Source organism: Oryzias latipes, chromosome 6 (genome assembly GCF_053564925.1).
Source record: "Oryzias latipes strain Hd-rR chromosome 6, Olatipes_Hd-rR_3.1".
NCBI classification, from domain to species: domain Eukaryota; kingdom Metazoa; phylum Chordata; class Actinopteri; order Beloniformes; family Adrianichthyidae; genus Oryzias; species Oryzias latipes.
Genome location: NC_136242.1, coordinates 10,782,501 through 11,064,631, shown reverse-complemented (window position 1 = coordinate 11,064,631; position 282,131 = coordinate 10,782,501). Strand labels below are relative to the sequence as shown.

The window sequence follows — 282,131 nt, the reverse complement described above, 5'->3', positions numbered from 1 at the left end:
TATATGTGTTCATATATGGAAAAGAAAAAAAATTCTGTTTGTGGTTATAACGGTTCTTGAGCGTGAACGTTTTCTTTATATTCTCTTTTTTTTTTAATGTGTGTGGTTTTTTTTGTTTTGTTTTGTTTTTTAATATATATATCCGAAATAAACTTGTTTCCATTCCATTCCATTTTTAATTTTGAGTCAACAAATGCAGCTTCATTTTTTAAATGAGAAATCATTTCTGGTATTGACGTTTAGTTTTTAATTGTGCTACACTCCCATAGAAGCAGAGGTGCGCAGGGTGCGTCATTTAAAGTTTTATTTTGCACACACAACATTGTAAATCGCACCAACCTCATCATCCTCTCCCCTGGCCACACGGCCAGAGCGGGCAGAGCAGGGTAGCGTGGTGGGATACAATCTCCCGCTCTGTCAGTTCTACAGCAGAGCCAACGTGCACGTGACCACCACTACCATATGAATAGCAGAGCATGTCCCTTCTCTTCATCTGAAGGTTTCATTTTAAACGTTGCATGGCGCCCTCTGCTGCACGACACTGATACATGGGCCCTTACCTCTTTGGGTTGTCTTTGGAACATAAGTCAAAAAATTCGAGGGGGGGCACAATTCACCAGTGGCTGGGTGAATAACACAGACAGGTCATTATTAATCTTTTTCAGCCAATCATGGCACCAATAGAGGTGCCATCCATATTTGTTTTTCTCAAGAGTGACAATGATGGAAGAAGCTGCCATCACCAGTACTTCAAATAAACTTGATTAGAGAAGTGAAGAAATGATGAAAAGAGCATGTTATTTTCCTCGGAAAATAATAATAGACTCTTGCGTTTTTTTGCTGCAATCTTTTTTTCCAAAAAGAAAATGAGTTTAACAAACCCTGGATTTAATGGAAGCATGCCAGTTCTTTGATCACCTTGCATGACAGTAGCACAGATCATATCCACTGCATGAAAACATGGAAAGAATTAGCTGTAAGGATAAAAAATAATAAGCCTATCAAAATCTTCCTAAGATCATCCAAGGCTCAAGATCGGCTGTAAGCTATGCAAACTTTCCATTTAATTGAATTTTATTTATACAGCCCAATATTACAACAACAGTCATCTCAATGGGCTTCAAACTTTAAATTGAACTAGTTATATATAGTTGTTTTTAAATCTTATAGTGGAGGTCATTTCAAACCTCAAGCAAACACCTGTGATGTTATTCATGTAAGACTTATTGTTAATTTTTGTATTTTTTTTGTAACAGTCCTATAAGCTGTGAGAATGTGCAAGCATCTAGTTGCATTTTTTATCATTTCTATTTGTTAAATATTTGAACAATAAAGAAAACCATTATAAATAATTGTACTTTTCTGGGGGGGAAAAGAGGGACGCTACTGGTGTGGCTCGCCCAGGGTGACATTTGTGCCAGAACCACCACTGCGTCATTGCCCCTTTTAAAACAAAAAGCTGTAAAACAGCTACAGGACCGTGGCTCAATGAGCCCACTCGAACGCCAAGACGCACTCTTCGTCGTACTGAGAGGAGATGGAAGAAGGACAGGCTTCACTTTTCTTTGGAGATTTAAAAAAATCATTTAACTGAGTATCAGGCCGCTGTCAAAAGGGCCAAGGCACAGTATATTTCTAATTAAGTGTCGGAAAATATTAACAAGCCACAAAGTCTTTTTAACTCCCTTAACTCTCTGTTAAACTCCTATGATTCCTCACCTTTGACTCCTTCTTCTGCATTTTTTTTTAGTGCTATTGGTCCCTGGGTAGTTCATTTTGCTAACATTTCTCTGCTTCTAAGTTGTGTCCCAGCTGCTTTTAAACATAGTGTGGTGCAACCACTTCTTAAAAAGAGCAGTTTGGATCCTTCTATTTGGTCTAACTTCAGGCCAACATCAAAGCTGCCTTTTATTTCAGAAATCTTAGAAAAGGTGGTATATCTTCAGCTACAGGACCATTTAGAGCTTTATGGCATTTTTGACAAATTCAAGTCTGGTTTTAGATCACGTCACTGTATGGAAACAGCTCTACTCAGAGTATGCAACGATTTGCTTTTAACTATTGATTCTGGAGCTTCAGCAGTTTTAATCCTTCTTGATCTCACTGCTGCGTTTGACACAGTGGATCATGATATTTTACTTTCTCGAATAGAGCATCACTTAAATGATTTGAGTCGTACTTATCTGATAGGAGTTTTTCTGTCCTACTTGGACAATTCTCGTCCATTAAGGCCCCACTCAGACATGGCGTACCGGCTCAATTTTAGGCCCTATTTTCTTTTCTTTATACCTGCTTGCACTAGGCGCCATTTTTGATCCATAGGATCATTTCCTGTCACTCTTATGCAGATGATATCCAGATGTATCTACCATTAAAATCTGATGTGGCCCAGTGTGTAGAGAACCTACAGAAGTGTTTAGAGGATATTGAAACTTGGATGAACTTAAACTTCCTCTGCTTAAATGAAAAGAAAACCGAAGTACTTCTGTTTGGTAAAACTGATCTTCTGACAGAATCCAGCAGCGCCATTGGATCATTGAACGCTAACCTGTCTTCCATTAGAAATCTTGGGGTTATTTTAGACAGTAGTTTTACATTTGATAGACAAGTTAGTGCAGTAGTCCAGTGTTGTTTTTATCATCTTCGATTAATCAACACATTAAGCCATAACTCCCTCATGACACACTGGAAAGGGTTGCTCATGCCTTCATCTTCTCTAGACTGGACAACTGTAATTCCCTTTATCCCGGGATGGAGCCGTCCCTCCTACGGCGTTTTCAGTTGGTCCAGAATTCAGCTCCCGTGTATTAACGGGGGACCAGACGGCGTGATCACATTGCCCCAATACTACACTCTCTACACTGGTCGTCGGTATCTTTTAGAATCGATTTTAAAATTTTACTTTTGACTTTTAAGTGTTTACATGGTTAAGCACCTCTTTATCTCACTGAGCTCCTGCAGCACCATCGCCCTCGTACAGCTTTGCCATCTGCAGATCAGATGCTCCTAGTGGTTCCCCAGACTCAACTTGTGACTAAGGGTGACAGAACCTTTTCAGTGGCTGCCCCTAAACTCTGGAGCCATCTCCCTTTGTCTGTGAGGTCTGCCAGGTCATTGTATGATTTTAAATCTTTGCTAAAAACTCTTCTTTTTACATTGGCTTTTAACACCAGAGTGGATGACAATTAGGCTAGCTCTATTGGTGTTTTCATTAATGTTTATTTTACTGTTATCGTTTAGTTTATTCTTTTTACTTGATTGTATTTTCTTCTACCTGTGCAGCGCTTCGGATCTCTAGTGGATGTTAAAGTGCTTTACAAATAAAGTTTTTATGGATTGATTGATAAAAAAATGTATATACTAATAATTCAAAAACTACAAAGTAAGAGTACACAAATATTTGTGGGTAGATATTTTCGTATTAACAGATGAGTCGTTTTATAACAAAATCAGAAAGCAGTGACTATCGTATTTCATGCCCCCCTTAAACCATGCAATGGGGCATCCTCGTGGGAAAACGCTGCTTCCTTAGTGGGCTCTGATCCATTAGGTGGGAACTAAGGAGCAGGCAGCAGGAGGAGACACGCGGGGCGGCCCGGTGTAGGTACCAAAACTATTCGGCCTGCCGTTCAGGGTCCTTTCGACCAAAGATAATGTCACACTACTGTAGCCCCTCTTGGACAAACTACGTAGCTTGGAGATCTGCTCGGGCTCTACACATTTTCATTTCACGTTTTCTTTTGTAACCCAAAGTTCTTTTCCCTCCTAGATTGTGTCTGACGTTAATCTCTGTTGGATTAGTCCCAGTGAATCTTTATACCAGGTAAGATAAAAAGTGGCTGAAACATTTTAGATTTTTGTCCCAAATCTGCAAAACAATCCCTCTAAAAGATGGGATTTTTCAAGTTTTTGGTGTAGATTTTTGGCCAAAGCAGTTTTTTTTGAATGCATTTACACATTTATACATTTCTAAGTCACTTCTCTATGCATGTTGAGCCCTGAGGAACCCATGGGCTTGGCTGCAGCTTTCCCTGCAGAACTCAGGAATGCATGGACTAACACAGTTATTCTGGATGACAGTGTTTTCTTTCACTCACATGTTAGTTTGGAAAATTTGCATCACGCGTCCCAGAGCAGCTGGTATGTTAGTCAGACACAAACTCCACTTTGTCCGGTTGTGGCCTTCATATTGCTTGCCAGACCAAAAATGTAATAATAAAAAAAAATTATCCAGTTTTTTTTAGCTTAATTTGTGTTTTTTCATTTTGATTTATTTGTTCAACATATTTTCATAATACCTCGATCAATTTAAATCTTTTATTTTACTTTTTTTTTTTACTAACTGTGGATTTTTTCCAGATGTTAGCATTTGTCTAAAAGTATCTTTTATAGATTAATTTCAGTATGGTGCTGCACTGTGGGGCAGTGGTCAGTGCTCTCACAGCATGAAGCTCCTGGTTCAAATCCTGGCTGGGACCTGACTGTGTGGAGCTTGCATCTCCTCCCTGTACATGCGATGGTATTCTCCAGGTGATCTGTAGAGCTCCAAAAACATAGTCTCTGAATGGTGTAAGTATAGCCCCCAATTCCGCAGTTCTATTTGACCAGGATTTATCATTTAAGGCTCACATATCTCAGACGTGTAGAACTGCCTTTTTTCATCTGCGGAATATTGCTAAGATCAGAAATATACTTTCTAAGAGTGATGCTGAAAAACTCATCCATGCATTTGTTACGTCTAGACTGAATTACTGTAACTCCTTGTTAGCAGCGTGTCCTAAGAGCTCCTTAAGAAGTCTCCAGCTTGTTCAGAACGCAGCAGCTAGGAACTAGCAGAAGAGAACACATCACTCCTATGTTAGTTTCACTTCACTCCACTTCACACTTCGCTCCCAGTTGATTAATCAAGTTCAACATCCTCCTGCTAACCTATAAGGCCACATATGGTATGGCCTCGTCCTACATTAAAGACCCCATTGATATGGTGCCTCTGTCAGACTCCTCCCCCTCTCCTCTCCACTTGGCTCCTGAGTCATCCCAGCTGCGGCAACTTACCTCATCGTCTCACCTGCCTTCATAAGGAGCTCCAGGATCATCATTCTTCACCAGTCCGTTGTCCCTGATGGTGCATAGTTGGTCTCTATGTTAAGTTCTAGTTTGCCTCGTTACGTCAAGCCTGTGCTTAATTTCTCTTTCTACTCACCTCCAGGAATCCTTAGCCACAAGTGGTCGCCTGAATCAGCCCGGAACCCCCATTCTGTCTACTCCTCTGGACACACCTCGAGCCTCTGCCGTTTCTCTGGACCTCTTCTGACGATTACAGCATCTTCCTAGTCCTGCGGAGGAATCCACCAGTGACGCCACCTACGTCTGCCTCACGCCTTGTGACCTCCACAAATCTTGCTCACGTTCTGCCTACTTACTTTCCCATTAAATCTACTTACCTGCCACGCTCGTCCTCCCCTGTGTTTCGTCTGAGTTCGAAATTGTTCTGTAGCCATGACCCCCATAGTCCCTTACCATCCAAATAGAACACTTCATTTGCAAAATGCAGGACTGCTTGTGGTTTCCAGAATTAGTAAAAGTACGGTTGGAGGTAGAGCGTTTAGCCACCAAGCCCCTGTTTTATGGAATAACCCCCCCAGCTCATGGAAGAGAGGCCGACACCGTTTCTACATTCAAAGTTAGACTGAAAACATTCCTCTTTGGACAGGCTTCTTGTCAGACTAGTGTTCAGAGAATATTTACCTTACTGTTAATTGATTTAAATGAAACTTAATAACAAGTTGTTAGTAGGCTGCTAGAAGTTTGAAGCTGGGGTAGCTATGGTACACTGGGGTTCTGTCCTATTCTCGCCTACTTCTACTCTCATCTTCTCTATTCTTTATCATTACATATAATTTAGTTCTCCATGCCTCTGGCACAGTGCGATTCATGTACTGTCCCTCTTTCCCACTCCCCACCTGGGGGTTCCTGTGCCTGACCTCGTCTCTGGCTTGTCTCTACTACTGCTTCTACACCTAAACCTGGGTGTGGATTCTGTCTCCAGTTTGTCTCGTGCCCCCACCCATCCCCCAACTTAGGCTACGTTCACACTGCAGGCTGAAACGACCCAATTCCGAATTTTTTGCCCCTAAGCGGCCCAATTCCGATCTTTTCATGACAGTCTGAATGACACAGATCCGATCTTTTCAATTGCGACCCAGGCCCCGTGGGTTTGCCGGCCTGATTCCGAATTGTAGCCGTTCTTTTCAATTGCGACCGCCGTCTGACCGGCCAGGCGACTTGATTCCGAACCGTACGTCATCGACACGCAACAAATGTCATCATTTTGCGTTGAAGTAGGCGGGAACGAGAACGTAAACATCAACCATGGTGACGATGCTGCTGAGACCAGTCATTGGAAGGGAAGGGAGATCACTGATTGGATTAATATTGGGGTGATCGCTCTTTTCAGGCCAAACTCCAGGGCTCTTATCGCAACTGGACGGCTTTTGAAAAAAATTCCAGCTAAATGGCAGAGCGTGGTGTTGAACCTTTCCCGCGATAACTTTTTTTTCTTTCTCCCCTTTCCGACGTGCTCAGAAGCGCGGGGGACCCGAGGCGATCCTCCTCCTCCTCCCTGTTCTGATCCTTAGATTCTCCAGAACGGGTTAATAAAGAGTCCATAGCATTTATTCTGGGGGAAACCTTCCTCCTTCCTCCGTAACACACAACATGAATGCGCACCCACACTGCCCCCCCCCCCCTATTCTCTATCGCGGCACGCGCTTGCACACACAAACACACGGGGCGCGCGGGCCCAACACATACACATTCCTCTTCCACAACAGTGGGTACAGACGATCCCGACTCCATTGCCTTCTTAAAATGAGAAGATTGTAATTGTGCTGCTCCTTTGTGAAAATAAATTTAATATTACAAAAAGAGCTCCGCTTTTGACAACACTGTTGTTGACATCCATTGTTAACGTTTGCTCCTCAAACAGCAAGTGACGTCGTTCACCGTTGAGTATTCTTCTGGCTTCTGCGCATGCGGGTCTCGTTTGGGTCGTGTCACGGTCACACTGGAGATCACAAAAGTTCGGATTTACTTGGAAATGTGAACGGTCTAGCAAACAAATCCGATTTTTTCAAAAAATCCGAATTGAGCATTAAGCCCTGCAGTGTGAACGTAGCCTTAAACTGGATGAGGATCATTTGCTGGACTTGAAATATGTAGTTGTAGAGCTAGATAAATTCATTCTTCTCTAAAAATTCTGGGACATCACCTGTCCGTCCTGGGGGAGGATCCCTTCTTCATGTGGACACCCCTGAGGTTTCTTAGTTTTTTTTTCAGAATCCGTTTTTTTTAGTTTTTCTTTACCACGAAGGAGAGTCTAAGGGCAGGGATGCCAGTTTAGTTTAGTCTGTTTAGTTAAAGTTTTAGTATTATCCTATTGAATTCTATGCTTTTTTGATCCTTTTTGTTTGTATGTTTACCTTACAATTACCAGTACGAAGCCCAATGAGACAACTGTTGTTGTTAATTTGGGCTATACAAATAAAATTGAACTGAATTGAATTGAATTAGATGCGTGTTTTATTTTCTGATTTTATCTTCAAACGAGCTGGTCTTAACATTTTTCTGAAGTGCCTTGAAGTAATCATGATCCCTTATGGTGAGTTTTTTTGAAGATTGGAGACATTATTTTTTTCCAGTGGTAAGAGTTTATTTCTTTTTTAAGAATGTGATCTTTGTTCTACATCTGCTTGTGTTAAATGAAAAGTCAAATCCTGTTGAGAAGATCGGTATCTTCAAATCCATTCCATCATGGAACATTATGACCATTACCCTGTCAAATGTAAAACTCAAAAATAGAACAAAGCGGGTTTGAGTCATTGAATGAATGCTATTTTGCAGTAACAGAATCAGGACTGACTTCCTCTTTGTTCAGACTCCTGGTGTGTATCTGCTGATTCTACAAGTTCAGACTCGTTGGAATGAGTGAGTTACTCCAGCTGTGGTCAAAAAGGATGAGACACGAAAGAGCAGATAAAGCAGCTCAGATTTCACGCACGTGTGATCTATGACTAAAAGTGCACATGTCCACTCTTTGCATTCTTTGCTCTTCCTCTGCTTGAATAAAAACAAAAACAGGACCAGGAAGCGGCCTGGGAAGACACAAATTGTGTGATGACAAGTCACACGTAGAGCATGTGATTCTACTTTGAATAACCCGGAGAAAGTGGTGTGTGATGGCAGAAAAAGAATGAACATGGTTCAGAAAAACAGCAGCAGCATGAAGCTTTTCCCTCTTCAAGTAATAATAATAATAATAATCAGAATAATAAGTCATTTTATTTAAAAGCGTCTTTCAAGAAACTAAAATTAAAGACAATAAATAATGAAATAACAAATCCAAAAGTGAAGCTCAAAGTAGTGATCCTGAAAGGGGGGAGGGGGTTGGAGTGGTTAGAGCGGTGTGCTTTCTGTTCAGGCTTTACATCCCCTTTTACAGTCTACTGGTTTATGTTTTGTTTTGTGTTTCAGTCCCAGCAGGAAGTGAATCTGGATTTGAAAGTGGCGAGTTACTTTCTGAAAGTCGCTGGGAATCTTCTAGCGGATTCTCCTCAAAGTTGTGTTTAAATAAAAGAACGCAGGTCTTCTTCTCTGCTCTTTGCAGATGATGTTGTCCTGTTGGCTTCGGGCCAGGACCTCCAGCATGCATTGGGGCCGTTTGCGGCCGAGTGTGAAACGGCTGGCATGAGGGTCAGCACCGCTAGATCTGAGGTTCTGGTTATCGACCGGAGAAAGGTAGTTTGTCCTCTCTTGGTCGGTGGAGTGTTTCTGCCCCAGGTGGAGGAGTTTAAGTATCTTGGGGTCTTGTTGAGGGAAGACCGTAGCGCAAGATTGACAGGCGGGTCAGAACACCGTCCACTGTTATGCAGTCTCTGTACCGGTCCGTTGTGGTGAAGAGAGAGCTGAGCTAAAAAGCAAAGCGCTTATTTTACTGGTCGATTTTCGTTCCAATACTCACCTATGGTCATGAGCTCTGGGTCACGACCAAAAGAACGAGGTCCCAAATACAAGCAGCTGAAATGAGCCGTCTCTGTGGGGTGAAAGCTCATCTCCCTTAGAGATAGGGTGAAAGGCTCAGTCACCCGGAGAGAGCTCAGAGTAGAACCACTGCCTCTCCATTTTGAGAGGAACCGGCTGAGGTGGGTCGGGCATCTGGCCCAGATGCCTCCTGGACGCGTCCCTGCGAGGGGTGTTCCGGGCATGTCCCACTTGGCGGAGGCCCCGGGGGAAGACCCAGGACACACTGGAGAGAAAACATCTGTCCGCTGCTTTGGGAACGTCTTGAGGAAGGGGCAAAGGAGAGGAAAGTCTGGGCATCTTTGCTTAGACTGCTGCCCCCGCCACCCAGTCCCAGATGAGTAGAAGAAGATGGATGGATGGATGGATGGATGGATGGATGGATGGATGGATGGATGGATGGATGGATGGATGGATGGATGGATCTTGAATGTTTTCTAAATAGTTTTGCTTTTCTAAGTTGTTAAAACAGATCTAACACATTTTCAGTTGAAGATCTTTCGAAACAAGACTTATTGTGAAATAAATAACATTAAATTTGAGATAAATGTCCTTCCTTTTCAGAGTGAAAGCTCTCTTAGTTTGGTTAAAGCAGAGTAAAGTTAAATGTCACCCTAAATCTTTAATTTTCCCCCCAATGAACATTTTCTATGGGCACCACCGCCTACTGCACCTTTCGATGTCCTGCCTGAGATCCGCAATAATGAGGAGGAGGAGGAGACTGAGGAGGAGACTGAGGAGGAGCGGAGGAGGAGAATGAGGAGGAGCGCACGCTAACCTGACCGGAAAAAAAGTGATACTCCCAGAGATCCAGAACCTCCGCGGCGGAAGGGACCTCTCCGAGGCAGCAAGCCCCCCCATGATTAAAGTGTCGATCCCGTCGCTGGAGAAGGAGGTGGACGAGTCCGGCAAGAGCAGAAAGGTGAGACCTCAAAGGCGAGGGAGAGGCAAAACGCGCGCGCTTACTCTGGAGCGCCGCGCGCCCAGGTGAGCGCCTTACCTGCCCTGTTCTGTTGTTAAACGTGGCGGTGGCGGCAGTGACGGAGAGGGTTTGGCAGCTCTCAGGTGAGCTTAGTGAACAGAAACCACCGTGTTCAAATGAAAGCAAACATAAACAAAAGTTAATGGAAGAAAAATACATTTGAAACAAATTTCTATTTTATTTTTTACCACTTTTACTTCCATGTAGTTGATTTTCATAAACATGAAAGGCTTCTCATGCTTTGTTAGTCTCTTCCTCTCTGGCCCATGCAAGTCTCCCTTGGGTGCAGGCAGACAGACAGGCAGGTATTTGCTGCTTGACTGTTTTTGGATTCAGCTGTCCTGCGGTTCTCCTTCATGGCCTCTGGGAGTGTGTGTCAAGCAGGAATATTTTTTATTACTATTATTATTTTTTATTTCAAACTCAAAATGAAAATAAACACAAGAGTTTAAATGAAACAAAACAGATTGCTTGAAAAGGAGTGGGTGGAAGACAAATCTTGATCCCGCCCCTTTTTACAACACCTTATGTTGTGCATATTTCTATTTACAGTTTTTTTGTCTTTAAAACATTCAAATTACATTCAGGGTAACACTACACAGAAGTGACATCTGCTTATTTGTTTTCTTGTTTGAAGCAGGAATTCTGAAAGAACGAACAGGAAAAGATCATGTCATTAGGCCACGCATGGCTTCTCCAAAAGGGAAAGTCTAAACTATCTGGTTCATTGAGTGGAGTAGTCATGCAGAAAAATGGTACTTTCACTTGTTTCATTTTTGTTTGGTAGGAAACTCATAGTTCTTTGAATGAGTAATAAAAGAAGACTTTTCTTATCAAAAATCTTTAATATTCGAGTACAAACAAAGTTTTTGCTTTTATTTTTTAGTCAGAAATGAGGTGATATTGAAGTCATCTTAACCCTTGTGCTATCCTATGACCCCACCCATGACCCTATCCTTACATTGACGTGTTCTCCCTACCATGACAAAGGTGGAAAGATTTCATGTAATCCATGGACACCAGTGAAGATCACAAATCATTGAAGAAAAAAGGTTCAGCGCACTGTCTAGTGGGTCTAGATGACCCAACTCCCAATGTTAAAGTGCCTAGGATATCACAAGGGTTACAGACCAGCTCTGATTAAATTTGTGTTTCTGGTGTTTTTTTAAACATGTTCTTGTAATGTAATGCTGCTAACAAATGCGCCTGAAAACTAAATTTCCAGGAAGATTAAAACAAAGAACTGTCATTTAAATCTCTTGGTCATTGCATATAGAAAAAATGAGAGAAGAGTCACGACATCTGCATGATTAAAGGTAGACCAAGTCAAGTTTTGAACAATAAGCCAATCATTTTACTACAGTACAGCAGAACACCAGGTTAAATTAATGATATTTTTTGGTGAATCGATTTAAGTCTCTGTGAACACCAGGAAGCCCAAATTTTTTTTACACACAGCCGATAAAAATGAACTGGAGTGAGAAGTGTTGTGGATTCAGAGCTCAGTGGTTTTGTTAATATGTGAGGCATTAATGTCCACCTGTCACAATTTCAGAAAGTGTTTTCGGTCTGGAGAATCCACTCCATTTTATCTACAACAAGAAAAATCAGCCGGCTGAAAAATTCCTTCTTCTGTTACATTTTAACCAGTGAAAGTGTTACCAACACACTTCTGTGATGTCCATGTTTGACTTGAAACCCTCTATCGTCTGAAGCTCAGTACCTCCTCCTGCTGGACCCCTGGTGTCATTACACCCTACATGTCAAATCACCAACAGAAAATGAATCTCAGGGAACATGTTTCCTGTTATTAATATTTTTTTTTTGGTTTTAGATAAAAGATATAGTCATACTGCTTTTTATGTTCTAAAAAATGTAACTAACTTTTAGCGGTTAAATGTTAAATGTATTTTTAAAAATGCCTCATTAGACGTTTTTTTTGTGTGCAGCTTTTCCGAGTTGAAGTTTTGTTTAATGAGAGGAAACATTATGTGCTCCGAAGAAACGGCGATTTCCAGTCTCTTCACAAAAAAGTAGGTATTACTGGAGTGCAAAAAAAAAAGTTTTCAAAAGTCGTTTTTTGAAGTTCAGGCATAGATGTTTGTGGTCTTTGCAGCTCAAGAAAATTATCAATACTCCTGATTTTCCAAGCAAAAGGAACCCTCATTTGAGGACCAAACCTATGGAGCAGAGGCGACAGGAACTACAAGTTTACGTGCAGGTAACCTCCTTCGCACCACCCAATCGATGCTTCTCATTGGCTGATCAGTTGTCATGCAGATCATACATCTGATCCTCTTACCGTGGGTCTCATTTCTCACTTTTAGATCAACTATTGCTCACACATCATGACAGGCTCCCCTTCCTCATGAGTTTGATATCTCCGGAAGCACAAACAAATGTTAGGGTTTGAAGATTCTCAGTCATCCAGGTCATTCTACAGCACTGTTCTACTTTTTTTGGGGGGGCAAATGGAAGATCCAATTTAAGGACAGAATCCTGAGAAACAGGCTTGTCTTAGAATTTTAGAATTTCATCAACAGAATTGACCATTTTCTACAGCTTGGTTCATAAAGATACAAAAATATATTACAAGTGTTAAACATAGGATTTAAAAAAAAAAATAGTGTTTCCTAAAAAAGAACATTTTAATGCAGGGATGTTTAGCCTCCCAAAAATGTAAATACAGTGTGGGAGCCTGAAAAAATTCTTACAATTGTGCCTTGCTCTCTCGTAAACGCGACAGTTTTGAACGCAGAAGCCTGGATCGTGCGTGTTGACGGACTTTGCATTGAAATGGCTGTTTGGACGCCTGTTGCTGAGGGGGTGAACGTAGCTTCAGGGCCAACATGCAGCACATCAGATGGGTTATCTGCCTTTTGTCCTTGGCTCCACTCATAGACTGGTGCCAACTCCTGCTGGTAATTGATGCCAGCCTTTTTCTGTTTTTAGTTTTTTTTTTTAAAGGTGGTCCAATGAAACGACCTACAAACCAGAGGCTGCATCTACTGATGCTGATACATGCTGCTCTGATATAGTACACTGGAGAAACACAGGGACAATGCATTTCTCCTCAAATGACTGCAGACCAACTTTATTCTGTGCCTTACTCTTCTAGGCTCTCAGACTTTGATTCCCCCCAAAAAAACAGTTTACTTTAAGTTAGGGCTGCACGATATGAGGAAAACTCGCGATATGCGATATTGGTAATTAATATTGCGATAACAATATAAATTGCGGTATATAAATAAATAGCAAAAAAAAAAAAAAACATCATTTCCATTTCACTGCAACAGTTTAAAAATTATACTCCAAATGACCCTCGTCGACGTAGGAGGCAAACATCAAACATAAAAGAGCTCATCTGATTGATCAAAAACATAAACGGGTCCTTCTGATTGGTTAAATGCATAAAAGGATTTATTTCATTTGTTCAATATTTCAAGCTGCCATGAGTTTGTTTTAGCACATTTAAGGTAAACATTTATTGCGATTTTTGCCGTCTTTTGCGGTATGCATATTGCACAGCTTGATGTCGCGATAACGATAAATTTGCGGTATATTGTGCAGGCCTACTTTAAGTGAAAAGAGGACTTTGGATCTCTTAGCAACAGTTCAGTTTTTTGTTGTTGTTGTTCATAGCTCAAGTCTGTAACCACTAACATTGTCTCTTATTTGTGAATTTTCATTAAGAAAAGTGAAAGTTGAAGTTTATGTTCTAGTTAGTTCTATCGTAAAGGCTCTACATGGTCTATTCCTCCTAAATCTCCCCAAAATTCTTGAAAAGTGACCAGTTATGACCTGCAGGAGTTTTTTTCACGCACTCACTGATGCATTGTGATGAAACCAAGACGGTCCAAACTACTTGTTGTTTATTGTCTCATTTACATTGACACTTTGATCATTACTGCAGTTTTTAACACATGTTTAGCTAGCTTTGCACTCTCTATCCAGTCATACTTGTAGTCACCCCTTGTCATACGGGTGGAGACTGAGGCGGTCAATCACTGTCCTGGAGAAACAGGAATTTGTTTGGATTTGTTTTCCATCTGTTGAAGTTGATGATGATCAGCGGTACAGAATTCAAGGTGGGGTTTATTACGTTAAGTCAGTGTTTTTCAACCAGTGTGCTGTGGGAGATGGTCAAGTGTGCCGTGGAAAATTGCCCTCATTAACTGATCTAAAAACATTAACCATCTCCAGGAAATCAGCTCTTTGTTCATCCAAACAGGTCCTGATAAAACACTGAGTAGTTAGGAATATGAAAGATCATAAAATACTTTTTTCTTTGTGTTTAATTGATTCTATTAAAGACATTTTGATAAGAATGACGGCACCGCGATTTACCTGCAGCTATAACTGTTTTCTGAAAAATCCCGCAGCTTTTACTGTCTCCACGACTCCACCAATCATTCTTGAAGGCTTAATCACATGTCATCAGTCTGACCAATCAGAAATGTTAAAAGTCTTCACTTCCTTGTTCCAATTTAGCTCATAACTCACTCATTTCCAACAAAAACACCAGCTAAAGCTCGTCTTTAGCAGTGTAGCTTTCCACAGAATCCGGTATCAGACCGTGGAACAAGTGAACAAAACCATGAAGCTCAGAGACGCAAGTCTTTCTGCCGTTTTCTCGCAGTATTCACACTACATCTCCCATGATGCATTGGCTTACAGGGACAGCGCCTCAGCGTACAATGAGTCGCCCTTGTTACACGGATTGAAACCACAACGAACATACAGTTTGTATGTAACTTAACTTTTATTACATCTTTTAGAAAAAACATCTGCAACTTCCTGCTTTTTCTGCCACAATTATCACAAAAATGCACGTCAGATTGCCGGGGGGGGGGGGGGGGGGGGTGCTGTAGATCAAAACAGACTACGAGTTTCTGCTTCTTCTTTTTTTTTTGGGATGCTGGTGTGCCGCGGGATTTCTGTCAAGGTTAAAGTGTGCCGTGGCTCAAAAAAGGTTGAAAAACACTGCGTTAAGTTACAAAAGTTAAAAAAAAGTAATAACAGCATGTTAATGTTACCAAGCGGTGAAACTCTGTGACCTGCTGTTACCCATAAACCACCTGTGCAGCCTGACCTGTATGCTTTATGGACTCCACAGCACCACCATTGAAATAGTGGCCACAAAGCAACAAGAAAAAAAAGAAAAACAAAGAAACCAAGTTCTAATCTAAAGCAAAAACAAGTGTAAATGGCTGAAACATCACCTTATGGATGACAACAATCTAGACCAGGGGCGGGCGCTTCAAGGGGCGCCTCGGTGTCCTACACGTTTTCCAACCAACCATTGAAGCTCTTTTTAGGCTAAACACACCTGATCCAGGTAATCGGCAGCAAATAAGGAAGGGTTTCTGGAAAAGCAGCAGGAGGCCGGCCCTCCAGGCCTGGATTTGGGCCCCCCTGATCCAGACTGATGCAAGTGTCCAACATTTAACTTAGCAATTTTCTTTAACTCTCTGAAATCCAAAATTGTTGATTTCCATCTGTGGTTTGATTCTTCTAAATTAAAAATCTTTTCTAAGAAACACGCCTGTGGGAATAATTTCACTTTTATGGAGCAAAATAATGGGGGGGGGGGCATCTTTGGAATTTTTTTTTACTTATTCCATACAGATTTTTTGTTTTTGGATGAAGGTTAACTACTAATGGAATCCAAGCCCTTTTTTTCAATTCAGTTCAAATTACATTTATACAGACAACACAAGAGAACGGCACATACACTAAAAACAATCAATTATGATCAAATGTTTTAAAAATACAAATGCATGACTCATGTTATTTATTTATTATACCGCCCTTTATAATTGCTTTGCCTTTTTGTAATGGATTGATGATTTTTAATGTCTTCTCTGCAGCTCATTCATATCTGAACCTCTGTACAGTGAAGTCAAGCATTTGTTCTCACAGCTGGTTTCATTAACATATTTGATCCTATCAGACTGTATTTATTGTTTCTAGATTTGGGTGCTCTTTGGTAATTGTTTATCCTTTATTTTGAACTTTATTTGAGGTGATCAGTGATCTCTAAATGATCATTGAGCTCTGGACTGTAAAATCGTTTGTTATTGAAACTTGATCAATGTTTTTTTTTTTAATATATTTATTTTTCTCAGGAGGTCATCTATCAAAATGAAGATGTGCCGCAGGCTTTGCTGGACTTCCTCCACTTGAAACACTACCACACAGGAAACAGACACAGCAGCTTTGAGTGAGTCCTCCTAAGGCTGCACCCCGACCTCCTGCCCATGCTGCTAAATTAAGAGCCTTCACTTTTGCATTAAGGTCCAATGCAGCAACACCAAGAGCCATGTGAGGCGGTCATTGCAGTATCTCTGACCTACTATATATCACAGCTCATAGTTGTGTAGTGGAAATATGCACAAACTGGTTGATTGTCCTGTATTTTGGAGTTGTGTGTGTTTTGATGTGCCTGCTCTGTTTTCAGATCCCTGGATGAACTGGACAGCCAAGACGACAAGTAAGAACTTTACCCGTGTTTTCAAATCCTCCATCATTTGAAAACTTATGCAGCAAACTGTTTTATTCAGAATATGCTTTTAAATAAATAAACTAAAACACATCAGTGGTGCTGCAACACAGCTGAACATTATTTGTACATTTCTGTATTGAATACATTTTTTTTTACAATTTATACTTGAAAATAGTTGATTTTGGAAATTAGAAAACTATTAGTTAAGAAATAAGTGCATGAAAAAGGTGTTTTTGTATTTTTTTTTTAATTAATCCTACATGTGGGACTATTCAGGTCAAAAAATAGGTCAGTGGGTCAAGTGTAGAGTAGAGGTGAATCATACAAACCGGAGAGGCTAATGTTTCAGCTGTCATATATTGGAAAGGGATAAAAACTCAGAAAAAGTTTTCTCTGCCTCTTCTAATATTAATTGTGATTAAGGTGTTAACATGCTACAAAACTCAAAATAGATGTATTCCCCTTTCCTTTACCAAAATACGTTGAATCCAGAAATAAAACCTTATTCCAATAAATTCTGCTTTTACTGCAGTGTCTGATTCAGGTTATTTGGGTTAAGGTCATAACGCTGCCTTGGGTGTAAACTCTCATCGACCCGGTTATTATTGCAGTGAGGCGTGTAATCTAGGACAGCCATGAAAGTCAGAGCCCCTTTGATATTTGTCCACAGAGGCAAATTTGATCGCGGTACCGCTTCAGCAGATTCTTCCGAACTTCTCGTACAGTTTGCCATTTTTAGCCTCCGTCACTGATATGTCGGTGGTTTGTTTGTCATGTTGTAATTCAGCCTTCCAGCAGTGATGCATGTCTGTTGCCCTGGAACTTCCAAGTCCTTTTCCTTCTCTGTGTGGTTTCTAAGTTGTAAATGGGAACATTTGGGATAAATGAAATGAGTGTAGTGGTAAAAATAAAAATGTAAGTGTTTTAAGCAGCAAAGCTTTTGCATATAACGCATTTCTTATGTAATACTGCAGCACAGGACAGACCGGTGTTCTGGTCAGTCGTCCAGAACACATGTGGAATGCAGTGAAAGGGCTTTTTGTGGACGCTTGCGTTCACGGCGCCTTAACGATGCTTAACAAATGATGCATGGTTGAAGAGTTTAACTTGTATAAATAATACATGTTAGTAGGCTGCTCCTCAGCTTCAGAACTGCTCTAGAAAGAAGCGCCAGACCTCTTCTGTCTTCTTTTGGTGATTTTAGACACACTTTGCATAAAATCATTTTACTTTTTATTTTAAAACAGTAATAAATCTGTAAAAACCTCAAACAAATTTACTGAAATGGTTCAGGGTCCCTCTCCGACCATGTTTTGATTTATTACAAAAGTGTTCCCAGTGGGGAGCTGGTTTAGCTCGTGCTGGTTTGCAGCGCCGTCCGTCCGTGAAACCAGGGTTCGACTCCGGGCTGCTCCCTGTTCCCTTCTCTACCTTTGTGCCGGTTCCAAGCCCGGTTTGAGAAGGTTGCGTCAGGAAGGGCATCCGGCGTAAAACATTGCCAAATATACCATGCAACTTGTTCCCTGATGGGAGAAGCCGAAAGAGGAAGAAGACAAAAGTGTTCCCAGTGGCGTTTTAGTTATAATTTTGCAGTTTTTAGCCGAAATCCAAAAACGTGTCATTTTCTAGGACATAGTTTCTGCAGAGCTGCAGGAATTCATCAAAAATTCATCACTGACTTGTGGAAGGTGCCCCCTTTTTTTCTGTCACTCACGCTAGCCCAGTGGTTCCCAAACTGGGGGGAACCACTGGAGGTATTGCAGGGGGGGCGCGGTGGAGTTTAGACACAAAGGATTTGTATGTTTGTGTCAGTGTGGGGGGGCTCGAAAATATTCTAATCTTCAGAAAGGGGGGCCCTGCAGAAAAAGTTTGGGAACCACTGCGCTAGCTTACAGCCCTCACACCCCCTGCCTAACAAAAATGGCGAGCAATGTCAGAGCTTTCCAGTCGTACCGTTTAGATCCAGATACCAGCTTTGACGAGGAAAACAAAGACGCACATGGATCTTTTTGTCCACATTGGAATGGAGTGGAGCAGGGAGCTTGTGGCTCGTCCAGCGTATTTTCTAATAAGGTCTTTTTTCCAACGACATTTTTTCGTTAGGTCCCGTTTCATAATGAATGGAATAAAGGAATACTCAGACATGCAATTTTAAGCTTTATTTTATTTGTCCAAGTCCTCCATCAGATAAATATTACAAGAATATGTTAAAAAATGTTAGCAGAGTGAGTCTTTAAAGTACGGTCTACTAGGATACATATTGTAAAACTATTTAATCAATGTTTTGATCTAATTTTGCTTTTTTCTCTTAGCTGTCATTATTTAAACCAGCCAGTGTTAAGATTCTTTAAGGATCCTTATCTATCCACTGGCTTGTCAGGTAAGAGTGAGTTTGCAGCTTTTAACATACCAATTTCCAAAACTGTAACCCGGCAATGAAGCCAAAATAAATGGGTTCATCTTTTCTTTACCGAATTTCTTTTGCACTAACACTCCCGTCTTCCAGGCCTCCCTGATATTGTTGCAAATGGGGTTCTCCAGGGATTTTACCCGCGGGATGTCCGGGTCAGCTTCACCGCCTCTGCCCTCGCCACACCTGATCTCAGCACTCCTGTAGAGGCCTGAAGAAAAGCACAAACCAGCGCACAATACGGCACACAGACAGCTGACACCAAAGAAAGTTTTTGAATGCAGAGGTTTGGTGTAACTGCAGACCATCACCAGGATATTGTTGCAGTTGTTGTATTTATAGCAGATTTCTTTCAGATTTACTCACTAGTATAGAAGTTGTACTTTTAAACTGTGCACATTCCAGTGAAACCATTGTGTATCTGTTATAAAATGTTTTTCTAATAAACATTAGTCCATTGTGTATGATATAAAGGAGTCGTCTGTAAAGTCTTTGCTTTGCTAAATACATGTTATTACCATTTTTTTGTGAGAAATTTTGTACTAAAATTGCGATGAATGTTTTAAATGAACATGTAAGCTTTTTGTATAACCCAAAAATCTTAAACAAAAAACTATACATATTAGTTGGAATACATGAACATCTGGATATTACACTTCAACATTTCACTTTAACATTTCACATATTGCATGAAGAGTTAGCCTAATAATAAGGAAAAGAACTCTTATGTAAAAACAAAAACAGTAGGCCATAATAAAATTATCTGTCCACGCAGAAAGTCATTTTTACTTATTAAAAAATCTTAAAAACATTTGAAAATCTAGAAACCAAGAGTTTCACACAAGCATTTACAAAAGGAAAAATAGGCTAAAAAGGGAAACTGTTAGAATTACTTCAGATTAAATGGTATACGGCTGAAAAAATCATATTTTTTGCCATTTCTAAGTAAATGGTGTGTATTTTTTTAGTTCTTGTGTGCATATTTGTAGTTCATTTTGTTATAAATGCCAACGACTCGGAACAAAATGAGAAAACCGTCTTAGTACAAGTTTGACATTTGAGAAAATCCTCACAAAATCTAACTTTCAAATGACATCCTTAAAATTTAAACATTTTGAGGTTTTTTTTAGTCCTAAATCGCGTTTTTCTATAGTCAAATGTATGGAGCAAAAAGATTTCGACTCGTTTTAATAAGTTTCTTAATGAGACAAAAAAAACTGGGCTGAATGTGAGAAAAGCTTGGAAAGGTGAAGAGCAAAGATTACGTAAAACAACTTAAAACCTAATCAACCATCATGAATGTCTAAAAACAAGGTTTTAAATATTTGCAAGTATTTTGCAGTAAAACACAAACTTAAAAAAAAGTTAAATAACAATATAGAAACTGAAAACAAAAATATTAGCAAGTTTAAAAATAAGAAGTGGTATAGTATTTCGGTTATGTCGGTGGTTTTAACGCAAAGTTAATGAAAAACGTGATTTGTTGTTGTAGGGCGCATGCGCAGCTCGCTGAGCGGAAGCCGCTGCAGAGAGCTCTCTGTCTGCAGCCGCCCCTTTTGATTCTCAGTCGGCGCTCCTTCAGATGCTGCTTCGCTCGCATTAGTCCATGGTGCCGCGTGCCATTTTCTCAGGTAGCTCACCTTCCGCTGCAGCCGTCCACCGCGTAGATGCCCCTGTAAATCACCAGATAACCGGATCTCCTTCCTGGATATAAACCCTGCACTTTACCGGTACGTCTGCGCAACACCAACAAGTTATTTATTTGAAAATAATGAACGCAACCAAGGAGCAGACTAAACGTTTAAGTAGTGTGTGTTCTTTCATTGGTTGTATAAGCCGGGCTGACCAAAGCCGCGCGCTGCTGTCAGATTAGCTTTGCTAGCTCGTTAGCTAACGACTGTCCACGTTAGCAAGAACTTTACCCGGGAGAACCCGCCTCAGCATGACTTCAACTTACAAGGACAGGAGGTGTTCTTACATTTGACTCACTGGAAGTGGACAAAAAAACTACAATTACCTACTGCCCATGAACGCAGCCATTCTGGCGCTGCTCAAGAGCAGCCTTCATTGATTTGCAGCAGAAAAGCTGCTTGTTGTGGTTTTGTTTTTTGAAGTTTAGCTAGCTTAGTTTTCATCTTTTAGGAGCAACCAAAAACGACTACATAGTAGCAATACTTGTAGTACTATTATTACTTTAAGAAATTTAAACAAAATTTCAATTTTCCATTTTTTTCTGAAATACTAAAATAAATATATAAAAAGTGTCTTATTTAAAAATGTTTTTATCTTAAAGCTATTGCTAGTCACTTGGATTGAGGGTTTCATTGAAACAGCTTTGATGCAGGTGGAAATGATCCAAGTGGAATATCATTTTTAATTGAGCTTCAATTTATTATAATGACATTTGAATTATAGAAATTAACAATTTATTGTTGTCCACCCACAACAAAAGTAAGAAGACTGATGAACCTGTTTAAATGTAGAAAGGATTATTATGTATGATTGTTTTTATGGTATTTTTGTTGCTAGTAAAGGAATTGTTGTTCCAGCTGCACACAGAGCAGGAGTCCTGGCAGCTTTAAAGCGTCTTTGTTAAAGGGACACTTGCCTCTTTGTTGCAGACGTGTGTGGGAGCGCCATGTGGAGGAAGGCGTCAGCGGCCGTCCTGCTGGCCTTAGCTGTGGGCTACTTTTACAGTGGCAGCCCGGAGCTGCCGGAGCGGGTCCTGCAGTACTTCAACCAGGCTTCACCGGGAAACGGCCTGGAGCACGCCATCTCTGCTGCCTGGGAGGCTCTCATCACCTTACCGTCCCGCCAGTGGAGCAAAGTGGCAGTGGGGTGAGTCACAGAGCCGAGGTGCCTCGTGTGGATCTGCCGTGATCCCGTTCGGAGTCTGGGGTCCGTAGTGCTCCTGGATCCTCAGGTGACAGGTCAGGATTGGTTGTACCTGAAGAATGGCTCACTGGAGGGATTAGTTGCATCTGAATGAGAAGGAAATTTAGGGAAAGTAGTTTGATGCAGCCTTACTGAGTAGGGTGACCTAATTACAGAGCTGCAAAAAAGACAATGCAAAAGCATTTTAGGCACGTTCAAGAATGTGCAAAACACATTAAGCCCATGGTGTTGACACTGGAAGAGCAGGGAGGGACTTCTTTATTTTCTACAACCAAAAGTATTCATTTCTGCTTCATAATCAATTTTTAAACTGTTGGCACTTCTGTGAATTAAAAGGGACGTCCTCTATACATCACTTCCAAATCAGAGTCCCTGATTCAAAGTGTATTCAATAGCTGCACGTTTTATGCATAGAGCCTGAAAATGGTTGTGAAAATGTGCATATGAACGTGTGTGAACGTGAGAGTTTTGACCATGGAAGCCCAAAATGCTCACGTATGCATGTTTACGTTAGGGTTGTGCCGATGGACGATGATATCGTCCATCGTGATGGGTGACTGACATCCCGATGGAGAGACCACCATCGTGATGCCACGCCCCCGCCACGTTGCGCGTCGACACCATAAGCCGCGGTTACATGTACAAAATATCTTGATGGGATCAATGGTCGGATTAGAATCCAACCGTGTAGATGGGCCCAGAAAAATGTTTTCAGAATATAAAAACGTTCACTAAGGTCACACTTTCCGTCGGAATAAATCATTCGCACATGCGCAGTAGGGTTTGAAAACCGGAAGAATATAAATTCCGCCGAGCGGCTTTTTTTTTCAAACTTTATTGAATGTAACAATTCAATACAAAACAATGTTAAACAGCGCCGAGCGGCTATATACATTGACATGTCAGCTCGGTAAAATACAAGATGATCTTCTAAACGTGCTTTTAATAATGTTACGGTTATTATGAAACACCTGTTCGCTCATCATTTGAATTTTAATCCGTGTGGTCAGTGCTTTTTCTGAACGAAGCCAGGATTAGCAGTATGCTAACAAGGGCTAACAACATTAGCTTTGGGTGGTTCTGCTTGCTGGCTGCACGTAAACATGTAAGAATAACATCAGCCTTTATTTAGTCGGGACACGACTGGAAACACAAATCCGCGTGATTGTTTGAATGTTTTCTAAGGACTGAGCGACATTTCTGCTTTGAAGCTCAAACCCCTGTGTGTGCTGACGATCCGAGCTGTGCTCACACACACACTTTTAGACCCGGTTCTGAGTTCGGTAGGTAGTACCCCTAGAGCTGCGGGACGGATCGCAGTCTTAAATCTCCCAGATATACCGCTCATGTAGCAAAGCACCCCCCCCCCCCCCCCCCCTTCCCCTCAAACACAAAGCTGTAAGTCCGCGCTCCGCCGGTCCACTTCACTAGTGAAGTGCGGGAGCGGACTACTTCTTTTCTATTTTGTTTGTTACTTTTTTTGTTAAAGTCACTTCCCTCAGTTTATACTGGATCATTGCGGATTAGTCATTAGTTGGGAAATAAAATGAAAAAAGCAAAAAAACGAATAGCAGTTATATAAGAACGAAAAATGTAAACACCCCCCCCCGACGATGTCATCGTCCATCCCGATGGTTGACAGCAAACATCGTCAACGGCCAATTTAAGGGACATCGCCCAACCCTAGTTTACGTAGACTTGTCATTGGAAGAGGCCACTTGACTGCGCGTTGCGGAGGGGGGCGTAAACGTAGCTTCAGGCTGCTCTTATGTCCATTTTTTATTTTTTGATTTTGTTGCTTTATCCCTAAACTCCATAAACTGATTATTCTCCGTTTTCATTCCATGAGCAGCAAAAACCAGCAAGAAAATGTCATTTTCTAATAGATTCCAAAACAAAGTGAATGGCCCACCTGACCTGACTGTTTTTCAGTGTATAATAGTAATCAACCGCATAGTCAGATTGAAAAATCCTCTTCATATCTTCTTACGGTTTCTCCTGTTACTCTGCTTTAGCCAAGAATCATTAAAAGAACCTCTAAAGACCCACTCTGATTAAAATCCTGTTTTTGGTCCTCTTTGCATTTTTGCTCACGATGGGACTACAGATCGATTCACAGGCTACTTTTTTAGGCACACCTGTCCGACTGCTCGTTAAAGCAAATGTCTAATCAGCCAATCACATGGCAGCAGCTCAATGCATGTAGACATGGTCTCTAGACAATCTGCTGCACTTCAAAGCGAGCTTTAGAATGGGGGGGGGGGGGGGGGGGGGGGGGGGATTCAAGATCCATGTAAGCCCTTGTTTCCTCATCCGAGCTGGAATCTAGATCAAAACTGTACGGCTGGATGGCTGTAATATTGCTCACCATTTTAGTTGTACTATTATTGTTTGCTTGGGGGTGTGAGGGGCTGTAAGCCAGCGGTAGTAAGTAAGTAAGTAAGTAAGTAAATTTTATTTGTATAGCACCTTTCGCAGACAAAGGTCACAAGGTGCTTCACAGGTTAAAATATGTATACATACACATATAAAAACATAAAATATAAAAAGCATAAACCATGTAAAACAATCATCTCAAGCCCAATAAAAGTAGCTTCAGTTAAAATGCTTTGCAAAAATAAAAAGTTTTTAGTTGACTTTTAAAAGAATTCACAGAGTCCAGGGAACGTAGCGACAATGGAAGTTCATTCCAGAGTTTGGGAGCAACAGCCTGGAAGGATCTGTCTCCTCTAGTTCGGAACCGTTTGCGAGGGACCATCAACAGGTTCTGATCTGCAGACCTCAGTGCACGAGATGGTCTGTAAGGGGCGATCAGATCACAAACATATGGAGGAGCTTGGGAATGAAGGGCCCTAAAAGTCAAAACTAGAATTTTGTATTGGTAGCGGTAAGCAACCGGGAGCCAATGAAGAGCTTTGAGGATCGGGGAGATGTGATCTCTTCTCTTGGTGCGAGTCAAGATCCTCGCAGCAGAGTTCTGGATCAGCTGCAGGCGAGACAGCTCCTTCTTATTCAGACAGGAAAACAGACTGTTACAGTAGTCTAGCCGTGTAGAAACAAAGGCATGAATAAGAAGTTCTAGATCTTCATATGACACCATCTTCCGTAGCTTAGAAATGTTCCTCAACTGGAAGAAACAGTTCCTGATCGACTGCTTGGAGTGCTGCTCCAGCGACATATCTTTGTCAAAAATGACACCTAAATTTCTAAGGCTGGGTTTGACATCCTGGCCAAGAGAACCCAAGTGCTGCTTAATCCCTGGTATAGCATCATCAGGGGCAACAACTAAGGTTTCTGTTTTCTCTGAGTTTAGTTGCAGAGAGTTTTTACAGAGCCATTGTTTTATCTGCATCAAGCAGTTCATCAGAGAATCCAGCTTGTGTGTCTCGGAGGGCTTAAAAGAGCAATATAGCTGGATATCATCAGCAAAGAGATGGTAGGAAACATCACTGAAATCCTGAATGATCTTTCCAAGAGGGATCATGTATAGGAGAAACAGAACAGGGCCTAGAACAGAGCCCTGGGGAACCCCACACAGTAAGTCTACTGACTGAGACATTTTGTGGTTGGCCATGACACTGAAATTCCGACCGGATAAGTAAGAGGAAAACCAGTGGAGAACTGACCCTGACAAACCAATCAGGTCCCTCAATCTGTCCAATAAGATCTGGTGGTCAACCGTGTCAAAGGCTGCTGAAAGATCTAGTAAGACAAGGACCGTGTGTCTGCCAGAATCAGCAGACATCAAGATATCACTGGACACCTTCAGCAGGGCTGTCTCTGTGGAGTGATGTTTACGAAAACCTGACTGAAAAGTGACATAGATGCTCCTTTTATCCAAGATCTCTGACAATTGTTCAGCTACCACCTTTTCCAGAATCTTTGATATAAATGGAAGCTTTGAGATGGGTCTATAATTCTGGAAGACTGATGGGTCCAGATTAGACTTTTTCAGCAGAGGCTCCACTATGGCATGTTTGAATGCGTTTGGAAAAATACCAGTGGAAAGTGAAAGGTTTATCATTTCAGTGACACTTTGGCCGATGGTCTCAAACACCTTTAAGAAGAGTTTGGAAGGAATGACATCAGATGGACAAGTAGAAGGTTTCAACTTGGTCAACAGAGCAGATATGTCCTCCAGAGTGACAGGCCTAAAAGTAGACCATTTGTGGGAAACAGGCTCCACCACAACACCATCATCACAACAAGGAGGTGGGAGCTGCTCTTTGATCTTCTTAGTCTTATTTGCAAAGAACTTGAGAAATTCATTGGAGTCGGCTTTGCAGAACACAGGGGGTACTGGGGCTGCAGGACCAACAATAGAATTTATCGTGTCAAACAAAACTTTTGGGCTCTTCTTATTTGAGGATATTAGCTGGCGAAAGTAGTTGGATCTGGCATCTTTCACCATCTCGTTGTATGAGGACAAGAGATCCCTAAGATGCAGCCTGTGGACCATGAGATTGGTGGATTTTAAAAGACGCTCAGTTCGACGACACTGTCTCTTTAAATTTTGGATGGCTTCATTTATCCAGGGACACACTTTTTTCTTTGATAAATTGGATTTGACAGGAGCCACCTGATCTAGGATTGTGACACAGTGATCACTAAAACGATCAATCAGATTGTTAACATCAGAACTGATGTCAGAGCTTCTTGACAGTGTTTTTATAGTGAAGAAAAGCCTCAAATCCTTGTGACTTCAGACTGGTTCTTGCAGATTCGGTCCTGAAAGTGGTTTATGCGGACCGCTCTCTGCAGCTGGTTCCTCTCAGGGCAGGAGCTAAAGCAGAGCTGCCGTTTGTCTGGTTCAGGGTGAATGCCTGTGTGGATGTGGTGGTCTCCGGCGTGGGGCTGCTGCAGGCTCTGGCCGTGGATCCCGGTGCTGGCCGCGACCACGAGGTGCTGCACTCCAAAGAGGACCTGAAGGAGGCCTTCATCCATTTCATGGAGCGCGGGGCGGCCGCCGAGCGCTTTTTCAGCGATGAAGAGGTCTTTCAGCAGATCGCACGTGCAGCTGCAGAGTACCCTGGTGCGAAGGCAAGGCCACCCCCCACACGTCCTTCTCACCTTACATCATTTCTTTTTAGGCTTTGTTTTTAAAGCTTTCCTTCATTTGGTTCCAGCTGTACGTGGGAGGAAACGCAGCTCTGATGGGTCAGAAGTTTGCCACCTACCCAGACTTGATGGTACACCTGAGTATTTATGTTTGCATCCTTTAACCATTTTAAAGTCAGTGTTTTGAACATGAACATGGTCTTCCCTTCTTTCTCCAGATGTCTGCAGGAACGAACAGGATTTTTAAAACACATTTCTCTTTCCTCAGGTTCTGTTGTGTGGGCCTATCGGTCCTAAACTCCACGAGCTTCTAGACGAGCAGATCCACGTCCCGCCGGAGTCTCTCCAGGAGATAGATGAGTTTCACCTCATCCTGGAGTACAAAGCAGGTGAAGAGGGGGTAGAGGCTTTCTCCGCTCAAAGCTCTGCCACAGAGGGGGGTTCCTGACGGCTTCATCTTCTCTTTCAAGGCGAACGCTGGGGCTCGACTCAGGCACCGCAAGCCAACCGCTTCATCTTCTCCCATGATGTGTCCAACGGAGGGATGAGCTCGCTGGAGACGTTTGTGGCCAGTCTGGAGGAGTTCCAGCCGGAGCTGGTGGTCCTGTCCGGCCTCCACATGATGGAGGGTCGGGGCAGGGAGCTGTGGGACGGCAGACTCAAGCAGGTCAGAGCTTTAAAGAACCTAGTCTTCTAATCTGTGATTCGCAGTTGAGCTTTGCGGTTCCTACAGGCTGCAGGTTCCGCCAAACACGTTTAGTAGGTAAAGCTAAGAGCCTAATAACAGTTTTTCATTATACAACAGTTTACCAGACTTTATAGTAACTACAAGTACATGAAGGACTCTTAACAAGCTTTAGGGAAGCTTAAAGATGTCCCGTAAGGACACAGGAGTAATCTGTTTGGCTTCTGGACAAGGATTAAAGTCGGTTTCTTTCAGACCTTCATCTGTAATCTTTACGGGGGCGGCCGTGCTGCAGCGGCAGGGCGGTCGACCCTTGAGCGTAAAATTGCAGGTTCGATTCTCGCCTTGCACGTCCATGAGTTGAAGTGTCCTTGGGCAAGACACTGAACCCCACCTTGCCTCTGGTGGGAGGTTGGCGCCAGTTTTCGGCAGCGGAGCTGCCGCCAGTGTGTAAATTTGTGAATGGGTCTGTTACTGTAAAGCTCTTTGGGCCTTGAAGAATGTAGAAAAGCGCTAGATAAGTATACGCCATTTACCATTACAAATTCCCTGGACTTTTCTTTTTTTAATTTCCATTTCAAAAACAGTTATATTTGTTTAGAAAATACATTTTTGATGTAACTTCTGCTTTAAACTCAACTTTAGTTTCATCTTGCTCTGTAAAAATCTTTCAACTCAAACACAAATCTGTTTTCAAACTTGTATTATTGAATCTTGAAATCTTGCAGCAGATTCTAAAGTGCAGGAAAGCGGTTTTGTGCTGTTACTTCACAAACGGTGCAAAGCCGTTCTAGAAAGTCCCTTTTCTCGACATCAGAACCATCTGATTGACGCTGATCGCATAAACGGTTGAGCACTTATGGTATGTCAGAAAGCATGTCATTCCGGTCTCACCAGCAACATCTCCAATGTTCAACTGAATCCTCTGCTTTGCTGGTGGCTTCAAGTTTGGATTTTTTCGGATGTTTTCCTGATGAAATCTCATTCATCTTGTCAGCCAACCTTGACCTTCCTGAAGATGAGGGAACTGAAGGGACAGATGTGGTTGACAGTTCAATCCCATCCAGAATGGCTGTTTGAGAGCGGAGGGTTTCACTGTCACCTGTCAATCAAACGCTGGGGTCGGCTTTCAGGTCCATTCTGGAAAAAAGAAACCACCTAAATGTAAATCTAACAGAAACAGATTTATTTCTGGGGTCTGTTTTTCAGACTAGTTTACTACAGATCAGTAATCCAACCTGATTATCTCCAAACATTTCCTGTTGCAGTGTTCCCTCATCGCAGTTCATCTTTTGCAGTCTTGCACATTTTTTTAGTACATCTTTGCGTGCTGTCTTTAACGGTGCGTTGTGTTCTGTATCCTGATTGGCTGTAGACCTCGTCAATCAACCTCCTTTTGTCTCCTGTACAGAATGTGTTCAGTTTGCAGATTCTACATCAATCTTCAATCACGATCAGATCTTTGTTTTCATTTTATATACTGGACTTATTTTCTATGAAGGTTTAAACTAGAGAGAAAAGTTTGAAAATGTTCACGTCTAAGTGCCTAAAGTGTGTAGTGAGGAGTTTTACTGAACTAAACCATCCGAAATTCTACTTTGTGGATTCCACCTTTCACTAGGTGTTTTTAGAATGCTACTCTGGCCATAAATGCTGCAACACTGTAATCCTTAATTATAAAATGAATCATTTGTTTGTTTCCTGTACTTGAAGGCTGTCATGGCTTTAGCTGACATTCCTAAAGACATTCCCATCCACCTGGAGCTGGCCAGCATGACGGACAAAGACTTCATGAACAGCATCATGCAGGAGGTAAATGTGGGAAGCAGGAGTAATGAAAACTTTGACGCTGAAAAAGATTGAATGTGCTCAAAATCCTCTGATCCCGAAGGAGTTCTGTGGATTTAATTAAAGTTTCTTTCCTTCTCTCTGTGCTGTTCCTGTTAGCAGGTCATGCCCATTGTCAGCTCCATCGGTCTGAACGAACAGGAGCTGCTCTTCCTCTCTCAGGCTGGAGGGGGCCCTCATGCCGCGCTGCCAGCCTGGACAGGCGTCCCAGAAGTGGGTCGGGTCAGCGACATCCTCCTCTGGATCCTGGAGCGCCACGGCCGCGTCGAGCCGTCGTCCGAGAGCGAGCTGACTCGCATCCACTTCCATACTCTGGCCTACCACATCCTGGCCATGGTGGACGGGTACTGGGGGAACCAGGCGGCTGCGGTGATGGCCGGGGCGCGGGTGGCCAGCAGCCAGGCCTGTGGCCTTCAGGCTGTGGACCCCAGCAAGGTGGAGCTGAAGGCGCCGCTGGAGTTTTACAGCTCTCACTCCGAGCCCAGGGAGAAGCTGTCGTTGGACCCCACGGAGCCCGTCGCTGTGTGGCGGCGAGGAAACGTGACCTTTCACTTCACACCGGTGCTCGTCTGCAAACACCCCCTGCGGACAGTAGGACTTGGGGATGCCATCTCAGCAGAAGGTCTGGTTTACTCAGAGTTAAAGATCCAACAGGCTTTCTGAAGACTGTCTGGAAATGGTGGCTGGAAAACCGAATCTGCTGTCAGTCTCTCCTGCAGCTGCTATTCGCAGGACTGTTCCTCCTCCATCAGGCTCCTTCTTCCCAAGGTTCCTTGACTTGAATGGGTCAGCAGGGACCCGTTTGAATCCTGCCTGACGTCTCTGACTGCCGGCCCGGCCTCACAGACGCTGGAGCAGAAGGAGCTCCGTGCCCTGGCCGCGGTGCTGAAGCCATCCTCACTACTTCCAAAGAGTTCTGCCGTCTCCACTCTTCCCGTCGCCTGCAGATCTTCTTTAAGCCGTGCCTTTAACTACGCTTTCATTTCTTTGTGCACATTTCCACAGCCAAACTAACAACTCTGCGCTTCAGATCACCGCCTGACACAAACACTTCAAACTGCTGAAACTTCCACTCCAATCATCTTTTGATTTATGGTGATAGTTATGATTATGCCATTTTAGCCTAAATCAAGACACCTGTGTTGTTTCTACTGCGGTAATAGTTCATTAGAAATTCTCCTGAGTTGTGGGCATGACTAACCCCATCCCCTCCCTCCCCCCATGGCGGAGCAGGGAGCGTGTGCCCCGCCCACCATAGTCTCTGCATCACAAAAACAATCTTTTTTGTTATCGCTCCCGATCCACGATTTGAATAACGAAACACTCAGAAATGCATTTTAAGCTTAATTTTCCTCCCCACTACGAGAAAATACATGTTAAAAACTCCAAGACTACAATTTTCATGGATGTGGGTCAACAATATGCCGACTAGAGAAAAACTGTCCTTAAGAGAAACACTTCCTGTCATACAGTTATTGATGTGAGTTTTTATTTTTGAGCGATGCACTCCCAGTGTGAACATGTTCTCCATTTAGAATTTCCACCGTAGCGTTGCCTTTATATAAAGAGACGTATTTTATTTAGAAGTAGGAACTTCAAATCTGAGTCTTAATGCAGTTCTAGTTATGACTAAGAACCATTGAAAGTTGAATCCAGATGTGGATCCTGTTCTTTTGAAGCCTTTTATTCAGTCTGTAGGGGTTCACATGTCTGAAGTGTGTGGCTGAGCTTTCTGTGAGAAAACACGACAATGTGATGTTTGTGAGCACTCCTTTATCCTGTTAGAACATGGCTAACACATGACCACTTCAGTTGTGCAACAATGATGGAGTCTTACTGCAAACCATTTTATTTTTACTGTTTTGTTTTTTGTTGTGTGCTTGGAAGAGCAAACCTGCTCTTCATTTCTTATAGTTTTTTTGCGAGTACAATCTGTTTAAATTTCATTTCTTCACATTTCACTGTCATGTCTTCAGTACTTGTAACATTTCATCCATCTGTCCTTTAAATTGAAATGCTGAACGTTCATTTGTACGTGTTTAAGGAACATTATTGGGTATGCAATAATAAAGATAAAGCTGGGAGTTGGTAAGAAAGATTGTTGCTCCAAGTAGTTGTTTAATGATTTTGTCAGTTTTTCCCAATTTATTCTAAAAACCACATGAAAAGAGACTTTTAATAAAAATGTTCATTTATTTAGCTTCTTTTGCACTGTTCAGACTGTTTATGGGAAGAATTATAGGCATCGGTAAAGCAATAAAAGATGATGCCAAAATAACAAAACCAAACATCCTCCACTGAAATCAATATTTCAGTACATACATCTATTATGAAAACGTTCCCAGTGATCTTTCAATGATGCCGTTTTTTTGCCTTTGTTTACTCTGAAAGTTTCTCCAGATCAGCCGGAGTTCATTAGAAATTTGCCCCAGAGATGTAGGCAGGACCATAGACTCCCCCCTTCCCATCACCCAGAACTGAGATCTCTCTGTTTGCACTCTTCCCCCGCTGTCTTACAGCCCCTCATAAGCCCAACCTCCAATTATCTGTGCCATCTGTTTGTCTGCAAGTGGATGCATCGGAATGGAGCGGAGCTGGGAGTTTGTGGCATTTTTCATCTGCTCCTGATTCACATGGTAAAGGAATACTCAGAAAGAGTTGAGTTTAATTTTTTTTATATATGTCCTCCTTTAACAGAAAAATGCCACAAGAACATGTTTAAAACAAAAAAACTATTCATTAGTGAGTTTTTAATGAAATATTATTCAACAGTTTTAAAGGATTGCATTAGGTTTGAATTCCTTTTTTTTATCTCATAAGGTGCCATCACAGGTCGTCAAAGATATTGTTCTACAATATATACATATTTATATTGTATATTGCATTTATATTTTTTGGTCAGTGTACATATATAAATATATGTATACATATATATATATAGATATGTGTGTGTGTGTGTATATATATATATATATGCATATATATATATATATATATGCATATATATATATGCATATATATATATGCATATATATATATATGCATATATATATATATATGCATATAAATACATATATTTATATATGTACACTGACCAAAAAATATAAATGCAACACTTTTGTTATTGCTCCCATTTTTTATGGTATGAACTCAAAGATGTGAAACATTTTCCACATACACAAAATAACCAGTTCTCTGTTCACAAATCTGTCTAAATCTGTGATAGTTAGCACTTCTCCTTTGCCACGACAATCCATCCCACCTCACAGGTGTGCCATATCAAGATGCTGATTAGACAGCATGATTATTGCACAGGTGTGCCTTAGACTGGCCACAAGAAAAATCCACTCAGAAATCCTCAGTTTTATTTTATTGAGGGGGTCAGGAGACTCAGACAACCAGTCTGGATCTGGTGTGACCACCATTTGCCTCATGAAGTGCGACACATCTCCTTCGCATAGAGTTGATCAGGGTGTCTATTGTGGCCTGTGGAATGTTGGTCCACTCTTCTTCAATGGCTGTGCGAAGTTGCTGGACATTGGCAGGAACTGGAATACGCTGTCGTATACGCTGATCCAGAGCATCCCAAACATCCTCAATGGGTGACATGTCCAGTGAGTATGCTGGCCATGCAAGAACTGTGTTCTTCGCCCATTACATACAGTATGCCTGCCCATACCATAACCCCACCACCACCATGGGCTACTCGATCCACAACATCGACATCAGAAAACCGCTCACCCACACGACGCCACACACGCTGTCTGCCATCTGCCCTGAACAGTGTAAACCGGGAATCATCTGTGAAGAGAACACCTCTCCAACGTGCCAGACGCCATCACATGTGAGCATTTGCCCATTCAAGTCGGTTACGACGACGAACTGGAGTGAGGTTGAGAGCTCGATGAGGACAACGAGCATGCAGATGAGCTTCCCTGAGACGGTTTCTGACAGTTTGTGCAGAAATTCTGTGGTTATGCAAACCGATTGTTTCAGCAGCTGTCCGAGTGGCTGGTCTCAGACGATCTTGGAGGTGGACATGCTGGATGTGGAGGTCTTGGGCTGGTGTGGTTAAACGTGGTCTGCGGTTGTGAGGCCGGTTGAATGTGCTGCCAAATTCTCGGAAACGCCTTTGGAGACGGCTTATGGTGGAGAAATTGATATTCAATTCCCTAGCAACAGCTGTGGTGGACATTCCTGCTATCAGCATGCCAATTGCACGCTCCCTCAAAACTTGGGACATCTGTGGCATTCTGCTGTGTGATATAACTGAAGATTTCAGAGTGACCTTTTCTTATGGCCAGTCTAAGGCAAACCTGTGCAATAATCATGCTGACATCTTGATATGGCACACCTGTGAGGTGGCATGGATTGTCTTGGCAAAGGAGAGGTGCTCACTGATTTATTTTTACCATGACAAGAAAGGCCTTCTTTTTCCATTTAAGAAAAACAGGGGTGACTTTTACAGTTTTTCAAATTGCTTCACTCATTTTCAAGCAAATAATCCAACTCTTCTTTTTGACAAACTTCACATTTAATAGATTTAATTGTTTGTTACAATGTTACGGTGGCCCAGAGGGGTCACAACACAACACATTAACTCACAACATTTATGATTGAGAGTAATTATAATGGCATCATGTACATGCCATTATTTACTCATTTATTTATTAGTATATCTATATATCTATATCTATATATCAATATCTATATATAGATAGAGAGAGAGAGACAGATAGATATACTTTTAGTCTTCTGAAGGATGTTTTCTTTGCTTGAAATATATTGCTTGAAAAAAACGGCAATTAATTTTAAACTGAAAAAAGGCAAAACTATTGTTCTTTTGTTTACATGTGGAATTTTATTTGTCAAAACTTGCACAGCGTAACACGAGACACTGTAAAAGTCACATTTCCACTGTTGAAACGCCCGTCAGAGAACCATGTCACGCGTCTGCATCTGATTGGCTGAAGAATTTTACCACGTCAGCCAATCACTTTTTTGTCCGTCCCTCACCAGCCCCGTAGCCCCGCGTCCAAGTCCGCGAGGGTGCGCCGCGCGGATTCTGGAGGTTGTAGTCCCCACCCCGGATACCCCCGCGCTCCTTCCTTTCCCCCCCGGTCATATAAAAACCTCCAGCGACTCCCAGGCCGTCCTCGGGCAGCTCTTTTTCTTCTTGTTGATGGTTGGACGCTGCGAGAGGAGGATGAAGTTCTTTGTGGCGGTCACTGTCATCGTGGGATCTTTGATTTTTCTAGCATTCCCGAATGGTTCATCCGCCGACGAGAAGAAGAAGGGCCCAAAAGTCACAGCAAAGGTATGAGACTGCCGGAACCGAGCGTGTAGCTAGTTCACGTTCAAACGAGTGGAAAAAAGCAAAGCAAAGCTTTCCCTGTGCGCTGACCGGCAGCTGCAAAGCCACGTCACAACAGTTTGGCCTTCGAGCTTTGCTAAAACGCGGCTAATGCTAGCTAGCTAGCTAGCTAATGTTGGATTAAAAGACTTTAGCTCGCTGGTCCATCCTGTCAGATCAGGACCCAGCCGAACAAGAAAAGGCTTTGTGCAAAAGCGAACTGTCTTAGTTTATCTTCGTTTTCTTAACATCCAGTCAGTTGTTATTAAATAAACATGGATTTCTGCGCTCAGCTGTCTGCACGGCCACGTCTGCAGCTACAAATTACAAACTGAGTTAACATGCAGACTTGGACTGTACTTGTGTAATATTTGCACAATTGTTCATGCATGAGTGCTTCAGCTGCAGTTGTTACTGCCTGGTGTATTAACTTCATGTATAATACATCTGTCAAAGGCGAACTTTTCTATTGTAATAATGCAGTTCTGTCCCCACTAACTCTGCACTTGGGTGCTTTTTTTCTTTTTTCTTTTTTTGTAGGTCTTCTTTGACATCAGGATTGGAGATGAAGATGTTGGAAGAGTTGTCATTGGGTTGTTCGGGAAGACTGTTCCCAAAACAGTTGACAACTTTGTTGCCCTAGCAACAGGAGAGGTGAGAAATGGATAAATCTCTCATATTCATCTTTTAAACCTGGTGCTGCTGGAGCCTATCCCGCCCGGCCACTCGTTGGCAAAGGCATGGTACACCGTGGTCAGGTCACCAGTCTGATGCGGGCCACAAATCACACACTCGCATTCACACCTAGGAGTCCCAGGAGGAAAAAAAAACATGCATGAACACGCAAACTCCACACAGAAAAGTCCCCCGTTGGTGTCTGGTCCCCCAGCCAGGACTTGAACTGGGGCCTTCTTGCTGTTAACCACTGCACCGCTGTACAGTTCTCATAATGAAATAGAAGTACCCATAATTCATTAGAAGGGCTTTGTTTAAAGACCCACTCTGATTAAAGATATGTTTCTGGTGTTAGAACGTGTTCTTGTAGCATTTTTCTGACGACGGACGACAAATATATATAAAAAGAATTAGCTTAAAATAGCTATTCTGAGTATTTCTTCATTTAAACTGTTCAGGAGCAGTAGCAAGCTTCCTGCTTCGCTCCATTCTGATGCCTCCACATACAGACAAATAGATTCAGGTACATCTTTGTTTTCCTTGTCTGAGCTGGAATCTGGATCAAAGCTTTAAAGCTGGATAGTTCCAATATTGCTTGCCATTTTTGTTGCACTGGTAATGCCAGATTTTGAGTGTGAGGGACTGTAAGCTAGTGGAAGGGCATGCAAACAAAGCTTTTAGCAAAAGTGGTGTACTTTGTCTTTTTATTATTTTGCCTTAAAACTGCATAATTATAATTAAAAAAAAGACTAGGACTGAATTTTCCAATGGATCAAAAGATGGTCAGAGTAAAAACTGACAAGCAAAAAGTAATTTCAATTTGGGGATAAAGTTGTTGACCTTTCAGATTTTGTTTACTTAGCTGTATTTACTCTGTTTACATAGAAAGGATTTGGCTACAAAGGCAGCAAATTCCACAGAGTCATCAAGCAGTTCATGATCCAAGGAGGAGACTTCACCAGGGGAGACGGCACAGGAGGTAAAACCACCACAGACTGACAATTTGGAACTTTGTATTTCCATCTTTTATTTTTAAAGAATCGTGCTGTTTCAGTGATATCCTCTACAAGTAAAGTAAAAAGATTTTACTAGTTAGAAAAATATAGAAATTGCCAGAAAAGCCAGACTTTTCAAGAATCAAATCAATGTATATCCAGAGTACTCATATAAGAAACTGTGTAAATTTTGATCAAACTGAACGAACCACCAGAGCTGGCCATGGTTATTCTTACCAACAACATGACAGACTATGAGAAGTGTTTGGTCACAGAAGTGTGAGCAAATTAAAAACAGTATTTTGTTCTAATAAAAAACACTTTATAGGTAGATTCCTCAGCAAGCTTTGTTAATGCATTACCAAGCATTATAATAGAATTTTTAGGGTGTTAGTAAGAATAATAAGTCTAAAAAGGTTTATTAAATTACTTAGTTAACACATTTACAAGCATTATAATTAGGATGTTTTTAAGATCCTAATGATGCATTTATTGACATTGGTGCCTAACAAATGTGTCAGTGTTAATAAGCTTAATAATATTTATCAACCTTTGTTAACAAATTAAGAAATATTATTATTGTTTGGGTTTCTAGTAAGATATTTATTAGCATTATAGATGCCTCATACAAGCCTAAGTGTTAATAAGCCTAATAAGTTTCATTAACTTAACGAATTAAAAGGCTGTATTAATGTGTCAGATGCTAGTAAGATATTTATTAGCATTCTAGATGTCTTGCAAATACCTGAAAGTGTTAATAAGATTCATTAACATCTGAAGTCAGACCATTGTCTTCTAAATCCATATTACTAAACTGCTGATAAGCTTAACAAATGTATTAATTAACTTTTTTAACAGTTTATTAATTGTTTTGCAGCACCTCATCTAAAGTGAGGAAGGTTTTTACCACAATGCATAAAGCTTGTAAAAAGAACTTTATAACATTAAAACAGACTAAACATACACAAATCTTTCTGTATAAGATGTATATTAATTTAATGATAATAATTTAAAAATAAATAAAAACATAAGGACCGGTGTTGGGTGACGTAAGCATCATAGCTAATAATGATAAAGTATTAGCATCTATCCTGAGTGAAACATTCATTGCGAATCCAATCACCAGGAGACAATTCTCTGCATTCAATAACAACTGCAGTCAACCACTGTTGCCTTGCTTCCAAATCCTCTGGAAAGTTGCAAAAGCCAGTAATGTTTGAAGACCGAAGGAATAAACCGACAGGAGCCATGCTAAAGCTAACACGCTAACGACCGACCAGTACAGAATCAAAGATTGGCAGGTCAACTAATTTACTATTGGCTAATGAATCCGTCAATTAAACTCATCAGCAAAACATGCATGCTCGCTTTCAGCCAATCGAATGGTCTCTTAGACTTTCTCTAAGCTTTCACACAGGTGACAAAAAAGCCCCGCCCATCTTTGATTCTGTACCGGTTGGTCTTTAATGCCGTACTAGAACCTCAAACAACAATAATAATGCTTCTTAATTTGTTAATAAAGGTTGTTAATTAATCTTATTAGGCTTATTAACACTGACACATTTGTTAGGCACCTATAATTTCAATAAATGCATCATTAGCATCTTGAAAACATTCTAATAGTAATGCTTGTAAATGTGTTAAATAAGTAATTTAATAAACCTTATTAGACTTATTGTACAACACCCTAAAAAGTCTATTATAATGCTTGTTAATGCGTTAACAAAGCTTGTTAAGGAATCTTAATATAAAGTGTTACCAATACGAGTTCATGAAAAATGTTCGGCAGCTGAGATGTTCACCATCTCCAAAAGTCAACTGCAAACAGCTTGAAACTTCAAAAACTCTGTGAAACCAAAAGAAAGGCGGTCTGTTTGACGGCAGAGGGAGGAATACTAACCCTGGAGCCTCCATGAAGGATTTCCAGAATATGGACCTTTCACTAAACATCACCGCCATCTGGAAGCTGGTGCAGCTGTGACTATTTAACAACAACAATGTTAATGATAATTCATACTATGATAAAATGTTGAAACTGGAACTCTGATAAGTTATAACTTCTGGAATAATGCAATGTCTTTAATTAGAAGCTATGAACCGGAGGCTGATATATAGGAAAGAAAAAAAAAAACAGTAAAGTGAAGCATCATGGGGGTCAGAATATTTACTTTTGCTCCTTTTCAAGCAATTGATTGAAACTGTTTTGACAACATGTTATGGACTCAATGTGTAATGTTTTTATGTTTAATAGTTATGATAGAGGCATAATTTACACTTAGATTTATATATCATTTACTTTTTTATGTACCGTACTTTCCGGAGTATAAGTCACTCCGGAGTATAAGTTGCACCAGCCCAAAAATGCATTATAAAGTAGAAAAAACACAGATAAGTCGCACTGGACTATAAGTCGCATTTTGACAGGAAATCTATTTGACAAAATCTGAGACCAAGAACTAATAACTTGCACAACCTTATATGACACAATCATAGCAGCCTGTTTATCTCATAATTTCACAGTAATTTTTTCTCATATTTATTTATTTATTCCTTTCATGAAGCATCATTAGCCAACTAATACTCTGTTTTCATCCTGTATTTGTAGAAACAGTTTTCACTTTTATTGCATTTCTGAATCTATGAAATCATTGGAAAATAGAATATTATGTTGTTAGCCTTCAAGATCTTACTGTAAAAAAAGGTTTTCTGATTCTCTGAGTCACTTAACATACTCTTAACACTTAGCATACCTCATACATCAAATTGACCCAGGAACATCATCTCTGTTCCTCACAAATGAACATAACAGGAGGGTTAACAATGTATTTATTTCAATTTATTTCTAATATAAGTCGCTGCGGAGTATAAGTCGCACCCCTTGCCGAACTATGAAAAAAAGGGCGACTTATAGTCCAGAAAATACGGTATTTATTTCATCGTCTTGAGTTTGATTTGTCTGTATAGATGTATATCTCTCTCATTTGTCTTCGTTTGGACTTTTTTTGTTTGGATTGGTTGAAATCAATCACTTCCAATTTTTGCCAAAAGTTGAGAATTTGTTTAAAAAAGTAAAAGTTTTTTTTTTTTTTTTTTTTGTCCTAATGCATTTTAAAGGCAAGAGCATCTATGGAGACCGTTTCCCTGATGAGAACTTCAAGCTGAAGCACTACGGGGCTGGCTGGCTCAGCATGGCCAACGCCGGCAAAGACACTAACGGCTCCCAGTTCTTCATCACCACAGTCCAGACTCCTTGGCTGGACGGCAAACACGTGGTCTTCGGAAAGGTCCTGGAGGGCATGGTGGGTGTCCCGGCCTTTTCTTTACTCAATACTCTACATTTATGCCCGTGGAATCGACAAACCGCACGATAGTTTCCTGTCGGCTCCACCGTCAATGTGGAAGCAAGTCTGCAGCATCTTTAAATACCCACTCCGGTCGTCTTTTGATCCATGGTAAAAGCGTCCCCAGTGCTCTTTTAACTCTGCTCAAGCGGTTTTAGGCAAAATGTAAAAAGCTGTCATTTTCTAGGACATAGTTTCTGCAGAGCGGCAGGAGTTCATTAGAAATTCACCTGAGTTGTGGGCGGGACTGTTACTGTGAAGCAACCCAGCCCCCTTCCCTGTGGCTGAGAGCTCTATGTTTACATGCTCCCCCGCTAACTTGCAGACCCTCACCACCCCCCCTCCCCAAACTAATGTTACTGGTGCAACAAAACCTGCCCAGCGTATTTTCAATGTCACAGAGAAGTTCTATTCAAACTCTTTGTTTTTTCATCGGCTCTTTAGTCAAGACAGTTTGAAAAAAGAAATGCTCAGAAACGCAGTCAGAGCTTAATTTTGTTAGCGTATGTCCTCATCATCAGAAAAATACCACAACAACATGTTAAAAACACCAAAAACACTATTTTAATCAGAGTGGGTCTTTAATCGAGTGTTCAGTAGAGACCAGACAGGAACTTTCCTGCCGAGGATTTCCTCAAGTTTCAGCTCTGAATCAAAAATACCAGGAATGTTTATGTCCAAATTTATTGTTTGTTTTTTTAATGGATAAATGCTTTTTACAACACCAAATAAACTAGATATGGAGAACAGAAATGTTCCTTACAAAAACAGAAGTTTACGTTGTTGTGGGTTTTTTTTTTTTTTTTGCTGTCCATTTCTGAGCATCTTTGTTGACGGACTCTTGTGTCTTTCAGGACGTGGTGCAGAAGATTGAGAGCACAAAAACAGACGGCCGCGATAAGCCGCTCAAAGATGTGATCATCCACGACTGCGGCAAAATTGAGGTGGAGAAACCTTTTGCAGTTGCTAAAGAATAAAGCGCAGCTGCAGGAAACATGGGGGGCTGGAGGGGGAACGGGGTTCCAGGGGTTTGTTTGGGCCGGACTGAGCAGTCGGCTCCGCGGCCCGGTGGGAGGAGCTGCCAGTCATTCAGCATCCATGGCTGCCATCTGTATACAGCAGATCAACGGCCGTGACGCCGCTCCGGGTTCATTCACACACAATCATTCCAAACACACACTTGACTCATCACTGTTGGGTGTTTTGTAATAAAAAAACAAAATGAAATCTGGAATAAAGGTTTCACATTTGGATTAATGTTCTGGTTGTTTTTATTTTTTCTTTGTTTTGGCATTAGAAAAACTTTTCTAGTTGGGTTTAATGTACTTCCATAAAACCAAAAGTTAAGTTCACACCTTGGTACCTTCACACCAATTCAGTTTTATTTATATAGCCCAATATTACAACAATAGTTGTCTCCAAGGACTTCATACACAGAAACTTTGTTCAGTTAAGTGTCTGTGTCTTTTCAAAACCTTTTTCATAGTACCATAGGTAGTGGTGAGGTGAACAGGGGTTACATTACATTTTCTATGCTATTTTTATTATGCATAACAGGGGTTACAGTATTACATTATGCACAAATGGAAATATATATATATATAGATAGTGTCCATTTCCATTTGTGTATTGTATCTGCAGGGTGTAAGATGCTGGCAGGTAAAGCATACGTGGAGCGCCACAATCAAGTGGCTGGAATATGTGTGCAGAATATGGACTGGAAACCCCAAGGTCAAAATGGGAAACACCCCCGAAGGTCGTAGAGAATGAAAGGGCAAACATCCTGTGGGATTTCCAGATCCAGACTGAGAGGATGGTAATGGCGAACCAACCTGCTTCAGCAGCAGGTGGAGGCCGCCATTGAATCTGTGGATCAAAACGTGGAGGAGAGTGAGAAGATCTTCACTGAGATGATCCGTCTCATCCAGAAGAGAAGAGGTGAAGAACAAGATCAGATTCCAACAGCTAACTGAAGTGAGGCGGGTCAAAAGTCTTCAGACGGAGCTGGAGCAGGAGATGACTGAGCTGATGAGGAGATGCTGTGAGCGTCAGCAGAGACGGGATGGTAAAGCAGTTATCTGTCACTGAAACCTGTGTTCTTTATGATTTGAATAAATCAAGTCAACGTGGTATTTTGTCATTTTCTCACTGACTTAAGATGCTTGAATGCTTCCCATAACCTGCAATAATTAACATGTAACACTCACAAAAGCTCATATAGCTTACATACCTATGTGGTAACAATTTACACATTTTTTTAAGAATTCAAAAACCTTTCTGTGTGAACATGTTAAAAACATCATGTAAGGCCAGATTTGAAGAAAACGACCAGTCTTTAAAGGATAAATAGAGCACTTCAAACCTCATTGAAACGATACTTTTTACTTAAAAATAGAAATCCAAACTTTAGGGAAACAAATTTAACCAATATAAAAAAATCTATATTTATCATTTTTAAATACACAAGTGGTTATTTCTTTAAATTAAAAATAGTAATAGGGATTTTAGGGGGAAAGGCATAAATACGTGTAGTTTTTTTGTCCCCTTTAAAATGTAAATAAATATTATCTGTTGTGGTTCATGTTCATAAGTCATCACCAATACAAAAAAAATAAAAACAGCAGCTCTCTGTTAACAAAGTATGATAAAAACGTCTTGTCCATTCACAAAGGTGTATTTTTATGTCAAATAAGTTTGTATCGCTTAGAAATGTCACAAAAGACTCATTCATTAAAAATATATTATATATTAAACGTTTGAGGGAGCAGCCATGTTGTGAAGCTGCCGTGTCAGACGAATTTCCAAAGGAATTAAGTCAATGCTATTGTATAAAAGCATTGTAATTGTTGTAATTTAGGTCACAGATTCACTCTTTTTTCTTCAAACAGTGAGTAATGCTGAGTCTGTGCTTAAAACTTTTCTTAACAATAAAGTATTATGATATTCTAGTGGTAAACATACTCAAAATGGTTTCGCCCGTTTTCTACGGAATAGCCAATCACGTCTAAAAATCGTGTTGTGGCTGTCTGTGATTGGTCCACAGACGTTGAACTTTCTGGAACTGGGTAGATTTCGTTGCCTTGTCACACAGAGCGAACGGAGACTAGTTTTGTCAGACTTCTGTGAGAAAGTTTTTTCCTTGAGTTCTGAATCCAGAGGAGCGGCTGATTTTCCTCATAGAAGGATGTTTACTGCCTGATACTCGGACCAAAACAGGATTTAACTTTATCTCTGGTATTCTTCAGAGTTTTTTCCTCACCTGACTTCCCCCCTCTCTTCCTTCTCGTCTTCTCCTCGGGAGGATGCCATTTTGCCTCGCTTCTCCTTTTTAGGACGGTAAGGTTAGCGTTTTATTACAAGCTCAGACGTATTTGAAAGGAAAATGCTTTTGCTTTATATTTCTGCTGTTGTGAAAATGAGGGATACGTTTGTGTTATTTCAGCAGTCACTTTGCTTCGTGTTGTTGGGGTTAGTTTTAACATCAAAGGGTGGCCGTTTTTTCTGAAGCTAGCTAGCGAACGTTAGCTACTAGTCCGTAAATGAAAGGACCTGAACATAGAAGTATTTGAGAGGAAAAGGCTTGTACTTTATATTTTTGCTGTAGTGAAAATGAGTTTTGCTGCTTTATTGCTTATTGTGGTATTGTCTCTTTCTTGTGTTGTTGCTCAGTGATTTTATATACATTTATCTGTTGTTCAGGGCTTATTGTTATTGCTTTTTCATTTACAGTTTTAGAACTAAATTTTTTTTAAATTGTATAAAAAAAGTTTCAGTTCTAAAAACAAAAGTTTCTAAATTGCACATGAAAATATTCTGCTTTGTTTCAAAATCTTTCTTTGTTGAAGAGTTGAAGCAATTATTTATAAAACGTTCATTTTTCAAGACATTAAAAGAGTTCATTAAAATTTAAGACATTTTGTGTGTTTAAAATGTTGCAAGTTCACATGGATTTGTAAATTGATTACAAATCAAAGCTGCTAGGATGTTTTTATTTCATGTTCCTTAGCTTATTTTAACTGAAATGTGTCAAACATTTGGTTAAATTGGTATGTTTTTAAATGCTTCTATCTATTCCTGTCTTCAAATTGACTGTTACTGGTGACTCCCGCATGTTTTGATTTATTCATTTTGGTAGATTTGCTCTGAATTCTGGGATTTTCAGTGTGTGAATTTGCCTATTGATGGGTTTGGACCTGCTGGTGCTGCTGGGATTCTTCTGAATGAAAGTGTTGATCACGCATGAAGCTGCACGTTGGATTGTTGCTTTGATGCAAGTTTCTGCAATTGTGTAACCTCAGGCATTGATTAAGTTTAACTGAGTCAGATTTGTGGATTTATAGCTGAGGATCTCCTTAAACTGTAAAGTTTATCTGCTGACTTCATGTCTGTGTGAGAAAAGTGTAAAGTTTCCTGTGAGGAGTTTTACTGCCATAAACGTCTGTAATCATACTCCGTGGATTTCACTGATCACGGGTTATTCTTAAATTGCAATAGATGAGGGAACACTGTACTGGTGAAAAGGTAACGGAGATATATTCTGCGTAGCTGCAGCAGAAGACATAGAAATGTGCTTTCTTCATTAATTACTGGATGAGAAACAGATAGCTGCAACCCTTAAAGTCTCAGCGGGACTATGACTGGAAATATGACTATTTATTGTTTTTTCTTTTTTATATATCAGTATATTTTTCCCCTGACTTTTTGTCACGGAAAATGACAGAGTTATTTGGTCATTTTATATTTCATAAATAGTGTTATTTATTTTCTTAAAAGGATCATGAATTAATAAAACTTTTTTATAGGGCTTTACAATAATAGAAAGATAAAAGAAGTTTAATGTTTCAATGAAAAAGGGTTATTGTGGCCCTCACAAGAAAAATTTGTGGACTACGCTCTAGCACCCATTTGGTGTTTGAAGATTTGTTGTTTTTCATTCTTACGATCGTTTGAACACAACATGAACGCAGCATTTCTCCAGGTTTTCCACAAGGCACAATTGGTGCAATTGGCTCTAAAATGAGAAGAAAAGTTTTAACCCAAAAACTCTAAATTTCTCTGTTTTAAAATACAATTTTCAATCCAAATGTTTTTATCCAGATTCCATGTTATTTCTTTCTCACTCCACGCATCTGCTCTTGGTCCGGCCCTGCCCTCCAATTTTCGAACCCTATGTGGCCCGTGAGTCAAAATATTTGCCCACCCCTGCTTTAGGGCCATATGTCAGGCTGTGAGCGGATCTCAAAACAGCCACATAAAAATTTGGTTAGCTATAAAACAATTGGTAAGAGGGGGTGGGGTTGCTGTCTGTTTACGTGCTCTACCACTAGCGTAGACCAGCGGTCGCCAACCGGAGTTATTTGGTCCCGGGCCGCACAGAATTAAAAACTTACATTACTTACGTTTTATTTATTTCGGAATCTGATGTTTTATTTTGAAAAATTGCCCGATTCTCTATTACATCTGTCTATGTCACTATTGACGCAGGCCAAGGCGCTCTTCTCGGTCACTTGATAGGATACCGTTAGCATCATTTCTATGGAGTATTTTAAACATTAATTGCACATCGATTGTAGGAGCTAAAGGCCTAAAAACTATTTAACTAAGTTCTAGCTCCTTTGATACACTGAGATCTGCGACGCCGGAGTTGATTGACGCGCCAAGCGAGCTGTCGTTTCCTTATACGACGAAGAAAAATGAGTCTTTTACTCCGATCAACTTTGCATTACTTTGTTTCTTTTATTTATTTACACTACTGAACGGGTTGGACTTCTCTTTTGCTTCATTTCCCGCACAAGCGGTCAAAAACCATTTCTCCATCTGTCCATGCACACCTGTGTGTGGTCAGATCATCAACCAATTTATAATTGACAGCAAAACAAAAACAGCGACACCCACAGGACATGTTTCTCAATAGGGCTCCTACATCGATTAAAAAAAATCTGTGTAATCTTTTGGAGATTTGTAGTTCAATGATAACTTTTGTAAAACTGATCGTTTGTATTAAATACAAACCACAACACTTATGGAAAGGAAATTTATTAAACAAGACAAACAAAACCGGACGAAACATGTTTCTCTTTTTTTATTTTTTATTTCATAAACTAGTTTCATCTATAAACGCCTCTACTCAAGGTCTTTATAGATCCTTAAATAAAGAAGTTGTTCATCTAGTCGTATTTTTAAATTATGTTCAATAAATAAAACAATAAACTGTTTCCGCCCGGTTTTGAACCAGTGACCTTTCGGGCCTGGAGAAAGAGGATTTACAGGTGGATCAAAAGGGGAAATGACTTCAAAAACTTTTCAATGCGACTCCCTATGTGTTTCCGTAGTGTAGTGGTTATCACGTTCGCCTAACACGCGAAAGGTCCCCGGTTCGAAACCGGGCGGAAACATGATTTTTTTCTTTTTTGTTTAAAGACAATAAAAGACACGACTGGATGAATAAACTTTTGATTTACTTAAGAACACCCTTTTGTTGATTAAAACAATCAAAGAAAAAAGAGAAATATGAAAACTCCAGGCTGAAAAATGTTAGTATTTTTCTTTTTATAATATTCATCTTAAGAAAGAATTCAACCAACAAGTTATAGATCAAGTCACGTTTTTCTTTTGTCCAAAAACAAAAAAAAAAAAATTGTTTCCGCCCGGTTTCGAACCGGGGACCTTTCGCGTGTGAGGCGAACGTGATAACCACTACACTACGGAAACACATAGGGAGCAGCTTTGAAAAGATGTTGAAGTCAGTCTCCATGGTAGATCTTATCATGATGGATGTAATATATTGCTTGACCATACTTTCTATGGTTAAGCTTAACTCTCTTTAACTTTTCCCATTCATTCTCTATGGTAGTCCTTAACACTACGGATGTAATATACTTTTTCACCACTAGCGAGATTTTGGGGGCGCTGTTTCTTAATCATTTTAGTAGTAAGGGTTTTACAGGAAGAGAAGACGACAACAATCTTGCAGCCAGATTAGATCCGATCGCTGTTAAAACACAAGAGCACAATAAGTAAAAGTCTGATGTAGGTTTAAAAAAAACAAACAGGACAAAGTTTCCAATTTAAAGACATTTCTCTTCCCGTCATTCTTGAACACGAGGACTGAAACTCCAGCGGTGAGAATAACAGCGGGGATGAGAGGAACGTCATCAAACTAGAAACTTTGTCCTGTTAAGTGTGTGTGTGTTTTCAAAACCTTTTTCATTGTACCATAGGTGGTCGTGAGGAGGTGAACAGGGGTTACATTACATTTTCAATGCTATTTTTGTTACAGTATTACATTATGCATTTAATGGATTGTGTGTGTGCGCGCGCGTGCACGTGTGTGTGTGCTCGTGCATGTGTGCGTGTTGTATTGCAGGCAAATGCAAAATCAGAGATCTGAGGAACTATTTAGCTGAAAGATCAGTGGAGCCACCTTCAGGTAGTGAGGACAACCAGCTGGTTTAATTTGGTGTGCATTCTAAGAAGACCTGGAGGGATGTCTGGGAGAAAAAAGAAGATGGATATGCATCATTTATCCTCAGGAAACAGTGGGTTTCAGGCAGCAAAATGTTCCTGCTCCAGCAGTACCTGAAGAAGAAAGAGGCTCAGACTCGGAGTTCTTCAGAACCTGCTCTTACTAAACCTTCTTCTAGTCCTCCAGGTCTGTGGCAGTTTTAGTTTAGTTTTAGTTACTACTTTTAATAGTTACTACTTTTAATTCCAATCTGTTTTCTTTCTTTTTTTTTCCTAAAGAGCAGGGACATGTAGTGAAGAAAATGACAGGACCAACATGTTTTCCAACAATCCTATTCCAGCCAAGTGAGCAGCACCAACGTGCACGCATCATGCATCACGTGTTGATTATGTTTCTGTATGTGGAGTAGTAGTACTAGTAGTTAAAAAACTGATTTTAGACCACCTGTTAGTCTAAGATCAGTCCTTTCTTTACACTAAGCACTTTAAAACGTGTTTGTTCAAATAGAACCATATTCATATGTTTGATTTAGTTTCTTTCAGGTTCACTTTGTAAAGGTCTAGCTGCTGCGGCTGCTGCTGCTGCTGCTGATGCTGCTGCTGCTGCTGCTGATGCTGCCGCCGCCGCCGTAATCCGGGATCACCTTTTCCTTTCTGCTGTTTGCTGGTTGGCTACGTTCAGGCCTGTTCTAATGCAGGTGTTTTGTGTGATTGCTTTGTGATGCTGAAGGTATTGATTGTTCGTCGTCGAGGGTAAATACATAATTATTTTATTTGCAAAGGTTTGGTATGAAAATGATTGAAAGAAGCCAGTCTTTAAGAAGCAGAATAACAACAAAAGTACACGTCTCCACATGTCAGAGTAAAGTGGTTACACATGGATCATTACATCATAATGGTACCTTTCCTGGTCAATCAAAAGGTAAAAAAATGCAACTAATTATTTATTGACTGATTTTCATACCTCACCTGTTCTATTGAGCATGTTTTCTTACATGGTTTTGAGTGTTTTGCACAGTTAATAACAAAGAACTGTAAATAGTGATGGATATTTCTGTTGATCTGAATCCAGAGCAGCCTGAGAGCTCCAGCTGTCCTGCTGCTACACATGCAGGTGAGTGCTGAGGATCATTTGTCAGCTGTACTCTGCTGCAGCTTCCTGTCTGTTTCTGACAGTCGTTTTTCCCCAGTTTCTTCGGCTCCAGTGAAGACTCCTCTGCCAGAACCACCAGAGTTGCTCACTTTGTAACTGTCTCAAAGTAGAACGGTGCCATCTTTAAGAAGAGTGGAGGATAAAACCTACAGTCAGTGCAATAAGTCTTGACAAAAATGTTAAATACTACCTTCAAACGGACTTTGTGACAATCCTGTTTATTTAACAACAACTTGTGTTATTTTTGCAGCAGTCGTTGGAAGAGCCTCAGCTCTGTCTGCAGCTCCTCCTGCTCGCTTTCAGCCAACGCCTGCTGCTCCACCACTTCCATGCCATGACCAAGATGTCAGCAGCTGGAACTGCTCTCCACAGCAGAGGATCTGGATGAAAACACAGATGGAGGCCTTGGGACTGTGAGACCTGCAATGAATATGATCTCCTTGTGGCGCAACCCACCTCAGAACATCACTTACCGTAAAACCTTTGGAGACCCAGCAGCTGTGGCATAAACTCAGTGAAGGAAGAGAAACTGTCACTGTGCCACTTGTGACTCTCCCTCCTGCACCAGTGAACCCCCCCCACCATTAAACCAGATGAAGCTCCTCTAACTAAGACTGACAGTTAAAAACGGTGAAGGAGATTGTAGGTATGCAGCAACAACAGCAGAAACCTGGAAAAAAGATGACACACAACTGTCTTGCTTGTGGGCAGCCAAAGTCTCGTTACCTTGGTGATGGATCTTCTGTTCATTTCTTTTATCAGTCTGGGGATGTGAAATACTTCTACTGCTCCAAAAAAGTACACCAGATGTATGCAGCAGAAGGCCTTACCAACCCCAGGATGCCATTTTCAGACTTTGCTGCCACGCCATTTTTTGACAGTTAAAGGCTCCATTCATGGTCACACAGAGATCATAAGACTCCTGATGTTATCCTTCAATGTGAAAATGTTTGTAATTTAGTTTGTGAATTCTATTTTGTGAATACGGTTGCCTACATATTTATTCTTGAATTGTTTAATATTGAAGGAAAAAGCAAATATATGTACTACTTCCTCAATTCATTGTACACCTTTAAAGTACTTTCATTAATTTTTGCATGTTTAAATCTGTCTGCCCTTTAATTGTAAATAAATGGTTGAACATTTTGGTACATTTTGTGTTAAATACTGAGTTTTATGTATTTATTGCATGTTAATATCTTAATAAAGCATGGTTGAAATTGAAATGAGCAACAGATCGTGACTGTTATTTAGCACAAGCAAAGACAGGAAAGAAGTAGAAAACTATAATTCTGAAATGTCATTTTCAGCTTAACATATATAACATTTCTTATACCTTAACTTCTGGCTGACTTCACTCTAACCGGGGTTCGAACTCGGGACCAAAGGATTTTGTCACCTTGGACAGTGCGACACAAGCTACAATTTGATTGGCGGATTTTTTCACCTTGGACAGCGCGACACAAGCTACAATTTGATTGGCTGCCTGTGTTGCGGCAGCTGCAATTTGATTGGCTGCCTGTGTTGCGGCAGCTGCAATTTGATTGGCTGTTCCGTGTTACAGGTATATGCGGCTGTGTTTCTTAACTTTTCCCATTCATTCTCTATGGTAGTTCTTAACACTACGGATGTAATATACTTTTTCACCACTAGAGATGTTGGGGGCGCTGTTTCCAAATCGTCTTAGTCGTAAGGATTTTAAAGGAAGCGCAAGCAGGAAGAGAAAACAACAACAACAATAATATGATCTTGTGGCGTAACCCACCTCAGCTGGAACTCATTGACTCTTATGAGCTACCATTCCCAAAGTACTTTTACCTTCATCCTTTTTTTATCTAGAAACCAGACCATGCAATAATGGAAAGAGTGCGTAACAACTACTCTCTCCCGTGTCTGCATGACTGCCCAAACCCCCTCGTGGTCTCCTCTGGAACAGGTCGGCCCCGTGTCATCATTGGTACAAGTGGTCATTACTACATCCTTGCTTCTCGGCTAACTTGTAAAGTCTGCAACAAGCCCTGGTTTGCAGACAAATCTTCATGGAGGACATGCTGCCTCGTCGTTTTCAGAACATTTTTCCAGCCTTGATGACCCACAAAAAGGCTGTAAGCAAAACTGTGATGGATGAGCTGCGGCAGACGGCTAAGTCTCCAGGTGATATGGCCAATCAGCTAAATGAAGCTCTTCACCTAAAATACGGGCGTGCGCACGTGGCATCTGTGCACAGTGAAGAATGTTCCGGATGGACAGAGTGGATCATATGGCCAGCAGACAATCACCGATCCCTTTGGTGGGTTTACAGACGTAGATGCCTGGTGTGGGGTAACAGTGACTGCACACTACCTGGTGGACTGCCTCATACTGGAGTACCACAGGGAGGAGGGCACGATCAATCTGCTCCTTAAGGCACGTTTGGTGAGGTCTTGAGGGCTGACCACACCCGAAAGGTGTTACTGGCATCAGGCACAATGTCATCCTATGCAGTAATGAATGAAAACTGGATGATTTTGTCCTGGGTGATGCTGCAGTCGGAAAGCGACAAATCTCTGGAGCCAATGTACGAGCAGCTGTCCCGGCGTTACATTTACATTACGTTACATTTCTGCAGCGCTGCCAAAAGCCAAGTACCAGTGGGTTGACAGGTAAGACAAAAATTTGTTCGTTTTCCTTCTAATTTAATGGTTTCAACAGTAAAAACTTGACAAACATAAGTAAATATTGTTTTAAAAACAATCACTTTATTTGCACATAAACATTTTCAAGGTGCTTTTCCTGTGTGCATGGACAGGGATTGCTGCTCTCCATTCAGGATCTCAAACTCCCAGCCTCAGGAGCATCTTCTCTGGGATTCCTGGAAGACCACAGAGGCTATAGTGGGTGAAGCCACATCTGGAGACTTCACCAATAGATGTGCATCTGGTACATAATGCAACAGTGACATAATCTTCAAGCTGGACTTGTTTCACTGCATGTGGCGCTTCACCAGGGAGTGCATCTCAGAGCATCATCCACTTCACAGCTCCTTCTGCAAGTTCCTTTGGAGAGCTTTTTGTGTCGTGGACCAAACTGACCTTCAGAGGCTGAAGGAGGCCTGTTATGTCTTGCTGCTGCTGCTGCTGCTGCTGCTGCATCCCCTTTCATTTTGCTCACCTGGCAGGTGTGGCTAATCATCTTGATCAGCACCTGCCAGGTATTTAAGTCAGGGGAGGCCTCAACCAAGGGGGAGGCATGCAGAGAGAGCAGAGCAGGAGGCTGAGGAGCAGGTGGTTTGACTTGGAGCTGTGCTGGTTGGTTTGTTTCCACTTTGATTCCCTTTTGGTCCTCAGCAGTCTTGTACTGCTGGATTTTGTTATTTTAGTTTGGGGTTGGACCTTGGTAGTCCTTATTTGCGGGCTTTGTTTATTTCTTTTCAATAGTTAGATTCTGCTAGGCAACCTTAGCGGGGAGCTGCTGACTCCGACGGTCAACGTGGCTGGGTCAGTTGTCTCCCTGTGTTTGGCCAAGGCTCCAATCCCTCTGTTTAGTCTTTTGTTGGGACCAGCACAGTAATTATTTATTTAGTTTTTGTTTTACAGGACACAGGTTAATTCTTTCACTCAATAAACTGGTGTCCATCGCTCATATGTTTTGGCCCCTTTGTGAATTCCCCCAGACTGGGACAGGTTTGCCTGTCGGCGGCCGTAACCAGGCCTACACCTTCGGTGGGATCCAGCCAGCTAACCCCACAAAGCAGCACATCAGGGAGCACTGCCGCACCAAAAGCCCAGAACCCCGAGAGCTGCTGGTGCGAGTGGAAAATGTTCTGAAGAGGTTCTTTTTGGAATCGGATCCAGATGGCGTACCACTGTTTAAGGCAAGAATGCTGAAAGTGTGGAGGATTCAGCACGTTCACATCCTCGGGCTGTCTGAGCGACCCGGAGGTGGGAGACGGGATCCTCTACAGACACGGGGGCACGTCACAGCTGAACCACATCGAGGGGCAGCGGTACCAACCTGGATCCCGGTGCGAGGCACATCACACCAGGAGGGATTTCATTTCCACCCGTCCAGATGGGTGACTGGAAATCGGGTCTTGCCAGAACTTTTTCAGGTCCAAGGCATGACTGGAGAAGCTCGGTGGAACTTCCAGCATCTTGTAAGCCTGAAGCAACCTGGTCTGGAGCTTCCTTCAGTTTTTCATCCAGCTCTGATTGTAGAGCTGAACAAGCTGTCAAAGGAAGTGACAGGACAAGCCAAGGATCCCGCCTTAGTGTTGTCACAGGCCGACACCGAGGAAAGGTTTGGACTTCAGTATGTGGAGCCTGGCTGCCGTCCGGTTCCTCTTCACTGGGACAAACACGAGTCTCAGAGAGACCTGGTTGTTGAGGAGGAAGAGCGTTTCCCTTCAGAACCACCTCCTTCCAATGAAACGGTCATCGACCTGCCTGAAGAACACAGAGAAGAATACTCTGCTCTTGTAAGTTTGTTATAACAAACATCCTCACTCTATTACAATAAAACTGCAGCTACACGAGTTTAAACGAACTGAATGGTCCAATGTTTCAGGACAACGTCTTTGGTGTGGTTGCTGATGACTCACTAGCAATGACCCGAGCCCCTGAAGTGAAAGGTAATTTAATTCAACTTTTTTTTATTTATTTGTACATTGCATTCAAGGAAAGGGAAGTGAGAAGGCTTAACTTTTCTCTGTCTGCACCACCGCCACTGCCTTTTGCTGCCTCTCCACGCGCAGCTCGCACTGGTCCTATCAAAGCAGGGGGTCTGCCTTTTGTCCTGGACCACTCTCGTTGGACAAATCCAATGAGGGATGCCATTGATGTCCGTCTGGCAAAGCACCACGGACAAAAGGACTTTCTGAGCAAGGTCGACGCAGAGTATGCCGCCGTTGTTCAAACCTCTTCAGACCAGATGACGCTCCTCTAACTAAGACTGACGGTTAAAAAACAGTGAAGGAGATTGAAGGCATGCAGAAACCTGGAAAAATGATGACACACAACTGTCTTGCTTGTGGGCAGCCTCGTTACCTTGGTGATGGATCTTCTGTTCATTTCTTTTATCAGTCTGGGGATGTGAAATACTTCTACTGCTCCAAAAAAGTACACCAGATGTATGCAGCAGAAGGCCTTACCAACCCCAGGATTAAATTAGCAGACTTTGCTGCCACGCCATTTTTTGACAGAGTTAAAGGCTGCAAAGCAGTGGTCTGCACAATGCAGAAAGGTTTTGGAGGACCGACAGAGAAGAAAGACAAGGGAGCAGCATCCCACTGGGCGTCTGTGCAGGTTCTGCCACAAACCACTGAAACAAGGTCCAGAGAGTCCACACATACACACCGGGTTCCCTGGTGTTGTGGGGAAGTCGGTTTACTGTCCTGCCAGAGTCTTGTCCCTCCACCAGGCAAATGGGATGACTGAAGAAATGACCTGGGAGGAGTTCTCTGTCTCCTTTTTTATGAGGCTGAAAAGATGAGGTGGGCTGTTGGCCGGCAAGCAGAAGAGGGAAAGAGAAAGCTTCTATGTGTGATCCAGAGATATCTGCTTTTATATTTTACTAGATGAAAAGTGGAACTGTTGTGTTTGTTAAAAGTTGTTGTTTTGACCTCGTTTGTCTCATTTTACTTCAGCTTGTCATGTTGGATGAGAAATGAGTGTAAAACATAAACATCTCTGCTAAAGCTGTATATGTTTGCCTGTATTAACCTCTCTTCATGATCACACACACTGATCATTATAGAACTCCTGATGTTATCCCTCAATGTGAAAATGTTTGTAATTTAGTTTGTGAATTCTATTTTTTGTGAATACGGTTCTTATTCTTGAATTGTTTAGTATTGATAGAAATGGCAAATATATGTACTACTTCCTCATTTCATTGTACACCTTTAAAGTACTTTCATTAATTTTTTGCATGTTTAAATCTGTCTGCCCTTTAATTGTAAATAAATGGTTGAACATTTTGTTAAATGCTGTTTTATGTATTTATTGCATGTTAATATCTTAATAAAGCATGGTTGAAATCACAATGAGCAACAGATTATGACTGTTATTTAGCACAAGCAAAGACATTATACCATAACTTCTGACTCACATCACGCTAACCGGGGCTCGAACTTGGGACCAAAGGATTTTTGCCACCTTGGACAGCGCTACACAAGCTACAATTTGATTGGCTGCCTGTGTTGCAGCAGCTGCAATTTGATTGGCTGTTACAGGTACATGCGGCTGGCCCCGGTTTGTGAGGCGAACGTGATAACCACTACACTACGGAAACACATGCACAGTGTAGAAAAAAATATTGTACTCCACTCTCGTCGTCGTACTTGTAAGGATATTGTGGCGATTCGATTTACAGGTACAGGTTACAGTCCAAAAACATGCTTCAAGGTGAATCGATGACTAATTGTCCCTAGGTGTGAATGTGAGAGTGCATGTGTAAAGGTTTGGAATCCTACCAAATAGGGCTGCAAATGTTAAGCTAACAGTATGGCGGGTCTCTGCCTGCATCCGTCAGTCCCTTTAACCCCTGTGCCTTCATTTGGAAGGATTCTGTTCTGTCACCCTGACCTGACTCTAAGACGTTGTGGTGAAAGGATGTAGTAAGACGGGCTTCAGAAATTGACCTTTGACAGTCAGCTGAAGAGTGGACTGATGGTTGTTATTCCAGACTGGTCTGCCAAGTAACTTAAATGTTCAAAAACAGTGGCAGGCTCCTTCTCTTTCAAAAAGGTTTTCAAAGTGTATTGGAAGCAAGTTGATCTTTTTCCATGCAGAAATCGAACATTTAAGGATGAAGAAAAGCCTTGTTTTGGGGAAAAAGGGAGTCAGGTTTGTATGGAGGACTAACGTTTCATGTAGATGTTAATCTGCAAAAAGAAAGTCATAGCAAACGTTTAAAATCTCCTTTTTAAAAATACTAAATCCAGTCAACTATGGATTCATTGTTCAGTTATTTCTGTAATTATGTGTCACATATTTATAGACAATAATTCTAATGGAGCTTAATAACTTTTGTGTCTAAAAGGATTCCAAAGGTAATTCTGAGAAAACCATCCCAGATTCTTGGCTAAGAGGTTAACCACTGTGTGACAACAGTTCAGTAAGTGAAGAAGTCAAAAGGCATTTTAAAACTCTGTTCATATTAGGAACTTGAACTAGAAAAGAAGTATGTCCATTCAGATCTGATCCAGGAGAATCCCTTCTGGATCTGAGCTTGAAGTGGACAAACGCTGCTGACCCTTAGAGGAAAGTAAAAAACTAAGCATTTCATTACAAATGTCCAACAGAAGCATCAGCAGGAGATTTTGAACTTTCCCCGCCAGATTTTTGTCATCCAGTAAAGTATTCATTCTCTTATAAAACAGCAATTGTAGCAGGTGTACTTTAAAAATAAACACTTGAATCAAAAATATCGTACACTTCCCGGTTTATTATGAAGAGCTGTGACCTCAACAAAATTGGTGATCTGACCAGCTGAGGGCGCTCTCTGACCACAGTCTCTGTCTGCACACCACAACCTGTTGATGTTTCCTCATCATGTGACTTTCTTCTTCTGGTTCTGCTCCCTTTAGTCTATTTCTATCATCTTCCTCCCCTCACTCGTACCAACATCCCTCATGTTTGTGCAACCACAGGGCTTTCATGAGCCATGTACATGTGCCAGGATCAGGTTTAATGTGAATCAAAGCAGATTACATGTAATGGTTCTGCATAAGTAATCTATTACCATTCTACTGTCTCATTTATAATATGTGGCATGAATCCTGTATTCATCATGAGTTACATTTTTTATATTACTTGCAGAAACACAACTTAAAAGTCGTAACCCTTGTGCTATCCTAGGCACTTTAATATTGGGAGTTGGGTCATCTAGACCCACTAGACAGTGCGCTGAACCTTTTTTCTTCAATGATTTGTGAACCTCACTGGTGTCCATGAATTACATGAAATCCTCTCCACCTCTATCCACCTTTGTCATGGTAGGGAGAACACGTCAATGGTCATCTTGACTCCATAGGATAGCACAAGGGTTAAGCAGAAATGTCCAAAGTCCGGTCTGTGGTTTAAATTTCTACCCTGTCAGAAAGGCACTTTCTGGAAACTAGAATTTCTTGAGTGTGATTGGCTAACTTATGTTATAAGCCGTTGTAAACCTGTGGCAACAACCTGTGGCTACTTGACCTTCAGAGCGTTAAGAGGCAAATGTGAAGAACAAACAAAAGGTTTGATCAAAACCACAGCGGTTTGTACCTTTGAATAAGATTCGCTATTTTCCTGATGGTATTTAAATGTAGAAGTTTGAGCAGTGGTTAAGTTTAAGACGTGCATTTAATAGTGAATAACGTGTAAAATTTCCTATAGACCCAGGTTTAATGCTAAAAAATGTTCTCTTCAAATCAGAAAGTTAAAGTAATTTTTTTTATATAAAAATATTATTATTTTAGATATATTTCTATTAGATGTTAAGAAATGAAAAGTTTCCCAGTTCTTTGCATTTGACATTTGACCCTAACCAAAACTTGTGTGACTCAGGGATAAACACCTGAGTACTGAAACAGGGGAAGTTTTCCACATTGGCACGTTGTAAATTGTAAATTAAATATGTGTACAAACAAACAAGTAAAAAAGAAATAATGTCAAATCTATTCACATTTTAGTTTCCTAAAGTTCAGCCCACTGTTGTTTTTCCACATCACAGTACATTCTTAGAACATTCTAGCACACTGTTTGGTCACATGACTTTGCTAAATTCAAAGTCTTTCCACACATTGGACTGGAATGATGCACTTTGCTGTTTTTACTTTATAGTAATATTAACCTATCTTAATCGAAATGGTATTTTCCAACATCGATTATTGATTTATCTCAATTTGAAACCATTTTTAAAGGGTTTTTATCAATTCGATTCAATTACCAACTTGGCTCAGACAGATCGATCCGGTTACATTGTAGGAGTAGAAATCGATTCATCGATTAACCGTAACACCTCTAGCGAAAACAACTCACAACAGCTCGGACCAATCACTGCTAACCGGTGCTGTCTGGCTCCAACACGGCAGCGTTCGCATCCGGAAAGAAATGGTGGCTGTAGAGGCTTCATTTAGCCATTTTCTGTGGGTGAGCTCACAATCACCCAGTCCAGTTCTCATATATAGTCAAGAATTTGAACATTTATTCTTGGGTAATGAGTAAAACACTGTATTACTCAGAATGTAGGAGAAATGGCTTACATTAGTTACAGCAAAAAGTGATGCTACTATACTACATTACTTTTGTAATGAGTTACTCTTTACACCGCTCAGAGCATCCAGCATGAAATCAAAGTCAAATAGAACATCCATCCATCTATTTCAGTACAGTCTGAATCCCTCTTGGGGTCTGCTGGAGCCTATCCCTGCTACTATTGGGTGAAGGGAAGATACACTCGGGACGGGGGGCGAGTCTGTTGCAGATCTACACTCACATTCACACCTAGGGATACCATTCACATCCTCGGTACCAATTAAGCATGTTTTTGGACTGTGAGAGGAAAACCCACACATGCACAAGGGGAACATGCAAAACCCACACAGAGAAGTACCCAGCAGGGATTTGAAGTGCTAACCACTACACCACCGTGCAGCCGTCATAGTTAACAGATGTGATTTGCCCAGCTGTGGAAACTTCTGCACACAAAACGTATTCTCTTCCTTTTCCTGGTTGTTGTTTTGAAATCAGTTATGAGGGAAAAATCGTTTTTCGTACTTTCATTTATTTTGTTCTCCTGATGTTTCTGCAGAGGAGCTTCGTGTTAAAACCCCAGAAAAGAAAGTGAACATCAGATGCTCCTTCCTGTCATTGTGCAACGCTTCCTGACTCGGCTTTAAGCACATAAAAACACAAACGCGGTGCAGACGAGTTCAGGTCGGGCTGCCGTTCGCATCCGTACAGTGTGTGCAGCTTGTTGAATAACAGCAGAGCAGCCTGTGCCACAAAAACACCAAAATAACCTGTGATATTTATTATGAGTCACTCAAGCCTGGAATGTTTTCCCATGCACCCATTTTAGATTGTCCATGAAAATATGTGCAGACCTTGGGAACTGAGGATCCGGATGAGAACTCTGCTTTTGTTTATTCATTATGTCTCTCCTTACAATTCAAGTATGCAACTTTAATTGGATTTGATACCTCTGATGAGTTATTCTGTGGTGAAATACAATGACTCAGGCCCAGTCATCACTTTATTATTTAGTGTTTTCAAGGTCACCGGGCTCACTTTGAGCCAAGTTACTTTTGTTTTAAGAAATGAGCCTCATGTTATCTTAGTAATAGGATCTGATTTTTAAAAATGTTCGGTTGCTAATGAAAAAAGTACAGCTTTGCATTTTTATGAAAAGGACTTAAAAGTAAGTTCACAATAAACAAAAACGTCTTTTTTCCAGCTTGGCTTCTTTGAAGAAAAAAAAAAAACTATACATGAATATTTAAATTAGATGCCTCCAGCACATGGCAACATATGACCATCATGGTGTAGTATTCATTCTGCTTTTAAAAGCAGTCTGTAAGAATCTAGAAAGTAAGAACTTCCTTTGGTTGTTATTTTCCTTCCATGTATCTTTTCTATTCAATTTTGAAACCAGTCTAATTGTGAAAGATAAAAAATTCTGGGCTGCAGTCAAACAGCAGTTGCACTCACTCAACTTTAATTCAGGGCCAAGGTATTGTGTTACCTCCACAATGTAAATTGTCATCATCTCCTTGAAGTAGTTGATGCTTTTCCTGAAAAAAAAACAACCTCAATTTGTTGCTCCAAAAACGCATTTATGTCATTGTTTGTAGGCCTTGAGATCTTCTGTTCTGGATTTTATGAGGTAGTGTTCAGTGTATAAAGAAAACACACAATTCTAATTTTTTAAAACTAATTTTGTCAATTGTTTCTTGATTCAAATAAAATTTTATCAGGTGATTCTATTTTAATTTTACGTTTTATGTTATGTCTTTTTTTTTTTTCATTGAGACAGTGGCTGTGTCCCAATTCCTTCACTTCTCACCACTTAGTGCACTATATAGTGTGTCCGTCATTTTGTCAGAGTTTCCAAATCCACAATTTTAAAATGAATTGCCCTAGAAATATCCCTGTTGTTTCTACAAAAAACTAGTGTGTGTCGATGTCATTAGATTAACAAATATAACAAACTATATAAACTATATAAATATAACAAACCATCCAAGTTCTTCAGAACAGAGTAGATTCATAAATAGTCTTTGTAAAATGTTCACATTTATTAGGTTTTTACCAAATACGTTTAGGATTGTTAAACTGTTTGCTCATCTTGTTTCAAAAATATTAAATTTTCTTTCCCTATTTGTGATGTCATTGGCATTCACCTTGTAATTCTAGCTATTTTTGTGGTCTTTTGACGTATTTTTGTGTCAGTTATGTTTCCCCCTCTTAAACTGTCTCCAGGTAGCATTTCTAGCTACTAATTTGATCATTTTAGCATTAGGAAAGCATTCGATCATTTCGCTCCATTAGGCCTATTTTGTTTTTACTTTGTGTGTGTTTTTTAGAAATACCCCTTTAATCTAGTTTAGACTTTAACCTTCAAATAGACAATTTAATTATCTGACATGGTGTTTTTGGTATTTTTTACACATCTCCTCGCTTTTTCATTACTTTTACACTTTCTTTAGTTAATGTACCAAAAAAAAATCCACTCTCTCCCAATTTACCAAGGTAAATAAGTATTATGCATTTTACTTTTCAGTGGTAGCATAACTTTCTTCATCTCTTTTTGACTGTTATTAAACAGCTAGTCATTTTTTCTGGAAGTCTCTGTTAACAGCTTCAGCTCTTAGCATTCACCCTTTTTTAAAGGAAATACATTGTTCTCGTTTGACCAAAAATCCAGAGAAACCATTCTGTTTCATGTTGCAGTAAGACTTGAGGTTCCACATCCTGATTAAGAAGACTTTCTGGGAAAGTCCAGATGATGTGTAATTACTGAGGAAATGCTGGGATTCAAGTGCCGTTAGGGTAAAGGGTTTCCGCGTAAAATGAAATTGTACTGTCCACCTTATCAAGTTTAAGGAAGAAAATGCTGCCCTTGTTTTCTGAGATTCTTCTTCTCACCGTCAACAATCTGGTATTTTGGAGAGGTTGGAGTCCTTGTTTTTCCCAGATTCACTCAGGCATCGAATGACTCACCAGGAGCAAAATATGGAAAGAATTCCCTGGAGTCGGCACAATTGTGGACTTGGTTAAACCATCTGTTGTTCACTTTGTCCTTGTTTGTGCGGATTGGGGATTGTTCAGGGAAACTGTGTTATTCTTTACTGAGTGACCTTGTTGGAAAAGCTAAAACGGCCCGGACATATTTAGCATAACTCCCAACAACAGGCTTTGTCAGAGAGATTAAAGGGACACCAGAAAGAATCACAACAAGCGTGGACACATTTTGGAGTCATCCACAGACGCCCACATCCTGCTTTGCTGCCATTGACCTACAAAGGCTGTGTCATTTGATTGGGACACAACTTATAGCTCTATAGACCGATAACAACTAGACTAACAATTAAACTGGATGCAGAAACCAAAGAAAGGACAAGGAGAAGTAGTTGGAATTAATGAAGGGTGAATCACGAGTGAAGTTCTAGTTTGCATCATCATTCTTTAAAGACTCACTTCAATGAAAATCATGTTTTTGGTGTTTTTAGCATGTTCTTGAGGCATTTTCTATGGAAGCGATTGTGTAGCATAATTAAAAATAAAAGTCAAAACCAGAAATGCTTTTTCATTTTCTTCTTCAACACTGCTTAATCTGTCATTTAATTAAATGATAATCAAAATGGTATTTGACATTTCATTTTCAAAAAGGTCTCTGGTTAATGTGCAGCAAAATTCATTTAGAAATGTCTAATTTGACAAAGTAATTAACAGAATTACTTTTTCATTTTCAAAATGTAACTCCATCAAATGACTCAAAATTAAAATTAAAATTCAATAATTCATAATTCTTTTTCTACTCAGAAACAGCTTATTCTGTGTTATAATTAAAACGAAAATGCAAAGAGGGGATTGCATTTTCATTTTCCCATCCACCTACGAACATTGTCGCATAATTCAATTCGACCTAGAATTTCCAGAGGGGAGGCGGGGCGATGACGTCAGAGCTATCTCTGTGTGTCCAGAACAAAATAAAGGATGATGTAATTCCCACATATTTACATCCAAGATGCTTATTGCCCGCACGGAGTTTCAAGTATCTTCACGGCTAATGTTTTTAGCACATAGTAGCCTAATGCTAACCCGTCTTTCGGGTCCTTCCTTGCAGCGAAGAAAAAAGTACTGACCACACGAATTAAAAAAAATATGAGCGAGCAAGCCTTTAATAATAATTCATAACAGTAATAAAGCGCATTAAGAAGATAGTCTCCTGCAGCTTCCCGCTGAGTGCGTGTTGGTCCAACCAGCAAACGTTTACCATGGTGAAATCTGCTATAGCTGTTGATGGTGCTCCAGCAAAATCAGTGCGAAGCTGCAGGAGACTATCTTCTCAGTGTACTTTATTACTGTTATTATTATTATTAAGGGCCTGCTCGCTCATATTTTGTTGAAATCCGTGCGGTCAGTGCTTTTTTCTTCGCTACAAGGAAGGACAGGAAAGACGGGTTAGCATTAAGCTAATATGTGCTAAAAACATTAGCCGTGGAGGTGCTTAAAACTCTGTGCGGGCAATGCCGCAATGAGCATCTTGGATGTAAATATGTGGGAATTACATCATCTTTTATTTTGTCTGGACACCACTGGAAACACAAATTCATATGATGTTTTAGAGTTTCTCAGGTCTGCATGGCAGCACTTCCTCCTTCGGCGATCTGGAGCTTCGGATTGCGGGGCTTCGCGCTCCGCTATGCGAAGGCGGCTGCCGGTCCGAAGACAAAGCTTGTCTGCTAACACAAGCTAACACAAAGCTACCCTGCTTCTAGCATGTGTCTCTTAGCAGTTAGACACATGGAGATAGCACTGACGTCATCGCCCCGCCTCCCCTCTGGAAATGCTATGTCAACCTGTAGTTGTAGTTTGTAGTTTGTAGCTTGTCTTTTACGGTTCCCCCTTGTGTGTCTAGCTGGTCTGATCAGCCACTATATATTCCCTTGTGTATTCAATTAGTTCGGTCAGTTTAAATAAGATGTTTAAAAAAAATAAATGTAAATATTTTTGATTTAATTTTTGTTGTCATTGCCTTTTACTGCTCGCTCCACCACATCTACACTAAACAATATTTTGCCCCTTTCCCCATAAAACCTCTGCTCCAAGGATATTTACCATTTTTTAATTGTTATCTGTTAAAGAATCAGACATGTCTGAACAGGAAAGTTGCTATAAAAAACTCAAGTCATCTTGGGCATGTCTCCGTAAATGATGGTATATATTAATTCGCATATATATTAATTGGCTGATCATCTATTTTTTCAATAATTAAACCTTGGAACTAGTTAACAAACTTGGGACGACGTTAAAGTCAGTTTTGAACTTACTCTTTGATGCGTTTCCAGAAGTTGTGCCTGTTTAGTGTTAGCAAATCAACAAAGATGAGGTAAACAATGAGATTCGTCATGAATATAGAAGCAGCATCAGAGTTTGCTGCCAAACTATACACAAAAAGGAGATTGTGCCAAAAGGTTGGCAGCATGTAGGAACCAGGTCACACGTGAGTTGGATCTGGATGGGGATTCAAATTTCTGTTGGACAGTGATGCATAAAGAAAGGCAACACCGGCGGCTTCGGGACAAGTCTGTGAGTGCGCAGTGGAAAAGTGTTCAAACCTGAACCCTGACACCTGAACCTGTGGCTCTGAATACAAATGAGGAAAAACTCAATAGTTTTCTTAAAAGCATGCGGGTGCAGAGTTGCATCTGTTCATTGAGGAACAGACTGAAGATAACAGACCACCAGCTGATTTGATCACAAAATTACTGGAAGCAGGAAGAAAAGTGGAAGTTCATTTACAAACAAAACTTCCAACTTCTGGACCCGCTGATGCCTTAGTAACATCCACTTGTAAGGGGGGTTGACCTGGGGGTCAATGGGTTGTCTGGGCCTGTAGGGTCATACAGAGGAGCTGATGCTTCTTAAAGGGAGCACATGTGTGTCCTGCAGTTTCCTTGAGGCCACCTTAAGGGACATCATGAAAATGGAACGTACCATTGTTGTGCGTGTGGTAAGGGTATCGTGAAGTATTTTTTAAGGATAATGTAAGTTACACGAATTTGTGACATATGGGTGAATGCTGTCAATCAGGGCGCTTACACAGCCCCTTAGTCGTTAGTGAGGTGTGCATACTGGCTCCTTACTGACTGAGCAAACGCTGCGCGCACAGAATGTGCAGGTAATGCGTAAGTGTCTGTAAGATGCCCACACAAACTACACACTGATTGATTTCCTCATTTCTAACAGCCAGCTAGCATGCAAGGACTGCACACTGACCACAACAGCTCTTGCGCAGTTTGGAGTTTGGCGGGGGGTTGAAGGAATGAATAAATTGACGTTTCTGGATCTCACCTACTTCCCCCTTACTCACCCGTGTTGTATAAGTGTTCACTATGACCTGTGGCATGAACATTTGGGCTCAACAATCTGAAGATTTTGTGCAGCCTACCCACGTGCCACACCAACGCTTGTCCTTTTTTCAGCCGCAGACAGCCCGTATCCACCCGTAAAGACAGTTGTGACTGTGGCAATAATCCCTTTTGGGGTCATGGGGTTGCTGGAGCCAACCCAGTTACTGTTGGGCAAAGGCAGGGTACACCTTGAACAGGTCACCAGTCTGTTGCAGGGCCACACACATTCACACATGGGAGCGATTTAGAGACACCAAATAACCAATGAAGCATGTTTTTGGACTGTAGGGGAAGCTGGAGGGCCTGGGAAACACCCATGTAAACTCCACAGCTGGGATTTGAACCAGGGCTTGCTGTTGGGCAAGAGAGTTAACCACAGCCCTAGTTTTGAAGTATCAGCATGTAAAACCCATAAAACCGTCTTTACTGATTGATTATATATGTTTTTTGTACTCGCCAATCCTACATCCATTCACAATTAACCCTTAAACACCAGCTATTCTTTTGACTTTTGTTACTCTTCAGCCATTGATGCAATTAACATGATTTCATCAGATTCTGAAGCAAAGAAAAGCAGCCTTTCACTGATAAGCCACACTTTATTGAAGTGATGAAGTAGTGAAGTGGTTATGCAATCAATGTAAATCAGCTGATTCTGTCGCGTGGAAAGCAGCTTAGTAATGTGTTGCATATCGGTTCAGATGAGGACCAGGGGGCGGGAACACATTACACCCATTTTAAAATCGCTTTATTGACTATCCATGTGCGTTTCAGGATTAATTTGAAGATTCTTTCAATGGATTTTAAACATTTTAATGGTCTTGGGTCTTCTTTTCTCAATGATCTTCTTTCAAGGTATGAGCCCTTGTGGACAGTGAGGTTCTCTACTCTGGCCTTTCAGTTGTTCCTAAGATGAGGACCAAAACCTCTGATGAGGTTTCGTTCTGCCATTACAGTCCTCGTCTGTGGAACAGCCTCCCGGTGAGCCTCAGGGCTGCAGAGACTCAACACCCTTTTAACCTTTGTGCTATCTTAGATGACCCCACCCTTACATTGACGTGTTCTCCCTACCATGACAAAGGTGGATAAAGGTGAAAAGATTTCATGTAATCCATGGACACCAGTGAAGATCACAAATCATTGAAGAAAAAAGGTTCAGAGCACTGTCTAGTGGGTCTAGATGACCCAACTCCCAATGTTAAAGTGCGTAGAATAGCACAAGGGTTACCATATTCATTCATTCATTCATTCATTTTCTTGACCGTTTTTCCCTTTCGGGGTCACGGGGCTGCCGGAGCCTATCCCGGAGCCTATCCCGGCCAGGGTTACCATAGATAATCTTATCTGGTTATCCATTATAAAAACAATTGAATTATTTATGCATTTACTTGATTCATTTATTTTTCGTTTTATATATTTAAATGCGTTGCATGCATCCGTTTTTCACTTTGTTCTTATTTTAATTTTAGCCCCTGTGGAGATGTTTTGTACCAGGGCTTGCCAGTTTGGTCAGTGGTTGTTGTTGCAGTACTTACCCTTCCTGGAGCAGCTGGGGTGCAGCATTGCAGCCTCATGGCTGTGGAGTGGACCCTGTTGCTGTCTGTTGTGGGTGGGCACTATGGTGATGAGCTGGCTCGTGGTATAAGAGATTCCTGATATATTGTTTTCTCACACAAGAGCATATCTCTCTTTTATATTTAGAGTTTTGGTGTGTGTGTGTGTGTGTGTGTGTGTGCGCCTGTATGTATTGTGTGTGGGGTCATGATCATGGGGTGTGTGTGTATTCACACCATAGTCCGGGTGAATACTCTATTCTGATTGGCTGCTTGGTGTGCATTAAAAAGTGATAAGCTACAGTGATAATGCACACCTAAAAAATAAGTTCCGGTCACATAACTTAAATGTTGTAGATCACTGCGCCGGCTTCTTTAAAACAAACTTTAGCTTCACCATCTAGACAAAAACAAGCGGTAAGAGGAGAACTTTCTCTCTAAACTGCTTGCTTTATTTGACCCTTCGCGACAATCAAAAATATATCGCTTTCTTTTGCCGCTGCAGTCCAGGTCGGTGTCAGCTCAGTGCGTTGTCCTGTTACCGTAACAACGCGCTGCACCTTGCAACAAATAGTCTGTTTTTTGCGAAAAAAACAAAAAAATAACAAGAACAAAGTACAAAAAACAGATTGAATATTTATTTCGATTCTACATGACCATGGTATAAGCGGGATAATGGCCTTTGAAGTGTGCATTATCAGAATTAACGCACTTCGAGGAAGCAAATCGTCTGCCATTATTGAATGCATAAAATAATACATATAGCAATGCAAAGTAATGCATAAAAGTATCTGTTAACACTATTTAATAGTTAAATAATGCTTAATCAAGCATTAACTAATGTTAATAAACGGACCTTTATTGTAAAGTGTTACAGAAAAGTCTATTCTTCTAAAGCTGGAGAATGTTGCTGAGTTGGACACGTGACTCGATAAAAAAGTGCCATGTGTAATAATATCAATGATACAAATATGAGCAGAATTGTGAATTGTAAGTCTACTGAAAAGACTTACATTGCCTTGTTTCATTGCTTGATCCAAAAGCGATAACTGAGAATGTTTAAAAGCACGATCAAGTTCAAAGCGACTACAGCCAAGTCACGTCCGCAGAGATAAGGAAACACAAACACGCCACATGCAAGTCAGAGGAAACCGTTCGACAAGAGTAGTCTAAATATACAACGTAAGCAGCAGTGTGGGAAAAGTTACTGTGAGAACTGGGCCTTTTTTTGTCAATGAGTTGGACAAAAACCTGAGTACAACAAAGCTTTGGGTTTCCACCCAGACTTATGGCCACACAGCACTGTCAGGTCCATTTCTTCATTGTTCTGCCGTTTCCGCTCGGCTTTCTCTTCCCCGCCCGCGGCGCGTGGAGTCGTACTGTTCCCTGGAAAGAGCTTTCTTCAGGACGTGGCTCAGGCTGGGGTGACAAGCCTATTCCCACGATCTCCTGCCCTTCCTTCGGAAGAACTGCTTGCTCACGGCTGTGGACAGGAAGGCCAGAGCACATGCTAAATCAGGCAAAGCTCTGAAGGTCTTTCCATTGTCTCACCAGGGATTTACCTGGAAAAGGTTGCATCTTCTGTCCAGCATGTGTACACGTTAAGCCACGGGTCAACAACAGCAAGCAAGGATTTTAAAATACAAATTATCTGAATTTTTTCAATGAAACACTAACATTTTGATTTATCTGTGTGTTTTTAACTAAATAATACAATTATATCATTTTTACAGCATTTTTTTGGCTTTAAGACAGTAAAGCCTTGAATAAGATTCTGGGATGCTTCTGTGTTTTTTCCCATTCTTCCTGCTAAGATATTCACAGGTGTGACGTCAGTGCTTTGACGCAGATCCATGTCTAGTTCTGAAAATAAACACTGAAAATCATTTGGGTCAGATCAAAACTGAAGGTGGGTCAGCCAGAACCCATATCCTCTTCATCTGCTGCCATGGATATTTTTCTCTAAAAATTCTAGCAGCTTTCTTGCTGAAGGATCGAGGACGTCCTTTGGAAAGGTGCTGCTGTGAAAGCTGGATGGTCATCCTGAAATAATTCACTCCGCTAGATCCATGTACGCTGGCTTCTGTACGGCTAGATAGCTCCACTACTGCTCACCATTTTTGTTGCAATTTTTGGGGCTTTCTGTTTGGAAACACTCCGATCTTAGTATTTGCACTGATGTTTTGAATGATACGTTGTTTTAACGCTCTTCTCAGACCTTATACTTTTCATTTGGGATCTCCTCAAACCTCCTTTATGAAAGACACCCTTAAATGCTCCAAGATAGCATTATCCATGTCATATGATTACAAAATCAAATAGTCTAGTTTCTCCACTTTTTTTTATTGTATTTTGTTTTCTGTTAAAACAAGTGTTTTGTTGCGTTGCAATTGGATTCCTTTTGCGACGCAACTTTAAAACAGGGAAATCTTGGCAAATTTAGTAGTTTTGCTGTCCTGTCAGTGAAATGTTGCAAAAATGTCCATGTTTTAATCTAAATACGGTTGTCTCCTTAAAATCAAGATTTTAAAGGTCTTTCCTTATTTTATATTTTTTTCTAATTAAAGATTTATATTTTGGCCAGCCAAGACAATATATATATTTTTTTGTTTAAAGTCCCACTTCAATTATTTTTTAAACTATGGTAAAATTGTTCCCAGTGGTCTTTTAACTGATTTAATTGATTTTACAGTTTCTGGCCAAAATAAAAAAACCTGTGTCATTTTCTAGGACATAGTTTCTGCAGAGCGTTAGTAGTTCATTAGAAATTCACCTTGGTAGTAGGCATGGAGCAACCCCACCCCACTCCCCACTATCCATAACTGAGAGCTCACAGTCCCAAGCTAACATTAGCCGTTCAACAAAATTGGCGAACATTATCAAAGCTATCAGCCATACAGTCTTGAGACAGATGCCAGCTCAGACGATGGATGCATCAGAATACCACAAGGGAGTTGTGGCCTTTCCAACGTAATATCTCCATCACAAATACGATCTTTTTCAAACTGCATTTTTTCATCTGCTCCTGAATCACAACAATTTGAATAAAGAAAAACTCAGAAAAGCTATTTTAATCCTAATTTTGTCCTCCATCATCAGAAAATTGCAGTAAGAGCATAATTTTGATCAGAACGGATCTTTAAAACAACTATATTAATCAGACTAATGCTACTAAACTACTATTGGTGTGATACTACGTTCATACTACTTTTCTTACACTTCTGTTGTTCATTTCAGAAAACCAAAGTGAAAAAAGTTTTAGCCAAATCTTTTTTTATCCGTCTGTAGATCAAGTTGAGCTCTTCGTTGAATTATAACATTCCCACTAACCCATAAAAGTACACTTTTCCACATCTACATCTTTGAATTAATTGGTTTGGGCCTTCATCTGTCTTTACCTCATCTTCTCTTCATCACATTTGTCTCAGCCTCAGGACTGAAATAAAAGTGTGTTTAATAAGTAAAGCCACAGGAGACTGTAAGTCCTGCCCTCCTTAAATGGAACAGGCATCCTCTGCTCCCTGTTTGCAGTTGCTGCTAATTAAAGCATCTCCTCCATTTGACCTAAATGCTCTGCCCAAAAGCACACACACACACACACACACACAAAAAGGAAAAACGTACGGTAAGTGCCAGCTTTGCGTGGGATAATAGCAGTTGCGTTCTGCTGGCTCTCTACTTGTTGGGGTTGTGTAATCAGCATGAAATATTTATCTGACTGTACTTCTGGAGGCAACGGACAGGGAGGCAGATTTCCAGGTTCATGCACAATAACGTGAACACAACTACTAACACTGACGGAGAGCTGAAGGAGCAGTCAGTCCACAAAGAGCACTGTGGAGTGTGCCAGAACCCGAGGATGGAAAGGGGGCAGAGGGACTTATGTAATGAAGTGTAGAGCTTAGGGCAAGATGGGCTTGTTTTAAAAAGAGCAGTCATGTTGGCTCTTCAGGCTCCAGTCAATATGGAGAGATTACCCACTTACACAATTTCTGCAGACAGCATCAGCTGCCTGCCTGCAAGCAAAACCCAACAGCTGCACTGCAGAGACTGAATCCTAAAAAGTTTCTTTTTTAGAAGCCTTTAATTCACAGAAAAAAAAGGTCTTACTTTCTCTCCTTTTCAAGAAAATTAATCTCATCAAGAAGTTTTTGTGGCATAATATTCTTAGTTTGTTTTAGTGACTAGAATTGTTTTTTCTTAAAAGAAGAATTCTTGTTAAGAGCATTTTTCCTTCCCCCTTTGGCAGATTTTTTTCTACTTATAAAGAAAATATGTCAGGGGAGTAAGAATTTTGGACTTATTTCTCTGGGCCCTCTTTTTGCAGTGTGTGTGACACACAAGTGTGGATGTAAAAACTAATAAAGTAAGGTGTCAAAATCCCAGCTAATATCTTCAAATTATCTGACCGCAGACTACATTGAGCTGCAAAGGTACATCCCTAAAATGCTTACATATGATTATTACTACGTCTGACCAACAAAGTGGTCATGCATGCATCACAGGTATTAATCCGTGTGTGGTCTGAAGGTGCACGTGTCTGCAGAGGAGATCAGATGTGTGGCACACGGACTACTCTGCAGGGCTGCATCACAGCGAGACAAGCAGCTTATGAAGGTGCGAAGTGTGACTGCAGTGAGGAAGCTGAGACCCTGCAACACAATGGGAGAATCAACACAATCACCTGAAGGCAACTTGACATCTATCTGACAAAGAACAATGTTTAAATTTGACAGACATCACGTGGAGTTATACTAATCTCCTGATTGCCAGAGAAAAGAAGTTTAGTTTGGTTGAGTGTTTTTAAAATCCACCAAAAACTATGATTCTCAGAGCCCCACCCCTTCTCATTGGTATGATGGTATAATTGAAGTATGACATTCAGGTTTAGAAATGTCCTCTACAGAGGACAAATTTGCATTGCTGATGGTCAGGAGGAGGATTTATGAATCACATGCTTACCTCCTCAGCACCAGTTTAAGATGGTTTTCCTGCTCATTCCAGCCTCAATCTTTGTCCCAGTCTAGCTCACCAACAAGGTTCCGCCCTTCAACAATGCTCCAAGTCAAAGCCTATGTCACTGACCAAACTACTCTTCCTGTCAGCATGAGACCATGATTCAGCCTCAGGATGAGACGATGGAATTTGGATTTTCTCTTTAGCAGATGCTCCTAACAAACTGCAACTCCAGGGGACGTCTTAAAACTGTCTCTGAGGCCAAATCCAACTTCTTCCCCTACCCCTCCAATTGTAGAGAGGAGAGAGAGAGAGAAACTCATTTCTTCATGTGGGTTTGCTCTGAAGCACAGAAGTTTACATGTAAATGTATGTAATGACTTGAACTGATGTTGTTTTGCATTTCTAGAGCGCTGGTAACAACACGCTAACGTAGCTCACTGGCAACTATTCATGACATCATCTAGTGGGAGCGACGTCCTGATTAGAAGACCCAAGTTTTCCATAACTCTCCGCTTGGACGGTTAAATGTCGGGGTAGGAAGAAGCCGGAGGGGTAGGGGATAAATTCGGATTTACCTAACGCTTCAGACACATAAAGAATTTGACTAGCGTTCTTGAACACACCAAACGAGCATTCCTGAACGCCCGTTTAGCCCGTGGTGTTCACACTGGACAAGTAGGGAGGGGCTTCTTCTTCCTTTTCTTTTGCTACTGTTTATAAGTGCATGCCTGCATGGTGTGAATAGTTGAAGACGTGCAAATCTGGTGAATCTTGCTCCAGACATTTTCTTTCACAGCTCTATTCCGACATATGAAAGACTTGGTGTCATAAAATTCCAGCCGGACACAAACCGCAATTATTCATTTCTTTTTCATGATCGATTTTTAAAACAGTTGACACTTCAGTGATAAAAAGAGAGACCATCTATACATCACTACTAAATGCCAGTCCCTGATTGGTCAAAGTTCAACCTGGTTTAACTTTCAACCATTGACAGTAAATGAGAACAAGACCTAACAACCCCTCCCCCCTCGATGGTCCCAAAAAGCTGAAATCCCAAAGACCTGTAAAGAGAAATAAACAGCTATTACTTAGTCATTCTGTTTGTCAAAATAACTGTTCTTGCTCTGGTACCTTCTTGTAACATGGTCTTGCTAACCGCAATTTTTTTTGTGATATTTTTGCTGGAGTGCAAGAGATTCAAGTCATAAACTGACCAATCAGATGCGTCAATGAAAGTTTGTGGCCTGCCATCAAAATTTTGAAGCGTTTAATTGACAGATTTTTCAAAGCTGCTTTCAGTGAGAGGGGTGGGGCCTTCTAATGTGCGCACTCCTGATTGGAGATAGTGGTTGCCATAGAAATGTAGACGGCCCAATCCAGCCTAACTGAGGACGTCTGGTTCCAACACGGGGACGGACATATCGCGGAAAAATGGCGACGGAATCGACTTCATTTGGTTGCACCCAGAAGGAAGGCATTTTCTCTGGGTGACGTCACAAGTGATTCGTCCAGTTACATATTATACAGTCAACGCTTTCAACGCACATTCAATGTCCAAAAAAAAAAGAGCTAAAAAAAACAGTTGTTGAAATGTGCGTAGCTACACGTGAGCACGAGAGTTTGTGCACGTTTACATAAACTTTTCATTGTAAGGTGTCGCTTGAATGCACGTTGCAGAGGGTGGTGCAAACGTAGCTTCACTGGCTCTTGTTTCCCAGTACATCCACTGCTTCCTTCAGGAGATGAGGAGTAGACCACACATACACATGACCTTAGTCTGTGCCTGAAAGTCTCTTCTCACAATCACTTGGCTCTCTGGGGAGCAGTTGCCACCGGCTCCACCTTTCATCCAGTTTTTTGTTGTCCCTTTCTCAATAAATTGTAATTGTTGTATTGATCTGTAACAGAGCCCATCCGTCATTAGCGATCTAATGCTAAAATTATGATTTTTTTCAATAAACTCTACACCTCTCTGGTGTGCCGCTGGTGCAGTGGAGGTCACAAAGGGCACACAGGGCACAGTTTGTTCTCAACACTATGATGCTCCTTGTTTACCTGACTTGCAGCACGGGCTCCTGTTCCCTTCTGTCAGCTGCTTCTGGTGGCACACGTGGTCCCTTATGGAGCACATGGACTCTGGTTTTCTCGAGCACAACGCAATAGGCTGATTTGGATGCAACATCCTGGCTCTCTGGTGGTAAATTCCAGCAACTTTTATTTTGACACATTTAAGAACGGAGTAAAATGTCTTCTTTACAGTAAATTCATGTTGCAAAAGAAAAATTAATGCCATTTCCCTCAAATCTTAGGTTTCAGTTTGTTAATTAGCAGCTATAAAATCCCAGGCATGACAACCGCATAGAAAAGTCTGGGAAAATGTGTGGGATGTTCAATGAAGTCAGGTATTTGGACCCTTTACTTATTTGAAACTAAACAGATTAAAAAACCGGACCTGATGTGGGTCTGTTTATGTCCGAACTTGGTGCTGTTACATCACAGAGGTGCTGTCATGTGAAGGCCAACAGGTGGCGGTGACCCCCACGTCCTCCACTCACCCAGGCCAGCTAGACCTCCTGCATCAACGCTGTGATGCCGGTGCCAAGATCAAGTAGCCCGGCTGTTATCTTGTTACTAATCCAGTAATCTGTTCGGTACTGTGGCTCTTTTCCATTGCTTCTTACATAAGCGGGTCTATGTTGAGAAACTGACCAATAGCCCCAGCCAAACGAAACACCGCGGGGGGGGGGTTTACAGGAAACAGACTGTTATTTTCAGTCATTTCAGGTTGCTTTGTCAATTTTTGTTTGTTGACACAATGATTCCTGCATACACTGCAGTAGATAAAGGGAAAGCATTAAAGTTCCACTCCCATCTAATTAAAAAAGGTATCCCAGTGGTCTTCGAATTACAATTATGCCTTTTTAGGCCTAAATCAAAAAAACTTGTTTTGTTTTCCAGGTCATAGTTTCTGCAGAGCGGCGGGATTTTACTAGACATTCCCCTCTGATTCGTGGGCAAGTAACACCGCTCCCCCCATCCCTCCCTGTTCTGGATTGGAGCAGGGAGCTTGCGGCCCGCCTCCCAGTGTATTTTTATATCGCAAATACAATCTTTTCCAGCCTGAATTTCTTTGTCAGCTCCTGATTCATAATATTTTGAATGAAGACACACTCAGAAATGCAATTTTAAGCTTAAATTTTCTTCAGATATGTCTTCCAACATCAGAAAAATGCCAAAAACACCATTTTAATCAGAGGGGGTCTGTAACCTTTATCCACCTTTGTCATGGTAGGGAGAACATGTCAATGTAAGGGGGGGGGGTCATCTAAGATAGCACAAGGGTTAAAGTAGAGGATCTCAAATGATGAGATTTAAAAATGACCTCCTAAAGACACAACTGGAAACTCTCTCTCTCTTTGATCTTTAAAGCATTGAAAATCATACTTTTTTCCATGTAAAGGTTTTATCAGGGTTTCTTGATCATTCCCGTGGAAGTTTTCTATGTGAAACATAAGTGTTCAATAACACTTTTACTGTGTATGATTCATTTGACTTTGCTTTCCTCCAGTTTTTAAAGCAGCAATCAGGAATTTGATTTTCTGTTGATAATAATTTGGACAGTGGTACCACCCCACATGATACCTCAAGTTTCTGGAAATTAACTGTGTAAAAATTATCCGAGGATGCAAAAACACAAAAAAAAGATGGGAACCTAAAACTTCAAAAATAAAAGCACCATTTACTTTGCACAAATATGTGTTTTTTATTGACGTGATTGATTTACCATGTCAAACCTTTAGGCATATGGTTGTGGATCACGACATTTACTATACAACACAACATAGGGTGTAGAGGCTTAAATAGATATGTGGCGCTAAAGAGTGATTTCTACTCGGACATGCTTCAATTTTGGCTGTAAAAACCAAATCCCCTGAAACTTAGTGTTGCCATTGAGCACTGTGTGTTTTCTTAGAACACTTTTAGCACCAAATGAGTCTGGTTTACCCAACACAGTGCGTCTATTCATGATTACAAAAACCCAGTCCTTTGATAGGCGCACAGACACGTCATGTCATAAAAGGTCACCATCTGCAGAATGTGAAACTGACAAATCTGCACCAACAGCAGAGTTCAGACCATCAAAGTTCTAAATTGTTTTTGAAAAATATTGTAAGAAATCTCTAAGTTCCTTTGAGTAAAGATGTCTACAAAAAAAATCATTATTTAAAAAAAAATACAGTTCTAAACAATTGCAACTAGGCGTATTTCAGTGTCAATAACATAAAATACTGGAAAAAATAAATAAAGATAACAGAAAAGTTGTTAAACTGTTATTTGTGTGTTTCTTATTTGCTGCATTTATCTAAAAAAAAAGCTGTAGTCATAAAAACGGTGTCTTATGCTGGTTTTGTGAATTTTGATTGTTTTGTTTGTCTTCTCCACATTCAATGGTATCTCTAGAAAAAAAAGGAAAAAGTGGAGGATTACCCAAGATGCTTTGCTGCAGCTATAAAAAGCCCAACTCTGAACACAGCCGTCAGTTGTGTCTCAGTGTTTCAGCGAGGGGAGAAGTGGTTATTTCATGTAAACATTGATAGCCTTTAACCACAAAGACGTTTTAATTTTGAACTTACGAATGGTGAAAATATCCGGGGAGCTCCTGTTAAACAGCAATAGTTTTGGCTTTTAGAAAGCACCCAGACAGTCGTGTTTTCCCGAAGCTATCATGCTAAACACAGAGGAGAGGTAGGACCTTTCTTCCTTTATTTATATTAGAAAGACGAAGAACGCTGACGGTTAGTTTATTATTAATATTATTTGGGCGTGCAAACTGTTGTTTCAAGAGGAAAAATGTGGAAAAACACTTCTTGTACTCCGAGGGAAGCTGGAAATACAGTCTTTGAAAATCTAGGAAAACTGGCAGAAATACATGGCGGCGCTGTTGTTCTGAATCTGAAAAGTTGGAGGTCAAATATTTTCACGAGCAATGCTGAGGTGCTCAAGAAGCTATTTATGTTTATATATAAACGCTTTCGAATGACTGACACTTTCTCTTATTGCATAAGTGTCATTAGAAATCATGTTTGAGCTGTTTTATTGAAAAGTAGTGGTCGTTAGTGGAATTGCAGCTCTCCTTCAAGCTAGCTTCCTGTTTTTATTGCTGTGTTGTGTTTAGTTGGCTGTAAATAAAGTTGTGGAGAATGAACGAGTCCAAGCAACATTTCATTGAAAATTGTAGGGAAAAGCAAGCTACAATGTTTTGTCAACAACACGATCATCTAAAATCCAAAAACTGATTGTCCAACATGAAAAGAGATGATAATAAAGTTTAAAAAAAAGGGAAAACATTGGTTTTAGTAAATCATTGTTTTTAGATTTGTTTGAAAAATATATTTTTGGAAAATAAATAAATGTACGTATTATCTTTGGCTATACTATTGCAAAAGCTGTATTAACTTTGTCCCATTTAAACAATTCATTTCTAGCTTTTTGTAGTTTGTTTTCAACAATCATGCCATGTTTTTCATTGAAATGTATCGTCATGCTGCTTTTTGACCAAAAGAGTTGAAGTTCTTGTATTTTTCCAAACTGTTTGTTTCTATAGATTTGCCTGTAGAAAGCTCAGATCACCCGCTGAGGTTATTGTGGAGGTTTAGTCGGATTTTTTTTTTTTTTTCTGTGCCCCACATCCTGACTTCACTTTAGTTCTTTTCCTTTTTTCCGTCCTCGCCGTGGAGCTATGATGATGCTGCAGCTTGTTGACTCTGGGGTTTAAAACTTGATTTTGTCCCCCTAGTAAAGGTTTCAGATCACTGCTTCACAGATGTTTGAGAATAGCTTGTTATTTTCATGAATCCTAAAGTGATCAGATGGTTGTTTCTAAGATAAGTATTTGATAAATAATTGATCAGCTCGAGTACTTTGCTTTTGTTTCCGTTCAGATCGAGACACTCCCTTTTGTCTCCTGTGCTGTTATCATCTGTCAGGCAGTACAGATGGAGATGGGGTGGGGTGGGGTGGGGGTTCAGTGCTGTGACCACATTGGCACTGCGGCCGTGACCCTGTCCGCTGAAGGCAGTGACTGGCCTACATCGGCCCCCTTATGTAACCGTCCCCCCTGACGGTCTCCCTCCGGAGCATCAGTGGAATCTCTGGGGCGGTGCGTTCATGTAGAAGTGGCTAAAGTGTCTACGCCGAGCTACCTGAGTGCCTCTAAGTGTGGCTTTAATTGCTTGACAGACAGTTCTCTTCAGCCGTTGCTGAGAGATTGTGGATCGGATTTTTCCATTATGAAACCAGAGGTGAGCGTGCCGGTTTCAGCTGGCATCTGTCATCAGCCCAGCTGTTCAAATAATCTGTAAATGCGCCCAAATACACAAGTAAAGACTTTTTAAAATCAAGGCAAAGACCTGGAATGTTTTCTTTCCAGTCAAAAATCACTACCACATATTGCAATTCCACCAAAAAGCTTTGGGGTCAGGATGTAGAAGGAAGCTATCTTCCATAACCTTTGCGTTCTTGAACGCAAGTCAAATGCCTGGTGTGAACGTAGCTTTAGAGATCATTTAAAAAACACAGCAAAGGCCTGCAAACGTAACGTTTTTTATGGTAAAAGCCTCTGGTTCTTGGTTTGCTGTTCAAAATGTCAGGGGAAAAATGTCCACAAAAGTTGAATTTGAGTAAAAATGGTTTTGTGGTTCTTGCCAGGTGTACAGGCCCCTTTATTTAGTTTTAGAAATGGATGTGCTTCCTGCAAATGAAAACGACAGACCTCACAGAGAACCAGCCTGAACGTGCGTTTCAGTGAGTTTCCTTTTGGTTCAGCGGCTCTGCCGCTCAGGCTGCCAACTCTCACTATGAGGAGGTTTTCACAAAAGATTCTAAACCTGCAGATTTGGTTCTCACCACCTGCTGTTGTGCATCGACTCATCTGACAGCTCAGTTTCTGCTACAAGCATCCCACTGTCTGCCCTGGTTACGCTGTGGAGGGTGGGGGCGTTATCGGAGCACAGCCTGTTCTATGGACAGAACAATTATCTTAGAGGTGCCCCCTGAAGAAAGAAAAAATGTGTCCACAGGAGGGAGGACACACTGTTCTGCACACATTTGGTCAGTTCCATGTGGGTGTATTCAGGCTGACAGCTGGATATCTGATTTATGCCAACCTTGATGCCTTGTTACCATTTAGATCATTTACTAAACAAACCCACTGTTTACATGGGTTTACGAGCTGGCCGGGCGCAAGGTGACTGCTTTGGACGCTTCATTTTGGGGGTCAGAGCGGCGCGGCAGGAATCCAACCCTCCACACTCTGGTTTCAGGGCACGTGGGCCTTTCCTGTTTCTGTCTCAGGATATTTTCCATCTCACTGTTGAACTTCCAGAAGTCTGAAAGCCTGAGGGAACTCCTGTTTACTCTCCTGAATGCTACAAAGTGTTTTTTGGTTTCTTTTTTACGGTACTTCCAGAGAGCGTGTTTTCAGAGGTTATTGAGTAGATTAGAAACAGAACATTTGGTTGGTTTTATGTGTTTTGGTTGTCTTGATAAACCCGTCAAACTGCTTCCTGTTTTTTAACAAGCACAGGCTCAGCAGCTCAGCTCCTCTAAAACAATTCACCTGAGTCGTTTTTTATAACTAGTCCCAGCTCGGGAAGAGCAAACAGGCCGGCGCTCATCCCCCCCCCCCCCCCCCCGCTACAGTGAAGTGCTGACGCATTTGGCATCTCTGAGTCTCACAGCAACACACAGCTGATCAAATCCTCCCTGACATCTCCAGGCGGCCCGAGCTCGTGAACGCCTTTGACATTCTCATCGGTACAGTCCGTGTCACAATCAAGCGCTCAAGATTCTGTTTTTAGGGTGACCTTCTGGTTTGATGGGCGGGGCTTGAGCTGCTTCTCTGGACTGGGGAAGGAGGAACTAGTTTGGAGGGCGGCTGTAATATCAGAGGACGGGAGTTTTGCCTTTCAGACGGAGCTGGCATTTCCATCAAGGACAGACGGGGGGTGTCTGAAAGCCAAGATGGCAAATGGAGAGGCAGACCTTGACATGTTGGAAAGCATTTGTGCGTCTTCATCAGTCTGACATGTTGGATCTGCCTGTGATAAATGTGGAGAAGCGGCGTTCAGAGAGCTGCACGCGGCGTTATCAGCATACTTGGGGTGTATTCAGACTGGACCCATTTGGTCTGCTTTAAGGGAACCGGAGTTCACTTGCACAACGATCCCACCCACACATCAGAGGGGAAGTTTTAAAGAACTCCAGCTGCTCTGCAGAAAAGATATTTTTTTTATTATTTCGCCCAGAAATGGCATAATCAGAATTCAGAGGCCACCGGGAAGGCATTTAAAGTACATCAAAAGATGATGGGAGTGGGACTCTAAAGGCCACAGTTAGAAATGAGACGGCCCGAAACTCTAAACGCAGATCCGCTGCCCTGAAAGCCTCGGAGGCTATTTGCAGAGGTGTTTACAGACCACGCGCTTGTTTACGATGCTCATGCACAAGCCTTAGGACCTCTGAACACACAATAAATCACTGTCATTCAGTCTGTCAGGGAAGCAGCAGACTGTTCATAAACAAACAGCCTGGGAAAGCGGGTCAGAGGACTGAAACTTGTCACATGTTCCATAGGTTGCAGATGTTTTGACTCTGCTTCCTCTACTTCCCTCAATCTGCTTGGCTTGCAGTTTCAGGAGTGGATGAACACGTCAGTATTCAAACAGAAGGCCCTGACTGAATCTGAGGTTAAGATCATGTGACTTTTTCAATCTATTTGTTTGATCAGAGATAAAAAAAATGGGTTCCTGTCTGTTCCTTTTTTTTATTTTCTAGTTTTGATCAACTCTAGTTTGAAGTGGTGCATATTTCCACAAATTGTTTCACAAGACTTACAAGCTTTTGCCCCCCAAAGTAATCAAGGAAATGACAAATGTGTTGTAACAAACTGTGCCTGGAACGATGAATTTTTGGGGGCTTAATGGGCTCCTCCTCTGTCTTGCAGTTCCTGGTTGATGGGCTCGTTGATGCCCTGCTCCATCCCTCAGGCTCCAGGGCCTCTGTGGTGCTCCTGATGCCCCTCACCCACAGCTGAAGATCCCGGGTGGGCGAGGGACTGTCAGGGATCACTCTCACAGCGTGCTACTACACCAGGTAACGGGGGCGGAGGGGGAGTGATGGGGCGGGATTTTTAGAAAGTAGAAGAAACCCCGTTTAGATCCCATAAACAACAGAAAGCTTCCAGCTGCTGTGGCGTTTATGCAGCACAGCAGGCCGGATGGAAAGCTAATTCCAAGTTTGTTCTTATTCAACAGGCTTTTTAGGAGTTTTCCACCAATCGGGTGTAATCTGAAGCAGCTGCAGTGCAGAAATATTCAGCGTTTCGTCGTATAAAACCTTTTCTTTCTGTATTTTTCCTTCAGAATTCTCCTACTTTGACCTTTCCTCTGAACACTCAGAGGTTGTCACTGAATAAATGTAGGTTTATCTAGAACTTTTTCAGCAAAACCCTGAAAAGGCTGAAGGGAAAACCCCTCAAACGTTGGCACGTGCTGTTCTAGTTTCGTGTCAGCACTTGTGCAGGATAATCACAGTGGGGTGCATTATCCATGACTCGCTGCTCTAACTCCTCTGTGAACTAAAAAGTGTGAATCTGCCGCATCATGATCTGCACCTGCTGGGGATTTCATGCACGAATCCTTCCTGTCAGGCTTGCTCAATCATTCAAACGTTAGAAGCCAATCAAATGGAGTGGTTTTGGTTCCAACGGTCGGGCCGGCTGCTAACGGTCGTTGTGCAGACCCGTAAGCCTCGAGGAGGATTACAGATTCAGGATCAGACGGATCAGAACTGCAGTGAACGTCCTCATCTGTCCTCTGAGGCTCCTCCTGCTTGACCTGTTCATGGGCTCACATCTGTCAACACCACGTGGCGTCTCTGTCAACCTTTGGCTGTATAAGAGGGCTGGACTGAGTGACTCCTCCTCCTTTGTGTTCTAAACAGGAAGTGCGCCAAGAAGCTAAATCCCACCGACGTCTACAGAGAAATAAACAGCCGTGACTCAGTCATTCTATTGGTCAGGATCAACATCCTTACTCCGCTACCTTTTTTCTAACACCCTCGTGCTAATCCTAATTTTTTAAATTGTATTTTTTCCTTTGGTGCAAGTTTTTCAAATAATAAACTGACCAATAAGATGCCTCATTAAAAGTAGGTGGTCTCACTCCAGACGTTCCAGGGCAGTGGACTTCCTCCAAGCTCACTCCTGATTGGTTGTCATGGAAACTCTGATGGATTCGGCTCAGTCGTTGCTTACTGACATCGTCTGGTTCCAACTTGTCAACGTCTGTATGGCAAACATTTGTCCACTGAGTTGACTTGATTCGGAGCTGGAAAGAATCCGGTTTTCTTTGGGTGACATCGCACTCACTCAGTCCAGTTCTCTCATACACTCAATGGGCCGCCTAGTGGCTTTTTGTCTTTCTTTGTCGGCTCATGATTCACAAAGATTTGAATAAAGAAATACTTAGAAAGCTATTTTGAGCTTAATTCTCTTTATAGATTTCCCCCATGGTGAGAAAAATGCCCCAAGAAGACGTTAAAAACACCAAAAACTCAACTTTAAAAACTCAGAGCCCAGGTTTGACTTCATCATAGTTTTTATTAGATCTTTCTTTTTTGTCACTTTCTCAAAATTGATATATTCCGGGTATTTTCATGTTTTGGTGGAGAGATGTGGATCAATATTAAGGTCCAGAGTTGGTCATAAAATTCCACGAGCTCTTGCGCAGACAGAGTTTTCCCGTCTTTTCTGTCTGCGTCAGCCGTTGGAATGTGACTCACCGTCCATCTCTTTTGGTTTCCTCATGTGAATCCAGGATGACAAGTTGACGGTGACGGAGGCCGCTCCAGTGAACGGGAACCCCGCTCTCCTCCGCTTCCACTACCAGCTGAGCGAACGCCGCGCAGCCTTCTGGGAAACGGCTCTGTCCGGAGACAGCCTCTTCCTGGAGATTCCTGCTGGTGCGCTGGTGGAAGGGAGCAAAGAGGGGTACGTGTTTTCTCCATCCCAGCTCCCAGTTCAGGGAAAAACCTCACTGCATCCGTTACGTATTGCTGTCAGTTTTCCTGCTGCAGCTGCTGCTGCTGCATGATTATGTAAAGCAGCAGCAGTGTATCACCCGTTTGCTCTGTTCTCAGGCTGACCGCCCTGCTGGAGTTCGCAGAGGAGAAGCTGAAAGTGAACTTCGTCTTCCTGTGGTTCCACAAAAGCCGAGAAGATCGATGTGAGCGCCGCTTTGTGTTTGTAAGCAGACCTTCTCTTCCTGTGGCGTTGGCTCTGACCCGCTGACCTCTCCTCTCACCAGTTTCCATCATCAGGACGTTTCACTACATCGGCTTCGAGATGGTGAAGCCGGGTAACCCCATGGTACCGGCCCGGCCCGACCTGGCTTTTATGGTGTATTCTCTGGACGACAGCAGCTCTGATGAAGAGTGACCGCCCCCTGACTCCTCCCTCTCCCACCCACCCCAATCCCCACAAAAAAGCCCTCCCACCCCATCCATCACTGATGGAGGAGCCACCGTTTGTCATGTTGACTCATTATAAATTGGGATTACTGTGTGATTACCCCCCCCCCCCCCCCCCCCCTTCCTACAGACTGTGGAAGCAGCAGAATTTGAAGGGAGTCCCCCCCTCCCCCGCTTGTCCTTTGTTTGGGTAGCAGCTGGACGTTCAGGAGACGGAGCGGTTTGACATTAATATCCAGCATATCTCTCAGCATATTTTTTTATAAAGAGGCTGGGCTTCTGGGGGGGGTGAATGGTGAACAGTGGGGGTGGGGCCAGGCTCTGTGATGTAGACGGATCCACGCTTCAGTGTTCGTTTCCCGGCAGTTCCTCATGTCCAGCCATCATTCCAGCACGTTTGACTGTTTCAGAAGCTTTAAAAGACCCCCCCCCCCCCCTCCTCCCCCCTCCTGTGCTGCACGCACGCCCGACTCTTTAACGGCACACGGAGGCAAACCCCAGCTTTAGGCCACAAGCGTGTGCTGCGTCCCGTCTTCCCTGAAGATACATCCAAGCTGGAGGGGCTCATTCAGGGCTGTGCCTCAAGAAGCCGCTGCAATGCTTTTACTCTGAAGTCTTACTGATCCCATCATTGATCCACTCCCATTCAGAAGAAACCAGGAAGTGATCACTTTTATGCAAGTAGAGTTAAACCCAGCAAAGGTTGCTTTTTTTTTTTTTTTAAAGGTCTCTCTATACATGCCAAAGAATCCGGACTGATCCAGACTATCTGCTTATCTTAACCTAATATGGTATGCAAAGCAATCTTAACCTACATTCCCCACATGCACCATATTTCTGCTGCCCCCCCTCTCAGAAACGAGCCGGTTTTCCTCCTTCCTGCATGGGATCCTGTCTTTATGGAGTAAAGACGGGACGTCTGAAGTGAAATGCTAACACATGAAGATTCTCAGAGGTTTATTTTTATCTATGAATGATTCTCTACTGTTGTGATAGTTTCAGAGGGTTTGCTTTTCTTCTGTTCTGATTAGTTAGCAACCATTGTGTTACAGTCCACTCTTGTATTCTTCACAGTTTATTGCCTTTTGGGGTGGGTGAATAAAAGATAATGAAAAACTTTGTTTTGTTGTTGTTTTTTCTTTCTATAGTTGGATGTGCTGCACAGAAATGGTCACCAAATAAAAAAAATGTAGGAGATAAAGCAAAATAAACTTCTGAGTTGGAGAAAGCAGAAGTATGTTTTATTCCTTTTGTAACTGCAGCTCAGTCTGACTAATGTTGGGATCTAAAAAAAGGTCCGCTCACGGTTGGCGTCTCTCCAAAGAGGCCACACGGCGCTAAGTGGGTGTGAGCTTTTATTTTTGGCGTCTGTGAGAGGACGCGCTCCGTCAGCTCCAGCAACAACAAGCTCATTTCCAAACACATAGTGTACTCTGAACGAGAAGAACCACGTTTAGTCCGTCCTTTCAGCGTTGACCCTGACGTGGTAAACGGACTCTGAGAAGGTAAAACTCCTGTTGTTGGATCTTACCATCTCATTGCCACTTAAGCAATCATTTAATATGATTAACCCTTGTGCTATCTTAGATGACCCCACCCTTACATTGACGTGTTCTCCCTACCATGACAAAGGTGGATAAAGGTGGAAAGATTTCATGTAATCCATGGACACCAGTGAAGATCACAAATCATTGAAGAAAAAAGCTTCATTGCACTGTCTAGTGGGTCTAGATGACCCAACTCCCAACGTTAAAGTACCTAGGATAGCACAAGGGATACACATATGAATTAACAGGTTTTAGTCTAATTTATTTTTAGATTTAACCTATGGTAAATAAAGTTAACAGGAGGTTATTTTCACTGAACAGTTTCCAAGGGTGCCGCTCTCTTAAGCTATATTCACACCGAGCATGTGACCCACATCCTTGAACGCCCGTTTATCCCATGGTGTTCACACTGGATGAGCAGGGAGGGGCTTCTTCTTTTTTTCCCCACTGTTTACTAGCACATGTCTGCCACCTACAGTTGGAAGAGGTTTGGTGTGAAATGTTGATGCCATTTAAGTCTGGTGAATCTCGCTCCAAGCTTTTTCTTTCGTAGCTCTATTCCAATACATTAAATATTTAATGTCGTAGAATTCCGGCTGAACACAAACCGAAATGACTCGTTTCTGCTCCATGATCAATTTTCAAACGGTTGACACTTCTGTGAGTTGTAAGGGACGCCATCCTCATGTTACTACCAAATCCGAGTCCCAGATTGGTCAGAGTTCGACCTGATTTAACGTTCAATGGCGTTCAATTTTGTACATTTGTAGGAACTTGTGTAGCGGCACGTTTTGAATGCACAATGGTCACTTGAATATAGCTTTATTTAGTATCCCAATTCCCTCACTGCTCCCTACTAAATTAACTACATAGGGCCTTCATCATTTTGTCGGGGTTTCTGCATCTACAGTTCAAAAATTCAGTGCCCTGAAATTTTCCAGAAGTCTGCAAAAAGTTGGTGTCCATTAATTTTCACTAGGTTGGTGAATACAGACCACGATGCATTGGGTTTAAATGATTTGTCATTTGAAAAAAAAAGGTATTTAAATTATTTGTTTTGTCATTTTCATCATCAGAACAAGGTGAATTCATAAATAGTCTTCATAAAATGTCCATATTTTTTATTAGGTTTTTATTTTGTCAAATGGTGGTGTCATCATATTCGGTGATGACCCAGCTTGAACTCTGAACTGGGCTTCTTCCCTGTGGTGTTTCTTCTTGGTGCCTGATCCGATTGTCTTCATTGGGTCCAGAGCAGCACCTCTTATGTCACAGTGGAGAGTTGTGACTGGTGGCGTGCCACTAATCTCCTGAAGTGAAACACAGATCGTTCCCTGCTGGCCTCAATCGTTCTGCCTCTTTATATAAACTCAGTTGGAGGCTGATGAGCGCTTACAGCATCGGCCTCGTTCACAGCACGCCTTTTCTCAGAAACGGAGCCCATCTTCAACCACAAGTTTCCAGCATCCGCTTTAGTGGTTAAAAGCAGCCAATCTGCAGATTATCAGCTCTGGAGACACTGACACTGCTGCCGATCCGGGTTTCTCAGGAAAATCCACATTTCTCTGATTTGACTTTGAATGAATTTAATCATAATTTTCCAAATGTTGCTGATAAAATCCACATTAGGTTCAACGGATTACACGGCAAGATCTCCAGCAGTGGTATCGTAGGTCAAAGGTTTCATAATGTAACCCTTGTGCTATCCTAGGCACTTTAACGTTGGGAGTTGGGTCATCTAGACCCACCAGACATAGGCTGAACCTTTTTTCTTCAATGATTTGTGATCTTCACTGGTGTCCATGGATTACATGAAATCTTTCCACCTTTATCCACCTTTGTCATGGTAGGAATAACACGTCAGTGTGAGGGTGGGGTCATCTAAGATAGCACAAGGGGTTAAAGCAGCTGTTGGAAAAGAAACTTTCAGGACGTATAAAAGCTCTTTTAATTACAATCAATAAGATATTGAGTTTCTTTACCTGATCTGCAATGTGTAGCAATAATTACTGGTTTAATGTGATAATGTGTTCTAATGATAATCAATGATTAATAAATATTGCTTACCGTTACTGTTTACTAAAATCATGAATGAATATTTTCTGAAGATTATCAATCATAAATAGGCACTGGATTTTGATACTTAAAAAGAATCTATCTGATCAGAACCGGATTTCCAAAACTATGTAAAACTATTTAATTAATACACTCAGTAGTGGTGGGATTATATAAACTCATTTATTCCCACCTCTTTTCAAGCAATACATCAAGATCTACTTAACTTTAGTTAATTATCTCTATATTTAATTAAGAAAATGTGATTTCCGTTTTTTTCTTTTTTTTCCCCCCTGTTCTTTTAACCTATGCATTTCATCATTTCTGTAATGAGTTTGATAAATATGTGTAAATTCTTTATTGCTTTGACTACAATGCTTGAAATAAATCATTAAATCAAATCAAATCAAATCAAATCAAACCAAATCCAAAGGCTTACTTTATATTTGCGCAAAAAATTACAGGTCATCCAGGAGGATTTGTAGCTCAGCCAAATCTTTAGGCTTAAATCTAAATCGCAATTGCATTTACTGATAAAATACATTGTTTTTGATCAATCAAAATTCTTAGAAAAGGAAACAGGCAAAGAGAAATGGAAGCTATAATTAGAACATGGAATTAAGCAGATTATTCAGAAGTCCTTATAATCTGCTGTGCATGCAAATACATCACATTGCATTTTCTCTTCTTTTCAGAATATTACATTATCTGAGTCAGAAAACCTCATCTTACCAGCATTTTGTTGTTTTCAGGGACAAATGAAACCATCTCTGCGTCATCAAAAAAGGATAACTGCTGTTATTCTCTACTGCAGTTTCCTGGACAGAACAGTTCAAGTGAAACAAAATGCTGGAAGGTTTTAAAAAAGTTTACTGACGTCCAGATTTCCAAATCCTTACATTTCTTTAACATTTTCAGAGTTGTTGAGGGTCATGACTCCTTCTTGAGGAGGCGTTGATCTAAAACCTATAAGAGAGACGCACAAATAAAACAAAAATAAGATGCAGCAGCTTCAGTAAACTGGAGACAGAATCTTTCTCCAATGTGGTGCAGATTTGACAGAGATCCCATCTGTTTTAGCGGCTTTCCTGCCGTACAGACCGCATGGAAACCTGAGCTGTCCTCTTTTGTCCACATCTGCCAGTCAAATCTGCTGCAAAGTGTCAGACTTGTGTGCAGTACAAAGCTAACACTGTCGTGATCAGGGGTGGCTTTCCTCAATGGAAGGACTTGTACAAATCCAGCTCGTGTTACTAAAAGGCACCTCGACAAACGTGCACACACACACACACACACACACACCTTTCCTCTGCTTTCAGTGTTGTGTGTGTGGAGACCAGGTGAGATCATGAAGGATTTTCTGACATGAGTCCTTCAATTATCAGCTCTGAGAGTCAGCAGCCAGAAACTGTCTGTGCAAGTCAACTGTGCCCTCTGGTGGACCCTCCTAGTATTGTGACTTGGTGCATGGCACTGTGTCACCTCACAAAAAGGTTTGAGGATTCTTTTAGTGTGGGGTTGGCCTGTTTTTTCCAGCAAAGACAGTCCAAAAATATGTTTCAAAGTCTTCCAAGGGGTCTTTTAATTAAGATTATGTCTTTTTAGCCCAAATCGAGGCTAGAAACACTTTCTAGGACATAGTTTCTGCAAAGCATCAGGGGGCCATCATCTGACTTGTGTGTTGGACCGCTGGCGCCAAAGTAAGCCTCCACTAATATCCCATCATGCCTTTGTTTACACTCTCTTCCACTAGTTTACGGCCTATCACGAACCCAAGATAATATTGGCGGAGCAACAAAAATATTCAAGCCATACAGGCAAAAATGAAGACTTACATAGATCTCTTTGTCTGCAAGAATGGGGTGAGCAGGGAGACTTTGCCCCGCCCGTTTCACCTGCTGCGTCACACAAGAGAGCTTTTTTAAACTGTGTTGTTTTTTTTCATCTGCTCCTGATTATCTTGATTTGAAAAAAGAAATACTCCGAAATGAAATTTTAATCTTGTATATATGTCCTCCATCATCAGAAAAATGCTACAAGAATATGATTTTCAAGGGAGTGGGTCTGTAATAGGTTGGTTAGTGACCAGGTTGTCCCTTTGGAGTGTGGCGCGGCAGTGAACTAGAGACCTGTCCTTTGGCCCTAAAGCAGCCCAAACAGGCTCCAGCAACCCCCATAACCCAGCAGGTGCAGAGGACTGATGAGTAGATGGATGGTGTCACACCTAAACTCAGGGAGGTATTCCAGGAAGCATGTTTAAACTATCCTGAATTTAACCCTGAACTCTGGCCGAAATCCGCCTGAACTTGCTTACTCTGGGTATGTCGGTTCCAAAAGACCGGACATGAGTTGGCGTAATTACGTTCGACTTGGTAACCCTGAGTTAATGCATGTGCACAGCAGGTACATAAAGACATTCTCAATGGATCGCCGATTTCTGGAGTCACCATGGAAACACGTGGAGTAAAAAAGAGAGCGCTATACTTCAGTGAGTCTGAGGTTTAAATGACGGCGTTATGAAGATTATATGTCCATTAAAAAAGTAACACGGCTGCATCATCAAAAGAAAGAGTTTCTGCTTGGAGAAAAAGAACAGGCAAAACAAGTTTTTGGGTTAAATTTATTCAACCTAATTTCTTACATCTATCCAACTCAATAATTGTCTTTACAACTCAAATTTTCATATTTATCTAACTAAATGTCATTTTACAATTCCAATTCAATTAAATGTTTTTCCATCTTAATTTATTGTAATTCTTGAACTCTCATATGTCTAAGTTTGAGGCCACAGAGATGTTCTCATTTTGATACACTGGTAGTTAAAATGACTGACACAGTGTGGATTTGCAACATATAACAAACATAGAGATATTATGACTTTAATTCAAATTTCAATACTTTAGCTGCACGATTTGATCAGTGATGGGTATCTCTTTCTTAGTTGTGATGAGCCATTCGCCATAGATTCCTCTTACCTGATTGTTGAAGCCTGAAGAAGCACACTGAGTGACTCCCCCCTCCTCAACATGAGTCCACCCACCATCCAATCAAAGAAAAACCCCTAATAACACACACATTTGAGCTCTGAATCACAGTCACTCTCACCAAAACCTGCCTTCAATGGTCCTTAAAGGAGCATTGATACTTGGTGGTTGGCTTTAAACTCTGGATCGGGAGGAGGAGGATGCAAAGAACCAAACTGTTTCGCTGCTGTTTCCACTAAAGTTGACCTTTCTGCCTTTATTGTGAAGGTTTATAATCTCAATTTAAAGACCTCTACTAATAAGGCATGTTATGTGTAAGAATATGCACACGGGTCTGTACAGACACCCACAGTGGAACGCTGATTACTTTTACCAAGTGGTCCAGTCTAATCTTTTTTAATAGCGACTGAACTGGAAGCATCAACATAGAGACTTAGAGTTCAGCATCTCAATTTTTTCTGGTTTTTTTTGCTTATGTGTTAAACTATGAGGAATGAAAACACAAGTCTGCTTTAAAAACCCACACCAGTGAGTATACTATTGGCCTTTATAAGGAATTATTTGACATCATCTTCTTATTCTCCTTCTGCATTATAGATTCTAATGTGCTAATGTTCTAGATCAGTTTTTTCATCCAGCTGTAAACAAGAAGTAACATAATTAAAACTAAAACAATAGAACAGAATATACTGGCTCAACCTCACATCATGTTTTTCATTCAAAACAAAATGATTTTTTTTTACAGTTTTATTCAACAAAAGCTTTTGGGGGGAAAAAGTACTAGATCCCAGAAGAATGAGTTTTGACAAATGAATGTTAGATTATTTCAAAACATTTGTCCCATCATGCCAATCAGAATCCCTCATGATATCATTAAAGTGTTTTATCCTTTTAAAATGATTGCTTGTTGGGTTTTCCTGGTTTTCTTTGTGCCTTCTTTATTCTCTACAAGAACTTTACTTTTTTAAGCAATTTTCATTTTTTTAAACTGTTTTAAACTGAGACATTCTTCCAGAAACTTTGTCAAATTTTGGCCTGTTTTAATCCATTTATTGTCGTTGATCCTCTCAAGTCCTGTTTTCTAAATTTTTGTTTAAAAGGCTAGTAGCAGTGTAAGAACATTTGTTTGTTAGTTTTGTGAAAAAATAAATTCTGTAATGATCCACTTTGACCACTAGGTGGTGATATGGTCAAACACGTGTGTAAGTGTCTCCCTTCTGTTGTTCAGCCCATCTGCTGTAGAACTGAATGTACCGTCAGCTGGACGGATTTTCTGAGAAACTGTGGAGTAAAGGAATCTGTGGTGGGAATGAAACCCTCCACTCTGTTGCACCAGAGAGTTGATGTCATCGAATAGATTCTAAAATACTTTCATATTTGTATATGAATCAAAAGAAAAGTCCTTCTCAATTACTTTTATTTATTTTTTAAACAAGAAGAAACTCCAAATTTTCTTTAACATGTTCCAAATATCATTTGTAAAGAAGCCTGACAACATTTGCTGGATTTCTTATTTCAATCAAACTGCTAGATTTGTTTTGGTGTCCCCAGAGTCGGGTCTTCAGAGTTCCTCCTGAAGGTCCCTGAAGACAGTTCCCAGCTCCTCCAGCACAGATCTCTCATTGTTCTGACTGCAGATTCTGCTTTGTGACATTTAAACGGAACAACCGCTCGTCTGTGGCCCCTCCTCACTAATCTCTGTCAGTAAATACTTCCATTGTTTGGGAGCCCTCTGGCCCACTCGGGCCTGAAATAGTTTACTATCACAGTTTTTGAGGATCATTGTTACCGACTTTATCGTTCAGCTGCCAAACTTTTATGTATCCTCACTAAAAATCAGTCAAAAGTGTAGTCAGCCTCCAGGCAACAAGGCAGGATCATGGAATCAGCAGATCAACACGTTTGAAATAGTTTAAGAAGCTTCAAAAAGGTCAGCTGTCTTTTGAAAATTCCGCCACACAGATTAAGCTAACAATTATGAACAAATAAAGTATATTGCTGTGCAGTTTTTGGCCTGTGTGTCTCAGAGAAACCCTTCTGTGCTTTCTGGTTTTGGGGTTTCCTCAGAGTTGAGCTTCTTCCTCAAGATGCTATGAAACACTATACGCTATGATCGACACAAAAGTCACACATAAACAGGTTGAAACAACAAAAAGTCCTAAATTAAAAACAACGATGAACATAAAATGGAAGTTGATGCTGTGGCTAATACTTTGAGGAGGAACTGTATAGATTAAAAAATAGGAAGGATAAAAATATACAGATGATAAACCATAACAGCCATAAAAACAAGTTAATTTAATGAGCGATGTAAACGCAAGGTTCAAAAGATTAAACTTTAAATTACGTTAAAAAATCTCCAAAGATGCAGAAACTTTCATTAATGGTTTCTCTGGATTCACAGAAAACAGGACGTGTGTGTGTCTTACTGCTTCTATGCTGATGACACACATTTACCTGCCATTAATTAACAATTTGAATCACCTTTCCAAAATATTTGCTCACATTTCTAACTTAGGGTTTAGTGGACAAGAAACATTTAGTATTTATTTTGAAAAAACTTCTCAAAGATGTCTTAGCAAACTTCCAAAACGCTACAAATCTTGACTTCTCCCTTCTTATCTGTTGTTAAACCGGTTGATTTTATTCATTTTTAATGAGCAATACATGCACCAATGTCTTGCCATCGTCTAAATATGGAAATCTTCATGATTTTTGTGATTGTCAGATGTTTTTCCAAAATATTGTTGATAAAATTTTCCGTAATTAATGAATGTAATCATTCTCTCAGACATGTTGTTGGCTTTCTTCCAACATTTAACTGCTTGTGAAGTGAGTTAAAAGTGCATTAGAGTGGAAGCATGGTCCAAATTAGGGAAACGTTTTGCTGCGTCACAGATGTTTAATAATTCCTCACAAAAACATCCTCGTGTGCATATTTGTCCTCACAAATGCTAACCTCTGTTTCTCCAGCAACAAGCAAAATGAGAAGATTTTGAAAAGCAACTCTAACGAGACTAAGCATAACATTTGATTTAACATTTATAATCAGGTCAAACTCAGACCTAACACCTATGAACGAAAGGGAGTCCTTCTCACAGCCAAGCACGGTGGAGGCAGTATAATGGTTTTGATGTTGTACTTGGAAACACCAATACTTTGGCAGATATTATTTTCATAGATGTAAGCATTGTCAAGATTTTATCCTTTGATGTAAATGTTTTTTGTTGATCATATTTTGGGACACTTTATTCTACATTCTATTTAAAGAAACTCTTCTCAGTCATGATTCTTCCCTCCAGGACCAGACCTTCACTATTTGATGAATGGTCAGATTGTTCAAATGTGTCCAAAGTCTCATCATCAAGCCCTGCCAGGAAACCTTCATGAAGATGAAGGGAGCATTTTGAAACTGTGGGACGTCCTGACAGGTGTCAGACAGAGTCACCCTGATGAGTTGCAGATTTCACAGTGATTCCCTTTACAAACAAAGAGTTTAATTGAAAGATTACGTTGCCTGATTGTCTGGTTTCTCTTTGAAAGTTGATTTCTTGTCAAAACCCTGAGGGGAAGTTTAATCAAAGGGATTTTGATGAGGAAAGGCTTTTCAATCCAAACTTATATTAATTAGGAAACCAGCAGCAGGTTTTGTAATTTGGAGTTTTTTCAAGTATCAGTCAGAGTTTCATCCCAGCTGAGTGGGAAACTGGGAGCTTCTTTTATCTGGATAGTGACATAAGAGGTTTTGCAATATTCCTCTGGATCAAAAGTTTCTTCTGCGTGTCCAAACTATAAAAACAACAGAAACAGGACTTAGCAGACAGTGACTCAGTCATTTAGGCTATGAATGGAAACTTGATTGCGCAAAATGTAATTTACTCACCTGCGGATGTTTTCATTGTAATTTCCTCAACGAATTATTTTTTGGAAACTGTTGATAAAAAATGAAACAGCCAAATGTGATTTTTATTTCCTGGCTAATTTATTTTATTTTTATTTATTTATTGACTATTTGCTAGCATCATAGTGACTAATTTAAGTCACTATGTGTGATTGTCATCGTTTTTATTTTGTTTCATTTCTGTTTCATTTTTATTTCACTTCACTTTCTGTTTTATTTACTCCATACAAGAACAGAATTGATATTTAATGTTTTAAAGATAAAAAAAACGTAATGTTTTTACTTTTGATCAATGCTTTTGATTAATGCTCTGAACTCAGAGTTAATCAAAATAGAAAATCAACGTTTTAGGATCGTTTGATCAACAGAAAAATGTGAAACAGGAAACAAAGGAGTCCTTCTTCACGATAGTTTAGCTTTGCTTAGAACATTTTCTTTATTTACATGTTTAGCTATTTGTGATGCTGGGAACATTTGGCTGTTATTTTCTTCAAAGGGAAACAAGAATCAGAAATTGTCTTCACCGTTCAGTCATGTCATGGGTTGACCATTCCAAATCAAATCTCTCTTTTAGCGATAATGTATGGGTGAGTGCATTTCCCACCTTTCTTGGAAAAATATTGTACTTTCCAAAAATGTTCTTGTTTAGCTCCTCCCTCTTATTATGATAAACCGAGTTCCCCGCTTTTCTCTAAATTACAACTTTTAAAGGTTGATGATATAAACATTTATGAAACAGATGTTTTATATTGTGACAATTCATGGTAAGAGTCCACTCAGTTTCTAGTGTTATTGCAATAACCAGAGGTATAAAAAGGCCAAACATTTCATGTTACTTTTGTTTACAAAACAGCTCAAATTTTCTATGCAGGATCACAAAGTTATTAAATGAATTTGACAAACAAACAGCATTTCGTAAGAAAATGTTGATCTGGTACAGATTTGTTTATAATTGTGTCCATCAGTATTTTTGAACACTGTGTGTGTAGATTAATATACTAATAAATATTAAAAAATAAGCCAAATACTATGATAACTATTTGATCTTGACGATGATATTGTTGACTTTTGTGTTTTAGATCTTCTGTTAAGTATTCCATGATTGGAGTACAAACATGTAAAAAATCCTAGACCATTATGCCATTGATTTGTTTTGATTATTCTTGTTGTACAAGAATAGTACTTTAAAATGTGCAAATCAAATCAAATCAAATCAAATCAAATCACACAAGTACCAACAGCGCCCTCTATGCCTGTTTTTTTGCCTTTGCAATGAAGTTAGTATTGTCCTCCTGATCCGTTCAAATTCTCCCTCTCATTGCCCCCCCCTCCATCCTTCAGCTACTGTCTTTGCCTTTGTGAGTCTGTCTCATTTGCATTGATGCTGCTGTCAGTCTGGACCTGAGTGTTGAAGCTGGGGGGGCCCTTGCAGTCGGAGTGGAATTCCAGCTCTCAGGGCCGAGGGGAGGACTTCCTTTTCAACGTGTCGAGCTGGTAAATATGTCACAGGGCTGGAAGCCGATCCTGTGAAAAACAGGTGGAATGTTTTCATGGCCTCCTCAGGAGCGTGCGCGGTCCTTCCTCCTCACACAACTCAGAGGTAAAGAGGGTCAAACCCCCGCCGGCGCAGGGATTGTCTGTCAGCATTCAGCGGCCCCCGGAGTGCTTCATCTGAAATTTCTTCTCAAATGAGAATCCCTGCGTGGAGCCAAGCTTCCCTACAGATGAATTTGACCGAGCAGCCCTGCGGTGACAGGTGAAGACGCATTCAGACAAATGTCTGTCTGTCAGGGCGGTGTGATGCTGAAAGTGAGTCACAGATCTGCTGTAGGATAAACCTGTTGAGTCATTTCTACACTCAAAGGCAGACTCACACTGTAAACATGAACCTGCATTTACGGTTAAAATCCTTAGCAAGCAAGAAGCTACGGGACATTTACATTAGACGAAAACTCTCCCCAGCTGTAAGGTTGTAGTTGGTCATAGGTACTGAAGTTTTTATGATGTTTTTCCAAAATAAAGTTTGTAACTTCCTATTTAACTCTGATATTAAGGAATTAGTGAATCTCATTTTGCAGAAAATGCCACAAAAAAATGTGATTTTCTGATTATGGAGGACATTTATAAAGAAATTTAAGCTCATAAATAAAATTCTGAGTGTTTCTTTATTCAAATAGTTGTAAAAAAGGAGCAGACGGAAAAACAAAAAAGCCGACTATTTTTTATGTATGGCTTTGTTTTCCTCGTCGGAGATGACAACTGGCTTGAAACTGTACGGACAGCTCTGATGTTGATCACCATTGTTGTTGCAACGCTAATGTTAGGTTTAAAATGGCGGGACAGCATGTAAACAAGATGGATGACGGGACGTAGGGGCAGGCTTACTCCGTGCCAACCATCCTGCCCACGAGTCAGAGGCAAGTTTCTAATGAACTCCTGTAGCTCTGCAGAAACTATGTCCTAGAAGATGACTCAAGTTTTGAGATTTTGGATAAAAATGTCATAATCATAATTAAAAGACCACTGGGAACTCATTTAAGGCTCTTCACAGTGGTTACGTGAATTCTATCATCACATCCCAAAGTTAATATAACAATTCAAGTTTAACCCTTGTGCTATCTTAGATGACCCCACCCTTACATTGACGTGTTCTCCCTACCATGACAAAGGTGGATAAAGGTGGAAAGATTTCATGTAATCCATGGACACCAGTGAAGATCACAAATCATTGAAGAAAAAAGGTTCAGAGCACTGTCTAGTGGGGTCTAGATGACCCAACTCCCAATGTTAAAGTGCCTTCTGTGGATTATGCTAAAATACATCCCATAATATTGCAGAGATGTGGTCGATGGGATAATGAAGTGATGAATGATGCCACAGATCTTTTAGAGTGAATCTTTTACTTTTTATTGTATTGAAGTTTGTCTGACTATGCAGCCGGTGTCACTTTCATATTGATCTATGTCCTGGTCCTTTCTGTCCTGCCTGGGCTGCCATCCAGGGAGCTTTCAAGTAATTTCCTCAGGGAAATTCCTGCTGCAGACTGACTGCTGCTTTCACTCAGAGGATGACTGCCCACCCAGTTCTCCAGGATCTGACGGGGGGAACAGTATCTAAGGAGGGAGCTTCTGTCAGCATTCAATGCTGCCAGATTATTGAAAATGAGGATCACATTTGGTCAGGTGACAGCAGATTAAAGAAGAAATACTAAATATACAGTACAAACCAAAAGTTTGGACATTCATTTGAATGAGAAGGGGTGTCCAAACTTTTTACATTTGTTAAATATCCAAGCATTCTTAAAATGGTTTAACTGTTTAATATAGGTCAGGAAATATCCCTGTTTTTATCAGCAGACTAGCATATTCAAACTTTCTTAGATTTCCAGAAACAGATGATCCAAATGCTGCACAAAGACAGTCCCACTGCTGCCTTTCCTGCTAAAAGGCACTCCGGCAGCTTTGCAGATGTCACAGAACCGGTTCTGAGAGCTGCGTAGCTGTAGGAGACGTCACATGTTAATGTTCACACATAATTATACCTCTTGTTGACTCTGCAGACGGCAGCAGTAATTAAACTCACAATTCTGTTGGGCTGTTATGTGAAGCCTTCCTCACATTCCTGTTTGTCTTTTTTTTTTTGGATACTTGCAAACAGTTTGTTCATCACACAGCAGCTAGAAATATGTGCACACAAAAGCTGAGTTGCATTAGAATGGAACATCCACGTTTCAGGACGGTTTCTTTTTTGTCATTTAACACACTTTTCCGAAACAATTTGACTAAAATTGTGTGACACATTTTTTGTAGAGCAGCTGTTTGATTCGGCCAGTTTGGTTTGTGTGGAATTAGAGCGGATGATGCTGTTTGGAATGTCAAATGGGAATGTAAAAAAAAATGGCACACCCTGACTAGATTCTGGCCTGCTATCACACTGCACTCTTAAGACTGGACCAATCTGTCTAAAAATATCATGCAGTCATACTTGATCTAGAGCAGTATTTCCATTAACAAGTACAGAACAGGAAGAAAAAGAGCAATAATAGTAATATTTTTTGAATCTTGTTTCTTTGAATTACCTTTGTTGACAGGTTTTATTCCATGTTGATGCTTGTGTCACTTTTTCTCTTGGGTTTCTGCTCTTCGGGGTCTGTAGGATGATGTGTGTGCATTATCCCTTCAGAGAATCGTACCGAGGATCACTTGACCAAACCCAAACCCTTTCATTTTAGTCAACTTGGGTTTCCCTGTTTGGTCTTTACCAGAGTTCAGGTGAGGTTTCACACGTGTCACACAAAGTGGACTCTCAAATGAGCTGAACTCTGGTCCAGACCAGTGATACCAGTGTGAACGCACCCTGATGCTACATTCACACCAAAACGGGGGTTCGAACAGCCACTTTCAATGAAAAGTCAGTGTAAACGCTCGCGTATGTGCATTTGGTGCTTCTGCGTACAAAGCTCTCACATTCATGCATCGCTGTGCAAGTTTTTAAGCCCTATGTACAAGACATGCACCATTGAACTTGTGACAACAGTGAAATCAGTTTGATCACTCAGGGATTCAGCTTTGGTAGTGATGTCTGAGTAGTGACCTTTTTAAAACACAGAAGGACCAACCATTTGATAAGTGATCATGAAGGACAAATGATTAGTTGCAGTTGGTGCCTGTCGCAATGATATGAGACCAAGTCTTTTTATTTATCGTAATGGAGCTGTGAAAGAAAAAGCCTGGAGCAAGTTTCAACCAGATTTGCACCGCTTTGACATCTTGCACCAAGCCTCTTCCAACAGAAGGTTCATACGACGGACCTGTGTGAACACCTTATGCTAAAAGTGCATTCAAGAACCCACGTTTAGGGTGTTCTTGAATGTGCCGTACATACTCACCGTGCACGTAGGTTCATGCTGGTTCAGTCACAATCAAGCCCTACTGTGATTCAGACACATAAACGATGCAAATTTACTGTTCAGCAGACAAAGAGAGTGAATGATGTTATATAGATTTATCTAGTAGGGTTAAAAAACAGCCTACAGGGTTCATTATCATCCCGCAGCCATTGGAAAATGTCTTGCTAGTGAATGTGTTGTTGTGAGAAAGGGAGACTTTAGGGAAATTGTTTTTCTTCCTAAAGTTGATCTTTTCTGTTCAGTTCTTGCTTTGGGAAACATCTTTTAACCTCGCATTACGTTTAGGGCCAGTTTGCTCCACTCTTGACAGTGCAGTGTGAACGTAATCCAGATGAATGGAGCTGTGTTCTGCCCGTTGGAATTGCCTCGTTTTTGCCTCGTTCTTTTTGGAATTGGGGCACTTACGGATTTAAATCTGGCTTTGACAAAAGGATAAAACAAAAAAGTCATTATGAAACCTTTTCTTAAGGTTTAACTGTTTTAAATTGAATTTGTTTGTAGTTTAACTTTTAAATGGTTTAATTTCTCTCATAATTTTCACTAATAGAGGACATATCTTTGATACATTTAAAGGTTTTTGTTTGTCTCGTTGATTATTGCCACGCACATGGTTGGGGTTGTCAGGGTTGGACACGCCCCCTTCGCCCCAGCGTCATCCTTTCTGCGCGTGACAGCTATCAGGTCTACATTTTGCGGTAAAAATGAAGGAAAACTCTTCCACCTTCAGTTGAAAACAATTGCTGTGCTCTTTACTCGAGGTTCCCCCTTCTACACTAACACCCACCCGCCTCCCTCCTATAAAGCTCCCACCCTCCTCCCTGCGTGCACGCGCGTCGCGAGCACACCCGCCGTCCTGGCAGAGCGAGAGAGAGGCAGCGGAGGAGGAGGAGGAGGACACAAACACCGCGGCACGCCGCGAGGAAGAAGGACATAGCAGCAGCCGGAACCGAGCGCGCGGGTCGGGGTGGGGAGATACTGTCGGTCAGGCCGCTGGACTGTTGTCGGACGAGGCTGACGGTTCGCTTGGCTTTCTCCCCGTCAGAGAAAGAAGGGTCTGTGCCGGGGAGGGAGGCTTCCGGAGCAGCAGACTGCGGCCGGGAGGCGCGGTGGAGGAGGAGGAGGAGGAGGAGAAGGAGGTGAGCCGTCCGCTTCAGCCTCGGCTGCGTGTCACGGTGGTAGTTCTGTCAGTGAAGGGAGATGGACGGTGCCTGTCACAGTGCGGTCGTCGGCTCCCGCAGAGGGGAGGCTGGATGTGTGTCACGCAGCGGGAGGCGGCGGGTCTGCAGCCGGGACTCAGTCAGTCTGACAGGGACGGAGCCGCGCTGTCGCAGTGCCTCTGCGTGTGTGTATGTGCGCGCGTGCGCGTGTGTGGCTGCGGAGCTTTGTTCCAGCGTCCTGTCCTCTGTCATGGTCACATGGAGGCATTTTCCTTCATATCGGGTAGTCCAGGGCTGCTTACGTCATTATGTTGATTGTTGACAGAAACCATAATGCTGAGGGTGTTTGTGTGTCTGATATTAATGATGCTGTGGACGAAAGTCTCACACACTCACGGTTTTAAAAACGTAGTTTGGGCTTCCAGACTATTTTTCTGATGATAGGTCCCAAATAGCTCGGTAATATTTAACCACGTCACCTGTCTGAAGCTGTCACAATGACGGGACGATCAAACATGGAAACGTGTAGAGCAGGAGGGCTGGGGACCACTGCCACATTTTCCAGTTGATTGTATTTTGGTGGATTTTTTTTTGGGATTAAATTTTGGGATTTTCATTATATTTATTACTAATTTCAATGATAAGATTTCTAAAGACTCACTCAGGTGTAGGATATGCTGGCATTTCTCTGACGATGAAAGACATATGTGTGTGTGTATATATATATATATATATATATATATATATATATATATATATATATATATATATATATATATATATATATATATATATATATATATATATATATATATATATATATTATATATATTATATAAATATATATATATATATATATATATTATATAAATAAAAAGAAAATGAAGCTTAAAACTGCATTTCTGAGTATTTTCTTCTTCAAATCATTTATAATTCAGGAGAAAATGAAAAAAAAAAGAATTCTGTTGGAAAAAGCTTGGAGGTCTGAGGTAGAACCCTACAACAGGAAGCCACAGGCTCCATGCTCTGCTCCATTCCGATGCATTCACTTGCAGTCAAATTGATCCAAGTACGTCTTTGTTTTCCTGGTCTGAGCTGGAATCTGGATCAACACAGCACAGGGTCTTTAGAGACAAAAATGGTTGGTGTTTCTATGAATTGATACCGTATTCGGTTTTTTAACCCACTGTAAGCCAAGAGTTCAGTGTTCTGGTCATTTGAGGGTCTTTTCACAGTTTAAGTCTTTATTTTGATTACATTCATTAGCTGGTTGTTTTCATTACATTTTTATTACAGAAGTCTTTAAAGAACTAGAAAGAAACAAATTTAAGATCAGCTTTCATTTGGGGCATTGTGGGGAAAAGGTGACACTGTGAAAGCTTACTCTTAATTTTCTTATTTTAGTCTTAATTTAACAAAGAGGAAGAGCAGCACTGTGAAAGAAACTTTGATTTTTTGCTGTGTGAGCTCCCAGATGGTGGAAACATCCCGACATGTTCAAACAGGCCTTAATGGATGGGGTCAGTCCAGTCCAGCCCTCCAGGTTTCTGTCCATGTGTCCAAAACCTGCATTCCCCAACCCCCCACCTCCCCGCCTCCTCTCGTATGGCGAGTTCCTGCTGGCCCGTGGCAGTCCACGCTAAATGCCACAGTGATGGCGGGTTTTTTTTTTTCCCATCAACCCAGATAACGAGAACATCATTTGAACATATCTGAGGGGGGGATTGGTCCTCACCACCTCTGGGTGATCTGCGGTGGAGCTTCCCTCCCCCCTCCGCTCTGGTTGCGTTGCAGGAGAATTCCCTCATTGTGGCGTCAACTTAGCTGACACTTCATTTAGGCTGTTATGTAAGCGGCGAGGCGAAGCCCCTGTGAGCAGAACTGAGGAGAGACGGCTCTGACATCTCCAGCTGCCCCGGTGAGTGGACTCGTGAGCGCAGCAGAGATGTTTGGAGCATGTGACAGGCGGCGGCGGCGGCATGGTGGCAGGAGGACCGCCACTCTGACTCCGTCACAGCCGGCAGTCATGCTGCGGCAGCAGAATTGTCCCGGAGAGAGGGTGCAGAAAGAAACAACCTTTTGAATAATTGATGGAAGCTTTTTGAAGACTCTACAGATGCCTTTCAATGTGACATTTTCTGAGGTTTTGGCGTGAACTCTCTAGTGGAGTCTCTACCCCAGCGTTGACAGTCCTGCTGCTCCTTCAGCATTTATCTCTGCAGCTGTAAGAAGCTCCTGAAGAGGCTGAGCTTCATCTTCATTGCTGCTTCATCTCTTTATGTTGTTGTTTATTTGCCTAACTCCAGGAGATGCTTAAACAAAAACTTCCTCCAGGTTCATTTGTACCAGCATTCAGCTCGGAGTTTTTTGTGACGTGGATGAACGGCTAAAATCATTTCTAACTGGGCCGTCTGGTTGAGTGGTCTGATTCGTGGTTTACCTGATGACTTCAGCCCCGAGTCGTGGAACTGGCCTCTCATCTGCTGCTGCAACACTTGAGGCGCTGTGTAAGATGAAGCCCAGATGAGGTCAGCGCCTCCCACGCCATCCTGCCATATGCATCGCTCACCTGGTGCATTTATGGAGCCCTCCATAATGTTGGTAAAGGAGATGTTTCATTTCCCCCCTCTTTTTTTTTTTTCCAAGGAGTTGCAACTGGAAGAGAAATGTCTGTTTTTATTTTTTACTTTGGTCAATTGCCAATTTTACAATGTGTGTTTTGTCTCTGTCTTGATTGTCATTTGCAAGCCAATAGGTAAACGTTTTTAGATTGTCAGTAAAAACAAAGAAATGCAGAAGGCAATATTTGAATGAAGGGGTTTGATATAATGGGGGCGGTTGGTGTGTGGAGGTACAGCAGTTGATCGGAGGGTCGCAGGTTGTGTGTGTGTGTGTGTGTGGGTGTGTGTGTGCTTGCATGCGTGCGTGCACGAACAGTGCCGTGACTGTAAAGCACTTCAGGCCTTCAAGGAAAGTAGTAAAGTGCTTTATAAGGATACGCCCTTTAGCATTTATTGGAATAAAATCCAAACCTCACGGCAGAAAAAAGAAACAAAACAAAAAGAACATTGGCTCCAAAAACTAACAAATTAGGCCCAAAGCGCTTTACTGTCACATTCACACACTGGCGGCAACCTACCACCAGAGGCAAGGTGGGGTTCAGTGTCTTGCCCAAGGACACTTCGACATATGGGCGGGCAGGGCGGGAATTGAATCTTCAATTTTCCGATCAGAGGTCGACCGCCCTGCCACTGCACTTTTCGAGGTCCTCCTATGGCATCTCAAACAGATTCAGTACCATTTTTTTGGGGGGATTTCTATGGCAAACTTCAGAATTCTTGGTTTCTTTTAGTGCACTTAGTCTTCCTGTTCGTGAGAGAACTACACAGCTCCTGACCATCACACTACCACCACCATATTGATTAAGGTTCTTTTCTTCAAATGCTGGGAGAATTTTACTTAAGAAACCTCAAAATTCCACTTTTCTCTTGTTAGTCTAGGGTGATTTCCCAAAAGTCTTGGATCATTATGAGGTTTCCTGGTAAAACTGAGACCACCTGATTCTTTTTGTTCAGTGGGGGATTTTGTCTTTAATTCTAACGTGAATGCTTCATTTGCTCGGTTTCTCTTCTGATGGATCTTCTGACCGGTTGTTCTTTGGATGCTGTTATGGCGTCTTTTGTAACGTCTTGGTTGTGTCGTCTTGTCCTTTTGAGGATAATTTTGGTCTGGTCGTTACTTTTGTCTATGTTCTTGGCATTAGGGAACATTGGCTCTCTCAGGGGTTCTCTGGAGCCTCAGAACTTCAGACTTTCAAATGTTCCAGACTGACTTTTCTCACTTACTTTAGAGCAGAATTTCTTAGGAACACAGCTTGTCAGAATAGAATAGTTCATTGTTATTGAACCATTTGCATGAGCAACAGAATTTGAAAAGTGCCAACCAGTCGAGGTGCATCAATCGTATCTGCATTTAGTTACATTTGAATGAAGTTAGTATATAAAAAACAAAATAAGAGAGGTGTGCCAGGAGTCCGGTGTGGGTAAAGAATTTATTTTTCAATTCCTAAAGACAACACAGGGTCCTTTAAAGCCAGAAATGGCTTTAAGAAAAATAATGCATTTTATTTAAAAGCGCCTTTCAAAACACTGTACATATTCAAAAGTTAAATAAAATAAAATCACAAAATGTTAAAAACAATAAATAAGTTGAAAACATAAATATAATAAGATGATAGAAGATGAAAAATTGTGATCTGGAAAAGCACATTTAAACAGGTTTGAGTCTGGATTTAAAAATTGAAAAGGAGTCAATGTTACAGAGGTCAGAGGGGAGAGAGTTCCAGAGTTGGGGAGGCGGGCGGCTGAAGGCACGGCTCCCCATGGTGACCATACGGGCCGGAGGGACGGAGAGCTGAAGGGAAGAAGAAGACCAGAGAGAGCGAGAGGGAGGGAGTGTTAACATGGAGGAGATTAGAAATATAAGAGGGAATCAGGATATGGAGGGCTTTGAACGTGTAGAGAAGAAGTTTGAAAGCTACTGGAAGCCAGAGCAGCTGCTGGAGAACGGGAGGGATAGATGTGATGGAAGGAAGGAGTTCTGGGGATGATGGGGGGGCAGCTGAATTATGGACCAATGGAAGTTTATTCAGAGTTTTATTGAGAAGACCAGAGAGAAGTGAAATACGGATTGCCTATGTAGGTTTGGAAATACCTTTACTTGTTTAGCCATAGCTAAAATCTTCAATATTTGAATGTGACGGCGAAAATAATTTGGGATCGGGGCAAATACTTCTTTACAGCACTCAGTCAGAATGTGTGAAATGACTCAATGGAGCTGAATATTTTAGATGGAAAGTGGAACCGGCTTTAGTGACGGGTTCAGCTTTAAAAGATTGAGCGTTGAATCTGAGAATGAAGCTCAGCTAGATGGAAGTGGAGTGTGACAGAAACGTCTCTGCAGTCCTTATATTTCCATTTCCAGCCAAAGACTCCCCGCTTCGTCTGTTTTGTTCTCTGGGGTGCAGTTGAAGATCAGGACCATGACAGCACGTTAGCGTCAGCTGAGAGCTTCCGAACGTCTGAAGACTGGACGAATGCTGCAGCTGAAATGTGACCCAAAAAGAGGCTACCACAAAACAAGTTTAGGTTTCCTTGTAGCATTTGTTCACCGCAGGGATGAAGTCACCTGAATCGTTATTTGTAGAAAATAGAACCATTGGATTTTCTTTCTGGTTACCGTGTCCTCGTATTGGTCGTCTTGCTCTTAAGCCTCATTCTCAGAGCTGTTTTTGACATTGGGGCCCTCATGCTGGATAAGCTGAGTCACTCCTGATTCAGTGTTTCTGCTGTGGTCACCCACTGACCCTCTGCGACCTCCATGTCAGATTGGAGCTGCATTCATGTTCTTAACCCTTGTGCTATCTTAGATGACCCCACCCTTACATTGACGTGTTCTCCCTACCATGACAAAGGTGGATAAAGGTGGAAAGATTTCATGTAATCCATGGACACCAGTGAGGTTCAGAAATCATTGAAGAAAAAAGGTTCAGAGCACTGTCTAGTGGGTCTAGATGACCCAACTCCCAATGTTAAAGTGCCTAGGATAGCACAAGGGTTACGAGGTTCTGCTTAAAGACCGTCTCCGATCATCTTTTGATCTATTGCAAAAGCGTTCCCATTGGTCTTTTAATTAGGATTGTGCCATTTTTAGCCAAAATCCAAAAATGTGTGTCGTTTTCTTGAACATAGTTTCTGCAGGGCGGCAGGAGTTGATTGGAAATTCACCTCTGAGTGTCTGAGTGTTGGCGGGACAGTCGTTCATGGGCTGTCCTGGTAGCTTACAGCCCATCGTACCCCCAACCTAATATTACTGTTGCAACAAAAATGGCAATCAGTATTGGAGCCATCCAGCCGTACGGTTTGGAGCCAGATTCCAGCTCAGATGAGGAAAACGACGACGTACATGGACGGAGTGGATGCATCAGAGTAGAGCGGGGCAGAAAACTTTTGGCCCCGCCCTATTTTTAAGTAACAAATAAGCTTTTCTTTTTCCACTCTCGATTCACAACGATTCAAATAAAGAAAAACTCGGATGTAATTTTAAGCTTACGTTTTAATATTTGTACTCCATGTTAAAACACTAAAACACAATTTTCACTGGAGTGAGTCGTTAATAAATACAGTTGGGTACTCCTACAGCTTGTTTATTTCTGCACACATTATTTGGATCGAGGAATCTTTCTCGCTTGTCAAGTTTCAGAATTGGATGTGAAGTAAGCACATTAGAAAGAGCAAAAAAGTATCTTGGACATCAAGGCTGCTTGTTAAGATCCAGTTTTGAATGTGTTTTTTTGTTTTCTTCTTCTTCTCATAAACATCTTCGGTGCAGAGAATCAGAGTTCTTGTTTTGGTATCTAGCAGGATCAGTGCCAGTGGCTTCTCTTCAGGGAAGATCTTCATCCTCACAGACATTTTAGGATGGATTAATGCTGACATCACCTAATGATTAAAAAAAAATGGGGTGAAGTCCATTATTTCTAGAAGCTCAGGGGAACCATTTAAAGCCCACTACTTCAAAGATTTGACAGAAAATGTATCGTTTTCTAAATTAAGATCTCTTTTAAATTCCACAAAAATGACAACATCATCTCATGTATGAGAAAAAGTTAACATCAACTATGATTGGGTGATTTGATAAGCTTTTGCTCGCAACAATGTTAAATTAAGATGTGTGTTCAGGACAAATACCTTAAATACCCACTGTCTCAAATTTGAAACGCACATTTTTAACATATTCCAACTATATTTACATTCTTTCAATACAGAAATTATTCATTTAAAAAACATATAACATTATTCTCACTATAAAGTTTAGAAAATTAGCAAAACCTTTCCCACCAAAGTGTTTTTTTTATTTCTTTTTTTTCCATTTTGAAATGAACTGAAAAGCCCTTCTACTGCCCCTAGTGGAATGATGAGGAACTACAGGGCAGAAAACATGGACCAACTTATGTCCAATGGGTGTTGAAGGAAAGTTTGGATCGAGCCAATGAGATGGGAGGGGGGGGGTCTCAGAAATGTGAGTATTAAATAGGATATGAATGGTTATTGAGGGTTAAAGATGCACCATTTAGGACTTTCTTACAGAGCAGAACTGTGCTTCCCTCAAGCTGTCTGCTGGATTTACAGAACGTTTTGATGCACAAATTGAAAATTAGTTTTTTTCCCCCTGAATTTCACTTAATAATTGATGGACGGAGAACCAGAACTCCATCAGAAGATGAGCTTTCTGATTGTGATACAGAAAATATTGAGGCAAAGAAACTAAAACAACCCACGTCAGTGACTAGAATACTCTAGAAAAGTGCTTGGCAGTGTCCACGTGTTTGTGTCTTGTTCCACTTTTCTTTCAGATTTAATGTAAAAAATCCTATTTTCATGAATCTGAATGATGGCTAAGAAGACAAGAAAACCCACATTGTACAAACCTGGAATTTCCCCTCAGCCCGTCCACTTTGTCTCGCTCTCTTCCGGGGGGGGGGTTAATGGTGGAGATCCCATCCACATGATCCACATGACCCCCCCCCCCCCATCCTAGGCATTAAGCGGTGAAGCGTCTTTGATCTGTATGCTGGAAGCACCAACGGGTTGGAGGCTGATCCTATTTTCTGCAGATCGGGGTCGAGCAGAGGGGCTTTCCCATCACTGATCAATGAAGCGGTGCTTTGGCGTTCTCTCCGTTTGCTCAAAAAGCAGCTTTTGTTTGGAAAAACGCTGAGATGAGTTATGGTGGAATGTTCCTAGTAGTTGATCAATTAAATAACGTTCCGTGAGGAAGCAGCAGTTTCCTTCTGTTGGAGCCGGCATCGACCTGTGGTTTCAGGTGGCATGCGTTTGCCCGGACTCTGCACCGTTTAGCTCACTGCGGTAACAGCAGATTGATGGAGTCGTGACTCGGACTGACGGATTCAGCCCAGGCAGCCACTCCACCTCATAGCCAGAAACACTCTTCCCCCTCGGTTTCATTTGTGAAAGTGGGGGCCGCTGATAGCAGCACGTTTGTCACAGTTCAGCCAGTGGGTTGCTTTAAAGTCCCCCTTCAATCCTCGTCTAATCTGTTATAACACTTTTCTCACTGGTCTTTTAATTGTAATTTTGTCATTTTAGCCCAAAGTTTAAATGTTCACACATAAACTGACAAACACAATCTTTCAAATGGGTTTTTGTTTTGTTTGCTCCTGATTCAGAACGATTTGAAGAAAGAAATACTCAGAGATGCAATTTTAAGTTCAATTACCTTTTATACATGTCCTCTATTGTGAAAAAAAAAGGCACAAAAACAAAAATAACCCACAATTTTCATTGACGTGGGACTTTGTGTTGCTGCTCTCAGACTACTGCTGCTGCAGACGATGCACAGTCCTGGTAAAGAGTGCTGGAAGCGTGCGGTAGGAATTTGAATGCTCGCACATCAGGAAAAGCATGTGACCTGCGGTGTGTGTTTCTGCTGCAGCGTGCCTCTGGCTGTGTGTGTGTGTGTGTGTGTGTGTGTGTGTGTGTGTGTGTGTGTGTGTGTTTGTGTGAAAGAGGGACAGTGGTGGCCTGAGCCGGAACAAAGCAGTCTGCAACCAGAGGACTTGGGTGTGGCTCCGTGCGATCCCTCCTTAAGTCTGACCCGTTCAGCGCTGATGTTTGGGGTCTTGATGGATGTGTGTCCATTAAGTACCAGAACCTGTTGAGTTTAAGCAGGTCACCCTCTTTGCTCCTAAAGTAGGCGTGCAGCGTATGTAATCGGATTTTCCTTGATTGAAGTAATTGAGTGTTGCAGTAAAATATCATTGATTCATGGCCTTCCCATTAGCTTAACCTCAGGAAGCCACCCTGTGCTTGTAAACAACACAAAGCATGTCTATTTGTTAGAAAGGAGATGCGGCGTTGCTTTTTCTTTTGTGTCTCCTTCCTGACTGTAAAAGCTTAGTCATTCTGCCAAGGTTGTCTGAAAGTTCCTCTGTCCTACTTTGTGGTGTGCTACTATAAATTGGGACGACATGAGACAAATTTAGCAGGTCTGGGCTGGGGATTGTGTGGCTCCACATCACACAGTGTGAATCAGACAATGGAGCCTCCAGGACACCTGTCTCATTATCGTCTTCCAGGTAAAGCAGTGTTTTGAAAGAGGAAGCTTTTTTTGTGTCTTTAAAGCGGGTCAGATTGATTTTGGTGCCGGGACAGCGCATGCTTTTGGCCTCCCGGACAAGGGAAGGCAGGTTTAGCAATGAACCGAAAAGTCTGCAACCACCCACTAACATCTGGCTTTTCTGAAGTTTTTTTTTTTTTTAATTCAAGGTCAACTGAATGCAGCAGAAGTGAGCATTTATCAGCTCCAACCCCCTTCAGTGACAGTACAGTATATGGCTATGTTCACACTGCAGGCTGAAACGACCAGATTCCGATTTTTTTGCCCCTATGCGACCTGTATCTGATCTTTTCATGACAGTCTGCACGACACAGATCCGATCTTTTCAAATGCGACCCAGGCCACTTGGGTATGTGGTCCTGAATCCGTTACGTATCGGGTCTTTTCAAATGCGACCTCCGTCTGAACGGCCAGGCCACATGTATCCGACTCGTACGTCATCGATACGCTACAAACATCATCATTCTGCGCTGAAGTAGGCGGGAACGAGAACATAAACATCAACCATGGCGGACGATGCTGCTGAGACCAGTCAGTGGAAGGGAAGCGAGGGTTGGATTCATATTTGGGGTGACGGCTCTATTCAGGCCAAACTCCAGGGCTCTTATCGCAACCGGGCGGTTTTTGAAAAAACTTCCAGCGAAATGGCCGAGCGTTTGGGTACAGACAATTCTGGCTCCAATGCCAGCGAAAAATAAAAAGCCTCTGAGCCAAATACAAGGAGGTTAAAGACTGGAACAAACGTATCACCTGTCCATTTTACAAAGAGCTGGACCTCATTTTGGGGGATAAGCCCAGCGTTGTTGGCATCCATTGTTAACGCTAGCTACTTCCGTAAACAACGAGTGAAGTCGTTCACCATTGAGTACTCTTCTGCGCATGCGGGTCACTTCTGGGTCGTTTCACGGTCACACAGGAGATCACAAAAGTTTGCATTAAATTGGAAATGTGAACGGCCTTGCAAAAAAATCGAAAATTTCAAAAAATCAGAAATTGAGCATTAAGCCCTGCAGTGTGAACGTAGCCTAAGAGACCTGCAAAAATATCCCTTAAAGAGAAATTTAGGGCCTTCCTCTGGAAAATCGTATAACTTAATCTGTTTAGCCATTAGGCAGCATTACAAAGTCTGATCAAAGTTTGGTTTCTGCCAAACATTCAAAACTATTCTGGATCCTTCAAACAAACCAGTGATGAGTCTGCAGGAGATTCCTGCAGACTGAAGGAGGACTTCTGAAACTCCTCTTCTGGAGATTTTGTTCATTGTTGTATTTTATTCTTGACCCATATAGCTGAACATTTAGAAGGAAACAATTACAGAGGTAAACCATGTGCACACGCTTTGGTTAATTTGGAAAGCCTTAGATTCCAGGGGGTTGATCTGTACGCGTGCTGCAGATTTTTTTGGTTGTCAGGGCCTGTGAAGAGTCGCTTCCAAATCCCCGATTGATCAAAGTTCAACCTGGTTTAGCCTTCAACTGTGTTCAATGGCCATGCGCAGAGAGGCCGAAAATAGTCCTATGCGTGAACAGGAAAGTGTGCCGAAACGTGTATTTACATCAGTGAAAGTCGGCGCTTTGATGTGCGATGGCGAAGACGGTGTGAACGTAGCGTAACAGTCAAGCTGCAAGCAAGGAGGATGTACTTATCAGGTGAACGACACTAAAAGGGTTTGGAATAAAAGGAAAAATCCGTACGACACGCCAGAGTCTCACCTACTTACTGCCCTTGTGTGATCTTTATGTGTTAGCTACGAGCTGTGACCCGCAGTATGCCCGTAGAAAAAAACCATGCCTGAACTCTTTTCGCCTTACGGATCACAGACCTTCCCGTTTCATGTGCCCCGTACAGGTCGGCCCATGTATGTACGTAGCCTGTATCCACCCATAAGGACAGATGTGACTAAGGCCTAAGCAGAAGCAGGTCCTTTTGTGGTTTTAAACCTGTAAAGACTTATCTGGTTTTTCCAAACAAGCCTAATGAAGTGACTGGGAAGAAAACCATTTGTTGCTGTTGAATGAAAAGCCGCATTAAAGCCCAAACATGCAGGAGGACTTGCTCTGCCACTCTCATTAACTTCTGTTTGTCTTGCATGTTTGCAGGACTTGTGGTTTTAATCTGTAGCTAAAGTGGGCTGAGGAGCTCAGGGCTTCATCTTTCTTCTTCTTCCTCATTTTGCTGCACAGCATGCGTGCACACATGCAGACGCGTGGTCCTTGTGGCGGCATAACCTTCCCTGTCAGGAGGCAGTTGCTAGGAGCCAGCCTCCTTTACTTGCTCTCAAATAGCAGTCAAGAGAGCGCTGATGAAGGTTTTCTTTCTTTGTATTTTAGCCGGGATGCAGAATCAGGTAAGAGATTGATGCCTTTTGTTGCAGCTGGGGTTGTAAAACACGAATGCCTCAGAGGATGTGCAGCATCCTCAGCTCTGTCCTTTTGTCTTTGTTTGCAGATCAGGGGCTAAATCTGTTCATCTTTTCAAAAAGAGGGGGATTGGCTGTTGTGTTGCTTATAATTTTCCCAGTATATTTCAAAATAAAGCTGCAGAGAAGAGTCCTGAGAGGCTCGGAAAGGCTGGATGCTCTCTGTGGTCAGTTGCTGCTTCGCTTCTTCAAATCGATTCAACAGCAAATGAAAGATTAAACCATAACAATACTGCCATCCATTATGACAGTTTATTTTAGCTTTTCCTTTGTGAAATGTATAAATTCAAAGATTTAATTTTGATTAAAAAATAAAAAGAACAATGATCCAGAACAAAAATGCGTAGATGGTCATAGAGGCTCTCAGACAGCAGACGCGCTGAGGTTCTATGAAAAGAGCCGAGCGGCACCACTTCCAGCCTGATCTGAAACAATGAGGAAGCTGCTTATGGAAAACCTGCTTTCCCATTGGGCTGCGCAGAATGAGGCGAAGCTTGTGGTTGGCTGTTGTCACGGTGCTTCCAAAGAGCCAGGGAAGAGCTGCTGGGACTGTGTGTGTGTGTGTGCAAGTTGGGTCAAGGGAAGGCCTGGGATGGCAGGAACACGGCGTGTCTAAAAAGCTGAAGCTCAGTGGGGTTTCATTATTTCGGGGGTGTTGAAGCTCCTCCCGCTGTGCCGACATGCACGGGAAAGACGGGCCTTTGACTGACTGGTTCCATTTGTCAAATATTCTACCGTCCTCATCCTCATCCAAAGAGCTGCCCAACCCAGCCTTCACCTGGCGGTGCAGAACATCTTCCTCAGGCGTCACTGTTTGCATTAAATATCAGTTTATTAAAGGAAAAATGGCAACAAATTAGGTTATGTTACATAAAACATAATTATAAAGCTAATTAACTGATCAAAAATAAAAAAAATCTGAAAACTCAAACTTTAATTTATGCAAATATAATGTATCGCAGACATTTTTTTGCCTTTTGATGTTGCTACAGCTGTTTTTTCCTCCTTTTTTCTTACATTTTGACTTTTTGCGGATTGCTTTTGTGACGTAAATGGAAACCCCTGACCTCCTCGGTCCTTCTCGGACTCAGAAGCAGAAAGGAGACGGAGCAGCAGCTGCTGCCACAGAGAAAACAATCAGTGAAAGGCACCCCTCCTAAATAGATTTGCTGGTTGTATGGGGGGGCTTTCAACTGCCCCTAGACTGACCGTGTGCGCTTTTTGACATGCGTGTGGCGTCACGCCGTCTCTGCAGGATTTGTGGGACGGATTTAAGATCAAATTTTTAACGTTAGTAGGGGGGAACTGGGTCCTTCCCCAAACGCATCTATCAGATAAAAAATTTCCAAGTGCTAGGACTGATGGGAAATCAAATCACCAAGAAATGTGACTGAAAGATCCACTCCATTAACACTGGCGTGGAGTTAGCCTGCCTCCACTTCCCGTCATCCAACTGTTTACGCACTCAACCTCTAGCTTCCAGCCCCCTCACACCCCCCAACCTGACATTACCAGTGCAACAAAAACGGTGAGCGATATTTGATCGATCCAGTCGAGCAGTTTTGATCCAGATTCCAGCTCAGACGAGGAAAACAAAGACGTAGATGCATTTCTTTGTCTACGAAGGGAGCGGGGCTGGGAGCTGAGAATATTTTCTGCGTCACGATTACAACCTTTTTCCATCTGCATTTATTTGGTTTACTCCTGAATCACAACAGTTTGAATAAAAACCTGCTTAGAAATGCCTATTTTTCTTTATAAATGTCCTCCATCAGAAAAAAGCCGCCAGAACCTGTCAGAAACGCCCAACATTTTCATCAGAGTGGGTCTGTAAGGTGTGAACTGAAAACCTTGTTTTCCCTGATATGTCCTCATGAAGTCGTGTTTGTGGAGTTGAAACGGTTAATTTTTCTTCTGGCGTCCACGTTGTCATGCCTCCGTTCCTGTGTCACGCTCTGCAGGCAGCTATATTTGTCTGAAGCGTATCAGAGTGTGATGACTGCGGTGAGGGTTTGTGGTGGAGCGTCAAACCAAATGTCAAGTTTCACTACTGTGACGTCACTCTGGGTCTGGTGAAGGTAAATGGGCTTAAAAGCTGGTTGCATCTGCCTTTGTCTGCTCCGTGGAGGAGGAAACCAAAGTGGTTCATGTTTCTCATTTTTGATAATTAAACAGAGTCTAATATTCTTCCGACAAGGTTTAAGTGGTAGTGGGATTATGACCCCATGGGGCTTTTGCTCGTGTTTGTGTGACATTCTTTCATTCTTTGAAACGTGCCCTGAGGCTCATCCTTGTGGGAGATGCTTTTGGTCTAGTGGCTGCATTCTTGCTGCTAAATGGAGTGAACGTAATCCGCTGTCATTGATATCTTCACCCACACAGAGACACACACAGCTGGAGAGCGCTCGTGTCCTCCCTCAGGGCCTCTGCGTAGGAAGCCGACTGCAGAGCGATACTGCAGAGAGATCTTTCAAATGTCACCATGGATGTGTGGAGCGTGGACCTCAGAAATGGCTTTGAGGCCTCATTACTGGAACAGAAGACGCGACATGAGCTGGAACCTTCTTGACTTCATTTGGAGGAAAACCTGTCCTGGAGCGTTTCTTTCATTCGGTAGTTAAAGTCCATGCCATTGTGGTCTGCACGTGATGGAAGCGCACGCCCACATCATATGAACGTGAGCGTGAGATGAAGCTGCAACTTGCTTTCTGTTTCTGCGAGCTAATCCACGGAGGATTCAGTTCCTCTGTTTGATGCTTGTATCTAATCTGCGCAGGATTGGACTCTGAGGGCAGCAAGGATGACTGAGCCAGGGCTGTTGCCATGGTAACTCTGGGATGAAGGATAATCATTGGAAATCGGGTTTTCATTGAAAGCGTGTGTTTAGAGAGGTTTTGTGCCTCTGTGCAGGCGAATTGAAGTACTTTGCCGTTGAGGGATGAAGTTCCAGCGTTGAGGCTCTGAGATTTCTGTAAATTTCTGAAATATTCTCCCGGCTGATGTGCGGCAGCAAAGAAAACCTGATGAATGTGGTTAAAATGTGGGAGATACATTTAAATTTGCTCCAAAACTTAACAAAATAAGTATTATATTTTCAGTTTTGGTTCATTGTTTGTCCAAGAATCAGATACTGTCATCGCAACGTCAGAGATCACTTTTATACATATTGGTGGAGATGATTTTGTTGAAGTCAATTTTGTAAAAATGACTTTTAAAGGTCTGTAAAATGTGTTTGTGTAGAGCACTGAGGAGTTCCCTCCTTTTTTCCTAACCAGTGATGCAGGCTAATCAGCCTTCAACCATAAAAACGTCTCTTCAGCAACTATCTTTTTGATATAAAACATTTAACGCCAAGTTTAGCTGTGTCTCAAATGTCTGAAATATGACCTTTGGGTCATAATTCTGCTCTGCAAAGAATGCTCAAAACCTCAGAAATAGTGCAAGCAGAAGCACCAACATGCAGACTCAACGCTCCAAATGATATTCAGCCTCTGCTTCCGGTTGCTCACACTTAATTCCAATGGAAGTCGCCAAAAAAAGTGTGAATTTTTTTTTTTTTTTTTTAGCAAAAGTTTAGAGCTGAAAATCAATAAAATAGGGCAAACACAGCATTGTTGCAGTTCAATTTCAAAGAACAATGTTAAAAAAACCCATCAGTATAGCTCTATGCAGTTATATTTATCTTACTCCATCTGGATTTTAAGTTTGTCCCCTCTTTGTGTCTGCATCACAACAGCAGTCTTGATTATTCTGATTTAGTTTTCACGTTAGAACCCCCCCCCCCACCACCTTTTCATTGAATGTAGATCTGTCTTCATTGGAAAGCTCTGAACTGACAGAGGCCCAGTGTGGCTCTGGACTGTAAGGCTGGATAGCTCCAACACTGCTCACTACTTTTGTTGCACCGGTAATGTTAGGTCGGTTTTTTAGGGGCTGTAAGCTTGCAAGAGAGCATGTGGACGGAGATCTCCCTGTCATGGGTGATGGGAAGTCACAGCTCTGAGGAGATTTTCTAACGTGCTCCTGATGCTCTGCAGAAACTATGTCCTAGACAATGACACAGGTTTTTGTATTTTGGCTACAAAGTGCAGAATCCTAACTAAAAGACCACTGGAAACACTTTGAAAATAGATTATTGAAGTGGGACTTAAAGAACTTTTATGATTTTATGAAGACTGGTCTTGGGTTTACATGGAAGAGATGAGCTAACTTGTGGTTTTGTTCATTGTTTGGCTTCTTTTTGATCCTGTCTGTTGCACAGAGGCTCCCGGTTTGGGTTTTAGGTCTTGAACTCACAGAGCCCAGATTCTGATGGAGAAGGTTTCCTTCTTTGCTGAGACGTTCATTTTTAAAGGAACTGTCACAGGAAAGTGATTCACATTGAGGTGGAAGCCGCAAACTTAAAGAGGAAGTGAGACTGTGTACGTGGCCTCACTTTCCTTTACTCGTTTTAAACACGTTATGCTAGAGCGACTGAAAAAAGAACCTTCAGCTTCATGTCTGCTTGGTCTAATAGGAGAGTCACTTCCTTTTTTTAAGCAACTGCCCATGAACATGAACCACCAAGCCATGTTTCTGTTGTGTTTCATTTGACGGAAACACAGCGTTGGCACACAATGGGTGGAGCCAAACCCAAATCCCAAACGAACAGAACCAGCAGCACCTCTTAACCCTTTAATGAAACACCTCATTCTCCTGAAAGCGTGCTGAAGTGTCAGGTTGGGGACGTTGCCTCCTGGCGTTGGGCTCCATCTTGGTTTCAGGGGTCAGATCTTCTCCATGGCTGAAGGGCTTTCATGCTGCGAGTGGGCTGTGTGGAAGCTCAGACATCTGGTCCAGGCGCATTCTTCTTATTTTTCTGCGTTGTGCTGAGATTTTCTGAACACCCCCCCACACCCTTCCTCCTCTTTTTTTTTTACAAACAAGAACTCCGCCTCAGGTTGGATTACAGCCCAGACAACAATAATACTAAACAGGAGGCTTGGAAGTCTCTGCACACTGGACAGGACTCTGTCACCACACGTCTCTCAGGGAACCTGGCTTATTGCTTCAGGCTCTCAACCAGACCTGCTGATTTGCTGAGTGAGTTTGGTAGAGTGACTGTTCAGAACAGGAGGGTTCCTCTTCCTGTCAGATGAGACGCCTCTCCTCCTTACCCATGTTGCCACAGTCGGTCAGATGAGTCATTTTATTAATGGAATCAGCCCTCAAGTCCGGTGCTTTTACCCGGTGAGCCCCACGTATGGAATCGTTCCATCACTTTCTGTCTTTTCCTGTCTATGTGGTCTGTTTTGATTCATGGCTGAGATTAAAAACCCTTCATTTGTGTGCCGTTACAAAGTGTCTGCAACCACAGTTTGCCTTTGAAACGTGTCCAAACATGGTCACGTTATATACATTTATATTAAGGTTTTGCATCTTTTCCTCTTGATTCACATGAATTGAGACGTAAAATATTCAACTAACTTTTTTCTGATAGGGAACGGTCCAATTCTTTTACCTACATGGATTCAGTCCAGATAAAAAAGTTTCAATTGGCTTTTAAAACTAGTAATTAAAATAGCTTTAAACAGAGAACTTTTTTCCCTTACTAACTATTGTTTGCAGTGCTGTGGGAAAAAAAAGGATATCTTATGTTTAGTGCAGCCAACACACAATCCAAACACATCCAATCCAAACACAATCACCATTGACCTGAATTGGTAGTAGCTAGAGCTTTAATTGGACATTTCTATGATTCCATCACCCGTACATAAAAAGTCAAAGACATTAGAGACACAAAAGGAGGAGAAACAAAGTTTGACAGAATTTTTTTTACTTCTTGATCGATTTAATACCTTTTTTACCAACATAATCCTGCGTTCTTTAACCGATATTGCTGTTACTCCCATTGCTGGATGAGTTTTTCGATATCTTTACATTCACAATATTAAATGTAACTTATCACGTATAATTAGTACATGCAAGAGGAGAAACTTGGTTTTTCACATCTCTTATTTGTGGTCATTACAGCCTCGCTGCCTCTAAATGTCTGTGTAGTTCTGACTAAAGTTCTTTGTATCTCAGCGTCTGCAGTCATAACAGACAAACCACAGCATCCTGGCTTCTATGGAGAAACGGCACATGATGGAACGAGCCTCTGCAACTGTTTTCTTTTTCTTTTTTTTTCCAAGGTCACCTTCCAAGTTGAATTTTTCTCTTTCCTTTTTTGTCATAAGGTCTGAATGAGTGTGGAAAAGGGCTTTAAAATGATGACGTCACATCAGACTTTGAGGCTGGATGTTCTGCCTTGTGGCTTCATGGATCTGTTTGGACACTAACTGGGCACAGTCCTCTGCAGCTGAATCATTGTTTCCCCAGCTTGTTGGCTCCATTTCTATAAGATCACTTCCAACAACTTTGTTGTTTGGTTTATCATTCGTCACATGTCAAATCTATGCTTTTATTTGTTCTGACTTTTTGATGGACAGGTGTTCTGTCCCATCTCGCCTCTAAAAGAACTTTACCAGACTTGCTTCTGCAGATGACTTTGTTCCTTCTATTTTTATGAAAGTTTGAGTTCAGTGACACGTCCGGCCAAGATGCAGGCGCAAGAGACGCTAAAAACTGACGTTAAATCAGTGCAATACTGGTGTAGACGCTCCATTAATTACTGTAACTCATCGACCGTTGACTCAATTAACCAAAATTTTACCGGTTTCTGAAAGCTGTTTTGCCCTGAGATGCAACACTGTATGGAAGGGAAGTGCTTTTGCAATCAGCGTAAACAAACAGGTTCTGACGCTGCAGCTATGTATACTGTTGGAATTAGATTAATGGCGTAAACTATTAAAGAGTTATGGTAGTTCAATGAGCGTCTGTCATTTCCTGTCATCTGTGACAGCTCAGGTATTGAAGGGTAACTACTTTTGAGGCATTGTGAACATATTGGAATACCATCACTCTGGTGTGTATGTGTATTTTTTTAGGTTATTCCACAAAGGGCAGTGTCTAAAATATGCACCAGAAAATGCACCAAATGCACTTGAACTCGGGCTGCTGAGAAATCTCCCCTCTTGGCTAGAACACATGTCACTAGCATGTGTATTTTTATAGTTCTCCTTTTTTGTGGTGTTTTCTTTCTTTGTTTCGTTTGTATGTTGCATTTAGGCAGACCTTTTATCTCAGACCTCTTTATCTCAAAGCTGTTTTCAACTCCCACCTAGCGTTCCGCGTGGCTGTCTTTTACACACACACACGCGTGCCGTCGCTGCAAAACGGACACGCATTAGGCCGCTGACCTGTTTTTGTCTGTTTGCATGTGAGGCGCGGTGAGCCGTTGACCCAACGCCAAAGTGACAGGCCTTCAGAGGAGAAGCCGGCGAGCTTTAGCCCGTCCTGCTGCGCTGTCAGCACTTGAACCTGACTGGCTCTGATTTCCCTCCATCTCCTTAACAGATGTCACAAAAGTCTGAATCGTGGGATGTTTCGTGTCAGCTCTTTAGAGACGTTCTCCGTCCAAACAAACGCCTGCAGCGCGCTGGTTGGGACATGTTTGGTTCTTCTCCGTCCAAAGCTGAAAGAGCCATTATTGGGGCCAGACGGCCTCAGCTTTGATCTTTCACAAAACACCCCAGCCCCACCTCTAAAGAGCCCAAATTATGCACTAGGAGCTGTCAGTCCACAAGAATTTCCCAGCCTGAGGTCATTTTAGTTTGATTAAAAAGATCTGAAAGGAGGCTGGAGAAAGGGTTGGCTGACGTTTGACATCTGCCGCCTTTTATGGTCTGTCATATCAGGACACGTGAGAAGAAAGGAAGAGCTACAACCTTTCTGACGTCTGACATTCTGAGCTTTGAGTTATTCACAGAATAGACTGTATTGATCGTCAACCATCAGACCTGCACCACTGCGGGGACAACCAGGAAATGGAGACACAAGCTGACGATCAATGTGGGACGATGGAGCCGTTTTAGTGCCACTGCCGCAAGGTTAAAAACCCACCCCAATCCTATCTTTGTAAAAGCGCCCCCAGTGGTCTTTTAATTATCGTTATGCCGTTGTTGGTTAAATTTAGATTTTTTTTTTTAACGTTTTCAAGACCTAGCTTCTGCAGAGTGGCAGGAGTTTATTAAAAAGTCACCTCTAAGATGTGTGCAGGAACGTTGGTGTGGAGTAACCCCGCCCCCCTTTCCCCTCCCTGTTACTGAGCCCTAAACGCATTTTCTACATCAGTTTTACAGTCAAACATCCTTTTTTTTAGTCTGCTCCCGATTTGCAACGGTTTGAATAAGGAAACGCTCACAATTTTCTTTATAGAAGTCATCAGAAAAAAGGCTCAAGAACATGTTTAAAACCCCCAGAAACAATTTTCTTGGCGGTGGGTCTCAAAGTGGGTTTCAATGCAGCTCTCTTGGAAAAGCGGGACTGTTGATTCAGGCTCAGCTGATGGTGTCCAGGGTCGGTCTGTTGGCATGTCAGGCACGCTCAGTGGTGCTGAAGTCAGCCCGAGCATCTTTAAGCATGCCTCTGGCTCCTGCTGGTCTTTTGGAGTTCTCCTTGGTAATTTTCCACAGCTTTGCGGTGTCCAGTAGTTGCTGTGTGATAGGTTCTCTGGAGAGCGTTCAGCTGACCGCGCCTTAAGAGCCAATGCCGCGGACAGATCACTTCTTGTTCTGTTGCGCGAGTCGGGCAAAGCTGCTTTAATACAAACACACTGGGGGGGGGGGGGGGGGGGGGGGTATTTCTGTTGGACTCGCTCAAAGAGAGATGCCACAAATGATGGTGTTTGTGAGGCGGCACCGTTTATCAATCCGTCACTTCAGTTCAGCCTAAACGAATTTTGGTGATTCTCCAGCAAGTTTTCTGTTGTTCTGGTTTATTTATTGCAGATGTTTGGACGACATAAAATCCAAGATGCATTTATTCCAAAATGAAGAAATCGCTGTTTCTATTAACCTCTACTAGCCCCTGAAAGCACCAGCTGTCTACAGTCATGTAGGATTGGAACCCCCCCACTGGTATAGTTTTCATTTTAAAGTGGAACGAGAAGGTTTAAAAAAAAGTTAGTAGCTTTGAAGTGTTAGGTTTAAAACAAACATAGGAGTTATGACACATATTTGGAATAAATCTTGGAATACATTCTTGGAACATTCTTTATAGTTTAGTGGGGCTTTGCCCGTTTTTTTTTTTTTTTTTTGTCTTTGCTTTGTTTTTTTCTTGGTACCCTTCAGATCTTTGTTTTCCAGTTTCAGTTGAAATGTGGAGCAGCAGGCCACGCCTCAACATTTCCACCCACAGAGAGGTTAACGTTTTCTCCCCTCTGAGCTCAGCGGCGATCAATAGGAGCTGGCTGCTGATCACTTATGGTGACTGGCTTCTCCTGGGGTTTGCTTAGCTGCATCCTGAGGGGACGCGCTCTGAGCCAAAGAGGAAGAATGTTTCTTTTTGTGTGCTCTGATAAAATATTTAAGAGAGAAATGGCTGTTGGAAACTGCTTTAGACACACAAACCTCTTTTTTTCTTTCTTTTTTTTCTTTTTCTTTTTAGGAAATGGTAAGACTCACTTGGTACTAATGGATTTTTGCTGTAACCATGGCAACAGAAATGCTCAGTTCATTTGTAATTGTGGTGAGTGGGTCTTAAATCAATACCTGTAGTGGTTTTGATGCTCCAGTAATGTGTGTGTGTGTTAGAGGAGGGTCAGCTTGACGTCACCTCAGTGGGGAAGCTGGATGAGGTCAGTGCTGAGGATGCTCTGCACTGTATTTTGTTTCCTAATGGATCCAAAAATTTGATTTAAACCCAGTTTCAGCTTCAGGAAAGCAGAAGTGCCTTAACATCCGTGAACGCCCTGACCATCCGTCCCACCTTTAGCAGAAACCACAGTCGTGAAGTGCTGTGTGTGGACCTGACATAAAAGTCTGGGACACAAATTTCATTCAATAAATAAATTAAAGGTAGATGAAAATAAAGAGGTCAAATGTTTGCAGCAGAGCCACAGGAGCTTAAAGCTTAAAGCGGAAATGATGCAAATGCTATAAACCCACATTTCTGCTGAGCGTGCTCTGGCAGTTATAGTGATGAGTTTCACAGCACGTGAACATGTGAGACTCAAAACCAGACAAGTGACAGATGGGTTTCCTCAGCCGCTCAGTGCAGGACTGACTCCTGTGTTCCCATCACAGTAATAATCCAGTGTTCCCAGAAGGTAGTGCTCATCATGGGTGGTGATCCATCACTCCTCGTTGGAGCAGGGAACCAGAACCAGCATGCAGTGCATTTCAATCGAAAAATTCTATCTAGGTGCTGGAAAATTGACGTATATGCCCTAATTTGGTATGTTTATCCTAAAATAAGCCTCCAATTAACCATGCACACTCCATGCAGGGACATTTATTTTTTTCCAGAGGAATATTTCTGCCTACAACCTTTAATGCATCATTGACTGAAGCCAGCAGCACGGCTGCAACATGCAGTAACATGCCAGCCATGTGTGCCTGCGTTTTGTCCTTGTAATGCTTGTAAAGCAACATGGATGCACATTTTACAAAAAAAAAAGATCAAAAGTTGATTGGAGTGGGACTTTAAACAGGAAAACAAAGGATTAAATATAGCAAACACTGCATTTCTAGAAAGTTCAACTCCTTCTCTTTGGTTGTTTCTGCACTTTGTTTCTTCTTCATCTCCGTATTTTGGAAATGTTTCTTTGCTATTTCCCCCCCATAAAATGCATTCAGATTTCAGAACAAGGGAGTTTATTATGAAGAAATCCTTCAGCTTCCTTGCATCTCGCTCACACAGTTTGTCTTCACGAAACACACGCGGCCCAGAATGCAGCAGTCCATGACTCGGCACTCTCTGTGTGCGTCTGTGGGGGGGTTTGGCAGATGTGTGCCCCTGTGTGGGCCCGGTTCCTGTGAGCTGAGCTGTGCTGCTGGAATTTAGAAACACTCACACAGCTTCACATCCATTCGCTACAATTGAGCTACTTGATGTAAACCTTTAGTTTGGTTTACAGAGAATGTTTTGCAGGGATGTGAAACGGTGAAGTTCTCATCTCCAGATCATTCTTCCGTATGCAGACATGTCAGAAGAGGAGATGCTTTTTTTACCTGCTGGATCTCTTCCATTAAAGTCCCACTCCCATCATTTTTGATCAAGTGTTCCCAGTGGTCCTTTAATTATGAGTATGCTGGGGTTTTTTTTTTGCCAAAATGAGAGAAACAGTCCTTTTTCTAGTTTATAGCTTATGCAGAATGGCAGGATTTTATCAGAAATTCACCTCTAAATTGCCGGTGGTACGGTGGCACGGAGCAACCTCACCCCCTCTTCCCATCACCTATAACTGAGAACTCTCTGTTTACACACTCCCCTGCTAGCTTATAGCCCCTCACACCCTCAACCTGACTATAGCGGGACAACAAAAATGGTGATCAATATCTGAGCTATCCAGCCGTACAGCTTTGATCCAGATTCCAGCTCAGACGAGGAAAACAAAGACGTTCATGGATCTATCTGTCTGCAAGTGGATGAAAATGCTTTGTCTGCTCTTGATTCAGTACGATATGAATAAAGAAGTTTTCAGAAATGCAATTTTGAGCTTAGTTTTCTCTACAGTGGTATTAGAAAGTTTGGGCACCCCTGATAATAAGATAGGATTTTTCTTCATAAATTATTGGTTGTTTGGATCATTAATTTCAGTTAAATATATCACATAGCAAATGAACACAGTGATATTTTAGAAGTGAAATGAAGTTTATTAGATTTAAAGAAACTGTGCAATAATTACTTAAACAAAAATAGGCAGGTGCATAAATTTGGGCTCCCCTGTTGTTTTATTGATTTGACTACCTTTAACAATAATTATTGGAACACAAAATTTGTATTATAAGCTCATTGATCCTTGACCTACATACACATGTGAAGCCAATCATGAGATGTATTTAAGGTGGCCAAGAGCAAGTTTTTCTCCTCTTTGCATCTTCTCTGAAGAATGTCAACATGGGAACCTCAAAATGGCTGTCAGATGACCTGAAAACAAAGATTATTCAACATCATAGTTTAGGTGAAGGATTCAAAAAGCTGTCAATTTCCACTGTGAGGAATATGGTGAGAAAATGGAAGCTCACAGGCACAGTCCAAGGCAAAGGCCCGGCATGGCCGGCCCAGAAAAATCTCAGATAGGCAGAGGCGAAGGATGGAGAGAACGATCAAACTCAACCCACAGACCAGCTCCAAAGACCTACAACGTGATCTGACTGCAGATGGTGCCTCTGTGCATCGTTCAACCATTCAGCGCACTTTGCTCAAGGAGATGCTGTATGGAAGAGTAATGTGGAAGAAGCCTTTCCTGCACACATGCCACAAACAGAGTGGCTTGAGGTTTGCTAAAGCACATTTGGATAAGCCAGTTTCATTTTGGAATAAGGTGCTGTGGACTGATGGAACTAAAATGGAGTTACTTGGACATAAGGGGCCGTATGCTTGGGGAACAAAGAACACAGCATTCCAAGACAAACACTGCCATCATGCTTTGGGGCTGTGTGGCCGATGCAGGTACTGGAAATCATGTCATAGTTGAAGGTCGCATGGATTCCAGTCAGTATCAGCAGATTCTTACAAACAATGTTCAAGAATCAGTGACAAAGTTGATGTTGCGCCGGGGCTGGATACTTCAACAAGGCAATGACCCTAAACACTGCTCTAATTCTACAAAGCCATTCATGCAGAGGAACAAGTAAAATGTTCTGGAACGGCCATCTCAGTCAGACCTGAATATTATTGAAAATCTGTGGTGGGATTTAAAGCGGGCTGTCTATGCTCGGAATCTATCAAATCTGACTGAACTGGAGATGATTTGCAAAGAGGAATGGTCCAAAATACCTTCAACCAGAATCCAGACCCTTATTGGAAGTGATTGGAGGCTGTCATTTCTGCAAAAGGAGGATCTACTAAATATTGATGGCATGTTTCTGTTGGGGTGCCCAAATTTATGCACCTGCCCATTTTTGTTTGAGTAATTAATGCACAAACATCATTTTCATCTGAGTGGGTCTTTGAGACAGAGATGTGATCTGAAGAAATGGCTGCAAAGTTCTTCTTTCCAGCAGAGGACTGTCATGTCAGCAGTTTGTGTGAAGGTCATGGAGGTGTTGTGGATGATGTAAGATGGCCTGAGGAAAACATGCTACAACTGATGCTGTCATGCAGCTTAGACACTACACTACTTATAAAACCTGGGTGTTTTTTCCAGATTTTTTTTTTCCCCAGAGCAGTTTTTGAGGTCAGCTGTTTTTTTTTTTGTTTTTTTTAACATCTCTGCCCACGATTCCCTCAAACTGTGTGGGAATCAGAAATGGCAACTCCGTGGTGACGGATTCGAATTCCCGGCCTTCAAAGGTCAGTATATCTGGAGCCGAGAAGAAGAGTCGTTTGTATTGCAACTAGAATGAACTCTTCCTGAAAGTTTTTTTCCTAGTCTGAGAAATTTCTGGGAACCTGAAAATCTGGCCTTTTTTTGTACATTTTTATTTAAAAAAAATTCAACGTTTGTGAAATGTAGTTAAAAAAAAAAAGTAAACAGTAAATCCCAGCGTTAAAAGGGATTGTAGGGTGTGGCTTGTGATACTAATGCCGGCTGTGTGGGACCGCCAGCATGTCAAGTTTCCGCTGTAATCCCTGAATAATCTGCTGTAATGAGTGTGAGGGTATCAGAAATGTTAGTAAGTGGTTAAACCTTCAGTTTGTGTGTGGGTTTGAGGATGATGATGATGAAGGCCAGCCTCCTCTGGTCAAACTGTGTGTGTGAGCTGAGGAATGCTGAGCTTTGGTGAATCGGTGAGAACCGGCGGCAGAGAGGAGGGAAACGGACCTGCATGAGGAGCCGTTTGTTTCCTCAGTCTGCTGTGGCACCAACATTTCTGTTTTATTATCTTGTGTTGCCAAAAATTGGTCTGGGCTTCAATTGTTAAAGCAGAAAGCCTAATTGGAAACTGCTGGTGAATATTTGAACAGCAAACGAGTCCCAAAGTCTTTTTCTTTGTTTTTTTGTTTTGTTTCCCAACTGCAGATTTCCAGGAACTAACAAGCTACAATTGTGTTTTTTTCCCCCTCAGTATTTGGAACATTGCTGCAACAGAGTTTGAGTCTTACATACTTTTAGAAAGGTGCTTCTGTTTCTGAGTTCTGCTTAATTCAACATGTTAAATAGTCTGCTTGAATCGGTGGAGCAGCTTGGATGCCAAATAACCTCAGGCTGGGTTTTCCCATGGAAAATGTGCTCTTCCTCGGAATGTTATCTTGAAGATCTTTAAACCCGAGTGGAGGTTGTGTGTCACTCTTTCTGCTCATAAAAAATTGATTAGCATCAGAAAGAAGGGCTTGGAGCTCCCTATGAGAAATGGATTATTCTAGAGGATTTGAATTTGACATTTTGGTCGACTCTTGGATATTTTTTAAAGACGTATTAACAAATCTGCTGATTTCTTTTTCATCTGGAGGGTTCAGATTGACTGCTGGTCTTTGGTCGACACGGAAACTGGTGGGAGTTGTGGTCTCACTGGTGGCTGATCCCACATACAGGTGGAAAAATGGGCAAACCTATCCGGGGCAGGCAAGTGTCCTGCTTGTAATATCAAGTCCGCTTGGTTAGCCCGTAGAGCAAAAATGTACATCTTTTTCTACGGACATGCTGCAGGCGACAGGTGGTAGCGAACACTTAAACAACATATAAAGGTGAAGTAGGTGAGACGCAAGCGCGTTCTAAGGACTTTTCCTCTTTTCAACCCTCTAAGCCCTGCGCAATGTGCAAGGAGCCGATTTTTGCTGAAAGGACCCTTGCGTGCAGCCTGACTGTTACAATTGAAGAAAATGAGAAAATCAGATTGTAGTTTGTGTGGACATCCCACAGACGTCCGATGGGGACTCACCCCCATGCGTGCAGCATTTGCATGCAGTCAGTAAGGACCCAGTACACGCACCTTACTACTGACGAGAGCAGGGGTGGGCAAAGTACGGCCCGGGGGGGTCATGTGCGGCCCGTAAAATGATTTAATCTGACCGGCCAAACTGGAAAATTATATTGATAATCCTTATAAAGGTTTTATTTTCCCTATAATGCTGGAGTCCACTGCTCTGCAAGTGACCTTTGTGCCTCGGATGTAGAAAGTTATTCAGCATTCATGTGGTGTCAGAAGATTTGTTGTTTTTCTGATGTTTCTGATTATTCCAACCGCGTGTGAATGCAGCATTTCTCTCATTTTGAGTTTTCCCAGAGGGACATCAATCCAATTGGCTCTAAAATGAGAACAAAATCCAAAATGTTCAGTTTTAAAATATATACATCCATTTTTAATCAGTTGAAGCATGTTTTCATCCAGATTGCATGTTATTTTATTCTCTGATTAGGTGGACTACCAAAACACTGCACACATGGTCCAGCCCTTCTGTCAAATTTTACAACCCTCTGTGGCCCACGAGTCCAAAGTTTGCCCACCCCTGGACTAGAGTGTAGCATAAGGGCACCATACAACAGCAGTGCCCAGGTGCATTTAGCTTACATCATCCTTACAAATACTACACGATGCACTTAGCACACGCATGACAATGGTACATTCCATTTGCTGATATCACTTAAGGAAACTGCAAGACACATTAAAGATGCAGTCAGTCTTCTTTACCTCCAGGCTCAGACAACCCAGAAATCCATCTTATGGGTTAAGAAACCAAAATTTAAAAAATTGGTAGAAAAACTTTTTTTGTAGTTTAGAATTGTTTTTTCTTAAATTATTTCTCCATTCCACTTGGAAAATTATATTTGTCCAAATAACTATTCTTGCAGAACTACCTTTTATTTTTTTTTTAAATCTTTCTTGCAGATCCTATTTTTTGTCATGATATTTTTTTCTGTAGTGCAAGTTATTCAAGTTATAAATGGACCAATCAGATGCTTCAACAAAAGGACATGGTCCCTGCTGACCCCCACCACAAGTATTTGAAACTTTTCTGACCAATCACTGCTTACTGATGTGTGGCTCCAACATGATGGCGTCCATAGTGAAGTGAAAATGAAAAATGAATTGACTTCATTTGGTTGGAGCTGGAGGTGAGCCATTTTCTATGGGTGATGTCACAGTTCCAGTCATTGATACGTACACTGCATAACTCTTTAGCAATTACATTTCTTAAAGATAATCAGAATCGACAAACGGATGAATTGGCAGATCACACTATAAAAAAATCTGTTATTGTAGACACAAGACTATAGTTTTTAAAGACTTCTGAACTCTGCAATTGTTGCTTACATTTCTTTTTTGAATTAACATGTGAAACTCTTTATCTTTTCCCTGGTTGATTAAAGTGTTACTATTAGCTTGAAAGAAGCCGTTTATCTGCATTTGTTTGCTGCACCTGAGCTGTTATTCATGACTGTGACTCTGACTCTGTCTGGCCGTCCTGCTCCTTCTGTCCCTCTGTACTTATCCCTGGTGCTATCCTAGGCACTTTAACATTGGGAGTTGGGTCATCTAGACCCACTAGACAGTGCTCTGAACCTTTTTTCTTCAATGATTTGTGAACCTCACTGGTGTCCATGGATTACATGAAATCTTTCCACCTTTGTCATGGTAGGGAGAACACGTCAATGTAAGGGTGGGGTCATCTAAGATAGCACAAGGGTTACGACAACTATTGCAGTGCCACATCAGCTCAGTGCCTTATCTTGACGCTCTGTTGAAGCTAAAATTTGACTGTCAAAATGAGCTGCAACGATCTTTTCTCTTCCTTTGCTTCTTCTCTCCATCTACACAGATCTCATGCCTTCTGTTTTCCTCCACTCTCTTTTAGATATGACTTTCATCATGTAGCCGCTACAAACACCACATCAAAGCTCTTATTATCAAGAGAATTTGGAATAACTGGGTTTAGGTTTTGCCTAAGAAAACATTCCAGCATTTGACGTTGAAGAAAATGTCTCCAAAAAGTAGGTTTGATGTTGTACATCTGCTCACCATCCATTAGAAACCACCTTTGAGTATTAGGATCTGACTGTACCTTCTAGAAACCTCTCTCAACGTGTCTAAAAGTCCAGAACCTTTTTTTAAAAGTTTTTTAGGGCCGCAAATACAACAAAGTGCTGTTTTATAAAGTAGCCTGTACTGACCTTAATGATTCTGCTCATCACTCATTAGCTGTTTAAGCTGCTTCACAATTTTTATTACATTTATGGGAACAGCAAGAATCTGCTGGTAGACATTTATAAGATGTCTGTCCATTTCTTTTCGTGTCTGTATTGATCATTTCACACCCGTATGGCTGCTGGAAGTTTTTGGCCTGTCCGGGGGGACAGGAATTGTAGACAGGAATTTGGAATTTGCAATTGCCGTGGTTGTGGTAAGTGTATCGTGAAGTATTTGTAAGGATAATATAAGTTACATGACGTATGGATGATGCTGTCCTACGGTGGCCTAAGGTCGTACTCTACAGTAGGTGGGAGTACTGGCTCTTCACTGACCGCGCATCGCCTGCACACCCTGATGCGCAAGTGTATGTAGGACGCCTATAAAGGCATAAATGTGATGATAAAATATGTCAGTTAATCCAAGGGGATGAAATGCTTTTGTGTAAACACAGGAGCCGTCACCAAACCGGAGAAAACATTGCATCATTTGTGGTACTTTTTTACGCTTTTTATTTTACAGACACTCTGTGTTTATCCCTCCACAAAGTGTTGTTCTATTTGAAAATATTCTATCAGGTGATTTTCCCTGAGAACGTCAGGGCTTTGGTGTAAAATGACTAACAGTGGTTAACACACAAAAAAATCTTTTTGAAAACGTATCAGACCTTTGGAGGAAGCTGTAATGTAAATGCGGTTTTAGTTCTGTTGGAGAATGAGGAAGAAGATGAAACGTTTCCAGTTTTTAATGTTTTTTCCTATTCTAAAATGGAAACTCTGCCAGTAACCTTTTGTTTTATTTGACTTTATTTTCTGTTGTCTGTCAGACTAATGAAGCTGTTTGACCAGCATCCTTCATTGTTTGTGTTTGAGTTAAGTATTACTTACGAGATCGGGAGTTAGTGTAGTAACATTGGAAACCAGGTTGGGTTTTATTGTGAATGCAATAATGTGAAACAAGGTTGGGAGTTTATTTATTTATTCATTTATTTACATGTTGCAAACAGAGGCTGCACGGTGGCGCAGTGGTTAGCGCTCTTGCCTCACAGCAAGAAGGCCCCTGGTTCTAGTCCTGGTTGGGGGGCCTAAAACAGACCATCAATGGGGAACCGTTCTGTGTGGAGTTTGCATGATCTCCCCGTGCATGTGTGGGTTCTCTCTGGGGTCTCCGGCTTCCTCCCACCATCCAAAAACATGCTTCATAGGTTAATTGGTTACTCTAAATTGTCCCTAGGTGTGAGTGTGAGAATGAATGGGTGTGTGATTGTGGCCATGCAACAGTCTGGTGACCTGTCCAGGGTCTCCCCTGTCTTTGCCCGTAAGTGGCAGGGATAGGCTCCAGCAGCCCCGTGACCCCGTAAGGGACAAAACAGAAGAAAATGAATGAATGAATGTTGCAAACAGGACTTTTTTGTTATTGTAAAGTTGCTAACCTTTTTTATGGACAGGCAACCCATCCCACACAAAGTTGGGAGTTATATTATCCTTATGCTAATGTGGCTAACACATTGTAAACAACTTCCAGAATTACTGTGAATGCATAAAGTCTGGCTGACTGACAGACTTGTACCTGACTCTTTTGTCTCACTTAATGCGCCTTATAGTTTGGTGCGTCTTATATATAAGATACGTTTGAAAATATACCCTTCATTGATGGTACGTCTTATACTCCAGTGCACCATTTAGTGCCAAAAAATAAGGTATAAATAGTAATACCTATATATTTCGAAACTTGGATTGTCTCTGGCAAACAATGCATTATATTTTTTAAAGACAGGATCCTACATATGCCAAATTTGGTGCTTGTTGCAAAAAATGTGCGGTTATTTTAATAACCGGTTCCTCTGTTGAGAGTGCAGTAAGAGAAGGCTCATTGTGAAGCCCGGAGAGGGGGACTGACCCGCTCATCTTTCTTCTTTTTCCCTTCATTTCCTGTTTGTGTGTTAAAGTAGACCTACATGCTAGCCTCGTAAAGGCAGTGAACGCTGGGACGTTTCTGCCACATAGAAGTTCTTTCCAATTAAAGTGATGCATTACTTGGACTGCTTTGATTTTTTTTTTTGTCATTAAGTCACCATGATGCAAACAAGGCTCATACAGACCAAAAAAAGATAAAGTTCTGCCATATGTGAATTAACCTTTGAACACTGGAGATGTTGCTGACGACACTTAAATAACGCGTGCTCTTTGACATGCTGTAAATCTTTGATCGTTTACGCATCAATGTGAATAAACTGATTCCAATGGGAAGAAAAGCAAATTGACTTTACAGCATTTTACAACACTTTACGTTAGTACTGTGTTAACACAAAGTGTTGTGTAATGGCTGCGTTTCTCTGACGGAATCTGCTGATTTACGTTGATTGTGTTAGCTTATCCGTACAAAGCTGCTTTTCTCTGCTTCAGAATCTAACAATTAATTGCATTAATTGTTGAAGATTTACGTCAACACTGAAGCTAAAGTTCTGGGGGTTAATGGTTAAACGTAGCTTCAAAACAATGTAGCGTTGAAATGTCATGTCTCCCATAATCTCTAGAACGCACAACCGTTGTTTGGATTGTTACATTTGGGGTTGTTCAGTCAGTCAGGATAGAGTGTGTTTGCATGTGTGGGATGGTGAAAAGACACTGTGAGAATGAAGTGCTGTGTCCACGATCAACAGGGTAGAGGGTGAATTATACCATTGTGCTTTCATTACAGCTGCCTTTGTGTGGAAGGTGGCAGCTGTTAATCTTGGCGCGCGTCGACCAGCCTCGGATTATCGCGAGCGCACACACGTGCGTGCGCCAATAGAGGGTTACAGGCTCTGATAAGCTCTGGCCAGTAGCTTTTAACAGAATGAAGCTGCTACTGTTCCTCATTGTTTTGAATAGATACTGGCTATCCTCTTGTCTTGTGCTCCTGCAGAGCAACATTTAGGATTGTGGCTCTCTTTGTGTCACCCAACAGAAAGCCCATTGAGCTCATCTCCCCATGTCATGGGACACACGGGACCGCCAAGACTTTCCTGACCTGATTGCGACTGAAAATGACCCCGAGACTGCTGCTCATCACCAGTGCCTTTGTTCTCTTACTGTGAGGTTGATTCTAACGTCTTCCATGTCTGTTCTCCTGCAGCTGGGATGTCCTGAATCCGCCCTCTGGTCCCAGGGAGAGGTCTGCTGATGGGACCTGCTGCAACATCATGAGCTTACAAGATGGCGGCTGCAGCTACGCCAGCAGCGCCAATTTGGCCTCCATTACCGGGAGCATGCGCCGGCGCCTGGAGGACCAGGAGTTCACCCTGCGCGTTTATCCAGGCGCCCTGGCAGAAGGCACAATCTACTGCCCCGTCAGCGCTCGCAAGAACACCACCGCTGCTGAAGCCATCGAGTGCCTCATCGAGCGATTGCGTCTGGATCGAACCAAATGCTACGTCTTGGCGGAGGTGAAGGAATTTGGAGGGGAGGAATGGATCCTCAATCCAGGCGACTGCCCTGTGCAGCGCATGATGCTGTGGCCAAGAAGTGCTCTGGAGAACCGCAGCGGCCTGGGCAGTGGAGAAGACTATCGCTTCCTGCTGCGGGAGAAGAACCTGGATGGATCTATTCACTATGGCGGCAGCCTGCAGAAGTGGCTGCGCGTGACGGAGGAGCGTCGACGCATGGTGGAACGGGGTTTTCTCCCTCAGCCTTCAGGAAGCGATCCTCCATCCGACCTTTGCGCTCTCCCGGAGCTGACGGAGCGCACGCTTTTGGAAAGCCTCCGAGCACGTTTCCGACAGGAGAAAATCTACACCTACATTGGGAGTATTCTTATTGTGATTAACCCTTTCCAATTCTTACCCGTCTATAACCCTAAATATGTCAAATTGTACGACAACCACACGCTGGGAAAGCTGGAGCCGCACATTTACGCTGTGGCGGATGTGGCCTATCACGCCATGCTACAGCGGAAGAAGAACCAGTGCATAGTTATTTCTGGTGAGAGTGGATCCGGGAAAACGCAAAGCACCAACTTCTTGATTCATCACCTGACGGCTCTAAGCCAGAAAGGCTTTGCCAGTGGGGTGGAGCAAATCATCCTGGGAGCAGGACCCGTGCTGGAGGTAAGAACAATCGTATTAGTACAAATTTAAAAGTCACTCTTGTGTTTTGTTTTTTTGCCCTGAGATTATTGCAGAGATGCTTGATTTGTTTCCAGTCCGGATGTGTTTTCTTTGTCTACCTTAACCTTAATCCTATGGTCATACCAAACATGTGTCGGCTGTTCAAGAACAGTTGTGGGTTTGATTTTGGTATTCACACTGGACTGTTGCTACCTAATACTACAAAGTGTCTGCCACATAGATTTGGAAGAAGCTTGATGCAAAATGTCGAAGTGGTGCAAATCTCGTGAATCTTGTTCCAGCCCTTTTTTTTTCACAGATCAAATCCGATTAATAAAATACTTGGTCTCATTTACAGTAATTCCAGACGGACACAAACCCCAACTATCAATCTCTTCATCGTGATAAAATTTCAAACAGTTAGCATTTCCATGAATTAGAAGGGACGCCATCCATGTCACTACCAAAGCCAAGTCTCCTGATTGTTCAAAGTTCAACTGGTTTAACTTTCAACGCACGTTCAATGGACTCACGTTTTGGATGCAGAAGCCTCAGTTGCACATATACTATTCTCGGTGTGAACGTTGCATACAAACTCTCTGATTGTGTGAAAATTGTGGAAGAATCCTAAAATGAAGTGCAAGGCATAATCTAAAACGAATCCGAGATTCTTTAAAGTCTCTTGGAACGCATTTTAGCTCCCAGGATTATCTTTTCAAATGTCTATGTTATGGTGGAGAAGGTTTAGACTGAATGTCTCCTTTGATCTTTAAGACCCCTTATGACCTCATATATCACGATTTTTGAATTTTAATTCTCAGGGTTAACACAAACTTCATTCTTCTTTTGCGATTTGACTTGATGCTGCTCTTTGGTGTCAACATCTGTGCCTTTACTTTGACTTTCATCATAAAAATATTTCTCATCCATTATTGGTTGTATCAGTGTAGTATGGCCATTTGTTGAATTATTAAAAGAATGTTTATTCTCCTGTATTCACTTCTAAATAGTCTTAGATTTTTTTACATTTTCTTTTATTAGATGGTAAAAGTGTTGTTGTTTTGAAATAAGGTTCAAGATAATGGGATTCATATGTTGTGAATTATGGCAAAGGAAGTGAGGAAAGGAAGTGACAAAATCCTAAAGAAATCTGTTTTTTTTTTCATGTCAGCGCGTGAGAGCAGCCATGAAATGGATTATAGAAACGTCCCTCCGAGGCTGGAATGCTTAAACAGACAGTGGAGTCTATATTTAGCCCCAGCTGTACCGCACATTACTTTTTTATATGTTACATGAATTGGAAATGTTTGTTTTTTTCCTAACTGTCTCCAGTTTCTGAGGAAGGCTTAATCTGCTCTGGATTATAACTCCATGGCGGATTATGGAATTTCTTTGGAGTCAGTGTTTTGGGAAGGTCTGAAGGTCAACATGCTCTCTTTATCCCGCTGGATGTGACCGGGAGCTCTGTGTTCCAACATTGAGGGCTTTTTGTGCAGCTGTTTTGTTCGACACTTCCTGTCACGATGCATGTGGAGATGTGCGTGATGACACCACATGCAGTGGAGGTTCAGTCAGACGGACGTATGGTTTGCCACGCGAAAAATTGGAATCAGCTAAGCTGTCTACAGAGCCATACATCTCTGGACACCCCTTGTGCAATTCAGTCCAGCTGCTGCTCTCACATCCCGTTCTTTCACTGCAGTTGAAGATCCAGCAGTGAGAGCGTCATGGCTGCAGGCTGCCTGTAGAGGTGTGCATGCCAGAGACGGCATGCTGAAAGGCTTGTTTTGATAATGGTGCAGATAGAAGACCATTACCAGACTCTCTGAGGAACTGGGCACCATTAGCGGCTTGTGTGCTGTGGGTGAAAGCATGACTGTCTCGTGTATCACTTCCCTAACAGTCAAGTGTCTTACCAAGGTGTGGGAAGCAACGTAAATGTAACAAGAGAGAAAACTCAAGAGGGAGATGTCGGGTCATTCCTTTACGTCCGGTTTGTTAGTTCGTGTTTTGGAAGGTGCAGCTAAAACCCTTTTTGTGACGTACTCCGCCTTAAAAGCATGTTGTTGTTTTTTTACTTTCTTATACCCCTTGTGCTATCTTATGGGGGTCCAGATGACCCCACCCTTGTATTGCTGCGTTCTCCCGACCACAACAAAGGTGGATAAAGGTGACGAAGATTTCATGTAATCCATGGACACCAGTGAAGATCACAAATCATTGAAGAAAAAAGGTTCAGTGCACTGTCTAGTGGGTCTAGATGACCCAACTCCCAATGTTAACGTGCCTCCAAGGCTAAATTTAGCCCCCAGGACTTTGTACCTGCAGCAAATGGTGGCTAAAATTCTGATTTGAATAAAAGGAGTCATAAATAAATATTCACAGGGATGGGTAGCTTGGTTTTTTATCTCTGCCGCAGATGTGAGCTTTTAAACAACACAGCTGTGAAACGTGTTTGAAAAGACAAAAAAATTCAGTATTTTAGGGACACTTCGGCATTTAAATATCAAATTTTGCCCCAAAGCTATAGCAAAACTCTTATAAATACAATATATTGAAACATATTGGATTGAAACTAGGATGCCACAATTCTCAGTTTAAATCGAACTGTGGAGAATGCTGTTGCATTTCTGATGCACACCAGTTTCTTAAAAATGTTTCTAACAAATGTGCTGGAAATCAAAAAAAGTTGAGTACCAGAATGAGTAAAACCCAACTAGAATGTTTGTTTGTTTTCATTGTCATTTGCTTATTGGCAAAAAAAAAAAAAAAGTTTTGAATTTTTTGTTTTGTAACAAACAAATCATCTATGAACTGAAAAACAGCCGTGACCTAAAAATCGAGGTTTGGACCAAATTATGTGGACAGTGAATCATTGCATCCCTAACTGAAACATGGTGGAGGTGCTGCATTTGCATGCATTAAAGGTCTAAATTACGAGTTTTTATGGATGTAGCATTAACGGCTATCAGTAGTTCAATTCTTCAAATGTTCAAATAAATGTTCATTCAATGCTCGATTCAATGTTTATTTTGAAGCACCGGTTTATAATCCAGGTTGTTTTAAATCTAGCATGATCACACTGGCCATGTTCCATGCAGCTGTGGAGGAAGAGTGACTACAGCAGGTAGCATTTAGAAAGATGAATAATACTTTGCTGTGCTGCACCCACTAAATCATGTCTAGATCCAACAGACAGGAAGTTGTCCTGGATAAAAAGATGAGGAATAACTAGGAGACAGAAAATGTGTTTTCTCAATGTTTCATTTTCTGGTAAACTTATTCTCTTATGAATCCTCCAAATGGAAAGTTCTGGAAGACACTCGGTTTCTTCTACATGCCCAATGGGACTGCTACAACTGCTACACATTTGATTTGTGCTGCAGTGTGTCTAGACCTTAGACAAGCATGCTGGGGAAGACATCAAAATTGGGCAAAATCCAAGGTTATAAAACTAAAGGATCATAATGAACCAAAATCCTGAACCAAAGTATTGCTTTAAATCCCAAATAAAGATTTTAGTTGCCTTTTGTTTTATTCTGATGGAGCTGAAGCCAAAAGCCTGTATAAAGCCTTCTGTATGTGAAATCCCTACAATGTCCCCTGCTGTATGTACTGTATAGGTTACCATCTTTTATGACCCAAATCGGTTTCTACTCTTTCTTAAGTACTATAGTAGTAATGTTGATAGATTTTAAATTGGCTTAAAATTGCCACAAACCTCAAATATTCATCAAAAACATTTTCTTTGTAAAGGAAGCTGATTTTTAAAGTAATATAAGGTGACCCTATATGCTAGTAGCATTTTGCCATCCCAGACCTCAGAGCATCAGACTGTTATTTGTCACTTTAATTCAGGAACTATAATATACAAAGGTTGAATCCTATCTAAATGGTCTGACCAAATGTTTTCTGGATGTCTGACGGTTAATTATTAGGGACGTAACGCTTTATTTTAACGATTCAATTCTATATTTGTGGTTGCCGATTCGATGCGCTTTCAATTTTGGTCTCATTTGAAACAATCCAATTCAATCCGATTCACTGTCCTAAGATCGCTCCTGGACATCTTTAGCTAGAAGTCCAACCAGTGTGACTCGTAGTTCAGTACACAGGTATTTGTCTCAGATTATCTTACAAGATAATCAAGTGTAAATTAAATATACATACAAACAAGTAACCAAGGATGAATGTCAAATCCATTCCCATTTTAGGTTCCTAAGATCCGCCACCCAGGCCAGGGTCAGCAGGACTGCCACGTCCTAGTTTCCTAGGTTCACCCCACTGTTGCTTTTCCACATCCAAACAATCCAAAGGGAACATTCTAGCACTCTGCGTGGTCACATGACTTTGCTAAATTTAGTGTTTCTACACATGGGACTGGAATGACAGACTGATCAGTTTTTGCTGCATCACGTGTTTTTTTTTGTTTAAGTAAAAAAATTAACGTAGTTTACCTCAATCCAAATGGTATTTTCCAATATTGTTTCGATTATCGATTTATCTCATTGTGAAACGATGTTTTGATGGTATATTTCGATTCTACCTCAAATAGATCGATCTAGTTGGATTGTAAGAAGAAAAATCAATTTGATTAACCAGTCAATTGTTACACCCCTTTTAATTATATCAGCACCAAAGCTTGTAGGTTATGGCTTGTAGCCTTAGCTCCAGCTTATGTCTTTAAACCAAAGGAATGGCTTTTTCCATGACAAGCACATCTAAACCATTCATTTTTACTTTTACTAGACAATGAGAAATCAAACTACTGCTAAATACTAATAATAATTTCTGTAGGAAAGTGTTCTTTGTAAATATACAATTGTAACATTTATTCTTCCGTTTTGGCTAATCTACAGTACATTGTGGGTTTTTTTTTGCATGTCAGAGGCTATATTCAGCCCCCCTCGGCAACTTGAGTTCAAGTAGCCACTTCCAATAAAAACTTTACGTTAACGCTCGCAAATGCACGTTTCTTTGTTCAAAACTCTCATGTTCATGCTAGCTAGGCACATTTTTAGGACCGATTTCGGGCACTACGAACAAAATGGGCGTCTATTGAACGTGCGCTGATAGTTAAATCAGGTTAAACTTGAACCAATCAGGGGCTCGGATTTCGTCGTTTTTAACCCCATGTTTATTCACTCATTTGCACTTATTGGTGAAGGTCATCATTTATGCAGCTGACGTTATCCTAAAATTGAATCAAGGCAATCTTCTTTCTTGAAATGTTTCACCTTTTCTCCAAGTGGCTTCATCAGTTTTGTGTTCCTTGAAATCTTCCTTGGAAGATTTTAAATCCAGATTCCATGACTCAGCTTCAAGATATACTGTACAGTTACAGCAAGACAAACTATTTATTTTTATTTATAAAATGGGAAGAAAACTATTGTCAAAGCATTAGAAAAAGTACAGTGTTGGAGAGTTTGTAAAGTTGTACAATCAGATTATGTAACCATAGTAGTTTTTCTGCTGTACCCAACAGAGATGCTGTTAAACGGCTCTAAAACATTTTTCAAGTTCCCATGCCAAAGTCTTAATGGCCACTTTTTCTTCCTGTATTTGATATTCAGTTGGATCTTTTTTGCGTCATTGTGCAATGAATCTATGGAGGAAAATTTGAACCTGATGTGAATATAAAAATAGGAACATCTTTTTCTGTAGGACTTAATGTCTGTCTGGCACAAATCCTGCGGTGAGGCCTTGATTCGAGAACATTTGTATGAAAGCCTGTAGACGCAGATAAGTCATTCTTTTTGGATTCACTTAAGAGGCTTACTGTCAACTGGACAAATGCTGGGTGGGTGGGGAACCTGCAGATGAGTGAAATATTAATTTTTATAAATCTTCATCTTTAAAAATGCTTTAAATAAATGATTGTAAATCGGCTGTGCCTTCACATTGGGTTAACTAAATTAAAATGTTAAGAAAATGGCACTGTGGGGTGTGCCGTGCCGTAAAGAGGCTTTTTTAAGCCCAAACCGTGAAAGCGTCTTTCTGCTTTCGGGGAGATGGAAGAAAATAAGCTTTTAAGGAAAGTGAAGGCAGAATCATAAATCTGAAGACCTTACAGCAGCCTGTACCTTTCACTTTGGAGTCTAATCTATGACGTTAAGCACGCCTTTCCTACACGTTTTGTTGCGTCCAGCTGTGCTGGGATTTGCCAACTTCTCCGCATCCTGTTGGCTGCAGTGCAAAAAAACAAGTCCAGATGTTATATAGTCATCAGCTTGGATGCAACATTTTAAGAGAAGGCAAACATGTGCTCATTAATACCCTTAGTCACAACTGCTCTTATGGGGGAATACAGGTTGTCTGCAGGTGAAAAATGGGCAAACTTGTACAGGGCTTGCAGGTGGCACCCAGGATATATCAAGGTCGTAGACCACTCTGTGAGCCCATAGAACACTTTTTTTTTAAATGAGCATGCTGGGGGTGACTCAAGCAACACACAAGGGTAAGTCAGGGTGAGATGCAGGCATGTTGGTCTTTATTTTTTCTACTCCCTTCAAGTTCTGCAGACTGCGCAAGGAGCCCGTTGGTGCTGTTCAAGCGCTGAGTGTGCGCTTCTTGGACACAGCCCAACTGTTAGGAAAGTACATAAGGAAGGTAGGCGATCAGAGTGGGCCTTCTACTGGGATTTTTACACTAGTACACTCCGTCCATACAGCATTTGCATGTGGTCAGTAAGGAGTGAGTGCTTGCGCCTTATTAATGGGATCAAACTCCAGGCCTGAGGGGTCTGCTTCTGGCTGGTTTTGCAGAAATCCTGCCCGATCTGCTGCTGATTACCTGGATCAGGTGTGGTTAACCAATAAGGAGCTTCAATTGCTCACTGGTTGGTTGGAAAACATGTTGGACACCGGCCCTTGAGACCTGGACTTTGACACCCCTGGACTAGAGTGTGTCATAAGGCGCTACACAACAGCATCTTCCGTACATTACAATTGCATGCAACTTCATTTAGCCTTACAAATACATCGTGATACACTTACCTCATGCATGACAATGGCACATTCTATATTCATGACATCCCTCGAAGTGGCTGTACAAACCTCAGGGGAACTGCAAGATACACCCACATTTCCTTTAAGTCCACAACCCTCTGCGAGCCCAAACAACCCATGAGTATGAATGTCCCGGTGACGGTCAGAGGGGCGAACTGGCAGCCACGCCTCCATCAGTCAGCCCCATGACAGCTGTGGCTACATCAGTAGCTACCATCACCAAGTATGAATGAGGAGTGAATGAATAAAGGATACACACTGCAAACCCCTCGAGCTTCTGGAAAAGCGTAGATAAATCGAATCCTTTATTATTATTATTATTAAAAACCCACAGCACCTGTACGGTGCTGACTTTCACATTGAAGATATATTTTTTCTTTTTTAAAATCTGGTCCAAAATAACCTTATTCAGACAATTTTTTTAAATAATTTCTGCTCAAGGCAGAACCTTTTAAATGTTGCATTTTTTTTTTTTTTATTGAGCACTTCTATTATTCTATTACCTTTTCGTGCTCATAGCTTTCTGTCCAAAGGCAGCAAACTCACAGTTAACAATGCAGAGGAGAGTGGAGGAGACAAAGTTGCTTTGACTGACTGTTCTCTTCTTTCAAGGACACCGTGTGTGCGTGTCTGCACGTCTGCATATGTGGCTTCAGAGGAAGGCCTCAGTCTCCTTTTCTGTTCAGCGGACTTGCAGTTAGTGAGCGCGGCTGTCAGGCCTGGCGACCTTGCCTTTTGGTTGCTGCAGAGTTTGTCACGGTGACCTTCCTGCTGCACTGCAGCAACAATATCTGACATGCAGCAGTGTAGCCACTTGGCAAAACAGCATCTTGGGGTATCATCTAGCATTTTTTGATATACTCACATCATCAAACCTAGAAACTTCCTGTCATGTAGAAGCTTCAGTAATAGCCACAAATAGCCGCTGACCACAGCCCGTGTAACCCGAGCAGCATTAACGGCGCCGGGCAGCTGGACCATGCTGTCGGGAAGACAACAGGCAGAATGATGGCTCTCTGTGGTGATTTTATCTGCTGGTGTGGTCACTCTGTAGGCAAGTGAACTCTAGTAGAAGAACATATATTTATACAAATTAAATATTTATTCCAATAATTTTCCCAACTTTGCCCTTTTTTTTTTTTTTTTACTTTTAAGCACAATTTCATGAGAAAAGCTTTTTTTCTTCTGTAGTTCCAAGTTAGGGCTGACTGTCTCTGCAGACACATTTGGAGGCATCGCAGCGTTGCTGTGGTAACAGATGATTTAGCAAAGATTTAAGTTCCTAACCCATACACCAAACTGACAGTCAAATTCCATCATGATCAGCATCTGGCATTGTAATATTTATGATAGTCAATCACAAAACAATGGGATCAACTGAGAATATTTTTTAGATCATCAATAATTCACTTTTTTTCCTGACATGTTTTATTAAGACTAAAAAATTTGTAATTCAAAGCCAGTTTTGAATAACTGAAACAACATGGCTCCACACTAATGATCCATATTGTATTCTGTTGGTCCAAATCTTTCAGGTCTTTCCATCAAATCATAAAATCACATCCATTTGACAGTATTGCTAAATGTGCTGAACGTGCTAAATTTGCATTCAGCCATAGTCGACATTTAAATATTTATAGCTCAAAATAATCAGAAGTTTCCGTTTACAATTTTTAAAGAGACAGTCATTGACTCATAGATGTCTTTCTTGTAAATTTTTTTTTTATTTTTTTTTTTTTTAACTTGTTCTGTCCAACAGCTGAGCAAACAGATTAGAGCTGAAGGCTTTTTTGTGTTGGACAGGTTTTACTATCACAAAAAGAGGTTATATAGCTTCAAGAAACTAGAGTGTAGATTTGTATAAACCCCTTTTTGTCGTATTATTTTTTATTTATTTGTTACATTTAGTGTGTGTGGGGAGGGAGAGGGGAAGAATGTGAGGGGAGGGTGGAAGAGAGTAAAAGGAAGAAAGGTGAAAAGGTGGGGGATACAAGCACTGATTTGACTAAGTTATTAATTTAAGCTGTAACAATTATACCAGATCTGCTGGAAAGACGAATGTTACATCAAAGGTGAAAATCTGACACTAAGATGAGCGAGAAAAAAAAACTGTCCATCAATACACTGTAGGTAAGGAGGAGGGATGAAGCAGACAGGGAGCAGTGTGGAGTGTGCACGTGCACGTGGGGGTGGAGATACATGCATGCTGCCGACGTGAACCGTGTGTTCATAAAGGGAGCCAGATCCTACCCAGCCAGACCAGCCAGACCAGGAGAGGGGAGGAGAGCCCCCCAGGCCAGAAGCCCCCCCAGCATCCGGACCCAGGCAGCCCGGGAGGGGAGGAGGAGGGGACCGCCCACCCCACCAGCCAGGCACAGAGAGGGCCCCCCTACAGGGCCCCCCCCAATGCCCAGAGGCACAAGCGAACCCAGTGTCCGGCCCCCAGGCCACAAGACAGGAGCGCTTAGCCGTACCAGGCGGCAGCCATGGGGGCCACCGGGCGCCGGACACCGAGACAAAGGCCAGGGACGAAGCCAGGGCCCCCGGAACCCAAGAGCCGGCCACCACCCGACCGGCGCCCCGTCCCCGCAAGCCAGCCCAGGCCCGCGACCTTAGCAACCCAGGGATCGCCACGCACCCACAGCCACAGCCACCCCCCTAAAACCCTACGCACTACCACCCCCCCCGCCATAATATCTGACCCCCCCTCCCCAACCCTCTCAGTGCCCTTCCCTCTCTGTGATGGGGAGGGAAAGCCCCAGAGGGTCCCAGCGAGCCAGCCCCCAGGTCGGTCCTACCCATGCACTCACACACACATACTCACAATCATCTGGTTACCCTCCCTACCCCCGCCGCCAAGCAGCAACCCCCCCCCCAGCCGGCCGACCCCCAGCGCCGCATGCCCGACCCCTCCCGCAGCCGACAGGACACCCATAAGCCCGGCCGCCCTGAGAGGACCAGGCGGGTGAAGACCGGCCGCCCCCCCCCGACCCCACCCATGTATGGAGGTGTGGGAGTGCTGTGTGTGTGCTGCAGGTAAAATAGGAGGTCACCAGTGTGGGGGGATCCACCGCTGCCAAGCCGCAAAGCCCCCCACTCCGGAGTCCCTCTGTGAGTGGTGTGTATTTGCTGTGTGTGTGTGCTGCTAGCATGCAGTGTGTGTGTCTACAGAGGAAGTTAAAATTGTGGGGGGGCCAGCGAAAGGTGAGCACGGATGTTTCACCGTGCCCCCCTCCACCAGACCCTCTCCACAAGGCCCTAGATGAATCAGAGTGTCTAATATGCAAGTAAAAAGCGGGGAGGAGGGCGGGTGCCAACGAGAACCCAGAGAGGGGCATCCCCAGTGAGCCCCGCCAGCATACCCCTCCCATCCAGATCCCGGGGCCCTATGTGCCTGTGTGCAATATTTGTTTGGGTGAGAGCGGGGAGGAGCGGGCGGATGGGCACAACCGGGGGAGAAGGCTCCCCCGAGCGACCGGCCCCCCAGCCGGCCGCGGTAGGCGCCCCCCCTCCCAGAGCAGCCGGGCAGCCAGAAACGCCAAGCCAGCCGCAGTCGGAGGCCAGAGCCTCACGGCGCCGAGAGACAGCCAGCAAGGAAGGGTCCCGGTGCCAGAACGGGGGGGCAGGGGGTCCAGCCCCACCATTCATACCCTGGCCCCCCTAAGGACTAGCACACTGCCCCCCCAGGGCCCCCCCCCCCAAAAATAAATAAGTAATAATAATAATACTAATAATACTAATAATACTAATAATACTAATAATACTAATAATAATAATAATAATAATAATAATAATAATAATAATAATAATAATAATAAAATAATTAATATAATAATAATAATAATAATAATAATAATAATAATAATAATAATGAAATAAACCCACCCAAGTGAACCCATTAACCCCTGCTGTGACTGCGGCGCCGACCCCCGGGGGGCCAGGCCACGCGCCAACTACCGGCCACGGGCGAAACACCGGCCACGGGCAGACGACCCCAGGCCCCAGAGCCCCAAGCCCCCCCCCCCAGCCCCCGCCACGGCGACCAGCCACCCAGCACGGCACCCGGCCGCCGTTCCCGGTCAGCCGCACTGCCTACCCTGCGCCCAGCAGGCACCCGCCCAGGAACCCCTGCCAAGTTGCCGGCAGAGTGTGCGCCCCCACCACCACCCCACCCAGGCAACCAGAGCCCCGAACCGGGAGAACGACAGGCCCGGCAGAGCCCACCCCCCCAAACCCACCCCGGCCCACCCAACCAGCCAGGACCCGGCTCAACCTATCACCATCCCACCCCCACTAGGTGATGTGACTAACCAGCTGGAGCCAGGGAGAGTCTGAAGCCGACAGGTTTTTTGTGGAGGACATTATCTCTGAACTAATATGCTCTGACATGAGGTTTCTGTAGTGGTTGATGCTAAGATTATTTTTAGATTTCCAGTTTAGGAGGATAGTTTTCTTTGCTATACATACAGCGGTGAGAACCATATAAGCCTTGTTAGATTCCATGTTGATGTTATTCAGGTCACCTAATAAGCAGAATTTGGGGCAAGCAGGAATCTTATGATTAAACCAGATTGATAAATCCTCACAAACCTTACGCCAGAATGATTGGACAGGTGGACAGACCCACAGGGCATGCAAATAGTCGTCTATGTTGTTACCTATGCACTGTGTGCATGTAGCAGACTGATTGAGACCCATTTTAAATAACCTCTGTCCGGTGTAGTGAGTTCTGTGGAGAATCTTGTATTGAATAAGTTGCAGATTAGGGCTTTTGGTCATATTAAAGGCATTCAAACAGATCTGTAGCCAAAATTGATCACTAGAATTCAATGATAGCTCAGACTCCCATTTTGTCATGGGTAAGTAAATGGTTTCATCTATGTCTGATAACATCTTATAAATTTTGGAGGTGAGTTTGGGATTTTTAAGGTCCATGAAATGTGTTACTGTAAGGGGAGGGTCTAGGTCTATTTGGGTCAGGCAGTATTTAGTGCTTATAGCTGATTTAAGCTGCTGATATTCTAGAAATTTGTTTATATTAATTCCATAGGTTGAGGATAACGTTGAGAGGGACATAAATTTTCTATTCTGAATTATATGCTGGAACTGCTCGATTCCTTTGTTCTTCCATGAAGCAAAATGAATCATGTTTTTGTTAATCAAAATGTCAGGGTTATTCCAAATGGGGGTAAGTTTACATGGAAATAATGTGAGGTTGTTTTTTTTAAGAAAATCCCACCAGGCTGTTAAGGATGAGCTGATGTTTAAACTTCTGAAGCATTTGTGTTGTTTAATTTTAGAACTGAAGAAAGGTAAATTAGAAATATCTAGGTTATCACAGAGATTTTGTTCAATGTCTAGCCAGGATTCATCCAGCACACCAGGATTCAGCCATTTTTGTACATAACACAATCTGTTCGCGGAGTAGTAGTCCTGGAAGTCTGGAAGGCCTAGTCCTCCTCTATCTTTAGGTTTTTTAATAGTTTTTAAACTAATCCGTGGGGGTTTACCTTCCCAGAGGTATTGGGAAATGAATGAGTCTAATGATTTGAACCAAGTAGTTGGAGGTTTGGAAGGAATCATTGAAAATAGGTAGTTAATTTTTGGGAGAATCATCATTTTTATGGCTGCAACTCTCCCGATTAGAGAAATGGGTAGAGTTTTCCATCTAGTGAGATCAGCCTCGGTTGTTTTAAGTAGTTGGGTGTGGTTTAGCTTGAGTAGATCAGAAAGCCTAGAGGAGATATTTATACCTAAGTACTTTATGTTGCCTGTTTGTATTTTAATAGATGACGGATTTAGATAATTGCAATTAATTGGTAAAATTGTGCTTTTAGACCAGTTTATGGAGTATTCTGAAACTGAGGAAAATCTATTAATTAGGGAGATGATTTGGCAGATGGAAGATTGTGAATTAGGAGTAAATAGTAAAACATCATCTGCATAAAGACTTATTTTGTGTTCTAAATTTTTGGTTTGAATGCCTTCAATGTCTCGACTTTGCCTAATAGCAGCAGCTAGAGGTTCAATAAATAGTGCAAATAAAGACGGAGATAGTGGACAGCCTTGTCTGGTTCCTCTTTGTAAATTAAAGCTTGGAGATGTTTGATCATTTGTTCTGATACGAGCATTAGGAGAGGCATATAGTATTTTAATCCAGTTAATAAATGATTTTCCAAAGCCAAATTTGTTCAGGGTGGCTATTAAAAATTTCCAGTTGACCCGATCAAATGCCTTTTCTGCGTCCAGTGACAAAATGGTTGCTTCTCGGTTGTTGATGGTTGTATAATCTATGAGGTTGATTAATCTGCGCATGTTGGTAGATGAATGTCTACCCTTTATAAAACCTGTTTGGTCAGGATGTATTAGAGAGGGAACTACCTTCTCCAGCCTTCCCGCCAAAGCTTTGCAGATTATTTTAAGATCTGCATTAATCAGCGATATGGGTCGATAGCTGGATGGTGATGTGGGATCTTTCCCAGGTTTCAGAAGTAAGATTATATTAGCAGAAAAATTTTTATTTTTATTTTTTCTTTATTTTATTTTAAGGCCAATTTTAATTTATTTTAATTTCATTCTTTTACTTTATTCCATTGTATTTTTAATTTAAGTGATTTTATTTTTGTTTTTATCTTATTTCTTTATTTTACATTTTATTTTATTAATGTATGTCATATTGTATAAATAAATATTCATGTTGGTGACAGGCAGCCTTTCCTTTCCTAAATGTTGATGGTGAATCGGTTCTTGCTCGGCTGCATCCTCGGCCTGATGGAGGCTTTCAGGCTGACCTCATCTGCATGGCTCTGTGTGCAGACGCACAGGGGCTCCTCAGGGACCTAGCGGGCCAGATTACATCCTGCCTTTGTTCTGATGGTGTGGCCAGCCGACCCACGTAATGCAGACAGACACCCCTGCACCAGATGGTTCCCATTCGACCCCCCCCCCCCCCCCCCCCCGTCTTGGTTTTAACCAGGCTCTTAGGGATATGAAGTCTCCTGTGGCTGATAGATGGCTCCAAGTAGTGCAATGGCCCTCTGGTTAAAAAAAAAGAGTTCAAAGGAGCCTGTATCATTACAGTTGAGTGTGAAAGGTCTTGAGAAGCTGTCCGGGACCCTTATCCAGCACCACTCAAGCTGGGATTGGATCCTGCTCTGCACTTTAATGCTTTAAATCCTCAGTAGCTCGTACATATGGACACACTTATAGTACAGTAACAACACCACGGCCCGCGTGAGAGTGAACCCACTGAACCTGTCACTGCATATGAAAACAATAACTCCAGACACGGTTTGTAATGGATGCATAACACCACCTTTTCTCAGAGTGTGTGTTTGTGTGCAATTAGTGTGCTGCTTCTGCTGATTCCTCAGCTCCAGTAGATGATATGATCTTTGTATGTTTGGGTGCTGCTGACCTCGGTGCAGTGGAGAGGTGCCTGTCAGAAACATATGATTGTGTTAAACTAAACGTGTTTTTGTTTGTTTCTGAAGCCTCATGCAGATTTGAAACAGGGCAGTCATTTCACAATTCGGTTATTTTACGAAAGCCAAAGCTATGCATTAATTTGTTTGTTATGAGCAGCATCTCCACCATGGGGACCAGGTCAAACAAAACCATCATGAACTATCTGGACAGTCAAAGCGGCCTTTTGCAGGCTGGATTGTCTGCTCGGAAATCGGGCACAGCAGCACTTCAGTCAAGGATCTATCCAGCTCTCAGTCATCAGTCACAGATTTGGACTGAGCTGAGATGCTAGCCGAGGTTAGCTAGCATGTTGGGCCCCGCGTTGAAATGTCAGACTTTCTCTGCGGTCTTCTTTAGTGGGCTGCAGATGGGCTGCGTTACCTTAAATCCCTGCTTTTCTCCAACAGCAATGGCTTGAGTCTCCCTTTCATTACATAAGGCTTAACCAAAGTCGCTGCCTTTACCTCAGAGGATCAAGTGTTGGCTAACCATCGTGGGCGAGCGTCGGCTAATCATGTAACCCACCTTAGGCCTTCGTTGTTCCTGTTATCACCTTCTCTCCTATAATCTGTGTCCTCTGGGCAATGAACAGTCTGCAGTACAGCTCCTAAACATCTGTTCCATGGATTATCCCCCCTCTTCTTTTCTTTCACTGTAGCATTCCAGCTTTTCTTTCTTTGGACGCGTGTTTATCCCTGCAGACAGCTGTACACCGCTCTCAAACAGTCTGTGGCAGTATAGTTGACCCGGACGGGGTTCAGCCTGACATCAGCAGGCAGCTTTTCTGCTCCAGCTGCTTTTCTTTGCAGCCGGGGAAATTATTTTCTGCTCTTTGCACAGTCTGTCTCCACTGCCCATGCTCCCTGTCTTTGAGCAATGCATCATTGGCTCTGCCGGTTATAAAAATGCTCCCTCTGCAGTGCGTTTTCACATTAACTCAGTGTGAGCTGCCTGTCCAGATCCTCATTTATCACCACAAACCCAGTTTAAACCCTCAGCCGGTGCATTTACTAAGTACTGTGCATGGCAGGAGTAATTCGGCAAACTGCAACCGCCTTTCCCCGTCTCCTGAGGATTCCTCTCAGCTCCACCCACCAGATTTAGGGAAAGTCTCGGACAGGAAATTGATGGCCTAAATGGGTCTGATTCAATTAGAGCCTTTAAATGTGATGCCACAGCAATCAGGGCCTGATGACATTAGGAGCCTGGTTCGGACACGGGGCCATCTGGACTCACCAAGGCGCCTGAAATGGTTTGGCTTGAATCCATTAAACTTCTAATTTCATCTTCTGTGTCAGATTTTTTTTACTATTTTCAGCTTCACAGATGGTTTGTTTTACATCATCATCTCTCCTTATGTCCTGCGGTTAAGATGCAGCCTTTTGAAAGGCTATTTTAACTTTGCAAAGAAAACACATCCAGACTTTGTTTTTCAGTTTCTGGAGAGGCTTTACCTCAGAATAATTGGTAGCCTTTGTGGGGGCGAGCAGTGATTGGTTCTGCACAGAGGACCAAACACCAGAAAGGGCTTGCATAAAGCAACAACTTCTAAATTGACGTGTTTTAAAGATGTGGGAGTTAAACCCATGTCTGTGCTCTATCTGGTGGCTTTAAAACACAAAGACATGTCTTGTTTGCTTTTCACCCAAAGGTGGTTATTCTGTAATGTCAACCGTCTGCTGTATTGAGCCTCACCATAAATGGATGCCTCCTGATGTTTACCTTTTTTTTTTTCTGACATGAAAAACCCGCGTTTACAATCTTAGGGGTATTTCATACTTTCTTACCAAGAAACGTTAGTAAAAGCTATGTCTTCAGGGCGGTCCTGGATGCGCTTTTAGCATATAGTGTTCACATTGGACTGTCGCGATCTGTTTTGAGCGCATGTACTCACAGTTGGAATTGGTTTGGTGTGAAACGTCGAGGCGGTACAAATCTTGTGAATCTTCCAGGCTTTTTCATTCACGGCTCCTTTCCGATACATGAAAGACTTGGTTTCATTTAATTCCAGCTGGACACAAACAGCAATTATTATTTTCTCCTTCATGGTCAATTTTCAAATGGTTGGTACTTCCGTGTATATAACCCTTGTGCTATCTTAGATGACCCCACCCTTACATTGACGTGTTCTCCCTGCCATGACAAAGGTGGAAAGATTTCATGTAATCCATGGACACCAGTGAGGATCAAAAATCATTGAAGAAAAAAGGTTCAGAGCACTGTCTAGTGGGTCTAGATGACCCAACCCCCAATGTTAAAGTGCCTAGGATAGCACAAGGGCTAAAGGGCCACTTTCCATATATCGCTACCAAATCACAGTCCCTGATTGGTCAAAGTTCAAGTAGTTTGACTTTCAGCACGTGTTCGATGGCCATGTGTTTTGTATATAGAGTCTGAAAACTGCGTAGCTGCATTTGGACGCAAGAGTTTTGAACACAGAGCCCTAAATGCGGATATCCGCGTGTTTACTTCGACTTATTATTGAAAGTGGGTGCTTAGATGCTCATTACGGAGGCCAGTGTGAATGTACCATAAGTATCATGCACCTTTACAGATCTCAAAACTTTAGAACTTTATGAAGCTGAGAGACTTTGTGTTGGTAAAGTTTTGCCAAAAGCTGCTGTACTTTGCTAAAGATGAGCTGGGCTGGGCTTCTCAGTAGACATAGTCCAAGAGACAAGAAACTGCACTAATAGGCTCCTTGCGCTGTGCGCAGAGTTTGTGGGGGTTGGAAAAAGGAAAAATTTGTAACGACGTGCCTGCGTCTCACCTACTTTAACCTTACTTACACTTATGTATAGTTTAAGTGTTGGCCATGACCGGTTACCAGCAGAATGTCTGTAGGAAGACATTTCCGTGAAAATATTCACCCTATGGGTTTACTGAGTGGCCCACGCTCCTAAAATTTCTTGTGAAGCCACCATTTCCACTCGCAGACGGCCTCTATCCACCCGCAAGGGCAGTTGTGACTAAGGCCTTAGTCCTTTCAATTCTCAGCAGCTCTTATACTTTTCTAGAAGGTTATGCTTTTGCAGGTTGTCTGGTTTCCTTCATTCTTTAATTCTCTGTAGCTGCACGTGCCTGACCCAGTTTCCAACCGGCTGCATTAACAAGGATGTTCCCCCCACGTTCATCTTCACGGTGACTCATTGTTGGAGGAAAATTGCCCATCGTTCCACCTCTATTCACCATCTATAAATCCCCTCAAAACCCCTTTGGTTTATTGTTCCGCTCACGAAGCCCAACCTGCACAGAATCGCGCTTGGTTTTTCTTGTTTTAGCAGGTGTTTGATGCACTTGAAGGGCTCCTGTGTGGTCTTCATCTGCGATTGCGAAGGGTGGAGACTGTGTATCAAAGGCTTAGTTCCCTGCGCAAGTCAAGCCAGCGAGTCGAACTTTCTCACAACATCACAGCATTTTAAGTAATGAACAAAAGGGTAGCTGCCTTCTCCAGAAACCTTCTCTGGAGTGAACAGAAGTCGAGTAAAACCAAGTAGGGACAGTTGTTGAGCTGCCGTCACTCAAACCGCCATCGAGACATTTGGAAGCAGGACTGTCTGCAGCTATGCTGATTGTTTTTCTTACAAAGGCATAAGGATAAAGTGCCTTTCTGAAAGCAGACCAGAAGGAATGACTGCATGAATGGCGCAGATGTGGCATTGATGAGGACTGTGTGCGCGAGTGGGTGGGTAAATGAAAAGGCGAGGAGTGGCTGGTGATGGTTTGGACATGTTCCAGATGAGCCGCCGTTCCCACGCAGACTCGGACAGGTGTTGTGCTCCGCTGTGTTGTCACGCCTGTTTGTTTTTGTGTTGTGTTCGCACAAAGCTGCTCTGAACCCGTCTGATCTAAAGCTTGTGTCGGTGGCATCTCTTAATCTTTTCCCTTTTTTACGTTCTGCCATCCTCCAGTTCTCCAAGTTCTTGCTCTGTTTACCGATAACCTTAGTTTACAGAAGTGGATGGCTCATAATGAGCAGCGGCTTTTGTTCCCAGCTGTCAGGATGATGAATCATAGAAACATAGAAGTGAGCACAAACACTTCTTTTTGTAGCTGACTCTCTCAGCACTTTAAAAGGAATGCAAATACGCTCAGTCATGCTTCTTTAAGGTTATCCAACATTAACCCTGCATTTCTGTTTTTATAACGGCTGTAATTTTTGTGCTGAATTGAAAAAAGCCCTGCTTCTGCCTTGGTCATGCTTCCTTCCATTCCTGCCCTGCAGCAAACCATCAAACAAGGTATGTCATTTAGGAAATGCTGTGGAAACAAACCTTTCTATATGCACCGCACCCGCTGCCTGATTGGCTCATCACAGTCCAAGGCTATGTCCGAATTCCCACCCTAAACCCTATAAAGTGTAATATATAGTGTTTTCGCCATTTTGTAGTGTTGTCATAATCTACAATTCCAAAATCGAGTGCTCTAAAAATTTCCCAGAAGTCTCTGCAAAAAACCAGTGTGCATCAATGCTCACTAGATCGCTGCATGCAGACCATAATGCATTGCGTCTAAACAATTTTTGACAAAAAAATGTATTTAAATGTATTTTTCAATAAATCATTAACATTTTTTTCTTCAGAAGACAGTGGAATCGTACCAAAACGCTCATATCGATTAGATTTTGACTTTCGGGAAATCCATGATGTCATATCCGTCGATTAAAAAAAAAAATGTAGTAAGCATGATGTCTGAATGCTTTTTAAATAGAGGTCGCTACATAGTGCCACACTATATAGTTTTTCAGAAGTGAGGGATTAGGGTGGGATTTGGGATACAACCCAAGTATTTATGACATCAGTAGTACCGAATGTCCTCCTGGAAGGTCTGTGCAAAATGAAAATGAGGTCAAATCAGGTGGAAAAAAAGAATCCAGTGAGAAATCCTAGTTGGAAATACAAAGAATTTGAATTTTAGCAGTTACAACATTGGAATCTTTAGCAAGTTATTCAACATTTTATGACCATAAAGTGTCTTCTCATTTTGGTTACACTAAGCACCATGTGTTATCGTGTCTAACAATAATCAGGTTTCAGATCCCAGCACAGTTGTATCTTTATGTGACCTAAATCCAGGCTTGATAGATTTTAGAGAATTATTCCCTCGGATTATATTGAGCTGGGCTTTCTCCGAAATTATCAAAAAAATTCTTCCAGGCATAACAAACAGATTAAACCCAAGGCTGCCACTTTTTTTCTGTCTATATTATTAGCCTCTCTGATTTTTTCTTTGCTTCCCTGGCGCAGTGACCTCATTTTCTCCTGAGAAGATGAGTAAGATTTCATTTGATTTAACAGAGCATAACTGTACAGTTGATGATGCTGCTGCTGCTTGCAGAAAGTCCTCTGGTGCGTCCCTTGACTGTATAAGAGAACTGGACAGAGTGAGTGTGACGTCACCCAAAGAAAATGGCTCGTTTTTGGTTTAACCAAATAAGGTCAACTCTGTTGCCGTTTTTTGAAATGCACAAGTCCACGCCATGTTGGAGCCCAATTACATCAGTAAGCAGGGATTGGTCCGAGTCGATCTGAGTCAACATTTCTATGGCAACCACTCTCGCCACTCAGGAGTGAGCTTGTTGGAAGGCCACACCCACTCCACTTGAAAGCGAGCAAAATCTGTTAAACATTTCCAAGATTCCATGTGAGACCACATATTTTTACTGAGGCATCTGATTGGTCAATTTAGAACCAGTATCACTTGCGCTACAGACAAAAAAAAATCATTAAAAAAATTAGTATTAACAGGAACATGTTAACAAAGCCATCAACAAGAATTGTTATTTTGATTAATAGAATGACTCAGTGATGGCTGTTTATTTTTCTATTGAAGTCTATGGGATTTTGGCTTCTTGGAACCAGCGGATACTTCTGTTTGGAATGCGAAGGGGGAGGAGTTACTCAGTCCAGCATATACAGTCAATGGGTGTGATGGGTAACACTGTGCCTTAAGTTGGTAATTTGTAAAGTGTGGATGGCTTTTATTTTTGGCAGATTGTTGCGATTTTAAGCTACTGTGAATGTCACAAACCCCTATAGGAATAAAAATGGCGAGCAATATTTGAGCCATCCAGTCATACAGTTTTAAGTCAGATGCCAGTTCAGACGAGGAAAACACAAAGTTTGTACGTAACAACTACAGGATTTTTCAAACGGCCTGCTCCTGATTCACTATGACTTGAATAAAGAAATACTCAGAAATGCCATTTTTAATCTCAATGTTCTTTACATACAGTCAGGACCATAAATATTCGGACAGAGACACATTCTTTCTAATTTAGTTTCTGTACATTACCACAGTGAATTTTAAATCAAACAACTCAGATGCCATTGAAGTTCAGACTTTCAGCTTTTATTCCATGGGTTGAACAAAAAGATTGCATAAAAATGTGAAAAACTAAAGCATTATTTAAACACAATCCCTTCATTTCATGGGCTTGTAAGTATTTGGACAATTGACTTCCATGCTGTTGCATGGGCAGGTGTGGGCAATTCCCTTGTTATGTTATTATGAGTGAAGCTGATTAAAGGCCTGGAGTTTATTAGAGGACTCGTGCTTGCATTTTGAAGATTTTGCTGTGAACAGACAACATGCTGTCAAAGGAGCTCTCCATGCAGGTGAAAGGAACATTAAGCTGAGAAAGCAGGAAAAAAAAACCATGCCAGAAATTCCTACAGAATTAGTAGTGGCAAAATCAACAGTGTGGTACATCCTGAGAAAGAAAGAAAGCACTGGTGAACTCAGCAACGCAAAAAGACCTGGACGTCTACGGAAGATAACAGTGGTGGATGATCGCAGAATCATTTCCATGGTGAAGAGAAACCCGTTCACAACAGCCAACCAAGTGAACAACACTCTCCAGGAGGTAGGCGTGTCAATATCCAAATCTACCATAAAAAGAAGACTGCATGAAAGTAGATACAGAGGTTATACTGCAAGATGCAAGCCACTCATAAGCCTCAAGAATAGGTAGGCTGGATTGGACTTTGCTAAAAAGCATCTAAAAAAGCCAGCACAGTTCTGGAAAAACATTCTTTGGACAGATGAAACCAGATGATGGCAAGAGAAAAGTATGGAGAAGGCGTGAAGAAGCTCATGATCCAAAGCACACTACATCATCAGTAAAACACTGTGGAGGCAGTGTGATGGTCTGGGCATGCATGGCTGCTAGTGGCACTGGGACACTAGTGTTTATTGATGACACGACACAGGACAGAAGCAGCCCAATGAATTCTGAGGTGTTCAGAGACATGCTGTCTGCACAGATCCAGGTGAATGCAGCCAAACTGATTGGGCGGCGTTTCATAATACAGATGGACAACGACCCAAAACATACAGCCAAAGCAACTCAGGAGTTTATTAAAGCAAAGAAGTGGAATATTCTTGAACGGCCAAGTCAGTCACCTGATCTTAACCCAAGTGAGCAGCATTTCACTTGTTGAAGACTAAACTTCAGACAGAAAGGCCCACAAACAAACAGCAACTGAAAGCCACTGCAGTAAAGGCCTGGCAGAACATTCAGAAGGAGAAAACCCAGCATCTGGTGATGTCCATGAGTTCAAGACTTCAGGCTGTCATCGTCAACAAAGGGTTTTCAACCAAATATTAGTAATGAACATTTTGTTTTCAGCTATTTCATTTGTCCAGTTACTTACAAACCCATGAAATGAAGGGATTGTGTTTAAAAAATGCTTTAGTTTTTCACATTTTCATGCAATCTTTTTGTTCAACCCATGGAATAAAAGCTGAAAGTCTGCACTTCAATGGCATCTGAGTTGTTTTATTCAAAATTCACTGTGGTAATGTACAGAAACTAAATTAGAAAGAATGTGTCTCTGTCAAAATATTTATGGTCCTGACTGTATGTCCCTTGTCAAGGGAAAAGTGCTACAACATGTTAAAAACCCAACAAAACAATTTTCATTGAAGTGGGTCTTTTTTACTATAAAACCAAACTGGATAGTGAAACATCGATCCATTGTGCAATCCTAATAAATAACTGTATGCATTTTATGAATAAAAATCGCTTGAAGATAAGTAATTAACACTAAATATCTAGTAGCATAATTAGCCCAATGTGATCAGCTGGCAGTGATGCTTGATTATAGAATATCTGTTGTCCTGGTTCTGCTGGATCACTACTAGTCTGCTGCTGCTCCATCTCCTCCTCGATGCAACAACCCCACAGACGGAAGATGAAAGCACTTTGTCTTCATCCCCTCTGCAGCCCCCCACTCCGCTTCAGAACTGGGGGCTCACGAAGGAAGGAGGAGAGTGAAGGAAGAGACATGAGAGGAATTCTGTGAATAAAGAGAAAGGGAATCTTTTTTTTTTTTTTTTATGTCCCACTTTTCAGCGGTTTAGAGAAATTGAAATGAGGCTTACAACTCTGAAAGATCCTACCTCCTCCTGTGAGTGGTCACACATCTGTCAGAAGTACATCCGTGCTGCTGAAACACTCCCTCTGGGGGGGGGTTGTAGCCCCCCCCACCTTGTAAATGAGCAGCATGAGAAGTGCCTAAATGTCCCGAGAGCTCGGACTTCCTTCCAAAGCTTTTTAAGGTGTTTATAATGTCCGGCCTGCAGTGTTTTCTTTTTTGCTCTTCATCACTTCCTCTCAGTAAAAACACAAAACCAGCCTAGTTTTATTGGCACATTTACAGCACAGGATGTTCATCTGTTACTCAAGTCAGCCTCACAAATGATCTTTTTTTCTTTTCATTTGCAGGTGTGATGTGTAAAAACTTTGACACTGTGGTTGCTGCCTAAAGTGGAAACTAGAGTGTTTCCTCCAATCTGGAGCAAAAACAGAGAACTACGAGCTTTAGATAAAGGCAACGTTAAAGGTCACGGTAAAATAGAGGAAGCGATCACAGAAGTTAATCAAAAATGACAGTTGATAAGGGACTAAGTGACCTCTGAGTTTCCAGAGCCCGGCTGCCGTCTGGCTTTTAAATAGATGAGAAGAAAACTGCTGCAGCCTCGCAGAAAGACAAGTGGATCTCGCTTTAGGTGGCTTCACCTCCCGCTGATGTTTCCTTCCTCCCCGACAGACACAGATAAGACGGGAAATGCCTTTATTGAATTAGTTTGCCAAATCCACGGTTCATAGAGGGCATTAATTCAACTTCCTCTCTCTTTCCTCCCCTGGCGCTTTAGCAACACAACTGGGTTTATGAACGCAGAGATGAGACGATAACTCCACAACACTGGTCATTCCTGTTTTCATCGCACGTCTGCAAGGCTGAAGCTGGACCGCTTTATATTTCAGGTTTAGGACGTGAAAAGGACCAAACTAGTATTTGTAGCCACAAAAATATAAAACCCGTCCCCTAAATTCTAAAAGCTACTTTAGCGTGTTCTCTGTTTTCCAAAAGTTCCACCTTTTTAACACGCATGCGGCGCTGGTAGCATATGCTTACACTGAACCTGATATCAGCTCGCTGCAGCAGGCGCTCACAGCGGCGCTCGGGGGGGATTTCAACATGTCAGCAGTGAGGGGATTCCTCACACTGCTTTCAAGACTGAGCTGCACTGTGGGGCAGTAATCATCTGCTATGGTACCCTCTCCCACATACTGCCTGGGTTTGACAGATCAGACGTTTTCATTTCTGACTCTGATTATATTCTGCAGCAGTCCTGGGGCCTGTTTCAGAAAGGAGGTTAAGTGTAAACTCTGAGTGCATTAACCCTGAAATCAGGGAAACCCTGGGTTTTCCGTTTCAGAATGGGAGGTTTGTTAAACCAGAGAAAGCAGAGTAAGTCAAACCCGTTTCTGAAAGAGAGGTAACTTATACTCGGAGTCAGTGTCCATGGTTACTTACGCTGTGAACCTAACCTGGTCGGGAGCAGGTTTTATTCTCTAAACTCAAGGTTTCTGCCGGTCCCCTCCCCTTTTTAAAGACGAAGCGGTATTTTTCGCTTTAACCTTCATTTCCCAAATTTCCGTCACACAGAGACGGTCTAAGTGACAAGAATGGCTTGTCCTTTTTTGGAGGACCCAATAGATGAGGAGGCTGCATTAATTCATAGAGATTTACATTTACGTCGTGCGAGAATTTTGAGACCTAGACTAGATTTTTTTGTCTTTTCCCCATACGTTTTTGTTTGAGCGTTACCGTTTTTCGTTGCAGTCAATTACATATATACAATGAAAACAACATTAGATATGTATTGCTATGTAGATGTTTCATATGTCAAATATTGTCAACAAAGCCTACATCCATGACATGCTCAAATTTGACCTGATTGAATTATGTTTTTATACTTCATTTTTAGCTGCTGCCATGTTTCTTTTAATTCCTGCAGGATTGCATCTACATGAAAATGAAATCAGGGACATTGAATTAGATTAATGTAACAATTACTTTTTGGAAACACAATTTGCTAGTACTGCTTACTTTCTTAATCCCATATAGACCTATACCACTCGATCAATACAAGGGTAGACAAAAGTTCACTTTTAAAAACACAATTCTGTAGCAGCCCATGCAGTGTCTCATGTTCATGCATTCACTACTGCAGTTACGGTAGTGGGACTGTAGGGGGCATGTGTTCTGCTGTGCAAGATTTATAATAAAGAGACATGTGGAGTGAACAGACGTGTGTGTCTGAGCGCCATAATTTCATTCACATCTACCGACACCGAACCCTGTGAGGCCGGCTACAATTGCATGCATTAATATTAAACTGACCAACGTTTGCAAGAGGGGAAAGTTAACAAAAAGTCCTCTAAACATTACCGACGTTAAATGCATTTTCCCCCAGATTGGTTCTGTACACTATGCAGCATTTCCTGCAATTACACCAGGAATAACACTTCAAAAGTACACCTAAATTTCGCCATTTTTTTATTTCACATCTTACGCTATTTAAAAAGTTATTACAGCCAAAATTTTATACCAATGATTTAAAGCAAACTTGCGCATTAACTTGAACAGCTATGTTTTCCCACGCTAACTGTCTCTGTTTTGCAGATGCAGCGGTGTTGCTTTTCTTCCGGAATATGTGCTCATATTCACTGTAACTCTGCAGCAGCACGTCAAGTTCAGCTGGCGAAAAATAAGCAGACCTCTTTTTTTCACGGTTGCCATGGTGACTCGTGATATCTGCGCTCCATTGATAATGGCTTCTTATAGTCGCGGTGCGCACGCTTACCTCCGAATCAGTCCACTCAGAGTTGATTGACCAACTCAGAGTTCAAGTTTAACCTCAGAATTGGTTGAACCTCCTTTCTGAAACAGGCCCCTGGACTGCAAGGACTGTATTGGTTTTTTTTGTCATTTATTTTTCTTACTAAGTGAAAATTTTGCCCCACCACATACTCAGAAACTCACCAGAATTTGCACACCTAGTACCCAGTGAAAATTGAATGCATTTTTTACATAGTGAACATTGTGAAAATGGAATACATGAACAATATGATCATTGTAGAAATGTGGGCGTGGGTAAAGAAAAAAACGCTGTTGCCACGGAAATCCAAAAATGTACCTTTGCACATTCTTTGTAAAAATTACATGGAGCCATTTGTCAATCCCAAGCAACCAAAAACTAAAATGGTTGCTATGGGGATAAACCAACAGAAGAGCTACCATTAAAAAAAAATAAAATAAATAAAAGAATTTGTCACATTATTTAGCTATGACCAGGGTGGCAGGGGCAGAAGGGGAGAATGATAGCAGCCGGGTGGGTCAAAAGTGGACGGCGAGGCCATACAATGCGGTTCGCGGCTTAAATCTTTATTTTTATTTTAGAACCATGTATTCATGCGTATTTTTCTCACTGAACAGATGTAATAGTGGCTGGATTTTCAAAAGGCTGGATTTTGTTTTTGTTTTTTTGCTTTGGATAAACTGTCATAACGTGTGGTTTACTGAATACTTTGAGGAAACCCCCAAAATGAAATGATGCGAAGCTTCGAGTGCTTCCAGCTGTTCATGAAATATCTCACTTTTGATGAGGATTCTAGTGTCAAAAGAAAAACCCCTCCCACCTCACTGACATCCAACACATGTTCACTCTGCAGCATTCCCTTCTTCACTCCATTGCTCTTATTCTCCAGGGCTCTACTTTGGCGAGCCTATCCTCCCATCATTTTTTATTTCTCCTAATTTCCCTCCCCTCTGTCCCCACCCGTCCTGCTGACGGCGTTGGAGGGCCTGTTGACGCTCCTCTGCAGTGGAAGCTTTTATTGCGCCTGTGTGTGTAGCCCTTCCTGGGGCCAATGGGATCCAGATGTGGCCCGGCACACTTGTGACAACAGCCATTTATGGAGGAAGAAGGAATGTGTGTGAGACATGTTAGTTTAAAAAAATAAAAGCACTTTTTCCCCCCCCTTTTTAAATGAGCTCTTCTTAACGTGCCTGCACGTGAAGAAACCAAACGACTCTCCAAAAGAGAAGAAACTTGAAGTGCCGCCTGAACCATGCGATCTCACTTCCTGTCGGTTTGGCTCAGGTGTGGGTGGCGTGTTTACGGCTCCATCCATCCTAATGGCCTGTAGTCAAACAAACAGACCACGTTACCACAATTTAGAGACATCAACTGACTGTCCTGCTCCTTTTTCCATGTCCACAGTTTCCTGAAGGAGAAGGCAAAACAGGAACTTAACCTTCAGTCTCCCTCTAACTCTCAGAAGAGAATGCAGCCCAGAGAGCCATCATCCATATTTTGAAATGTAGCTTAAATGTTTCACAGGAAATGGCCTTAATCTCAGAGTAGGCGTTTCTATGGCAACAGTTAGCAGGACTTAAGACATTGCTATGATTTCAACACGCCATGGTCCTAGAGGTGGGGACTTGGACTTCAGGCACAGACATTAATCACACTTACGTTTCACATGAACTCAAGGACATGCAATTTAGAATTTATTGGCAACGTTCATTTGTTTTTTCTAGCTTTTTCCGTCAAGACATCATTGTCCGGTTTAGTAAAGGTGATGTTTTATGCAGAAACGGGAAAATCCTGTTTTAATGTGTCATTTAGTTGTTTTTGTCTTTTAAAGTCAGCAAATACAAACTCAGAAGAACAACAAAAAGCCTATTAGGGTCCAGACCATTGACCGTATAAGAGAACTGGACTGAGTGAGTGTGGAGTCACCCATTCAAAATGCTTTACTTGCGGTTTCAACAAAATCAAATGAATTCAGCCACAATTTTTTTGCAATACGGACACCGCATGTTGAAGCCGGATGACGTCAGTATAGCAGTGATTGTTCCGAGTCGGTCTGAGTCATTGTTTTGATGGCAACCACTCTAAACCAATCAGGAGTGAGCTTTTTAGCAGCTGAAAGCGGGCTACACAAAATCTGTGAAACAACAGACCACATTCTTTTATTGAAGCATCTGATTGGTCAGTTTATAACTTAAATAACTTGTACTACAGAAACAACATAATGACAGGAGGAATACAAGAAGATATTAAAAAATGTATCCAAGTAAGAATGGTTATTCTGACAAATAGAACGACAGTTATAACTGTATATTTCTCTATAGAGGTCTATGAGATTTTGACTTCTTGAAGCTAACGGTTACTTTCTGTATGGAACATGAGGGGGGAGGAGTCATTCAGTCCAGTTCTCTTATACATTCAGTGGTACAGACATTTACCAAGCAAACATTCAGTCTACCAAACAAGCACATACATTTATAAGTTCCTTATAAATCATCCTTCCACCGCTGGGCCTGGCAGTTATTGGTTGGTGTTTCTCTTTGAAATGCATTTTTGATCTCAAACGAGAAGGTTTAGCTCCTAGTCTTATCTGATTGTGAGTGGTGGCTCAAGAAAGTCATGACCCCCATATTTTTGGCTTTTCTTGGGAGTGGGAGGGTGTTGTTTATATTGTTGATTGTACTGTAACTTGTTAGCTTGCTGGGTGGAGAATGTTGTATTGTTTGTTTCAACCTGTTGCTTGCAGCATGCCTGTAGAAAAAAAATGTGCAGGAACCTTTTCAGTCTACGACCTTGATATTGATATTTGCCCCTTTCAGGTTTGCCCATTTTTCTCCCACGGCAAGCCTGTATCCATCCGTAAGGGTAGTTGTGACTAAGGTCTAAAAGATGGTGTGTCTTGTTCATGTACTTTGAAAACATGATGCCTACTAAAGCTCAAATGTCTTTCTTAACACATTCACCTCCTCCCTCTCCCACTGGATGTATGTTTGCCTTCTTGGAGCCCCTGCAGCCTCTCTGAAAGCTCCTGCAGAGCTCGACTCAGTGCATGCTGCATACTTAAAAGGGGGTTGCCAGGTGAGCCAGAGGTATGTCCGTTGTGTGGATCATGAATGGAAGTTCACATTCACAGCAGAAGTCCAAATGAAAAAAAGGAAATGCATAATGAACAGCTCTTTAGGTCTGCGACATCCCTTTTATCTTATTTGTCATAAACTATTTTTTTGATAGATTTGAGTTCTTAGTAACTTTGTTTCAAGTTTTGTGCTTTTTCTACATTGTAAACCAGTTGTCAGTATCAAATGCACTCCAGTGGAACAGCAGTTTGAATGAGTCTTTAAAACTGTCCTGTCCATCTGCAGATCACTGAGTCCATGTTGACTTTTTGTTGTTTTGAACCTTTTTGTGGTAAAAGCGAGCATTTCTCTGACCCGGATAATGTTAATGTAAACCATTCATACGCCACACTTATCAAAGATAATCTATGTTTCCTGAAAGCAAAAGCCACAATTACACCACCAAGATAAAGCTGAGCCTGCAGAGGGATGGCCTAATAAGAGACCTCCAGGCTGTTTAGCTCAGAAAAACAAGCTGAATATTTTTTTTTGTCTGTTTCAAAGTTAAGATCAGAGTTAGAAAAAAAAGTTTATTATTCCTTCGCAAGAACAAAGCGAATATTTAACTCCAGTTTTTCACCTTGTTTGTCATTAGTTTTATTAACGTATGGTAATACGAGGTAGAGCGGTCAAGCTCTGATTGATGGCAGGTTCGGTTCCTGCCCTGCCCACCCATGTGTCCTTGGGCAAGACACTGAAACCCCACATTGCTCCTGGCGGTTAGAGGCTGGCGCCAGTGTTCGGCAGTGGAGTCACCAGTGTGTGAATGGGACAGTGACTGCAAAGCACTTTAGGCTCTGTAGAAGAAAGTAAAGATCTATAAGTACACCATTTACCAAATGAGTTGGTTCAACACTTAATGTTATTTTATGGCTAGAAGACCTCACAAAATGACTGTTGTTCATAAGTGCAGCCTTCAGTTCTGTAGAGTTATGCCATTGTTCCTGATGAAGAAAGGCATTTAAATATGAACAGATTCCTAAAATTCCAGACACGTTTGTAGTTTGACAGATTGCTGAGCTTGTGATGTCCTTCATTTTTCCTTAAATCTGTGTTGCACGAGAACGTTTGTGCACATTTTCGTGTGTTAATTTTGTCTCCATTACCTAAAACAGCTGACCCCTTTCAGCCGCCTGATCCGCACAAGATCCTTTTTCTTTAGCGACAATGTCAGGATTATGTAACTGTACTCTTTCCTCTGTTTCCCTTCCTTTTCCACCTTTGCCATACCTTTTTCTTAGAAAGTAGGACTCATCCCAAGTGTCTTAGGAAGAAAAGTGAGCGGAGGAAGTCAGAAAGTAGAGGAGCAGGCAGGATGATGGGAACACAAGAGTGTAGGGAGTGAAACGGGCAAAGAAATGTTTATTCCTGCCACTCTGCATGAACTATGTCTCTAAAAACAAAATTTTTATTACATTGGCTAAAAACGGCATAATCATAATTAAAAGACCAATGGAAATGCTTTGAAAATAGATAAAATAAAGTTGGATTGGGTCTTTAACTACAAGTAGGTGTGGCCATTTTTAGAAACATTTTACTAACTCATATTAATGCTGTTAACATCTTAAACAACAACCTTTCTTTTTTTGAGGTACTTTTTGGCCAAAAAACATTTATTTAAACATTTTCTTCTTGTTTTAAATTGTCTGAAAAAAATTATGGTTTTTATTTTTGAAAGGTGTACAATAAAAATGCACCCTAATCAACGGGTTTTAGAGTTTACCTTCTGAAAGCAGAGATATTTCGTTAGTTTCTTCCTCAGAAGAAACCCTCCTGCTCATTAGAAACCTAGAGTGTTCTGTTAAAATCCTTTGTTCTATGAGCAGAGTGAGGTCTTGGGCTGCGTGCTCTCACAGTGCTGCCGTTTGTCACCTTCTACAAACATGGCAGCTCACTGCTACATACGGCAGCGTTCTTCACAACCACATGCCTCCAAAGTGCTGGCTCACTTTTCCCCCAGCATACCTGAAGGTCCGGCTGCACCTGCTATCCCAGGAATGCAGGGTGAAGTCATCTCGCTCTGCGCTGCTGCCTACCGAGAAAGGCTCTGCAAGGAGACGGACAGAAATGTTGGAGTATTTGGACGGCTTCTGTGAAGCTGCACTGGAAATCCACACGGCAATGAAACCATTGTGGAAAAACTGTTGTCCGTCACTCCAGACATACCCAGAAAGAGCAGAGGTCCTGAAGGCCTGAGATTTTAATTATTAGTAATACTAAATTCTTGCACAGTTTCTATCCTGTTTCACTTTCTAGAGTTATGTTTTTGTTTTGTTTTTAAGGTGAAAAAAGTCTGGTACATAGTAGACTTTTTTTTTTTACTATTAAAAGGATCCGATGGTTTTCATAAAAAGTCTTCATAGAGTTGATAAGCTATAATGTCACCTGAAAGTCCTGCTCCGATCATCTTTTGATCTATTTTTAAAGCGTTCCCAGCGGTCTTATAATTAGGATTATGCTGTTTTTAGTGAAAATAAAAAAACCCTCTTCTTCTAGGACATAGTTTCTGCAGAGCAGCAGTATTTCATTCGAAATTCACCTCTGAGTTGACTGCTGGTTAAGCCCTTCCCCGCTTTCTGTCATCCATTTGTTTACACCAGTGATCAGCAGCATTTTTGACACAACTGTGCCATCCATCATCAACTATAATGCGAGCTCTAATACAAAGAAATGCAAACATATTTCCTATATGTCTAAAATTAATTCACAAAGAGCAGGTGAAATAGCTTTTTTTAACCATATTTTGGCATTCACTCAAAATAGTTCTTTCATAACAATATTGCACAAGCAGAACAGGCCAAAGTTGAAATGGTACTGCAACTATGTTTATTGAAACAAAAAGTACTGCATTTGTGGTTTGTCATACCTACAACAAAAGGATTGGATACATCAGAACAAAATACCATCAATATTTCTAAGAACTTCACAACCATTAACATGAAAAAAAAGCATATCTTGGCTTGTACATTTTTTGTTACATTATGAGACAGAGCCTGAGTAACGTAATGTAAATACATTCTGTCATGCTGCTTTTATTGCATGTAAAGTTCAATGTTTTTACTTTTTGGTTAGTTTGCTAATTCTAGCAATATACATTTTTAGCAATTGGACAGCGTCATTCTTCGTTTTATTTTTATTTGTTTACCCCCAGTAAATGGAGTGGTGATCAGCTCATTTTAAAAGGTCTATATCATGAAAAGTCAACTTTTTGAGCTTTTAAGTGTATTACAATGTTAATTATTCTCCATAAACGACCCCAAAGTGGTACTTTAATGTATTCAGGCATCTCTGAGTACTCCTCTAAAAACCTGCACTCTGAGCACCAGCCCCTCCCAACCCACGAAACGGGCCAGTTCTCACATTGTGATGTAGATCAGTGAAGAACAGCCCCTTCCAGGAAGAGTCTGCACTGCCACCACCGCCCCCAGGCTAACACACACACCCACTATCTCCATCAGCTTTGCTTTTTCCCACTCACTCACGCACACACTGACTTTTTAATGTTCTATCCACAGACACTCACTCACATCGCTCCGCCTGTCATCTCACCAGCAACAGTTTCTAAACACACGCTCATTATTACAACATTTTAATTTTTTTTCCCCCTATGATGCAAATTAGTTTAAATTGCACTTTCATGAAGGGTGATGCGGAAAGTAATATACACTGTGTAAAACTATTTAGTTCTATTGAAAAGAACTATTTGTATAGGTGGGCGGGGTCACAGTAACAGCACTTCATGAAGCGACCATTTCCTTATAACCCTATAGGGGAAAAGCTTCAGGGATGCATTAGAATGGAGCAGAGCAGCGATCCTGAGGCCCAGCCAGAAAATAATCTAGGTAACTAATACGCTCTTTTTCAAACGGACTTTTTCATCTGCTTCTGATTCACAATGATTTAAATAAATGGATACTCAAAAATGCAATTTTAAGCTTTTCTTTATATAAATCCTCCATGAGGAGGATACATAAAACGTACTCCAACTCTTTAAAAAAAACTATATTGTTGTTACAGAGAAAAAAAACGAAAGCATTTTTTCATTGTCTCAAACTAAACATGTAAACCATTCTGTTTGTGTAAACAGAAGCTAAATTTTCCAGCGTATAGGCTAAACATTTTTTCTGCATTTTTCTGTCTTAGTTTTTATGTTGCATACAAACTGTGGTATTATAGAAAATTACATTAAATATAACTTTTCTTTCTTTTTGGAAGTATTCCTAAAGATTTTTCTACGGATATTATCAGACTGAGGCTAAAAGTCGACATAGTTTAATGAGTGTGCATCTACATATTTAAGGAATAATTCAACAGACTTCTCAATTTGATCTTTTTCAACTTTATATTAGTGTTGTCTATCTTTCACTTACTCTCATGATTTTATACGCATCGCGATGCAGGGTCCACAAATCGCTACATAAAATATTCATCAACTTTGTGGTGATATGAAAACCTGGAATTTTGTGGGGTTTTTTAGGCTGTTGTGTTCTTTGTGGTTAAAAAACTGTGTCATATTAACTCATTCAGGTATTGTTTGCAGTGCTGTTAAGAAAATTGGTTAACATATGTTCAGTTTACACATCCCTCATTGTGGTTCACCTTCAGACAATTTGAATTGACCCGGCTTGGTAGAAGCAAGCTTGTGATTGGACGTGTCTTGTTTGCATCTCATGTACATAAAAAGACAAAGACAGAAGAGACACAACAGGAAGAGAAACTGAGTATACCTGAAACAGACTATTTACTTCCTGATTGGTTTGATACCTTTTTAGATAGATGAGAACAGTAAAGGACAGATAAAAAAAAAATACAAAGCATAAGTCAGCAAGTGTTATCTGAACAAACCACCCTTGACACTCGAGCCAGTCGCTGTGTTTGCTTCCTCTCAGGATGTGCAGTTTTCCGCTGCCATGGAGGGAAGAAAAATCTGCCTAATGAGAGATGACGGCGTTGAGGAGCCTGTGGGGCCGACACACTCCATGCACATACATTAGCATGTAATTAGTGTGATGTTTGGATTTAAATATAGATATGCATGCACACTGTCAGTGTGTTATGAACCCTGTTGGTGTTGAACGTATAATCACATTCACATGTGCATTAACATCTTCAATCTGTCTAAGATGTGTGGAGATGTTTCTTTAATAAAGTGCTGGTGTGGGTTTTCAGGTGAAATTGGTCAAAAGTACTACATGAAATAGCTGAATTAGATACTTTGAGCTCAAATAATGCTTTAAATTTTCTTTTTCTTTTTTAATACCCAAAGAACATTTTAAAAGTTTTCTTATGATTCATTTCTAGGCAAAAATAATTCTTTGTTTTGTAAAATGTATAGTGCAGCAGGATAAAGAGCACTGAAATGGAGTCAAAGCATACAAAAGAAAAAATTTTGATTTTTAGCATCGTTGATTCTATTTCTTCACCACGGTCCTCCATTGTATTTTGCTGTGAAGTTTATTGGTGTCAAACAAAGACATTTTTAACTAGATTTTAGACACATAGCATTGGAACTGTTCGTCTTTTATTTATTTATTTTTTTAAATTAGCATCCTGGTTCTGTCACAGTGGTACATTTTCACGTGTTAACAGCCTGATCGGTGTTAGCCTCCAAAAATAGGGCTAACTGAAGAAAACAAGGTATCAAGTATAATGCAGGCCAGGCGCTGGAGCCCGGCTCGCCCTTTCATCAATCAGGCCCCCTCAGGACAGGTTACTACTGTATGGTGTCAGTTTCACACTCTGTATTCTTGTATTCTAAATTTGCTAAAAACAAAAACAAAAAAAGGGCCATTGGAAACTTGGTTAAAATAAAGTGAGCACAGAATGCACAAGTAGTAGTGAAACTACTGAAACTACTTCGGCATCAGCGAGGCAAGTGCAGCCGAGCACCAGGCAACAAGCATGTTATCTCCGCCTCTCCGCTCTGCTGTTTAGGACTGTTCAACAGCAGCACTCGGATTCAGTCGGTGGGTCTAGATGACCATGGAGCAGATAAACCTAAGTAAGAAAAGTTTTTTCTGGAAAGAAACGCAGTTTATCTAGTACATGCTACTAAAAGAACCCGGGTGAGAGTATTCAATACAAAGTGATACTGCATAGGGTTTCCCATGCAGTTCATCATGATTTGATTTAATGTTTTGGAATTTTTTTTTTTTTTTATGTTTTATTTATATTTAAGGTTTGAGTTGTCAGTTTAAATAAAGTCATTTAAAAAATATCAGAAGAAAACGGGATTACTCTGCCATCCCAAAAGGAGCACCCCCGCCCCCCCGCTAAACTCCTCAGGGGCCAGATCTTAGCTGATGTAAGAAATTCAAAACCTGGATTCTTCTTCCTCCAGACTCTTCTCTGCCTGCATCACAATAGTTTTGGTGTTTGTTCTGAAAGTAGCCGTCATCACTGTGTTTGGCGTGTTGTTGTTGTTGTCTTTTCCTGTGCTGTGCTCAGCACATGTTGACCATAGAGCCCAGATTACCAGATCAGCCAAAGCATTCTCATTAATTTTCTTTAGGTTGCACATCTGCAGGGATGCACAAGAGCAAAAGATGCACATGTCAATTACAATTAGATTCATTTTTTGTAGTTAAACATACTTCGGCCCATTGCTTTGGTGTCAGCTCCCTGCTCATCTTTTATCAACTTCTATGACAGTTAAATTGACACATTTTTATGACATTTAATTATTATTTTGAGTCTGTTCTCATCTTTCATTCTTCCAAAACTCCACATCTTTGTGTTTTCCTTTTTCCTCCTCCTCCTTGTTGCTGCTCTTTTCCTTGTTATTCTCTCCCATCAGCCAGTCTGATTCCTAATGACACCCCAAATGCCTCCTCCAGGGGCCCCTAACGAGGGGCTCTCTCCCTGTGTGGGTGTTGGTGTGAGTGTTTGCAGAAACGCACCCAGACTCCCACAAGTAATGACTGTGTATGTTTTCAGCTCTGCTCTGTTTGACTTTACAGGAATCTGGCAGTTTGGTTTCTGCTTGATGTGTTGGAGTGTGAGCTTAAGCGGGTGTGTTTGTGTGTGTGTGTGTGTGTGTGTGTGTGTGCGTGTGTGTGCGTGTGTGTACTCCAGTCCTGCAGAACCTTCTTCTGCCTCCTGACCTCTGCTACGGTTGTGTGATTGGTTGCCTTTCCATCTGTGTGTTTTTTTTTTGTTGTTGTTGGTTGGTTTGGGTCAGAAAGCAGCTGAGATCAGGGAGTCTGCTCCCACAAATGTGCAGGTTCAAAACCCTGCAGACACTTTTCGGAAAACTAGTACGATGTTTTGTTGCACTCCTTAAAAAGTATATTCCTCAGCAGGTAAAACTGAAGTTAAACGGTGCCACTAATGATGATCTTCTCTTCATCCCTGTAGGCTTTCGGGAACGCAAAGACGGCTCACAACAACAACTCCAGCCGCTTTGGCAAGTTCATCCAGGTCAACTATCAGGAGAGCGGCACTGTCCGAGGGTGAGACGCTCAGACCGACACTCATGTTGAAGAAGACACGCATCCCCCAAGCACACCTGACTGTCTTCTTTGTCCGTACACACTTTTTCTTCTAGTGACCGCAGACAGAATTTAAAGGTGTATTCAGACCGGAAAAATTCAGTCGGTCCACTTAATTTGGTCCAGCTAAGAAAGTACGCTCATAAGTGTTTATGACAGATTGTTAGGAAAATTCAGGTTATACTTCCTCTTTTGGAGTCATTTGTTTTCAACAGCCCGTTTTATTAGGGCAGAATCAAATACGCATTTGCAATTTCCCTTTTTTTTTTTTTTTTTTACTGAACTAAATGATTCCTGATCTTTTTAACATATGACGTTTTTTTCCAGTGTACTTGAGTTTTAACCTGAGGCTTTCTTTGCAGAGCCTATGTGGAGAAGTACCTGCTGGAGAAATCTCGCCTGGTGTATCAGGAACATAATGAAAGGTAAGTCGCGGGGCACGCCTAAAAACATGCATCTCATTTGTGTATTTTCCTCTATAAATATACATGTGATTCCAACTTAGGACAAATTAGTAAATCCTACATTTTTAACAAAAGCTTTGAATTTAGCTATCAATTTTTTAGCTTTATCTTGGTTAGTTTTTTAGCTTAGGTTAGCTTGCAATTTGTTAGCCTTTAGCCTGTCAACCTTTTACTTTCAGCCTAACTACGTAGACGTATTATAGATTTGATCTATTTATCATTTATTGTCTGTGGTGCAAATCTTAATAGAACAAATTATTAAATGATTTGCTAACACTTATCATGTCATAGTTTTGTCATATAAACTTAAAAGCCTGTAGTCTCATCTGGCAGGAAGTTAAATAATGTTGTTGCTAACGTTAGCTATGAAAAGCCTGACAGTGAGAGCCTAACTCTACCAATGTTGTTCACCTTTCTGCATATCTCATCAGTCCCCACAGCTGTCACTGATTTGCACATTTGTTTTGGCAGAGATTTTTATGTCACATGTCCGTTCTGACCAAACCTTGTATTTCATCCGGGCTGTTCCACTTTTTACCTTAAGCTATTTCTGACTACAGCAATTATGTCAGCACCTTCAGTAATTATCCCAGCCCTTTGAACATGCTTTAAATGTTTTTGCTATGAGCTTTCAACATCCTCACTGAGCAGCTGTAGTTTTCTGCATCTCCTCATGCTCTTTTGAATTAAATGTCTTTCTGGTTCTAAAAGGAATTTAAAATCTGGTATCAGCCTTTAGTTTACAATAATAGCTGATTTTTTCTTTGTAGGAACTCAGTATTCACAATCTTTTCTTGTTTTAGTTGTACTAAAAGCATCTTTCTGCAGCAGGAAGATCATGTTTGGTTTTCATGTATTTTTTTATTGTATGCTTATCAATTACTAATCTAAAAAAAGGAAATGTGGATGCCACGCAATCTTATTTCTGCTAGTTTCATGATCCTGATTCCATTTTACTGCACTCTATTTTTAGGAATTTTGGTTTTAAAAGACTTTCATTTCCCCACAATCACTTCATGAAATCAATATCAAAAACAAACCTGTACCAGGTAATCAACGTAATGATCATAATTCCTTCTATCTTCAATCATGGAATGAAGCAGAAAGAAACATTTATAGTATTTTACTTACATTTCTTTAAGAATCTTATCAAACATGCCTCACTACAAAAAAGGAAAAATAATAGTCTTCAAAATGATGTTAGATCCAATTTTTTCATTTTAAAATTAACAAAAAATATAATTCATAATTTCCATCACCTAAAAATAGATCCATGATCACAGCTTGGAGGTTTTCAGGATAGACATGTGCTTCCTTCAAATCAGTTTATTCATTTGGATCCTGCGACTTTGCCCTGGCTGCTTCACGCGGGAATTTCAAAACAAAAGTCCCCGATTTCTATTCTGCTTTCTGGGAGGAGACAAAAATGATCAAAACCTTCAGGGGTTATTTGGCCCCCTAACCATTAAAGATCAGAGGTTTGCTTTTCAGTCTGATGACGGCCTCTCATTGACCTCGAAACCATAATCTGGACCTCCAGGGCTACTCACACCTATTGAGGAGGGCCAAGGAAGACCGCAAAATGTAACCAAAAATATGATAGTTTGTCTAACATGACGAGTAGTTCTACATTAAACTAACTAACGAGTGGAATGATGCAGGTCAGATGCTGCTGGAGTCTAAACAGGAATGGTCAAGTTTACCAGGTTAAATTGACTATAGCTCATGACGCCATAGACCAGATATTTATTTTCCATTTCCGTTGCGCTCAAACGTTGATGCTGTTCCATGTGAGCGTGTCTCTCCAAGTCTTGGCTTGTAGGTACATCAGAGTGTGAAAAGCGTTCCTGTTTGCTCTGCTGCTCTTAAGGCTTTCACAGGGGCAGGCTTAATAGGCTGTAGGCTCCACAGTGCACTCATTATGATGCTAGATGACACTAAAGTCAAGAATGAGCCTTTAGTTCTGGAGTAGAAATGAGATGCATGAAAATATTAAATGTTTGATGACATTTTTTAACATTTTTGGGATTAGCTAGTTCAGTGGCTGTGGCAAGTGGTTTTGAACATTTGATCTTTGTAGCTGCTGATCATCAAATATTCAGTCTTCAGAATGATCAAACCCTACTTCAACTGGAAACGAAACCTGATTAAAGTTTGTGCCATAGCACAAAACTGAAAAGATTTAAATTGTTCAATGATAAGAACTTCTTGTTGCAGATTTGTCTATAAAATGTCAACTTTGTTTTTTTTTTTTTGCTGGTCCTCATCATCTGATCACACAGCATCGCAGCCGGAGTCGCACTTGTGCTCACATAAATCTTTTATTCATAAGTGACCAAAATGCATTCATGCCCTCACAGATATCCTTTCTGGAATGCAAGACAGGAAGAAAATGAAGCTTTATCTTTTTTCTTCCACCAGTTAAAGTCCAAATTCTTTGATAAGGTCAGACATTAAACTTTCCACCACTTCACATGAAGTGGTCTTTTTGCACCCACACTCACAACAACACTGCTCTACTGGATAGAAGTCAACGATGTGACTCATCTGAAGGCTGTTTAGTTTGTGTGCTTAAATAAATATTGCAAAAATATTCAACAAATTGCAACTTGTGTGTGTGTTTGCAGGAACTACCATGTGTTTTACTATTTGTTGGCTGGAGCCAGTGATGAGGAGAGGAAGGCTTTCCACCTGCTCAAACCTGAGGAATATCACTACCTCAACCAGGTCTGCATGAAGTCCTCCATCATTTCTACCATAGAGCTTTTTCCTGTCCTGCCTCCTCCAACGCTGTCCCTGTTGGCTTTTTGTTTCTGGTTTGGTTTAAGTGGAGCATGCCTGAGTGCTCTGAAGTGTTGATTGCATCAGCCCAAAGCTGGGCATCTGTGTGTTTGTCTCATGTGTGACTGACTGACTGGGTGTGTGTACATGCTTGTGCATGTGCCAGGAGCCCGCATTTTGTGTGCATTTTTTGTAAAGGAACATCTGTTTTGTGCTGGCAAATGATGCGTAAAGAATCATATTCCCACTGCTCGGCTTATAGTGCAGCATCAGGCTGCAGCAGCAACAAAGAATCTCCTTCTTCTTCCAATGAAAACACTGCTTTCTCTACCCCACTTTTCCCTTCACTCTGACTATAACGGCCCACATCCTGCTCCCTGTTACCAACCTCCAGTTTCCATGACAACCGCAAAACTGTGGAGTCAGTCTGGCGCTGATTGTGTGTCACGCTGAGAGGACCAGAAGTTGCGTTTGTCAAAGTTAAAAACCCTGCTTTTAAAAGTATTTCAGCAAGTAGGACAAAACTGGAACATTAAAAAAGAAATCTACCCCCTGATGATGGATGTTTTGGTGAATTGAGAAGACGACCTCATTTTTTAACACACCGTTGCATCCTTGGTTACCTTGGTAACAGCAAGCGGGGGTTTAATTACTGGACACCTCAACACACAAAGGGGTCTGTTTACAGTGCAGCAAAGTTCAAAAGTCAAATCTTAGGCAGCTGTGGGGTGATTTTCTCAAGTTAAGCAGAAAAACCCTCCACTTCTTTTAAAATGTAATGTAAGGGCTTTTCCACCATGTTCCTTGTGATTGCTAATGCCAGACTTCAGTTTAGTTCATATATTTTTCAGAAATAGAAAATTCTCTAAAACCAGCTATATTTACCAGTAAGTTACCACAGGAGTAAAACTGTAAACATTTGCTCTGCTTTAGAATATTTTGACAATATTTTCCTTGTTGCTGTGTATTTTTACTTCCAATAAACACATTTTACTTAAGTTGGTCACTGAAATGATGAATTAAAGCAGAATAAATTCAAAGTGTAAAATATAAATATTTAAAAATAGCCTTTTGAAAGGCGATGATGGCAATACCGTATATACAAAATAGAAAATCAACTAGACAACAGAAATACTGTTGTCAGTTTAACACACAGGATTTCTAAGAATAATAGAAATGTAAATAAAACACACGCTTTTATAAGACGGCTGCCTCTGACTCTTTTTCGATTTGTTCCAAAAATCTCTCCTCTTTTTTTTTTAAGACAAACTTCCAGCTCTAGACCTTGTTTTACCCCAATGTTTGACGTGATAAGGGGGGTGTCTTAATGATCCTTGAAAGAGAAGCGATTAGAAATTCTTTTCCCCCTAAGTGAAGCTTAAATGTTGAAGTGTGCCTTCTAGTGCAGACAATACAATATTTCTTGAAGAGGTGGTGTCTTTTCCTCTGGATCTATCCAGGGGATAACAGAAAGTGACAGCTTAATAAAATAAGCTAAATGATGCATGATGGTCCCTATCAGAGTGTTTTTAGAGTAGCAGCTGAGGTTTGGCCCGACTGTTGGCCTCGGAGTGTCGACTGGCAGGTTCCAGTGGACTAAGTGTTGCACCAGTGCCAATGTGAAGCAATAAGAGCACGAATCGCTCAAAATCCTTCAAAGTAAAAAGAACTTTACTTTAGATAATAGCTGAAGGGAAAGAGGCTCTTCACATTCAAAGAATGGCCGATTTAATAAGACTCAGGTTTGATGGATGTCAGGAGGTGAAAAACTTTTATCTAGTTTTACTAAAGTGAAAGAATTTTTACCTTTTTTTCCTCCCAAAAGCAACACAAAAAAACACACACACAGTGCTACCCAAATGTCAGATTGTAGTCCTGATTTCATCAAGAATGTTTGGGGAATGTGCATATCTGTCGCCGTGGGATGTTTTTTGTCCATTGCTTCTGTTTTTAACCAAACTTTCTAAGACTTGTGAGTAATTCCAATTTTTCCCCCCCACCCACATTGCCTCGTCTACAGATGACAAAGAAATTACACAAACTCCACTGGGACAGTTACTATGATGGCGAGCCGGTCAGTATGGACGACCATTCCTCTCTGTGCGTCTGTGCTCATGGGTGTGTCGTGCTTCGCTGAGTTTTTGTTTGGTCCCAGTCTTGTTGTTCACGCCTACTTGCTTCCAATAGGGTCCAATAGGGCAAAGATGGAGGCCACTCATGCTCTGTGAAGAAACTGCTTCTGTGTCTGTGAAGGGATGCCTTAATGTGTTTCCACTGTCAGAAAAAGATCATTCTAAGCAAACTCTAGTGTGGAGTATATCAAGTATTGGGAGAACGTTTGAAAACTGAAACACAAATTCAGTTAGTAAATTGTTTTGCGTATTTAAAAAACCCTGTTATATGATATTTTATGCAACGTTATTTTCAAAGACAAAGATAAGACTCTCTGGACTAACAGAGTCAAGGCAATAAGGAATCCCTCAGACAAAGCTTTTGTTTTTTTTGTGTGCTGGGTGGTGACGCCAAACCTGGAAACTGCCATCTTTAAAGGGACGGGCTCCAGTTTTTACTGTTTATCACCTTGAGGACTTCACCTGATCCTTTTGCACTAAAACACTGAAATTTTCATAGTTTCAATTAACAGAAGTCTTCATTTGCTAAGAAAGTTGGTGATGCTCTACAAGAGTATTGATCCTTGAACAAGACCAAAGTTGTAGTCACGACTGCCCTAAGGGGTGGATACGGGCTGTCTGCAGGTTAAAAATGGCCCCCATCAAATCCAAAGATCGTAGACCTCTCCGTGAGCCTGTAGGGGGAAAACATACAGACACTTTTTTTCTACTAGCATGCTTTGAGCGCCAGTTTGTAGCGAGAAGACGTAGCGAAACCCTTATGCAACAAATAAATAACATAACTGTGATGAGTGCCCGCTCTTTGCCTGACTGTTAGAATTTAGGGCAGTGAACAATACAACGTAGTTTGTGTCGAGATCCTACGGGTGCTTATGGATCTCATCCTGTGCATGCAGCATTATTGCGATGTAGGTAAGGAGCCAGTGAGCGCACCTTACTAATGACATTTCAGTCAGTTTTCAGGCTTTACATACAAAACGCATGGCCGTTGAAAGTTAAATATCAGAATAGAGCTGGAGCAAGATTTGCACCACTTGGACATTTCTGACCAAGCCTCTTCTAAGTGTTGGAAGATGCGCTTGTATCGGGTAGCGACTGTCCAGTGTAAACACTGTATGCTAAAAGCGTGTTCAAGAACAGGTGGCGCATTCATGAACGTGCATCACATGCCTGGTGTGATCGTAGCATACCAAATACTTTACGATACACTGACCACACAAACAACAATGCTACGTCCTTTTTTCATGACGGCACTTGAGCCTCAAGAAAACTGCAAGACACACCTGCGTTCCTCTTAAGATGTTCATCTGGAAGATGCTCCACAGGGCTGGACAACCTGCAGCCCCCGTTTGGGTCAACCCATGTAACAATTGCATGGAACTAAGGCTTGCAGGCAGCAACACGATGCCATCACTGGTGCTTGTTGCAGCAAAACCATGAATTTAAGATTAAATAATATTTGGACTACTATCAACATTTGTTTCTTGTTTTCTGTTCATGACTTTTCTACCAGAGCAGATGTGTGGTCCAGTGAGCCTGCTGCAGCCCTCAGCTCACACCTGAGCGGAGATGTGTTTGCTCAGTAGGATTTCTTCTGCCTGTTTAAGGGATTAGTTTCTCCTGAAGGGAGATTTGCCCTTGAGCAAACACAGTAGACAGCAGAATTAGATCGAACAAATACAACTTCATTCTGACTTTGGCCTTTTTCTCTTTTGCTTTCTATCAAGGACAGAAAAAAGTTGGGTTGCCTTAGCTGAATATAAGAGAGGGGGGGGTTCTTTACGGACAATTTAAAAGACCCAAATAGATTTGAGGATTTGTGTTACAGGCATCAGTGGTTTTTAACCTTCATGTCAGCTGCTCACGGACGTGACACAGATTGGAAAACACTGCTAGTTTCATTAGAAACAATCCTTCATGACCAGATAATTGGTTTTTCTAAAACCTTAAGGATGTTAAATTATTTCTTTAATCTTTTCATGTTATTTTCATAACAAGGTATTTACCACAGGAAGGACTGGTTCACCTGTGTTCACAATCACCTGCTTCCTCGATAAACTTCTGTAATTGGAAAACAACATGATCGGGGTCACAGACTTCAAATAAGAGATCGTAGATAGAATAGAATTAAGATTTTTGCAACGCCATTTAACTAGAAATACTAGAATAAAATGATTGCTGACCACCCAAAAAACTGACAGAAGTAGATGTTGGATGGCTCCCAAATTTAAAGAGTGTAATAAAATGGCACACTGGTTTCAATGTTAAGGAAGGGGGAACGATTCACAATTCTCTATGGTTAAAATCCGAATTTGTTTCGAAAAAGATCCAACGACTCGATGAGTAACTTCTACTTAAACTCCTGCACATTAAAAATATTTTTTTAATTAAGTGGAGTTTCAACTGTGCAAACAAATCCCAGAATCACCCCAGCTTGTTTGCTTTTAGCGTGTAAAAGACATTTCCAATCTTGACTACATGAATAAAAAAAATTAAAAAAGGAATAATAATCTCCACTTCCTTTTTTTGGTGAGGGGTTTTACTGAAATTATGCAGCATATATGTTAGCATAGATTAAAAGAACATCTATTATAAAAGAAATATTTGTATACATGTCAAATTCAATCATAACCATGTAATAATAAGGAAGTTCAGGAACATGGAATAGTCGTTCTTCATGGTTTTGGTATGTTTTCCTACTTCAGACCTTATAAGCCACTATATCACCCTCCTTAATAAAATATTTTACTTTACCTCTACCTTTACAGTCTCTGATTGGCTGGACGCACCCAGCAATCAAGGGGGTAATGGTAAAAAAAGCAGTATGGTGGCCCTTGAGGTGTGGAGTTTCAATCCCTTTTCAATTCCAATCTGAAACCGTTTTGCTGCATAATAGGATTCATCTCATAATATGTTTACTACTCATTTTTCCTCATTTAAAAAGAAATGATCTAAATTTCTTAAATGTACTTCTCTCTGTGGAGTTTACTCTCTTTCTCTAGACTCCCACAAATGAAAAAAATTTCCTCTAACCTCAAAAAGCTTTTTGTCGTCTGCTGTTCATGTCTGTGTGTGTTTTTCCCCTCTGGCTCCTCTTTCTGTTTCTTCATAGTCTTCCCTTACATGCCCTCTTCCAGTGGGTTTGCCGTCTCCCTCAGAGGTCACAGGGTGACCTCATCCGTCTGCGTCTCCACCCTCCCAAAGGGATGAAGTCATTGTCCTCCCTCAAACACAGACAGGGTTCGGCTGGTGTGAGAGCAGCCTGACCAGCCCTCGGGGCCTCTTTGACCTCTGACCTGACCCGCCGGTCACTGTGCAACAGTAAATGGAGACGTCCAGTGCTTTGAAGATGTTCAAAGTTTCCAGATGCAGCATTTAAGGAGCTAAGAATAGAAAATAACCAAATTTGGAGGCCAAATGTTTGTGTTTGAGCGCCTTACTGTGTGTTTGGGTTTGTTCATTTTCAGCGTGTTTGGGTGTCTGGCTAAGTGGAATGTCTCGTGATAGTTTTGACATGCTGCACTTGGAACAAAACTGCCTTGACAAAATAAAAAAAGGGCAAAGGCACGGTGAGCAAAAGCTAAGAGTGGAAGGATTCAAACACGCAAATCTCAAAAGGATCCTTGTTGGGAACCTCCATGTGCACAGTCGGCAGGGCTCCTGATTTGCTTTATGGAAGTCGTGTACCAGAAGAATTGAAGCCCCTGGTTCCAACTTAAGGGGGAAAATAGTTTTTTTATGTAAATATGAAAAGATGAAATCAAACTTTATTTTTAAAGAACTTTTCATACAACAGTAACGCAAAGTGCTTTACAGGCTTAAAACAATTTAAAAAAAGAAATTGCCCTAAATTCTCCCAACCTCCACACCTAATGAAACATAAAAACTCAAATTAGAAATGGAAATGGAAGCCAAAGTGGGAACTGTCCACATCACCCCCCCAGTCATGATTGCAGATCCCGAAACGACTCCCTATGGTTCCATCTTAAGCTACGTACACACCAGGCACAGATGCTGAACGCGCTTCTAGCAAAGAGTGTTGACACCAGACTGTCGCTACCCGATTTGAGCGCATGGACTCACAGTTGGTGTAAAATGTTGGAATCTTGCTCCAGGCTTTTTCTTTCACAGCTCTATTCCGATAAATGAAAGAAGTGGTGTCACAAATTTCTGTCCGGGCACAAGCCGCAAATATTAATTTCTCTTTGATTTTAAAACATTTGCCCCTTCCATGAATTAAAGGGACGTTTGAGTTCAAGTTCAACCTGGTTTATCTTTGAAAACGCGTTCAGTGGCCGTGTGTTTGCATAAAGCCCGAAAATGGTCTTAAAAAACTTGCGTAGCGACGTGTGAACATTAGAGTTCTGAACGCTGAAGCCTGAAACGCACATTTACAGACGTTTACATAGACTTTTCATGGGGAATCCTCGCTTAAACACGCGTTGCATGGCATGAGTCATTTCTTCAGTTTGCTGACTAATCTCCTGTACTTTCTTTCCTTTTAAGTTCTTGCAACTAAGATTTTGGCTTTCAAATCAAGTATTCTCTTGCATCTGCCCAAAATCTATCTCTTTGTTCAAGGTATTGCTTTGTGTTGTGTGGCACTAATGTCCAACATACAAGTCAATTGTTTAAAAAGTGCCTTTCTTGGGTCTCTGGTCGGTCAAGAAGCCTCAAAACTTCTGCTGCAATTGGCGGAGGTTTGGCTTTGAAGCTGGCAGGGACGCCTTCAAAGCCAAAGGAAAACAATGGAGAGGCAGAGGAGTGTTGTAGTAGAGGCGCAGGCAGAGTGTGGATTATAGGTTCTTGTGTCTTCTTTCACTGGTCGCTCGCTGTGGTATGTACTAATTACAGCCTGAGAGCGGCTCGCTGCCCAAGCGCAGACATGCTGACCGACTGGAGGGCCCGGGGAGCCGCACACACAAACGCATTGACTGCAGAAGCACGCTTCCACACTGCTGTCCTCAGCACCGTTTGCTCACTCATTCACTGTCAGAGCTCTGACGGCACCTATTCGCCTCAGACTTTGATACGGAGTCTGTGGATTCCTCAGGAATGTTCTTATCCGTGTTTCTTTGGTGCAGCGTTGGTGACCTTCTCTACTAAACCCTGCAATTATATGCTTTTTCCTCCCGGTTATGTTTGATTTAGTCGTCGCCTATTAGTTTATCTGAATTGGATGACTAAAAAATGATCCATATATATCCTTTTTCTGCTGATAACATAACTCTGCTTATGTATTAAACATAAGCAGAGTTATGTATTGACATATGCTGGTTACATCAACCGGCAGCTGCTCTGAAAAGGCTCTAAAGTCTAAAGTGTAAGCTTTTATTTTGTTATTTTTACCTATACCGTTGTAGTAAATTTGCTGGGAACACAAGTGAAATAGTTTTCTTCTGCATACATGAAGGAAATTTAAGATAGATCCAAAAATATAGGAAATACAAGTTTACGTTTTTCTATGTTAAAGTAACAATAAAGGTTTATCCAAAACCTCAAATGTAGGGGAATAAATGGCTTAAAGACAGCCATGCGGCCAATTGTACACATCAATTTAATTGTTTGCCTGTTTTCCTCCAATTTAGAGCAGTTTCCTTGTCTAGTGAAATATTCCAGCTCCTCTGTCGTTAAATTGGGAATTGTGTTATTTCTCCACTACAGCATGGCGTGTGGGGGGTTCAATATTCCATCAAACACTTGCATCATGTAGCTTCTGCTCTCTGGTGTCCTTCATCTTTATTTTAAAATCCTGATTTCTCTGTCTTGTGTTTCTCCGTTTCCATGTCAACGCCAGCAGGACAGCTTCACAGTGGAAGGAGAGGACCTCAAACATGACTTTGAGCGGCTGCAGCTGGCCATGGAGATGGTCGGCTTCCTGCCTGCCACACGCAAACAGTAAGAATACATTAGTTGAAGTGCTCGGCTCCAAAGTTTTTACAGAATTACAGAATGTAGATCTCCTGTGATGTTCTAGCTAGTCTCAACTCTGCTTTTAAAGGCCAACTCCGATGAAAATGGCATTTTTGGAGTTTTTACCATGTTCGTGTGGCATTTTTCTGATGATGGAAGAGAGTCAAACTAAAATTAAGCCTGAAATAGCCTTAATGGGTATTTCTTTATTCAAGTTTTGAATTGGGAGCAGACAAAAAAAATGCCATCTGGAAAAGCTTTTAGGTGTGATGTAGCAAATACGCTTGGCGGGATCACAAGTTCCCTTCTCTGAGCTCTCAGCAACAGGGAGGAGAAAGGGGCCTGCCCACAATTTGGAGGCAAATTTGTAATAACCTACTGCAGAAAAATGACATCTTTTTTTTCCATTTGTCCCCAATACGACAAAATTATACTTAAAAGACCACCTGGAACGCTTTAATAATTGATTATAAGATGTTTGGAGTGGAACTTGAAATGGATAACTCTGAAAGATGCTGCTAAACCTGAAAGGAATTTGTTTCTTTGTTTTCTTTGTCAGGATTTTTTCCCTGCTGTCAGCCATCCTCCACTTGGGAAACATCCGTTACAAGAAGAAGGCTTACCGGGACGACTCCGTCGACATCTGTAACCCAGAGGTCCTGCCCATCGTGTCAGAGCTGCTCGAGGTAAGCTCCTCTCTGTGCTTCATTCCTACGTTCTGGACTTCCAAGTTTAACTTTGTTATTGCTCCTTTATTCCAACAGGAAAGAGTCATCTAGAAATTGCACAAAGACTTAAAACACATCAAACTACTTTACATTCTTAAATTCTTTGATGAATCATTTTTTTGGTGGTCTTTAATTGAATCCATCAGTGATTCACAGAGCGCACATCAAACACAGATGTTCATCTTTTAGTAAGGGATAATGCCCAACGAGGTGCTCATTATCCTAAATTAATGGATGATGCAGAGGTTGCTTTTGGAAAGTCCATGCATTTCTAATAATACACACCTTGAAGGCCATTATCCCGCTTATTTCACAGTCACTTACAAAAGAAATGACTATTAAATCAGTTATTAGTACCTAAACCCTGTTATTTTTTAGGTTTCAATCCCTTTTCACAAAACGCAGACTATTTGATTCGCGATCCAACGTGTTGTCATGGTAACGGCTCCAGAGCCAGCACCGACCTCACTCTGCTGCAGGGGAAGAAAGTGGTATATATGTCATGTTAATTGATACAAAGCATGATTTCAGAGGGAAAATTAATCTATTTGTTTCAAAGAATCAAAGTCCACAAGTAGTTTCCTAGATCAATGTCATTGTTAGAAATATCTATCATCTTGATCAATAAATGTGTATCAGCAAACTATTTCTCTCATTATTTAATAATAACAATATTGATTTACTCTTTATCAAGCAAAAAGGTAAGTAAGAATGAAAGACAGACAACAAACTATTTCAAATTCAAGGTAAAATTGCCGTTGATGGTAACATCTAATAGAGACACTGTCATGTCCGTCATGGGGACATTTGAAGGACAGAGATCTTTTTTAACTCTCTTGTTGTTGTGATAAACTGTAGATTAATTGTCCACCTATGTTCCAAGTTTGTGTTGCTCCAGTCACCGACTGGCATTCAGCTCTCCGCAAAAATATAGAACATTGAGGCTATGTGGCCAGAACCTCTTTTTTTAGTGTGCATAGGGAGCCGGTTTAGCTCGTGCTGGTTTGCGGCGCCTTCCGTCCGTGAAACCAGGGTTCGAATCCGGGCTGCTCCCTGTTCCCTTCTCTACTTCTGTGTCGGTCCCAAGCCCGGTTGCTTTGAGAGGGTTGCGTCAGGAAGGGCATTCGGCGTAAAACATTGCCAAGTTTACCATGCGACTCGTTTGCTGTGGCGACCCCTGATGGGAAAAGCCGAAAGGGAAACAACATAATCACTTTTTAATGGACACCCTGCAGCCAATCAGAATCAAGTATTCAACTGGACCCTGGTATTATTTCTACTTTAAAGTTCAAATAAAGCCTTGTTGTTTACTTCTGTACATCTTTAAATACTCTTTCTTTTTTGTCCAAATCATAACTAAAGGATGTTTTGTCATGGTAACTGTGGAGGATTCTTCCTAATCATTGTTGTGTCGTTCCTGACTTTTTATCTGTCCACAGGCTGCAAACAGACATGGAAAAAACATTCGATGTCATGGGTCACGCAGTGTTTACAGGTTCATTTCTGCTGCATTCAGGTTCTTTACAAAAAAGGGGAGACCACACACGCACACATAGACGCGAGGACAGCTCAAACTCTGCTCCACTGCTCTCATTTACCTCTGTTCTTGAGAAAATATGTCACCTCTCAGTCCCTTCTGCAAACTGTGGCAGTCATCGCGACGCGGCAAAACAACGTCCACGGCGTGCCGGCCACTCCTGTCAACAGCGACCGGGGATTGTTATGACTGGAGAGCCTGCAGGGTTCTCCTCTGACATCCAGTCGGTTCTCTCCCACTCCCCAGGGAGACGTGGAGTGGCGGTGACATGAGTAGGGCCGCATGCTTGAGGGTCGGGGCTCGAACTTGAAGTTTATTTGGATGTCTGTCTGTTTGCTGGCACAGAGGCAACTGCCCTGGGACAGGACACAATCTAGATACGCAGAAGAAGTCCTACCTAACCACAATGTGATTGAAACAAAAAGGTAGTAATAGTTTTTAATCATAGATAACCAACAATATTCAATGAAGGATTAGTCTAAAACATGACCCCCATGCAGGCAAATGTTGGGTTCATGCAGATCTCTGTCTTAAATCAGACTTTCTCTGCAAAAATCATTGGTTTTGTCATTCTAGGTTTTAAACTAAGTTGAAAAGACAAAGTTGTTATCCGGGCCGAACCATGATTTATTCTTTTGGTCACAAAGTTCCTTGATCCACACAAATGTTTACATCTGACAGGAGCCAATAAAGCCTCTCAGTAAGTTTCACTGCTGAAGTTTGTGTTTGGTTTAGGATTTCTGATGGAAACTGTTCAGCAGTCATTCAGTTTGTGTCATGTTTTGCTGAAAGTAGAAGAATAAAAAAAGCCTTAAGTGCACCAACTTTTCTGCAACACAGGAATGTAAAGACCGTAGTCCACGAGTGTGAATGGAAATGAAACTGACTAGGACTTCCTGTTTCCTGTGGAGGTGTAACTGGATGAGGAAGTGGTGCTTTGTGGAGCTGATGGATGGTTGACAGATGTGATCCTCTGGAGGTTTGGGGCTGAATCCAGATTTCTATTCGAACTGGAAACAAGTCTACTTGAAGCAGTTCTTGTGCGAAATTCTACTAAAGATTTGAATAGTTGACCGTTTTCTATTCTATAAATCCTGGAATCTATAAAACTGAAATCTGAACGAATGTTCTGAGAAAGTGGGGGTTGACTTTGAAAAGCATCACTGACTACTTTACCACGTTTGTGTATTATGCTGTTGGATCATAGCAGGATGGCAAGCCTGTTACTAAGCAACCAAAACATGGAAATGTTCAGGCTAAAAACCAATCACCATGCAGCAAAATAGGCTTTGCTCCTCCATGAGGGATTACCAAGCGGTGTGAAATGAAGTCTGATTAAGCCCCACCCAAACACACACCAACTCATACACGCCGTTAGCCTTACCCCTCCTCCCATTTGTGTCAAGCCTTTACAAAGGCATAAATAAACTCGTAATGGTATTACCCTTAACATTAGCAGCCTGGTTTTCCTATAAAGACGATAGGCAGTCACTCAAAGATGTGTTCTAAACAACAGTGTGTTACTTAGCAGCTGCTCAACCCACTCCTGTAATCCCTGCAGATAGAGGAGGTGTGTGACATCTGCTTCTCCCAGTGTGGCCCCCGTCATTGGGGTGAAGTTTGCCACAGGCCACATAGAAATGTGCCTGCTGAATGTTTGATAAATGAAGCGGTTATAATCTCCAACACTGTTTTAGGTCAAATCCTCCATCGTGGTTTCCGGTCTTTTCTATATCCCATCATCCCAGTGCAGTCTGCTGATAAAAGCGTCAACAGATACGTCGGATAAGGAGAAACGTCTGTATTTGTTCATCTGCTGATTCAACTCTCATTGTATCAAAGCTGTTTAAGATGAGGCATTCAAACTAATTTTAGAGAGATTTCTCCTGCAATGTTTTAAATTTAGGCACCAAGTTGTGACAACAAAAGGTAACGCCATCAGGCTCCCAGTATAATTTATAATTTCAACTCTGAGACGAGGTAAAGCAGAAGCTGTCAGACAGATGAACGTTTTTGATGTGAGGAAAATTCCTGACACACTGATTATAGAGCACCTTAATGAAAAACATGCAGGGTAATTGGAAAATATGAACTAATAGGATTACAATTTCCTCTGTGGGTGTGAACAGTCAAAATCAAATCAGCTGTTAGTCTGACTGGATTAGAGCTCCAACATCCCACCTCGTATTTCTATTGACCTAGAACTAAAACACAGGCAGCCATGGTGCATAGGCCGAGTGGTCATGGATTTTTCCATATTCACATATAATTAACCACCAAACCAAAATTTGTTAAGTGATTTGGGTTCAGTCAGTTGATGAATTGTGTTGAATTGTGAATTGTGTTGCTTGCAGCTTGATCAGAGCGTAGTTTGTGTGGACATACATGTACAACCAAATACATGCAGCATTTGCACGGCCAGTAAGGAGCCAGTGCAAGCATCCCTCTAATGACTAGAGTGCGGTGTTAGGGAACTGTATGACAGCAGCACTCCTACATCATAAGTGTGTGTAACCTACATTATTCTTACGAATACCACATGCACAACAACGATGTGTTCCATTTTCATTATTTCCCTTAAGGTGGCCACATGAGCATTGAGGGAACTGCAAGACACACCTGTGCTACCTTTAGGATACAGCCACTCATGTCTACGACCCTCCACGGTCTGGAAAACCCAAAAACTTGTAGCATACGACTAAGGCATACCTTTTGGTGTAAATTCTAATTTTACCTTTTAAATAAATCAGTTTTACAGTTTATCTCATAGGTTCAGACAGACTCAGCAAGTTTTTACTATATTTGGATTCAGTTTACATTCAAATGAATGCTCATATGTTGTCAGCAAGACTTCGCTTGTCCAAAGTGGTTGTATTTAATGCAATGTAAATTTGTTCAAAGGGTGAGCTACCAACAATCATGAGTAAAATGCTCACTTTCTAGATTATGACCTGGAAGCTTTTGGCATTTTGGCTCCTTCACAACCTGTTCAAGATCTTTTTCTTTTTTTTTTTTCTTCACAGGTAAAAGAGGAAATGCTGCTCGAAGCCCTGACAACCAGGAAGACGGTGACTGTCGGAGAGAGACTCATCGTGCCCTACAAACTGGCAGAGGTGACTTTTTGTCAGACACTTTCATTTGTGCTCCGTACCAGGTCACGACAACTGTATCTCCATCTCTGCTCGTTCGGACAGATCTCCTGACTGCAGCGATGTCAGAGGAGGTTCGTCACTGTGGGATACCATACTTAATGTCTTCGGACTTGTGTGTTGTAGAGGAATGGGACTCATGTAGATCACCACTGGGCCTCCCATGCAGTTTTGTATTGGAGAGTGTCAGCTGTGGTGGAAGTTGTGTGTTTGTGTGTACATACTTTGGAGTCTGCCCCGGGAGTTTGTTGTGGCATTCCCCTAGCCCCCTCCTCTTCAGTCTAAGTCTTTCTTGATGGAGGTCCCTTCCTCTGCAACTTCCTGTTTCCTGTGTAGTCAAACAACAATAGTGTTGTTTAGCTCAGTCCATAATGCCCTCTGGACTTTCAGTCTGTGAAATAGCCTCCTTGGGTTCTTTGGTTGACCTAATTTAGCTCCACTGGCGAGCGCTGGAGTTGGATCATGCAGTTATTTCCCTCTTCCTCCCCAAAGCCTTCTATGAATCTGCAGAAACTCCATCTGGGTTTGCGTGGTCTTGTGTTTGAAGAAGAATGTTGTACATGGACTGCTCAGAGGGCAGCTCAGCTTCAAGTTTTTTTGTTCCAGCAATGGATGCTCCCACTCTCCCACACCCCCTTTTTTCAAGTCATGTGGTTTAGTCTTAGGAATGTACCACCTCCACTGGAACATACACTTTAGAGGCCAGAAACCAAATTCGTGTTCAGTCTGTTTGTTTCCGTCTCTTTTTCCTGCAGACACATGCCTGGGTTCCCGGTTTCAAAACAGCAAAAAAGAGGCTCAGACGTTGTGATCAGAAATATAATCCTGGCTGCTGCTCTGATGAACTCAGTCCTGCTGGACTCTGTTGACACAAAGGTCCTTCTGGCGTCCTCAATGGAGCCTCATCTTACTGCCTGCAGGCTGTGAAAGCCTGCATTATTTAGAGAGGAGGTAAAAATACAAGTATAAAAATAAAGATAAACTCCCCCAAAACAGCTGACCGTGTAGATGTAGCAAAACATTAAACCATTGCACTAAATAGAATCTATCTTGAAGAAGCTAGACTTGCTAAACTGATTTAACTGTATAAACAATGTTATTTCTGTTCCAGACTCTAATAAACTGCAGAAGGCTCCTACAAGACAACATATTCTTCTTTAAATCTAGATTATTTGTATAAATCAAATGGGCTATGATGTACTTTTATTGCTTTTAAATTTGAAAACGAATCAACAGTTTAAAAGAAAATGGAAGCATAATCAACAAGTTAGCTGGAACCTAGCAGCATGCTGCCTAAAATCTTCATTTTAGGCAAATTTCATCATTTTCTTTACAGTATAAATTTTTGAATAGATACTTAAACTGAAGAAAAAATATATAGTTTTATGGTGCAGCAACTATTTGACAAATAATTTAATGATTCTTAGGGCCCGTAGACTACTATAGTGAAATAAACAGCTATTATTCAGTCATTCTATTTGTCAGAATAACCATTCATACTCTGATATCTTTTTATGAACAATTTCCTTTTTTTTTTACATTATATTTTTGAATTGAATAATCACAGCAGTTAATTGACAGGTTCTCGGAGCCCGCGTTCAGTAGAAGGGGTGTGGCCTTCTAACATACTCACTCCTGATTGGAGGGAGTGGTTGCCATAGAAATGTAGACTCAGACCAGATCTCACTAATCACTGCTTACTTACCGTGTTGTTCACATATGGCAATGGCGTGTCCTGGAAAAATGGAAACTGAATTAACTTAATTTTGTTGGAACTGGAAGGAAGTCATTTTCTATGGGTGATGTCACACTCGCTCAGTCCAGTCCCCCTTTCCCCTCCCTGATGCTGAGAGCTCTCTGTTGACATGCTCTCCGAGCTTACAGCCCGTCACACCTCCAACCTAACATTAGCGGTGCAACAAAAATACTCAGTAATATTGGAGCTATGCAGGCGTACAGTTTTGATCCAGAAGTCAGCTCAGAGAAGGAAAACAAAGACGTTCATGGATCTATTTGTCTGCAAGTGGATATATCCGAATATAGCAGGGAGCTTGTGGCCCCCCCAGTGTAAGGGCCCCGCCCTTATAGACTTGTATTACATCTGAACCTCACTGTAATGATTATAACCATCCAGCAACTTGTTGCTTTATGCTGCTTCATGGTTTCCCCCCCCTTTCTATAATCACCCTCCTATCCCCCCCTCTCTAACATCTCTCTCTCTTCTTCCCTCCTTTCCTTTTCCGTCCGGTCCACCACAAAAGATTTTCAAATATGACTAAAATAAATAAAGTTTGGCCTCAATTACAAAAGGGGTTTGTTCAGACATACCTCTGGTTTGTCAGAAGATTAATAACCCCTGTTGTTAAAGTAAAATATATCCAACACAAGAGGCCTTCAGCTCTCATCTGTTTGCCCAGCTGTTGGACAGGACAAGTTAAAAAAAAAGCTGCTATATTAATTCACCGCCAACATTACACATGACTTCAGAACATTAGAATTTTACTCAAATTGACGTGCAGAATCTGAATTTGGTGGTTTTCCTCTGAGAATGAATCGTGTTTTCTTTCCTTGTCATCAAAGCATTTGTCATCTCACTGCTGGAAGTCTGTGATTTCTCTGCCAATCAGGCTGCATGTTTGTCTTTAGCACAGCAGAGCATCGCTGCTAATGGAAGAGACGGTTCCCAGACGAGACGACCGCTTTGATTACCTGAATGAGGCTTACCTGCTGTGACATTACTCTGCCTCACCTCCTCCGTTTCTCTTTAGTCACTGGAACCTTCTTTGTGGAGGAGTTGTTTAATATCTGGTTTCTCCAAAAGCACCTCAAGATCTGAATCTCTGATGTCTGTTATATGTGGAGGAAGTGAAAATATGACTTAGGATGCAGTCTGAATCTGGTGGCTACCCGGTGTTTGGATGAATGACGCTTTGGCGTGGGGGTTGAAATCTCTTAACCTCGCTGCGCTTGAGTCCTGCTTCAACAGCTTGGTCTTCATTCTAGTTGGAAGACTGTGTTAAACTCAGAGCTGAAGTCCAAAAACAGCAGCCCAGCAGATGGTTCAGGCTGTTCCAGATGAGACGTGGTAATGCTTACGATGTCCTCAGCTAACCCTTTACTGTGTGTTGCAGCTAAGAGCTTTCCTTTTCGCGCAGAAATGGTGGCAGTTGATTTGAGCTAATTGGGTAAAGTGCTCTTTGATGGGAAGAACTTAAATACCCCGTAAGCTTGTTAGAACTGCCCTGTGGTGGTAACACATCTCTGACATTTCCTCTGCTGACCATAAGCTCCACTCCTAAAGGCCTTTTTCTCAGCAGTTTGATGTCTTCCTTCAGCTTTGACATGTCGGTATGTTGTAGAGTGCTGTTGCCAGCTTTGAAGGATTAACAGATGTTTGACTTTAACAATTTTGAAGGAAAAACACTTGTCAGTTTTGACAGGAATCATAAAGCCTGTGTCTAAAGTAAAGTTGTACTTACATTATTTTCAGACTATGGCCATTGAATTCTTTATCCTTTGTAACTTTTGAACAACTCAGCCAAAGCCAGCGCTGCTTCTTCTGCTTTGCTGTCAGTTTCAAATAGTGATGCACACACCTACAGCGCCCGCTAGTGGTTCTAAGTGGGAAAATATCAAATGCATGAGCCGTTTTTATTTATTTTTTTAAATTTCATACAAGTTGCACTCGGGTACAAGTGGCAGCCCTGGCCAAACTATCCAAAAAAAAATAATACAGTATTTTTTGTTTTTACAGCTTTTAGTGGAGAGGTCTAATGAGCACACTACAGTCTCACATCAGCTCACACCACTTCTTCATCTTTTTCAAGATGCATAGCTTTGCCAGCTTTTTTTCTTTTGCTCTTTGAATTACCGAACCTCAGAAGTCTTCTTCTTTAGAAACATTATTATTTTTAGAATTGTTTTGGGAAGATAATTCTGGTTAGGCTCAGGTGAAATGTTTGGAGCTGGCTATATGTCACTTTAATCTTTATAAAAACTACTCTACAAGGAGAGGCTGAAGTTTGTTTTTCTCATTTCCATTCTTCTCCTCTGTATTGAGCCAAAACAATCAAATCGGTCCTTTTTCAGATAAAGCAGGGCACAGACACATAAACTGTAGAAAGTGAAGGTCTGCCTCTGAATGACTGAAGGCCGTGGGAGAGAGTCAAGGCCACCAATAGAATCCATAACCTGCCTGTTTTTATACTATCAAAATTGTAAAGAAAAAAAGGACCTGGCAACTGTTTCTGTCTCTTCTCAGAAATGATCTCTTCCTACTTGGATAAGAAGGTTTGAGAAAGTGTGCTGGGCAGCTGTCCCATCCACCCACAGTAGTGTTGGGGAGGGTTTAAGAGAGCTGTCTGACCAAATGAACCCTAGTTCGCCTGCTGCACTCAGGCTGCTACTTCCCTGCTTTTAGCTAGAAATGAGCTGAATTGACTAAACAGAGCAGATCAAATGTTTGGTCACAAAATCGGAAATAAATCCTTTAGAAGCACATTCAATGTTATCCACTGATAACGCTGCACACATTAGACATTTAATCTTTTAAACTGGCTCGACTCATTGTAAGCTAGTGCTTGAGGTAGATTATGGCCGTTTTCTGCTGTTTTGTTTTTCCTTTCAAATCTATATTTTCAATTTTTTTCAGTCTGTCTTGTTCTTTTGTTCATAGACTTTACTGAAATGTTACTTAAATGTTGTTGGCTTACTCAAAAAGAGGACTTTGCAAAAGGATCCGGTTCTCCCTTAGTCACAACTGCCCTCATGGGTAAATACAGGTGCAAAAGGTGTGCCATCAGTAATGAGGCAGTGTGCGCATCTTACTAACGACCAAAGAGTGGCGTAAGGGCACCGGACGACAGCATCACCCGTGTGTAGCTTACATTATCCTCACGTATTACAATACACTTACGCAACAATGGTACATTCCATTTTCATGACATCCCCTAAAGTGACTGTACACGTCTCAAGGCACACCTGTACTCCCCTTAAGCCCCTCCTCTCTACTGCCCTCCATGAAACCAGACAACCCCAAGTACCCATACAAGGCTTTAGAGTGCCCCTCTCATTCATAGTGAGTTAAAGGCTATGTGTAACCTCAGTCTGCATTAGTGTGTGCTTTGGTTTTGTTCAAAGGGGATTTTGTTTTGTTATAGTAAGCCTTATGTGGTGGTCGGACTAGGACTTTTGATTACCATTTTAGGAAGAAATGATGCCTTAGCTGTGTTTAGGTCAGCATTGAGGTTTAAAACATTGATGGCTCATCTATGACAGAAGCCTTGGTACCAAAGGTTAAAAACGAAAGACATTTTCATATTTGTGAAGAAACTAGCACAATCTCTAGATGGAGAACGTTTAAACTTTTTCTACTTGGTTAGTAGAAAAGAATTACACATTTGAGTCCACAAGCAACAATGAACCATTCTATCCCACAGTGCTACCAGTTTCATAAACACCCTTCAGTTCTGAAACCTCTCATCACAGATCTCATCGGTGCCAATACCAGTCTGTGTTTGCAGCTCAGATTTGAATTTTATCAACTCCAACTTGTCCACGGGAGAGAAAATCATCCGTGTCATGATTGCAGGCATGTGTGTTTGTTATGCAGTGCAGAAATTGTCTGTGAAGATAAGGCGAGCACTCTGACGTTTTTGATGGAGTCACAGATATTCTTGACTCTACCACTTCCTTCTTCCCGATTGAAAAGCTGTAGCGGGTAAGTAAGCGTGCGTGCAGGAATCGGACATTGAAGGGGTGTTTAGAAGAGCACAAAGCTGGAGAAAGGGCCAGTAAAATGCTGTTAGACAAAGGCTGGCTTGGATCTGACGCAGACAACAACTACGTGAACTGAAACGTGCAGATTGACACTTTGTGCGGAAATCCAGACACACAAAGCCTCCTGCTGTGAGGAGGCTTGCAAGCCACGTTCAGTGCAAATTCACACTGGTGTCTCATACCCCCTGTGGTTTTCAAGAGGAGAGAAAATACAGAGGGACAGGCTTATAATTACAAACACTGGTTTAACACAAGCTGCACTGCAGAAGCCTGTGATAAAACGCTGCTAATGATGTCGTCTTTTTCTTGGGTCAGCTTCTCGCACAACATTTTCAACCCCTTTACTTCTAGCCCTGTCCCCAACCGATCCCATTATGTTCAATAATTGATTTACATGGCATAACACATGGACAATACATGCTCAGCCAGCGTGTCGCATCTGCTCTGCCAATCCAGAGAATCCGCTGAAGCGTTTCGTTTTTTTTTTTTTTTTTGCAATAAAAACACTAAAATATTCATGATGATCTTGCATAACTTTATGGCTGCAGGGGACGTCGTGCTCTCTAAAAATATCGGAACAATGAATAATGCAACAGTTGGCAGGCAGCTTTCAAAAGTGCAGTTTTGCTTCATCATGGCTGTCTGTGGCCTCAGCAGGAAGACTTTCCACGAGTTGTTTAAAGTCGGTGCTCCCACACTGAGGTTTGACGGGTTTCACACTGACTGACGAGGCCCATAACATGGATTACATGGTTTCTCCCCCCCCTTTTTTTATTTTTATAAAGCCTAACTCATGTTTTTGTAGTCGGACACAGTTTCAGACATTTCTCGGTTTATTTCATCACTTCTCTGAGGTGTTCTCGCTGTACACACAAGATTAAGTCATCTAAGAATCGGCTTTCATCTCTGATTTGATCAGATGCACTGTTCAAGCAAATAAGAGCTGCAGTCGGATAACACTAAACAGTCTTTTTTCTTATTAGTTCTATCGTTCCACCTTAGGGTTTTGGTGTACTCAGCATATTCACAAGGAGCCTACTGAGGGAAAATAAAATAAACTTGTTTCATTTTTCTCCTTATTTCTGACCCAAGACAAATAGTCCAGTCCAAAATGTGGAATAGAAGATGATTCACACAAACTCATGTTACATCAGCAAAAATATTGTTTGTTCTCTGTTCTCCAGGAGTTTAGACAGAGCTCTGCCGTAAGCAGAGGCTTCCCCTGAAGTAAGCTAACAGACTAAGTCATCCACCTAGAGAAGCAAACAAACAATGAAATAGAGAAATATGAGTCGGTGAGTGTACAACGCCGGGGCAATGCACAGGACAGACGACAACTGGATGATTAGGAATCATTGAATGTGTCTGTGGGCATTTACACACACATGTAAACAGATGCGTTTGTGTCAAAAAATGATCATTTGTAGATGAAATTCTATTTGCAGTTGCCTTCCCACACTACTATGCGACTGTAAGACGCAAAACTAAGAGAAAGGAAAAAAAGAAAATTGTTACATTTGGCTTCAAACCATACAGAAACCTTTCTTTGAGTGAGAGGACGATGGTTAAAGCTGTCCAAACCTAGTCTTCATTCACCATATCCCATTTGTTTTCCTGGTTATACTTAATCTGCTTATCACCTGGATCAGGTATGTTTCACTAAAAAGAACCTGCAGGGGCAAAACTGCTTAAAAAAGAAGCTGGACTTTGACTCTTGGGGCCTGGAGTTAAGCATCCCTGTTGAAAATACATTTAAAGGGTCTATACCATGCTACTCTTAAGCCTTTTGTAGTAAACAACATCCATGGACGTGATAATAATTACCTTTGGGACACAAAAGAACAACATTTTTATGAGTTATTTTCCAATCCAGAAGTAAGACGACTCGTTTTCTGAGACATCGCCTTTCACTTCTTGTGGGTGCCGCCCATTTCATGACGTCGGCCTCGGCGGCGTCTGCATCTCCCCCAAGAAAACAAACAACATCCCAACTTTTGCAAATATGAATGTTTATATTGTATATTGTACACATATTGTACACCAACTTGGGCCACTCTGTGTGGAGTTTGCATGTTTTCCTCGTGCATGAGCGCGTTTTCTCTGGGCGCTCTGGCTTTCTCCCAATGTCCAGAATTGAGGGTCATTTTTTTGGGCTCTAAATGTCCCTCAGGACTGAGTGTGTGGTCATGTGAAGAATTGTAAACCTGCCTTTGATAGGCTCCAGTAACCCCCACAACCCTTCACAGGATTAAGTAGGAATAATTAATTGAGTGAACATTAATAAACCAAAGGGGAAGAAATTAGTTTTAGTTGCAAGATGATGTCAGGTCTTGGTGGAAATCGATCAACTGCATGCGTTACTCTTTAATGTGACAAGTGCATCACAGTTGCACAGCTGTGTCACACACAACAGGGAGCAAATCAGCATGCATTTGTCAGAGAGGAAGATTTAAAATTTAATGTAGGGGCCAAAGGGGCAGCAAACTATTACTTTAGTGTGGATTCTTAAGGAGGTGTGTGTGGATCCTGGAAAGTTCCACTCTGATCATCTTTTGATCTATTGTTAAAGCCTTCCCAGGGGTCTTTTAATTATGATTACTGTATTTTCCAGAGTAAAGTTGTTCCGGAGTATTAGTCTCACTGTGGGGAGAAAAACACAACGCTTTATCCGCCTGGTGTAATGCTGTGTTCACACCGGACCCATTAACAATTCAAAATCACGTCCGCTTGTCCAGAAATGTGTTATAAACCAGATTCTCCTGTTGCGTGTGAGAGAAACTAGAGCTTTTAGCCTCAAGTTTAGCCTTACAAGTTTTTAGCCTCATCGTTCCATGGAAGCATCGACTGTAAATTTCATTTACAATGCAGAGAAGACACAGATGATGTTGAGAGGTCAGGGGTTTTTTTTTTTAGAGATCGTCTGTACTAGACGAGCTGCGTCTGGATGATGGCTGCTTTCAGCGGCACTTCTGTCTCTTTGTGACCCAGTTTGATGACTTGCTGTTCCATGTTATTCCAAGAAAGGAAAAATAAAAACAAGAATAATAAAGTCTCAATGCAAATGTCATCTTGATCACATTCTCCTGTTTGTTCTGGACGACCCTTCTTCTTCTGCTTTGCCGTTAGCAGCAAATACTGACGCACACCTGCTTTGCCCTCTAGTGATTGTTAGCGGGAAACAATTGAAAAAGGGCAACTGGTTGCCAGTGGGAAAATAACGAATATATGAGCCTATTTTTATTTGAAAAAAATCACAAACGGGTTACTCCTGAGTGTAAGTCGTCGATTTATAATCCAGAAAATGTTTTTTGGCAAAATAAAAAAAGCTGTGTTTACAAAACGTATTTTTTCCTGGGTGGCAGGATTTCATTAGAATTTTACCTCCGAGTTGTGGGCAAGACTGTTGGCATTTAGCAGCGCCACCCCCTCTTCCCCTCCCCGTTGCTGAGAGGAGCAGGAATCTTGTGGCCCACCCAGAATATTTTTTGTCACAATTAGGCTAAATTTCTAACTGCATTTTTTTTACATGCTTCTGATTCGCAAACATTTGAACAAAGAAATATTCAGAAATACAAATTTTAGCTTAATTTTCTGTATATTTGTCCTCCATCCTCAGAAAATGCCACAAGAACATGAAACAATTTTTATTAGAGTGGGTATTTAAGGACAAAACAAACAAGAAAATGTAAACAAATTATAAGTTAATTTAGGAATAATTTTCTGTTTAGTCACAGCCTCTGGTATATTTTTGTCAGCTTACCTTTTCCAGGTAGTCATTTACCCCCCTTAATTCCAGAAGATGACTCAGCTGGTGCAGTAGTTTCTGTGACCCTTATACCCTTCAGGCTGCAGATTTGGCATTGATCCAGTTCCAAAGAAGAACAGGAGTGATGCATTTGTCTTGTTGAAGCTGCCGCAGTTGGCAGATATTTGGTTTTTTATATGAGGACACTCCTCTACACTGGAAATACTGTTGGACTAAGAAAGTAATAAAGACTTTCTATAGAAATTGAGGTTTTTTTTTACAAATCCAGTCCTTAGTCAGACTTGAATTAAAAACTGCTTCACCTCAGGAGTTTAGTTTGTATGATGCACAAAACCTTTGTGGTGATGAGTCCAAAGTTTCTGCATTTGCTGATAGACAGATCGATCTTCAAATGGTCTGTTTTTCAATGTTTTACAGATTTTAATGCACATAAACTAAGGATATTATTTTTCCCTTTTCTTGCACAGGCGGGTTCAGTGAGAGACTCGATGGCCAAGTCGCTGTACAGCGCAATGTTTGACTGGATTGTCTTCAGGACGAACCACGCACTGCTCAACAACAAAGACCTGGAGCACAGCTCAAAGGTAGGAATAAAAACATACACAAACACCAGCCAAAACCCAGTTTCTGTGAGTTTAGTCCTTGTTTTGTCAAAAATAATGAAAATGTTTTTGGTTTTTTTTCTCTTTTAATGTAATTTTAACATCTGCCTTAAAGATTTTGTACTATGTGAGAAAAATACCCTATTTTAAACAGTAGAGCAAATGATTGGTATAGTTGCATGTTGTAGACTAACTCCACCCATTTCTATAGTGCAGATCAGGAAATGGGCATCATTTCGTGTTCCAGAGCGGCTGTAATCCTCAGCATCTTTTATCCTGATCTGCATTGTGAATGTTTTTTTCTCAACTTTCATCCTTTTTGGTGTGTGTGTGGTTGTGCATTTGTGTGTTGAATTGGCGGCTGGCAGGTTGGGCCCACTGGGAGCAACTGAAAGTGTGTGTGTGTGCATACATATGTGTGTGTATTAGGTTTTTTTGGGCCTGGCAGATGGCATCAAGTTCCTTCCAGCTCATTTTACTCCCTGTGGACTCTGAAGTCCCAACCCTCTGTGTGTGTGTGTGAGCTTATATCATATTTTGGGGAACAAAATCCTCTCTTTGGGGGGGATTTACTTCATTTTCAGCAACATAAAAGACAACCCAAGACGGTGTTTAAGTGAGCAGGGCTTCTGAATGCAGCAGGGTTGACGCCATGACACAAATCTGTGAAGTCCTTAGAAATGCTGAAGTTTATGTTGCAGTAAATGCTGAACATGTCGCTATAAATGTGCAGGCGCCTCCCACAGCACTGGCATCATCTGTCAATGTGTGTGTAGGTTGTGTCAAGGTCATTGTTGTCTTTACGTTTTAGAGCCTGTGTTTGTGTGTTTAAACAGTGGGGAGAAGTGGGAAAAGCCCTTCAGAGAAAAATAAAAAAGGCTGCTGAAAAACATTAGAATCAATTGGAAATGGCTTTTATGGTCCATCTCGTAATTAAAAGCGTCCTTCCAGTAGGTGCCCCCCTTAAGACGGTGCATATCAATGATGTATGATGACATGAATCTTAATGAGACACCAGCAGAAACACAGGCTGTAAAGACTGAAATGACAACAAAAGACACATTTCTGTGTAAAAAAAAAAGGGGCTTGGAAAGCCAAATGTCACTGCTGCTCCTTTCTGCCACAAAATTATTATTTTAATTGAATCGATGAATTCAAAATGGGGCCCAAGTCCACAATTTTTCAAAATAGAGATAAATGTTCCATGGTCTTCAAGGGAAAATCTATCTGATTGTGAGCAAAAATGTCCCAAGTCCTTTGTAATGTATTGACTTTGCTTGGCATTTAAAATGCATTGAGTATAAGAGAGGCCCAATTCCTGGACTTGGGCCTCTCTTGCATGGGTTTAGCTTTATCCCATAGATGGCACCACTAGTTATCCAATATGGCAGCACCCATGCAACAGGAGTTTGATTCAAGTGATGAGGAGATTAAGCCTAAAAGAAAACGTAATGAACAAGAATGGGCCAGAAACAAACACAAAGATTACATGCTGAAGGCAAGGAATATGCCAATACCAAAAAAGAAGTGAAAGCAGAAAGGAAAACCGGGCAACTTGGTGTAAAGGCAGCAAAGGTAAAGGATGTTCAAGGGTTGGGAAAATATCTTTCACAAGAGGCTCAACAGTTCCTCAATGACTTAAGAGTTTGTGATATTAGGGGCAATGATGAGTCTGACTTTGAAGATTAGGGTTACCTTTTTGATAACCTCTTCCATTTTAGGAGGAAAACAAATCTGACTTGCAGTTATCATGTAGCAGAAAAAGAGTTTCAATATAAACTGATCCTAAGAAGTGTTAAGAATGTGACAATTTGAAAAATGAAGATTCATGTAGATGATAAATATGTGGTTTGTCCATTTTTTTCCAGATGTTACTTCTGTTTAATTCAAGAAGGGCCCAAGTCCAGAGACTTTAGTTTGCTAGTCCTCTGAAATGATAAAAGTGAGGTGCTACATATTATAGCATTTGTAAGCTATGAACTGGTGCTAAATCTGGGTAAAGTATTAATCATTTGGTGTAGCCTCCCTTTAAACTGTGCAATTAAAATCATTTCTTGGAATAACAAACTTCTTGGATTTGGGCCCTTATTGAATTACCGATTCAATTCTAATCCCAGGTTTATTCTAACCATTGATACAAAAAAGAATGTCTGACTCTATTGATGTGTGTTTCTCCTCTTCCAGATTCTGTCTATAGGAGTCCTGGACATCTTTGGCTTTGAGGACTATGAGAACAACAGCTTTGAACAATTCTGCATTAACTTCGCCAACGAACGGCTCCAACATTATTTCAACCAGCACATCTTCAAACTGGAACAGGTAAAGCACTGAAAAAGTCCTGACTCTTCTCTTTTCTTTCTTGTTTTATCATTGCCCTTTTTTTATGTCTTTCCTGTTTTACACTTGGGTTCTTTTCTATTGGACTTTCTATGGCTGAAAGGAAAAGTTCTGCTTCTTGTCTTTCATCTTCCTGTCTTTTTCATTTCTTTGATTTTTCTGTTTTTTTTTAAATCTATTCTTTATTTATATTCTCTGGCCTTTCCTTGTCACACATGGAGAGAGGACAGGAAATATCCTCTAAAACGTCAGAGTGACGACATTCTCACACAATCTGTTCACTAACCCTAACTAAAAAACTCATGTTGTGGATGGATTGACCCAAGTAGTGAACAGTTGGAGCTGCTTTGTCCTCAAAGGGAGAACGTCTTTTAGTGTTAGACCTGTGAAAGTAAGGGGCTTCCTCCACCGGAGGGAGGCGTGTGGGCTGTACAGTCAAAATGAACGGGAAAATCACTTTGATCAAGAATTAGGGCAGAGAATGATGAGTTCTTCCTGGAAGAAACTTTAACGTAATTTTAAAAAGGAAAAGTCTAAAATACGAACCAACATAATGTTATAGGATTATTAGCGATAGATTGGGCAACGTAGACCACAATGCATTGCGTTTCAATGATTTTTCTTGTGAAAAACATATTTTCATTTTGGTTTCATCAGAACATAGTGGGTTCATAAATATTTTTCATAAAATTTGTATTTATTAGGGTTTTACTCCATGAAATTAGTGACGTCATATTTGCAGATAAAAAATATATATTTGCTGTTTTGAAAGAGCATGGTGTCCAAATTGCTTTTTAAATTCAGGGCGCTGCATAATCCCACGCTTAGTAGTTTTTTAGTAGTTGGGGGGCATGAAGGAAAGTTGGACTGAGCTTATATTTCCTAAATCTTGTGCCCTGCAAAACACCAGTGTATAAACCACAATGCATTGCATTTGAACGATTTGTCATTTGAAAAAATGTACAGTAGCCCTGCATTTATGGCTGGGGTTGGATTCTAAAAATAACCAGCGGTAAGTGAAATCTACAAAGTAGGGTTACTTATATGTTTAAGGTTGAAAAAGCCTTCACACGAGCAGAAAATGAAGCAAAACAAAAAACCCTTTCTCTCCTTGTTTTTAGAAACAACATGAAAGTTTGAAAAAAAATGCTTTTGGAAAACATTTAAAAATCATTTACCAGAATTGGCCAAGAAAATCCCAATTGCTGCATCTCTAATTTCTCAAAAGGACTTACTGTCTTCATTAATAGATTCCACTTTCATGCTTTTGGTCATTTTGGTGGGAAACCAATCAGATGTGTAGATATTTTGAAGTAGGCCGGCCTGTGTGGCAGCAGCTGTCGGCCATCATCGGCCCTCTCTGAGTGCTGATAGACTGCGACGCTGCAGCAGGTGGGCATGCTGCTGATGGCTGCAGCGGCAGTGGTGGACAGGCTGAAAAAGAGCAGTGTTCCAGTAAATATGGGGAGTAATTCTCACCTGCTGCTGATCTGTTTGTGGCAGTTAGCCCTCAGGCCACACACATCCATGTAAACACACACATCAGGATGCAACATGCACCAACTTGCTGGTTTGGTAAGACTGATAGAATTGCAGTTGGTTTTATTTCATGTTGGCAGTCTCACTTAAAAACTGCTTTTTAGAGATTAGAATATGATTTTTTTTTTTACTTCTAGAGGCTAGAATATAGTTACTATAAAGTGTCATTAATGTAACACAAGCAATAACTCAAACAAATCCTTTTTTTTTTAATAGAAATATATATATATATATTTTTTTTTTAATGGAGGTGCTCATGATGAATATCTCCATTTTGAGTTAACCTTAGGAGGTTCAGCTAATAGATGTCAAACTGCCGGTGGTGTGCTTGCCCTCGCAGGATGGTGCCCCTCATTGTTTCAGCGGAGTCGGTGTTTGTTTTCCTTAAATCACCAGGGAACTTTTGGCTTTCAGCGGCCAGAGAGTTTATTTTCAGGAGGACTGTTGAGGTGCAGCTGAGCTCCAGCTCGGTCTGAGGTGAGCCAATGGCACTTCCGCATCAAGGACTGCCAGATCTCCACCAACTCGTCATAGAGAAGTGCAAATGTCCTGCAGGAGGAAACAAAACAGATTGTCTTCCTTTGTCTTAAGCACATGCTGGCGTTTTATACAGTCCATCTACTGTTTTTGACACATTCTTGGATCCTCTGGTTGTTTGATTTTAAACTGGATTTCCAGAAGGTTAGAAAGGGAACTTATTTGTCCTGAATTGTCAGATACTTCCAGAAAGTCCCACTCTGATCATATTTTGATCTATTTTTAAAGCATTCTCAGTGCTCTTTTATTAATTATTATGCCAATTTTAGCCAAAAGTCTGAAAACCTTTGTAGGACAAAGTTTCTGCAGAGCAGCAGGAGTTCATTAGAAATTCACCTCTAAGGAACTGTTGGTGCAGTAAGCCTGGCCTCTTTTCCCATTATCCCCTTTGCTTACACTCTTTCCTGCTAGCTTAATACTCCTCAATGAAATGTTAAATACTTTATCATTTCAATTAAGAGACAGAATAAGCGTTGATGAAGTAGAAAATGAAAAAGAATTTTGAAGTATTGATTTTTCCTTTGAATTTTCAGTAAAAAAATGCAACTTCATTTTGAAAAAGAAAAAGCATTTCTGGTATTGACAGTTATTTTTAATTATGCTACAGAATCGCTTCCATAAGAATGGAGCAGACCAGGCAGATTGTGACTTGTTTTAGGTTCTACGTCACACCTAACAAGCTTCTTCAAAGACATTTTTTTGTCTGCTCCTGAGTCACAACAAGTGGAATAGAGAAATGCTCAGAAATGCTATTTTAAGCTAAACATTCTTTATGTCGTCCATCATGAGAATAATGCCACAAGAACATGTTAAAACACAATTTTCATCAGTTTGTTTTGACTGGGATGTTACAGAAATAAAAATAGCATCTTCGCTCTGACTTTAGTAAGGGAAGTGTTAACCGTTTTTTGTTTTGCCATCCTTTCTGAAGTTCTGCAAACCTAAGACAACATCTACGTCCAGAAATGACTTTTTTTTTTTAAATCAGATGTGAGCTGATGTTTTTTTTAACATAGAAAAATCTCAACTTTGTTGGGAGTTGGGGTTTTTCCTTCTACACCCTTTACATATCTCTTCTCCAATCAGCCGAGCGTGTTTGCCTTTGGAACTGAGGCCAAAGCTAACAGCACCTGAGCGACCCCAGCCCTCTGCTGAAAGGGGACGTATGAGCGTTTAAGGACTCTCTGCTCCGGTGTGTACTCTCACCACGCCGATTCGTGCTTCATTTCTGTTCGCGCAGAAGTCAAAGGAAGAAATCACACGATGGCCGTCACCTGAGGCAGACTCAGTTTCGTTTCCCCCCAATTCTGTTAAACACAAATGAGTGAACTTTATTTAGATTTCATCCCTAGTTCTTATTCTAACAGGAGCCACTAGCTTGAAACTAAAGAGAGCCATTCATCAAAGTAGAAGTCAAACTGATTGAGCAATCGTTTTTATGCAAATATTACACTAAATGCCCCGAGAGGATCTCCCCCACCTCCTTACAAAGCAAGTTTTATCTAAGCCAGCATCTCGTCACGTTTCACTTCTTTCTCTCAGTTCTGTCAAAGCTAAAAGAATTGCTGCAGTTTCCAGTTTTCCCTTTTTATGTACCAAAACCCAAACATTTCTGTCTTAACGAGTCATGCGCAGAAGCGTAAAGATGGCGGGGCTGGAGACGCCGCTGCACTCAGGCTGACTTTGTAGCACGCAGCCAGACATAACTATTTTTTTGAAAGCTGCGCTTTAGAACTGCAGATGGTTGAATGGATAAAAAAGGACCGACCTTTCAACCACATCAGATCGCTTTGATTTCTTCTGCACGGCGGGAGGTTGAATTGAGTTTTTTTCGCTGGCACGTTGGTCCAAAATCTTAAACCTGTTTGAGTGCCCTCACATCATAACTTCTTCTTAAGTCGCCAGAAGACATTTATTTTATAGAGCGACAGTCTATAGTGCCTCTCTAGCACAAAAATGACCAGAAAAGTCTGTTTTGATCAAATAAAATCAAATAAATCTCAAACTGATTCAAGTTTATCAACCATCTGAAGAATCCCAGTCTGTGTCTCTACTGGCTGCTCGTCTCCATATGTGTGATGCTGAAAAGGGCATTTAAACGACATTAAAGTCACACTCCAATCATATCTTGATCTATCGTTAAAGCCTGTGGTATTTTAATTATAAATATGCTGGTTTTTGCCTAAATGTACTAAAACTTGTCGATTTCCAGGACATAGTTTCTGCAGAGCAGCAGTAGTTCATGTGAAAGTTGCTTCTCCCTTCTCCGTCCCAGTTGCAGAGAGTTTTTTGTTTTGAGCCAAACAGGGAGCTTGTGGTCCACCCAGCATATTCTCGACATCAAAAAGACGCTCTTTTTTTCCCAACTTGCATTTTTTTTTTGTCTGCTCCTGATTCTCAACAATTTGAATAAAGAAATGAACGACCCTGGGTGTATTTCAGGCAGGCTACTCGAGCAGTGCGTTTACCTGGTTACTCCTTCCAAAGCCAAATTAACTCACCTGTTGCGGTCCAATCACTCTTCATCCATTTGCTTGAGCTCTGCGTTCGTCACCCCATCCTCCTCCGTTAGGGGGATGTTTAATCCCCAACTTTTTTTATGGAGATCTTTGTTTTATGTATCTGAACGGAGCCTTAGGCCAAACTAAAAGAAATATGGAATAAATATTTCTTTACGGCATGAGTTGTCTGACTGAAATGCACAGAAATGCAATTTTGAGTTTCATTTTCTTCGTATATGTCCTCCATTGTGAGAAAATGCTAAAGGACACATTAAAAACACCAAAAGCTTAATTTTTAATTGGAGTGGGTCTTTAATTTCTTACCTAAAACTAAAACATCTCTGATGCTCAAACTAAAAGGCATAAAGGTGGAAATGTTGAAATCTAGAACCTTTAGGAACATTTTTTTCCCACAAGTTCTTTTTCTTTATGTTAGCAAGGAACACATAGACTTCATGAAGTTCTATAATTATTACTATCAGGTTGGTAAAAGGCCTGAAGATTTCTTCTTTTTTTTGACTGGTGGGGATATCCATAAGCCCCAGAAAGACCCACAGATACTTCAGAAAAGGGAAAATACAACCATGCCAAAATGCTTTCAGTAGGGCGGAGTTAAGGAGGCTTCAATCGCAAATAGTTTGAAAAGTTTAGAAGGTTTCATTTATATAGACGATGTTCATCTGATCATTTTAGAATCAAGTTTTAATATTCAGCAGAGTTTCTTCAGCAGCTTGATTATCTCCCGTTTTTGATCTGTGAAGATCTGGGAGAAAAGTGAGCTAAGCCTGGGCTCTCTGATTACAGTCTAAGTCTGCTGACATCTGTCTTTTTTCTAAAAGCTGATTCCGTTTCTCTTCATGTCACCATTCCTACGAGCCCAAGCTGTTCAGCAGCTTTCAGAGAAGAGCCATGTGTGTGATGGAGAGCCAATCACAGGAAGCCTGAACAGTTACATGGCAGATCTGGAGCTAGCTTTTGTGAGATTACCGTGTTTGGTGGAATTGTCATTAAACTTTAAACTATCTGGGCCATTAACACGTATGTTCATGTCACATTTATAGGTGTGGCCTTAGTGGCCAACTTTATTTAATGAGCCACTCTAATGAAAATGCTGCTTCTGTTGTTTTTAACATGTCCTTGTAGCATTTTTCTGGACACATATAAAGTAAATTAAGCTCAAAATTGCTTTTCTGAGTAATTCCCAAAACTCAGACGTGAATTTCTAATGAACTCCCAACCCTCCACAGAAACTATGTCCCAGAAATTGACACAGGATTTTTTTTTTTTGGCTAAAAATGGCATAATCCTAATTAAAAGACCACTGGGGACACTTTTACTAAAGATCAGAAGATGACTGGAATGGGACTGGTCTAAATGTGTGTTTGTATTCTCTATGCTCTCTTAACTCTGATGTTTGTTGGAGCTTTAGAAAAAAACCAAAGCTTCTGAAATCAGGTTCCAAACAGACAGAAATGCCATTCAGAGATCTAAAAGCGAAACTACAGATCTGTGTTTTTGGTCATGAAATGTGTCAGTCTATTACAGTTTTAAAGCCACTCTGCTCCAAACACACTTCAGCAAACATTAGAATTAATGAAAGTTTTTTATTTTATTTTGTGGTAATTGCTGACTGTCGGCCTTGGCTTTTTCCCTTACAGGTTTCACTGCCTTTTCCTGATATACTTTTACTATATTTATGAAACTTCCGCTGTCTCAGGTCGGCTTTTACTTTAGCTTGAAAAAACATCGACATTCCGACCTCCTCAATCTCAGACCAACTTATCTCTTCATGTTGGACATTTTGGCTCTTTATTAGCAATCTTTCTGGGCTCTACTTAGTCTTTTAATGGGATTTAGTAACGTACCTTTACAGAAGAATAGACCAACAGTAAGCTGAGAGGGTTGTATTAGAATGTGGCGAGCTAAAATTCTGTCCACTAGATTTGAAATTCTGAGTGATTCTGCTGTTTGGTGGAGCTGAAACACAACTACAGTCGCTGCTAGTTTCTCTGGCTGTACTAATCGCATTACACTGGAGCATAAAAAAGAGTTACAACAGTGTGTGTTTCTCTTGTTTACTGAGTGTCAGCAGCCAGCTGTCTCCCAGTTAACACGTGTCTACACAGACTCCTATGCAACTAAGTTAGGGAAAAAAGAAGTCTTTTTTTTTTTACAGCTTTGTTTACACGCAGTGCAGCCTCTGAATAAAACCGAACTCTTCACATGCTCTGAATGCCTCCTCTGTGATTCAACAGCCTAAAAAAAGAGGGATGGAGCAGTCACATCGCCGATTTAAAAGCACGGCTTGACGCTGCTTTGAATTCTTGACTGCTGGTTTGGATTAATAACCAGGTTCCCTGTGTTGCAGACTGTCGAACCTGTTTTTACTTTTTCAAGTTGTTCCTCTTTATTTATGTTCGTTCTGTAAATTAATTCAGTCAGAAGTAATGCGTACAAAGTATAAAATAACCCCCCAAAACTATTTCACTATCGGGTAATCTTTCTTGATCTTTTATTCCAATACATACTTTTATTTTTCTCTATATACCTTACAAATAAAAATCAATTTAAGTCAACATCTTAAAAAATCCCAAGATGTTTATTCAAGAAAAAATAGTTGTTTAATTTTTGTACTGATGGAACAGCAAACCACAGTAATCCTCCTCCTGTCCTAACTCTGGATCGGACTGAGCGTGCTGCTTCTTTCCCTGCCGCGCTGCAGTGAGGCATGCTGTGGAGCTGGAAGTGTTTACATGCCTTTCTGAAATGCGCTGCACCTCAACCACTGCTTCCCCCCCCGTTCTTCCACTGTTTTATCCCAGCTGGTCGAGGTGTAATCACTGGTTTCACGCATGGGGACATTGTGCCACACAGGCTCTGCCCCTCAGCTGTCGTGGGTCCTCAAATCCATAGATAGCACATCAACGACCGCGCTGGTTTTTTCCTTAGACTTATGAAGCAGCCAAGTGTTTTCATGCTGGTAATCCCAGTGAAATCGCTCCCTGAACCTTTGCGCTGATCTCATGGAAAGTATGCAGCAGTATAAAACTTTGTGACCCGCGTGAACCACACTTTACTGTTTTGTTATCAAGCTAAAAACTCCAGATGCAATCAGACGAGACCTAGTCTGGAAAACAACTCTACTATGAAGGAGGTCTGGGTCAAGAGAACTCAGCTGGTACCACAATGCCAACCAAAGGAGGAGCAGATAACTCAAATCTTGATGGAGAGCTCCTAATCTCATTTTTTTTTTGTTTGTTTGTCCTTGCAGGAGGAGTACAGGGCAGAGGGGATCACCTGGCACAATATTGACTACATCGACAACAGCGGCTGCCTCAACCTCATCAGCAAGAAACCCACCGCTTTGTTCCATCTGCTGGACGAGGAGTGCAAGTACGCCACCTACTGATGCCTCTTGGCTCCAGAGACACCTCGTCTTGTTTTTATGGATACCAGATGGCCATTAAACCAGTCGGGCTCACTCATTCCTTTACTCTGTGTGATTTAGCTGCCTTTATGCATCCTCTGGTGCTTAAAATCAAACAGGTTTCATAAAAACACACTTGGTTTTTTTTTTTTTTTACATGAAAAGCTTGGGGTAACTCCACTATGATGAAACACGGGTCTGGAGGGACATTTTGGATGACTCTTGGGCTGTATGGAGAACTTCTTTAGTTTATCCTAAACGTACTGAACGACTGGTTTACTGTCACAGCTGCTGCACATATTTAGGAACACACCCATTCTGAGATGGATTCTGATGACTTACTGATGCTTAGGAGTTCAGTGTCGGCAAAACGAGACAAATAAGTGAAGCCAAACATGTCGAGATGTCCTAATGAGCCGCTTTGACCTTTATGTGAAAGCTGAAGAGAGCAGAAAAGAAAAGATGCACAAAATAAACGCATTTGTACAAATCCACAAGTAAACAAGACGTCTTTGACATTTGGTTTGGTTAAGAATTACTTTTCCCAATAATAATAATAATAAACTTTATTACAGACTCAAGGTCCATTTGCCCCAAATACACAAAACATATAAAAGACTCAAGGATAAAAACAGAACCCCTCAAACAAATGTAAAAACAATCACATAAAAGTATAAGAACAGTAGGATAACCAGGTATCATGAACTTAATAAAAAGACTAAAACTGCTGACCAATAACACAGTAATACTAATGTTTTGCCACTTCTCACATGATGACCACATTAGTGCCACAATGGAGTAGTTTAATTTACCTGCTGGCATGTGGACATCCTTTCCACTGATACGCCCAGCTCAACACTTTTTTTTAAAGATGAATAATGTGTGTGCACCGCCCCCTGGTGGTGAAGAGTGAGAAGCTCCTTCAGTTTAAATCCATCTTTTGGCAGCAGCAACAATCAGCGGCTTCATTCATTCAAGACTTTACACTCCAGTGGGTAAATGATTATTGCTAGTTTGCACAGCACTTTTTTCTGGTTTGCTTTGTCAATTTTTAAGAGATTTCTGTTTGTGTATTAAAGGCTGTTGATGAGAGCAGGTGATGAGCCTGAGGGATCTGCTAAAACATTTAATGCCTTATCCAGAAATGCTCTTCCAGCTGGATCTGGGTAGTATGCCGTGCATGCAGGTGGCCCGCACAAAATGTTCAGGCTGTAGGCCGCTCGGTGAGCCTGTAGAGCTAAAATGTTCATGCTGCGAACACTTATACAAAACGTTAGGGTAAATAAGGGTAAAATAGGTGAGATATAGGCCTCATAGATTTTTCATTTTTCAACCCCCACCTAACCCTAATGAGCTCTTTGTACTAACGGCGCCTGTTATTGCGGTTTGTTACACGCCGTATGGTTGCAGCCTGACTATTAGAATTTAAGAAATTAGACAATTAGAGCATAGCTTTAAGGACATCCTGCAGGCTCTTGAATATCATCTGTACACCTCGTGCACACGGTGTGTTGGTCCTTTAACCTCCAACATCTGCTGCTCACCTTTTCAGGAGGAAATGTCATTCATTCATTCATTCATTCATTCATTCATTCATTCATCTTCTTTCGGGGTCACGGGGCTGCTGGAGCCTATCACGGCCACTGGTGGGCGAAAGGCAGGGGACACCCTGGACAGGTCGCCAGTTTGACACAAATGTCATTTTGGTGAAAAAAAGCATCAGGTTTGGTAACTCAGAAAGAGAAATGCCAAGTTAAAAACGTTTTTCTGATACATTTGTAGGTACTTGTAGATCCATTTATGGATCATAGTATCTACTAATGTGTCTCTGAAACTGTGGAGTCTGACCTCATGTGGACCTCATTTACGTTTTGCAGATAGAATTCTACTGGCTACAAATGAAAGAAAAAGTGGGATATTATGTTTATTGAGTACAAACTAATGTCCTTTTTTGTTTGCATCCTGCGCCCTTTTTTAAATAAATTGCCCCCCCTCCTTCTCTTCCTCCTATAGACTCATTGGATTATCGCTTCTCTGCATCAACTCTAGGGTTTGGCATGAGAGTAATCACATTCTGATTCCTCCTCTAGCTCTGCTGGACAGTTTCTTCACTGCAGGGTTAACACTCTGAACAACCCCCCCATATATCAAATGCTGTTCTCTGCCACCCCCCCCCCCCCCTCACATAAAACCCCACCAGTGTGCACACAGCAGTATTTATCCATGTTAGCCGTCATCTTCTCTGCAGTGTAGTGTGGGTGCTTTGTTTGGATCCAATAACATCTGGAACTGACCACCACACCGCTGTGGAGATGGATGGGGGTCACTTTTGAAGGACCAAAGAGGGGGGGGGGAAAGCGGGGATATTGAGTCTCCCCAAGGTTTTTTTTGCAGCCATTTGAAGGAGAGTCATGTTTAATGATTGCAGGGGGGAAGACGGGTTTACATCTCATTATTTGCAGTTATTGGAGCTAGCGAGGCTTCAGGGCCTCTGGAGAGATGGATTGGGTTACTAAAGATGGGGGAGGGATTCAGCCCTACTGCAGCCGCATGGAGCTTTGGGATCCCTGCAGATACTTTCCAGTAAGCAGTGTGTGGGATCAAAGCAAAAAGTACCAGAGAAGAAGGTGCAAACAGAAGCTCTGTAACAAAACACCTAGCTGCTTTTTTCTTAATTGGTTTCACTCAAATGAATGAATGTTTTGGTCCAGCAGTGCAATTTGAGGTAAAAATTCTTTTATGAAATGTCCTTTCAGTTTTCCTCAAGCCTCCAACCAAACCCTGCTGGATAAGTTCAAACGTCAGCATGAAGGCAACAGCTACATCGAGTTCCCCGCCGTCATGGAGCCCGCCTTCATCATCAGACACTACGCCGGCAAAGTCAAGTACGGCATCAAGGTGAGGCCGATTCCACTACCGGTAGCTAGTACGCTAGAAAACACCTTCCCAAAAGCAGGATTTCATTTTTTCCATTTAGACTGATTCATCTTGGATGAATAACTCCTTGAAGTTCACATCTTTGATTTAATCTCTAATTCTTCTAAGTTTGATTTGTCTTTGTATGAATGGAAAACTGCTGGTTTTATTGTTTTGTGCATTATTCTGGCTGTGATTGCTTGAAATAAAAAGCAAAGAAATAAATGGTGGAAGTGGAATGAAATCTAAGGGAATACATTCATTCATTTCTGCTAAAGGTTTTTAGAAAAAAACATTCACAAACATCATTCATCTGTCAATTCTACTGTAGATTCTTGTATTTTTTTTAAAGAGTATTGTTAAAATACAAAGTTTTGTAGAGTTTATATGACATAATCCTGTCCAAAAAGAAAATGAAAGGCTCTAGTTTTATGTTTACATGTTAAAACCATCTACCATTAGTCACATTTAAATTCAAATGAATTGACCATTAAAAAAGACTAAATGACCATTAGTTTAAGTCTTTTTGATGTATTTTTCACTTAAATCATGTGATGTTTTGTTATGATTAAAGCAACAATCCCATTAGAAGCGGCCGTAAAGTTTCTGTACAGCAGATCAGTTTTCTGTGCTCTCACAGGTGTTGGAGTGTCATCAAACTGCCCTTTTCTCTACCGACATAAAACATATATGACGCCTGGTCTCAAGAGGTTAAAAGACCACTGGGGACGCTTTTAAAATAGATCAAAAAATGATTGGAGTGGGACTTTAATGCAAAGTCTAAAGGATGGTTGATCTCTGCAGGTACTTTGGCTGAAAGAGCCTCTCATCATTTTGGTGCCAGAACTTAATCATTGGTTGAATTCTAGTTTCCTATAACCCATGAGCCAAGTACATGTTGGGGTTAGCAGCTCAAAAACTGAATCTTGACAAACACTTACACTTTCAGAGGTATAACATGGAATGTTATTTTTAGTTTCTAGCTGAAAGGTTTTAGCTGCAGGTCTGTAAATAATATGACATGAAGGGACAATTTGAAATTCTCTCCGTAACAACTGTTCCCTCACAAACTACAATGTGAACTCAACACAAACTCAAAATAGTGCTTTCCAAACAATATTACACAAGGAAACCAGGCCAAAGTTGAAATAGTACTGCAACTACTGTATGTTTATTAAAACAAAAAGTACTGCATTTGTGGTTTGTTATACCTACAACAATAGAATTGGATATGTCAGAACAAAATACCATCAATATTTCTAAGAACTTCACAACCATTAACATGAAAAACACAAGGCACGCTTTTGGCTTATTCATCTTCTTATAATACAGAGCCTGAGTAACTTAATGTACGTTAATTCTGTGATGGGGCTTCTATTGCAAGTTAAATAAATGTTTTAACTTTTTTGTTAGTTGGCTAATTATAGTAATATACATTCTCTGCAATTGGAGGCAGCATCTTTTTATTTTTTTTGGAGGGGGAATCAGCTGTAGTATTGATTTTAGAACTTGTTTACATTTTTATAATGACATTTGGCAGAACAGAAAGAACTATAATCTGTCAAAACTGAAACACTGCTGAAGCCACACTCATCTGTGGTGTGTCAATCACTCCTAAACTGAGAACATGGATCTGGAAAGAGCACTTGGTGATCTTCCTGAGCTTCTAAAAGTTTGGATGTAGGCCAAACAGATGTTGGATGAAGGAAACCAGCCGCAGATCTGCCTTTAGTTTGGATGTTTCTAATTCTGTCTCTCCCATCATTGTTTTGATGAGAAGCACATGGGCTGGACTGAATCCTCTGCTGCTGGACCTCATGATATTCATCTGTAACAGATGCTTTTTGTGGAGGCGGGAGAGTCGTCCACGTCAGTTCAGAGCCAACAAGTCGTTGGGTGCGCATGTTCGGCAGTGAACTGACGCTGAACACCTCTGGCTTATATCGTAAAGAGAGAAATGCTTTGAAGGGTTTATGCTTTACAGCTCTGTTATCCCCAGTCTAAGTGCTTTTGGTTCATTCACATAATTTCAACAATATAAAACCTTTGATAAACGTAGCGTTTTTAACATGTTCTTGTGGCATTTTTCTGATAATGGAGGGCAAATGTAAATTAAGCTTTGCCAGAAATGTTTTTTATGCAATTTGATGTGAATCAGGAGCAGAGCAGATGTAAAAAATGCCTTTTCAAAACACATTTGTGCTGCAAAAAACATTCTGGGTGGGCCATAAGTTCCCTGCTCTACTTAAACAGAGAGAGCTCTTAGAAACGGGATGGGGTTGCTGGCTCCGCGCCAAAGTCCTCACCCACAATTCAGACGCAAATCTCTAATAAATGTCTGCAGAAATTGTCTTAGAAAACGACCGGGTTTCTGTTTTTGATATTTCCTAAAAGCAGCATAATCATAATTAATTGACAACAGAGAACGCTTCCAAAACAGATCCAAAGATGATCAGAGTAGCATTTTAACACTTAAATTAGGAGTCATAAACCAACAATAGTCTTTACAAACAGGACCTCTTGCCATTTTAAGCGTTTCCTTGTGTTACCAGCCGTTTTTTTGAGTTACAGGTTAAAAAACGGCACATCTGATTGGCTATATATATATATATTCTTTGTCCAGGAAGATTGCTCAATGTTGTCACTTTCGCCCACTCCTCAGGACTTTCGGGAGAAGAACACTGACCACATGCGGCCCGACATCGTGGCTTTGCTGAAAAGCAGCAAGAACGCCTTCATCTGTGGCCTGATGGGAATCGACCCCGTGGCGACCTTCCGTTGGGCTGTGCTGCGGGCTTACTTTAGGGCTCTTGTTGCGTTCAGGGAGGCTGGGAAAAAGCACACCCACAAAAAAACAGGTGAGGGCCGTCTGCCGAAAACGAGGCAGCAGGTTCAAATAAGGTCATGAAACGTTGCTAAACTGAACAGGAAATAAACGAACACTGACGGGGTTTGATCAGATGATTCGAATCATTTACATTTTTAATTATTTATTTTTTCCTTTGCAAAGTATTACATTGGGCTTAAAATAAAATCAGAAATCAATTTTAATGTATAAAAATGATTAAATAATCTGCTGAGGTAGCATTTCTTTAATATAAAAAAAAGATCAATCTTTTCATCGGTCTTGCACATTTTGCTGCAGGGAATGATTCAGCAGTTCCCTGTCCCGTTGCCAAAACTGTCGACAGCTTCAGTTTCCTTCACCACCCGGTTCACCAGAGGAGCCTTGAGATCCTCCAGAGATGTAAAGATGAGAAATACAGTAAGTCACCACACGTTTAACTGGAATATGAGAAAGAAAGTTCAGCTAATTCAGTACCTTTGTAGGAACTATTTCCCACATTATTCCCAAACGTTCTGTTTCACATCACCAATAACAAGTTCCTACAACTCTCACATGTTCAGGAGCCAAAGTGGTTTGATGCAGATTTGCATCAATAGGGGTTTAAATATGATAAAAACTCAACCACTTACTTGTCTATAATCAATTTTGAATAAAATAGAAAAACAATCAAATGTATACTAACATGTCGGAGGTAAATTCCGAATGCAGTGGTGGTTGAAGCTTTTTTGTGATCAAAGTTTTTCTTGTCTTCTTGTCCTGGTTCCGTTCTGGGCGACTGGCCATCAAACCAGCCTGTTCTCACACCGATTTCAGAGTAATTTAAGCAAAAGGATGTTACTCCACCTCAGATTAGACTGTGGATTGGGTCACAGCTACAAGGAAAAAACATTGTGTGTTGGTTCAAAAGTGAGAGCTAAGAAGAGAACCTTTCCCATGTAAACAGGCCAGCCAATCAACAACTAGTTCCTGAAAGTAAAAGCAGCTTGATTCGAAAAGGGTTTTGTAAAATGTTAATTCATATCAGTTTAGGGAAGTTTGCCCAAAGCAAAAACAGTAAAGAGAAGAGAATATAACAGTTTCAAGTGAAAAAGTAAAATGAGCTACAAATTCTTCAAGTTTAATTTTCTTTTTCTTTTCTTTTATTTAATCCTCCGACTTCTCGCCGTCCAGGCATCGCAAGAAAGAATCCTCGAACGCCTCTGTCAGATCTTCAAGGCACTAACGCTCTGAACGAGAAAGCCAGCTGGTGAGTTTGGGATAAGATCAGGACCAAAGAAAGGAGACTTTAAGTCTTTAAGTCCAGATGCCCTGGTTCAACTTCAATATGTCAGCTGGATGAATGAGAACCTTCATCAACATGAGATCAGGACGGTAAAGGAAGTATGAAGCAAACCTCCAAAACTGGATCCACCTTCTTTTTCACAGGGATGGCTACAGCATTGGGTGTAACGGTCGTAGCTCCAGATTGAGTCACGTTCCTACATCAGGCAGCCCCGTTCTGGAAGAAGATGGGATCTTTTTGAATTCTGCTAACAGCAAGCTCCTGGAGAGAGCTCAGGGCATATTATTGTGAGCTACACACACTCAACGACCCTACATGCTTTTTATTTTGTATTGTTCTTTATTCTGACCCAACTGCTTCTTTCATATTCAGGAGAAACAAAAACTGCAAAAACAAACCAACCCTTCCCAAGGTAAGAACCTATGACCTTTGACCTTCCCGGGGAGCATATTTCTGGTAACACTTGACTGACGCTTGTGCTTTGTATTTTCAGAATTTGTTGAATGTGAAATCTCTGCGATACCTGAGCAGCGTGACGCTCCATGATCGCATCACCAAGTCGCTGCTTCACCTGCACAAGAAGAAAAAACCTCCAAGCATCAGTGCACAGTTCCAGGTCCGCTCTGCTGCTGCCCTCTGCTGGAGGAGCTGTGGAACTACAACAACAAAGATTTCTAGATGATGTGTTTAAAGATCATTAATGAGTTATATTTGCTCCAGTTAAAATAACCTATTGTGGTGTTTGCAGGCTTCCCTCAACAAGCTGATGGAGACTCTTGACCAGTCAGAACCGTACTTTGTGAAGTGCATTCGCTCCAATGCAGAGAAGGTTTTAATTTTTTTAATTCCGAAGAATTGTCTGCTTGTTGCAGCTTCTCCTGATGGTTCACGGTAAATATTTGTCTGCTTCTGCTTTGTCAAAGCTGCCGCTGCGGTTCAGTGACAGTCTGGTGCTCAGACAGCTGAGGTACACGGGAATGCTGGAAACCGTCCGGATCCGCCAGTCGGGATACAGCAGCAAGTTCACCTTCCAGGTAAACCTTCTCTCACTGCTGCCCTTTTGTCTTTATTGTTCAAAGCAATTGGTTCACTCTGCACAGTGTTTTTTTTTTTTATAAAATGAAAAAAAAACACAGTTGTTCTTTCTTTCTATGTAATCTCCAAGTTGCCTCGACGTCTCACATTGATCCCATTTACATATTTTCAGGAGTTTGTTCGTCACTTTCACGTGCTGATGCCTCGAGGAACTACTCCAACAAAGTCTGGCATCAGGGAGTTCTTCAGGCGGATCCACATCCCGCCTGCAGCCTATCAAGTGGGCAACACCAAGGTAAGTTCTGGGAATCCGGGGTTTGGTGGGTTGACCGTCGGGCTCATCTGTCCCTCTGGGTGCAGGTGTTCCTGCGGGAGGTGGAGCGCCAGCGCCTCCAGACACTCCTGCATCAGGAGGTGCTGCGGCGGATCGTCTCGCTCCAACGCCGCTTCCGAGCCGTTCTAGAGAGGAAGCACTTTGTGAACATGCGGCGAGCGGCTTGCACCATCCAGGTAAGGTTCCATTACTTCTGCTGAAGCAAACGTCCGTTTGTCTTGTTTTCTAGATCTTCAACAGCAACCTAAAAACTCAGTGAAGGTTTATTCATTAATTATTCATTAACAAAAGATTTTTGAAGTCTAACTCCTGGTTTCACTTGTTGCTATGTTATTCCAGCCTCTGATGAAGTCTATAAACAAATGAAAAATAAATACCACATCAATATCAGTCTACATTTCACTCTGACTCAAAAACAATCTTAGTTTAAAGTTGTAGTAAAGGGATATCAGGACAAATTCATTAATAGCCAACAAAAGTCAAATTTCCCCCTCTACAATATCTGTCCTTCCTAGTAAATACATTTTTAACTTTTATTGGTTTGAGAAATGTTTAGAAAGCTCCTTAGCTTTGTTTCCAACAGTCTTCTGATAATAAGAAGATCAAACAAACATCACTCTGCCTTTACAACAACTTTGACGACTAATAAAGCTCAAAAAGATTGAACTCCGTCAAGATTGACAGCGGTACCATCATGCTGGGGGTCCTGGAAAAAAATGGTACAAATTATTAGTGAGATTTCCAGATATTTAAGCATAAATCTTAATTTTGGAAGGGATAAAATCAGTTTGATTTAAGTATCTATTAAAATGAGATTGAAATCTCAGATTTTATAGTTAGTTCTCCAATGTTTGCTTTTCAATTTTGCTTCTAGAAATGTCTTAAGTATTCCTATCCAATGTTTCTGATGCCTAAAAAAGGTCAGTTTCTTTTTTTGTGACGCTATGTCGAATTGTGAAAACTCCAAAACTCATATTTTGGAAAAAACAATTCTATTTTCAAAGAAAGGTTCTTTCAGTTTTTGTTTCAGATTCCACAAAATCCCACCAATACCAGCGTCTTGAAATTTCACTTCCTAAAGTAAGATCAGCACAATAATAATTGAAAATAGTGAAGATACTTATAAAAGTAGAATGAAGGTTGCAAAGAAATGCTGCTCTTTAAATATGAGTCATTGTGCTGCACGTTACTACAGAACTGCTAAAAGTCCCACTTTGATCATCTTTTGATTAATTTTCAAAGTGTTCCCACTGGTCTTTTATTTATAATTATACCGTTAAAAAAATAAATAAAATAAAACTTCTGGAGCAAAGTATCTGCAGAGAAGCATTCAGTCCTTCATTAGAAATTCACCTCTGAGTTGTGGGCGTGGCCGTTGGCGCGGAGCAACCCTCCCCCCAGCTTTCCCTCTATGTTACTGACAGCTCTCTGTTTACATGCTCTCCTGCTAGCTTACAGCCCCTCCCACCCCCAACCTAACTTTAGCTGCACAACAAAAATGGTGAGCTATATTGGAGCTATCCAGGGGGAACAGTTTGGAGTCAGATCCCAGATCAGACGAGGAAAACAAGGATGTACACGGATCAAGCAGGACGCTTCTGGCCCGCCCAGCATATTTTCTACATCAAAAAGAAGCTCTTTTTTTTGTCTGTTCCTGATTCACAACAGTTTGAATAAAAAAAATTCATAAATGCAATTAAAGCTTAAATTTCTTAATATGTGTCTTCTATCATCAGAAAAATGCCACCCGAATATGTTAAAAACCCAGTTTTCATTGCAGTGGGTCTTTATGATGTCACACTATGCCTTTTTTCATGAGAAAGATTTAAACTTTTTTCTATAATGTGATTCTAGACTGCTTTACTGTCTGACTTCACTTTGGAGCTAGAGTTTGTTGTGGTTTGAAGAGAGAGGTGCAGAAGATTCCAACCTTGTTTAAAATAGTTGATCTCAGTTCTGCTGCGTATTCCGACGGACAGAAAAATCTTCATTAGATAAAAGCTTCTAATGTCTAAAAACGTCTCGTCTTAATCCTGTTTCATCTTCTCTGCAGAGGTGGTGGCGCCTTTGCCTCCTCAAGCAGTCCAGCATTGACCAGAGTATGGAGGAGGGGGCGGCCGTGTGCCTGCAGGCGGCGTGGAGAGGTTACAGGGAGCGCAGGAAGTTCCTGCAGCAGCGCTCCTCCGCCGTCGTCATCCAGAAGAACTGGAGAAGCTGTCGCCGCCACAGACACTGGGCAGCTACCACCATTCAGAGGATCTGGCGAGGGTCCAGAGAAAGGAAGCGATACCGCCGAATACTCAGGACAGTCACTCAGCTGCAAGCGACCTGCAGAGGCTACCTGGCTCGACTCAGGTGAGGGAGACTTGGTATAAATCTTGTTGAAGATTTAATTTTGAAATTGTTAAAAAATAGGCAGCTTTTTTTTTTTTGCTGCAATGTTTATTTTTGTTGCTGCTAGAATTATTAACTTGAATCTCTTACTAAAACCTCAACAGGCTTAAAAGTTTAAAGCAACAGCATGAAAGAGTCTGCAGACAGCCAGGTCTGCCCCCTGCAGAGCAGGACGCTGGCACTTTAGGAGACCGCAGCAGGTGTGCTTCCACGGAACCATCTGCAGAGGCCGAGTCTGCCATGTCCGTCTCTGCTGAGGCAGAAAAGGATGAAGACTCTGAGCGAAGCCGGAGCACGGATGAAAGCAGCCACAAGAACCGGTCAAAGCGAGAGAGCCGGCGAATGAGAGAGCTGGAGCAGGCCCAGTTTAGTTTGGAGCTCCTCAAAGTCCGGACCACCAGCGTGGGGGGTTCACTCCCCGAAGGAGTCCAAGACGAAGCAGACGAGCATCACGGACCTTCACCGCACGGATCACCGGCTAGTCACGGCAGTTTTGAGCTACTCGAAATGGAAGAGATGGATTCTGAAGGAGGCTCCGGTTCTCGCTCAAATCAACCTGCAGAACGGTCCGGATCTCCAGAGACACTGAGAGACTCCAACCACAATGAAAAGCATGTGAAGGAGCCTGCCAACCAGGTCCAGGGGCAGAGGGCGACTTTTTACATCCCCTCTGACCAAAGTCCAGTCCACCAACCAAACCCCGAAAAGAAAAGGAGAGAGTCCACGTCCCGGAGGCCGGTGGTGGTTCTGATCAGTATGCAGAAGGAGAGTCCTGTGGAGGAGGGAGAGCTGCTGGCAGCCCAAACCCTGGACACAGCCTCCCAGACGGGACGATCTGATCCCAAAGTGACTCCCATTTCAGGTGCAGCAACAGAAACAAAAAAAGCCCCACATGGAATTCTTCTCCAAGCAAAGAGGGAGGCTTCTGCTGTGGGCAAGTCCTCCAAGACTTCCTCTTCAGGGACTACTGGAGACCAACCAGAGGTGTCAGACATTTGCACCTCAGAGGGGAACATCCCAGCTGTCCCACAGCCAAAATCCAGCCAATCCGTTCTTGTTCCAAGTCATCAGGATAGGAAAAGCACACGGCATGCAAAGGATGCTCCCAGCCCGGTTCTGGAAACCAAACCACCGAAAGCCCAGAAAAAGAGCTCCAACCAGACTGTGATCGTGAACATGGTGGAGAAACCTTCCAGCACAATCTCCACTCCGCCGAGGCGCAAGCTGCCGTTCTCCAAGTAAGTCTGGAGAATTGCTATACATTAGACAGATCCTGCTTTTGTTTGTGTGGCATGAGGAAGGAATAACGTTCTGCTCACTCAGTTGCAGTCTGGTCCAGATCTACTAAGAAAGTTTAGATTTTTAAATGATCCTCCTGATGGACATGGTTCTTTAAATACATTTTTCATTCATATCTGAGCTTTATTTACAAAGCCTAAAATAATTAAACAAAAGTACTAAAAACCAGAGGAATTCTTACGTATCAGTGTTATAAATCTATCATATAATAAATATAATAAATCCATATTATAGAAAAAATGCAAATACCCCAAAACTTTATCTGTTTATTTTGTTAAAAATCTGTAAGGATTTTTTTCTGGTCAATAAAATGATGCATTTTACATTAAATTAAAATATCCTTGCATGTTTCCAAGATCATGAAATAAAGTGGAATGAAGATGGAAGCACCCAGAAAAAACACCATTTCCAAAAGAAAACCTTTTCCAAAACTTTTTAGCAAATGTTGACTTCCTTACAAAAGTTACCGTTTTGTTTTGGACTTTTAGTGAAGCCTTTTGTGCGTTTCAGGTCAGACAAAGACCTGGTGAACCAGGAGAGATCTCTGTCTCTGTCCATGTACCGGGACGACCCTCGAGCTGATGGATCCAGAGGCAGAGCGGTAAGACATACAGACCACCCCACTGTTCTGATCACACGCTTTTCATCAGGAAATTTAGGGTCAAATATCCCCTAAAAGATGCAGCTGAAGACTGCTGCAGTTTTTGAAATGAGAATGATTGTTCTTCAAACACACACACACACACAGCTGATGTGTCCATGTGGTTGCCTGGAAGCAGGTGGGCCGCCCCGGCCCCAAAAAGAAAGCACGAATGTCCCGGACGCGCTCCGACTTCCTCACCCGCTGTAACTCAGAGGGAACCACGCAGTCGGACGATGACGACGAATACTACATCCCTGCCCAGTCCTGCACGCTGCCCCCCTCCCTGTCTCCCCCACGCGCCTACCTTGAAGCCAACTGTCATAGCGACTCGGAGATGGTAAATCACCGGATCGCCAAGGGCTGCCTGACCTCCAAACGAGCGTTCTGTCCACTTGAGCCCCGCCCCCGCCTCTGCCGCTTTTCTCAGTTGGAACACGCCAGGGGGAGGAGCTTCTTAACACTTCTAACCACTTTTTAAAGCAACCGTCGAATCGAACGGACATTTGACTAATTCATGCACACGTGACAGGCCTCTGTCATCAGTGGTGCTGCATGTTTACCTGAAGACCAAACTTCTCACATCTCTACATCATCTATTCCAGAAGGTTCAACCATGTTCTGATGCACCACATCTGAATCTTTGGTAGTTATCCATTTTCATGGCCAGAATTCTCCCTTTTAAGTAGTTGTTAATTGCCTTTTTTTAGTGTTGAGCCATTTCAATCCTAAAAGGATTAAATGTTTTTGTTTTTACCAAGAAACTGTGGATGAAAACTGAGTAAATGATGATTAAAGTTGTTGTGGTTGCTCTCCTAAAAGCAAAACAAAAAAACCCAGCATGTGTCCTGAGTTCCACTGCATGTTGACAGACTCTCTTCTGCATGCTGGAATCAGCTTCGTACTAACGACTTCTCAATTCACTCAGGGAAACCGCTCCACTTCTGATGGCTGTCAGCATTTTCTGATAGATTTGACAGATACAACAGAGAAAAAGACTCCTTTCTCCTAACCCTACCTCAATGTTGGTCAGATTTACTATGGTGATCAACAACGCTAAATACTTTCATTAAGACGTCATTTACAGTTTTGGGTATTTAAAGCCAGGTTTGTTTGGCATTCATAGAACTTGAGCTTCTATGTATCAGAGTATATTATATGCTGATACATAAAACCTTACAGAAGCAAAAAGTTGTTCCTTTTTTAAACATTTGTGTGGTAAAAACCTTAATTTTTTGCCACAAAGGGACATTTTGCCTCCCGCTTTAGAGTAGCAGGTAACTTAACTTCATCTGTAAGAGTCGACCTTTACAGGGAATCATGAACCAGGAGAGTCTCTCTGAGCTCTGCATGCATTTACAGAACTAAACAGACTGTTTTTGTGCCTGTTTTTACTTTGTGTGCTCATCTTTTTCTGTTCAGGCCTCCCACAAAGACCAGAAGAAGATTCATAAAACCATGTCCTCAGGGGACCTGGGCAAAGTGGACACCCTGAGAAAAACCCCCAGTCAGGATGGGAGGTGGGTCTTTTTCTGTCATGTCTTGTTTTATTTGCAATGAGCTTTTACCGACCTGCGCGTTTCCCCTTAAACATTAAGCAGGATGAAGGGAAGGATGCGATTTTGGAGCAAAACGAAGAACAGTGAGAAAAAGCTGAGCAGAGAGAAGCAGGCCAGCAGAAGTGAAGCAGCAGAGTCTCAAGGTCAGAACCAACCGTTTGGATTAAACTTCTGTCATTATTTTCCAACTGTGCATTTCACTAATCCTGAAATGTCTCCACCGTCACCTTTCAGAAGGTCCGTCTCCTCCTCGCAGTCCAGACTTTGAGGTGGTTTCAATGCAAGGCGTGCGGGACAGCAAAGAGAACAAAGAGCCTTCCCCCAAAACGAGGCGGCGCCGTAGTGTGAAGATCAGCAGCATCACTCTGGAGCCCACCCAGTGGCAGAACGACGCCCTGCACATCCTCACCTCTGCCAGCGACTACCGCAGCATGAATGACTTTCTCATGAAAAAGGTCAGAGGGAGCTGAAGTCTGGCTTTGGTTTGGCTTCAACCTCAGCAGCAGTCAGAGTGACTCATAATAATAATAATAATGCTGTTTTTCCCCCAGATTGCTGACCTGGATTCTGAGGACAGTAAAAAGGACACAATGGTAGATGTCGTCTTTAAGAAGGCACTCAAGGAGTTTCGGATCAACATCTTTAACTCGTACTCCACCGCTCTGGCTGTGAGACCTCCTGATGTTTTTTCCCCTCTTTAGTCAACACAAAGCAGTGTCAATTTTTTTAAAATTAAACTCTACTGTTGCTTTTTCTAAAATTATAACGGTTTCTTCCTCAGTCAGAATGCACACATATTCAAGCTTTAGTCACAACTTCCCTTATGGGTGGATATGAGCTATCTGTGGGTGGAAAACGGATAAATCTGTACAGAGCAGGTGGTTGCAGGAAATGTCAAGATCCTAGATCGCTTGGTCAACCTGTAAAGCCATATGATCGCAGCGAAGACTTAACACGCAGGGGTAAATAAGGTTGAAGGAATGTGTCGTATGGATTTTTCATTTGTTTTTTCAAATCCTGCACACGGCACAAACGGCCCATTTAGCTGTTCAAGTGATAGGTGAGCGTTCCTTGTGTTGTGCTCTCCGTGCATGCAGCCTGACTGTTAGAAATTAGACCATCGCTTTAGTTTGTGTGGACACCCAACAGGCGTCCTATGAGCACTTAAGCATCACCTGCACATCCCATGCGTCTGGCATTTCCTTACTAATGACTGGAGTGCAGACATGATCCGACAGCATCCCCTGTACATCATAAGTGCGTGTAACTTACATTATCTTACAAATACTTAACGATACGCTTACCACACAGTTTATTTTTAACAACGTCCCTTAAGTGTCCGTGCAGCCCCTCCTCTTGACGACCCTGCAGGGTCCAGGACTTCTCCAAAATCCACAGCACCCAAACAGATGCATGTGGCTGAGGCTTAAAACAGAGTTTAGATCATCATACTCTGGCCTGTTTTCCTCTGCGTGAGTTTACCAAAACTGATGTTATTAAGGATCTTCAGATGTTCTGACAAGATTTTTTCACATCTTAAAAACAGTGGGTGACGCCTATTTTTTTTTTAATGCTGAGCTGTGTCCTATCTGAAGGCTAGAGGGCAGCAGAGAAACATTTTGACTTCATTTTTCTCAGTTTTGAAGAAAATAAAACACTAACCCCGATTCTTTCGGTTCATACTACATTTTAAGCTCAGTACATACTTGATGAAATGTCATTGCATCACAAACATGTTAGTGTTTTTGTGGAGGTCTTCTAGACTGGGTTGTTTATGTTAACCCTTTAACATAAGTTAAAGCTCCTTTAACACAGCAGCTTTGGCTTTCAACTACTGTAATTCTTCAACCTTTTAGGCTCTTAACGTAATTCTGAAGCGGAGAAAAGCAGCCTTTAACTGCTATACAACACTTCATTTCAGTAGTGAAGTGCTAACACAATCAATGTAAATCGATGGTCGCATAAACAATAACAATTGTGAGTTACAATACATCAAGGAGCGTGTGTCATTTAGGCATCGCCGGCGACGTCTCTTGTGTTAAAGACTTAAAGACTCATGGCATTTATTAATATCTCTTTCTCTTTTTTGTCTCTTCCTCCTCCAAGATGGATGATGGGAAGAGCATCCGCTACAAGGATCTGTATGCACTGTTTGAGCACATTCTAGAGAAGACCATGCGGGTGGAGCAGAGAGACTGGAGTGAGTCACCTGTGAAGGTGTGGGTCAACACCTTCAAGGTCTTCCTGGACGAATTCATGACTGAATATAAACCCATGGAGGGAACCATCAGCCGGGTCAGTTCATCCAAGTTTTGTTCAAAAAAAAACTTTTTCACTCTCAGATTATGATCTTTGAAATTGTTTTTTTTTTTTTTTTTATCAACAAAGTAAAAAGCTCCAAAGAGACAAAAATATAAAAATTTTTGGAACAAATATGTTGAGGTTTTATGTATTCTCTTCTCTTTAGGCTCCTAAACGGGAACGCAAGAAGTCCAGGAAAAAGGAAACTGACATAGTGAGTTTCAGATTTATTCTAACTTATGGTAAAGTTTAAACTTAAGCCAGATTTCCACTGGTCCGTCTGCGTTGCATCTCTGTTGCGTTGACACGAAAAAATAGAACGCTCATTATTCAGTTGGAATGTTTACATCGCCTCCGTCATGCCTCCGTCTGACGTTCATCCTTCCACAATGCAAGCGTTAAGGAGGTGTTCTATTTCAGTCCGTTGACCAGTTGATTCCGCAACAAATTTCTGGAGATGCAGGAAACGGATCTGGGTCTCAAAATGAAACTTTTTGTTGTACTTTCCAAATAAAACTTTATAAAATTTCATTTTATATTTATGGTGATGTGCCCACACAATAATACACGTTAACACTGCGGACAACACCATCTCTGTTAAACGGACAACGCTTAATTTAAGTACAAAAGTACAAAAACAACATCTTTTATGACCCAAAATAGGCATTTTACTGCGTGGAGAAGGAGAGGGCATGGGGCCGGAAAATTTGGATATTGATGACACCAGGGGGGGTGGAGGCAATGTAAAGCAAGTGACCATCGTGAGGCGTACTCCCTACGCAACACAAGGGAGACGCACTGCAGACAGGCCAGTTTGAATAAAGCACTGCAGTTCTTAAATAACACACCTGATATCTCTGCTGCCCCCTGCAGGTGGAGGAGATCAACGGCCACATCTTCAAATCCACTCAGTACAGCATCCCCACCTACTGCGAGTACTGCTCCTCACTCATCTGGATGATGGACCGCGCCTGCGTCTGCAAACGTGAGAGCCGCCCCAATCCAAATATGTTTCCACAAGTGATGGAATCAGTTTCATCGATCAAAAATGAGGTCACGTCTGTTGATCGACTGCTAATGGAAAATGCATTCTTGTGGATGTGAGCTCACACTCACTCATCTTCTGTATTTGTTCTAAAAAACATCCTCAAATCTGCAGCTTTGCCTCCGATTTTACAAAGACTCATAAATATGCTCAAAACCCAAACCCAGTTAATACCCTCTAACTCATTTATCTACTTCCACTCACACCCAGGTGTGTAGCTTCCACCCTCATGTTACACACTCCCCCTCATGCCTCACTCGGTGATTCTCCAAAAGCTAAAACACTTTCTCTGCAAGCCTGAGTGTTGGGCAAATTCAATTAAAGCTCCCATTCCCTCCATAAATCTGTCTTCTATCTAGTTACAGAGCTCCATCTGCGCCGTCTGAGTGCAGATCCTCGTGTCTGCCTCGGCGCTCACCAGCCCGTCTGCTCCTCCTCAGTTCAGAGGCGCAGCCTTCAGTCTGACCGCCTCCCCTTTTGTCCCTGCAGTGTGCCGCTACGCCTGCCACAGGAAGTGCTGCTCCAAGATGACCACCAAGTGCAGCAAGAAGGTAGGTCCTTCGTCCTTTGTTTTGTAGACGTTGCTGTTTGCTTGTAGCTGTTGCTTCAGGGGTTTTATCCAAGGTGATTGGGAAAAGTCGAGGCTCAGTCCAGGTTAGCAGGTTTTAACTGAGACAAACGCCAAAAATAAAAATGTAATGAGGGGTTCTCTGTCAACCGTTAAAGGGTAAATCAAAGCTTTGTGTTTTGACAATACAGTGTTGTCTCATTTATCGCGGGAGTTACGTTCTAAAAATAGGATTACAGGTGTTTTAAGGCTGTACCACCCCTCACTACAAACTCTCGACACTTCTCTCAGACAGACAGACGGGAACATTTTTAACACTTTTCTCGCTTGTTTAAACTCTCAAAGTTCAAACCTTAAACCAGGGTTGTCAAACTCCTTTTCACATAGGGCCACATCAGCATAAAGCTGTCCTCAAAGGGCCAGATATAACTAATACATGTAACTAAATGTAATGAAAAATAAATGTAACTACTCCTTAATGTTAAAATAACTCATTATTTATTTAGTATAACTTTTTTAAGTGATAATTCCAGTTGCATAGAAAACACATGTTTGCTTGTTACTTTAGCATAAATCCTTTTACATTGGATTCTGTCAGGTTAGGTTGTATGGACAGTGTTTAAGTCCTAATGTATAGTTTCCCAATCCCATATTTACAGTCTGATTCCCCCTAGATATGAATAAAAACACACCAATTTTTATTTTTTATTTTAAGAAATTAAAAACTTTTATGCTCTCGCGGGCCACATAAAATGACATGGCGGGTCACATTTGGCCTGCGGGCCTTGAGTCTGACACGTGTGGTTTAAACCTTCATTGGAAAATAAATCCAGTATTATAAAATGAATGCAAAGATCCGCTCAAGACTGAAGATTTATGTAAATCTGGCAAACTGAACGCACTGTACAGGAAACACAGCATGGAGGAGGTTGATTGACAAGGTCAACAGCCAATCAGGACGCAGAACACAGTTGAATAAAAAGGGGGGGGGCATGCAACATTACACACAAAAAATGTAAAACAGTAAGACCATGCTATCAAAGACCCCAATAACAAAGAAATAAACAGCCTAACAAACAAGCTCTGGTCTTAAGAGGTTTTGGAATTTAACTTTTCTGGATGTTCAGGTTTCACAGTTGGTGTGTATTTATCTTAGAAAGGGAAGATGGTATTTCTCTCTTTGTACAAAGGGTTTAATTATGATTATATTGATTATATTTTCATATCTAAATCTCTGGGTTGTAGTTTTATCCTCGTTTCTCCCTCCACCATTAACTTATTGATTTTTTTTTTTTCTTTCCAGTATGACCAGGAGCTGTCGTCTCGGCAGTTTGGCGTGGAGCTGTCCCGACTGACCAGTGAGGATCGACCGGTTCCTCAGGTGGTGGAGAAACTCATCAACTACATCGAGATGCATGGCCTCTACACAGAGGGGATCTACAGGAAGTCGGGCTCCACCAATAAGATCAAAGAGCTCCGACTGGGGCTGGACACAGGTGAGGCTGACAGAATCAAGTGGCAGGACTTCCCTTTTTCTCAATGTTTGAATCTCAAGTACACAGGGTCCATTTTATTTTGAAGTCCCACTCCAATCATCTTTTGATATTTTGTAAAAGTATTCCCAGCGGTTTTTGAATTATGATTACACTGTTTTAGCCAAAAAAACAAAAAACCTGTGTCATTTTTTAGGACATAGTTTATTCGGAGCGACAGTAGCTCATCAGAAATTCACCTCTGAGTTGTGGGCGGGACTGTTGACACGGAGTAACCCCACCCACCTTTCCCCTCCCCGTTGCTGGGAGCTCGGAGCAGGGAGCTTTCGGCCCACCCAGCATATTTTCTGCGTAACAAATGCGCTCTTTTTCAAAACGTATTTTCTGCTCCTAATTCCCAGCGTTTTGAATAAAGATATACTCAGAAATCCAGTTTTAATCTTCATTTTCTTTATATATGTGTCCTCCAATATGCCACAAGAACATGTTAAAATCCCCATAAACACCTTCTTTAACGACAACTGCCCCTCATGGTTTTGTTCAAACTGAGAGCATGGCCTTTTGATTGACATGCGGCTCTCCAGCCCTCAGCTCCTTACACTTGGCGTGTTCCAGCAACTATCAGTTGCATTTCTCCACTTCTGGAGGGTCATATGTAGTCGGCCACTGCTCTGATTACAGAGCAGTGGGTGACGCACCATCTGTCCATTTCTATACCCAACATTTGCACTGAATCTTAATCCCTCAAAAAAAAAAATAAAGCTTTACTGCACTGTCAGTTTGTTCTTGGTGGTTTTTTTGTAAACATAGTTTCATTTTTAGGTTGTTTGTTCATTTGTGTTACAATCTTTCAATTGAGCCACCAGCTGTTGATCACATAAAACTGTAGGTAGTTTCTGGAGGTAGCAACTGTTCTTTGACTCCAAAAGACGCAGATTTTCACTCAGGGGAACAGAAATCTGACTATCATGACTGAATCTAAATTTCTTCTGTCCAGATGTGAGCAGCGTGAGTCTGGATGACTACAACATCCACGTCATTGCCAGCGTGCTCAAACAGTGGCTCCGGGACCTGCCCAGCCCCCTCATGACTTTTGAACTTTATGAAGAGTTTCTCAGAGCCATGGGTAAGCTGTCACTAAAGCCAGTCTGCAGCACCTGATTTGCAGATCTTCTCTTTGGAGGCAGGCTCCTGCAGCTGAGAGCCGGTTTCAGGCTGGAAATGTGGTCCAATGCCGTCGATGTGTGTGTTTCATCTTCAGGTCAGCCGGACAAGCGGGAGGTGATCCGAGGAGTGTATTCTGTTATTGACCAGCTGAGCAGGACACACCTCAGCACGCTGGAGCGCCTCATCTTCCATTTGGTCAGGTGAGTAGGAAGATGCTTTTGTTTGACAAGAAGTCCTAAAGGAAACATTTTAAGGTAAACTGCAGCCAGTGTGTGAGCATCGGTGCAGTTCTGGATTTGCTGTCTCCTTAAAGTCACACTTTGATAATCTTTTGATCGATTGTAAAAACGTTCCAGGTGGATTATTGATTATGCTGTTTTAAGCCAAAATCAAAAAACCTGTATTGTTTTCAAGGACATAGAGCTTGGAGCAGCAATAAATATATATATATATAAAAACATAAATGTATATATATAAAAAAAAACATAAATGTATAACAAGAACATCTTAAAAAAAAAACAACAACACAGTTTTCACTATAGCAGGTCCATTACGCCAGTGTTGTTCTGATCCTCCAATGATCAGCATCAGTAATAAAGTACCGCTGTGTTACAGAATTGCACTGCAGGAGGAAACCAACAGGATGTCTGCCAATGCGCTCGCCATCGTTTTTGCTCCCTGCGTCCTCCGTTGCCCCGACACGATCGACCCTCTGCAGAGCGTCCAAGACATCAGCAAAACCACAGCGTACGTCCATCACTGGCTACACATGACTCTTTGATTCATGTAGAATTTAGATTTAGTTTCCTTGGAAATTGACTAGTAATACTTTGATATAGTAACTACCTGAAATGGTTGCTCTTCGGTTTTCATCTCCATCTTGTGTTCTATAGGTGTGTGGAGCTGATCATCAACCAGCAGATGAGCAAGTACAAAGCTCATCTGAGAGACATCAGCAGTCTGGAGTTTGCAGAGGGCAAAGCCAAGAGCCGACTGACCCACATTGGGAGGTCCATGGTACGATCAGAACTCACTCAGCTAAAAACAATTCCAACTTTTCTAAGGCGTCACTGAGCAGAAGTCATTCCTGCCTCTTCCCTCCACTCATTTAAATGAATTGAATTTCTCAACGGCATGGTTCCAACACAACCACGGCAGGACTTTTTCCTTCGTTTCCATCTTCCATTGTTCTGCTTATTCTTTATTATCTGGAAGCCAGGAGCTCTAAAAATTATGTTATGTATTTTTTTACTAAATGAAATTGGCTGCTTTTTTATGATAGACTTGATCTCCAAAATCCCTCAATGTACAAATGTCTGCCAACAAGGCAAAGCAGCTAAATAAGAACACTTTTAAATCATCTGTTTTTTAAGACAAAACATTATAAAGATGATTAATGGAAGCTGGTTATCAAAAGTCATCCTATTGCAAGAGCGCTTGAACTTCCTGCATAAACGGGCTTGTAGTGATTTGCAGGTATGGAGGAAGAAACCTGAGTTTATTAAAAGCTACATTTTAAGACAACGTTTCATATCAAGTCCTTAATTATGTATTTATTCATGGTTCTCTATGATCATCAGCTCATTTTCTGACCTGCAAACAGTCAGACCCAGTTGTTCACAGTTGAAATTGCAGTTCCCTAACCTTGATCTATCCTTCCTTCCTTCCTTCCTTCCTTCCTTCCTTCCTTCCTTCCTTCCTTCCTTCCTTCATTCCTTCCTTCCTTCCTTCCTCCCTCCAGAAACCTGTACTAATTGCTGTTAGGTTTATGAGCATTTCCCGCACTCCCACCTTGGTATGTATGCCCCTCCCATACCATTCTTCTGCCTCCAGCCAGTCCTGTCCTGTCCATCATCGGACCGCTCAGCTCGCCCATAATGTCTGCACCGTCCAGTCACAAGGCTCCCCATCAGTCTGTCTTTAAGGTCACTGTTAGGTGTCTCATCTTTAGAGTCCATCTTTTTTTTTCTTTTGGTGTTTTTTAGAGTTCAGCACAGCGACTAAAACGTAACACTACTTTTACAAATCGGAAGGTTTATAGAATTATTTTAAGAGTTAGAATCCATTTCAGGAAATAAATTGCTTCTATTTTAAATATTTGGACATTTATAATAATCTCAAAAAACACAGGACACATGTAGAAAACTGTAGCTGGACTGATTTTGCATCAGTCCTATAATAAATAAGAGTCTCTAATAGGAAAGTGTGTGAAATTACAGGTTAAATCTGGTGTAGTTACTCATTGCACTCTTCAGAGTGGGCCAGACTGCATGGAAAAATAATGCATTTTTCTATGTTACCATTCTGCTTGTCATGCTATGTACACAACGGGCATGTGATGTGCGTTCAAGAACGGGCTGAATGCGGGTTCTTGAACGCACTTTCAGCAAATGATGTTCACCCTAGACTGTTGCTACCCGATACTAGCACACGTACCTACAGTTGGAAGAGTCTTGGTGTTAAAATGTCAAAGTGGTTCAGAACTCGTGAATATTTTTCCAAACTTTTTTTTCACAGCTTCCCATATTCCGATATTTGAAAGATTTGGTCGGGGTACAAGATCAGATCACGATTAAAGATTTTTTGCAGATTTGGCAAACTGAACACATTCTGTACTGGACAGATGGCACGGAGGAGACTGAATGACAAGGTCAACAGCCAATTAGGACACAGAACATAATGCAGTGTGATAAATAAGAAAAGGCGCTGCAAAATCGCACTAAACAAAATCAAGGAAACAGCGTGATTGCGAAAGGCTGAACCACAATATATCGAGGGGCCGCTGTTATGTGTCCAGTAAAACCAATGTGAATTCCACGCTGCCGTTCCGCTTTATGAAGGAAATTTCTAATCTTGGCCTTTTATCGTTTCCCTACAAATGGATTCAGTTTCTAACTTGAACAGTGTTTTTTTCAGCCGCATTGGTGAGTTAAGCTTTGACCCAAACCCTCATAGAAACCTGGAGTACTGTTGGACTGACTGTCAAGTGTCAGCGGTGCCGTCAGCCTCTGACCTCATTCCTGTCCTCATGTCCATGCCTTTTCTCACTCAGAGAGAACAGCCATGCAGCTTTTCTCATTGCGCTTGTTGTTTCTGCCCAACTTTGCCTTGAAAGGCAGCTAAAGCTTAAACTGAAGGTAATGCTTCCCTGTGTGTGATGCGTGTGGGCGGAGCCGCCCTCCCAGTATTTCCAGCAGTGATGTTGTCGGTGTGGAGTCTGCACATCCAGCCGTGTGTCGCGCCTACGCTCCCTGTTCTCCATCGCAGTCTCCTCATCGCCCACCGTCTCTTCAATCCCACATGTTGTTGTTCCTGTTATTTGCAGGCCAAAAGCCGCGCCCGGCAGAGCGGCTCCCAAGTGACCTCGCCTCCTTTGAGCCCCAAAGGCCCCCCTGTGGTTGAAGGGGGAACTGCAGGAGAAGAAGAGGACGCAGCGGAGGTCGGGTTGAGTGAGCAGCAGCAGCTGGCCATGCAGCAAGAGGAGCGAATACTGACCGAGCAGATCGAGAGTCTGCAGAAAGAAAAGTATGCAGCACTGTGCTGTTTTATACTCTTCTCAACCTAAAACAGATGCACAACCACTTAACCCCTAATTCTCCATGCTTGCTGTGGCAAATATTTTTTCAGGTTGAAAGTTTAAGGTTAAATGTAGTATATCTCTAGTTTTTTATTCTAAAGGGAAATGTTTAGGGCAAAGAAGCTAATTGAGAAGCTGCTTTCTGTGTCTCTTCTCTCTCTCTACAAAAATCCAAAAGAAGAAAAAAAAATTTGGGTGTTAAAGGTTAACGAATGAAAAACCCTCTAAACTACAGTAATTGTAATTACACTCAAAACAATAGGTGCTTAAAATGAACTACATTTTATATTTCAAATAATTTCATGGAAAAAATTATGTCTAGAGGAGCAAAATAATATTTAAAAAGGAAAATAATAATCACAATAAATTCAAATAATTAACCAAAAATATGTATTGCTTGATTAGATTAACTTTAAGGCTCAAAGTTCCTGAATAATTGTATTCCACACAGGAATGGACAGTTTTTTGTTGTTTTTTTAAGAAAAAAGAACCAAAGCAAAAATAAAAAGAGATGAGTATGGTTAGAAACTCTTTTGTCATCTATCCATGAAACAAACCGTTTACTTTTATCAATAGTAATTACTTAAAAATATGAAATAACTAATTCTGGTAAAATTCTTTTATTTTTTTACATATTCCTTCTGAGGACATTTTTATGTTTTTGTACTAGTTTTAATTGACCTCCAGCTTCACCTTGAAAAAGGCTGATGTTAGAAAAAAAAACCTCCCATTTCCTTTTGGCCGTCTGCAGAGAAGAGCTGACGTATGAGATGCTGATCCTGGAGCCACGGGCGTCCGACGATGACACACCAGAGTCTGAGGCATCCATCGGCACAGCAGATAGCTCAGAGAACATCACCATGGAGACGGAGGGAGCCACATCTGACCCCTCGGGTACATAAAAGTGTGTTGCATGCATTTGTGTCATACAACTAGACATTTCCTTTTAGAATTTTACATGGCTTTCAATCCAGCTATTCAGTATATGAGAACTGGACTGAGTGACTCCTCCCCCCTGGCGTTCCAAACAGGAAGTACCTGCAAATCCCATGGACTTGTATAGCAGAATAAACAGCTATTACTCAGTCATTTTATTTATCAGAATAAACATTCTTACTCTGCTACCTTTTTTTAAACATGTTCTTGTTAATCCTATTTTAAAAAAATTGTTTTTGCTGTAGTACAAGTTGTTGAAGTTATAAACAGACCAATTGGCCCCCACGTCCAACATTTAAAACTGTCCCGAGCCGCCTTCCTATTGGTAAGGGTGTTGACTTCTAACAAGCTAACGCCTGATTGGTGATGGTGGTTGCCATGGAAACGTTGACCCAGATCGACTCTGACCAAACACTGCTTACTTACTTTGTCTGGCTCCAAATGGTAACGTCAGTATGGCGGAAAAATGGCGTCTGAACTGACTTCATTTTATTGTAGCCAGGAGTAAACCATTGTCTAAGGGTGACGTCACACTCACTCTGTCCAGTGCTCATATACAAAAATTCAGACCCCCAGGAAGTTCCTAATGCATAGGAATTGGGGGGGCTATAATTAATTCAATGTTTCAGTTATTTCTTCCACTGCTGTTTTCCAACAGAGCGCAGCACCTTCCGATCCAGGAAGTCTGAGGCAAAAAAGCGGCGAGCTCTGTGCCGCCAACCAGACTCCCAAGACTCTGCAGACTCCGCCTCCACCGTTTCCTCCTACCAGCTCTCCTCCTCCGTCTCCTCCAACACCTCCGGCTCCCCGATGCCTCACTATCGCTTCCGCTCTTCCTCCTCTGGACCCCTGCTCACATCTGCTGGTTTGGGGGCCCCACTGGCCGAGGCAGAAGAGGGCCACAAAAGCAGCAAGACGCGACTCCGGCTCAGACTGAGCCGCAGCTCGCCGCGCGAGTCCTCAGGAAGCCACCGGAGAGAGTCGGACTTTGGCTCCGGGCCACAGCCGCTGGTTCTGTACGGCAACAAGGAATTCATGGTGTGACGAAGAGGAGGGCCGTCTTAGAACAGAACGGTGTATTTAGGGGGGGGCAAGGAGATCACCCTCAAACCCCCCAGTTCTGGCCTCAGTGAAAGCAGAAAGCTGTGAAAATGGAGAAGTGATGGAAAACTGGCACAGGACACAACAGCAGATGGTCAGAGGCAGAGCGCTGACCGTCCATGAGAGCTGCTGGTGGGGGGGGGGCAACAGGAACAGAAGGGAAGGCACACACATCAGAAAACATGCAAAGCCAAATCCTACACAGCTGTTGTTTTTAGCAGGTGGTTAAAGCCACGCAGAAAAAAATGTAGCCATACTGACTGAAGCGGCAGACGACTTCTTGCTCTTTACGTTTACACGGAACGCACCAGCCCCCCTACCCCCCCCCCCCCCAACGCTAGGATAATGTTACAGCTGTATGTTCATTATTATTATTATTATTATTATTATGCAGTGGACTGAAATGTACATAGAAAGAAGGTCCAGTTCTGCTCCTGGTTGTTTATTGATTTAATTCTACTTTCTGTTTTGTACAGTCAGAAATTCAGGTTCCACTTTTGTTTCTGTTCTGCTCTACTTTCCCGGTTCTGATAAATACCAGGAAGAGAAATTGGTCATCCGTGCTGGTGGCGCCTCAGGTCAGGCGTGAACGGAACTCGATGGTGAGTCAGGTGGAAGTGTTTATTTCTTTTCTTGCCTTTTATGCGCAGCCTTTGTTTTTCCCTCCTCTTGTGTTTATCTCAGAAGCATCAGTGTTACCGCGTCAGGACTTGAATTTTTTTATGTATATTGTTGCTGTATTATAGCTGTTATTTTGGTTTTGATGTAAGCCATTTTTTTCTCTCCTGTGTGAATGGATGAGTGAGTGAAGTCTCGATTTCGTACACCAGGATACTCTAGGAATGTTCGTATAAGGATGGGAAAGGTCTCCGTAGCAACCGTGTGACACTAAGTGACATTAAAAGGAAAGGGGGGTTTCTTAAGTCTCTTGCACTCATCCACACGCTTCAAATCGTCCGTGAAGTCCGCTGAGCCACACTCTCTTCCTCCTTTTCTTCTTCTCCTTCAACTTAACAGTAGCTCTTCTATCTTCTATCCGGTTCTGGCTGTGAAAAGTAGCATTTAATCTGCCTGGTAACCAGACCTGTAGCAGCTTGCTCAGACCGTCCACGAGTTTCTGCACAGAACTGTTTTCTTCTTGTCTATGTCCAAACTGCCTGTGATGTTGACTTTGCATTAAAAGCACTAAACCATCTGCATTCAGCAAGCTTCACTCTCATCTTACAAAACAGTCTGCATCAATCCACTTCCTTTGGAAAGTGCAGGTCTCTGTGAATGCAGGCGGCCTCAGCTGCTCTAAATGAAGCAGGCGTGCAGACGTGCAGTTCTGCTCTCACTAACGTATTGTAAATGTATTTAAGTCAGAACAAAATGCATTACCACTCAGATACATTCATGTTACTCTTTGACGGGATGTTTTGTTTTGTTTTTTGTTTGTTCATATGGCATTTTTGGAGGGAAAATGATTAAAAAGTATTTAAAAAAATATTTATAATAAAAATACAAAAAAATGAATAAAATAAAAAGTTCATGTAACTGTCACTGGAAGGCATGCTCTGCTTTCTCTGGTTGTTTTGCTCTTTGTTCCTCTTTTATACACAGTGTATGTAAACTATTTATGATCATGCTTTTGGGATGTACAAAGAATCTGTTATAAAAGGATATATTATCCTGTAAACAGTTCCGTACTTATTATTCATGGCAACATTTTAACAGGCCACTCTGTAACTTCTTTTTGTGCTTCAAAGCAGAAATAAATCTGTCTGCACCACTTGGGACACAGTTATGTATGTATAAGGTGCAATTTGTGTTATATTTCTTTTCTTTTTTTTATGATATCCACATGCCTATGGTTGTAAGAAAAAAACTCTATAGGGGGGGGGGGGGTTCATCTGCTTATTAAAAAAGAAAAATGCAGCCAAACATTAAATTGACTCGTGTCCTCTTTTGTTCCACACTCATGCAGACTAAATCTGTTATAGGATTCCTCCTATCTTATGTTAGAATAAATGAAAAACGTGCAGCTAATGGGGTGTGTTGTCTGCTCTGCAGTCACTCCTTTGTTTTCTGATCAGCCTTTGCTGCATCAGCATCACCTGAAGTTTCCATCCATTTGTTTACAAGCTGAGGTTTAGTATGCAGTAGAGGAAATAAGTATTTGATCCCTTGTTGAGTTTGTTGGTTCGCCCATTTAAAAAGAAACTGACAGTCTGTCATTTTAACCCTTGTGTTATCTTAGATGACTCCTCCCTTACATTAACGGGTCATCCCTTCCATGACAAAGGTGGATAAAGGTGAAGAGGATTTCATGTAATCCATGGACACCAGTGAAGATCACAAATCATTGAAGAAAAAAGGTTCAACTCCCTGTTTAGTGGGTCTAGATGACCCAATTCCCAATGTTAAAGTGCCTGTTTTGACCATGAGGGTAACAGTCTGGATCCAAGGTTTGATATTTGTACAGTTTGACAAGGCAGCCTGAACGACCACAGGTACCACAGTATTCTGCTGCATCATGCAGTTCCCTGAATGAGCCTAGTTAGTCAGAGGCTCATCTTACAAGATAATGACCCAAAACATAAACCAAAGCTTTCCAGAATGACCTAGAGACAGAAGAATGAAATAGGAATCTTGAAAAGGGGGAGTGGTCAGGAAAGTCTACAGACTTAAACCCCAGAAAGCGGGTTTGTGATGAGTGAAAGCAAAGCAACCTTTAAAAAAGCCACACATTAGTGGGAACGTCTGGAGAAGACTTGGAAAGAACTCAGCTGTTATTTCTAGAAAAGTGGCTTCTTTGACCAAAGAAAACTTTCTTTTTATAACTGGTTGCCTATTTGTACTTCCATCTCAGGGTGCAACAAGACATTACGCCGAATACTTTCATTTTAAAAATGTAAATGTTGGGCTATGTCCAAATTCCCTCCCTACTCCCTAACTACTAAAAGAAACTATATAGTGCAGGACTATCTAATCTAGTGTCCTGGATTTTAAAAGTCTTTTGGAAAGAATGCTCATTACAGTTTTTTAATGGCAAATATGACGTTACACCTAGTATCCATTTCCCTGTAATACTTTGGAAACTGACCTGCTTCGCGAAGAACTTCCTGTTTTACAAAACAGGCAATGAAAACAAAGCAGCTGCTATAAAGTTATACTCAGAAACACTGCAAATCTGTTTTTTAACCCTTTGATCGTGTTAGACATGTCAAAGTAGAGTGGAATAGAATAGAATTCAACTTTGTCATTGCACGTCATGAGTACACAAGAGAATGCCATTTGCATTCATCCAGAGTGCTTCAGCAATATAAATATGTATACAAATGCACACTGTAGAATGAAATAGTTATAACAGGTATTAGCAGGTGTTTACAATGTGCTTAACAGTGATTAACAGTTCAAAGTTCACATGGTGTAAGTGGTAATTCAGTCCATGTGTTATTACTGAGTGTGTGTGAGGATGTAGTCCTTCATGGATGTTGAGACCATTGTGTGTGTTCAGTCCATGACTGTTACATGTGGTTCAGAGGTCAGGGGTGTGACAGCTGTGCGGAAGAAGACTTCATTGCAAAATGATCCTACCATAAAATCAGAAAACTGTGATTAGTTGGCACTGCATACGTAGTTTGAGTAGAATTGAGTAGAAATCCCACAAGCAAAAATGTCATGTTTACCTTCCAAATGACTGCAGTATTACCCCACAGTGACACGCTTGTTTCGTTTTGGCTTCAGTTTCCTTTCCTCTTAAGTTTAAAATCAATGACATTGTCATGGTTTTCTGAAGAAAGGAAACTGATGAAAGCTTTTTTCAGGACAATTTCTTAATCACAGTAAAAGAAAATGCTATTTTATGGACTTTCTTTTGAAGGTTAAATTCATTTTTTTCCTTCATAGTTTGTTTTAATTTCGTTCAAATCAAGTTCACTTTTAGGTTTTGTTTAGTCTGTTTTGTTTCCATTTCCTGTCTTTGCTTCACCTCTCTTTTTTTAACTTTATTGTTCAAAACAAATAGGACAAATATGTATGACATGAACAATAGTCATAACAACGACAATATCAGGGGATGGTACATATATTACAAAAGAAAGATTACAGATGCTATGCATTGAAACTATTCAAAGACAGACAGTTTTAATTAATATGTATGGCCTTTTTGTTTAAGCTATTAGATATAGTATGTAAATAAGATTCTAATTATTTAATTATTACAGGGAAAAAAGTTGTGATAAGGAAAACTTTGATTTGTGAATATGAAATTTACTTGCTTCACCTCTGCATCTGCGAGGACGCGTCTCTTTCTCCGAGCAGAAGCCCCTCCCCCCTGGCGCTCGCGCTCGTTGCCGCGCGGCTGAAATGAAAGCGAACGAGAAGCGGGGGAAATTTCCAGGTTCCTCGCGCAAACCCGCTGCTGACGGCTGAGCGGGGCGGCGGCGGAGTTGCGTGATGATTCATGTGAGGCAGAGATCCGACCTGGACAGTTTCTCTTCTTCTGAAATGAAAGCCGGACTCCACAGACACACCTGCAGCTCACCTGCGGAGCCTCCTGATGATGAGCTCAGACAGAGAAGAGCGTCCCAGCTGATCCCACATCTGTGACACCTGACTCCTGGAAGGTGAGGCTCCTGCTCTCTGTCAGACTTTGTTATGCCTGCTGTTGTAATCACTAAAAGGTTACAAACGTGTCTCCGTGTTTCTACATTTGGATCTTTTGTTCCTCAGATGGCTGCTGACAGCATCATTGTGTTCTTTGACCTGGAGACCACTGGATTGGGTAAGATCAGATTCTGACCACCTGATGTGAACAGGAATAAAAGTTATAGGAGTGTTTTTACATGACAAATATTTGCATTTATATGTGTGTATATGGGTATCTGAAACTGAATATTATCAGAGCAGAGTCATAATGGATAGTGCGGCACTGGATGTGGTAATAAATTAGGTCTTGGGGATGAAGGTGAGAATCGATAAGGCTTTTTTACTTTTTCTCACTCCCTTTCAGGTATTTCTTTTTTTTTTTTCATCTTGTCCTAATTTTTCACTTTTCAAGTTTCTTTTCTTTTAAAATCAAGAAGAGAAATGTCTTCACTTCAGGGTCCAAAATAAAATATCATCACCATCAACAGTGAAGGCACCACATCCACAGCTGTGGCACAGACACTTCCTGCTGTCATCACCAGTTATGTTACGTAGTCTCAGTGGTTTTATTTTAACATCTATTTCAAAACCTTCTCAGATCAGGTCAGATCAGATACAGGATATCAGTCTTTCAGGCCTTTTTCCGGTCTGATAAAGAAAATGCAATGCTGGTACTGTCCTTTACAAGTAAACACACACTTCTTCAGCATCTGAGTAAATCCAAGAAGTTGTGGTATTACTCCCAGGATGCAGCTCAAATTATGAGTTTAAGCGAATGCATAGACAGCTAACTCTTCTGCGTGCGACACTTCCCCCTTTTGGTTTAGTTCATTTTCTGAGATCTTCTGACATTGGAGATCAGAAACACAGCAAAATAAAGAGCGTGCTTATCTTACATATGTTGCACCTTTAGGGACAAATTATTTAAAACTTAGTAGTCTGAATAGACTGTGCTTGAATTCCCACCCTAACTACAGAATCTTTTTTTTTTTTTACGGCGAATCGCTTTTACAAAGTCAAAATCTAATTGATATGAGCGTTTTGCAACTACCATTTATGAATCTACTGTCTTCTGAAGATAAAAATGTTGATGGTTTATTAAAAAAAATACATTTAAATACATTTTTTTGGGGTAAAAATGTTTAGACGCATTGCCTTGCTTATTCGCCAATCTAGTGAGCATCAATGCACATTGGTTTTCCGCAGAGACTTCTGGGAAATTTCTAGGATACTCGATTTCGGAATTGTAAATTTGGACAGCACTACAAAATGGCGAACGCGCTAAATAGTGAGGAGGGAAGGAATTGAGGAGTTTTAGCTAAAGAAGCTGTCAGGCTTTATAATTTTGGATGTGTGTTTCTATAACCGTCCTTTTCTTTCAGACACTACAGTGTGTGACATCATCCAGCTGGGGGCCGTCTGTGAGGGGCGGGTCTTTAACGTCTACACCCTTCCGCGCCGCGCCCTCGCCCCGAGGGCCTCACAAGTCAACGGCTTCACCGTCACTCCTGACGGGCTTTTTCTCCGGGGGAGCCGTAAACAAACCACTCCCCTTCGTGATGCGCTCAACGATTTCCTCAACTTCCTGCGCTCCTTTGGTCGGCCTGTGCTCCTGGCCGCCCACAACGCCAGACGCTTTGACGCCCCTGTGTTCACCAGAGTGCTGGCGCAGAACTCCCTCCTGCTGGAGTTCCAGCAGGTGGTGTGTGGCTTTCTGGATACTTTTTTGCTTAGCAAGAGCCTGTACCCACGTCTGGCCAGTTACTCTCAGGAGTATCTGGTCCAGACTTTTTTAGGGGAATCGTACAACGCTCACGATGCTGTGGAGGACGCCAAAATGTTGCAGGAGCTGTACAGAGCATGGAAACCTCACCCGTCGAATGTTTTGAGAAGCACTTTCAAGGCAGCCAGAGTCTATTGAATTAAAATACATTTCTATAAAACCCCAAAAAAGGGGGAGAAAAAGCTACACTGCTTACTTTTACTAAACTATTTGAAGATGAAACCCTATTTTACTGTTGTGTTGTATACACAAATATGCAATTCATTGTTGAAATAAATGCAATTAAGTCTTAATTTAGTGCAGAATTTCTTCCATTGTTCTATAATCACTTCACTTTGAAGCTTATGCTTACCAATAAAGTTCAAATTATTTTATAGCCTGTTTGCCATCTTAGTTGGGAAAATATAACTTCAATAATAAAGCATGTTGACAGTCAGTTTACTTGGCCTGAGTGGGGGGTGTTACCAAGATGGCGGAATAAGCGGTTACTTTTTTCGGGGCTCCGACGCTTTACCTGAAATAATAACTCTTTCTATATGACAAGTTCAACCAAAGCTAAAGAAAATACCAGCAAAGAACTCTCAAACCGATTCAGCTTGAAAGAGGTTTGTTTACCACTGTTTTCGTTATATTTTTCAAACTTCGACGTGAAGAAATGGCTAACACTAGCAAAGACCATGAGTACTAGTCGCAGGGGTTGCAAGCCAGTTGCCTCTGTGCCGGTCCCAAGCCCGGATAAATAGAGAGGGTTGCGTCAGGAAGGGCATCCGGCGTAAAAATTGCCAAAATAACCATGCGAATCATCCACAACACTTTACACATACCGGATCGGTCGAGGCCCGGGTTAACAACGACCGCCACCGATGCTGTTAACCTACAGGGTGTCGGTGGAAATTTGACTACTGTTGGTCGAAGAAAGAGGGGAGGCAGAAGGGTCCGTGGCCAGAGAGAGAAGGGAAAAGGCAGGAACATAGGTTTGAGAATAGGGACTCTTAACGTTGGCACAATGACAGGGAAAGGCAGAGAGCTGGCAGACATGATGGAGAGAAGGAAGGTAGATGTACTGTGTGTGCAAGAGACAAGGTGGAAGGGCAGCAAGGCACGTAGTATTGGAGGAGGATACAAACTGTTCTATCATGGTGTTGATAGGAAGAGAAACGGGGTAGGTGTGATTCTGAAGGGGGAGTTTGTAAACAGTGTTCTAGAGGTGAAAAGAGTCTCAGACAGGATGATGAGCCTAAAGTTAGAAATTGAAGGGGTGATGGTGAATGTAGTCAGTGGGTATGCGCCACAGGTTGGCTGTGAGTTAGAAGTGAAGGAGAGATTCTGGAGTGAGTTGGATGAGGTCATAGAGAGTATCCCCAGAGGAGAGAGAGTTGTTATTGGAGCAGACTTTAATGGACATGTTGGTGAGGGCAACAGAGGTGATGAGGAGGTGATGGGCAGGTTTGGTGTGAAGGAAAGGAATCTGGAGGGACAGATGGTGGTGGACTTTGCGAAGAGGATGGAAATGGCTGTAGTCAACACTTACTTCCAGAAGAGAGAGGAACATAGAGTGACATACAGAAGTGGAGGTAGGAGTACTCAGGTGGACTACATCCTATGCAGACGAGGTCATTTGAGAGAGGTTATTGACTGCAAAGTGGTGGTAGGAGAGAGTGTAGCCAGACAGCACCGCATGGTGGTGTGTAAGATGACTCTGGAGGTCAGGAAGAAGAAGAGAGGGAAAACAGAAAAGAAGACCAAGTGGTGGAAGCTACAGAATGAAGAAACTTGTGAGGAATTTAGGCAGAAGTTGAGACAGGTCCTGGGTGGTCAGGATGAGCTTCCAGATGACTGGGAAACTACAGCAGAAATTATCAGGGAAACAGGTAGGAAGGTGCTAGGTGTGTCATCTGGAAAGAGGAAAGACGGTAAAGAGACTTGGTGGTGGAATGAGGAAGTACAGGAATGCGTCCAGAGGAAGAGGTTGGCTAAAAGGAAGTGGGATGTAGAAAGGACTGAGGAAGGTAGACAGGAGTACAAGGAAGCGCAGCGTAGAGTGAAGAGAGAGGTGGCAAAGGCCAAACAGAAAGCTTACGATGAGCTATATGACAGGTTAGACACAAAGGAAGGAGAAAAGGACTTGTACAGGCTAGCCAGACAGAGAGACAGAGATGGGAAGGACGTGCAACAGATAAGGGTGATTAAGGACAGAGATGGAAAGGTGCTAACAACTCAGGAGAGTGTACAAAAAAGATGGAAGGAGTATTTTGAGGAGCTGATGAACGTGGAAAATGACAGGGAAAGAAGGGAGGAAGATGTGGTTGTTGTGGAGCAGGAAGTAGCAGAGATTGGAAAGGATGAGGTTAGGAAGGCTCTGAAAAGGATGAAGAGCGGAAAGGCCGTTGGTCCTGATGACGTACCTGTGGAGGTATGGAAGTGCTTAGGAGAGACAGCAGTGGAATTTCTAACGAGGTTGTTCAATAGGATTTTAGAGAGTGAGAAGATGCCTGAGGAATGGAGGAGAAGCGTTCTGGTCCCGATCTTTAAAAACAAGGGTGACACGCAGAACTGCAGCAACTATAGAGGAATAAAGTTGATGAGCCACACAATGAAGCTGTGGGAAAGAGTAGTGGAAGCCAGGCTTAGGAAGAAGGTGGAGATCTGTGAGCAGCAGTATGGTTTCATGCCCCGTAAGAGCACCACTGATGCCATTTTTGCTTTGAGAATGTTGATGGAAAAGTACAGAGAAGGTCAGAAGGAGCTGCATTGTGTGTTCGTAGATTTAGAGAAGGCATATGACAGGGTGCCGAGGGAGGAGCTGTGGTACTGTATGAGGTCGTCTGGAGTGGCAGAGAAGTATGTCAGAGTAGTTCAGGACATGTATGAGAGAAGTATGACGGTGGTGAGATGTGCTGTAGGTCAGACAGAGGAGTTCAAGGTGGAGGTGGGACTACACCAAGGATCAGCTTTGAGTCCTTTTTTGTTTGCTATGCTGATGGACAGGCTGACAGACGAGGTAAGACAGGAATCTCCCTGGACAATGATGTTTGCGGATGACATTGTAATTTGCAGTGAGAGTAGAGAGCAGGTGGAGGAACAGCTAGAGAGGTGGAGGTTTGCTCTGGAAAGAAGAGGCATGAAGGTCAGTCGTAGTAAGACAGAATACATGTGTCTGAACGAGAGGGATCAAGGTAGAAGCGTTAGGTTACAGGGGGCTGAGGTGAAGAAGGTGCAGGAGTTTAAGTACTTGGGGTCAACAGTTCAGTGTGATGGGGAGTGTGGAAAAGAGGTGAAGAGGCGAGTGCAGGCAGGTTGGAGCGGGTGGAGGAAAGTGTCAGGAGTGTTGTGTGACAGAAGAGTGCCAGCAAGACTCAAAGGAAAGGTGTACAAGACAGTGGTGAGACCAGCTCTGCTCTATGGGTTAGAGACGGTAGCAGTGAGACAGAGACAAGAGGCTGAGATGGAGGTAGCGGAGATGAAGATGTTGAGGTTCTCCTTAGGAGTGACCAGGTTAGACAGGATAAGGAACGAGTACATCAGAGGGACGGCTCATGTTGCCTGTGTTAGCGACAAAGTCAGAGAAGCCAGACTGAGATGGTTTGGACATGTTCAGAGGAGGGATAGTGGATATATTGGTAGGATGTTGGAGATGGAGCTGCCTGGCAGGAGGGCGAGAGGACGGCCAAAGAGGAGATACATGGATGTCTTAACAGAGGACATGAAGTTGGCTAATGTTAGGGTAGAAGATGTCCATGATAGAGTGAGGTGGAAAAGGATGATTCGCTGTGGCGACCCCTGATGGGAAAAGCCGAAAGAGAAAGAAGAAGCAAAGACCATGAGTACCATCTAGTGGCTTCAGGACAGACGTGCAGCGAGGGAGAAGTTGAATGGATGGAGGAACAGGAAGACATCTCACAAGATCAAACGAGAGTCAACAGACACCACACACCGGTAAAAAGCCCAAACCCTAAAAAGATTAAAAAGAATGCACCGCAAGAACGCAAGGAGGAAATATCCAACAGTGTCCTCTTTAACGCGATTCAAACCCTGACAACCAAGTTTGACACTCAAAGCGAATATCTGAAAGGATATGAGTTTCAACTGCAAGAGATCACAGATGCAGTTAAACAAGTTAAAGAATCTGTTGATGCAAATACAGCTGCTGTTAAAAGTGTTGTGGAAGATGTGAACCGCCTCAAACTGCAGATGGTGTCTATGCAAAAAGAAAATGCTTCTCTCCGTGAAATGTGTCTAGAACATGCAAGATATAAAAGAAGATGGTCTCTGCGACTTATTGGCCTTCCTGAGAAAGAAGGGGAAATCCCACGAGATGAAACTCTCAAGATCCTTTCCAAAGTGATGTCGGTCAACGTTGAGGAACTACGACACTCAGTGGACACAGTACATCGGCTGGGACAGAAAGGAAAAAATAACCAACCAAGACAGATTATCATCCAGTTTGGAATGAGAGTGGTTCGAGACCAAGTCTGGAGAATGTCAAAAAATGCAAAAATCTGCAAAGATCTAAATGTTCGCTTCAAAGAAGACTTTTGCAAAGAAGACAGGGAGACTCGTCAGCGTCTTTGGCCGAGAGTGGAGGAGGCGAGGAAGAGAGGACTCAAGGCCTTTTTAAAGGACGGATTCGCGGTCATCGATGGTCATCAGGTCACTGCTTGAAACCAACACTCCTTCATCTAGACTGAATGGACAAAGACATCTTCCTGAAGAAGAAGAGAGAAAATAAATCCAAAGCTGGTATGTTATAGTGTTAAATGTTATTACAGCTTTGAGAAAACCGATTAGAAAAATGTGAAATTGCATTATAGCCCTTTATGGAGTTAATTGCTTTCTAGCTATTCTTTATGGTTCTTTCTTTGTTGTCTTTAAATGTTCGTGGTTTTAAGAATGTAACAAAGCGCAAGGCAATTTTTCTTTACTGTAAGGCACAAGTTAACGTGAACTGTTTTTTCTTTCAAGAGACACACAGTAGTGAAGAAGATTTTGATTTTTGGAAATCTCAGTGGGGCAGTGGAAACATTTATTTATCTCATGGAAGTCCTCGTTCAGCAGGAGTGGCAATTTTCTTACATAATTTTGATGGTAAAATTGTTGATCATAAAAGTGACACAGAAGGTCATTGGCTAATGGTTAACATTGAGGTGGACGACACTAAATATATTCTTGTTAACATTTATGGTTTCAATAATAGGACAAAAAATCAGAAATTCCTCACAAACATAAATCACATGATAATCAACTGGAAACAGATGTATGCAACTGACAAGATTATTGTTGCAGGTGATTTTAACGTAGTACCAGATGAAAACCAAGACAGATATCCAACTCAACACAACTCTCCTCGTTTCAATAAAATTATTTCTGAATTTTCTAACCCTCTCGACCTTATCGACATTTGGCGTAGACAAAATCCAAATAAGCTTCAATACACCTGGAATAACTCTCAACACTCTCAACGCTCAAGGATAGATTACTGGTTAGTAACAAGTAATCTAACATCTTCAACCTTGAATTGTAATATCTCCCACTCTCCTCTCACTGACCACTGTGCTATCACTTTGGCTCTTTCCCCTGAAAAAAATCAACCAAAAAATGGAACATCCCACTGGAAATTCAATAATAGCCTTTTAAATAACAAAAACTTTTGTAAAAAAATCAAATCACTTATTCCTGAAATAAAAGAAATACAATACCTGTCTCCTATTAATAGATGGGAGTGGTTGAAATTTAATATTAGAAAAATTGCAATTGTAGAAGGAAAAATTTTGGCTAGAAAAAAAAGACAAGAACAGACTGAAATAATTTCAAAATTAAACACTTTGTGTAATTTAACTCAACTGAGTGAGGAAAATGTCATTGAAATTAACAAATTGCAATCTAAATTAGATGAACTCTATACCGAAAAAGCCAAAGGAGCATTTATTCGTTCAAAGGCAAAGTGGATGGAAGATGGAGAAAAAAATTCAACTTACTTTTTTAACTTGGAAAAAAGTAGACAAAGGAAAAAAACAATCACTAAGCTACAGATAGAAAACTCTCTAGTAGACGATCAAAACAATATTAAGGACTATATCACCAACTTCTATAAAAATCTTTACACTAGTCAATATTCATATCAAAACACACTTTTATTTGAAAGGTTAATCTATGATAAAGTCCCTAAAATAGACAAGACATTTAGAGATCTCATGGAATCTGAACTTACTATAGATGAGCTTGATAAAGCTGTTTCCCAGATGGCCAGTGGTAAATCACCTGGACCTGATGGAATTACAGCTGAGTTCTACAAACACTTTTGGACTGACATCAGAGAAATGTTGTTTGAGGCATTCAATGAATGCATCGACGAATAGATGTTATCACCTACAATGAAAAGACGCATTATTTCCCTTTTACCCAAACCAGGCAAAGATGTGTTATTAATTGATAATTGGAGACCAATCACACTTCTTTGTTGTGACTATAAAATACTAGCACATATCTATGCTAACAGACTGAAATCAGGAATATCTCAGATCATAGACGAATCACAATCAGCATTTATTAAGGGGAGACATATTCACCACCACACTCGCTTCATCTTAGATATATTAGATTACAATCAAATTATTCCTCAGGAAAGTCTTATCCTTTTTTTGGATTTTTTTAAGGCCTTCGACTCATTAGAACACGCCTTTTTGTTTAATGCCTTGAAAACCTTTGGCTTTGAATCAAAATTTTGTAACATAATTAAAATGTTCTACAAAGACATAAGTAGCAACATTGCACTCAACCGAGGTTTCTCAAACAGTTTTCCTGTTAATAGAGGTGTTCGCCAAGGATGTCCAATTAGCCCGCTGTTGTTCATAATTTCAGCGGAATTACTAGCCATCTTTCTTAAATATTCTCCAGATTTTGAGGGTATTAACATTTTCGACAGGGAATTTAAAATTAGTCAATTTGCTGATGACACAGCTTTATTTTTAAAGAATAAAAATATGGTACCTGTTGTTATCAATAAAATACTTTTGTTTTCAAGAGCATCTGGCCTTACCCTAAATCTCAAAAAATGTGAAATCTTACCTATACATACCTGCAATCAAAGTATTATTGAAAACATACCTGTAAAAAGTGAAGTGAAATATCTTGGTCTAATAATAACAAAAAATAGTAATGATAGAGAAAGTGTAAATATCACTCCCAGACTAAAAACAATACAGAAAACTTTAAATCAATGGTTGGGACGTGGCCTATCAATATTTGGCCGCATTCTATTATCCAAAGCGGAAGGTTTTTCAAGACTTGTGTATCCCTGTCACTCATTATATACATCCCCAAAAAACATCAAGTTGTCTAATTCTATTCTCTTTAAATTTATTTGGAAAAATAAGACTCACTATATACGAAAATCACAATTGGTCAGAGATTATAAAAATGGCGGCTTAAAAGCTTTAGATGTTGAATCACAGATTGTGGCTTTTAGAATGAAATGGTTAAAAGGCTGTATTTCCCAGCCTCATTCTATGTGGTATCATATCCCAAACAAACTCTTCGGTAAGGTCGGGGGACTGGAGTTTTTGCTGAAGTGTGATTATAATATTTCAAAAGTACCAATAAAACTATCAAACTTTTACAAACAAGCCTTAGAATTTGGGAAGATGCTTTTGAACCATAACTTCTCCCCTCACAACACTGTTTTATGGAACAACAGATTTATAACTGTAAAGAAATCCTTGTTTATGTCTGAATGGTATGGTAATGGTGTGTATGACTTGATGCGTACTGATGGAAGGCTGTTATCATACTATGAATTTGTAACCAAATACAAGATTAAGGATTCTAGTAACTGTTATAACAAAGTCTGTAAAGCAATTCCCATACCTCTACTTAATCTCATTCAAAACATACTACAATACAATGAAATCAAACCACAACTTTCGGAGCTGAAAATTAATAATATTCCCCTAAAAGATAAAAAATGCAACAATAAATTAATAACTCTAACCTTTAAACAATTAATTTTCTGCAACTTTAGTATAAACAATAGATGCGATTTAGAAACCACCCAAATGAACAAATCTTTTTCTTTATACACAAAGTACCCACTTCCTCCTAAAATGAAAGAAACGCATTTTAAAATAATATCTAAAATTTACCCTGTTGGAGATTTTTTACATAAAAGATTCAAATTTGAATCGGAACCATGCATATTCTGTTCATCTGAAACTGAAACATTAGAACATCTGTTTTACAGTTGCAACCAGGTTAAAATATTTTGGTCTGATATACACAATTGGTTGTCACTCAAAATTTTAAATATTCCCTTTTTTTCCTTATATGATGTTCTTTTCTATATGGAAAATCTGGACCCGGGAATTTCTGATGTCATTAATGTTGTTATTATTTTATGCAAACATTTCATTCATTTGTGTAAATGGAAAAATACATGCCTTCTATTTAGTATTTTTTTGAATTATTTTTCTGATTATTATAAGTGTCTTAAATGCATTCCTAACAAAAACAAGAAAACTACAGTCATTTATCAGAATATATCAAAAGTATTATTATTTTGAATTGTTTTGGCCTTGCCTTAGCCTATTATTTCATTTTTGTTTCTTTTTCTTTCTATATGTGCATTTATAACGTTTGTTCACCCTAATTTGGTTTGTATATGAGCATCTATAAAAAAAAAAAAAAAAAGGCACACACATTGTTAAAAATATTACTATTTTTCGTTTTTTTCAGTCTTATATGTGTGTTTGATATTAACAATTGTTTACTGAGCAAGTAAGTGACTGTGAATGTCTGTAAATTGAAAAATGCAATAAAGTTTGTTAAAAAAAAAAGAAACTTGGCCTGAGTGCGTTTTCACTCCTGTCCGCTAGGAGGAAGTGTTGAGCTTCAAAATTATATTTTCTTACTTTACTTCCGTGTTTGTAAATTTTTTTTTTTTTTTTTTGCAGAATAAAACAATATAATTTTTTTTCAATGATACAGAAAAATAAGATAAAATAAATACAAGACATTAAAATAAAAAATAAATTAAAAGTAAATTTAAAAAAAAAAAAAAAAAAAAAAAAGGGGGTTTACATAGACACTGTAATGATTCTTAGTTTAGGGGGCTATCAAAAAGCTGCAATTTACATATGATACTTTGAAGTTCCATAGCAAGTTTGTTTTCCATGAAGTTTACAGATGAAAAAAAAGAGCAGAGTTCTTTGTGAAACGTAGAAAAAAATGGTTTGATTTTAAGGAAACGACATTTATGTATATAGAATTTACCCAAAATAATTACAACATTCAGAATAAGTTCTGTGCTTTTGTTTTCTAAAATAAACCCAAAAATGATATCCTTAATACAAAACTCTGCTAAAAGTGGAATCTTGGGGAAAAGCCAATAATGTAAACTTTCCAAAAGACATCAGAATAAAAACATTCAAAGAAAAGATGCTCAGTTGTTTCAATCTTCACATGACAAAAAGAACAACAGTTGTCAGAAATTCCAAACCGTTTTCTTAATAATTCCTTGGACGGGTAAATACCTGAAAAAGTTTTAAAGTGGACTTCCTTGGCTTTAGGAGGAATGGGGAGTTTTAAGTATTTAGTTCGTATTTGTTTCTTTTTTGAATTATTAAAATATTGGGTTATATAATTTGGATTTGAGATGTAGGGAAAGGACGTTTCATTAAAATATTCTCTGATTTGAAGGTTTGGGAGTTTGGCAGTTGCTATATTGTGTCCATTAATCAGAAGCTTGGGGACAGTAGGATGTCTGTAGATGTCATTATGAAACAGATCAGAAACTGAGCTCACAACATTTTGAGGAATGGCCTTAATAATTTTTTCAAAATCTTTTCTATTCGTTAGTAAACCATATTTAGCTGTGAAATCATCAAAAGACATGAGAGTGGCATTGTCATTAAGAAGATGCATTAAAGACCAAATTCCATTTTGAAACCATGTTGGAACAAAGATGGATTTATTTCTGATAGTGATGTATCTGCAGTTCCATAGGGGAGTGTTGTGTGGACTGTAATTGTGTTTATAAATGAGCTTCCAATACATGAGAACTTGCTGATGAAAAGACGAAAGTTGAATGGGAAGTTTCTTATTGTCAAAATCACAACTGAGTAAAAATTGGATCCCTCCTAGGCTGGAAAATATTTTATTAGGAACAATGAACCAAATACTATTTTGATTCCTAATAAATGATTTTAACCAGTTTATTTTTAAGGTGCCATTAAGGCTGTTAAAGTCTATGGCTTGAAGACCTCCATCTTCATATTTTTTAGTCAGCGTACCTTGTTTAACATAGTGTGTTTTCCTTTTCCATATGAAGTTAAAATTGACTTGATTAATAGATTTAATGGTTTGTTTAGGGACACCTATAGAATAGGTGGGATATATGAATCTGGACATGCTTTCAATTTTGGTGAAGAGAATTCTACCAAAAATAGAAAGATCTCTCTGTGCCCAGTTATTCAGCAGAGTCGAACATTTCTCTAGTTTGTCCCAAACATTCAGTTTTTCCAAGTCTGTTTTGTTTTTAGTTATATGCATTCCGAGGTATTTAACTGTGTATTTAATAGGAATATTATAAGCATTCAATAATGTACATGGGTAAAATCTCACATTTGTTTAGGTTCAATTTGAGGCCTGAAGCTTTTGAAAAGATGTCAATAGTTTTAAGAATCTTGGGGATGTCATGAAGATTATTCAGGAAAATTGTTGTATCGTCGGCTAGTTGGCTTATTGAAAATTCAGCATTTGCAACTGACAGCTTACCAAAGTCAGTATTTTTGATGAGCAAAGACAGCATTTCTGCTGCTGCAATAAAAAGAAGGGGTGAAATTGGGCAACCTTGTTTTATACCTTTGTTGATGTTAAATCTGTGAGACGTCCCCTGAGGTAAACAAACAGAACTACTGGTTTCATAATAAAAAGTTTTAACTGTATTAATAAATTTGTTACCAAAACCAAAGAATTGCAGAGTTTGAAACATGAAATTATGCTCAATCATATCAAAGGCCTTGTAAAAATCTAAGAATAAAATAAAACCGTCTGTATCTATGAGATGTTCATAGTCAATCATATCCAGAACAAGGCGTAAGTTATTATGAAGTGAGCGACCTTTTAAATACTGACTATAAACGGACCGCCTGTCCGTCTTGGGGGAGGATCCCTCCTTCATGTGGGCACCCCTGAGGTTTATTCGTTTTTTCCGGAATCCCTTTTTTTTGGGAGTTTTTCCTTACCGCGAAGGGGGGTCTAAGGGCAGGAATGCCAGTATAGATTAGTCAGTTTGTTAGTTCATTTTAGTATTTTCCTATTGAACTCTTTGTATTCATGATCCTTTTGATTTCATGTTTTACTTCGAAGCCCATCGAGACAACTGTTGTTGTGATTTTGGGCTATACAAATAAAATTGAATTGAATTGAATTGAATAAAACCGGATTGCGTTTCAGAGATTATTTGGGTTATGTCTGACTTGAGTCTGTTTGCAAATATATGCGTTAGAAGTTTATAGTCAGTATTTAAAAGAGTTATAGGCCTTAAATTATCTAGAAATGTTGGGTCTTTACCCGGCTTGGGAATATGGGTGATTACACCCTGTTTCATTGTATGTGTTAGAGACCCATTTTGAATAATTTCGTTAAACATTTCAAAAAATTAAATCTTTGATATGCTCCCAAAAGAATTTTAAAAAGTTACTGGTCAGTCCATCACATCCTGGAGCTTTATCCTTGGACAGACAGCTTAAGGCCTTCTCTAATTCCTGCAAAGTTATTTCTGAATCACAAAAATTTCTAAAATTGTCATCAATCTTAGGAATGAAATCTTTAATTGTCTGGAAAGAAGTATTATTGTGGGATTCGGAATAAGATGACGAGTACAAATTACTATAAAATGAGCTTATTTCTTTAGAGATCTTTTGAGGATCAGAGCATAATTGATTATTAATATGAAGTTTCTTTATAGCATTCTTCTCTTGCCTCTTCTTTTCTAGATTACAGAAATAAGAAGTACTCTTTTCACCAAGCTCCACCCATTTTGCTCGGGATCTGATGAAGGCTCCTTTCGCTTTTTTAATATAAATATCGTCAAGAGAACATTGTAAAATGCTTCTGCGTTGTTTATCATCCTCATTGAAAACAGGCTTGGAACAAATCTGATTTAACTCAGTCAAAATTTCAGTTTCTTTTTGCTTATAGTGTTTTGCAATTAATTTGCTATGTTTAATGGCAGTTTGACGTAGTTTGAATTTAAAGAATTCCCACTTATCAGTGTAAGATTTTAGGGTTGAATCACTATTTATTGTTTCTAATAATTCAATAACAGCATTACAGAAAGTTTCATTAGTGAGAAGTGAAGAATTAAATTTCCAGTAGCCTCTTCCAAAGGATTTTTGGATTTGAGAGCTGACATTAAGTTCAATCAAACAGTGATCAGTCAGGGGAGCTGCTGAGATGTTAACGTCTATTTTGTTTTGTAGAAGGTTATTTGAGACTAGCCAGAAGTCAATCCGAGATTTTGAAGATCCATTAGGCTTGAACCAAGAGAATGTTTGTCTGAGAGGATTTTTTATCCTCCAGGGGTCAGAAACATTAACATCAAGACAAAAGTCCCGTAAAGTTGGATTAATATGATGGGTATTGAACTTTGAGGGTACTCTATCCAGCCATTCATCTAGAACCATGTTATAATCACCACCAATTACTACAGTATTTGTACAGTACTTATGATTGAGAAGTTTGATATGTTTTGCAATTTCTGTTAATAATGACTTGTTTTGACTAGAATTATTATAGCCATAGACTTTGCAAAGGATCAGAAAACCATCATCAGTTCTAAGAACACAGATGAGCAAGTGGCCGTCATCATCAGAGATATGGGTAATCACTTTGAACGAACAGTTTTTAAAGAGCAAAGCAACTCCAGAAGATTTGTTTGTACCGTGACAGAATAGGATTTTGTCTCCCCATTGATTAGACCAAAACTGTTCGTCTGCTTTAACAGAATGAGTTTCCTGCAGTAGAATGCAGCTGGCTTTCACATTTTTACAGAATAGGAAAATAGATTTTCTTTTTACATTGTCTCGTAAACCCCTAACATTTAAAGAAACAAAGTTAAAATTAGACATGAAACACAAAAAAACAATAACACAAAAATGAACAAAAAGTTACTTACTTAGCTAGTTACTGAAGGTGAAAGTTAGCGGTTGGAATTCAGATCCCAAACAACATTGTAATGCAAAACTAGACCTCAAACTTTTAGAAAAAAATACTTTAAAACTTATAACTTTCAAGTTAACAAAAACAGAGTTTCACTTTCCTCTGTGAACTTAAGGTGTGGAAAAAACGGAGCAAATGAGGTTTATGTTTTAAATAACAAAGCATTTATGATAATTAACTCCAAACGTATAAAGAAGAATAAAAAAAAACACAGCTAGTCTGGAAACAGACGGACTCCATGAGCGTACCCGATGTGGCCCCGATAGTACACGTTCTGTCCCGCAGCTCTCGCTTTCTCCATTTTGGGCCAGACAGCAGCTCTTGCTTCTCGGTCAAATTTGCAGAAATCCTGCTTGAAGAAGATTCCCATCTCTTGACAAACCTTTGCATCTTTAGAAACCTTCCAGAAGATGTTGCGGTAGTGCCTCATGGAGAACTGGATGATGATTTGGCGGTGCCTCCCGGTTTCTTTTCTCCCCAGCTGATGTACTGTATCCACAACCATTTCCAACACCGATGTGTGCTGTGGCGCGATCTTTGCCAGGATCTCCAGGACTTCTTTGCGGGTGTTTTCCTCGCTTTTTTCTTTCAAACCTTGTAACTTCAGGTTCCAGCGCCGTTTATATCGCTCCATCTCCACCACCCTCTCTTTTAAGTCATCATTTTCTTTCCTCAGCACAGAAACTTCTTTTCCCAAATTGTGCACTTTGGATTTGCAGTCCTTTATATCAGCAGCGTTTACCTCAGTGATCTTCGTCAGATTAGCCAGAATCACAGAGTTTTCCCGAAGTCTGCCGTCAAAATCGTCAAATCTCGCCGTCAGTTTTACGATGGCGGCAGTTAATGCTGACAACTCGGCATCACTTTTGTTAGAAACGACTACCTTGTTAGGTGGAATGGAGGGTTTAGTGGGTGTAACCGGGGTTTTCCTTTTAGTAGACAGCGAGGATACTTCCATGGCGTATTCGTGGTCATGTGTTGTCATCTCTGGGTTTTTGGATGCGGGAGTCGGCTTCTCCGATACAGGCTTTTCCCGTGGCATTCTAGGAGCTCTTAATATTGCTGTTGTTGTTTGTCCCACTTCGTTCTTGTCCCTTTACAGTGGTAAGACTTGAGAGTAATACAAAAAAAAAAGCAAAACTAGTTCAGCAGTTTGAAAATGAGGTCAAAAGGGATATTTTGGGACCGGACCGTCGCAGCTCACAAAAAGTTGACCGCACGGACCGCCATCTTAGCTCCTCCCTCCCGGGTTAGTAAATAGGTTAACTTCGTTGTAGTGGTTCACTGTTCAACATTGTTTTGTATTGAATTTTTACATTCAATAAAGTTTGAAAAAAAAAATAGGTTAACAGTTCCGTACTTATTATTCATGGCAACATTTTAACAGGCCACTCTGTAACTTCTTTTTGTGCTTCAAAGCAGAAATAAATCTGTCTGCACCACTTGGGACACAGTTATGTATGTATAAGGTGCAATTTGTGTTATATATATATATTTTTTTATGATATACACATGCCTATGGTTGTAAGAAAAAAACTCTATAGGGAGGGGGAGGGGGGTTCATCTGCTTATTAAAAAAGAAAAATGCAGCCAAACATTAAATTGACTTGTGTCCTCTTTTGTTCCACACTCATGCAGACTAAATCTGTTATAGGATTCCTCCTATCTTATGTTAGAATAAATGAAAAACGTGCAGCTAATGGGGTGTGTTGTCTGCTCTGCAGTCACTCCTTTGTTTTCTGATCAGCCTTTGCTGCATCAGCATCACCTGAAGTTTCCATCCATTTGTTTACAAGCTGAGGTTTAGAATGCAGTGGAGGAAATAAGTATTTGATCCCTTGTTGAGTTTGTTGGTTCGCCCATTTAAAAAGAAACTGACAGTCTGTCATTTTAACCCTTGTGCTATCTTAGATGACCCCACCCTTACATTAACGGGTCATCCCTACCATGACAAAGGTGGATAAAGGTGGATAGATTACATGTAATCCATGGACACCAGTGAAGATCACAAATCATTGAAGAAAAAAGGTTCAGCTCACTGTCTAGTGGGTCTAGATGACCCAACTCCCAATGTTAAAGTGCCTGTTTTGACCATGAGGGTAACAGTCTGGATCCAAGGTTTGATATTTGTACAGTTTGACAAGGCAGCCTGAACGACGACAGGTACCACAGTATTCTGCTGCATCATGCAGTTCCCTAAATGAGCCTAGTTAGTCAGAGGCTCATCTTACAAGATAATGACCCAAAACATAAACCAAAGCTTTCCAGAATGACCTAGAGACAGAAGAATGAAATAGGAATCTTGAAAAGGGGGAGTGGTCAGGAAAGTCTACAGACTTAAACCCCAGAAAGCGGGTTTGGGATGAGTGAAAGCAAAGCAACCTTTAAAAAATTAGATAACATTAGTGGGAACTTCTGGAGGAAGAACTCTGAGGAACTTTTTATTTCTACAGGGGAAAAAATGTCCTATGTGTGCTCAGCTGTTATTTCTAGAAAAGTGGCTTCTTTGACTAAAGAAAACTTTTTTTCATAACTCTGGTTGCCTATTTATATAGTACTTCCATCTCAGGGTACAACAACGAATACTTTCATTTTAAAAATGGAAATGTTGGGCTTTGTCCAAATTCCCTCCCTACTCCCTAACTACTAAAAGAAACTATATAGTGTAGGACTATCTAGTGCCCTGGATTTTAAAAGTCTTCTGGAAAGCATGCTTATTACAGTTTTTAATGGCAAATATGACGTGACACCTAGTATCCATTTCCCTGTAATACTTTGGAAACTGACCTGCTTCGCGAAGAACTTCCTGTTTTACAAAACAGACAATGAAAACAAAGCAGCTGCTATAAAGTTATACTCAGAAACACTGCAAATCTGTTTTTTAATCCTTTGATCGTGTTAGACATGTCAAAGTAGAGTGGAATAGAATAGAATTCAACTTTGTCATTGCACGTCATGAGTACACAAGAGAATGCCATTTGCATTCATCCAGAGTGCTTCAGCAATATAAATATGTATACAAATGCACACTGTAGAATGAAATAGTTATAACAGGTATTAGCAGGTGTTTACAGTGTGCTTAACAGTGATTAACAGTTCAAAGTTCACATGGTGTAAGTGGTAATTCAGTCCATGTGTTATTACTGAGTGTGTGTGAGGATGTAGTCCTTCATGGATGTTGAGACCGTTGTGTGTGTTCAGTCCATGACTGTTACATGTGGTTCAGAGGTCAGGGGTGTGACAGCTGTGCGGAAGAAGACTTCATTGCAAAATGATCCTACCATAAAATCATAAAACTGTGATTAGTTGGCACTGCATACGTAGTTTGAGTAGAATTGAGTAGAAATCCCACAAGCAAAAATGTCATGTTTACCTTCCAAATGACTGCAGTATTACCCCACAGTGACACGCTTGTTTCGTTTTGGCTTCAGTTTCCTTTCCTCTTAAGTTTAAAATCAATGACATTGTCATGGTTTTCTGAAGAAAGGAAACTGATGAAAGCTTTTTTCAGGACAATTTCTTAATCACAGTAAAAGAAAATGCTATTTTATGGACTTTCTTTTGAAGGTTAAATTCATTTTTTTCCTTCATAGTTTGTTTTAATTTCGTTCAAATCAAGTTCACTTTTAGGTTTTGTTTAGTCTGTTTTGTTTCCATTTCCTGTCTTTGCTTCACCTCTCTTTTTTTAACTTTATTGTTCAAAACAAATAGGACAAATATGTATGACATGAACAATAGTCATAACAACGACAATATCAGGGGATGGTACATATATTACAAAAGAAAGATTACAGATGCTATGCATTGAAACTATTCAAAGACAGACAGTTTTCATAAATATGTATGGCCTTTTTGTTTAAGCTATTAGAGATAGTATGTAAATAAGATTCTAATTATTTAATTATTACAGGGAAAAAAGTTGTGATAAGGAAAACTTTGATTTGTGAATATGAAATTTACTTGCTTCACCTCTGCATCTGCGAGGACGCGTCTCTTTCTCCGAGCAGAAGCCCCTCCCCCCTGGCGCTCGCGCTCGTTGCCGCGCGGCTGAAATGAAAGCGAACGAGAAGCGGGGGAAATTTCCAGGTTCCTCGCGCAAACCCGCTCCTGACGGCTGAGCGGGGCGGCGGCGGAGTTGCGTGATGATTCATGTGAGGCAGAGATCCGACCTGGACAGTTTCTCTTCTTCTGAAATGAAAGCCGGACTCCACAGACACACCTGCAGCTCACCTGCGGAGCCTCCTGATGATGAGCTCAGACAGAGAAGAGCGTCCCAGCTGATCCCACATCTGTGACACCTGACTCCTGGAAGGTGAGGCTCCTGCTCTCTGTCAGACTTTGTTATGCCTGCTGTTGTAATCACTAAAAGGTTACAAACGTGTCTCCGTGTTTCTACATTTGGATCTTTTGTTCCTCAGATGGCTGCTGACAGCATTATTGTGTTCTTTGACCTGGAGACCACTGGATTGGGTAAGATCGGATTCTGACCACCTGATGTGAACAGGAATAAAAGTTATAGGAGTGCTTCTATATGACAAATATTTGCATTTATATGTGTGTATATGGGTATCTGAAACTGAATATTATCAGAGCAGAGTCATAATGGATAGTGCGGCACTGGATGTGGTAATAAATTAGTTCTTGGGGATGAAGGTGAGAATCGATAAGGCTTTTACTGCTTCTCACTTCCTTTCCGGTATTTCCTTTTTTTTTCATCTTGTACTAATTTTTCACTTTTCAAGTTTCTTTTCTTTTAAAATCAAGAAGAGAAATGTCTTCATTTCAGGGTCCAAAATAAAATATCATCACCATCAACAGTGAAGGCACCACATCCACAGCTGTGGCACAGACACTTCCTGCTGTCATCACCAGTTATGTTACGTAGTCTCAGTGGTTTTATTTTAACATCTATTTCAAAACCTTCTCAGATCATCAAACAAAAAAAAATTTCCTATGTTAGTTTAAAATCCTTCTTCTTCCTTTATGTGCTCCCAAAACAGCGTGAAAAAGTGAATTTCCATTTCTGTCAGCCTTGATTTCCCTTTTTTTAAGTCTATTCCAGTGAACAGATGAGAACAGAAGCAGGAAATAAAGCTTGTGCTTCGGTCAGAACAGGACAAGCTTTAACTGATCCACAATCCTCCTTTAAAGCTCTCCCACAGATGTCTCATATTCCACAGCTCTTCATAGTCTGGTGTTGGTCGTAACTCTACCTGTTGTTTACACCTTAAATGCAAAACCATTTCACGACTGCAAAGCTGTGATTTTTACTGTGTTGTTCCCACAGAGAGGCAAAAATAGAGTTTCCTGTCGGCCATTTCTTCAGCCTTTTGTGTGGTTGTACATAAATGTTCTTTACATGGACATAAAGTTGCGTTTCAGCCAAACTGAAGCTGAATTTGTGACTGTGTGGGTGTGGGTGTCCTGTGACTCATTGCAGTCTCTGATGAGGTAACCTGCATGTTCGCAGTTCAATGCCCCTTAATTAAAAAAATATATATATATAATCCAGAAGAAGGAACTTTTCTGTTTTTATGTGATATGGAATTTCATATTCAAACAATAGACACGGATCCTTTGCTAAGTTCAATAGGCTCATATGGACTAAAAACAGATCTCTGTACTCTGCAGCTTTGGGGCTTCCTGTTGTCTGAATGCACAGAAACCCACATAAAGCAGGGGGACATTTGGAAACACACAGACACAAATTCTGCAGGTTTCAGGCGAAACCTTTTTGCATGCTTTACTGTGGGGCTTTGTTCTGAGGCTGGAGTCAAACCTCTGTCCTCAGCGGGTGATGTCATGATAGTTTTCCAATCATCTTGATGCCCTGGATCAGATGTGATTTTTTTCTAAATAAACACTTGTGAGGGCGGAATTTATTGGAACGGATACAGGATATCAGTCTTTCAGGGCTTTTTTCTGTCTGATAAAGAAAATGCAATGCTGGTACTGTCCTTTACAAGTAAACACACACTTCTTCAGCGTCTGAGTAAATCCAAGAAGTTGTGGTATTACTCCCAGGATGCAGCTCAAATTATGAGTTTAAGCGAATGCATAGACAGCTAACTCTTCTGCGTGCGACACTTCCCCCTTTTGGTTTAGTTCATTTTCTGAGATCTTCTGACATTGGAGATCAGAAACACAGCAAAATAAAGAGCGTGCTTATCTTACATATGTTGCACCTTTAGGGACAAATTATTTAAAACTGAGTAGTCTGAATAGACTGTGCTTGAATTTCCACCCTAACTACAGAATCTTTTTTTTTTTTTACGGCGAATCGATTTTACAAAGTCAAAATCTAATTGATATGAGCGTTTTGCAACTACCATTTATGAATCTACTGTCTTCTGAAGATAAAAATGTTGATGGTTTATTAAAAAAAAATACATTTAAAAACATTTTTTTGGGGGTAAAAATGTTCAGACGCATTGCCTTGCTTATTCGCCAATCTAGTGAGCATCAATGCACATTGGTTTTCCGCAGAGACTTCTGGGAAATTTCTAGGATACTCGATTTCGGAATTGTAAATTTGGACAGCACTACAAAATGGCGAACGCGCTAAATAGTGAGGAGGGAAGGAATTGAGGAGTTTTAGCTAAAGAAGCTGTCAGGCTTTATAATTTTGGATGTTTGTTTCTATAACCGTCCTTTTCTTTCAGACACTACAGTGTGTGACATCATCCAGCTGGGGGCCGTCTGTGAGGGGCGGGTCTTTAACGTCTACACCCTTCCGCGACGCGCCCTCACACAGAGCGCCACACAAGTCACCGGCTTCACCGTCACTCCTGACGGGCTTTTTCTCCGGGGGAGCCGTAAACAAACCACTCCCCTTCGTGATGCGCTCAACGATTTCCTCAACTTCCTGCGCTCCTTTGGTCGGCCTGTGCTCCTGGCCGCCCACAACGCCAGACGCTTTGACGCCCCTGTGTTCACCAGAGTGCTGGCGCAGAACTCCCTCCTGCTGGAGTTCCAGCAGGTGGTGTGTGGCTTTCTGGATACTTTTTTGCTTAGCAAGAGCCTGTACCCACGTCTGGCCAGTTACTCTCAGGAGTATCTGGTCCAGACTTTTTTAGGGGAATCGTACAACGCTCACGATGCTGTGGAGGACGCCAAAATGTTGCAGGAGCTGTACAGAGCATGGAAACCTCACCCGTCGAATGTTTTGAGAAGCACTTTCAAGGCAGCCAGAGTCTATTGAATTAAAATACATTTCTATAAAAACCCCAAAAAGGGGGAGAAAAAGCTACACTGCTTACTTTTACTAAACTATTTGAAAATGAAACCCTATTTTACAGTTGTGTTGTATACATAAATATGTAATTCATTGTTGAAATGAATGCAATTCAGTATTAATTTAGTGCAGAATTTCTTCCATTGTTCTATAATCACTTTACTGTGCACTTTGAAGCTTATGCTTACCAATAAAGTTCAAATTATTTTATAGCCTGTTTGCCTTCTTAGTTGGGAAAATATAACTTCAATAATAAAGCATGTTGACAGTCAGTTTACTTGGCCTGAGTGCGTTTTCACTCCTGTCCGCTAGGAGGAAATATTGAGCTTCAAAATTATATTTTCTTACTTTACTTCCGGGTTTGTAAATAGGTTAGTCACGTTAGACTGATACAGTTTCATGTGAAAAAACAAAACACGTACTGGAAAATTATTATTTATTTCGCTTTTAAGTGAGAGCCAGCATTATTCCTGTTTCTGTTGCATGAAGCTTTTCTTTTGAAACTTCCGGTCAATTTTCGTCGATGGAAGATTTTAAAAAGCGTGGCGGGAGAGAAAAGTCGTTCGTTTGTGTAGTTTGATGGGATCAAATATCTATTGTCAGAGGCTACGTTCACTTTCTGCTTCAACGAAGATCTACAACTTCAGAGGGTGAAAAACCTTTCGTGGTGTGATGCAAAAGCTCGAGTCAGACGGAGAAGAAGAAAGCGCGCCGCATCCGTTGGTTTTCTTTGACTTGGAGACAACTGGACTAGGTAGGAGAACTTTCGCCGTTTGACAGTTAAAGATACAATTTGTTTGAATTTGTTCCTTTGGGGCAGGGGTCCTCAACCTGCAGCTCCAGTGCCACATGTGGCCCTTATATCAATATTCCATCACACCTCAATGTGCTGCATTGAGATGTTCCTATTTAACACGACGCTGAAGTTGGCTTCCGATTCACAGCTTCCGATTCGCAAGGGCACTAAAGGAACATTCCGCTGTATTTTTTGCACTAAGATCACCTAAAACCGGGTCCTGTTCAAAAACCGCTGGACCTGGACTGCTCAAACCTGGATGAAATTATGCATTAGATAGTAAAGAAAACATTAAACACAGATTCTGATTTGTGAAACCTTCCTCTGATTTGTGAAAATGTGAAATAGTGAGAAAAAGGCGATAAAAAAAACCTGAGTCCACTTCAGACCAGGTCCTGTGCAAAAACAGCTGGACCTGGACTGCTCAAACCTGGATTAAATTATATTTTAGATAGTAAAGAACACATTAAACACAGTTTCTGATTTGTGAAACCTTCCTCTGGTTTGTGAAAATGTGAAATAGGTTCATTTTTATTGCCTTTTTCTCACTGAGTCCACTTCAGACCAGGTCTTGTTCAAGAACCGCTGGACCTGGACTGCTCAAACCTGGATTAAATTATAATTTAGATAGTAAAGAACACATTAAACACAGTTTCGGATTTGTGAAACCTTCCTCTGATTTGTGAAAATATGAAATAGGTTGATTTTTATCGCATTTTACGCACTGAGTCCACCTTAGACCAGGTCCTGTGCAAAAACCGCTGTACCTGGACTGCTCAAACCTGGATGAAATTATGCATTAGATAGTAAAGAACACATTAAACACAGATTCTGATTTGTGAAACCTTCCTCTGATTTGTGAAAATGTGAAATAGGTTCATTTTATCGCATTTTACGCACTGAGTCCACCTTAGACCAGGTCCTGTGCAAAAACCGCTGTACCTGGACTGCTCAAACCTGGATTAAATTATGCATTAGATAGTAAAGAACACATTAAACACAGATTCTGATTTGTGAAACCTTCCTCTGATTTGTGAAAATGTGAAATAGGTTCATTTTATCGCATTTTACGCACTGAGTCCACCTTAGACCAGGTCCTGTGCAAAAACCGTTGGACCTGAACTGCTCAAACCTGGATTAAATTATGCATTAGATAGTAAAGAACACATTAAACACAGTTTCTGATTTGTGAAACCTTCCTCTGATTTGTGAAAATGTGAAATAGGTTGATTTTTATTGCATTTTACGCACTGAGTCCACCTTAGACCAGGTCCTGTGCAAAAACCGCTGTACCTGGACTGCTCAAACCTGGATTAAATTATAATTTAGATAGTAAAGAACACAATAAACACAGTTTCGGATTTGTGAAAACTTCCTCTGATTTGTGAAAATGTGAAATACGTTCATTTTATCGCATTTTACGCACTGAGTCCACCTTAGACCAGGTCCTGTGCAAAAACCGCTGGACCTGAACTGCTCAAACCTGGATTAAATTATGCATTAGATAGTAAAGAACACATTAAACACAGATTCTGATTTGTGAAACCTTCCTCTGATTCGTGAAATAGGTTGATTTTTATCGCATTTTACGCACTTAGTCCACCTCTGACCAGGTCCTGTTCATGTAATTTGGGTGGAATTGTATTTTTTTATTCCTTAACATTTTTATTTTTTATACTGGATTTTACTATTGTATGTGTTCACACAGGTACGAGCCGGTGGCCCTAACCTGGGTGCGCAAAATCACTTTGTTGCATTCCACATACTTGGCCCAGACAAAAGCTGGCACTTTTACGATGGACTTTAGGAATCCAAGAAGGCTAGACGAGGCGACATCAAAATCTCAAAATACAAAATAAACTGAGAAACAGATGTCAGATTGGATACATAGTTATGGTCACGGTTAGCATGTATCTCTGACATAAGTTTAGTTTTTTTGTTCAATATTTCTTGGTTTGTTTTCTGATTTACTTTAAAGTTCCTGTTTTGGTGTTTTGATGTAAGTTGTCCTTCCCTTGTCCCTATTGTCCTTAAAGTGCATAAAATGCGATAAAAATATATTATTTCACACAGCAGTTTTTGAACAGGACCTGGTCTAAGGTGGACTCAGTGCGTAAAATGCGATAAAAATCAACCTATTTCACATTTTCACAAATCAGAGGAAGTTTTCACAAACCAGAAACTGTGTTTATTGTGTTCTTTACTATCTAAATTATAATTTAATCCAGGTTTGAGCAGTCCAGGTACAGCGGTTTTTGAACAGGACCTGGTCTAAGGTGGACTCAGTGCGTAAAATGCGATAAAATGAACGTATTTCACATTTTCACAAATCAGAGGAAGGTTTCACAAATCCGAAACTGTGTTTAATGTGTTCTTTACTATCTAAATTATAATTTAATCCAGGTTTGAGCAGTCCAGGTCCAGCGGTTTTTGAACAGGACCTTGTCTGAAGTGGACTCAGGTTTATTTTTATCGCCTTTTTCTCACTATTTCACATTTTCACAAATCAGAGGAAGGTTTCACAAATCAGAATCTGTGTTTAATGTGTTCTTTACTATCTAATGCATAATTTCATCCAGGTTTGAGCAGTCCAGGTCCAGCGGTTTTTTAACAGGACCCGGTTTTAGGTGATCTTAGTGCAAAAAATACAGCGGAATGTTCCTTTAGTGCCCTTGCGAATCGGAAGCTGTGAATCAGAAGCCAACTTGAGCGTCGTCCATTTAACACACTATATCTTACTTTGAAAGTCGTGTAAACCTCTTTCAAAAGGCCACAAACTATCTACATTTTTTATTAAGAATGCCATTTTCTCTTTATACTTTTGTTTTATTTATTCCAAAAAACCAACAGTTCGTTTATATTTATCATAATATTAAACAATACACATTTTTGTTTTATTTTCGTAAGGCTTTAGTGGCGTCTACTGGGTTGTTGTCAGTAAGAAATCAAAGCGAATTGCTCTTTAGGTCCTGGAGGTTGTAGGCCCCTGCTTTAGGGCAACAAGGGTACTAAAATGTCAATGTTTTTTTTTTATTTTGTTATTTCAAAAGTGGAGTTAGTTCAAATTTATTCATTCATATGGCCCCTTACAAGAACCGCAGTCAAACAAGGTGCTATACGTTAAAAGCTCCAAAACATTTAAAGAAACAACTAAGAGTTTAAAACAATTAAAGGTAAAAAAGTATGAATTACTGTCATAAACATGTAAAAACACTAGAAGATCACAGCCAAACAATAAAATGTTAACACTTCAGCAGAGCAGAGTCTCATTCTGTGTCCAAAGCCTGGCTCTAAAAAAAGCTCTTTAAATAATAGACTGTGAGGAAGCCTGCCGAATGCTCAGTGGGGACGCGTCCCGCAGCTGCAATGCACAGACTGAAAAGGCTCGTTCCCCTCTGAGGTTCTTCTCGGACCTCAGTACGGCCAGAAGAAGGTGATCAGCTGATCTGAGGCACCAGGTTGTAAGATCAGAGAAGCTCAGAGAGGTACGGCAGTCCACGATTAGTTAAAGACTCAAAAAACAAATACAAGAATCTTAAAACAAACTCTGAAACTCCCAGGCAGCCAGTGAAGGGTGGGCAGGATGGGGGTGATGTGGTCCCTCTCACGCGCTCCAACCAGAACCCGATCAGCAGGGTTCTGGACCAGCTGGAGACGTGAGAAGGACGTTTCCAAAATAAACATTTAATAAAAGCATGCATTACTGTCTAAAAATGGTTTCACCTTCGCCAATGACCTCACATAAAAGTAGCTAGATCTAATCACTGAGCTAATTTGCCAGTCAAGGTTAAAATCATTGTCAATTTTAAACCCCGGTTTGACACAGATTGTTTTAAAAGTGGAGTCAGAGGACCCAACTCCACTGTGGAGGGGCCACAGGAGCTGCCAGGGCCAAACACCATCACTTACCTTATTTCAATTATTAATTCTTAAAAGGCTTAGGGCCATCCAGTCTTTGATGTCTTATAAATAAGACAGTAGTGGTGTAACAGATCAACCGTTCTTAATTGCCAAATATACATGAGTATTGTCAGCGTAGCAGTAGGTGCAGAGAGATCAAAAGTGGTCCTAAAACAGTGCCCTGCGCAACCGCAAACTACAGCGGGGCAGTTAAAGAACAAGATCCAGACATGCTCCCACACATAGTTCTGTCAGCCAAATGAGATGAGAGCCAGTAGAGTGCAGTACCACAAACTCCAACCAAAGCTTTTAACCTGGACAGTAAAAGCTTGTGGTCCACAGTATCAAAGGCTGCAGACAAGTCCAGCAAAAGAAGGACAACAAGATATTGTTAAGAACTCTCTGCAGTGCAGATTCTGTGCTGTGCAGGGTTTGGAAACTAGACTGGAATCTCTCTACCACACGGAAGTAGAAACTAACAAGCAATAAATAGATTAGAATAAGTATTCTTTCAACAACAATTTCATAAATGGTTTGTCAATGAGTGTTTTAGAGATTAGATGCAGTGCTTTTATTTTGCATCTCTCTATTTCAGAAGCAGTCTTCGGTGGAACATAATTTGTATCTGTTAAAAAAAATGTATCTGAAGGGATGGTTGAAGTGATGAATGGAATGGGGCACTAACACACAACCAGAGATAACTAGAAGAAGAAGTCACTGAAGTGATTTCAGCTGAATTCATCCAGAAAGATGATATTCAAACCAGAAAAAGGGGGAATGTGTGTGTGATAACAACAGCAGAGAAAAGAATCAGATGGCGTCAAAGGCCACACTGACATCAAGCTTAATCAACCTTTAAATCAACCTTTATTTATATAGCAATTTCCAACACATGTCACTCAAAGTGCTTTGCATGAAATACAACCAAATTTAAAAACAAAATGACACGACGACAGACCAGCATCTGCAGCTAGAAGTAAACCCTGCAGAGTTTTGATTAAACTGTTTTGGTGGGGTAAAAAGGGCAAAAACCAGACTGAAACTGTCCAGAAAGGATTGCTGCTTTAAATAGAAGCAGCTCCATGTTTTTTCTAAGAATCTCAGAAATGAAACGGAGGTTTGAATTTAGGTAAAAGTAGGAGAAAGTCTTCTTTGTGACGCAAATTTACTAAAGTATGTGATCATCTAAGGATGGAGGGAAAAAGCAGCTATTTACAGACCATTTTACTGCTTTTAGAACAACAGTGAGGCTGATTCTGTTAAGAACCAACCTTTGGCAGAATAAGTGATTTAAAAAACAAGGACAGCAGATAGCCAGAAATATTTAGAAATGTCCCTAAGTCTATGCAGAGATTCCTGTTCATAGATTGGCTTTTCATATAGATAAGCAGGGAAAAAAGTTAGTACAAAAAGCTTAGAGGGTGGAAATCTGCTCTCTTAACAGGAACAATGAAATAAATACTAGATTATTTATTAGCAAAGATGCTGCTGTTTAGAGGCAGAAGACTATGAAAGAGAGGAGGATTTTGAGGAAAGAAATGTCACCAAACGTGTTGCTGTTCCTCAGAACAAACAACAGAATCAAGCTCTGCAATATTTAATGAGCAAAATGCCAATTTAGATATGCATCATTATTGGCTTTAATCAAACTGTTCTGTCTTCAGGTCCAAACTGTGAAATCATCCAGCTGGCTGCAGTGAGCGGAGGTCACTCCCTGAACCTGTATGTGGTCCCATGCGCTCGAATTGAGCACAGAGCAGCCAAAGTGACGGGCTTTAAGGTCTGCAGACACCGACTGTACCTCCATCGCCAGCCTCTCTTCACCAACACCCTCAGGGAGATCCTGGTCTCTTTCATCGCTTTCCTTCAAATGTTTAAACGCCCATTTCTTGTTGGCCACAATATTCGTCACTTCGACTGCCCCCTGCTGGTCAGAGCGCTCGACCGGCTGGAGCTGCTTGAACAGTTCCGGTCTTCCGTCTCGGCCTGTGTGGACACTCTGCCGCTGGCTCGGGAGGTGCTGAACGGCCGCAACCTTCGGAGCTTTCGCCAGGAGAACTTGGTCAGAGAGCTGCTGGGGGTGAACTACAAGGCCCATGATGCTTTGGAAGATGTGCGAGCTTTACAGATGCTGTATGCTTTCATTCAGCCCACAACAGAGCAGGTCAGGCGGCAGACGTTTACTCTGGACAGTAGGGATAAAAAAACTGCTTTCAACCGCAAGGTTGCTTCTGGAAAAGTGTGAGTCTGACGGTTGGCAACAGAACAACATGAGAGACGTTCACAGACTCACAAAAGCCTGTCACAAATACTTCCCAGACTCACAAAAGCCTGTCACAAATACTTCCCAGACTCGGCCCCACAGCAGTAGTGCCGGAAAAACAGACACATTACTGCAGTTTCTTCAGGAAAGACAACTTATATTAAGCCGTTTATGGGTTCATATGAATGTAAAGCAAGTTTGTAAAAAGTTATTTATCTGTACTTCATGCAGTTCCAGAGGAATTTAAGATTATTAATCTTAAACAACTCTGTCAGATTAGTGATTCATACACTCTAAAGTGCTTCAGGTTTTAAGATTTGAACACAAGTTGTGCAAAAGCTAAATAAACATGTTTAACCCTTTCATGCCTGCCGTTATTTCCAATTATGAAAAAAACATCTGAGGTGATGCTAAATTAGGTGGAGTCATGGATTTAATGCTATGCTGCAAATTAGCGACACGTGGCATGAGTGGTTTCATGTACCCAAACCTTAGAGTCTAACTCTGGGTTCTGTGTCTCCAGAGCCACCGTTGGCTTTTTTAACCCTCTATTATGGCTTTCTGGTGAAAGGAAAACAAAAAGTTTCTAATTTTAAAAAGTAACTGTCAAGTAAATGGTAAATTCTGTAAGTAGTAAGGTAAAAAAAAAAGTAAAGTAAACTAACTAGAACTTTATTCAGCTCATTCACAAACAGTTGGGCAGTACATTTCGCAAGTCAAACTACAACAGATGGACAGTTTTTTTTAGCGCTGTGTACCACAGATCAATTGGAGGTCAATTTTTGCCGTAGCCCATCCCAGTTACTGTTGGGCGAAGGCAGGATACACCCTGGACAGGTCGCCAGCGTGTCGCACCCGCAGCGGCTTTCTGTCTGCTGGCCATCCCCGGGGCAGGCGGCGCTCACACACTTGCTACGCCGGCAGATAGAGAGCCGCTGAGAGATGAGAAGGCCGCCTGCTCGGGCCTCCTGAACTTAGTGACATTTTTTATTTTCCTGTCTCGGGTTGACCCTTGTGCTATCTTAGATGACCCCACCCTTACATTAACATGTTCTTCCTACCATGACAAAGGTGGATAAAGGTGGAAAGATTTCATGTAATCCATGGACACCAGTGAAGATCACAAATCATTGAAGAAAAAAGGTTCAGAGCACTGTCTAGTGCAGTGTTTTTCAACCAGTGTGCCGCGGCACACTAGTGTGCCGTGGGAGATGGTCAAGTGTGCCGTGGAAAATTGCCCTCATTAACTGATCTAAAAACATTTCCCATCTCCAGGATTTCAGCTCTGTGTTCATCCAAACAGGCCCTGATAAAACACTGAGGAGTTAGGAATATAAAAGATCGTAAAATACTTTTTCTTTGCGTTTATTTTATTTTATTAAAGACATTTGGATAAGAATGACAGTACCGCGATTCAGCTGCAGCTCCGGCTGTGTTTGGAAAAGTCCCGTTCCTTTGACTGTCTCCACCAATCATTCTTGAGGGGCTTAATCACATGTCATCAGTCTGACCAATCAGAAGTGGTTAAAGTCTTCACTTCCTTGTCCCGATTTAGCTCGTAAAGTCGCTCAGTTCTAACTAAAATACCAGCTAAAGCTCGTCTTTAGCGGTGTAGCTTTCCACAGAATCCGGTATCAGACCGTGGAACAAGTGAACAAAACAATGAAGCTCCGAAAACCGATCTCCGGCCGTTTTATGCACTACATCTCCCATGATGCATTGGGTTGTGAGAGTGACAGGGCACAAGATCTGTCGTTAGACGTCTTGAAACCAACGAACACACATCAAACTATTTTTAAATCTTCTAACTTAACTTTTATTGAATCTTTTAGAAAAAACAGCTGCAGTTTCCAGCTTTTTCTGCAACAATTATCTCAAAAATGCATGTGAGATTGTGGAGGGGCTGTAGATCAATACAGACTATGAGTTTCTCCTTGTTTTTTTAAATTTTTGGATGCTGGTGTGCCGCGGGATTTTTTTTAAGGTTAAAGTGTGCCGTGGCTCAGAAAAGGTTGAAAAACACTGCACTAAAGACTGACGACTATCTTCAGAGAACAGGTTTTTATTAAAGTCACCACATTTAAGATTCATGCTATCAATGCCTCATTCAAAAATACTGAACTTGACCAAACATTTTCCCCCCAAAAGACTTTCCCACAAAAGGAACTTTTTTTTTTTTTGAATATATATATTTAGGTGATCTTCACTTATTGTGACCCCCCCCACCCAAAAAAGCTAAGTAAACCGTGATCGAAACAAACAGGACAATATTATCAAAGGTTTATACTAAAGGCCGTCTTAAGGTCACATTTAGTTACAGAACAAAATTCCACACCTTTAGGAACAATTAGCTGCAGGTATTTTTTTAATGAAAACTAAGATAGAGAAGAGGTATAGTTTTAAATTATACAACATGTAACTTTTCTAATTCTTTAATATTTAACAGTTTAACAAAAATAAAAAAAGTTTAATGCATCTAAACATCCAACCAGGATCACAAGACAGAGAAGAGCATCAGTTAGCATAAAAATATTCTGTTTTCACACACAGGCATGAGAAAATGTGTGTATGATGGTGTCAGATCTTCAAAATAAAATCCACAGACGGAGTTCACGTCCAACCCAGAGGAGCTGCAGAGTCGCATGCAGCATCCTTTGGGTACAGCTCCACAGAGACACTGCACCACTGTTTAACCCTTGTGCTATCTTGTGGGGTCCAGATGACCCCACCCTTACATTGGTGTGTCATCCCTACCAGGACAAAGGTGGATAAAGGTGAAGAGGATTTCATGTAATTCATGGACACCAGTGAAGATCATAAGTCATTGAAGAAAAAAGGTTTGGCGCACTGTCTAGTGGGTCTAGATGACCCCACTCCCAAAAAGTTAAATTGTTAAAGTGCCTTGGATAGCATAAAGGTTAGATCAAGAATTCCTGAAAACTAGATTGACTGTGGTACAAAATAAACAACAAACAAAAACTTTTCCAAATGCACCACATGCAGTATTTTGTTCTGAAGACATGAGTAATCAATGCTTTCAACCTAAACAGTTTAAACAAACATGCAGCAGGCAATGCAATGTCCTTCCCTTCTGCTCATAACCTTGAGGATTTCTTCATGCACAGATGCTCTAAAACATTAAACACAAGTTTAGCATCAGCATCAACATGGAGTCTTAGAGCTACTCGCCTGTTACTTTTGGGGATGTGGCTAAAGATAAAATAAAGTGTAAATTAGCCATATGGACATAAAACTGAAGGTTTTAACCAAAGCAACATGTTTATTCATTTTTACTATCACAATTTCTCTGGACCTTCTGGGATTAGCCACTTTCTATTGAAGATGGCTTCCTTCGCGACAAGCCTTTGTGTCTCTGAGTGATGAAGATTTATTACTTCAAAACAAACTCAACTGGCGTTTAACAGCTGTTCCTGGTGGGAATAAAATACTGGTTCCTGGAAATATTGTGAAAAATAAATACAATTTCTTTATCCCAAGCAGAAAATAAGGAGAATATCTGGAAAAATGTCATGGGTACAGTTGATCTATTTGAAATGAACTCCAGTTTGTAGTAGATTGTTCACACACCCATACATTTAAAACTATTAGTAAAGTTGAATTATGAGAAACATTCCTTTTTTAAATACAGTGTCAAAAAACCAGCACCCAAAAACAAATGATTGACAAACTCTCCATGTTTTTCTCTTTAATCTGCATTCAGATCTAACCGTGTAGTATTGTGACTTTAAAAACAGGGCTGGAGGTGCACAACCACCCATAGATTACAACGAGGGCTCTGCTGGGAAACAGCAAACAGGATTTCAGAGCTTCCACCCACTGACACACTGCACCCGATTCACCACGCACAGAGAAACAGGAAGTACCGCACTGACACGCGGCTACAGGAGGCTGCAGGCCCGAAACAGGAGCATCCCTGACGGAGATGAGATGTGCAGCGACAGGCTCTCATTGGCTGAGACAAACAGGACGGTGCCCCGCCTCATTGTGATGTCAGAGTGAGCGGCGGGAGCTGTTGCCATAGCGTCGCCTTCAATGACCAGGAGAATGCTGGCACTGTCAACTGGAGCAACAGTGTAGTCCTTCACTGAGGCTGGGACCTGCAGAGGGAGGGGGAGGTTGATGAAAGCATGTTCAGCATGCCCAAAATTCATTATAACATCAGATTATAGCTTGTTGTAACAAAAGTGATTTAAAATAAAAAATACAGCAAACCAGAACCAGCTGAGTAAACTATCACAAAAGCATTTCCTCCTACCTGTATTTTTATGACGGTGAAGTCTGGCACTGGGGGGTCATACAGGGTGACACAGGGGTCTGAGGGGTCCTGAACACACGGGAAGATTTTGGAGGAGGCAGGCGCTGGACTGTAGTTCAACATCTCACACAGGGTGCTCACGTCGATGTATTTCCGCGTCAGTCCAGCCCTGACTGTGTTGTCCGAGCAAGCCATGCACTCGATACAGTCTGGAGGACGGAGGCACAAAACGAGCTTTAAAGTCTCACGCCAATCATCCTTGGATCTATTTTCAAAGTGTTCCTAGTGTTTTTTTTAGTTATGGTTATGACATTTTTAGCTTCAATTCAAAATCTATGATGTTTTCTAGGACATCGTTTCTGCTGGGCGGCAGTATTTGATAAGAAATTTGCCTCCAAGCTGTGGGCAGGACCGTGGCTGAGGGGCAACCCCGCCCCCCTTCTCTTTCTGTTTGTGGCAGCATGTTTCTATGTCACAAATTTGACCTTTTTCAACCGTTTCGTCTGCTCCTGATTCACAACAATTTGAAAAAAGAAAAACTATTTTTTCCATGTCCATTGTAAAAATGTCTTTGTCCGACTGAAGACTGTAGTCCCCTATTTCTGACTAAATGTTGTTTTCAGCTTCAGGAAAGAAAACAATCACTTTTTTTAAAATCACAGAATTTAAAAAATGTTCTATGTTCTTTTTAGAAATATAATTGTGTACAGCATAAAAAAGAAGAAAAAAACGAAGTTCCTGACCTCCGTAAAGGTAAGCATGAGGTTCGTTGGCTCCCAGGAACATGGCCTGACCTGGTTCCAGGACCACATAATTCAGGAAGTATATGGAGAAGCAGCCAATGTCTCCAGGGTACTGGGAGTGGAGGCGCAGCAGGAGATCCCCGTTGCTGCCTGACGTGTCCTTTCCAGCCGCTCCTGTGCAGATATGAGGAGAGTGGTCAACCACTGATTCTGCACATGCTCTACATTTGAACAATCGCAGAACAGAGGTCACAGATTTAGCCGCTTGCTGGTGGGACCAAATTTAACATTTTGGTTCTTCCAGTTTTGCCCGTTTTGCCTTTCGGGCTCCTCACCTTCCTCTGTGACCCTCTTAACCAGCTCATTGAGCTCATCCACAAACACCTTCTTCTCGCAGCTCATCATCCTGGTGAAGCACTTCTTCAGAGCCTGGCTGGTGCGAGCACCGTCCCCCACAGCGTGCTGCAGCTCCTCCGCTGCTTCGTTTCCCACCAGAGCGTGAAACTCCGGCACGCCTTCGAAACAAAGCACACGCCAACAGGTTCTTCCAGCGTGCTCGGCTCAACATCGTACGTAGTCTGTGATCTGCTGAACACGTGTGACTCACGTTGGAGGAAGGCCAGGATCTCCTCCACTGGTCTGAAACCGCAGAGGCCTTGGAAGCGGGTGAGGGCGATGGCCATCTCTGGCTTGTGGTTGGTGTCGGGATAGTGCTCCGGAAACTGAGCATGGAGACGGGCAGCCAAGTCCTGACCACAAGGAGGGGTTTAGAAAAACAATGTACAGACAAAAAAAAAAGACATTGCACGGTAGAAAAAAGAACAAAAACCTTTATTAAAACAGCCAACAGCTGTCTCAACAGTGACAATTATTAGAACAATGAATATGATGGGGAGGTCAGTATGTAAAGTTTTAAGAAGACCAGTTTCCATTGACTGTATGGGGGAACTGGACCGAGTGAGAGTGACATCACCCACAGAAAATGACTTCCTTCCACTTCCAGTGGAATTAAGTGAATACAGTTGGCATTTTTTTTTTGTTTTTGTTTTTTACAGACGCAGCCATGTTGGGGCCAGACAACATCAGTAAACATTTCTAGGTCCGAGTTGTCTGAATCAACATTTCTATGGCAACCACTCTCACCTCACCTCTACCACTTCAAACTGGGCTCTGGGGAATTTTTCTATCAAACGTTTTCAACGCGAGACCGCCTACTTTTATTGAGGCATCTGCTTGGACAGTTTATAAAAAATATGTTTAAAAAAAATTGGAACCAGCGGGTGCTTCCTATTTGGAACACAATGGGGAAGAAGTCATTCAGTCCAGTTCTCATTCAATCATGTCCCTAAAACCCATTGAATCCTAAAGCAAATAACTTTTTATACAATTTATAGTTTTTACATAACATGTTTATTAAACTTTAACTGTTAAGTCTTATTTTGTGCTTTTCTCAGTCACTGGGATCTGCCAGACTCATGAAAAAGGTTAAAAGTTTAATTTTGTTTAATCTGCTAAACCAGAGAAATAAGGGCAGACCATCTTAACTACACCCTTAAAAAGTGAAATGCCGCACACATGTAGAGATTGCATTTTGAAATCTCTTTAGGTGCGAAATCTTTTTTCAAAAGAAAACTGAAGCATTTCCACATCCTTCTGTTTGAGTAAAGTAAAACTAATCCCTGTGGCATGACACATTTCGAAATGAACATTGACAATGCTATCTGAACAGCAACCACGTCTCTGAGCTCACCTTGTTGGGGTGTGCCTGTATAGACAAAGCTGTGTTTACAGACAGCACTTTGAAGAGAAAAGGCAGCTGACCCTGGAAGGCATCTTTCACTTTGGAGCCCAGGCATGCTGGGTAATGGGCGATCCACTGACCCAGTGTGGTCTGCGTGATCCTGTTGTCTTTGATCTGAGCGTCGCCCTTAGGGTGGGCACCCATCCACAGCTGGAACAGATGACAAACGCACTCAGAGGGATCACGACTAATAATAAAACTTAACCTAATGACAAAGATGACCAAACCCTGCATCTCTATCAATTACACAAAAGATATCGCACAACAGATGTGGTTCCATTTTGCGTATCACAGAGGTCGTTCTTAGTATCTTTAATAGTAACCTGATATGCAGCTTGCAGGAAGGCCTGACCTTCATGTCAAACCTAAATTAAGATGACCGACAGGCGTAGAGAAAGACTGCCCCTCTGTACTCGCTCAGGAACAACAGCATAGCTCCAAATGGGAGGAGCTCATGGCAGCATGGTTCCTCAAAGGCTGAAACCATGTGGTAGTTTGGTGAACTGTGCACCGTGAACCCAGAAAATACCATAACAATTCAACAAAGCCATAGATCAATTTCCCCTACGGTGATTTCTTGGAGGTTTTTATAATGTAAGAATTAAAGACCCACTCTGATTATATTTTGATCAATTGTAAAAAGCTTTAAGGATCTACTGGACTCTAACTTTCAAAAAGTTATTTGACTATTCATTGCCGGGTGATGACACATTTTTTAAAACGAATACTTCAATAAAACTGAACCAAACAAAAACTCAAATAGACATAAAAGAATAGTAGAATATGAAAAGAATGTGTAAAACGCAGGTGTCATGACCACTTCAGGGGTTATCGGAAATCTGCCACATAGTTGAGGTTATACAAACAGTCTGTTGAAATGAATAAATACAGGGTTCAAAGTGTTTTTTAAGCTAATTCCACACAAATAAAAATAGTCTATAGCTCAGTTTGGAACATACGTACATGTTTTTATTTATTTACATTTGTAATTAAGGTCTTTTTAGGCCTGTATGATTCAAATATAAAGGCTCACCTCTGCATAGGGTTTCTCGTCTATGACAGCCAGCGGGTCTCCACCGACCACCAGTTTGGCCACCTCGCTGTCCAGCCCAGCCTTCCCCCACGCGTAGTTCTGCACGGCGCATGTCAGAGGAAACACTGAGGAGGAAAAGGTCAGGGAGCCGTGAGAGGAGTCCTCCAGCCTAAAACCTCCTCCACCGGCTCGTAGGTGTTCACTGTCTCAGCGTGACTGAGTGAGTGCAGCAGGTGATGACGCGGCGGTAGAACGCGGCTTAACGTTAAGCAAAACAATACGCCGCTTGAAACAAGGGGGCGGGCTAATAATTACGCGTGGGAGCCCACATGGGATACCGCGTGTGCGTGGAACTGGGCACAGCAACCAGAAATTCACCGAACACGTTTAAAAATATCACCTGAAACAGGGATGAATGAGACACCCCGACTTACCTCTCACTTCCTCCATGACTGCGGCGTCGACTGGAGGAGCGCCAGTGACGTCACCACGCCTCGTCTCTTTCACGTTATCCTGTTTTATCTTCTTCCGGTTTTAAAAAAAAGTTTAAAAAAGGTTTGGCAAAATAAAAGAAAATGTGACTTAATCAAAAATTATTCAAATTAAAACACTCATAACAAGACTATTCGTGTATTATTAATTTAGGTTAAAAAACATACCACAATCTATAGATTCAAACTAGTATTAAAAACTAATAATAACATATAGTTCAAATATTTCATCATGAAAAAAAAGATCATGATCTCACCTTTTTTCTCCCTTTTCATAAGGGTTATAGATCCATGTTCACTTGTTGGGAAAAGGTTCATTTTGATTTAAAGTTATTTTTGAATTAAAAAAGAAAAATTTGTTTAGGTTTTATGTACAGTATTTTTTATCCATTATAACAAAATTGGTCCTATTGTGCCTAATTATTTAGCATTTATATCCACAATATTGTTTACTTTAAAAATAATTTATCACTATTATTATTATTATTTTATTATTATTATTTAAAAGTGGAGCAGTGAAAAGTCAATTTGAAGTCAATCCGTGTTTCACCAAAAATTGTTGCTTGGATGTCAGATAAAACAGGCTTTTCTAGTTGAGATATTAAGATAGGAAACAGAAGCAGTTACTATACATTGAATTAGATGAACTCATGGATGAACTGCTTTTCGCAAGAGGACCTAGCTGCAGATAAAATGGCTGATGGAGTACCACTCCAAGCTGGAAGCAGAAATGGGTTCATCTGCCATCTTGTCTCCAGACGGGTTCCTCTCTAGACTTTCTGCAGTAGACTTGACTAAACAAAATAATCTGCTTATTATTTGACATCATTAAAGTGGCACTGCTGTACAACGTCATGATAGAGCTCCAAATAAAAAGCTGAAGGTCTGAAAAGAGATTTGTGCAGCAAAGTGTTTACCAGACCAGTAGGGCCAAGGAGGGTGCTGCAGGGTGAAATCGATATTCTAAACTGAACTTTAACTAAAAGATCATGTGCTGGCATGAAGAATATTTGTCTGCTCTCTGCAGGACAAGTGTTCAACAGCATTTCCAAGGGCATCGGTCAGTCCACAAATGTCAGCGAAGTTTCGCAAAAGATGTATAACTTCTATTAATGTAAATCTGTGCAAATAAACAATAATGGTTACACTGCCACCTAGAAATAAGTCAAAAATTCTTACAAATTAAAAACAATGCTTTACTATGCAAAATCCATTTTTGAGCTTTTAAGTGTATTATAATGTTCATTCCAAATGAAAAGAAACCCCTAAACAGTATATGGATTCATCTGAGTATTTCTCCAAAACCCTCTAAAAACAGCCCCACCCAATCCATGAAAATGAGCGGGTTCTCATATTGTGACGTAAACCGGTGAGAACAGCCCCTTCCAGGAAGAGTCAGCACCACTCCAAGCTAACACACACCCACTTTCTCAGCTAAGCCAGCGGGGATCGGCAAAAACGCTTTTGTTTAAAATGCACAATATGCACATCCATCTTTCCAAAAGTTCAGATGTTTGTATTGGTGGGTGAAGCACAGACACGCTGCAGTCTAGTTTGACATCATTAAATCGGCGGCACCCACAAGGAGAGAAAGGCGGTGCCTCACAGGTCGAGTCGTCTCATTTGGAAAATATCTTGCGAAAATAACAAACATTTAATAAAACACTTGTTCTTTTGTGTGCCAAAGGTATTATATTATCACAAACAAAGATTCTGAAGTCTATAAAAGACTTCAGGATGGCATGATGTAGGCCCTCAACCCTTGTGCTATCCTATGGCACTTTACCATTGGGAGTTGGGTCATCTGGACCCACTAGACAGTGCGCTGAACCTTTTTTCTTCAATGATTTGTGATCTTCACTGGTGTCCATGGATTACATGAAATCTTTCCACCTTTATCCACCTTTGTCATGGTAGGGAGAACACGTTAATGTAAGGGTGGGGTCATCTAAGATAGCACAAGGGTTAAAAAAAAGGCAAATAATCTACCAACGAGGTAAGAAAGGAAAAAAAAATTTTGTCACTAAAGGCCTGTTCACACCGGGACGAATTTCGCCGGCGATTTTCGCCGACGTTTAACGCCTCGTGACTAAACAAAGGGCACCAACGAGAGTGTGCACACCGACGCGAAAAAACGCCACGCGTTAAAGCGTCAAAAAAAAAAAACGCCTCGGGTTCGGTTTTTTTTTCGACGCGTCGCGTCGAAATCTACTCGACCAATGAGAATGGCACTTTTGCTCACGTGTCTGGAGCTTCTGAAGTTACAGTAAAACACAACTTGGGGGCGCTCAAACACAAAACTGCCTTGCTGAGCACACATACCAGCGAAGAAGATAGATGCCAAGTAGCGTCTACACAGCCGCGAAGCAATAATGACGGACATTCTAAAACATCCCCGAACCAAGCACCAGTTGGAGCTACTGGTGCTTGAAATATTCATGTTTTCTTTGTTTGATTCTGACAAGCGTGTAAATACTTGCTCTCTTCTTCTGAGTGAAAAGCGACTTTAAGAAGCGTAAAGTTCCGCAGCGCCACCTTGTGTACAGGAGTATTTCTGTTTTACATTAAGCGCCATCTAATGTCAGGGAATGAAATTGCATGTTCACTCCACTCATCGTCAGCGAAAATCGCCTGGGTGTGAACACAAAAAACGTGGCGAAAGACGCTGGCGAATAACGCCTGGCGAATATTCGTCCCGGTGTGTACGGGCCTTAAGGCCTGTTCACACCGGGACGAATTTCGCCGGCGATTTTCGCCGACGTTTAACGCCTCGTGACTAAACAAAGGGCCCCAATGAGAGTGTGCACACCGACGCGAAAAAACGCCAGGCGTTAAAGCGTCAAAAAAAAAAAACGCCTCGGGTTCGTTTTTTTTTTTCGACGCGTCGCGTCGAAATCTACTCGACCAATGAGAACGGCGCTTTTGCTCACGTGTCTGGAGCTTCTGAAGTTACAGTAAAACACAACTTGGGGGCGCTCAAACAAAACTGCCTTGCTGAGCACACATACCAGCGAAGAAGATAGACGCCAAGTAGCGTCTACACAGCCGCGAAGCAATAATGACGGACATTCTAAAACATCCCCGAACCAAGCACCAGTTGGAGCTACTGGTGCTTGAAATATTCATGTTTTCTTTGTTTGATTCTGACAAGCGTGTAAATACTTGCTCTCTTCTTCTGAGTGAAAAGCGACTTTAAGAAGCGTAAAGTTGCGCAGCGCCACCTTGTGTACAGGAGTATTTCGGTTTTACATTAAGCGCCATCTAATGTCAGGGAATGAAATTGCATGTTCACTCCACTCATCGTCAGCGAAAATCGCCTGGGTGTGAACACAAAAAACGTGGCGAAAAACGCTGGCGAATAACGCCTGGCGAATATTCGTCCCGGTGTGTACGGGCCTTTAAGAGTTGGTTTCCCAAACGAAGAATATTTTCCTATTTAAAAAAACTTTTTTTGATAAGAATATCTTATCTTGTAAGACAGAAAAGAAAGTAAGACAGAAAGTAAGAAAGTCCACTTTTGAGTTTTAAATATCCCAAACTATAAAACACCAGAGCGATCCAAATAGAAAAAAGGTGCTTGGGTTGGAATTTACTTTACAGACAGATATGATTATAATTTTTGTTATTTTTGTGTTTATTTATTACATAGACCACAATCAATGAACATTTTATCAACATTGACAAATAAATATTACATTTAATGGTTGTAAAAATAAAAAATCTGTTAAGTTTTTTCTTTACACCTTACATTTATGAGGTTTTATTTAAGAAAGTGAGAAGTTGTTTATTTAAAAATATATTTTTTTTGTTAACACATCTTTAAATTACTTGAAATAAATATTTTTTTGTTTGAAAAGCTGAACGTTTTCTTCTATTTCTATAGAGTATGGTAGTTCAAATCATTCAAAATTGAAATGCCCATAATGATGGAAGTCAATAATTACATGTTTTCAAAGTAAAGAAAAGGAGAGAGCGAACTTGTGACAAAAGAAATCACAGAAAATTTTCCAAAAGGATAGAGAAAAGTGGCTTCTCGCTTTTTGTGACAAAGTGACGCACGTTTAAAGCAGCAAAGGCGGTGCGCATGCGCCTTCGTCTTTAATCGAGGAAGTGCACAGCACAGGGAGTTCAACAGACAGAGAAGGGTTTGTAGTTTTGTCTCTCAGAGAAGACAAATAGCTCGTCTGCATTTCAAAATGTCCGGATATGATGACAATCCGTTCGCGGAGCCCGTCAGTGTGAACCCCTTTAATGTAAGTATGTGATTTAAAGCGGCGTACGGACAGATTCATGAAACGATGCCAACACGCCAGGAAACTTTTGGGTGGCAGTTGGGGGAGGGAGCCAACTCCGGTTTTCTCAAATGCGATTGGACAAAAGTTGGTGATTGACAGTCTTTAAACCAATCAGCATACCCTATTCGGCGCACATCCGGTTATGCATGAATGAAAAGTTTGAGGAAGTTAAACTGTAACAAACTAGGAATGTGTATCAAAAATACTAAAACATAAAAAGGGTGAACAAGAATAGCTTTTATTATGTTAATTTTTTTTTAACTATATTTGCCTTAAATTGTGCTTTGGAGTCATGTAATTGAAAGCGCTTTTTGAAAGAGTTTCTAACAGGATGTTACACCCATTTTCCACTGCAGCTTTACTTAACTCTGTTTAAACATTACATTTTATCACAGGTTACCTTTTGTGTTTGACTGTATAGTCAACCATTCAGTATATACTGACTATATACTGACTAGATGTTTTATGCATCTAAATAAGTGAAAGGATATTAAGAATTCATTAGACCATGTCTGTCACTTTTTTCTTTGAATTTGTTTTTTGTTGTTGTTGTTCTTTGTAAGGGATTTCTTTTTTAAGTCTTCAAAGTTGCACCTACCCATCACTAACAATTTACAAAGAGCTGCATTACATGACGAGGCCAGACCCGAATAGCTTAAAATCAGGCATTTATTGTCCCTGAGCCTTGCAAGAAGCCAGTCTATGATTTTAATTTTTTTAGTAATAGCGAATAATCAAAAGTACCACTTTAAAAGTTCAGTTTTTTAAGGTACAGTAATGTGTGCAAATGCAGTTTCTTGTCAACATGGAAGAAACTATTTTTTTGCAATTTTAATGCAAAACAATATTATTGTAAATAATTTTGATGCGGTTTTAGTCATTTTCAAGAAACAAAACAAACTTTTAAGATTTTTTTTTTGCTTGATCAGTTATAACTCTGGCTCCTCAGACAGAAATGCTTGTCTGTCTGAGATCTTGTCAAAGAAAAGGAAAAGGGATCGGTGGTAAAGTGGTTTAGCTGTGAAAGTGAACTACCACACTGTTCAGGGGAAGATTCAAACTAGGTCACGACATAAGAGTTAGTCCTTTAATGTTTGACAGAAGAAATTCAGAGCGTCCATTTAGCATTTCCTTTTTCTAAAGTTGTGATAGTCATTCTTTGATGCAGTTAACTGCCACATTTACAGTGAAGTGTGACATTTAATAAAATGGGGGGAGCGATAGCTGTGGCATCTGGCTGTTTGATGGGCGTGGAAATGGCTGAACAAATATTAAAGCTTCTAGATGGACGCATTAAAGGTGTTGGATTCATCGAAATCTGCTAGGTGTCATCCAAAGAACAAATGAAAAGCATGCCAGCTTTTTCCTTTGTTTGTGTTGTAGCATTTATGCCATGTGCTTAACAACTAAAACTGTACCATAATGTCAAACTGCAGCCATAAAACAGGGACGGTGGCCACACCTAGGTAGTTATAGGTTATCAAAACAGGTCCTGCTTCCGTGTAGAAACGTGTGGCAGACTGTTGCCTGTTTCTGATTTCAAGTTCTTCTAATTTAGAATTTGATCAATCTGGAGTTTTGTGCTCATCTCAAGCGAAAAGTGCTTTAATGTCTCCATGCTGCTCATTTTGCTGTTTGCATTCTGAGCAGAGTGCATCTTGTTTTGGCTTGTCCCAGATCAGTATGGGATGATTTATGATTGTTGCAAACGGCTTCTTCATTTGTTGTGCCTTTTGACGTAAAGCACCTCTTCAGTTCTGACTCTGGTTTGCTATCTGTACATCGAAGCATTTGAACATGCACACAAGCACGCTTAACAGTGTTTCGGACGTAGCATGAGGACTAAAAAGATTTTTCCCGGCCTCTTTGGTTCAGTTTATGTTTGACTGCCAGGTATTTTAAAGTTGAGTTAAATGTCCCTCTAGTTGACTGGGAATATTTTCAGGTGTTTCCAGAGCAGATAAGAGTGAGGTCCAGTTTGGAGTCACATGGGTCGTGACTGATGTTTGGGTTGTCACATGAGACACTCCTTTCTACATAACATGGAGGAGTAAATTATTATTATTATTTTTTTTACGATTATAGAACACATTCAGTCACTTTTCATTGTGGGTAATGACACCACACTGGTTCTCCAGGCAGATTCCAACATGCAGATCAGATAAATAGTATTTCTAATGGTAGGGAATTTTTTCTTTTACATTTTTTACAATTTTTGATCTTATTCAAGTAAGACAGCTTCAGTGTCTACAACTGTTATAGCGGAAAAACAGAAAGTTTAATTTTAACATGAACAAAAATCCCTTAACAACCGTTCACTGTTTTGATAAATTGATTTTGCAGAGTCACGGGTTATTGGATTTATATACAAGCAAACCAAAACCTCTAAAGGGAAGTAATAAATGATATTTTTTTAAGGGAATGATTTTAACCCATAGTATCAATGGTTGAATTGAGTATGTTGATCCTTCATGGTCGCCATAGTGATAAAGCATCTAATAAATCTTTTTTTGATCCCAAGAAATATTACTGTCCATTTCTTCTCAAGTCACATGTCTGGGATCCATCTAGACTAGAGAACCTCACTGCTCTTGATTAGTAACTGCAGTTCTTGTTCAACATCAGAACTGAATTGAAATCAATCTGTAAACAAGTCCTTGTTTGAAGCTCAGTGTTTTTCTTGCTTAGCCATGCCTGAACTGTATGTAACTGCTGTTGTAACACATGTTTTGTTATTTCCCAGGATCCTTCTGTAACTCAGGTGACCAACTCCAGCATAGAACCAGTTGACCAGTACAACCCCTTTCCTCAGTCTAATGTAAGATTCCTGAAGCTTTTGGGCTTTCTGAATTGCTCTTTTTTTCTTTTCAATTTCAAAAAAATGTAAATAAAATTAGAAATAAAAGAAATAGTGATATCTTACATTTAGGGGAATATCAGATCCTAAATCTGATTAACTTGAAAAATGCACTTATTGAAAACCTCAGAAGACTTGTTGTGCTTTAAATTTATGGTTCCTCTCTTCAGCCAGATAAATGTGCTTCTTCCTTTATCTATGACAGTTCTTAACTCTATCAATAAGATGTTCTGTTTCAGAAATTCAGGACGTTTCATCCTTCTTTTTTCGTATATGAAATGATATCTGTTTTTTCATAACGCGATGAGTTGACCATATGAACGACCAGTTTTCTGTCAAAAGCTAATGAGCTGCTGTTTTCATTTAACCTTGTGGAAGCTGTTCACCTGTCAGACCTTTGGAGTTTGTGAGTCAATCTTATTTGAATTATTTTCAGAATTTGACCAGGAAAATCATTTTGGTAGCATTTCTATTATTTTGATCAAATATTGCATTCGTAAATGGAAAAAACACCCACATTTTTAATCCTTATTACTTTCTTTAGTTCTGTTGTTTTGCTCAAAGCTGTTCTACTTTCTGGTTATTCTGACATTTAAATATTTAACCAGCAGCTCCAGATGAAAAGAAATAGGCTGTTTCGATCAGATTCTGTGCATTTACAGATATGTTCATTAATATATGTCAGTCTAAAAAAACTTGTAAAGGAAAAGAATGAACTATTTTCTCAAATGTAATTGAATTTTTGTTGGTTTTGTTTCATAACCGTCATTTCCATCGTTTTATTCTGAACTTTTGTTCCCTGTGTTTCCCGTTTCCCTTCAGGTGTTGTTTTCTTGGCGTTCTTTAGCTTTTTCAGTCCTATATTTATTTTTCAGAGCGTCCTGTCCATTGTCAGGTTTCCTTTATTTGTGCCTAATATTGCCCTTTTCTTCCTCTCTTTCACGGTCCTGCTCATGTTTCTCTTGCAGTCGTCACAGTTTAATGACGTGCCTTTTGAAATTCTTTGTCAGGACGGCCTGGCGATACACACCACCCCCGCTGTTCTCCGCACACAACAGCCCTCCACGTCTCCTGCCGTCTTACAGCCGTCTTCAGATCCCAGCCCTCAGGTGGGAGCGCTGCTTCGTGTTTTCAAACCCATTCATTCATCATCAGCTGACTCCCTCCTGTGATCATTCTGATATTTACTCTGGCTGAACTGGAGCTTGCCCTCTCTGTGCTCCTGTGCCTCCCTGCCCTCTGGCGCTGGGGGTCCCTGTGGCGCTGCTGTTCCTGTTGGGGTCTTAGTGTGGGGATGACCGGTCACTCTCCATCTTTTTTTACTTTTCATCATCTACCCCAGCAGAACATAAACACCCACCTGAGCACAGGTGTCAG

At 41.2% G+C, this 282,131-nt stretch overlaps 11 protein-coding genes, 1 long non-coding RNA gene and 2 other non-coding genes across 47 annotated transcripts in view; 12 read left to right on the top strand and 2 right to left on the bottom strand.

Annotated features, from left to right (window-relative positions):
• The first annotated feature begins 9,843 nt into the window (after positions 1 to 9,843).
• On the top strand, positions 9,844 to 19,448 carry snx22 (sorting nexin 22). The gene is made up of 7 exons (XM_023955621.2): positions 9,844 to 10,000; positions 12,010 to 12,093; positions 12,177 to 12,281; positions 16,189 to 16,283; positions 16,521 to 16,553; positions 18,878 to 18,945; positions 19,072 to 19,448. Exons 1-7 carry the CDS (start codon positions 9,938 to 9,940, stop codon positions 19,188 to 19,190), a joined length of 567 nt encoding a protein of 188 aa, XP_023811389.1. The 5' UTR covers positions 9,844 to 9,937; the 3' UTR covers positions 19,191 to 19,448.
• A 1,012-nt stretch (positions 19,449 to 20,460) lies between these two features.
• adpgk (ADP-dependent glucokinase) lies at positions 20,461 to 31,557 on the top strand. Of its 2 annotated transcripts, none has more exons than XM_011475832.4 (8): positions 20,461 to 20,705; positions 21,597 to 21,813; positions 26,685 to 26,910; positions 26,997 to 27,059; positions 27,197 to 27,317; positions 27,399 to 27,595; positions 29,327 to 29,425; positions 29,564 to 31,557. In XM_011475832.4, the coding sequence occupies exons 2-8, from the start codon at positions 21,614 to 21,616 to the stop codon at positions 30,122 to 30,124; spliced, it is 1,467 nt and encodes a 488-aa protein (XP_011474134.1). In that variant the 5' UTR covers positions 20,461 to 20,705; positions 21,597 to 21,613; the 3' UTR covers positions 30,125 to 31,557. The 2 variants fall into 2 exon arrangements, with proteins under 2 accessions (XP_011474134.1, XP_004069514.1); XM_004069466.5 differs by having other exon boundaries at positions 29,561 to 31,557.
• Positions 31,558 to 34,470: 2,913 nt separating this feature from the next.
• On the top strand, positions 34,471 to 41,078 carry ppib (peptidylprolyl isomerase B (cyclophilin B)). Its single transcript, XM_023955620.2, has 5 exons — positions 34,471 to 34,778; positions 35,355 to 35,468; positions 36,375 to 36,468; positions 39,599 to 39,783; positions 40,680 to 41,078. Exons 1-5 carry the CDS (start codon positions 34,644 to 34,646, stop codon positions 40,800 to 40,802), a joined length of 651 nt encoding a protein of 216 aa, XP_023811388.1. The 5' UTR covers positions 34,471 to 34,643; the 3' UTR covers positions 40,803 to 41,078.
• A 1,796-nt stretch (positions 41,079 to 42,874) lies between these two features.
• On the top strand, positions 42,875 to 49,668 carry LOC105354185 (uncharacterized). Of its 10 annotated transcripts, none has more exons than XR_013656349.1 (5): positions 42,875 to 43,161; positions 47,192 to 47,254; positions 47,358 to 48,403; positions 48,480 to 48,593; positions 48,693 to 49,668. It is a non-coding gene; the product is annotated as an uncharacterized LOC105354185 (long non-coding RNA). The 10 variants fall into 10 exon arrangements; XR_013656348.1 differs by lacking the exon at positions 42,875 to 43,161 and having other exon boundaries at positions 46,503 to 47,254; positions 47,358 to 47,476; positions 47,569 to 48,403; XR_013656347.1 differs by lacking the exon at positions 42,875 to 43,161 and having other exon boundaries at positions 46,505 to 47,476; positions 47,574 to 47,634; positions 47,823 to 48,403.
• Positions 46,148 to 46,220, top strand: trnav-aac (transfer RNA valine (anticodon AAC)). Its single transcript has one exon. It is a non-coding gene; the product is annotated as a tRNA-Val (tRNA).
• Positions 46,464 to 46,536, bottom strand: trnav-cac (transfer RNA valine (anticodon CAC)). The gene has a single exon. It is a non-coding gene; the product is annotated as a tRNA-Val (tRNA).
• Positions 49,669 to 49,964: 296 nt separating the features above from the next.
• On the top strand, positions 49,965 to 54,471 carry LOC110015227 (uncharacterized). Of its 2 annotated transcripts, XM_020703818.2 has the most exons (4): positions 49,967 to 51,084; positions 51,231 to 52,898; positions 52,988 to 53,051; positions 53,175 to 54,471. In XM_020703818.2, the coding sequence occupies exons 2-4, from the start codon at positions 52,065 to 52,067 to the stop codon at positions 53,363 to 53,365; spliced, it is 1,089 nt and encodes a 362-aa protein (XP_020559477.1). In that variant the 5' UTR covers positions 49,967 to 51,084; positions 51,231 to 52,064; the 3' UTR covers positions 53,366 to 54,471. The 2 variants fall into 2 exon arrangements, with proteins under 2 accessions (XP_023811386.1, XP_020559477.1); XM_023955618.2 differs by having other exon boundaries at positions 49,965 to 51,084; positions 52,988 to 54,471.
• Positions 54,472 to 75,096: 20,625 nt separating this feature from the next.
• oaz2a (ornithine decarboxylase antizyme 2a) lies at positions 75,097 to 83,203 on the top strand. The gene is given in 6 exon segments (XM_023955617.2): positions 75,097 to 75,304; positions 79,563 to 79,629; positions 79,631 to 79,711; positions 81,436 to 81,608; positions 81,758 to 81,843; positions 81,925 to 83,203. Coding segments are annotated over 6 exon segments (558 nt in total). The 5' UTR covers positions 75,097 to 75,284; the 3' UTR covers positions 82,056 to 83,203.
• A 14,959-nt stretch (positions 83,204 to 98,162) lies between these two features.
• LOC101159581 (unconventional myosin-IXAa) lies at positions 98,163 to 233,365 on the top strand. Of its 23 annotated transcripts, none has more exons than XM_023955614.2 (44): positions 98,163 to 98,619; positions 130,531 to 131,500; positions 167,616 to 167,710; positions 168,112 to 168,174; positions 170,841 to 170,940; positions 173,015 to 173,068; positions 178,927 to 179,024; positions 179,599 to 179,725; positions 184,328 to 184,417; positions 194,465 to 194,581; positions 196,784 to 196,918; positions 204,785 to 204,906; positions 207,697 to 207,838; positions 210,519 to 210,714; positions 211,002 to 211,121; positions 211,875 to 211,950; positions 212,130 to 212,273; positions 212,359 to 212,398; positions 212,480 to 212,602; positions 212,735 to 212,815; positions 212,910 to 213,020; positions 213,194 to 213,316; positions 213,382 to 213,531; positions 215,409 to 215,710; positions 215,854 to 216,987; positions 217,559 to 217,649; positions 217,828 to 218,028; positions 219,111 to 219,208; positions 219,287 to 219,390; positions 219,482 to 219,702; positions 219,799 to 219,915; positions 221,354 to 221,542; positions 221,715 to 221,762; positions 222,422 to 222,533; positions 223,083 to 223,144; positions 224,465 to 224,657; positions 225,652 to 225,780; positions 225,916 to 226,021; positions 226,437 to 226,568; positions 226,715 to 226,838; positions 227,563 to 227,616; positions 229,147 to 229,346; positions 230,150 to 230,292; positions 230,993 to 233,365. In XM_023955614.2, the coding sequence occupies exons 2-44, from the start codon at positions 130,598 to 130,600 to the stop codon at positions 231,376 to 231,378; spliced, it is 7,356 nt and encodes a 2,451-aa protein (XP_023811382.1). In that variant the 5' UTR covers positions 98,163 to 98,619; positions 130,531 to 130,597; the 3' UTR covers positions 231,379 to 233,365. The 23 variants fall into 23 exon arrangements, with proteins under 23 accessions (XP_023811382.1, XP_078804600.1, XP_078804579.1 ...); XM_078948453.1 differs by having other exon boundaries at positions 98,165 to 98,619; positions 178,924 to 179,024; positions 219,290 to 219,390; XM_078948451.1 differs by having other exon boundaries at positions 98,165 to 98,619; positions 178,924 to 179,024.
• A 2,486-nt stretch (positions 233,366 to 235,851) lies between these two features.
• On the top strand, positions 235,852 to 238,143 carry LOC110015226 (DNA polymerase III PolC-type-like). Its single transcript, XM_023955612.2, has 3 exons — positions 235,852 to 236,045; positions 236,152 to 236,203; positions 237,450 to 238,143. The coding sequence occupies exons 2-3, from the start codon at positions 236,152 to 236,154 to the stop codon at positions 237,986 to 237,988; spliced, it is 591 nt and encodes a 196-aa protein (XP_023811380.1). The 5' UTR covers positions 235,852 to 236,045; the 3' UTR covers positions 237,989 to 238,143.
• A 17,094-nt stretch (positions 238,144 to 255,237) lies between these two features.
• Positions 255,238 to 258,574, top strand: LOC111947521 (DNA polymerase III PolC-type). The gene is made up of 3 exons (XM_023955610.2): positions 255,238 to 255,377; positions 255,484 to 255,535; positions 257,728 to 258,574. The coding sequence occupies exons 2-3, from the start codon at positions 255,484 to 255,486 to the stop codon at positions 258,264 to 258,266; spliced, it is 591 nt and encodes a 196-aa protein (XP_023811378.1). The 5' UTR covers positions 255,238 to 255,377; the 3' UTR covers positions 258,267 to 258,574.
• Positions 258,575 to 258,644: 70 nt separating this feature from the next.
• On the top strand, positions 258,645 to 265,620 carry LOC110015225 (protein PML). Its single transcript, XM_023955609.2, has 2 exons — positions 258,645 to 259,053; positions 264,660 to 265,620. The coding sequence occupies exons 1-2, from the start codon at positions 258,972 to 258,974 to the stop codon at positions 265,238 to 265,240; spliced, it is 663 nt and encodes a 220-aa protein (XP_023811377.1). The 5' UTR covers positions 258,645 to 258,971; the 3' UTR covers positions 265,241 to 265,620.
• A 1,684-nt stretch (positions 265,621 to 267,304) lies between these two features.
• On the bottom strand, positions 267,305 to 273,647 carry mpi (mannose phosphate isomerase). Its single transcript, XM_004069458.5, has 8 exons — positions 273,546 to 273,647; positions 273,112 to 273,236; positions 272,028 to 272,228; positions 270,885 to 271,026; positions 270,613 to 270,792; positions 270,278 to 270,451; positions 269,535 to 269,743; positions 267,305 to 269,376 (listed from the first exon to the last, which is right to left on the bottom strand). The coding sequence occupies exons 1-8, from the start codon at positions 273,559 to 273,561 to the stop codon at positions 269,158 to 269,160; spliced, it is 1,266 nt and encodes a 421-aa protein (XP_004069506.1). The 5' UTR covers positions 273,562 to 273,647; the 3' UTR covers positions 267,305 to 269,157.
• Positions 273,648 to 277,590: 3,943 nt separating this feature from the next.
• The window catches only part of scamp2 (secretory carrier membrane protein 2), a 15,008-nt gene continuing 10,467 nt past the window's right edge, over positions 277,591 to 282,131 (top strand). Inside the window, exons 1-3 of the mRNA XM_023955608.2 lie at positions 277,591 to 277,855; positions 280,641 to 280,715; positions 281,765 to 281,863. Of these exons, the coding sequence (XP_023811376.1) occupies positions 277,799 to 277,855; positions 280,641 to 280,715; positions 281,765 to 281,863 (231 nt within the window). The 5' untranslated portion in view covers positions 277,591 to 277,798. The remainder of the gene's footprint in view (positions 277,856 to 280,640; positions 280,716 to 281,764; positions 281,864 to 282,131) is intronic.

Excerpts from the sequence above, each read along its gene's own strand:
- snx22 (XM_023955621.2), top strand. The coding sequence starts at position 9,938 with ATGATTAAAGTGTCGATCCCGTCGCTGGAGAAGGAGGTGGACGAGTCC. Across the intron at positions 12,094-12,176 it reads TCCAGTCTCTTCACAAAAAA|CTCAAGAAAATTATCAATAC; the intron begins GTAGGTATTACT and ends TGGTCTTTGCAG. Across the intron at positions 12,282-16,188 it reads AACTACAAGTTTACGTGCAG|GAGGTCATCTATCAAAATGA; the intron begins GTAACCTCCTTC and ends TATTTTTCTCAG.
- adpgk (XM_004069466.5), top strand. The coding sequence starts at position 21,614 with ATGTGGAGGAAGGCGTCAGCGGCCGTCCTGCTGGCCTTAGCTGTGGGC. Across the intron at positions 26,911-26,996 it reads CAGAGTACCCTGGTGCGAAG|CTGTACGTGGGAGGAAACGC; the intron begins GCAAGGCCACCC and ends ATTTGGTTCCAG. Across the intron at positions 27,596-29,326 it reads GGGACGGCAGACTCAAGCAG|GCTGTCATGGCTTTAGCTGA; the intron begins GTCAGAGCTTTA and ends CTGTACTTGAAG.
- ppib (XM_023955620.2), top strand. The coding sequence starts at position 34,644 with ATGGTTGGACGCTGCGAGAGGAGGATGAAGTTCTTTGTGGCGGTCACT. Across the intron at positions 34,779-35,354 it reads GCCCAAAAGTCACAGCAAAG|GTCTTCTTTGACATCAGGAT; the intron begins GTATGAGACTGC and ends CTTTTTTTGTAG. Across the intron at positions 39,784-40,679 it reads GAAAGGTCCTGGAGGGCATG|GACGTGGTGCAGAAGATTGA; the intron begins GTGGGTGTCCCG and ends TGTGTCTTTCAG.
- LOC110015227 (XM_023955618.2), top strand. The coding sequence starts at position 52,065 with ATGTTTTGGCCCCTTTGTGAATTCCCCCAGACTGGGACAGGTTTGCCT. Across the intron at positions 52,899-52,987 it reads GAGAAGAATACTCTGCTCTT|GACAACGTCTTTGGTGTGGT; the intron begins GTAAGTTTGTTA and ends CCAATGTTTCAG.
- LOC101159581 (XM_078948451.1), top strand. The coding sequence starts at position 130,598 with ATGAGCTTACAAGATGGCGGCTGCAGCTACGCCAGCAGCGCCAATTTG. Across the intron at positions 196,919-204,784 it reads ACATCTTCAAACTGGAACAG|GAGGAGTACAGGGCAGAGGG; the intron begins GTAAAGCACTGA and ends TTGTCCTTGCAG. Across the intron at positions 219,209-219,286 it reads ACCCCCAGTCAGGATGGGAG|CAGGATGAAGGGAAGGATGC; the intron begins GTGGGTCTTTTT and ends TTAAACATTAAG.
- LOC110015226 (XM_023955612.2), top strand. The coding sequence starts at position 236,152 with ATGGCTGCTGACAGCATCATTGTGTTCTTTGACCTGGAGACCACTGGA. Across the intron at positions 236,204-237,449 it reads CCTGGAGACCACTGGATTGG|ACACTACAGTGTGTGACATC; the intron begins GTAAGATCAGAT and ends CTTTTCTTTCAG.
- LOC111947521 (XM_023955610.2), top strand. The coding sequence starts at position 255,484 with ATGGCTGCTGACAGCATTATTGTGTTCTTTGACCTGGAGACCACTGGA. Across the intron at positions 255,536-257,727 it reads CCTGGAGACCACTGGATTGG|ACACTACAGTGTGTGACATC; the intron begins GTAAGATCGGAT and ends CTTTTCTTTCAG.
- LOC110015225 (XM_023955609.2), top strand. The coding sequence starts at position 258,972 with ATGCAAAAGCTCGAGTCAGACGGAGAAGAAGAAAGCGCGCCGCATCCG. Across the intron at positions 259,054-264,659 it reads CTTGGAGACAACTGGACTAG|GTCCAAACTGTGAAATCATC; the intron begins GTAGGAGAACTT and ends TTCTGTCTTCAG.
- mpi (XM_004069458.5), bottom strand. Across the intron at positions 272,229-273,111 it reads ACGAGAAACCCTATGCAGAG|CTGTGGATGGGTGCCCACCC; the intron begins GTGAGCCTTTAT and ends CATCTGTTCCAG. Across the intron at positions 269,377-269,534 it reads TCACCGTCATAAAAATACAG|GTCCCAGCCTCAGTGAAGGA; the intron begins GTAGGAGGAAAT and ends CTCCCTCTGCAG.